Genomic DNA, 267,336 nt, shown 5'->3' on the forward strand with positions numbered 1-267,336 from the left:
TTCTCTGAATGCAGGAGAAGAGATCTCCACTCTCTCCAAACTGATCTTGTGAACTCCCAGCACTGAAGTCTCACTCCAGACTCTAAGCCCGTGATTCATTCTTAACCCATGGAGTCCATTGGAATCACTTAGAATGTTTGAAATACACATGTTGGTGCCACTCCCAGAAATGCCAGAAAAAAACTCAGTCATGGTAACTTTTAAGCATATCAAATGATCCAAATGTGCAGTCAAGGTTGAGAACCATTGCTTTATGCTTTCTACCTGCTGTTTCCCTGACTAGGATGCCTACTCTGCTTCCTTCCCCTGCCCTATCATCTTTGTTCTTATAGGTTCAGCAATTCTGACCATCCCTATCTACTCCTGACCAGCCAGGTTTCACCTTTCTCAAGACCGTTAGAGTATGAAGGTTTCAAATCAATTGAATTAGCAAGAAAAAAGCTTTACACTAAATGGAAGTTCTAGAACTCAGGACCTCAGGTATATTAAGGAATTAAAAAAAAAAAAAAAAACTACTGTCAGCTAGCTTGGAAACTAACCACTATTTATAAAATTATCCATGGAAAGGTAAATCTGCTCTTTCATGATAATGATTATGAAAAGGAATTTAGATTTCCATCTTAGCCCTCCAAAAACACATCATTGCCCTTACTTAAACTCTGTGGGAACAAAGTTCATTTTCCAACATCTTGCATCACAACAGACAGGGCAAATTTATCAAGGCCCTGCTGTTGACTTCCATGTCCTGAGGTGCCCCCCACAACCACCACCACTTGTAGAGCCTGCCAAATTGCTGGGTACATCATCCATATGTTACATAAATACTCATTTTTTTCCTCCTCGTCTTGGAATGAAGCAGTTGGTACAGATGTAAATTATTTCTAAATAATTTAAAATCATCTCTTTGAATATACAGTTTTTGATTTAGCCATTTTATTACATTCTTACTTACTCTTCTGAATAAATAGATTGAAATTCTATTTTGACCGCACAAGACCATGATTATGAACTAGCAGAAGAGTAATGTAACATTACACAGATTCCTAAGAGAGTTTTTAAAGCATCTAAATGTTATGCCCATATATATTCAATTATCTCAAGCATAAACATTTGACATGCACAACTGAGGGGAGGAAAATCTTTGAAGACTGACAACGCTATGACTGTCTACCATCTGCCTGAAAAGCTGTATGAGCTCCTGAATGTGGTCAGGACCAAACCTTGCAATGTATATTCCGTGTATTTAAAATGAAAGCCTGAGGGTGACTCCTCTTTCTGATCTCCAATGCCATACTTATATTTGTGGCAGATTTTTCTCATTGCTTCGGGGTGTTTTTGTTTTATAAATCATTAGCACTAAGATGCCTGAATATAATGAATGCGTAGAAGAGATCTTTTGATTACATAACAGATCTTTTTCTTCTTTTGCATTAATTATGCAAGTGATTCTGGACTTTGGTGGGAAAATTGTAAAAGGCAATGACTTACATGTGAGCATTAGAGCTAACATTGCCACCCCACCCAACCATAAAACACAAAAATCTAAGTAGCCTTTGTACTGCATTAAATATCTGTTTGCAATTAACAAAGTTATGGATGTGAAATCTTTCCCTAAATTTTGCTTGAGACCCTAAATGCATAGCAAGGTCTTTGAATGTCTCTCATGACCCACAGATGATAAAGGATCACAATCCCTAGTTATAACCTTATGCACAAACTCTTTGGAGCCTTTCCAGAGTACCCATCACATGCCAAAGCAAGACACCCTTTATATTTAAGCCAAAGTAAGAATCCATATCTAGCATGTAATCAGTACAACAACCCCAAGATTTATTTGCCCTTGTAGATAATTTTCTGACCATTAAACTTGTGTTAAATCTTCTAATGCATATATTTTCTTCCCACTTAGGCTATTGTTCATTCTCAAGAAAAGAAAAAAAAAAGCCTAAAGCTATTTCTGCATTCTGTGGCATCTATCTCCAACATCCTTGTACATTTTGTTGGTGGTTTCCTCTCTCACTCTCACTTGCTCTCTCTCTCCACTCCCCCCACCCATTGGAATGAGAATTGAAATGAAAATGAATCAGCAACAAAGCTGCACTTAAGGAAATTTATTATCTGGTTTATAATTTATGCATTAGGTCCTGAAGGAGCTTAAGTACTTAACTCCCAATTTATGATGAAAGCATGAGTAACAGCATCTCTCATTTGTATCTGATTTGACTTGTTCATTGCCTCCAAATCTAATATCTACATTAAGTTCTCACTCAACATTCGTGTCACCACCATTTTAATCCCTAAGTGTGGAGCTGCAATAAAATACTTGTGATTATCCAAAATGCTTTATTTCAAGTTCCAGGACAAATCACAGCATAGCATCTTTGATACTCTCAGGAAACAGTTCTGCTCTACCTGATGTTAACCATCATTAATCAGAGGACTGACTTATTTCTCAGGAATGAAGAAAAGAGAAGGAAAGAGGAAAAGTGCATCACACAGGATGAATTTCTTTATCAGAAGGAGTAGTAATCAACTATTTTCAAGTTTTTCAAAGAATAATTTTATTCATATCTTTGCTACCATATCAAATCCAAACTTCTCAGTTTGGCTTTGCAGATTTTGCATTATCTTAATCTATCTAACCACTTCTTCTATTTTTCCCCAAAACAAACTATCTGTCCCAAACAAGCTCTGCTCACCCCCACCTCTGTTAGTGTGTTACTTGAGTAAGAGTTGTGTGTATATGGGAGAGAACCCTAGACTAGAAGATGGGAAGTCTGTATCGTATTCCTTTCTTGCTGATAAACTGGGTGGTCTTAATTATGTTACTTAACCCCACTGAACCTCAGCTTCTTCAATTATAAAACAAGGGAGTTGGCTTGAACCTAATTATATCAAATTTAAAGCATTCACTATGCCTACATTATTTACCTAAATATTTATTTATTTACTTATTTATTTATAGTACTGGGCTATTATAGTACTGGGTTTGAACCCAGAACCTCACACTTTCTAGGTAAGTGCTCTACTGTTTAACTACATCCTCAACTCTTTTTATCGTACTTTGAGACAGGGTCTCACTCAGCTGCCCAGTCTGGCTTCAAACTTGTGCCCCTGCCTCAACCTCCCGAGTAGCTGGGATGAAAGGTATGTGCCACCAAACCCAGCTCTAAATATTATTTTAATTCCATAAACTTATTACAATTTGATATAACATATGTCCCATTTTTCTGTTTTTTCTCACCTCTCCGTTAGAATGTAAGCTCTTCGTGAACAAATATTTTTTCCTATTTAACTCACTGTATTCCTAAGAAAATTTCAATATATTATAGCCACTAAATAAACATTGGTTGAATTAATTGATTCATTGAAGATTCATATATATTATTCTCCCTTAAAGATGCTATGCCATTCATATTTCCTCAATTAAATTGCTGATTCTTCCAAACTCAGCCAAGCTTAGTGGCACACACTGGTAAGACTCAGGAGGCTGAGGCAGGAAGATAGCAGGTTTAAGGCCAACCTCAGTAACTCAGCAAGCTCCAAATCAACTTAGTGAAATCCTGTCTCAAAATAAAAAATAAAAACAGAAGGACTAGGGATGCTGCTCAGTGGTAAAAGCTCCTTTGGGTTTAATCCCCAGTATCCAAAGCAAACAAATAAAAAAAAACTACATCCACCCATCTACCCTTCCCTTTCATGCACTTCTAACAAAATTACTATTTTATACAGTTTGGCATTTAAGAATTCTTTGAATATTTCTGATATATCAGCAGTAACTTCCTTTTTTAAGAGTAGACATTGCCATGAACACCCTCACTTTACTCTCTTGCCTGTGTTTCCTCCAGGTGCCTAAATTCTGTTGTTTGTTGTTGTTGTTGTTTGTTTTGGGTACTGAGGATTGGGATTGAACCCAGGGGCAATTAACTACTGAGCCACATCCCCATCCCTTTTTATTTTATTTTTTTATTTTGAGACAGATTCTCCCTAAATTGCTTAGGGCCTCGCTAAATTGCTAAGGCTGGTTTATGAACCCACAATCCTCCTGCCTTAGCCTCTCAACTGATGGGATTATAGAGTTTGTATGCATGTGTGCATATATTGTATTTCATCTAATTTATCTTTGTATTAATGTTGCTTTCTGAAATAAACCTTTGTCAATGTGGAAAAATAAGGAGTAGATTTTACTATGCCAGGCTGTCATACATTTAGGTATTTGGGCCATTGAATTTATGGAAAACTTCAGCCACGTGTTAGACAAGTAACTCAGGTTTCAGTGGTCTGCATGTCTTATCTGCTAATCCCTGTGTCTGTTCTTTGGCCAGGGCTTATAGGAAAGATGTCTGTGAGCAGCTCAGAAGGGCAGTCAACATTGACTTAGCCAGTCACTGTAAATGACAGCTGCTAATAGTATCCCTGGGTCATATATAGACAAATGAGACTAAGGGAGTTTTCCGGGAGAATCAGAGTAAAATATCTGGAATGGTCTTTTAAATAAAAGGAAGAGGAAGTGGAGGACTTGCCTTCAAACAGAACATTAGAGATAAGAAAGCATCTTAGACCTTGCTTCTATTCTACTCTGGCTTTTTCTGAGGAAATTCATGATTAGAGAAGTAAAATGATTTGCCTAAATGCACACAAGTTATTAGTGAAAGTACAATAAAATTCTGCTCATCAAACTCTAGTCTGGAAAATTAAATTTTCTCATTAACTTTTACAGGAAAGTTATTTGATTTATAACTATGATCAAAAAAATTTTAAATATCTCAGCAAAGATATAAAAGTTACTGGGATATTTTACTCTTAAATATAGCTTAGTTAAAGGAATCTGATCTACCTTTGCTATTCTAGGGATATATTACCAAACATTAACTGTAACCATAGCATATTCCTAGATGTAAAGATTATAGGATCTAGAGCTGAATTGCTAGGCCCTGACAACGAATTTTAAAATGTTTGGCTTTTGTAATTAATTTTCATTGCATTTGTTTCTTTCTCAAATGCAAAACAAAAACAAACAAAAAAATTACATTACTAATTCAGATGAGCTCATTTTCAGTTCTCATTTTATTAATCACAGAATGTTTTTAAAAATATATATGAATTAACTATATCACTGCATAACTATGTCATTGCAAAAACTCTGATTTTACTTTTATGAAAAGTTGAGTTAATCAAATACTTCTTTTTTTAAGTATTTCTTTGTTTAGTTGTAGATGGACACAATACCTTTATTTCGGTGTTTTTATTTTTATGTGGTGCCAGGTATCCAACCCAGTGCCTCACGCATGCTAGACAAGTGCTCTACCACTAAGCCACAACTCCGGCCCCTCAAATACTTCTTAATTGATTTTTCCCCCATTCCCACTGCAGAATTATAGAACGTTGAATTTTGAAGAGTTTTAAAGATCACCTTGACCTACAGCTTCACTAACCTAAGAGAAAACTGATATCCCAACAAGTTAAATGAGAAGGCTGAAACCACCCAATCATTAGTGTCAAGACCTTTAATGCAATCCTAGTGGCTAACTTCAGGACTCTAACTAAAGGTCTCCATCCTAGCTGATAGAATAAGCAACATCCTCCAGGCTACCATTACTACCCAGCAAGGCCCTAAGGACATCTTCCTTGTGATTCCATAGATATGACTGTGAAAATGTAGTCTTAATTGCTGGAAGTTGCCCTGTTGATCTTGGAAAGGCTACCGTGTGAGCGCCCGTGGTGTCCTATTGAGTCCAAGTTCAGTTTTTCCTGTTAAGCAATTCACAACATTGAAGCCATACCTATGGATGGTATGGTATGAGAAAAGTACATTCTCTACTAATCAAGTGTCTGAGTGATTTTGTTCTGGGGAACACCAATCAATCCTGTCTGGACTCCACTGTAATCAGCTCGTTTGTTGAACATTCATCATACATTGTAAAAGATCTGAAGGAGCCAACCGTTTATGAAGGATGCCATTGCTGCGCAGATGGTAATGCTCTCTTAAATTCATGGCTGGGAGAGCATGTCTTAATTTCCCAGGTTACAAATGGATTTTGTTTGTTGACTGCCATTTACCAATGAAGTAGTTTCATTTTGCTTGTCTGTTTAATTGAATAACATCACAAATGCAAAAGATTAATGTGGAAGAAGAGCCTAAGTCTATTTCAATGAACCGAAAATTGCGTCTGAGAAAGCAAACACCTCCAGCACTAATGCCATGCCGGACCCTCTTCTAGGAGCTTTACACTGAGTAACTCATTTAATCTTGAAACAACCTCTAAGGGGTAAGCATTAATATCACCTCATCTTATATTGAAACTGAGGCACAGGCATATTAGGTAACTTGCCCAATGTCATTACAGGTAGAAGGGGCAGGGCCACTTTTTTTTTTTTTTAACTGTAGTGCTACAGCTAACATGAGTAATTTGATACAAGAAGTAAAAACAATCTTCTAACCTCTGTTTTCTGAACATTTCAGATTAAAGTATTTGGGGTTCTAAAGAAATTATTTGGACAACGGATCCAATAACTAAAGATACAACCATAAAGTCATCTCCCAATTTTCATAATTCAAATCGCAGCTTTAAAAGTTTTAGAGTCAAATGTATGAGAAAAATTTTATACCATATAACCTTGATAAAATAGTTCACCAGCTACCTACTACACGCCAGGCTCTGGAACAATACAATGAATTGAACACAGTTGTTCTCCTCAAGATGTGCTGCTCTGTTGGTGGACATTTGTATATAGGGCCTGGCACCCCTCTGCATGCCTAAAATCCCAGAGACTTGGGAGGCTGAGGCAGGAGGATCCCAACTTCGAGACTGGTGTGGGCATTTTGATGAGACCCTGCCTCAAATTTTTAAAATGATTGGATATGTAGCTCAGTGGTAAAGCACTCCTGGGTTCAATTCCCCAGTACCAAAAAAAAAAAAAAAAAAAGATTGGACATAGAAAACAAAATATAACACCACAGGAAAGACAAGGTACATGTCAAATCAAAAAGGTAATGATAAATATATTCTTTAAATTCTTCTAGAAATAATTTGAACATCCAACATTCCAAATACTAAAGAATGTTTAAACCATTTTAAATGAAAGTTAGAAAATTGTGAATGGTTTTGTGTTTTCATTGTAATTGTGGAAATACTGATTTTCAGATCTTGGCATAATAAACACTTTATTAGATGCTTACTCTGATTAAAAAAAAAAAAGCTTTGATTATGCTTTTTAAAGGATGTGAACTGGATACCAGGTAAATATTTTCTCTGCTACTCAGTAACAACTTCTGTTAAAGCTTCAGTTTGTTTAATGTTTATACTTTCTTTCCATGTTTGTTTTTCTTTCAAAAAAAAAAATGAAGGAAGTACCATAAATCCTTGGACTATAAATTGTAGAAAGATTTCAAAACAAACTGCACCAACACCAGCAATGCATTCTTAACAAGTTAATTTCTCTCTACTGTAACTGTCCGATTTCCTTATTTTTCATGTGGTAAATGTGTAGCATAAATTTGCTTACGCTTCAAGTTGTCTTTTCAATTTTCTTTATTCTGCATAATGTGTTAGTAATTATCTTTAGTTTTTCAATAAATTGCCAACATTTATTTTTATTCTAAATGCTTATAGTCATTTTCATTCCCAATTCATTCTCACCAAACTCCGTAAGAATAATAAAATGCTCTGTAAGAAAGTACTCATGGTTATAGATTGAAATGTCCTCCCCAACCCCTAAAATTTATATGCTGAAGTCCTAACCTCGAATATGACTGCATGTGAAGACAAGACCCTTCTAGGAGTGAGTAACTTAACATGTGGAGGACAAGGTATCCTTATAAAACTGGGTTCTCATCAAATGAAGAAATTTGGGTGCACAGACACTCCAGGTATGCAGGAGCAAAGAAGAAAGACCGTGTGATTAGGCAGCAAGGACAGAGGCCTCAGCAGAAACCAGACCTGCAAACACCATGATGCTGTACTTCTAGCTGCCAGAACTATGAGAAAATAGATTTCTCTATTGATCCACCCTGTATGTGGAATTTGTTATGGTAGCTCAAGCAGGGAGATTTGCTCTCCTCTTCCATAAAGCCAATTCCTTTGAGGCATAACCTCAAAATTTCTGGCTTGTCTATGTTATCTCATTTTCTACCTTCCTTTCCATGTCACCCTTCTTCTCTAGTCAATCATGCCAGATTCAGAAATACAAGCTAGAGCTCTAGCAAAGGTCTGTTCCTAAATCTACATCCGGATCCTCACAATGGTTTTATTGTTAGCAAGGACATTATCTCAGCATCAGAGTGCCATTCCAGAATTAAAAGCATTTGAAAGTCACTATTTCTTGTCTTGACCATTTTTATTACAAATTTGATTTTGTGATCTACATAACTATTTTTTAAACCAAGCAACAGTTATATATAAAATTGGAAGGTACACCTACTTACCAACAAACCACCGGTTCCTCTCCAAGAGGTATTCACTGTTGAAATATTGTAGAGTAAAACCCCTGCTTTAAATGGAAGAATCTCTTTTTATTTGTTCTAATTAGTTATACATGGCAATAAAATGCACTTTGATACATCATATATAAATGGAATATAATTTCTCATTCTTCTGGTGTAAATGATGTAGAATTACACCAGTCATATAATCATATATATATACACAGGGTGATAATACTTGATTCATTCTACTGTCCTTCCTACCCCTAAATAGAAGAAGGGAGAGGAAAAGAGGGAGTTACTCATCAAAAGGCACAAATTTTCAGTTATGCAAAATCAATAAATCCTAGAAACCTAGTGTGCAGCATTTTACCTGTAGTGATCAGTGCTGTGTACTTGACAAATTTTGCTAAGGGGGTAGATCTTATGTTAAGTATTCTTATTATGAATAATAATAATAACTAAATAAAGAAGGTAGGAGGAAACTTTTGTAGGTGATTAATGGCATTGATTGTGGTAATGGTTGCACAGGTATATACTAATCCCAAGTACATCAAGTTGTATACCTTAAATATGTATAGCTTTTTGTATGCCAATCACATCCCATAAAATAGCTTTTAAAATAAAGAGAGAAATCTTTTTTTTTTTAATGCAATTCTCTAGACTGACTCTGTGAGCACCACTCCAGCAAATGTCTCATACACTGGAAGAACATATCCCTTCATTTCTGGAATTGGTGGCCCAATCATGGCTTCATAACCTCAGAATCTGCCAGGCAGAGCAGAATGTCAGCCTTTGCAGACAGCCTCCATAAAGTCCTAATAAAAGAAGCTCAGAATTGCTTAAACATTAGATAAGTAACAGTTCAGATTTATTTGTTCCTGACACAATATGCCAACCCTTGCAGTTGAAAATTAAACGATAATATACTTCCCCTTCTGCTCCACAAAGCAATAGCCTGTTTCCCTGGTGGATAATCAGAGGCCAAAGGGTTGGTGATTTATCACAAAAGAGAAATGGGAATATTGCCAAGAGTAACAAAGGAGCAATGATATCGTTGCTCCTGCTGTATGGCACTGGTTTAATTAAGGTAAAGCTAATAAACTTTACCACTGGTTCACAATAGTGTGAGGTCAAGTTCAGTCTTCCCCTCTGAGCTATGGTGGCCAGCCAGATCACAGAAAATATGTAGGAAGTAACACATACCACCTTAATCACCTTTCCCATAGCCAAGATCTATATCCCTAGGATCAAAAACACTACTGTGTTATACAGTTGGTTTCTTTAAGGATCTGTAATGTTATATATAGTCACGTAATTGATGTAGATCAGACTATGAAAAACTAAAAGAAATCAGGACAGGCTTCAGGAATAAGGAAATTCATTTCTATCTCTTCCTAAAAGGAAATAATCATTTGTAGATTGTATTTCACAAGAATTGTAAGTGTATGCCTTATGGGAAGCAGGGAACTCTGTGCTCATTCTCATAATCATGTAATATTTGAGCCCATATGATGACTTGCTGGAAATGGCATGAAGGAAATAGTAGCATTAATAAGTAGATGAGGAATTAATGCAAATTTTTTAGCTGCTAAATCGTGTTTGCAGATTCAAACTTTTATCTCTTAAGAGGGTGATAGTGGCTATATGCATAAAATGAAAGAAGAAAATTCAAAGTCAGTGCTTAGATAATTAATGCAAAAAATGTGCACGATGACCTATATAAAGAATAGACTACATGCCTCATATGGATTAGAGAAGATGCACCCTTAAAAGAATATAGTAAGAAACCACAAATATTTATTGAGTGCTCATTATGTAACAGCATTGCTGAGTTCTTTACATATATCAGCTCATTTAATCCATACCACAGTCTTATAAGGTAGGTTCAACTATTGTCCTCATCTTCCTGATGAGGACCCAAATGATTGAGCCAAGGGTAATTCTTTGGAAATCTAGACCCATCATACCAAGTCAGTTTCAAAGATGTTGAAATCCAGGGGTGTCCTTTGAGATAGATGTTTCCTGTTCTGATTGCACAAAGCTATTCCACCCCTTTGTTAAATACTGTGTGTCTAGGTTTACAGTAGGAAAGGCTACAAAGGAAAAAAAGACCAAACATGGACTTCTTTGATTACATTATTTTTAAAACTGATGTCATGTAGTGCAGAAAGATTTCATTAAATAACTGCTTAAATTTTCAGTATTTTCAGAATGTCTATCTTCAAGAAAGGACCTCTATTGCTCTTTAGAGCAATATTCCTCTATGTGGATCAGTGACCATTCATGAGTCAGCATCATTCAAGCCGCTCAGGAAAATGCAAATGCTGATTCAGTGAATCTTAGTTGGGACCCTTGAATCAGTGCTTTAACTAAATACCAAGATAAGCCCTCCGTATATCCCACACGAGAATTTAAGTACCTGCACTAATCAGATGCATTTTCAGATTCACAAGAAAACTCCCTGTAAATGAAAAGTTGTCTGGTTTGATAAGTAAATGATATCAAACTATTTCTAAAGGAAGATTTTTGGACAGAATTATAAATTCATTATTTTACTTTCTGAAGAAACTAACAACCTTAAAACATATATAAACGTTTCCAAATCTTCCAGCCTTTATTATCAGAAAACTTCCTGCTGGCTGTGAAAACTGAATTGGTCAGTGGGGCGTGGTGGCATACACCTGTAATCCCAGCGACTAGGGCGGCTGAGGCAGTAGGCTTGCAAGTTCAAAGCCAGCCTTAGCAACTGGGAGGTGCTAAGCATCTCAGTGAGACCCTGCCTCTAAATATATACAAAATGAAGCTGGAAATGTGGCTCAGTGGTTGAGTGCCCCTGAGTTCCATTCTTGGTACCCTCTTCCAAAAAAAAAAAAAAAAAAAAAAAAAACAGAATTGGTCAAAACAATGTCAGTTTCTTTCTTTAGAGGTTTTTGCATATAATAAATGTGACAATGAAACTGAAAGGAAATGCAAGAACTGTAGGTAAGGTTCTGTTTCTCCATCGAGGTGTTACTTATGAAGTTATGTTCTCTTTGTGAAAATTTATCAAGTGAAATATTTGAAATAAATGACTATTCCTCTATACAGAGTCTCCTCAAAAAAAATATAATTGGTTTTAAAAAATACAGGTTTATTAGCAGTTATCCCAAAATATTTTAACATGATGATTTTTGCCTTTTAATAACCCTCTTTGTGTGATGACTGAATTGACCATAGCATCCTTCTGTGCTTTGGGGAGTGGCAGGGGTGGGAGTGGCAGGGGTGGGAGTGGGGGGCGGTACCAGGGATTGAACCCAGGGGCACTTAAACACTGAGCCACATCCCCAGCCCAGGTTTTTTGTTTGTTTGTTTCATTTTTGTTTGGTTTTGACACAAGATTTGCTAAGTTGCTTAGGACAACTTAGGTGTGCTCAGTGTAATATATACTAATTGTTTTCCCTCTAAAGACAGCCATGCAGGTTGTCATTCTCCATCTATTTGGAAATTAAAGAGCCTTTCCAAGTTCCAGAGGACCTGGTAAACAGATCAGACCACCACATCAGCTTCCATTCACTTTAAAGTTGTTGAGCTGCAGTCAGTCATATGCTCCAATCCAACTCTCTATATTTACAGAGGAGAAAACAGGTTTCACACAGTCTTCTCCTACAAGCTCACAAAATTATTTTTTTAAGGCAGATCCAGAGAACTAACGACCTTCTCCCTAAGTTTCCTGATGACCAGTCGGAATAGAATCTATATTCAGGTTACTGCACCTACTTAAACACACCGTTTCTATTTATAAAGTAAACCAGTATTTCGTAACCCTCAGACATTTACTCATACTGTTTATCATTTTGTCATATGTATGTACTATCTCTGCTATTATTCACTTTGTTTTCATCAAATCTATTCACTTTTTACATATATTAACTTAGCTTCATCATAAGCAAAAATATCTACAAAATCATAAATGATATGTACATTTTCCCTAATCCATTAAAACAATATGCATCTACTGAAATCACAATGTTTGTCTTTGAAACATTCCTCAGAAATGTAAACCATGCTTCATTATATTGGAGAAGATATCTTACATGTGTTTCAAGGAATTCTGGTCTATATCACATTAATAGGTGTTATTCATGAAAAAGTAAACGATCAAATAAACCTAGCAGAAGCTAACTAAAATAAAGTGTAAGGTGTTGGTTATTTCAAATTATTGGACGTCTAAGAGCCTTTCATAATGATGCACAATGAGATTTTCTAACAAGAGAATGTAATATGGCACTCCCAAAATTTTTTCTAACAAAATCTTTTTCTCTAGACAATATCAGGACTGAAAACACGTTCTAAATTGTGTTAACTTTCTGAAGTTTGCATTTTTTCTTTTTGATCCCCCAAACAATAAAAATAGATACTCTATAGAATACTGTAATAGTGTATCCCTATTAGCATATTCAAGGTATTTTTATGGTGGGGAAAAAAGAATGGGTAGGAAAGCATGATGTTTTTTCTTATCATTTCCAAAGGGTCAATCCTTAGAGAAAGGTGACTCACTTTATTCAGAATGTATCACCTGCAATGAATTCAGCTGTTCTAAGAGTATAAATCCTAATATGTCTTAGGAATCTTCTGTATTGTTGATAGTAGTTAATGCCACACATGTTTTTCATCTATATCTAGCTCTGTTGCCTTGGTTATCTCCTTCTCATCTGGGTGGAACTTCAAGAGTGTCATGCCCATAACATCACACGTGATCTGTGGGTATGACAGTGAGAAAATGTGCCTCTGGTTTAGCACCCAACTTCCTCTTTCTCTCCCTCTAACCCCTCCCCTCTTCCTTTTTTGTTTCTAGTCCTCCCTTCCTCCTTCCCTCTCGCCCCCTCTCTCATTTCTCAAACACTTAGATATAAAAAACTGAAAAGGATATAGCATTTTGATATTTAAGTATTTGTGCTATTATTTTTAAAAAAATCCCACAGTCACTAAAGGAATGTTTTACATCCAAAATACATTAATATTTCTTTCTATTGCATTTTCAATTAAAATTAGAAAAAAAAGATTAAAGGCATAAACATTGATGTAATGTCCTTTATTCAGTGTTAATATTACTGACACTAATAAGGAAGGAAGAAAACTAATGTGCTAAAGACAAGGTGTTTCTTCATCCTGTTGTACACTGGTTCATAGACCATCCTAAGGACCTTAATCTTAAATAGTTTTCCCAGCAACCAAAAATTTATCCATTCATTCATTCTAATTTGTTATAGATGATAGCAGAATGAATTTCAATTCATATTACACATATAGAGGACAATTTTTCATGTCTCTGCTTATACACAAAGTGGAGTCACACCATTTGTTTCTTAATACATGTACTTAGGGTAATGATGTCCATCTCATTCCACCATCTTCCCTATCCCCATGCTCCCCTCCTTTCCCCTCCGTCCCCTTTTCCCTATCTAAAGTTCCTCCATTCCTCCCATGCTCCCCCCTCCCCATTATGGATCAACATCCTCATATCAGAGAAAACATTCATCATTTGGTTGTTTAGGATTGGCTTACTTCACTTAGCATAAAATTCTCCAACTCCATTTACCTGCAAATGCCATGATTTTATTCTCTTTTAATGGTAAGTAATATTCCATTGTGTATATAAACCATATTTTCTTTATCCACTCATCTACTGAAGAGCATCTAGGTTGGTTCCACAGTTTAGCTTTTGTGAATTGTGCTGCTATAAACATTGATGTGGCTCCTGCAATCAAAATTTTTACATATTCTTCCCCTATGCTTTACAGAGGTTTTTCAAATTACAGAATGCATTTTTATTCTAAGGAACATTTTTAATTCTCTAGTTCAAAAATATTTATTAATTAGAAAGTTGTGTTCACCAATTCCACCAATATCGAAATGATTCAGCTCTGGTGCATGTCCACATTTGAAACTATCTCACTACAACAGAATATTGCCTGAGGGAATTCAATTCTCTGAAATAATCAAGGCAGATAAAAATTGAGACTGAAATTTTGGGCAACAAAAGTTCAACCTGTACAAATGTAATTTAAAATACATATTTGAATTTATACAAATGGTAATTATTAAAAAAATATGCCTGCATCAAAAATAGAAGACAAAATACATATCATTTGCAAATGCTTGATCCTTCAGGAAAACATGTAGCAAACTTCCATGCCATAGGCTTTAAATTATTCAATTTTCCAAATATTCATTTTTGTGTATGCTTAAATATCATAAAGTATTTACCAAATAAAGTTAGGTTTACTGATTGCAAACCATATTTTTGTCAACCATTTACTCTCTACTTGATTCTTAAAGTCCATTTGAGATATTAGATTTAGCTAGTTCATGACAGCTGAAAATATTTAACATCACAGTTCAACCCATGTGTAATTGGTTCCTGATCTCCTCACATCCTGAATGGTGAATATGGCTATTTTGCCTGAAGGTATTTATGATACTATAGGATATATTCCAGACAATCTTGAAGTATCTTCTTACAGATATTTTAAAATATGCTTTGCAGGACCCTCTATCTTAGGGGAGATTTTTCATACTCGCATATTTAATGAGCATGTTCTCTCTGCTCTATGTCCCTTTCATATTCTCTTGGCATAAGGTTTGCCTTCTAAGGCAAAAATTCCTGATTAGAGGTCTTCATTGTCCCCTGTAATCACCTAAACAAAGAGAGTCTCACATGCATTTTCCTCACGGGTCTGCAGAACTACCATCTCTTTGATCTCTTAGAATCAATTCTGTGTATATTACATGCTGGATCAAACAGGGCTAATAAGTTTCCTTTCTTGAGCCATTGCTAAGAGACCTGTGGAAGACCCTTGAAGGAAGCAGTGAGTTTGTTGATTAGGGATATCTATAACGTGCATAGAAATAAGAGGAAGGCTAGATGATGCAGCCCTCTCTCTCACATCATCCCTCAGTTAATGCTAATCCTTTCCTGTGCTTCCCAGCCCCGTGTCTCATAAAAAGAGATGTGCTAAATGAATGGAGATTTTCTTGCTGACTTTACCTCCAGCTACAAGTAATAAAGCTCATAATCTTATGGAGCCTCAAAAGCCTCCTAGTGTGTACAATGATACCTGTTAGTGTTAAAGACACAGATAAGCAAATTTGATCTGTTTAGTGATGAAAGAGGAAAGAGATATGCATTGTCAGAGGTGATCTTGTCAATGATATCTGCTGGCAGAGCTGGGAAACTAGATAGGCCCAGTAACAATTAAAGCACAAGAACAGAAGATGTTCAGGAAGTTAATTTACACAAAAGCACACAGATGATGGCTGAGGCCTGATCATGTTGTATTATTCAGTGGTTAAGTGGCCACTTTCTGGTTTCTTCTCCTCCCTCAAACAGGCTGAAGAGTGTCTTTTTAAGGACTGGTTTACCCCTCAGTAAAATGGGGCAATAATGTTACTCTCCTTATAGGTTTACTTAGGCTTAACTAAGATAAATATTAAGGGCTTAGTACAATCCCTGGCTCAAAGTTTGCACACATTTGATATTTTTTCACAGTATTGACACAACATTCCACTTTATTGTTATGCATAGGCTCAACCTAAGCAGGAAAGTTGATTTTGGCCTTGTATTTGTGAACAGAAAAAACCAGAGCTTCACAAGGAAGTATTTAATCATTTAATTGTCGTAGAAATTATCAGTCCCCTTGGCAACCGCAGAAGTGGTGAACTACCCCACGTAAAGTAGCAAATGAAAATAAGTAGTCATAAGATAAAATCAAAATATAATGAAGTTTTCCATTTTCTATTTCTGGCACCTGTAGTTACACAAAATACAGCATTAATATTCAGAAACATTTTACATTTCTTTTTTTTATTGGTTGTTCAAAACATTACAAAGCTCATGACATATCATCTTTCATACATTTGATTCGAGTGGGTTATGAACTCCCTTTTTTACCCTAAATACAAATTGCAGAATCACATCGGTTACACATTCACATTTTTACATAATGCCATATTAGCGACTGTTGTATTCTGCTACCTTTCCTATCCCCTACATTTCTTACTTTACTGAAATGTCCTTGCTTTTGTTCTTTTTCTTTTAAGGATGGATGAGACGTTTAGGACTGGGAACTAATGTAATCTTCTCTCATGGCACTTTTGAGCTCTGTGACCTTGGAAAAATTACTGTTTTAGTATCCTCATTTGTAAAATTCTGTCTCAGTATCCTCATTTGTACAATAGAAAAAAATAATTCACTAATGGTACTTTGTACATTTCCTGGCAAATGGCAATTGCCTAATAAAGGTTATTTCTTGAGATTGCTGATAGTGAGATGTGAGGAAAAGAATGGAAGGAGACAGACCGAGAAAGAAAAGTAGAAGAAAGGGAAGAAGTTGTAAAGTTCTGCTTGGCTTAGCTCTTCAAGTCATTTTAGACAGGGATCTAGAATCCAGGTGTCTAGAATCCAGGTGTCTAGAATCCTGGTTTGCTAACTCAGGACTCTTTCTACTGCTGCTATTCTATGGAGGAGTTAGTGGGAGAGGCAGGGGGAGTTGGTGCAGAGAATTTCTTCAGGGAAGATATAGTATTAAAGAAAACCTCCAGTAGTGACCTATAATTTGAATTCTAGAAAAGCTTCTACCATTATTATAGGTGGAAGGGAGAAACGAGATGTTAACATCTGCCCCAAGACTCAAATGTTACAAAATCAACACAGTAGCTTAAAGAATCAGGTAGATGCTGGCTCTGTAAAGGAAATGATTGTTCCAAACCCCTAAAAATAAAGTCTATCTTTAAAAGACTTTATTGAATTTTTAAGTATTTATCATTAGATATTCCCTGTCTTAAGAGCAGCCTCTGGCTAGGGTGATGAGATTTGATTTGGGGTTCAAAGCTGAAAGATTTGTCATCTAGGCCAAAAGGATGGACAAATGGGCTTTCTTTGACAATCAAGAACTTATGGGCACTTCACACATCAAGACATGGTTCTAGAAAAGCCCATTTTATGAATGATACCCCATTTCTCTCCTTCTTCCTTCCCCACCAACTTGTGTTGAAGGGGTTCACTAAGCAACCTGGTAGAGTGACAGAATTCTTTGTAATGGGTGCCTCTGTTCAAACTTTGATGATTTCCCATATTTCAGGGCTCCTCACTCAGTTTTATTTAGGTCCTACTTTCCTCATAATGCACTCTGAATTCTCCAAAACCTTCTCTGCCCTAGTTCTTGACCTATAAGATCTCAATTGTCTTCTCTGAAGCATGAGACAGAGAAAACAAAGCTTTCAGCCAGAATGCTTAAGGCTTCTTGTACTTGGTGTGGAAGGTTGTCTGTTCTGGTTGCTAACTAGAGAGACATTTTCAAGGAAAACAATACTCTCTTTAGAGCATGACATTTCTTCAGAATGGTCATTTCTAGTCTCAAATCTGAATGAAGTTTTTCCTGTTTTTTTTTTTATTTCATAGCATTGATCACAGTGTGTAAATGTGTATCAGTGTGAGTTTATTTGTACATTTGATGTCTTTTTTTCCTCTTTCTGGACTATAATCTTCCTCCTTTACATGGTAACCTGCACAGAGGCAGGAACTATTCATTTTACTCAAGTGCATACTCATAGGCTAGTGCACACTTATAAGCAGTGGACTCTCAGTGAGTGTTTGTTGGGTGGATAAATGGAAGGAAAGATGAATAGCAAAAATGAGTATATGGGGCCATGGCCCCTGCTCACTGGAAAATGGACCCATCATATTTCCCTGTGCTTTAGGTGGACTGGAAGAATCTATGTCTGGAAATGCATGAGAGATGTGCTGATGGGTGGGATGGAGGCCATAACTTGTACACATACCTCTTTAGTTTGGATGCATATTTCTGTGTATACAGGTATTGCAAGAAAAGAGACTGTTGTGAGAACAGATGAAAATGAAAATTATATGGAGCACAAAGGTCAAGGAGTTAATTTCCTGAACTCTCATGATACTTTGGGTATGCCAAGCATTGTGCTAGGACATTACCAGTTTTTGCAGGACAAGGGTCTCAGTTGTGCCCAGGATGAGCTGATGCCAAGTAAGTGGACCCTGCAGCTATAGCATCTGGTAGGATAAACTGAGTCCTTATGTCTGTAAAATAATAGCTTATTTCTTTAATACATCTTTGGTCACAAAATGGGCTGGATATGTAGCTCAGTGGTTAAGCAACCCTGAGTTTAATCCTTGGTGCCAAAAAAAAAAAAAAAAAATCATGTGTGAATCCAAGTGTGAAAGTGATGCACCAACATGGGCTACAGGTGATGCTGGTGTTGATGATTAAACCAGTGAGTTTTGTATATCTTTTTTTTTTTTTTTTTTTTTTGGTACTGAGGATTGAACCGAGGGGGTGCTTTTACTGAACTACATCCACAGCCCTTTTTATTTTGAGACAGGATTCTATTAAGCTGCTTAGGGCCTCACTGAGTTGCTGAAGCTGGTCTTAAACTTGCAATCCTCCCACCTTAGCCTCCTAAGTCACTGAATTTACAGGTGTGCACTACCATGCCTGTCTTGTGAATCTTCTGTAGTTTAGAAAAAAAAAAAATTGGGACATGAGAAGGAATTGAAATGTAATCAAAAGATCCTCCCTCCTATAGAAGACAGACTCCTGAACTTAGTTAGGCTTTATCTTTCCACGTGTAACTTCAAAAATAATCAATCATAGGTAAACAGTCACCTTCCTTTGTCCATTGGCCCAATTCACAAGAAGAGTATAACTGAAGCAGCTAGAGAAAAAGAAGGGACAAATAAAAGAGCAGAAAGCATCACTTTGAGGAGTGTAATTGTCGGAGAAGGAGGCAGCCTAGAGTAATTACTCTCAGTTACCAGCCTCCACAGGAGTAATTGAACACCACATGAAGATGTTGGGGAGTTAATTACAGTTCTGACACGTGTAGCAACTCCAGGCCCTAGACTCAGCATAAAATTCATGTTTAGAAAATGAAAATAATCAGGAGACCACACATTTGAAATGTACCACTGAAAAGGGAGGGACACCACTAGGGCCACAACCACAATCATAGTAGGCCTCTTTCCATGCCCAGGGGTGAATGCCATGTTTATATTCCACTGAACCAATTGGCTGAGCGTGTGGAAGACAAATGTGTCCAAGGGCACTGTGTTATTTGCACCAGATAGATGCCTTTTACACTCTGTTTTGAGTCTCCGCATGGCCTGTCATGAAACACAAGAGCAAACACAATTTGCACAGGCTTTACGACATGAATGTTAGTGCTTCGGGAATGCACTAAGATCCTGCCAGCTGTAGCTCAGTAAGGGTCCAGGCCAGATCTGAGTCATCTTGCTGCCTTCCTCCCAGGAATCATTCCCTTTCTTACCCCATTCCTGCTGGCTGAAACACAGGGTCTGCCTGTCCCATATTTCCTTTGATCCAAGAAGATTCAACCTCGTCAAAGTGAACGTGGTTAGTAGCCCCTTAGCAGCCTTTGCTTTTAAGTGGGTTCCCACCTTAAGGTGTTTACTTCAAAGCAGTCAAACAGCTAGAACAGAGCCATCAAACAGTTGGGTCAGGCAGTTTTTGGACTAGTTTAAACCTTCAGAGAGGATTTATTTATTTATTTATTTTTTTACTATTTTATTTTATTTTTTTATTTTTTTTTATTGGTTGTTCAAAACATTATAAAGCTCTTGACATATCATATTTCATACATTAGATTCGAGTTGGTTATGAACTCCCAATTTTACCCCAAATACAGATTGCAGAATCACATCGGTTACACATCCACATTTTTACATAATGCCCTATTAGTAACTGTTGTATTCTGCTACCTTTCCTATCCTCTACCATCCCCCCTCCCTCCCCTCCCATCTTCTCTCTCTACCCCATCCACTGTAATTCATATCTTCAGAGAGGATTTAATGCCAATTCCAAAGAAGTGAGCCTGGGTCCTCCACTTCAGAGAAGTAAGGACTGAAGCAGAAACTGCAAGGGAAAACAGACAACAATGCTTAGAATAAAAAATATTTTCCTTGACCTATACAAGCAGTAACAAGAATTGCCCACTTAATTATGGCAATTCTCCCTTTCCTTTTGACACGTGGAATCCTTGCAGAGATGAGGTAAATTGAACTTCACCATCCCGGTTTTTCAAACTAATGAAATAAAATTGTTTTGCAAGTTTTCAACTTCTAACTTCTGAAGAATCATGCATTAAAAGAGGATCCAGATAAACCTCAGTGCACTTTAGTTTCATATACTGAATTTTTACTTATTTCCCATCATCTTAAAGCTACCAGAAAGAAATTTTAAAACACATTTTTTTAAAAAAAGGGTTCTGTTGATAAGAAGCCCAACTTATCAATGACATGCTAAAACCTGTAATAGTGACTAATTTCCTCAGCAGCATGCCTCAGTTTTATTTTTAATATATTCATCATAAAAAATTAATTAAACCAATTGCAATTGTTCTGTTTTTTTAAAGGAGCTTCAAAAGGAAAGAAAACTGGGGAAAAAATTATGAGCAGAAAGTGAGTAGAACTAACTTCCCACCTTCCCTTCACATATTTACTGACAACAGCTGACACAAGTGATAGAATGCAGTGTGGTCAGTAAGGAATGGGGGCAGAATGCACAGTTCCCAGAGGTTATAACACAAAGGAAGAATAGACATCAGAAGTGGTTATGGTAGTGATTAAGACTGAGAAAATGCCCAATTGCCATTTATTCTTTTTATGTTAGCTAACAAATTTGTCTATCTCCTTCTGATACTTATGATAAAATAGTATACATGACAGAATGATGCTACATGTCTTAACACATGTCAATGTGATTCTAGATATTTTATGACCAGAAATTCGTTGATGAAATGCTCTCTTTGGTTCTCTTATTACTCACTTGTTACTGAGACTGACTGGGGAACCAGACAAATTCTTAGCAGGTTTGTTCATTCATGAAATCATATTTAAGAAAGCGTGCCAGATTATCATATAAAGGAATCACGTTACTTACCCTGTGAGATGTGTTAAAAGCAAGCGTACTACAGATGGAAAGAGGTTTTTCTAGGAATTTCAATTGTGTGAAAGCCCACACAATATCACTGTATAGTTTCCACCCCCCCCCCTTTTTCTTTTTAATGATGAAGCGGTTTTAATTACACCATGACGCTTTACCTTTTTTTTTTTTAAGTAGAAAGAAGTTAATAAATGAGTACATGGAAAAATTGTTCCACCACCAGACAAGGCCAAACAAACCGTAAATCAAAGAAAAGGGTAGGGTAAAGGTAATGCTTAGAGAATCCTTTTGCCTGCGTGACTTTCAACCTCCTTCTCACCCTCTGATTGGCCTTTCCAAGGATTTATGGGGAAGGTGTCTAACAGAAATACAACCGGCTCAAGGCGGAAGCTCAGTCTACCTGTTCTTTCAGGTCGGAGAAATTCCCCAGGGGGAGAGATCTCCGCAGTTAGACTGTACTCCCACTCTCACCAATTCTCTCCAGGACTCTCCAAGCCACAAGGTTTTCGGCCACCTGGGCCAGGAGACGCTGTAATCGCGTCTTGTTTCTCTCTCTTCCCCCTCCCTCCCTCCCTTTCTCTTTTATCCTGCGGTGCCCTATGAGCGCAGCCCGCAGCCCGGGCACTGCCAACCAACTCCTTTTATGGTGAGAGGAAGAATTCTTCGTAGTTTCCACGCCCAAGCCTGGTACCTACCCACCCCTCCACCCACCGTGTCCGCGCGCGCACCCGAATAGGGTACAGCGCGCACGCACACTCCCACCTCTCCTCCCCACCGCTACTCCAGTGTGAAGTCCCAAAGCCATTGTTCTCCCTTCCCGAGGCACAGACGTAGCACCTCGCGAGCAGAGGTTGCGGGAAATAGCCCACTGGGAACCGCCAGGATCGAGGGAGATGAGACGACAGTTTTAGCGTGGTCTCCCTCGCCCCCTGCCCCCGACACTGGATGGAGAGTTCGGGAGAAGCTGTGAGGGTGCCCGGGAAAGCACCGGGGCTTCCCCTGATCACCGCCGGCGGTGCCCTCTCAGAAAGTCCGCGGGTGAGATTTTCAAGAGTCCCCCCAGCAGCGCAGCTGGAGCGGCGCTAGTCTGAGCCCGGCATCCGCCCAGCGGCGCTCGCCGAGGACACGCTCCGCCCCCTTCTAGTTCAGCCAATGGGCGCCTGGGCCGCGCGCCGTCTGTCTCCGCCTCTGCCAGGGAAACTTGAAAGGAGGAGAAAAGTTTGTACAGAGGTTGGAAGGGCGAGAGCGGAGCTCTCGAAACCCGGCAGCCAGAGAGGAAGATGAACAGCTCTAGGTCAGAGCCCCAGATTGCGTGGACCCCGAGCCACCCCCAAGACACTAGGAGCGGTCTTAGTGGCAGCCGCCAACTACGGTAGCCGTCCGTTCTGCCCTCGGCTGGGGAGGAGGGCGGCAGGAACCGAGGACCCACGCACAGTTCCACCTGCGCGCGCGGCCACACACCTGGACGCTACCTGCCGGTGGCCAAGACCTGCGGGCTCTACCAAGCGGGGACTCATATTTGAAGGAAAGGGGAAAAGTAAACAAAAAACTCAACACCAGTCTTCACTAACCCATCTGCTGCCCCTCCTGTTCTACAACTTTTTGAAAACTGACCACTCTGATCCCAGTTCCGGAAAATTGGCAGCCACGGAGACCCAGCTCCGAAAAAGCCTAAGGCTTAGTAAGTTCCACATTAAACCGGACGAGGCTGAAGGCAGGTTGGGGGCAGGTCCAGGAATCTGAGGCCTGAGCCTGGGCGCCTACGGTGCTGCTACAACCGCGTCCACTGAAGGTAAGATGGTGCAAGATGGGGTAGTGGTCATCGGGTAGACAGAGCAGTGGTCGGGTACTACCCCAGGAAAACTAAGAAAAGAGAGCAAGCTTTCCAAATCGTTTTCTATAACTTGATTGCTGTGAGAATTTTATCGACTCATAATCTTTCGGGAACAACAACACTGCGAGTCACTTTTCCCTTGAGATGGGTCTTGTTCATCTTGGCAATGGAGTGGGTTCGTTTGAGAGGAGGCGGCGGAGAGAATGGCAGTTATCAGCATCTAAATATTAATGTCAGTAGAGTGGTGCTGTTGGCAGGACGTATCGGGAGCCTGGGGATTTCGATAGCCGCAAGTCAGTCAGTGGCTACAGTCCAGAAAGTAAGATCAAGTTCCCTTGTCTCATCAGCAGAGTTTCTCGGGTAGGGGTCTAACACCTTACAAGTAATAACTTCCGCACACTGATCATTTTCCTGTCGCTTGCCATCCCTAGACCCAGCATCGTTCCGCAAGGCTGTGCACTGTCGACCACCAACATGTCAACGCCGGCGGTTAATGCATCCGCCTCCTCGAGTCCGGACCGTCTGAACAGCCCCGTTACCATCCCGGCGGTGATGTTCATCTTCGGGGTGGTGGGCAACCTGGTGGCCATCGTGGTGCTGTGCAAGTCGCGCAAGGAGCAGAAGGAGACCACCTTCTACACGCTGGTATGCGGGCTGGCTGTCACCGATCTACTGGGCACTTTGCTGGTTAGCCCAGTGACCATCGCCACGTACATGAAGGGCCAGTGGCCTGGTGAACAGGCGCTGTGCGATTACAGCACCTTCATCCTGCTCTTCTTCGGTCTGTCGGGCCTCAGCATCATCTGTGCCATGAGTATAGAGCGCTACCTGGCCATCAACCACGCCTACTTCTACAGCCACTACGTGGACAAGCGACTGGCCGGCCTCACTCTCTTCGCCGTCTATGCATCCAATGTGCTGTTCTGTGCGCTGCCTAACATGGGCCTCGGCCGCTCTCAGCTGCAGTACCCGCAGACCTGGTGCTTCATTGACTGGACCACCAACGTGACGGCGTACGCGGCTTTCTCCTACATGTACGCGGGCTTCAGCTCCTTCCTCATTCTCGCCACTGTGCTCTGCAACGTGCTCGTGTGCGGCGCACTGCTCCGCATGCACCGCCAGTTCATGCGCCGCACCTCGCTGGGCACCGAGCAGCACCACGCGGCTGCCGCCGCCGCGGTGTCCTCTGCTGCCTGTCGGGGCAACCCCTCTGCCTCCCCAGCCCTGCCGCGCCTCAGCGACTTTCGCCGCCGCCGGAGCTTCCGCCGCATGGCGGGCGCGGAGATCCAGATGGTCATCTTACTCATTGCCACCTCCCTGGTGGTGCTCATCTGCTCCATCCCGCTCGTGGTGAGTGGCCGGGCTCAGGCCTGTTCTGCCCTTTTCCCTCATCCACCCCTCTCCTCCTGCTCCTTCTCTTCCCTCGGATTACTTAATTGCGTCTTCTCCAAATAGGGGCTGGAACCCCCCACAGGGCCTCTCTGAGAAAGCCTCTGGGGAGGCCTTCTGAGTGCCCAATTTTGAGACTGGGAGAGGGGTGCCTTCCCCTATATGCCCTGAATCTCTTTCTCCGAAAGCCTGGGTTCCTCCCCCTCCAGGGACAACCCCTACCTACCCCTTGGTGCTTGACATTAGTCCCCGATTGTCTGGGAACACACACCCCTCTCTCTGTCACCTGTGGAGGGAACCTCTCTGTAGGGTGACCTAGCCCAGTCCTCCACACTGACAACTTGCAGAGCCTGAAAACATCAGGGGTGATGATCTCTCTTGCAAACCATTTCTTAGGCCAATGGGGCTTTGGGTGTTTTGTTTTATGTAGAGCTTTTGGTTTGGTTATGTTTCCTTAGATAAAGTAGCATTTTAGTGCTAGAAGAGATAGCCAATGCTTTTGAGCCTTGCCTAACTCCTTCACCTCACAGAGGAAGAAGGGAATAATTGCTGAGAATAATCTAGCAGAAACTACACAGTGAGCTAGGTTCCCTGCTCTTTACCATGCTGTGCCTGGGAGAACATTTTAATGCATACAAATTATAACTCTTGCACAGGGCATGGCCCAAACTCAGGTTCATTAGTTCTTTCTGCAGGCCAGGAAAGTAATATTTCTGAGGGGGCCAATTATGGACAGGCTGATTTATATAAGTTAATGGATTTGAATACTCAAATAACCATGAGAGGTACAGTAGCTTTATGGAGGTTTATGAGATTTAGAGAGGATTCTTATTTATTGCCCAGACAAAATTCTACAGTTTTTGTGGCCCTTAGGCCATCAGACTCCAAACCCTGCTCCTATAGTATTGCATTCTCTCTCTTACAACTTCTAATTTTGGCCTTTGTGCTGTATGTGTTAAAGTTTTGGTACACTTTATTTTCAGGACAACATTCTCTTTAAAGTTGCCTTTGGATTAACTTTTAAAATAAGCAGAAAGGTTCAAAGCCTACCTACTTCTCTATTTTTGCCTGTTATTAAGATGGAATGCACCAGTAACAGACAGGCAGGTGAACATAATTCTTTATCTAGTTTATCTTGAAAGAAACTAGTTCTAAGTTCCTCCATCTCTCTAAATACTGCATTCCTGGAAATTACAAAACACCGACTCAAAAAAGAGATGACTGCTCTTTCTTAGTCTTATTGGAAGCAAGAGGAAATACATGTAACGGGCTATTGTTCTTTCCTTTATTTTATTAATACTGTCCAGGATTATTTGATATAAAAATATTATATCTCTGATAAGTGACTGTAAATGGAAGGAACTTAGAGGTGGCTGGGAGCCAGCATACAGTAGCTTCTTGCCAATTGGTGTAAACAGAAGTAAATATAATTGGCAGAAGAGCCTTTAAGCCATTCCAGGACCCAGTGTAATTTACAGAGTGAAGTCACACTTGAGCCACATAAACATATTTTACTGTCTGTGATGGCAACTCAGGATCAAGTGAGCTTTTGTAAGAAAGCACTCTGCCCCTGCTAAGGTCTGGGTTCCTTGGCCTCTGCCTTATGTTTTGCAGAACAGTAAATGACAAAGTGAGTGGTTGTTATTTACAGAACATCCACTTTAAGGAACTAAGGAATCAGAGCTAGGAGGTTAGCAACAAGCTCATACTTTCTAAATGTTTTGGTTGGAGGTGAGCATGTGAAGCTACTGATTCCTGCAAATCCACGGATACAGGGTTTTCCTCCATCATCATGAGAGGCATTCTATTATAGACTGACAGTAGACTTGGCCCTAAAGTATAGGACCATTTATGACAAAGCCTTTGAAATTATTTGAGGACAATAAGTTGTTGTACTTGTATTTATGGTCTGCAAATTAACCATAGTTTAATCTAACAAAAAAATGTCAAGTCTGTAGAAAGTCAGTAATATATAGTAGATAATTAAGTAATCTCAACCTGAACATTGAAACTGGCTCAGTTAAGAAGTAATCATGTTAGTCAAGAACTTACATAGATTTTGTGAAGTAAGGAAGCTTACAAATCGTAGTGGCTTAGTTTTTAGCCTTAAGTTTTGACTACTGAAAACTAATTTCAGAATCAGTTTAAGTGTAAATTTTTAAGTAATGGGATATTATATTATTACCCATCCACCCACGCACACTTCAGCAATTAAAGAATCAAAAGGGAAACATCCACAATTACAGTCCTCCTTGGCTTATTTTTGCAACATTCTTTTTCACCTTTCTCATAATGTAATTTAAGGTTAAAGCTTCTAAACTCTCTGGCAGTTAAAGCAGCAGGCTCTATTTTCAATTGCAGGGAAACTAATGAAGCATCAATTTTAACTTTTATCCAATAAAGTTGTTGCTAAACCTATCTGAGGAAAAATCAAATCCTTTGAATCACTTGGAAAGGTTACCTACCAGGGTATATATAGTTTCTTTTTAAAATCTCAAGGAAATTTGAAAGCTTGACACAAAGTAGTAGAGAAATATGAAGCCACTGGAAAGCAGCCAAGTTTCTGTCTTTGGGACACCAGGAAAGAAAAAGCTACAGTGGCTCTAAGAGGGTGTGTGATACTGAGTTTAGTATAAAAGGTAAATTTCAGTCTGCTATCAAAAAATAAATGTTTTATAAATAGATCTGAGTCTGGAATGGAAATTTAAGAAAGGTTGGGGAATTCATTGTGCTGAGCAGAACCTACAGAATTGTCTGAAGTGAATCATAGTCAATGAACAAAAAAGGTAGAAAGTGGAAGTGAAATCCATAGGAATATCAAATGTCAAGATTTGATAGGAAGGTGGTTCTTGTTATTTTGTCTTTTGTCTATTTGTAATCAATCTTGTTTTTTTTAATTTTAATACAGGAAAAGCTGAATAAATGAAAGAGTACACTTAAATAAAAGAGGATTGAATTCAGAAATGTGCAAGCAAGACAACTTCCTAACATCCCTGTGTTAAATGTTGTAGCTAGATCAATTTCTGCTACCTAATCTTGCAGTTACAGTACTAATGTTAAGATAATGATTGTAATCAAATATTTTGCCTCAGGGCTAAGCAATTATAATGTAGGATTTGGAAAGGCATTTTCCTTCATGCACAGGCAAGCCAAAGCCATATTTATTTATTTTCTTTTTCCTTACTCTGAATTAACAAGTATTCATCTCTACTGGGAGTGGAATAGTCAATTTGATTAATCTTCTGCTTGGGTCAGATAAAATTTAAGTCCTTAGGAAAATAACTTCCTGTGAGTATCTATTTAGTTGCTTACTATAAACTAATTGTCTCTATAAAGACAAGCTAAAGAGGTTGTCTTATCTACATATTTCCAAAGAATGTAATCCCCTTTTCTTTATCTTAAGCATACTTTATCATTTATTCAATTTTCCGGTGTTTAAAAAATCCTAAGACTGATTTCAAATAGAAGAACAGACAAAATTACTAGAAACTAGTTGATCATCAGCATTTGACCAGCAAAAGCTTATCAAAGCAGATGAAAACTGTATAAATAGATGCACTTTTTTATTTAAGGCAAACTGGAATCTCATTATAAAATAACTGATGGGATTTTAGGTAAGAATTACATTTGTGGGTAATAGAATAAGACAGTAAATTTGGGTACAATTGCAGTAGAATCGAAAAGATTTGATTTTTTAAATAACTTTGGCTAAGTTAAGAATAGCAATTTCTAGAAGCAAGTTTTTTAGTCATAACATGAAATTGCAGACCCAGTAGTAAGTAGCACCTTGAACACAGCAGAATAACACACAAAAAAAGTGAGGTATTTCCACATCTGACATCTCATTTGAATCTTGTAAAAGCTCTGGGAAGAGAGTAGAGCAGACTGTCCTTTTCACCGTCTCTGCACGCCAGCTTCCCTAGCTGCACATGAAGAATTTTTCAGTTGGGGCTGAATTTGTAGCTTAGTGGTAGAGTGCTCACCTAGCACGAGTGAGGCACTGGGTTTGATCCTCAGCACCACATAAAAATAAACAAATAAAAGAAATGTGCTAGTGTCCATCTACAACTAAAAAGATATTTAAAAAAAAGAATTTTTCAGTGAAACTTACTGGGTTGCTTGGGTGAATCTTAGTCAAATGCTCCTTTCACCACCCTTTGCTGACCTGTCAAGTCTTGGTTTCATTGAACACCTACTAACAAGATATTTTTCCCCTAGAGCTGAAGTTATTCTTATAGTCTTCTTAAAATGTTGAAAATGAGAGTTTAAAAAATTTAGAAATAAATTTGCAATGTAGAGATTAACTAACAGAGATTAACTTGCCTGCAATAAGTGTTCAGTTAGTGACCCAGAAGGAATGGGAAATGAGGTCTTTAATACCACCACAGAGTCAGAACTCTTTCCATGATCTTTCACTTCAAAAAAAAGAAAAAAAATGGTAAGACCTTCTAGTAACAGCTGTGTCAATTCTGGACTCTTCACAAGGCAGTGAGTGAGATAACTGAGCACACACAGATAATTCCTTTTATGTTCTTGGAACAGACCAAGTAGCATGCGTGCACAAATCCAGTTACAGATCTTGGTATTTACTGGAAAGTACTACTATTTTGAAAATCAATTATTAAATTGTTCTGATTAAGATTTCAACATTCTTTTGTCAATTCAACATTCCCTGCAAACAGGTTGTTCTTAAGTAGAAAGTACATGTTTTTAATACCATGTCATTAACCACATCCTAAAGTTACCCCCTACCCACATTTTTCAAATTAATGATCTATTCCACAGTGGCCAAGTGTCCCTATATAGGTTACAAGAAAAACAAAGAGAGCCAGCATATGTGTTCTATCCTGGACACTGTAGTACACACTTCAACAACTTATGCACAAATTGTAAGAACAGCCAGGATTTGAACAGAGGTTTATTTGATCACAAAGCTCCGGCATTTACCTCTACAACATGTAGCCTCCCTTGAACTTTCCTATCATTACACCTTGTGAATTTATCAAATCCTCTCCAAGTTACATTCCAATGCTCTTGAACCCTAAGCTCTAATCAGTCTCAGAAAGTTTGAAATATTTTCATGTATGACAATATTAGTGAAAATCATGTGCACAAATCTGCAGCTACTACAGCTTTTAAAAGTCACCTTTTAAAATTGGCTGAAAGTTGAGGTATTGCTTGAGTTCAGTGAATTGTTTAGGATTTTTTTTTTCCCCCTCTGGCTCAGAGGTTCTGTTTTATCATCAGCACAGTCTTCCAGCACTGGAAACTGCCTGCACTTGTTTATTTGTGTAACATATAGGGCCCGTTGGACATGAGTGCCAGAAAAGTTTTCACCTCCCCGCATGACATTGAAGTACTGCTGTAGATATTCCCATCCTAATCTGGGTTTCCCTCCCTTCAGGGAGAAAAAATCAAGTAGCCTTTAAAGTGATGCAGAAGTTGCTAAATTTATTCAAACATTACAAAATACATGAACTTTTTGTTTTAGATTCTTCCCCCATGTCTATTTGAAGTAAACCTCCTTTGAGAATATTATTCAAAGTAAAACTCATCATTCATATTCATTCTTTTCAAATAATTTGACCTACTTTTAAGGATGCTTCTCCCTGAATTTAGAATTTGTGTTTTCTACTCATCCTTCTGCTACCCTGTGAACTCCCCTTTAGTGAGGAGACATTAAAAGCCAGGTTTAGCAGCTTGTACTAAATTGTAAGCTTTCCCCCGCAGCATTCCCTTCTGCAGTAGTCAGAATTAATTATAGCTGTGGATGAAGTGAGGCACAGAAGTGATACTTTCCTTGCCTCTCATCACCTTTGACTGTGAACACCAATCATCAATTATTTTTCAATCCTCTGACTTTTCTAAAAAGTCACAGAAATTTAAAAATAAAATGCTAAGTCCTAAAATTCCTTTAAATAGCTATGAATATCATCCCATCTTAACTATTCAAAAATTTTCCTCCTTAAAGTAGTAACCATGTTTCCTTTGAGGTTGTGGTAAAGAAGCAACAAGCAACATGACATGTCAATGTTTAAAATCTCAGAAATGCAGTATTCAGACTTGTCCAAGATTCTGGTCTGAAAGAATCTTGGAAATGGCTGTGCAAAATGCATCCTAGGGAGGCACCCTGTTACCAGACGCCGGGATGGAGCAACACTGCCACCTAGAGGCACTAAAGCCTCAAGTCAACACAAACCCTGCCACACACAGAGGACCTGACAGTGACAGATATAGAAGTGTCATTTCTTTTAATCTTAGAAACATAATATGGGATGTGAGTAAAATATAGACCTCATGCATTTTGCCATTGACTCCGATCGCAGGAAATAATTCTTAAGCAGAAATATAGGCTTGTAGAACAAAACAAAATAAAAAATCATGGAATTCATCTGGAACCTGGGGGCCCAGAACAGACAACAATGTGGGGAACTCTGAGAAGAACCTTCAGGTCTCAGTAAAAAATACCTCATCTGAGGAAAGTCTCAAGGGAACATTTAGTTCCCAGGTATCACTGAGGACCTCAATCAAGCTTCTGGAAAGAAGAAAACACAATGCTTTGTTTTACTAATTTTTGTGAAGATTTTTTAAAGAAATCAGTCAAGCTTTGTCTTGATATCATCATTTATCCCAGCATAGTTCCTGCAAGTATTTTAAGAGAAGACTTCATATACTGCTATTCATTCTTTATTTAGCTGTCTTCCAGAGATCAAAATGATAATTTCATCTTAAAGTCATTGGATCACTCTGTTTGATGAATTTACAAGTCCACAATTCTTAATCTTAAATCTGTAGGGCCAGATGTGTTTCAGAATTCAGAATTTCAATCAGTTATTAGTATGTCATAAAATGTGTGATCTTTCCATCAGATCTGGGAAAGTGCCCCTGGAACAAAACAGAAATATTCACTCTAATATGAATAAATAAAACTAAAAATAGTATCATAGTCAGTTTGGATCAGATTTTGATGCCAAGTTTGGGTCAGGTTTTGCAACCAAGTAAGTTCCCAAAGCAAAACGACGGAAGACCAACAAGATTTTCTTAATGAAGGATCAGTGGACCTATAGCTGATTAATATCTAAACTTCTGTTAAGGAAGACATAGAAATATAGTTAAATGTCATTGATCTAGCATCATCCAGGAATGGTTTTCATATAAGTTGAATTCTGAAAATTAATGAAACTTATTTGAAACATTTTGAACTTCCATTTTTGTTGTTTTGTCCACATTGTTGTAAATTTTTCTAAAATATCACCACCTTTTTCTGATGATTCATAACAGCATGAATCGTTAATTATTATACTATATGGTAAAGGCAGCAATGTCCTGAAGTCTTGTTAAATTTAGAAATATTTGCTTCTAATTCATAGATATGGGCTCTAGGTATGCTCTTATGAGTTCCTTTTTCTCTTTTTTATAGTTTTTGTTTATATTTCCCAGCTTTAAGAATTGCTGGGACTAGGGTTGTAGCTTAATGGTAGAGTGCTTGCCTAGCATGTGTGAGGTACTGGGTTTGATCCTCAGCACCACATAAAAATAAATGAAAGTATTTTTTAAAAATATAATTGCTTTTAACTTCTCCCTAAAATAATTATCAAAGGCAGGTAATACTGACTAAATAATTACTAAATAGATGGCAGCGATCTCAAAAACACATTTTATGTGAATTACAGATGAAATTTTTACATAAATGATCCCAGTGTGATTAGAAGTAAGATCTAGATTTTTTAAAAAAATATTTAAATTTGAGAGTATACACTTAACAAATGCTTTTTCTAAGGAGCAAAATAATAGTTTTCTGTAAGTTTATACCAATTTATGCTTTTTTCAGTGAATCATTCAACATTCCTAGAAGCTGACATTATTTCATTCTTCGACTTTGCACATGGAGCTATCCCTCTTTGAAAGTTATTTCCTTCCTTCTATATTTAGCAAATTCCTACTCATCCATCACAACTCAGGGCTTCCTTTCCTCCAGGAAGTGTGTCCTCCAGGTCTGGATTAGCTGAGCTCCCATGTGCACACCTCTCTCATATCATTAAATCACTCCACAGTAATAATTGATCCACTTTTCGGTCCTCTGGACTGTACATTACTCTCTGCCTTCAGAAAGTTTATGACATCTAGTACAACTTTTTGTCCCTAAAACCTACCATAATACCTAAAACACAGCTCTCTGTAATGATTAAATGTTTAGCTGATTTTAAAAATGAGTATCATATAAAATATATACAACAGCTGCTCGGATAGGGGAAATCAGTAGCTCTTGGATAAAAAGAGATTTCATTAGAATGATGAAAACTTAAAAGCACTCACAGAAACTAAGTTAGCAAAATGCTTCACAAGGAGACTTTATTTGTTGAGGGACAACCAGCACCCCACCAGGGTAGTTTCCTGCTTAGAAGACTGAGAGCTGCCTGAGCAATAGAAAATCTGGAATAATTAGATAAAAGTAAGAGACAGAACCAGAAAAAAAAATACATATATATATAAAGGAATTGGAGCACCTGATAGGTTTTCCAGCCTTGTTAGGAGCTGGAACTGAACAACTGAAAAATGGCTCCAATTCTTTATTTAAGCAATAATACATCAAAGGAAGGGATAAGGTGTCAGGGGGAGGAGTCTTGCTTCTCCGTGTGGCAGGGGTCTTGTAGTAAACAGGTTGATTGGCATCTTGGCAAAACACACCCACCTCTGATTGGCTGTGTTTCCAGTGGGTCACCCCCATCTCCCTCCCGTGCTGTGCTGAACTTAGAGGCAGGGAGGAAGTCACACGTACTGGGCAGTCTCAAACCAGCAGGGTTGCCCCTGGGAGTTCCCAGATACCAGACTTTCCTGTCGAATGGCTTCCGTGTCCTTTTTAGTTCACACACAGTTCACGGATGACTCACGGTATTTATTCATATGTTTCGTGCACATACATTGCATTTTTGTACACCATCTTTGATCTACGCAAGATATTCATAAGATTCTTACAAAAATATTTATTTATACTAACTCCAAACAAATGTAATTGCATTTTTGAAATAACCGGTTATTCTGAGGTTCATTGTGTAAACTGCCCTTTTCTTGGAAGTTACTAACAGAAGAGAGCTGCTACCTAATATTGCTATCATAGATATAGCATTTAAGCGTTTTCCCGGTTGCTTAATTATAAAATCTAAATGTGGGCATCTCGTTTATGCAGGTGCGTGTATTCATCAACCAGTTATATCAGCCAAGTGTGGTGAGAGAAATCAGCAAGAACCCAGATTTGCAGGCCATCCGAATTGCTTCTGTGAACCCCATCCTGGACCCCTGGATATACATCCTTCTACGAAAGACAGTGCTCAGTAAAGCAATAGAGAAGATCAAATGCCTCTTCTGCCGCATCGGTGGGTCCCGAAGAGACCGCTCCAGACAACACTGCTCGGAGAGTCGAAGGACGTCTTCTGCCATGTCCAGCCATTCTCGCTCCTTCATCTCCCGGGAGTTGAAGGAGATCAGCAGTACATCTCAGACCCTCCTCTACCTGCCAGACCTAAGTGAGAGTGGCCTTGCAGGCAGGAATTTACTTCCAGGCGTGCCTGGCATGGGCCTGGCCCAAACAGACACCACCTCACTGAGAACTTTGCGAATATCAGAGACCTCAGACTCCTCACAGGGCCAGGACTCCTCCGAGAGTGTGCTACTGGTGGATGAGGTTGGAGGAAGGAGCAGCGGGGATGGGCCCGCTCCTAAGGGTAACTCCCTGCAAGTCACATTTCCCAGAGAAACACTGAACTTATCTGAAAAATGTATATAGTAGCTAGGGAAAGACAGCACTGTTTCTGGAACCGTCTAAAATCCTGTGCAATAGCCACATTAAGAGTTTAGCTGTGCTCAGAAGGGCTGCTTTCATCCATGACTCACAATAGAGAATAGTCAGGCTCTTGAGCACTTTCAAACCATCAAGCTGATTCACCTGTGTTCAGGGGCCTGCAGCACATTGGTTGCCACCCTGCTAGGACACAGGACTACAGCCGCAACTTGATGGCTAGGAGGAAATACCCTCAGTTTTGTGACTGGATGGGAGGATGGCAGAAGTTATGCTATTTTCATAACATCAAGAGCTTTCTGTCTGGCACACAGCAGAGGCCCAGATACCAGAAGGGCTCTATTTTAATAAACTATGAGGACTACTACCTTATGGCTGATTTAAATGTCTCACTAAAGCATGAAATGTGAATTTTTATTGTTGTAAATATGATTTAAGGTATTTAAAGTATTTTCTTCTCTATGAGAAGGTTTATTGTTGATACACGGTATAATAAAGTTATGATAACCCCTCTCCTCCCAGTGTAACCAGCTAAAGTTGAAGATGTTAGATTTTTTTTTTTCCATAAAGAAGTTCAGGCCAAAGTGTCAAAAATAGATACAAAATTTTTGAAGAAAGAGTTTAGTATTGACAAAGGAATAAAGAAAACACATCCTTTAAGATGTGAAAATTATAGTCCAAAATATTATTATTTCCAAACTATGTATAATAGTGGAAATTATTTTAGTGACATTACACTTATTTATCCAGAAAGCTGTGAATTCAAGAGAACCTGACACGCTGGGAAATTCAACTTTTGTTTCCACTAACTGATACTTTTTAAAATATAAAATTTTAAGTGTTTACCCATAATTGAAATGTATGATATAAAAACTCTAAGCAGTTTGTTTTCCCCCTAAAAGTGTGCATAGTTTTGCTTGCCTAAGAAATGACCTAGAATATCCTTTAAAATATAAGACAAGTTGCACCTTAAAGATTTTATTTTGAGATGTAGTTAAATTCATCTTTTACATGTGTCAAAAGAGTGTCATATGATTGTATTGGGCACATAAAGGTCACCTTCTAATAGTTTGGTGTAGTACCCAGTGATGCTGTACATGTATTTGAAGGACCTTCCTAAAGAAATATTAAGCATGTTTTGTTGCTTAAAGTGTTTTTGTGAATTGCTTGGTTGTGATTAAATTCTGAGCCTAATATTGATATGGTTTTAAGAAGTAGTTGTACCAACTGAAATTATTTGGGGGATTATAATAAATAAATGCATTCCAGCTGAGTTCCATATCCTCAATTTGGAAATTGTATGGTCTTCATTTCAGGACTTCTTCTACATCCTTTTAAACAGAATTTTTTTAAATGTTAAATTATCCTGAAGAAGTTGCAAGAATAGTACAAAGCCTCAAATCCACTTAGTAGAGAATAGATTAGAAAACATGATCCAAGTGTACACAAGTTCAACAGTTTACATGGGTGGTGAGTGAGATAGTGTTATGCTCTAAAAGCTGCATGTAAAGTACTCAAATGGTTATTACAAAAAATGAGCACAAACTTTTGTTCCCATTTTCGATTTCTCTAGATCAGTGCTTCTCCAATTTCAGTCTGCATGAGTCATCTGGAGAGCATAGGAAACACACACATGGTTTCGGATTCAGTAGGTCTGGGGTATCAACATTTCTAAAAAGCTCCTGGGTGATGTCAATGCTGCCGGTGTTAGGGTACACTTCAAATGGGAATGATCCCGCGGAATGAGGTCATGATTTTCTCTTGGCAAGTTTTCAAAGATATTTTTTAATGATGTCAGAAAAATAGGCCTATCATCTTCACAGATCTACCAGCACAGTGATTCTCTCTGAGGTAGGGATGATTCAAAAAAGGAGTAAGCAGCTTCAACTTCTAAAAATGTCCTATTTTACTTGTAGAGAAGGATTTTGTTTTGTCTCAAAACAAAATCCTTTTGAATGGCATCAGAGCAACACCTAGATTTATATACAAGTGAATACATACATATCCATCACCCATGATCATGGGGAAAAACCAAAGCCCCACTCATATGAGTTAAAACTATTAATACTCAAGACACAATTTCATTCATCTTCACTTCAGGTTCACCACTGGGGCAATGATTTGGTTCAATCTTTTGAACTAAAATATTCATACACTATAAGAGTTATAAAAGTATACACCTTTAAAATATTTTAGTAATATTCACAAAATTAGGCAGCTATCACTGCTAATTACAGAACATCTTCATAATCTCAAAAAAGAAATCACATGCCCACTTACAGCCAGTTCCTCTTTTCCTCTCCCCAAGACCCTAGCAACCACTCTATCGCTATGAATTTGTCTATTCTGCATATTTTTAAAAATATTTTTTAGATGCAGATGGACACAATAATCTTTATTTTTATGTGGTGCTGAGGATTGAACACAGGGCCCCACGCATGTGAGGCAAGCACGCTACCACTGAGCTACAACCCCAGTTCATATCCTTCATATTTTTATTTGTGTCTAGCTTTTTTCTGTTAGAAATATTCCAAGATTCACTAAAATTGCAGCATGAATCAGTACTTCAGTTCTTTTTTGTGGCTGAATTGTATCCCATGGAATGGATATATATTTTGTTTATCTATTGGGCACTGGGTTGTTTTCACTTTTGGGGTATTGTGAATAATGCTGCTAGGAATGTTTTTGTATACAAGATTTTGTATGAAAATATTTTCAATTTTTGGCATATACCTGGGAGTGAAATTGCTGGGATATGGTAACTATAAATTCAACACTTTGAGGCAACATCAAATTGTTTACTCATGTAACTGTACCATTTTACATCCCCACCAGCAATGTACAAGGGTTTCAATTTTTCCATATCCTTCTCAACACCTGTTATTGTATTTTTTTATTACAGTCATTCTATGGGTATGAGGTAGTATTTCATTGTGGTTAGATTTACATTTTCCTGATGACTAATGATATAGAGAATGTATTCACATCCTTATTGGCTATTTGTATATCTTCTTTGGAGAAATGTCTATTCAAGTCCTTGGTCCACTTTTTAATTGACTATATGAGCCAATTGTTGCATTAACATTTGCTTTAATTAGCTAAGGCTGCCACAATGAAATACCACTGGCTGAATGGCTTAAACAATAGAATTTCTGTTCTTACAGTCCTAAAGATCAGAGTTTAAGATAGAAATGAGGGCAGGTTGGTTTGTCTTGAGGCCTCTACCCTTGGCCTGCAGATGGTCACCTTCTCACTGTGTCCTCATATGGCCTTTGCTCTGTGTGCTCATTGCTGGTATCTGTGTCTCCCTTTTTGTCTGTCTCTGTCTCTCTCTGATATGATACCAAATGAACTGGATACCACCTCATGCTTACAATCTCATTTAACCTTAGTTTCTTCCTTAAGGGCCTTAGCTCCAAATACAGTCATATTGAGGGTTACAGTTTCAACAAATGAATTTGAGGACACATAATCCAATCCATTTTACTGCTGAATAAAAGCAAAGCCAAGGGAAAAGTCTTGTTCAGTTGTCTATTTCATAATTATTTGTAAGACTTAACTTCTATGTAATGCAAAGCTTATTTTGTGGTTGTTCATGATGATGATGATGATGATGATGATGACGACGACGACGACTTTGTTGTTTTTTGTTGTGGGACACATATTCAGACTGTTTAGAGAGCCTCAGATTTTCTGTACAGGAAAGTTCTGATTGTCTAGTAGCTGGTATTGAATCTAACTGGGTCGCAATAGGCTATGATGGACAGGAAGGTAATTTTAACACCATCTCATAATCTGAGACCATCTCCACCGGGTCAAGTATGTTAGAAAAGGTAATGAGATTGCTAGTGGTGCTTTGACCAGCAAAATCAAGAGTCTTTTCCAAAATGACCACTAGCCCTCTCCACAAACTTTCTGTTGGAGCCACAAACACAAAGGCCATGGAAAAATGTAAACACAGTAATATTTACTGTTATCTGTGCCTTTTGGCCTCAAATGTTAATGCAGAAAAATCCATATTACACAAAATACTCATTTTTCCAAACCTCCTTGTACTAGTGTCAGAAAAAAATAAGCCATGATATTTACTCTCTTTCACCACTCCCTTTACCTCATCTCTTTCTCCAACAAAACCCAAACCTGAGTCTAAGACCCTGTGATCATTATCTTATGACTGCTCTCCAGGTGTGTAAGAAATGGAACCAGAGTTTAAAAAAGAGATGGCAAGGGAGAGCATTTGACCATATGGCTTAGCATGGATTGCCCTGGGAATAGCTAAAGCTTTAGTGCCAGGCTAGAAGCACCTTAGAAAAAAGGAAGAGAGAGAGAGAGAGAGAGAGAGAGAGAGAAAGCGAGCGAGGTCTCTGGTCCATATATCAACAATTCTACCATTCATTCATTCCCTTTCCTGGCCATACACTTTAATCACCACCATGAAAGAGAAGACCAGAACACCAAACAATTTATGTCCTAAGGGGGAAAAAAAATTTTTTTGGAGCCAGGGTCTTGCTATGTTGCCCAAGCTGGTGGTCCCAAACTCATGGTCTCAAGCAATCCTCCCATTTCAGCCTCCCAAGTAGCTGGGACTATAGATATGTGTGCCACTGCATCTGCCTGTCCTAAGAACTTTTAGTAACAGCAACTCCATTCACTAGATCTGAACAGTAATGTAAGTTTTTTTTTCTTTCTTGAGAAAGGGTGAAACAGGACTCAATATAAAGGAGAAGCAAAGAGAATTCTAAGAATGATTTGGGGGTAACCATAGATTTCTTAGTACACAAGAAGCACAACCATTAAAAACAAACCTATAAATTGGACTTCATCAAAATTTTAAATGTCTGTTCTTTAAAAGGTATTATAAAGAAAACAAAGGGAGAAATTATTCGCAATACATAAATCCCCAAAATAACTTTTATCTGATATAAAAATTCTTATAACTCAATAACCAAAATTAAAAAGACAAAATATTTGAACAAAAGAAGACACAAAAATGTTAAATAAGCCTATGAAAATATGCCTTGCATAATCAGAGAAATGCACATTAAAATCTCAATGAACTACTACTACACATTCATTCAAGTTGCTCAAATTAAAAAGACTGACAATACCAAACATTAATATAGATGTGAAGCAATTGAAACTTCTTTAATAAACTGCTGGTAGAAGGCAAAATACTTTGGAAAACAGTTCGGCAGTTCCCTTTAAACTGTCACATATACTTATCCTAAGACTCAGCAATTCCATTTCCTAAGCATTTACCTAAGACAAATAAAAATGTATGTCCATTACACAGAACTGTGATCTATGTGCACAGCAGCTTTATTCATAAGAGAGAAAAACTTGAAACAACCTAGATGTCCATCAACAGGAAGAGCTAAATAAATTGTAACATATTCATACTGTAGAATACTAAGCAATAAATGGGAACATATTACTTATATACACAATAACACAGATGAAATCTCAAAAAAATGCTGAACAAAGACAACTCAGATACAAAGAGTACATATTGTATGATCTATTTATTTGAAAGTCTAGAAAAATGAAATCTAATTTATAGTCACACAAAGCAGGTTAAGTAGTTAAACAGGGCTGGCTGTAGAGTAGAGGGGAAGTGACTGCATAAAAGCTTTAGAGACCTTTTTGGTGATGGGACATAAATTTCCTCTTAATAGTGAAGTGGCTACATGGGCGTTTGTTTACATTTGTCAGCTCACCAAACTGTAAATTAAAATGGTTGTATTTCATTATGTTCAAATTATATTAATTTAAGAAAGTTGACAGGAGTAGGAAGAGGATACCATAATTCATTTCATAGTCTTCTCTTCCAATTAAATGTACATTCTATATTGTGGCTTATCCTTGTACTAAATAAGTAGACCTTGTAAATATCCTGAAGAAATTTTTAAGTTGCCTTATAACTAATATTTCTCATTTTTAATAAAATTTCCATAATTGAAAAAATGAAAATTAGCCAAGAATTCCCCCATTCATTTATACTAAATCTCATTTTTACTTTGAAATAAAAGTTTTGTGGGAGCAGTAGGGGGGATAGGAAGGGCAGCAGAATAGAATAGACATTATGATTGATGTATGTACATTTGATGTATGTATTATATGTCAAAATACATTCTGCTGTCATGTATGACTAAAAAAAATAAAAATAAATCGTATGGCAAAAAAAAAAAAGAAATAAAATTTTTCTTAAGAGTTTTGAGTGAGTCATTTAAAATAATCCATGTCCCCTCATGGTCTCTTGAAGCACTTGAGAGAAAGTCAAATAGGAGGAGAGTGAATATATCAGATTTACTGCTGAAGATAAATGATATAATAAGTTAAATGATATAATTTAGGTCTGTGCCAACAACATTCACCTCATACTGTACCCAAAATTAAAGATAGCCTGCTCTACAAGCCATGCACAGTTCTGCAAGCATGAGTATCCCCTTGCAGAGAGGCAGACACAGCCTTCACCACAAGGTTCCCAAGGTTGAGAACAGGTATGACAAACCCAAAGAAGGGAGAAAGGTATGTGAATGTCACTTCTTTATCCCAAATTCCCTCCTCTCCCAGCGAGGTGAGAAGAGAATAGAATTCTTTGGTTAATGAACATCCTAAGAAACACTGTGAAAAGAAGCCATCCCTTTCTGCCTTCCAACCAGTGGAGAGGAGTGTTTCTCAACTTTTCTTCCCTGTCGGCATATACAACAGATGAAATTCACATGTAATCAAATTAAGACAGGATTCATGTATGGTATTCTAACTACAGGACCATTGTTTCTCTCCCATTCAAAGTGGCCATAATTAATTGCAAGTGACTAAGAGACACAACTTTAGGAATTACCTCCGTTATTTCACTTTAGTTTACTTTGGTAAGGAGGTAACCAATTTACAGATTTCCACTATCTCAATACTATTGATATGCCATCAATTATAAAATATATCTTCAGTTTAATAACTTCTTAGAAAAGAATACATTTAATATGCCTATTGATTTGAAGATAATTACTTCTGGGACTATGGTTCTTGTGTCAACTCACAACTCATTTACATACATATTACATTATGAAATCACAGCTCAGAATGACTGGACCAGTATCAATTTAGAAAGGCTCTGATTCAAAGAAATTTAAAATGATTAATAATTTTCTAACTTCTGGGAAAGGCAGTGAAGTAAGTTTTTGGATCATGTAAAGTACAGTTCTTCAAAACGGTAAGGCTATACTATTCAGTTATAACCCTAGTTTTCTGAGATACTTTTTTATTTTGCGTCTTCATTATAATTTTGCATATATAATCAATTTTTTAAATTTGCATACTTAAACCACTACCATCCTATTTTGTACAAAGGCCCCAGCTTCAGTAGGCCTGAGTTCTATGAAGGGTGCTCTGCATGACTTTTCAATGTTTTATGTAGTATTTCTTAGCATATTTAAGATAAATACAATCTAGGAGCCTGTTTTCCAGAGAATAACAGAAATCCCATGTTATCAGGCATGGTCTGGATGTGAAGTTTTCTAACTACTGAGTGTCTACGGCACACAACTTTCAAACAAGAATAATAAAATTATATTCACTGTAATTTGAACCATAGACAGTGCTGTTTTAGGAAATAGACATCAATAATTATAGCACTATCACAAACATTTTTCTCAGGGTTCACAAAAATTCATCATTATAACCAATAAGCCTGGTAAACTTTTATGCATCAGTATTCACATCCTTAAAAATAAGGAATCCATTTTTCTCTCCATGCATGGAAAAATTTTAGCTAAAATAAGCATCTCTGGGGGCCTAAAGAAATTAGTAGCCTTCCTCCCTCCATAACTATTGTTTTTTTCTCCTCCACTTTATGTCTAAACTTGGTAAAGAAGAGAATAATCTGGCCTGCCAAGGCCAACACAGAGAACAGATTCTTTAATAGTCTAGTGACCTGATGTACTCCATGCTGGGTTGTACCTCTTTTGAAGTTGAGGCACAGACTTTGTGCTAAGAACAATTTCCAATTAATAACCACCTGTCCTAAAAAATTGAAAGTAGTGACTTCTCACTTTCAGATAAGGAAAGATCATGGAGTTCTTTCTTAAAATCAGAGGAGACAGGTTAAGTATCTCCAAACAAATGCAAATTTTTCATAGAAATAGCTAGCATTTACTGAGCACTTCATGTATGAGGAAACATGCAAGATGCTTACTATACATTACTTTCACATAAGAAGTTAAGTAAAATCAATCAAATTTTTCAAAAGCTAACAACATAAAATGGGGAAATCTTCAAAATACAGGAAAAAAACTATTTATTCACATATTTCACAATAAACAAATATCCATTGCACAAAACAACATACCAAATGTTGACAAATCACTTCTCTAGTACCCACCTCCCTTTGAGAATATTCCTTATTAAACAAAATAAAATAAGTAATATTTTTATCATTCTAAAACTCATCTCTTTAACCAGGGCTTTTTGATGATATAACCTAGAGGAAAACTATAATACTTTTTAAGGCAAGTGTTGATTTCTCTAACTCTGAAAAAGAAAATAGGCTTTCTTCTACTAGAACAAAAATTTTAAAAATGGAATTCTCACAAAAATGTAGACCATTATTCACATGCTCCAACAGTGTTAGGTAAGATCACACAAAAAGTAGCTAACTCTCATCTCTAAAAGATAAAATTAATTTTATGCCAATAATATCTTCCTGAGTATCACAATAACAGTTCCCAACAGTCCTATAGGGTTGTACGGCAATATACAGTATAAAAATAATCATATTAACAATGATAGTACTGATTTACAAATGTGTTCTTTCAACAAACAACTTCTTTAATACATCCTCACATTCATGAGATTATACCATAAATCACATTCCAGTGTCTATGTATTTTTTGCTTAACTTGTTCATTCACTGGCATTTTAACAATATCCCTACTGCTTTATTTTTAGAAAGATATGGTACATATTTAAATTTTAATTGTTTTTCATTTCACTGAATAGTTCCAAAAGATATTTGGAAAAGTAATTCTAAATCATCGCAACCAACAAATATTCTCAGGGCTTTTTAAGCATCTAAAAACAAGGAAAAGAAATTTGGGTTTTGATTGTGATAATTTTGGAGCACAATCTGTTATGACACATCTGTAACCATAACAATGAAAATAATAAAACCATCATTTTGACATATATCAGTATTTCACACATCTAAGAACACAAATGCCACTGATAGAACTTTAAAGTCAAAACAGAAGTACAAATCTGAATTAAAAGCATCAAGAAAATGTTCAGAATGTACACATTTGCACACATTTTCAGACAAACTTTCAAAAATTTCACATATTACCAAATGATAATTTTGAATCAAAATGAATGTCAAAAATATTCAAGCTTTGTGAAGACTTACTTTAGTGAAGCAGGAAAAATGGAAGAGTGAAGGGTAACAAGCAGCATATCTCTAGGAGGGGAAGAAATCACACACTGCCTTTATCATAAAACAAAAGTCAATAAGTCAACATTTTAAAAACAATGGCCACCAAGTTAGTCACTATTCAAGAATACACTTCTCAAGTTGAATCCTTAAGAATGTATTCATTCAGATTTTAAACAAACTAAGTTTATCAATCAAAACATATTTCACTCAGAATTCTAATTTTAAGAAGCATAAATTGTAACTTATCAAGGCATAGTCCAAACACTATAATTCTACCATTTAGTTTTTATATTCATCTGAAAAACTTATTATACAAACAGTAGTTCTGCCTTCTTTCTCCAGAGTAAATGTCCCTAATGTCTAAACTTAAGTTGCAATCAAAAAGATTCAAATAACTCCTTTCTGCATATTGCTTCATCGGGCTTTGATAAAAACAGAGCCATCTGGTGGGGTAGCACCATCCTCCTTCTCAGTTACAGTCTCAACAGTCCCAGAAGCTGACACAATAACCATTGTTTTATTTGCTGAAACTGTCTTCTGTTTTTCAGCAATAGCTGCACAAACAGCAACAATCTCATCGCTTTCAAAGTCATAGTCAGGAATTGACTTTGGTGAAAAATGTGTTCCTTCAGATGGTGCTTCACTTTTCTTAATCCTCTGTGCTACTTTCTGCTGCTCCTGAAGTGTTCTTGCCCAAGAAAGGTCTTCTTTCCATAGTTCAGGGTTCATTGGATAGATATGAAGGGCTACCTGAAAACTTCGAATTGCCTGGGAAAAAACAGGTGAAAGTTTTTCATTTATTTTGTTTCTAAAATTCAGTATATATCTCTGAGAGTGTAGGTATACTGATTGACACCTACACATACATAATGCATTATTTTAATGTATGAGAACATTAAGGAGAGAAACTGGGGCTTTGTTCTAACCACTGGGTGATTACAGTAGAAAAAAATCACAGAGTATGAAAGAAAGTAACTGGTACAATGCTGATGGACTAAACACCAGTAAAACAGAGGTACAAAAGTTCAAGACAAAGCAAATATATTGTTTGACCTTTATAGACCACCAAATATACAAAGGGAAATTTCCTAGGCTAACCCACAATCAGAAAGATATCAGAAATATATACTATTAGAGCCAAGAGCTTAGATCTTGGTAATGCTAACATTTACTGAGTGGTTGCTATGTTCTAGGCACTATTCTGGTTTATTTCACTTAGCATATTGTTTTCAAAGTCCATACATGATGTACCATGTGTCAGTCAATATTTCATTTATTGTTACCGCTAAATAATGGTTCAGTAAATAGATATATCACATTTTGCTGATAAAAAAATTTAAGAAATAAGCAACAGATGTTAAGAAATAAAAAATATTAAAAAGTACCAAACAGAAATCATTGATTCTAAAATAACTAGAAATAACATTGAAAAAATAACCAGAGGGGTTCAACATCAGACTAGAACAAGCAAAAGAAAGGACCAGTGAACTCGGTTACTATAATTATGAAGTCAGAGAAATGAAAGAGGGTGGGAGAAGGGGGGGGTAAGAGAGGGAGAAAGAAACATGTGAGGAAAGCTTAAGGGATCTATGAGACACCATCAAGTGGACTAATATGTACATTCTAGGAGTCCAAGAAGGAGTAGACAGAACAGAGGAAAGACTATAAAACTTAGTCAAAGAACAGTGACTGAAAATTTTTCAAATCTGGAAAAGGAGATTAAACATTCAGATCTGAGGAACCCCAAGGGATCCTTGAATATTATTAAACAGAAAGAAATCCACAAAAGACATAATCACACTGTCAATGATCAAAAACAAAAGAGAAACCTTTGAAAGCAGCAAGAGGAAAACAACTGGATACACACACACACACACACACACACACACGTAACTCCAATAAGACTATCAGAATATTTCTTAACAGAAAACTTTCAGGCCAGAAGGTGGTAAAGTGTTGAACAAAAAAACAAAAAGCAAGGGGAAAAAAGCCAACCAAGAATACTATATCTGGAAAAACTGCCCTTTGAAAACAGAGAGATAAAATCTTTCTGAAGCAAACAAAAGCAAAGGGAGTTCATCACCACTAGTCTACCTTATGTGAAATGCTACAGGAAGTTCAAGTTAAAATGAAACACAACAGCTTAAGAAAGTATAAAATTTGCTGGTAAATGTGAATACATAAATATATACAGAATATTATAATACTATAATAATGGGAGGCAATCCACTGAATTCTATTATAAAAGTGAAAAGATAAAAGTATTAAAATTGCATAATATAAATAGATTGATTTGTACAACAACACAAACCATGGAAGGAAATAATGCTGTTAATTTTTTATGTGACTAAACTTAAAAAACTAAGATAAAGTTATAAGATATTTTATATGTGCCTCATGACAATTACGAAGAAAATACTTGCATAAATTACTAAAAAGAAAAAGGAATCAGCCAGGTGGTGGCACATGCCTGTAATCCCAGCAGCTTGAGAGGCTGAGATAGGAGTATGGCGAGTTCAAAGAAAGCCTCAGCAAAAAGCGAGGTACTAAGCAACCCAGTGAGACCCTGTCTCTAAATAAAATATAAATCAGGGCTGGGGATGTGGCTCAGTGGTAGAGTGCCCCTGAGTTCAATCCCCAGTACCCAACCCCCAAAAAGAAAAAGGAATCAAAGCATAGCAACACAAAAACATCAAAATACAAAGAAAGTAGCAAGAGAGGAAAGACAGAAAACAGAACTATACAACAAATAGAAAATAATTTAAAAAAGAATCAACAATTCTTTAAAGAAGAATTATGCCAATTATTCTCAAGTTATAACAAAAATTGAGCAAGAATAAACACTTGTAAACTCATTTTATGGTAACTGTAAATCCTTCCCTATCAATTAGTTATTAGAGCAGCAAAAATAGTATGAACAGGGATGGTTATAAAAATAAATATACTGAGTAAAATGGAAAAAAGCTTAAAACTTTTAGCTAGATTTGCTATGAAAAAAGACTCAAAAATGAAAAATTAAAGAGGAAATACTGAAACTGATGCCACAGAAATACAAAGGATCATAAGAAACTACTATGAATAATTACATGCCAACAACTGCATAACTTAGAAAAAATGAGTAAAATTCCTAAAAATATATAACTTACCAAGACTGAACTGTGAAGAAGTACCAAGTCTTAACATACCTATAACTAGTACAGAGACTGAATTGATAATTCTTTAAAGAAGAATTAATGCCAGTTCTTCTCAAAGTTATGATAAAAACTGAGCAAGAGTGAACGCTGGCAAACTTGTTTTATGAGGCCTGCCTTACCATAATAGCAAAGGCAAACAGAGACAACCTAAGAAAACTACAGGCCAATATACCTCATAAAAATAAGATGCAAACATCCTCAACAAAACACTAGCAAATCAAATTCCAGAGTAGCACTCTCATTTCTCTGCAGCACTACTTCTAATAGCCAATATGGAAGCAACCTAACTGCCTGTCAACAGATGAATGGATAAGAAAATTTGGTGTATATATAGGTCATTGCTCAGCCTTACAAAAGGCTGCAGTAAACTCTGCAATATAAAACCACATGGATGGAACCCTGATGACATCATGCTAAGCAAAACAAGTTAGTTATAAAAGGACAAATATTGTATAATTCCATTTGAATGAGATCTAAAACAGTCAAATTAACAGAATCAACAAACAGAATGGTTATTGGTGACAGCTAAAGAGATAAATTGTAAACACCTTCTGTAGAAGATCATACCAATAGTTAACAATTCTGTATTACAGACTTAAAATTTTGATGATAGATCTTATGATATCACTTAAACATACCAAAAATTAATAAAACTCTTAAATTTTATTTTTTGAAGCAAAATTCCTTCTTGATTTCTCAACTCTTACCTTAAGTGTCCCAATATAACACTTATAAAAGGCTGTAATTCAAATTTGACTCTGCTATTTAATATCAGAAAATATAATGCAGCCAAACTCAAAATCAACAGTAATTAATTTAACTAAAAATGCACAAGTAAAAATTTTTCCCCCCAGTGGCTATTCACTTTATTCAACTATTTTGACCAAATCAGTAGAGACAATTCCTTCATTTTTTTCCATTAAGAATCTTCTCTCTCTCCCTCTCTCTCTCTCTCTCTCTCTCTCTCTCTCTCGCACAAGTAAAATTTTTAAACACTTCAATATCTTCCTTTTGGAAATTATCTCATACAACCCCATTATAATGATAATTACAAGAGGGGAACTAGAAACTTTCACTAGAAGTTTGCTTACACAAAATATTAAAACCATTAGTAAAATAAAACTTGGACAACAGAGAAAACATTAGTAAATAAATAAATAAATCATATATTGGCATGAAGAAAAATCAAAAGCTAAAAATGAGTTATGAGAGACTGAAATTGGAGACCTCAAAACTAGTTCCACACTGAAGGCTAAGGACCATGAGAAGCTAATCCAATCATGCTTCCCAGCACTGGTACACCTCCTGGTATTTCTTGCTTTTCCTAATCTACTTTCCATTCCAACTTCTCCAGGATAAATAATCTTATATATTCCTTTCTCCACAACTCCATTCCTTTACACAGAATGATTCTCTTCAGCTTTCTCATTAATTCATCCTTCCTTTTCTTAAACTAGGACTATAATGAAGTCCAATCCTACCTTTTCTCTCTCTCTCTCTCTCCCACCCCCCCATATCATTGCCTCTCACCTCTCTACATTTCCTAAGTATTTTCCAGTCTAGACACCCAACTCTCAGAAAACCTAAATAATTATTCATGGAGATATACCCAACTCTTGACATTTAATCTTAAGTAACTTTTAATTTTTATTCATGTGTTTTCTTATGTTTTTGTCCTTAAAGGTAATACAGCAGTAAGGACGGTCAGATGTTAGGAATTTCAGATTGCTTTCAAAAATATTTTTCATAAAGTCCCTTCCTTATGACAGTCTGAATAAAATCCTTTAACATTTAACCATTCCAGACTTTTAAAAGAACAGCTTAAATCTATATAAAAATTACAAATTGAGATTTTTCCAAGTTAGAGCCCTAAACAATTACATTTAAATGGGGAATGGATCCTTAGCATTCTTCGGAGTCTGTCTCTCCTCTGCATGGCTGTGCTCCATGGTCTTGCCCTGCTGACATTGTAAGATTGATCTGCTCAGCTTTTCTCTCATGGCTCCTACCATACAAAACTTTCTTCAGCTCCTGATATGCTTTCTCCCACAGCCTAGCATTCCCCTGAGCTTCCTTCACCCTTAACCCAGTAAGTCCCTAATTTTCAAATCTGCGAATATTCCAATAAAATTGACACAGGTTGCAAATCAAAAAATAAATAAATAAATAAATAAATAAAAATGGGGAAGGGAGATAACACTTTCAATTTCTCCAAAACCTCACGACAGGATCTATTTATAGGGGGGCAAAAAGCAAAACAGGTGAACATATGGTACTCTTATTCAAAAAACTTCAAATATTAAATAACTTCATTTTTATTAGCTTTTTTCTTACTGAACTACATTTTCCCTATAAAAAACAATTATTGCTAAGCACTATGTTCTAGAGATTTTTTTTCCATTACCAAAAACAATAAGTGAAATAGACAATGATTTTTAAGTTTTTAATAAAAAGGATATGAAAAAAAATAGCATTTTATGATAGGTCCCCTGACCTCCACTGCTCTATTAGGAAAAAAAAAAACCTGAATTTCTTTTGTGCCAACTCCGGAATGATTTAAGTCTTCAGGTGAAAAAAAAAAAAAGAGAGAGAGAAATGATAATGCTAAATGACAGGAAAAGAAAATGATACTTTGTTAAACTGGTTTTCATCAACATTGGATGTCCTTTGAGATTATCACTTTCGAGTTACTTTTGTCTAATTATTTTCTCATTAAAAATCCTTATTATTTCTGAGAATTTGACAAACACTTTTCTGTGAATAAAAAATAATAATAATATCCTTATAAGAGTACCAGAAAAATCTAAGTCGTCCACAGTTTATTAAAATCATTGTTAGTAACATTAAATTCAGGATTTATCAAGGAGCCCATACTTTAAAGCTTTTAAGATTTGTTTTATTTTTAAATGTAAAAGACTAATAAACCATAAAAAGTCATTAATTCAGTTAATGATAAACGAGTTATTTGTCATTATTATATCTGCAAACACTTCTACAGATATTACACTGTTGAAAAATAAAAAGAAGATAGTTTTCACAGCCAATTCTTACCTAGTTATTTTTATTAGCCTTTGCTACCAACAAGGTACAGTTCAGACATGTTAAGAGATGCACTTAGGGAGACCAATAGAATAGAAGAAGGGGATGGGGCGGCGGGGAGGGAGGGGAGGAAAAGCAGAAGTACTGGGGAATGAAACTGATCAAATTATACTGTTTTAAGAACTTACCTCAACATTGTAAAAGCTATCTACGCTAAGCCTCAGGCCAGCATCATTCTAAATGGAGAAAAATTGAAGGGATTCCTTCTAAAATCTGGAACAAGACAGGGATGCCCTCTCTCACCACTTGTATTCAATATAGTTCTGGAAGCACTAGCCAGAGCAATCAGACAAATGAAAGAAATTAAAGGATGGGGGGGGGGGGGAGGGTACACTCATATATTGCTGGTGGGACTGCAAATTGGTGCAGCCAATTTGGAAAGCAGTAGGAGATTCCTTTTAAAGCTGGGAATGTAACCACCATTTGATACAGCTATTCCTCTTCTCAGACTATACCCAAAAGACCTAAAAACAGCATACTACAGGGACACAGCCACATCAATGTTTACAGCAGCATAATTCACAATAGCTAGAATGTGGAAACAACCTAGATGCCCTTCAATGGATGAATGAATTAAAAAAAATGTGGCATATATACACAATGGAATATTACTCAGCACTAAAAAATAACAAGATCATGGCATTTGCAGGCAAATGGATGGCATTAGAGCAGATTATGCTAAGTGAAGTTAGCCAATCCCTAAAAAACAAATGCCGAATGTCTTCTCTGATATAAGGGGGTGACTCAAAATGGATTAGGGAGGAAGAGCATGAGAAGAAGATTATCAATAAATAGGGAAGAGAAGTGGGAGGGAACGGGAGGGAGAAGGGGAATTGCACGGAAGATGGAAGGAGACCCTCATCGTTATACAGAATACGTGTATGACAATGTGAGGAAAAAGAAAAAAAAAAGAAGTGTGTCACATTAGATTGGGTAAAGAGAAGTGAGGGGAGGGGAGGGGAGGGGAAGGGGGGAAAGGAAGGACAGCAGAATAAAATAGACATTATTATTGCTGTATGTATATATGTGACTGCATGACCAATGTGATTCTGCAACCTGTACACTCAGAAAAATGAGAAATTATACCCCATTTGATTCAAATATATGATATGTCAAGATCTTTGTACTGTCATGTTTAACTAATTAAAACAAATTTAAAAAAATAAAATAAATAAAAATATTGAACAATGAATAAATTATAAATAAATTGCTTAAAAAAACTGCAGTCTGAAAACCTCTTTTTTGATAGTTTTTTTTCAATTATTCACATTTAATATTATTATTGATTTGGTTGTATTTGCATTTGTCATTAAATTTTTGATTTCTAAAAAAATTTATACTGTTTTATTGTGTGTACATATGTTATAATCGTACAATTATGTATAATTATAATGTGCCAATAAAGGAAAAAAAAGAGATGCACTTAGTACCATTGATAGTAAATTTCACATAATGACTATTTTATTTTCATAAGTTTCTACCCTTCCCCACTTTCCCCTAAGTCCAGCAACTTTTCAGTTTAAATATCTGAATATCATTTATCTCCCATATTCTTCTTTTCCCTACAAAATCTATTAGTGGCTTCATCTCCATGATAACACTGTTATCACTTTATAATGCAGTAAACCTAATGATCCAAAGAACAAAGCCAGAAGTTGCTTATTGTCTGTTTAAATATGGTTAACCAAATGCTAATGTTTTAAGTTAAATTTTTGTTTTTAGTTTTCATGATACCAAATAGCTAAAAAATACTCTTATCCTGATATAATTGGTGCTAATAATCATAAAAGATATTCAGTAATAGCTTTGATCTGTGTTTATAAAATAATGCTTTTATTTTTTTTATTTTTTTTTTATTTTATTTATTTTATTTTTAATTTTTTATTGTGGGTTGTTCAAAACATTACAAATTTCTTGACGTATCATATTCCACACTTTGATTCAAGTGGGTTATGAACTCCCACCTTCACCCCATACACAGATTGTAGAATCACATCAGTTACACATCCATTGATTTACATATTGCCATACTAGTGTCTGTTGTGCTCCGCTGCCTTTCCCATCCTCCACCCTCCCCCCTCCCCACCTCTCCCCTCCCCTCCCCTCCTCTCTCTCTACCTCCTCCACTGTATAACCCTGAGGGTCTCCTTCCATTACCATGCAATTTCCCTTCTCTCTCCCTTTCCCTCCCACCTCTCATCCCTGTTAAATGTTAATCTTCTTCTCCTGCTCTTCGTTAAAGAGGTGATTTTGTATTTATTTTTTATACAGACTTGAGAAATGACTACTTGCCTTCAGGTTTGGTTGATCAAAAATATGTCAAAATAAACTTTAAAATTCAGAATTATAATGATTCTGACATCCTTACCAGGACTATCTCTCCTAATCCAAGCTGAGCACGCCCCAAAGTTTGCCAAGACTCCCATGAATGTGGGTTTCGTTGTACAGCCATTTCTGCAGCATGTACTGCTGGGAACATTTCATGAAGAGACATCAGAACCTATAAGCCAAAAGGAAGAAGAAGAGAAAAACTGTGAGTAATATATATATAAACTAATAAACTACTGATTAATAAACGAAGATTTTCATTTCTTGAGTATATTTTAATCTGGTAAACATAGCATTTCAGTGGTTTTTATCCCTCCTTTGCTATTTGAGATCAGAAATTTAATCTTTTCTCTCCTAAAAAAACAAGAAAATAAAACTCTCCCTTTCCAGCTACTGAATTCTATGTCTATCTGGTCAAAACCAAGTGGTCCTATTCTGGACATGGTAATTCAGATCTATTTGAACTCCCATTTCCACTTTTATTTATTCCATTTACAATGTGTTTGTTAAGAAAACTCCAAGCTTTGCTGTTCAAGGAGGTAAATTAATTTGTTCAACCAGCCATCCTGTCCCTAGTGAACATCTCCCTCATGTGAAAATTATTTTGACACTCCACAGACATCCTCATAACTGGGCTTTTCAAACAATAAAAACCAGAAAAATCAGGGAGTTCAAGTCTTCTCCACTTTTAGTCTATGAGAGAGGGTTGGGTTTTATCTATAATTGTTGGGGGCATTAACTTTTTAGAACATTTTTTATGACAGCATCATTATCAGGCTCCAAATTAAAGTTTTCATACAGTTTGCCCTAAATTATGCCTTATTATATAAATATTTTAAGATCGAGAAATGAAGGTCCTCATAGCACTTGCTTCAGGACATAATTTATTCAAGCTTTTCTGGATAAACTAAAATCAAATTAATAAAGCATGTGTTTCATGTTTGACGTCATTATCTGAAAAACATTTATTAGGCACCCAGATCAAGGATGAACTCTACCAAAAATGTGGTTAATGTTCTGAGACTTTTGAAGTTGCTTGGATAGCCTAATTTGAGTGCTCAGAGGTTTTCTTTATAGACTTTCCTACAAAATACTAAAAAATGTATTTTTAAAGACAACTGTAACTTTTAAACTATTAATAAGGTGCATCTAATCTAACCATTGCTAGGGCCTCAGCCATTTTTAGAGAAATTTCATGCAGAACCCAATTCATCCTAATTTTGAAGAAAAATAAGCTATAGGTGCTCCACTACAATGTAACTTTTTAAAAGATATAATTGATTAGATATAAGTATATGGATATCTTATAATTAGGTTAAATAACAGTTACATTCATTGTTAAGGCAAATAAATTTCTAATTTTATTTATATGGCAGAGCCATAAATATTATGATAAAAATTTTAAATAAATTATATTTGTAAAAGAAAAATGGGAGGAAACACTATTTTGGTTCATCACTGCTCACCAAACAAACAGCATAATTTCACAATCAAAGTGAAATTTTGCAAATTATTACCTGTGATTTCATCTCATAGAGGGTAGCATCATTTGGGGTTAACTGTAGTGCTTCATCCCACTTCTGAATTGCCTCCCGATATCTGTAGTTATTAAAGTTACATTAATATCACATTTTTAATGTCTTTAAGAATAGATGAACAAATTTTAAAAATTAGATATTAGGAAAGAAATATCTCTGCTTTGGAACTGATAATGTTACAAAATCCAGAAAAAATAAAGAGATGAAAGGAAAGGACAGCAAAGAGAAAATGCAAGACACAAATAAAAGAGATCTTAAAAATTTTTCTCCAAGATTTTTATTTTCTGGGTTGAGAAATCACCACCAGATTCATTCCCTCCCCACCATAAACTCATAGTTGGCATGTGTTTATATTCCCTTTAGATGCATATAAATTTTCTGATAAATTTATAATCCAGTTGCAACTGGGTCCTGCTATAGAAATCTAGCAGAGAGAGATGATGATTTAAGAATCTGCCAGGTAATTTTGTAAAAAATTCTTCAGTTTTAAATTTCTTTGTCTATAGGAAAGAACAAAGGGAAGAAACTATATCTGTTTTTGCTCATCACAGCAAGCTTATAAGAAATGGGTGAAATGAACTAAAACAACATGGAGATTACCTCCACTACCACATTTTCACTGATGTTTTCCTAATGGGTCTCTTGTGCTCTAAGGCTATTTTGTCCATTAACATCTCTTCCTGGACCCAACAGCTCAAACCCAGTATGACCAAATCTGACCTCAGCCTACTCCATGCCAAATCTGCAGAAACATAAAAGCACTTCTCTTTTTAAAAAATAAAGCTTCTACAAAGTTCCAGATTTTGAACCACTGATGTATTAGGTACAAAATTATGTCATAGTGTATCTGTCACATCTATCTTATTAACTTTTATCATGCACTGTCTTCTCTTGAATCACTTCTTGGTTTTTTTCCCAAAACTTTTCATTTCCTGTGTATGTGTTCCTGTGCATAATTTTGTACCTAATATAATCAGCAACAGACTGAACATAATCATAGCAATCCCATAAGATTACAATGAAACTGAAAAGTATCAATCACCTAGTGACTCAGTAGCTGTCCTAATGTCATAGTGTAGTGTATTGCTCACATTTGTGGTGATATTGGTATAAACAAACCTACTGCACTTCCAGTCATATGAAAGTATAGCAGATAAGATAATTTTAACCAAAAAAACATGTCACTGGTTTATATATTCACTGTGCCATACTTTTTATTGTTATTTTAGAGTGTACTCCTTATACTTATAAAAATAAGTTTACTGTAAAAGAATGTGCAGCATTATACCAGAAGCAACTTCATACACCTTGTTCTTACTGAGAGTCTTGAGAGCATGTCAAGTTATTGACCTATATTATCCAGCTTTGTGTAAAGTGTACACTTACCATGTTCCCACAATAAAATGCCTAATGACATGTCTCAAAATATGTACACAATGTTAAGCAATGCATAACTGTATATGAAGATTCAAACCAAACACAACAAAATGTCAGCTAGTCTACATAGATCATTATCCAAGCAAGGTGCACAGAACTAAACAAATAAAAGAAGAACCTGAGGGAAAATAGAACGCTAAAGTCCATTAGAAATATACATTTTCACCTGAGTGAAAACACTTTCACTGAGTTCCTTTATTAGGATATAATACAAATAGGCAATACCATTTCCAAGGTCTTATACCATCTTAACAAAGCACAAATCAGATCTCTAAGAGCTTCACTAACTTAATTTTTTTTTCTCTATGAAAGATTCTCCCCTACCCAAGCATTTGTCTAGAGCCAGGTTTCCCAAGTGGGAAGTTATAGGAGACATGCAGTCTCACTAGCTGCTTTCTGTCAGTTCTTTCAATTGGCATATTCCTCTGAAATGCTACTTCCATTGCTCTGCTTTCCATGTACTTGAACACTTCTGCGACATGTCAGAATATGTTCATTATGCTGCCCTATACAGGTCTCAGTGGATGACATACAATTCTCCATATGAACCCTGTTATTAGGTAGTGGTAGACATGAGTTGGTTAAAATACTATGTCTTATGTAAGCTCCTGGTTACCCTGAGTGGGAATTTGAGGCTCACAGTTATCTTCAGATAATTTATATATTGCTGTTAGCTTATAACCTGCCCCATGCATTTCAGAATATGAAGTTACCATTTAAGATTTCTATTCAGGTGTCATTGAAATTTAAGATAACACAAAATTCTTTATGAATTCCAATTCCTCCATTAAAATGCTATAAACTAAATGGAATTCATTGATTAGCTACTTTTCTATAGTCATCACCTATCAGATCACGTTGCTTGGATTCTAGAGGCCAATTCTAATATCTTTTCCTTTCCTGTTCCCCTCAGATAATGTGGTAAATGGTACTTGTGAAAAAGACAGATAGTAGAAAAAAGATGCAAGGACCTCACCTGAGTACACAAATTAGAAGATGAAAAAGGAACTTACAGAGAAGGAATGAGAAAGTCATTCTGAACTCTCCTGGTGGACTCCTTGAAAGAGTAAAATCCACAGCATGCAGGTAGGAGAGAAAGGGAAAGAGGAGGAAGGCAGGGTTTGCAGAGATTCCAGTGGACTTTACTTCCTTCTCTGAACTACACATTTGTATCTTTTAAGGCAGCCTAAAACTACAAATCGATGTCAACTACTAAAACACACCGTCAACCAATATTGTGCATTCAATGTTTTTTTTTAATACAAAATGTCTTTAAATGAGCTCTTCCTTGTATTCTATAACTGAGTAAATGATAATTGTTTTTATATTAAAAACTGTTTTCTGGGTATCAAATAAAGAAGAATCAGATAATAGACAAAACACATCCATACACATACAAGACACTCTATAATTTCACCACACAAAAATCACAACCATAGTTAATATAACTTAACATAGCTAATATTTTATTGTATATTCTAACAGGGTTTTTTCAAAGTATACTGTACAACTCACACACACGCATTAAACATTTTCTCCATGTCTTTATATGACTAAAGGTTTCTGTCTATAGCATAATGCTTAAAGGGTGATTACTATTAAAACAGCAAAACTTACACAATAAATTCTCTGTTGTCAGACATTAAAAATTGTTCTTTGACCACAATAATTCCCTTTTGGAAAGAATTAGACAAAGAATAAATCATTCAAGAAAATAAACTATATTTGGGGGCCAAATATAATATGCATCTTATTTATATCTGATATAAAACTGATGAAGATGAGATCACCTCAGAGGGAAGGTTATATAACTCAATATATAAATTTTACTGATTTCTGATAATTAAGAACACAGCTAATGAAAAAGAAATACACATTATATTTACTCATCTATCTTATTCCTCTTCAGATATTCTATTAATATGCTCTGCCAGCCTTACAAAGAATACAGTTCAATTTCCAGTTGGCTTGGTTATTAGAATTAGTTATCTCTAAAATTTAAATATCATTAATACCCTTTAAATATAAGTTCATATCTCAAATATGAATCATATTAAGGCTGCCCAATTCTCCAGGAACTAGCCTACATGTTTAACAAAAAATATTAGGATTTAAATTTTTTTTTAAGTTTTGCAGCTAAGGAATAACCCCTTATTGATAAATAAAATATTAGACTCTCATGTCCTTTATCTTCAATTTAGTCTTCAAAACACACATATACACATACTCTTAAAATCTCTATTTAAAATGAATAATTATTTTTAACTTACAAACTATGGAAACAATAAGAAAACATGTAAATGAACACTTAATTATTTTCAGAACCTTTGTGAAGAAACGTTAGAACTTTTTTCTTTCAAAAACTTGGAAATATGATCAGCCAATTTCTGAATAATACAAATGAGTAAACATTTCCAAAAATTGTTATAAAATATTATAAAAACTTGGCCTTAAGTGTGGTCTACCTTATGTTTCAGGTCTACTATCTGAAAATTCTTGGAATAGACTCATATATATATATATATATATATATATATATGTATATATATATATATATACACACACATATATATATATATATACTCCTCCCATTTGTTCTGGGTTGGAGGCCACTAACAGGTCTTCTTTCAGGCAAAGATTACATAACCACGTTAATGATAAGAAATGGCGGGGGGGGGGGGACAGTGTAACAACAACCAGTTTTAAAAGGTTAAAGCTATTGATACTGAAATGGGTAAGCAGCCTAAGTTCCAATGTCATGTCCTCAAAAAGCTCCTCTCTTTATAGCAACAACTACAATCTAAAATGTGATTTATCTGCTTCTTTATTACCTATTTTTCCATCTAAAATGCAGGTGGAGAAGATGAGTTTTATGACTGCAAAAATCTATTTCATCTTATTCACTTCTTTGTCCTCAGATTGCCTGGCCCACTATGAGTATGCAATAAATATACAATAATTAATAAAAAAAAAATTCTACATTTCCACCTCAAATTTTGGTGATAAGAAGGAAGCAGAGAAGATATAGAAAGTGGAGATGATCATCTTTTAAGTAGACCAAAGCCACAGAATAGAAGTATGACACATGAGACAACACCTGGCTGTCAGCAACTGCCCCAACCATATGTTCCTCTATCCAGGTCACTACTGACAGGACTAAAGACAAACATCTAACCAAAGATTAGCCAATTCACTATCTAGCTGGCTATGTATAATTTCCACAACCTGACTTAACTGACATGAGCCAATCAGATTCCACTGTGTTGAATCTGAAAGTGGGAAACTAAAGAGTGAAGACTCAGCTGGACAGCTAAACAGAGAAAGTTAATTAGGTAGCAGAAGGGACTGTCTGAGGCTTGCCAAAGGAAGTCAGCCAACAGCAAAGTCTTCCAATGATTCTTAGTTTTACTCAGAATAAAAACCACGATTCTTGCCAGGATGGTAGCACATGCCTATAATCTCAACCACAATTCTTGCCAAGTATGGTAGCACACTCCTGTAATCTCGGCAACTTTGGGAGGTTGAGGAGGATTTTAAGCTCAAGGTCAGCCTGTGTAATTTAGCAAGGACCTAAGCATCTTAGCAAGACACTGCTTCAAATTAAAAAATAACAAGGTTAAGGACATGGCTCAGTAGTTAACACCCCTGGGTTTAATTCCCAGCACCAAAAACAAAACAAAACATAATCAAAGTTCTTGTCATGACCTATAAGGGCTTACAAGATCTGGCTCCCTTTTCTTTCTCTAACTTCATCTTTGGCCAGGCCCCTTTACTCCCTTCTCTAGTGAGACTGGCTTCCTTGCTCTTTCTCTGATACATCACGCATACTTCTGCTCTAGAATACTTCTATTCCCTCTGCCTGGAACACTCTTTCACTGGACCGCCTCATGATGAGTAGCCTAACTTCTTTATGTGATTCAAATGTCACTCTCTCAGAGAAGACTTTCTCAGCTACTTTATCTGAAACTTCCTCTTCAACATGTCCTAGTCCTTTCTGGCTTTTTGTTTTTTCCTCCTTAACACTTATTCTTATTTATAGTAATATACATTTATTTCTGTTGATTATTATCCATCTCTCCAATTAAGATATAAATGAAAAGGATTTGTACATTTCATTTGCTGCACACCTACAGCAGTGCATCACATGAACAAGTTGCTCTATAAATACTCATTAAGTGAATAAAAATTAAAAGAGCAGATGCACAAATAATTTGGGGGAAAAACAGAACACTGCTTTCATTCCTAAGAGTTCACAGCTCTACCTTCTTCAATACCAAGATATTTCTAAAAATTTCCTTACAATACACCCGGCACTCATTCATATTCCTGTTATAAATGTGATTTTCTTCTTTGTAAAACTAAGAGCCTTGATTAGAAAAGACACGTTAGATATGAGATATGAGATGAGAACCAAAAAAATTTAAAATCCATAATTTCTCTAGTTGTCTCATACGCTCATTCCTAACACAAGTATTCTTAGAAACTCATCTGGGTTTTCCTTTCATCCCAACACTTGTCTGTCTAACCAAGATACTGTTATAGATGAGTCAGTTCAATAATTAAATAAATTCAGCAGCGTAATCAAATCCTAATCACCTTGTCTTTCTACCAAATGTGTTACCTCTATAACTTCTGATCACACCAACTTTCAGACTTCTTTGCTCCTACAGGGATCTGAATACTGTTCAAAAAAAAGAAAATCACCAAAGTAAACTGACATTGCCACATTCATTTATCAGTCAAATATTTATTCAACAACCACTTGTGCTACTGACTGGACATACAGCAGTGAAAAGGGAACAAGGTTTCTACCTCCATACAACCTATATTCTATATGAAAAACAGATATCAACAAACAATCGCATTTAATTTTTATTTATTTGTTTGTTTGTTTGTTTATTTATTTATTGGCAGTGCTAAGATCGAACCCAGAGCTAGGCAAGCACGTTCCCACTGAACCACACCCCCAGCCCATCAAACAAGCAATCAAATATGATGCCTGCTAGAAAATAAACAGAATAATGAGTGTTTTAGTCATCTTTTTTTTTTCCCTCCTGACTGACTGTCTATGGTCTGAAACTGAGAGCCCCCAAATAAATTTTTCCTCAGGGACCTGACAGGAACAATTTTAAGGAGGAAAAATTTATTTGGGGGCTTTCAGTTTCAGACCATAGACAGTCAGATCCATCCTGTGGGGCTCAAAATAAGCAGAACTCCATGGCAGAAGAGTATGGAGGAGGAGAGTGGCTCACAAGGTGAATCAGGAAGCAGAGAATTTGCTCAGCAAATACATACCCTAAAGACATGCTCCTAACGACCATCTCCAACAGCCACATCCTACCGCAGTTACCACTCAGCTAATCCCTGTCAGGGGATTAATTCAGTGGCAGGGTTAAGATTCTCATAACCCAATCATATCACCTCTAACTCTTCTTGCATTGACTCACTCAGAGATTTTGGGGGATAATTCACATCCAAACCCTAACAATGAGACAGAGAGTAACTGGGGATATCCATCTAAAATATACCTAGTAGTTAGAGAGAGACCGTCTGAAAAGGTGTTATTTGGGTGTGTCCTGAAGTGATAGGAATAATCTAACCAGTAAAAATTTGGGAAAAGAATATTTTAGGTAGAGAATGCAAGTACAGAGATGATTACTCATAAATAAATTTGGCAAGTTCAAGGAAAAGAATGAAATGCAGTCTGGATGAAGTACAGTGAGCAATAGAGTAACAATGTGAAATGAATAAAATTTTAAACAGGAAGATGGAATATGGAGGGTCTTAGAATTTAACATAGCTTTCGAACTACATGTATTGCTTGTATTAATATGAGTAATGATACTGTGAAACTATTAAAAGCATATTTTAAAACAAAGAAAAGATGATTATTTTAATGCTGTTAATTTTTAAAATTAAGTTAATTAAGTTAATGTAAAATTAAGTTAAATTAATTTTTTAAATTAACTTAAAGCTAAAAATTATGAGACACCTAAAAATAAGAATTATCAGTATAAGTTCAAGATTATATCTCATCTTTTAAGAATAACTTCTTAGCTCAGTCCACAAAAAATAACAAAAAGTGTAATAGAACAGTATTAATAAACACATCCACTGCACATATTATGGTCTCTAAGCACTATTTTCCAATAAAATAAATAAGGGATAGTCAGAAAAATAGCTGATTATAAGTCTGGGATGAAAAATGTTCCAAGATAAATTTGAGGTTCTTACTGTACAAGAAAGTTATTAAAAGCATATAGGAAATATCATACAGAAACAAATTTGAAGGGATTCTCACTGAACTAACATGGAATATTTTGAGCATCAAATAAATGTACAGACAATGATTAACATAATTCTAATGTTATACAATATATATATGTATTAAAACATCACATGGTACCCCATAAATGTTTAATTTTTATGTGTCAATTAAATTTTTTAAATAGAAACCATGACCACGATAGAATTAAACAAATTAAAACTATGAAAATTCCTAATAATGTTTAAAATATATAAAATCTGTGTCCACCAACTGATGAACAGAAAATCAAAGATGGTATATTAATACAATGGAATACTATTTGGCAACAAAAAGAACAAAGTATTAATACATGCAAAACATGGATGTATGTACCATTAAAACATGCTAAATGAAAGAAAGCAGGAAAAAAAACTCTTTATATATTATTCCATCTATATAATCCCATATACATAAGATGTACAGAACAGGAAAATCTGTAGAGATTTGTATAATACACAGAAATTCTGTAAGTAGATTAGTGGTCATGTAAGACTAAGAGGTGAGAGGAAATGGGCAAGCAGTTTCTTTGGGGATTGACAGTCACACAACTCTTGTGAATGAACTAAAAACTACTGAATTGTACACTTTAAATTGATAAGCTCTGTAACTGTCAATTCTAAATTGTAAACTGTAAATTGTACTACATATGAATTATATCTCAACAAAGCTGTTACCATACACATACATGCATACATATATACATACCCACATATATATATACACACATATAAAATTCATTGTTCACTACTGAAGCTTGCTAAGGCACCTATTCACAAAATTAATACATTGCAAATTCATAAAAAAAGAAATAAATCATGTATCTTGCTTTAGTCAGCTTTTTTACTGCTGTGACCAAAGACTTAACAAGAACAAGTAGAGAAGGAAAAGTTCATTAGGGACTTTTAGTTTCAGAGGTTCAGTCCATGATCAGTTGGCTCCATAGCTCTGGGCCAACGGTGATGCAGAACATCATGGTAGAAGCACATGGTGGAAAAGAGCAGTTCAGGACATAGCCACCAAGAAGCAAAGACAGCTCTGCTCACTAGGGACAAAAATATAAACCCCAAAGCATCCAGGATGCTATCTCCTCCAGCTACATCCTACCTGTCTATGGTTATCACACAGTTAATCCATATCAGTGGATTAACCCACTCATTAGGGTTAAAGCTCTCATAATCTGATGATTTCACCTCTGAACCTTCTTATACTGTCTTCACACATGAGCTTGTGGGGGATACCACGTATCTAAACCATAATACATTTATTATGCACTTCCTCTGTGTTTTAGTGGAACCAAAGAACTCATAAGGGAAAGTTTTTCTTTATAGGGGAAAAAACGTCCAGCTAGTAAATGTAAGACTTTTTCATAAAAAGGGTAACCCTTTATGAAACAGTGCATTTAGGCAATAATTATCAGGGGCTACTAAAACCATAAAGAAAAAGCTTGATCCTAAACATTATAATGAAGGATAAGGCGGATACTCAACCTGAACCTTGGACTGAACTTAACATCTCTAAAAGGGAACATCCAGATATTATATGTATCATATGATATGATACAATTGAAAGTAAATACAAATATGAATATTTTTGCAAAAAACTTAAACCTGAATATAATCAAGCCTCTAGATCCACTTTGCAAAAAATACAAGAGATAGAGGGAAAAAATAAATGATCCCAAGTCAGGTGAGGATCAAGCAAAATTCAGAATGAGGTATTACATAAAACAACTTGCCTTGTCACTTTTAAAAATCAATGACATTGGGGAAAATTTTTAAAAGATGACAAAGTCAATCTATTGCTCTAGACCAGGGGTCTACAATTTTTTTTTTCTATAAAAGACCCCACAGTAAACACTTTAGTCTTTGGAGGTCAGATAGCCTGTGTTCCAACCACTCAACTCTGATGCTATTGTGTGAAAGTAGCATAGACAGTACAAATAAATATGAATATACTCCAACAAAATTTTATTTATAAAAAAATAGTGGGTCAGATTTGGTCCCCCAGTCATCATTTCAGACCCTTGTTCTAAATTAATAGAACACATAACAATCATTAACTATGTTTAAGCCTTAACTGGATCTTGCTTAAAATATCAGCTACAGATCTTTCAAAGTTTCTTTCCTAACCCAGCCCCACTTTTAAGTGAGATTTCTATGAGGTCTGTTAGGTGTACATCCTATAGCTTATTGCCTAAAATGTACTCTCCTTTGTTGTGGTCTTTTGGGGGCCAGCTGGGATAAAGAGAAACCAACAGTGCAACTGTTTTAATATTGAATATTGACAAGTGTCTTAGTGTCTTTTTGAAAGAAAAAACTAATCCCTCCAAAAAAAAAAAAAAAAAAAAAACAGCCAGCTACAAAAGACATTTTATGAGTGACTACAAAACTAAGTATAGAATAGATATTAGAATATTTTGAGAATTACTACTGTCTTTTTTTTTCTTTTTTATTGTTAATTGACTTATGTGTTATTGTTAACCATAATTTTTCTTATGGTTATATTGGAAAATGTCCTCACTAATAAAAAAATTCATTGAAATTTCAGGAATAAACTGCTGGGCATGTTGGCACATGCCTGTAATCCCAGCAACTCAGAAAATTGAGGCAGGAAGATCACAAGTTCAAAGCCAGCCTCAGCAACTTAGCAAGACCCTGTCTCAAAATTAAAAAAAAAAAAAAAAAAATTAAATGGTCTAGTGATGTGGCTTAGTAGTTAAGCCCCTGGGTTCAAACCCTGGTACCAAAGTGAATAAATAAATAATAAAATAAAATGTCTCTACTAAGAAAAAAAAAAGAAATTTCAGGAATAAGCGTTCATGATGTTTGCAACTCACTATCAAATGATTCATAAAACCTACATACATAAAGCAAATACAGCATAATATCAATCGTTAAATCTAGGTGATGGGAAAGTTTGTTCACTGCACATTCAACTTTTCTGTATGTTTGAAATTTTTCATAATAAAAAGTTAGAAAACAGTTTCTAATGAAAAGTCATGTGCATGTTCCCTATCCTTTGAATTATGCATCTATACACACTCACCCTTTAAAATCCAATGCTGTTGATAACAATATACACAAAAGGAAAAAAAGAAAGTAGTAAAATGTTTTTAAAATGTAGTTTAATCAGCAATTCCATCTAAAAATCTTTATGATAGACTGATGTGTATGTATGCACACTCACATCTCTGAAAAAATATTCACTATACTATTTGTAAAAATTAAAGATGAAAGCACCCTTCCTCTAAGTTATAATACATGACACAATGAAGTACAAATACTTTTTTATATCCAAATTCTTCTAGTTCCTGATTATAGAGAGTAATAATATAGATAAAGAAAGATCTATAAAGATACTGAATTTTTTTAAAAAAAGTTCTATTAGTAAAAATACAAAATGAACTCTAAGGGGGCTGGGGCTGTAGCTTAGTGGCAAATCACTTGCCTAGCATGTATAAGGCACTGTGGGTTTTCTCCTTAAAATAAAAATAAATAAACTGTATAAAAATAAATAAACAAAAAAAATTTTTTAAATGATCTCTAAGATACACATTAAGCTACAAAGGCAAGGGAGAAAATGATTTATATATTTAAATGTTGCCTTTTATGCCTATATATAAACACACGTTTCTAAAGATCATCTATAAAAGGATATCAAGAGTCTATGGCCATATCACCCTGAATGCACCCAATCTCATTTGAAAGAGTATGCTATATGTAGCATGTCAAAATACACCCAACTATCATGTATCATATCTAAAATAACAAATTTAAAAAAAACAGTTATCAAGAATAAAAGCAATAATAAGTGCTGGTGAGGATGTGGGGGAAAAGGCAGACTCATACATTGCTGGTGGGACTACAAATTGGTACAACCAATCTGGAAAGTAGTATGGTGATTCCTTAAAAAACTGGGAATCCCACTATGCCACTCCTCAGTCTATCCCCAAAGGACTTTAAAACAGGATACTACAGTGAGGCAGCCACATCAATGTTTATAGCAACACAATTCACAATAGCCAACCTGTGGAACCAACCTAGATGCCCTTCAATAGATGAATGGATAAAGAAACTGTATGCAATGGAATATTATTCAGCACTAAAAGAAGGTAAATGGATGGTGTTAGAGAATACCATGCTAAGCAAAGTAAGACAATCCCAAAAAACCAAAGGCTGGGTGTTTTCTCTGAAAAATGGATGCTAATCCATAATGGGGAAGAGCATGAGATGAGTGGAGGAACTTTGGATTGGGTAAAGGGGAGGAAGATGAGGGGGTATGGGCATAAAAAAGATAGTGGAATGAGACAGACATAACCCTAGGTACATGTATGATTGTACAAATGGTAGGACCCTACTTCATTCATAACCGGAGAAGTGAAAAATTGTGCTCCATTTGTATACAATGAATCAAAGAGCATTCTGCTATCATGTATAACTGATTAGAATAAATTACAAAATTTTTAAAAAACTACTCTCACCATTTTAGAAACCAAAGGAACATTAAGCACCAAAAAAACTCTCAATAAAATTCTGGCAAATCGAATACAAAAACATATCAAAAAGATCGTGCACCACGATCAAGTGGGATTCATCCCAGGGATGCAAGGTTGGTTCAACACACGGAAATCAATAAATGTAATTGATCACATCAAGTCTTAAAGATAGGAATCATATGATCATCTCAATAGACACAGAAAAAGGATTTGACAAAATACAGCACCCCTTTATATCTAAAACACTAGAAAAACTAGGAATAGGAACATATCTCAACATCACAAAGGTTACTATGCTAAGCCCCAGGCCAACATCATTCTACATGGAGAAAAATTGAAGGTATTCCCTCTAAAAACTGGAACAAGACAGGGATGCCCTCTTTCACCACTTCTATTTAACATAGTTCTTGAAACACTGGCCACAACAATTAGATAAAAGAAATTAAAGAGATATACATAGGAAAAGAAAAATTCAAATTGGCACTATTTGCTGATGATATGATTCTATACCTAGAAGACCCTAAAAGTTCTACCAGAAAACTTCTAGAACTAGTAAATGAATTCAGCAAAGTAGCAGGATATAAAATCAATACCCATAAATCAAGTGCATTTCTGTATATCAGTGGCAAATCTTCAGAAAAGGAAATAAGGAAACTACCCCATTTACAATAACCTCAAAAAAAAAAAAAACACTTGGGAATCAACTTAAAGGTGAAAGATCTATATAGTGAAAATTATAGAACCCTAAAGAAAAAAATTAAAGAAGACCTTAGAAGATAGAAAGATCTACCTTGCTCTTATATAGGCAGAATTAATATATTAATATTATCAAAATGACCATACTTCCAAAAGCACTATACAGATTAAATGCAATTCCAATCGAAATCTCAATGACATTCCTCATAGAAATAGAAAAAGCAGTCATGAAATTAATCTGGAAAAATAAGAGATCCAGAATAGTTAAAGCAATCCTTAGCAGGAAGAGTGAAGCAGGTGGCATCACTATACCAGATCTTAAACTATATGACAGAGCAATAGTAATTGGCACCAAAACAAACTGGCAGACCAATGGTACAGAATAGAGGACACAAAAACTAACCCACAAAATTACAATTATCTTATATTAGACAAAGGCATCAAAAACATGCATTGGAGAAAAGATAGCCTCTTCAACATATGGTGCTGGGAAAACTGGAAATCCATATGCAACAAAATGAAATTAAACCCCTATCTCTAACCATGCACAAAACTCAACTCAAAGTGGATCAAGGACCTAGGAATAAAGCCAGAGACCCTGCATCTAATAGAAGAAAAAGTAGGCCCTAATCTCCATCATATGGGATTAGGCCCCAACTTCCTTAATAAGATTCCTTTGGCGTAATAATTAAAATCAAGAATCAATAAATGGGATGGATTCAAACTAAAAAGTTTCTTCTCAGCAAAAGAAACAATCTGTGAGGTGAAAAGAGAGCCAACATCTTGGGAGCAAATCTTTATGTCTCACACAGCAGACAGAGCACTAATCTCTAGGGTATATTAAGAACTCAAAAAGCTAAGCATCAAAATAACAACCCAATCAATAAATGGGCCAAGGATCTGAACAGACACTTCTCAGAAGATGATATACAATCAATCAACAAATATATGAAAAAAATGTTCATCATCACTAGCAATTAGAGAAATGCAATCAAAACTACTCTAAGATTTCATCTCACTCCAGTCAGAATGGCAGCTATTATGAATGCACACAACAATAAGTGTCGGTGAGGATGTGGGGGAAAAGGTACACTTATACATTGCTGGTGGGACTGCAAACTGGTGCAGCCAATATGGAAAGCAGTATGGAGATTTCTTGGAAAACTGGAAATGGAACCACCATTTGACCCAGCTATCCCTCTCCTTGGTCTATACCCAAAGGACTTAAAAACAGAATACTACAGGGACACAGCCATATCAATGTTTATAGCAGCACAATTCACAATAGCTAAACTGTGGAACCAACCTAGATACCTTCAGTAGATAAATGGATTAAAAAAATGTGGCATTTATGTACAATGGAATAATAATCAGCAATAAAAGAGAATAAAATCATGGCATTTGCAGGTAAATGGATGAAGTTGAAGAAGATAATGCTAAGTGAAGTTAGCCAATCCCACCCCCCGCCCCCGCAAAAAAAAAAAAAAATGCCAAATGTTTTCTCTGATATAAGGAGGCTGATTCACAGTGGGGTAGGGAGGGGGAGCATGGGAAGAACAGATGAACTCTAGATAGGGCAGAGGGGTGGGAAGGAAAAGGAGGGGGCAGGGGGTTAGAAATGATAGTGGAATGTGATGGACATTATTATCCAAAGTACATGTATGAAGACATGAATTGATGTGAATATACTTTGTATACAACCAGAGATATGAATTGTGTTCTATATGTGTAATAAGAATTGTAGTGCATTCTGCTGTCATATATAAATTAAAAATTAAAATTAAAAAAAAGAAATACCAAAACAAATTTAAAAGTTATTCCTCTATAGCTACCAACATCAAAGTCCATCATTTTATTTCATTATTAAAAACTATTTTGGGTTGGGGCTATAGCTCAGTGGCAGAGCGCTTGCCTAGCATGCATGAGGCACCAGGTTCGATCCTCAGCACCACATACAAATAAATAAAATAAAGCCATTTTAAATAAATAAATAAATAAATAAAAACTATTTTGTCAAGAACAGTAAAGTTTTCATCTTATTTTATATTATGTTTACTAATAATATTTATAATAGTACCCCAAAATGCTTAATGATAGAAACAACTATTTTGGTTGACTCACTTTATATTGTGCTATTAAAAGTAACTTTTCTTACTAAGCATACAATGTTTGAAATAAAAAATTTAACATACTTCCTTGATTTTGTGGGTGATTTTATAAAGATATAATGATACTGAAAGGAGTTTTTAGCTGGGTGTGGTGGCTCACCCCTATAATCCCAGCAACTTGAGTGGCTGAAGAAGAAGGGATAACAAATTCAAGGCCAGCCTCAACAACTTAATGAGGCCCTTTTCAAAATTAAAAAATAAAAAGGGCCAGGGATGTAGCTCAGTGGTAAAGCACCTCTGGGCTCAATCCCCAGAACAAAAAAAAAAAAAAAAAGTTTTAGATAGACCTCATTAGATTGAAAACCACCTGACTTCAGTTAAAATTACTATTCATCACAAGGAGACTAATTTTTTATACTTAACAATAGGCTCAGAAGGAAAGAAAAAAGAAGCAAAAACAATGATAGAGAAAAATATGAACATAAGACAGTCATATTAAGGGGAAAGGAAACTAGATCTGGAGAAGTATTGAGATGATGCTCATATCAGACAGTTTCAGAATAGTTTTACTAGGTGAAAGAAAAAGTTATAAATATACCTCAAAATAAATCCTAAACTGCTTAGAGTTTTATATCACTTACTAAAATTATATAGACAGAGGAATAAATGAAGTCATAAAGTTTAGTTTCAGTAATTAAGTTGTTTATACAAAAGAATAACTATGTCTTTAAGAGTTTTTAGTTTATTATAAGCAAGACAAAACCATTTACGGCATATTAATTCACTCTGGAAACAGGTGGATTGATCTGACATTATAAGAAGTATACATTGAATAAAGGTCATTTTCCAAAGCACATCAAAATAATATTGTAACTTCTACCTAATGCAAGACATTCTATGGGTCTTAATTCTCAGTTCTATTTCTTCATATCCATTACACAATGAATTTGCTGAAACAAGTAAAAAGTCATAATTTTAATCTTCCAACTTTGAATTCACATACAAGAATAATTAAAGATATTTTTTAAAGAGAGAGAGAGAGAGAGAATTTTTTAATATTTATTTATTTATTTTTTTAGTTTTCGGCGGACACAACATCTTTGTTTGTATGTGGTGCTGAGGATCGAACCCGGGCTGCACGCATGCCAGGCGAGCGCACTACCGCTTGAGCCACATCCCCAGCTCCTTAAAAATATTTTAACACCCATATTATTCATTCATTTTACACATAAATGCCACAAAATCTAATTCATCAGAAATTAATATTAACATCATAGGATAATTTGGACAAAATAAGACATAAAAAATAAAGAGAATACTTATAACAAGTTGCCTTATCTTGTTTTCATAAATACATGATAAAATTGCAAAGTATACAAAAGGCAAAAGAATAAATAGGACTCGTTCCTCTCACATGGATGAACCCCAATCACTTGTTTCCTCAGAGAAGCCCCTTATCAAAATTATTCTGGTGAATACTGGCTAATAGCACCTTGTTATTTTTTATAGAACAATTTGAAAATTTGTATTTATTTTTGTGTATACTAAAACTAAAATGTCTATGTATGCAGTGGGATGGACATTTTTCATATCTAGGTGAAAGATAAAGTTATAATTATACCTCATATATATGCAGCTGTAGTACCTAACTGATATCAATATCTCTGAAGGATAAAGCGAACATAAGTCAGCCATGGCCTTTGTGTAATGAGTTGGGACAATACAGAACAGGCCCTGACCACAAAAGGGCTGCCACTGCCTAATCAAAAGTTTTGTTTGTTTGTTTTTTAATCTTTTTTTTTTAGTTGTAAATAGACCCAATACTTTTATTTTATTTATTTATCTTTATGTGATGCTGAGGATCGAATTCAGCACCTCGCACGTGCTAGATGAGCGCACTACTGCTGAGCCACAACCCCAGCCCCAAAGTTTTAAATTCCACAGTTAGAGATGTAATGTTAAGAATTTTAAGATGTATTTAAGCATATTTACAGAAGTTAGCAATAAAAATAAGGCAAAGATTTTTCCTAAAAGAGAATCAACTGTAGTGATTACTGAAGACTTCTAATCCCTAAAATGAATGTGAAATTCTAAAAAAAAAATTAGTAATATAGGTCCAGTAACTTCTTAAGGCACAAATCCACATGACTATGTATGGTGCATCTCAGGAAAACTTTAGATATAGGTTCATATTTAACAGCTAATGGAGAAAAATGTACATGCCAGTCAACAATACTTACTATAATTTAACATCTATTTCTGACTGTGTACAGCTATGCTTATACTGTTCTTAACAAAAAGTATATAAATATTAAAGAAATTTAGTGCCTTGGTACTATTATCTACCAAGTATTAGTAACATTATCTCTAAAACAGCAATCACATAAACTAAATTAAAAAGTATTTGTGCTTCTTTTTTTTTAATTTATTTTTTAGTTTTAGGTGGACACAATGTCTTTATTTTATTTTTATGTGGTGCTGAGGATCGAACCTAGTGCCTCAAGCATGTTAGGGGAGCATGAAGAACTCTGGGAATTTGCAATGTTCTATTCTATCTCTATTGGAAAACTTATTCCTTAATAATAATTCTTCTACTCACAATTTTCTAAAAAATGAAACAGCAATAAATTCTGCAGGACTTAACAATAGCACATATATTTCCTCCAACACTAGCCTATCTGTCTGGTCTGTTTTCTACCAGTCCCCTATATTCTTCTGCTCTACTTGGCTGGCTTTTTACCCTGGCCCTACCCACATACTATATACTATATGCTCATTTGGATACCCTATGCACATACACATGACATTGAAGATCCCCTCTTACCCCTTTTCACTTATTCAAAGTTTCTTTTACCTCTAAAACCAAGTTAAAATGCTCTGTTGTTCCTGAGGACCTTCTCTAGTGGCTCTACTCATTAGCCTTAAGTATCAGCTGCCTGAACAAATAATGTCACTTACATTCCTAAAGTATTTTATGTTTTCCAAAGCATTTTAAATACATTTATTTAACAGGCAGTTATTTTCACAAAAAGTTCATTCACTTACTATTCAAATCCTTACAAGATTGGCATTACTTGTTCTCAATTCACTGATAAGGAAACACAGGTTGAGAATAGCTACAGGACTAGTCTGAGGCACATGGTATTAATTCTGCAAAAGTCTGGATGTGAAGCTAATTCTTATAAGACCAGTGCCTTCTCTGTTACTCCTATGATGTTTTTCACTTAATTTTTCTCTAATTCCTCCATGTATTTTTGTCTTCGACTAATGAATTCAGGCACCAAAGAATAGACTTAATTATGTTATGTTCTCACATAACCCAGAACATTTCAGGGCATGTGGAAGGTGCTAATATCACAGATTTTATCTACCTCATGTGTCCTGTCTTTCCCATGAGAAGTCCTAGAAAGCAGTGAAGAATTAAGATATGAAAAGAGGGGACAGGAAGTAGCCAGCTAACAATACATCTGGGGGGGAAATGGAAGTGAAAACAAACTAAATCATAGGGAAAAAAGTAGCAAAACCTTAATCCTTACTATACTTTGAGTCATATTTCAGGAACAGAAATTTTAAGGATTCCCAAGACTAGGGGAATATAAATACGGGCAGAAAGAACAAAGAAATGAAAATTCTAGGTATAGCTGAGGGACCTTAAAACCTTGGCTGTTTTGAGTTTTCAAAAGTCTTTGCAGCTTTTGAGGAAGGGCACACAATCTTTGGTCTCTAGAACATGAGTTGACAAAGAAAGGTCCCATATAATAAATATTTTAGGCTTTGTGGAACATACAGTGTCTATCACAACTACTTAATTCTATCACTATACTGCAAACTCATCTATAGACAATACATAAACAAATGAACATAGTTCTGATTCAATAAAAATTTTTATTTACAAAAATAGGCTATGGTATGCCAAACCCTGTTCTACTTGGCCAAACTACTGTAAAAATTTGTCGTATTTGCCAATTATTCTTTTTTACTTCCAGTCTTATTTTCTGCTTAAGCTAGAGGCTGTTATCACTCAACAGAAAGCATTTATGAAAATTCATGGATGCATTTTTGGTTGTCACTATGACTTGAAGGCTCTAGAGGGTGGTCAAGGATGTTAACAAACCACAAGAAAAATGGCAGTCCTGAGCAATCAAGTGCTGTTCTGCCCAAAATACGACTAGCAGTACTGCTGAGAAACAGGATGGCTTACCCATAACCACATGACAAACTTACTTATGTACCTAAGCTTACGTAGTCCCAGAGTACAATAAACTAAAGGTTCAAGATGACAATGACCATTATTAGTTCTATTTTCTCATATTTTAAGGTAGATGTGCATAAGTGCACACACACACAAACATGCACACGTGCAAACACAAGCACACAGATTTTGGGGGAAAAAATGTCCTCCTCTCCACAGCTTTTATTTTGAAAACATAACCACTACTGTAAGCAAAGGCACTGCTAAATAAAATGTTCTTTGTTATCCATGAAGCATACAAAGAGTTAAAGAAACAAATGAGCTGTTTTTCAATAGAACAAAAAAATAGTGAGCAAGAAATTCATTAATATGAGCTTGCTGAATTCTCTCCCCAATCTCATTTCTCAGTTGTCTCTCTGGTTTACTTCTCTTGGCCAAGAATAAAGGGTGGTACCACTTAGTTCCTCCATTTTGGAATCATAGGAAATTTGGCAGCTACTAAATCAATGGTCTCTCACAATGCCTACAGCATATCTCTTAATTCAACTTCAGTTTGGAACAGACTGAAAAGACACAGCCCTACTGCAGCTGTTGGATAGGAAGCATTAAAAGATAAAAAGTTGGTTTAAAGTCACTGTGGTTAATAAATGACCAAAGTCTGATTCAGCCAGTTTAAAGACAACCTTAACAGTATGCAACTAAACCAGCACAAGGAAGGAAGCAAAGTGAATAGTTCCAGGGATTATATAAGGGCAGGGTGAGATAATACCCTACAATGAGGTAAAGAACAGCTGGTGAATAAGCCAAATAAGTTAGATAGCATACACATTTACCAGATAGAAACGTCAGAGTACTTCGCTACTTTGCTCCCAATTAGAATTCTAATTTATTACAGCTTCCAATTTAATAGTCTTTATAGTTAGTAGCTTATTCATTTAATAAATACTTGTAGGGCACGTTCTCTGAACCAGGTAGCATTCTAGGGACTGAGAATACTGCATTAAAGAAGATGTAGAGGACTCCTGTTATTCTTCTGAATCTTACTTTCTGGAACACATGCGTCTGGGAAGGGGATAGGGAAAGAAAGACAATAAACTCAGTCAAAATATAAGTGCCATGATAAAAATTTTAAAATGGAAGGATATAATAGTCAGTGATCAAGTGGCTATTCAAAATGGTCAAGGAAGGTCACTCTAGGAAGGTATCTGACCTGAAACCTGAATGACAAAAGAGGTCAGTCACATGAAAATATAGAAAAATTCCTTTCCAAACAAAAGGAAGAGCCCAAGGCAGAATTAAACACACTACGTTTTGAGTAAAAGAAATAAAACAAAGGTGGCAATAGGAGGAGGAAGGGAAGTGGAAGGTCCAAGAGGTTGTCCAAAGCCACAACCACAGAAACCAAATAGACCATCGTTATAGATATGGATTTAATGTAGATGTGATGGCAAATCCAATTTTTATGCAACAGAGAAACATGAATTGATTTACACTTTTAAATGACCATTCAGGCCCAAGGGAAGGGGAATGGACTATATGGGTATAAAAATGTGCACAAGGATATCAGTTATGGGACTACCAAAGTAATTTACATAAAAGATTACCAGAGATTATATTAAGATAACTACGGTGATGACAGAAGGGGAAAAAAAGAGATTTAGAATATGTGGAAAAGATGAAGTCAGGCTAGGGATATAGCTCAGTTGGTAGAGTGTCCGCCTCTCACAGCACAAGGCCCTGGGGTCAATCCCCAGCACCACGATACAAAAAAGGTGAAGTCAATTCAACTTGGGTTGGACATAAGGAGCAAAAACCAATAAGGTATCCAGGATGATGATTTCACTGGGTTACTTGGGAAAAAGAACCCGAGTCAACACCTATTGCTCATTCTGTTAAGGAGTAGGATCTCAGCAAAGCAAGAGTGAGGGGAACAGAGGAGTAAAGCAGGAAGAAGAATAAAGGCAAGGCCTATCTTAAGCTGGCTCCACAAACAGATAATTGCTGAACTTTAAGAACTTATTCAGAGAGATCTTATGAAACCACTGTGTCTTGGAAGCAGTCCATTGGCAGTAAAGAAGGAAAAGAAATTTATCTACAGGCTCCCTCCCATACACTGTTCTCCCACTGGTTGAAGTCTGCTCTACAAGACTTTAACCCACAAACTCTGGGTATGTGACACAGGCTCAATGGAACTTCAACATGTCTAATCTGACCAATGTCAAGGTGTGATGGTCTTTCACTGGCAGTCAGCATCATATATGGGAGCTCTCTTGTCTGTGATAGTAGCAGCAGACAGGGCTTTGTAGCTACAAGAACAGCATGAGCTATCAGAAGGGCAGGCAGTTAGAAGCAAGTGAAGCTCATTAGCTCTGGAATGGCACATAAACCAGCAGAGGTGACTCACAGCTTTCAGGCTTAAGTAACTGGGTAAATGATGGTGCCTTTACTGACGTGGGGAAGATCGGAAAGCACCAGATGTCTGGGAGAAAAATCAAATGTTCTGATCTGTACATGTTAAGAATGAGATACTGCAGACATCCAAGTGGGCATAAAGCAAGCATTGTAGATTAAAGAGGCTGGAGTTCAGGTAGAAAGACAGTACTGCAGACATATATTTGGTATCATTAGTACAGAGAGGGTACTAAATGTAGGAAACTATTTAAGAAAGGAAAGAATATATATGAAAAAGATAAAAGATACTTTCCAAATATTGTGGCTGACTAATATTTAGAAAATAAGTAATAAACTAAATAAGTAATAAATAATAAAGTAAAGAAGCAGCATCCAAGTGTTGTGTTAACACAAGATTAGATAGCAGTATTTAGGAAGAGAGTGGTCAACTATGCTGAATGATGAGAGGTACAATGAATGAGAACAGAGAAGTGACAACTGGATTTTATAGTATGCAGGTCATTGCTAACCTTCACAAAAGTGAATTAATGGGAACAAAAACCTGATTTAAACAGACAGGATGATTCATCAAGAAATGGGAAGCTTGTGGGCTGGGCTGTGACTCAGAGGTAGAGCGCCTGCATTGCATGTGTGAGGCACTGGGTTTGATCCTCAACACCACATAAAAATAAATAAATAAACATATTGTGTCCATCTATAACTAAAACAATATTTTTTTTAAATGTAAGTTTGCAGTAACAGGGGAACAAAGAACTGGCAGAGCACATGCAGTCAAAGATATCTTACTATCAAATGTTAGTATACCCATGAGGAGGAGTCAAAAAAAGGAGCAACACACGATATAAAAATGAGAGGATAACTTTAGGATCAATGCTCCTGAGAAAGCAAGAAGGAATGTGGCATGTCTAGTGCACAAATGGAGGGATGGGCCTTTGATAAGAGCAAAGCATTTCATTACAACAGAGAAAGGACAAATAGTTTGGGTCCAGATAAAGTAAGGTTGAAAGATAAGATGGTGAGAAAATAAAGGCATCTTCCACTGTTTGCATCCAATTTTTCCACAAATGTCACAAAATCATTGACATTATAAATACACTGATTCTGCTGATCAGTAGAATATGTGTCACATAGCTAAAATACCTCAAAGATACTTTTACAGGCAAGAGACAAAATTTGTGGTAAATTCTAAATATACTCCTGCTTCACACATATACACACTGATTTTAACAGAAAAATTAGACCACTTAGCTATATAAGCAAATAGCACCATCTAGTGGCTGAAACTTTATATGCCAACTTGTGAATGTTTATCTTGACAAGGTTATATCCTAATCAGTAACAATTCTAGAATTAGCTATTTAAAAAATATATATATAAAATACTATTACATAAAATATACCCATAACATAAAATCCTAAAATATCATTTCTAAAGTAAATTTACTAGGTATTAGGTAATGCTATGTTTTTACATGGACTTGCTCTTTAATCCTCCAATATTCTATGAGATATGTATCCCCATTTTATATAATAGGAAACTAGAAACTAACATAATAGTTGACAGCTGCCCAAACTTTACAGAGATAGAAATGATAAACCTAGGATTTAAACAGAAGCAAACTAAATTCAAAATCCACACCTTTTAACCACTGTTCTCCATTTCTAAAAAGCATCAAAATTAATTGGGGGCTGGGTAGGAAAGTAAACTTGTCTTTTGTTACAAAAATATCATAAATAATATTAAAATAAAACTGAAGAATTTAAAAATAGCTCAACTGCAAGCCAAGTTTTCTAAGAATAGTTATAATGTGTTATTGGAAACTGAAGGAGACTTTGCATTTGCCTACTGTGCCAACAACTAAACCTCCTTAAGAGATGACACTTCATGTGTTAAGGTAATTCTCTAAGTCCTCAATAAAACTAAATGAGAAATTGCGAAGGAAATTTTTAAAAGAAGGAAAAATTACAAGGAGGCAAAAGAATGTATCCCTCCTCTCTTGATCAATCTCCCTCTCCATCTACTTCTCTAGTAGTTCATCCAGAGGCATCCTTAACTACCACTCTAAGGACTGCAAATTCAAAACTAGTCCATACTTTTGTGCACTTAATACTGCAATTATTTTATTTAAAAAACCCTCAGTCTTTTCTAAAAAAGGTTACATGATTGTTATTATATCTTCTGGGTTATTCAGTTAAAAAGCTAAGATTCAAACTCAAGATTTGCGAATATATGCAACTACAAAAATCCCAACTCTGTTTCTAGATTAAGACTGAGGACAGCAAGGGAGACAGCATAGGAGTGCAGGTGGGTTAAAGCAGCAGTGTCTGGCCCAGTGGAAGTGAGCAGGTCACAGAGAACAACAACTTCTCAGAGGTACCACTTGACCCTGAAAACTACTCCCAGTCCTGCCAGGAGCTATGGTTCAGTTTCCTTATCTCTCCTTGGTCTCCACTCACCACTTTAACCTGCCCCATGTGGCCAGGAGCCTACATACTCTTCACTCTAAAAAACAGAATGATCTTTTTTTAATATTTATTTTTTAGTTTTCGGTGGACATATCATCTTTATTTTACTTTTATGTGGTGCTGAGGATCAAACCCAGCGCCCCGCACATTCTGGGCGAGCACGCCACTGCTTGAGCCACATCCCCAGCCCCATAGCATGATCTCTGCTGCCATCTTCATCACCCTCTTAAGCTTACTTGCTTACCCCCATTTTTCGAAGACTGATCAAGATACTGTTAATCACTGATTCTCTTGAAATCCAGATGACTTCACCTTATGTTTCAGACAAGGAAAGTACCATCTTCAGAAAGATGGGTCTGGTGAATAATGATGTCATTAATAAGGCTATTTATGTGCAGAAGGTGATTTATTATTTCTGCATTGTATTGAAGGATCCAGTGGCACAATACAGGACAGCCCAAGGAGTACCTGTCTGTCAGATGCTGTATCCCAGTAGTACTGCCTAACTGAAGAGTAGGAGCTACCAGGAGTGTCTAACACACCAGAAAGCCACTTCAAAGAGCCCATGACTCCCATCATTCAGAAGGCCAGTGCTGTCTTCCATGGGAGATGACTCCTAAGCCACAGTGGCAGGTTTATTTTCTGTACTCGACATCATCAGGTGAACACAGTCCTAGGAACCAATGGATGCAGTAGATCTCAGAACCACTGAGCAGGGGAATGAAAATCCAACTCAAATTATTTCTGCTTGGGGCTGGTGATGTGGCTCAAGCAGTAGCGTGCTCGCCTGGCATGCGTGAGGCCCAGGTTCGATCCTCAGCACCACGTACAAAACAAAGATGTTGTGTCCACCAATAACTAAAAAGTAAATATTAAAAATTCTCCCTCTCTCTCTCTCTCTCTCTCTCTTTAAAAAAAAAATTATTTCTGCTTATCATACTGTTCCCTCTGTAAAATTCAAGGAGGATCTTAAGAATTCTGACACAACATGTCAAACACAATTTCAACAGGGAGCAGTCTGTGAAATTTCCAAGCATATTCAGTTTACTTTGTGTTGAAATTGGTAGAGAAAGATACTTAAAAACTTATATTGGATCTCATGAGAAAGATCAATTTCCAGTTGCACAGTATGCTTGTGCAAAAGTTAAGAGAAATGCTGACTGAAATAGAGCAAATTATATTGCATACATGTAAAGCACAAATGAAAACTCATCAAAAAAACCTGAGGAGAAATAAAGTTAAAACCTTCAAACACTGCTTAGCAGGAATAAATTCCCACAAAAGACTAAGTTTAAAAAACAACAACACTGGAGATTTCAGCCACTGTCCCAGTCTGTGCACACAAGAGGTAATGAAGAAGGATGACAGGGCAGTAAATGATCATGACCAACATAATATCACATAATAGTCACATTCAGAATTAAGCTAGAACCTAATTGTCCCTTTTATCAATCAACTTACAAGAAAGTAAATAATTCAGAATACATAAAAATATATATTTTGAATATAGAGATACGAAACAAAGTTATAATTCATTTATATTTGACAAGTGTTCAACTTCTTTTAATTAAATTTACTTCTATATAATCTATTTAATATCAAAAAATGTGCCCACTTTAAGCACAGCATTTGATGAGTTTTTCACACATGTATACACCCATGTAAATATAAGAGCATTCATCACAAAAAACAGAACATTTTTTATCAACCCCAAAGAGTTCCCTGTGCCCTTTCTCAATAAATCCAACCCCAATGCCTGGCCATTGACAACCACTGATTTTCTTTCTGTCATTACAGATTAGATCTGTCTTTAAGGATACTTATATAAATGGAGTCAGTATGTACTTTTTCTGATTTCTTTCCTCAATGTAATGCTTTTGAGATATGCAGATCACTCTTTTTACAGCTCAATATTATACCACTGTACAGATATATCACAAATTATCCATTCACCTGTTGGTGAACATTTAGGTTGTTTCAGTTCATGGCCATTATGAATCAAGCTACTAAAAACATTGTTAGACCGACTTTGAGTAGATAGAAGTTTTCGATTGTCCTGTGTAAATATCTAGAAGTAAAACTGTGGGTCTGTATGGTAAGATGTATATTTCATTTTATAATATACAGCCAGACTATTTTCCAAAGTTGTAATACATTTTCACAAGCAACCTATAAAAGTTTCAGTTGTTTTACATCTTCGCCAATACTTGCTATTGTCAATATTTTCAATTTTAGCATTCTAGGGGCTATGTGGTAGTATCTCACTGTTGTTTTAATTGAAATTTCTTTATGACTAATGATGTTGAATAGTTTTATGTGTGTTTGGTCACTCATGTTTCTTCTTTTGTGAAGCATCTGTTCAAACTTTTTACTCATTCATTAGATGAATAACTTGTCATTTTACTGGGTTATAAGCGTTCTTTATATATTCTGGAAATGAATCCTATGTCAGATATATGGACTAAAAATATTTTCTCCCAGTGCGCGGCCTGACTTTTCATTTTCTTAATTAAGCTTTTTGATAACCAGAAGTTTTAATTTTTCATCAACTGACCACATAGAGTCATTTCTAAACTTTATATTCTTTTTACTGATCCATGTATCTTTCTTTACACTAATACTATAAAGATACAAATTCAAAAATGTAGCATGTGTTGAAATAAAGTAAGTTCTCTAAGATGTATTTGTTTCCTAAACTGTTTTGACTAACTTAGAGTCTGTGCACTTCCATGTAAACTTTAAGTTAAGCTTATCAATTACTACAAAAACCAGCTTTCCAGGATTTTGATTGAAACTACACTGAGTTCACAGCTTGGTTTGGTAAGAACTGATGTCTTAACAAAATTTAATCTTCTGATCCACAGAATATATTTGTTGATTTATCTTCTTAAATTTCTCTCAACAATGTTTAATTGTTTCCATTATATAGTTCTTATACATAATTTGCTGAATTTGCTCAATTTTTTTCTAACAATTTGTGTTTGGGGATGTTACTGTAAATTTTTTAAATTTTTTTTAACTTTCTAATTGCTTTGTTATATTCCACTATTGGTGCTTACTATTATTTTGAGTGGTTGTTCTAGGATTTAGGATCAAATAATATTATACCATTTCACATATAACAGAAGGGCCTAAAAGCAACATAATTTCACTTATCCCTTCTTGCTTATTACATTTTACTTTTATAGTTTATAATTTTTTAATTATACTGCTGTTAATATCAATTATCTTTTTAAAGAACATTAATTTAATAAATAAACAACAACAAAAAACCTTTCTTCTCACTTACCTACATGTTTACCCTCTCTAGCACCCTCTATTCTTTAGTTTAGAAACAAATTTTTATCTGGAATCATTTTCCTTCCACTTGAAAAACTTCTAACATTTCTTGAAGTGCAAGCCTACTGGTAATCAGCTATCTGAGCTTTTGCTTGATAAACTTATTTTGTGTTCATTTTAAAAGATATTTTTGTGGTATACAGAAATCAAAGTTGATAGTTTTCTTTCAGAACTTCAATGATGTCAATCTGTTATCTCATATAGACCTCCAGTGGCTTCAAATGCTACACTCTGAAATCTGTGCCCACATTTGTAGCAAGAATAAGTATTCCATGACTGTTCTGTGCACTAATTGAAAGTAGAAGAAATTCTAAAGTTCCTAAAAGGCATGGGACTCCTCTAATGAACAATTCTTGAGAACTACCTAGGGTCTTGCCCAAATTTATTTAGATTGGACGACAATATGATGCTTCCACCCATTTTTCCCTCCATCTCACCTTTACTCCACGAGATTAAACCAATGTCATGGTCTGGAAGCTCTCCCAGATATACCCAGATCCCTGTCCATTTCCTGTCACACAATTCCCCTAATTAAATCTTTGTAAATTTTATCTACTTTTGGCATCCACTTTTAAAAAGCCACCAGTTAGCACAGCTGTTAATATAATTCAGTACTTTTTTATTTCAGATATTATATTTTCATCTCTAAATGTGCCATTTATTTTTCTTCCATTTCATTCTTCATTTACCATTTTTATCCACTACTTCTATCATCTATGCTATTTCTTTCTTTCTTTCCTTTTTTTTTAAGATGTTGATGGGCCTTTATTTTATTGATTTATTTGCATGTGATGCTGAGAATCGAACCCAGTGCCTCACACGTGCTAGGCAAGTGCTCTACCACTGAGCCACAGCCACAGCCCCATCTATGCTATTTCTGAGTTTGTTTCTATTTGACTATTCTCCTATGTATGGGATATAGTATAGAACTCTTTGACATATATAGTAATTTTTTATTTGATGTTGAATATTTGAAATGTTATGCTACTGACTGGAAAATCTGGACTCTGCTATGGCAGGCAGTTAACTTTTGTGTTAGTGTGAACCCTAAAACCTGTTTTTAAGGCTGAAAACAGAGCTTAGTGGAAAAGCATTTGCCTAGCACGCCAAGAATATCTGGGTACCCTAGGTGCAGTACAGCATGCCTGTAATCCCAGCTACTATGGAGGGTGAGGCAGCAAAGAAGGATCTCAAGTTCAAGGCCAGCCCCATAACTCAGTGAGACTCTCAAAATTTTAAAATAAAATAAAATAAAAAGGGTTGGGGATGTAGCTTGGTGGTACAATGTTACTTGATTCAATCCCTATTACCAGTAAAAAAAAAAAAAATTATTAAAAAAAAAAAAAAAGAACCTCTGGATTCAATCTGAGTACTGCAAAAAAAAAAAAAAAAAAAAAAATTGAGCACCTATTATGGGGTGGGTGTTGTTTTCAGTTTTGAATTCAGGATTGGACCCAGGGGTGCAGTACTAATAAACTACATCCTCAGTCCTTATTTTGAGATTCGGCCTTGATAAATTGCTAATGCTGGGCTTGACTTGCCTCAGCCTCCAAAACACGTTTTTAAGCTTTGCTAGGGCAGGACCAGAGGAATCTTATCCTAAGGCATAATAACCTCTCTAGTGACTCCAGTGAATGAACCAAGTGACCAATAAAGACATTACAGTCTGGATGGCTGAAGCTTAAATATATTCCTGATCTGTTTAAACTCTGGCAACTGTTCAGCTTAAAATTCCCCAGTCATATTGCCCATTTAGGAAATTATCTTCACAGCTGCATAGTCTAATGTTCAAAAAGGTTCAAGAGAACCTCATAAAGACTTCTGGAGCTTTTTCCAAGTACCACTCTTCTGAGATAACTCTACAACTTCCAGCTTCCTTAGCCCCTCCAAATTCCATCCTCCACCTCCTCAACTAAGCAAGATGTGCTATTTATAGTCTGGAAATTGCCTTCAAGTAGAAATTACTGGAGTTCACAGGGATCATCTCCTTTGTGTTCCTTCTCTCAAAAATCAAAGTCCTGGTCTGGGGTTGTGGCTCAGTGGTAGCGCGCTCGCCTAGCATACATGAGGCACTGGGTTCAATCCTCAGCACCACAAAAATGTAAAATAAAGATATTGTGTCCACCTAAAACTTAAAAAATAAATATTAAAAAAAAAATTTTTAAAAATCAAAGTCCTAAGCCCACTCTCATCCAGTGTTTGAAAGCATTTGTTTCATATCTTTTATGCAAAAAAACACCATCCAGCTCTACTACTAGATACTCTTTCATGATTTCAAGTGGAAGGCCATACCTAGTTTTTAAAGTATTTTTTTATTCATTATTGGATTTCAACCTCACAAGAATTCCATGAAGCAAATAATATGCAAATGAAAAAAAAAATATTTAGTCAAGAACACAAACCAATTGAGATTAAAACAGTGGCATTATTATATATTAATAGCAATACTAATGGCTAATATTTATGGAGTATTAACTATGTAACAGGCATCATACTAAATACATCATATACACAATTTAATTTCATTAGCATAACATTGTGAAGTTATGTAATTTTTGGCAGAAACGGAAACCTAAACATAGACTGGATAACTTGCCTAATATTATAAAGCTAGAAACTGTCAGAACTAGAAAAAAAAAAACAAGGCAATGTATCTCTAAGGCCAAATCCTTAATCACTATACTGTAAAATTGTTATTTTCCTATTATATAAATAAAGGCTTCTTCCATAAAATAACTCAGAAGATGGGGGACTGAGGAGTTTGGGGGTTATGGGAAAAGGAATGAGACTAAAAATAGCACAATTACTCTCAAGTGCCATATTCTCAGAGAATGGAGAATGGAGGTAGGAAAATGCAGAATGGAGGTAGGAAAATTCTGTTCCCAAAGGACTTTTGTGGTTATGGTATAAATTAAGACATATTTCCAGGGGCTGGGGATGTGGCTCAAGTGGTAGCGCGCTCGCCTAGCATGCGTGAGACACTGGGTTCAATTCTCAGCACCACATAAAAACAAAATAAAGATATTGTGTCCACGTAAAACTAAAAATTATTTTTAAAAAATTAAAATTAAAAAATAAATAAAAATATTCCCAGAATACAGTATCCTAATTTGGAGTAAAAATGTATATTCTATAGATAAAAACAGTCAACGATAGCTCACAAAAACCTATTCTTCAAAAAATAGCCAAATAATGACAGTTTTATAAATATTTACTTCAGGCTTAATAATAAGTGGCACCACTTACTCTAAGAGCTGAAGACACAGAACAATATGTCAGATAAAGTGCTCACCGTCCTAAAGCTTACATTTCTACAGAGGAAAAATAACATACAAATAGCTAAGGGCTGGGGATGTGGCTCAAGCGGTAGCGCGCTCGCATGGCATGCGTGCGGCCCGGGTTCGATCCTCAGCACCACATACAAACAAAGATGTTGTGTCCGCCAAGAAGTAAAAAATAAATATTGAAATTCTCTCTAAAAAAAAAAAAAAACAAATAGCTAAATAAGCATATGAGGTCATTTTAAATAGGGAGAAATACTAAAAGAAAATAAAACACGATGATATTATGGAGCAAGAGCAAGCCTGAGGGTGCCATTTTAAACTGGCTAATCAGGAAGAGCTTACCAAGAACATGACATGTGAGCAGAGATCTGAAGAACAGGAAAACAGACATCAGAAAATACAAGAGAGTTTTGCAGAGTCACAACACAAAGTTGTGTAAGAGCTGCACTGACAAAATGAGGAAGAAAGCCAACATGGCTAAAATGTAGTAAAATTGACAGTGGTTAAATGAAGCTGATTTGATGGGCTGTTTTATTTTTTTTTTATTTAATTTCACTATTCCTTCTCATATTACTTTTAGTCAACTTTAATATTCTCATTAGCATTTTTAAACTATTATTCCTATTTTTGTTTGGATTAGAATAGCTGAACTACTAAATTTCACTAGATTCCTTTAATTCTGTTTAGTTATTTCTCCAAAGCTGTGTATATATAACTCCAAAACAAAAGGTAAAGAGCAAAAAATTAATCACCCCACAGTGTTCTCCATTCAAAACAAAGCATCCAATCCAGCTGATTTTAGTGAAATGGCTCAATATTACAACACCCAGGCAGAAAAGTTCCTTTGTTTATCTACAAAGTTGATATCTCTCCACTACCACAGGAAATTCAGAAGGAATCCCATGGCAATAATTTAATAGCTTTTCCCTTGAACATACATACTCGTGTGGTTTAGAGAAAAGGCAAAAACAACATTAATGAACTTTTAACAGGCATTTACAGGAATTTCTTAAGATGTTTTATGGATATTATAAAATTGATTTCATAACTGTGGAAAATTTACATTTGGTTTTCTTCTATGACAGAACAGCCGATTTTATAGTTATTTTTTGCTTACTTGGGACTGAACCCAGGGATGCTCTGCCACTAAGCTACAACCCCAGCTCTTTTTTTTTACTTTGAGACAGGGTCTTACTAAGTTGCTTAGGGCCTAAGTTGCACAGGCTAGCCTAGAACTTGTGATCCTCATGCCTCAGCCTCCCCAGTCACTAGGATTAAAGATGTGTGCCATAATTTTGCAACGTTCTATAAAAGAAAACTTTTTATGTTTAACATGCCACAAATGAGAATTCACAATCTAACATTAGGCTGTTAAGATGTTCACAGATCTTGACTACTACCCTTCATTTTCAATTTGAGATGCTAATATATTACACTTTATGCACTGATTTGTTTTATATTAAAGTATAATTAAAAACTATCCTAGAATCAAAATGAAAAACAGAACTAGAAACAAGTGTGTCGGTTCCTCAACTTAGTAACTCATTAATGAAAAAAATGATTGACAAGGAATCTTATAACTACTCTTGTAACTCTGAAAAAATAGAAAGAAAAAAGTGTTTCTTCCTTGGAAAGGGATGGTGGCTCAGTGGTAGAGTGCTTGCTTAGCACATTGAGGCACTGGGTTCAATCCTCAGCACCCCATATAAATAAAATAAAGGTATTGTGTCCATCTACAACTAAAAATATTTTTTTTTTTTAAAAGTGTTTCTTCCTGGGCTAGGGTTGTGGCTCAGTGGTAGAGCACTTGCTTGGTATGGTGAGGCCCTGGGTTCAATCCTCAGCACCACATATAAATAAATAAAACAAAAAGATCTATTGAAAACTAAAAAAATAAATTAAAAAAGGTGTTTCTTCCTAAATATTACTTCATTCCCCCCGCCCCCAATTTCTCAAACTCTTCACTACCACATGGCAGATACCAGTCAACAACACACAAGCCTGATTTTACATGTTTATATGAACAGTATTCAGAGGCCTATCTCAGATACTTCTCCCAGGGCTAAGGATATATAGCTCAGAAGTAGAGTACATGCTTATAAAATGCAAAAGGCCCTGGGTTCAATTCCTAGTATTTGGAAAAAAAAAAAAAAAATCAGATACTACTCCTACTAGGTATGTGTGTGTGTGTGTGTGTGTGTGTGTGGTGTAGCTTCTAAAAAGCATATACTTAGTGTAAATTTATCAACAGTTCTTATACTGCTTTTCTTTTTTTGCTAGGGATCAAACACAGGGCCTAGTATATGCTAAGTAAGCACTATACCACTGAGCTACACCCCGAGGTCTCTAATACTGTTAAGTACAATTTTCCTAATATATTTGCTTCACTAAAGACTAATGACTTAAGATTTGTTCCCTAGGACTGAAAATTTTAAAAAGGAAAAAATATTTTTATAAAAATATGCCTCTCAACAGATGTCAAACACAACAAACAGAAAGGATTACAATGTCTTTCCAATGGCTGCTCTAATAGAGGGCAACTTTATGCTTTCTCTCCCAATATGAAGCAATATAAATCAAAAACATTACCTATAACATATTCTTGCTAAAAAATGGAAACTCTAAATCAAGTATCTCCACCTAACTTTCAATTTATAAGAAATATACACAACAAAGGATGGAATTAAATGACAGGTACAGAGAAACAACCAAATAAAAAACTGGTCTGTACTCATCCATAAGTCACGTCTCAACACTCTACTAAACAATTTATCTTTTCCCCACTGATTTGTGTGTTAGAATGACCTTCATTCCCACTGAATAATCTAACAAGTGAAAGGTAAAAAGTACTTAAGAAACAGCAAAGGAGAAAAAAAGCAGGCACATACAGGAGAAGTATAAGAGCTTAACTCAAGAAGGGTTATGAATAAATGCAGTTATTATCAAATTCCTGCACACCATGTCATATTTACTAAAAGATACAGTATGTAAATGATAAATGAAAACTAAGTATTATTTTTAAACGTATATTCCCTCAAAACTGTTTGGGAAATGCCTGACTTTACGTAACATCATAAGGAAAAGTTTTCAGAGATTAAACCATCTTCTACTAACCAATAAATTGGATTACATTTCACTTAGCATTTACTTCTATTAATATAGAACAAAAGAATGATAGTAAAGCAGACATTATAAGCATCCTGAAGACAATTTTTACAAACTTTCATTTCCCCCAGAAAATGGGAATGTTTATATCACTTTGAAATATCTTCTTTTTTCAGTGTAACACCTAAAAGTTTTTCATTGTTCTTGTTGTAGGGTGTTTTTGTTTTGTTTTGTTTTGTTTTGTTTTGTTTTGGACACAGCCACATCAATGTTTATAGCAGCTCAGTTCACAATAGCCTAGCTATGTTACCAACCTAGGTGTCTTTCGACAGATGAATGGATAAAGAAAATGTAGTACATATAAACAATGGAATATTACTTACTCATAAAAATAATGAAATTATGGCATTTGCCAGTAAATGGATGGTACTGAAGACTATCATACTAAGTGAAGTAAGCCAGTCCTAGAAAACCAAGGGCAGAATCTGCTTTCTGATACGTGGATGCTAACCCACAACAAGGGAGGGTGGGGAGGAGAAGAATAGAAGTCCACTGGAATAGAAAAAGCGGGATAAAGAGAAGGGAGCAGGTAGGAGAACAGGAATGACAGTAGAATTAATCAGACATAACTTTCCTATCCTTGTATTTGAATACACAACCAGGGTAACTTCACATCATGTATAACCACAAGAATAGGATCCTAATTAGAATAAGTTATACTTCATGTATGTATAATATGCCAAAATACATTCTACTGTCATGTGTATCTTAAAAAAACAAATAAAGTAAGATTTTAAAAAAAAAAATAAAATAAAAAAGGTTTAAACATTGTATTGTCATGTGCAACTAATAAAAAATGAAAAAAAAAAACATGAATTTATAGAATTTGTAACCCTTTGTTCCATTACTGACAACAAAACAGACTGGGAGTGAAACAAATTGCACCATAAGAAAATTTCCAAAACGTACCTTTTATTTTCAGCCAAATTGGCTCCTTCATCCTTCAGCTGTTTACTTTTCTCAGTACAGCCTTCAAGGAGAATTTCTTTCCTACGTTTAATGGCATGAAGCCAGTTTCCTTCATCATTTTCAACTACATCTTTCTCATCAGCAGCTTCAGCTTCAAATTGCTGTGAAGTGGCCTTGGAGACCTTCTCACCAATTTTCCTCTTCCATCCAAAGGAAGCCATGCTGGAAAATTACAAAGAAAAATTATGAAATTCAACCTTAGCCTTTTATAAAAATATTCCAACTAACAGGTGAATAAAGAGTAGCAGGCTTAGACTATCACCATTTTTCAATTCTCAATTAGTAGATCTGGGCAATGATCATCAAGGGCTGCTAACATCACCTAGAAAGACAACTGGACATTACACATTACTGCAACTCTTAATGGAAGCAGCACACCATCCAGAAAGCAGGTCTGCAAAAACTAATCCTCAATCACATCAGCCCTCTAAGAAAGTTTATAAAAACATATGGATACAGTTAAGCACACTTGAGTAATACATCAGAGACACAGGCAGCAGAAAACAGAAACTCAAGAGAAGCAAAACTGGTTTCTAGCTGGGTGCAGTGGCACATACAGTGGCGCATACCTGTAATCCCCCAGGTTCAGGAGGCTGAGGCAGAAGGATCTCGAGTTTAAAGCCAGCCTCAGCAACAAAGAGGTGCTGAGCAACTCAGTGAGACCCTGTCTCTAAATAAAATACAAAATAGGGCTGGGGATGTGGCTCAGTGGTTGAGTGTCCCTGAGTTCAACCCCCAGTGTCCCCCCCCCCAAAAAAAACTGGTTTCTTCAAGACATTAACTGCCAGAAAGATGAAGGAAGGCAGTAACCCCTAGATTGAGAAATTTAAAAGACATACATAATGTGTACATTTTTTTCTACTCCTGGTTCAAAAAAGCCAAGAGTTTAAAAAAAAAAAAAACCCTCTTATGACAAAAAAGAGAAGAAAATTGATTTGATATTTAACAACATTAAAAAATTACTGCTATATTTTAGGTATGATAACACTATTATGATCATATTTATAAAAAGAACCCTTGTCTTTTAGAAATTACAGAAATATTTCATATAAAATTATACAATATCTAAAAAATTGTTTCAAAGTAATCATTGGGGTGCAGAGTTCAGTAGAGAGGAAGATATCAATGAAATAAGACTGCTTTGAATTAATAACTAATGAAGCTGAGTGATAAGTACATAGGAGTACTTTTCTCTCTCCTTTCATATATATCAAAATTTTTTAAAACAAATATAGTTTAAAAGATATAAGCTTATAAATGACTTATCTCACAGACCTATTGGGCAAATCAAAAAAATAAGTTAAACTGCTTTTGTAAATCTGCAATAATGCAAATGTAAGGGATATGAAAGCAAAACTAAAGAATAAAGTTAAAGAAAATACTAGATGCATTCAACAAGTATTTGTTTAAAGAGGGGATTAATAAGGGATCCCACAATTTACTAGTTGCACAGATGGACTTCAAGATACTGAAGAATCCTTCGGATTGCATATAAATTTTTTATACAACAAGCACTGGAGAAGAGTATGTAAGCTTTCATTCCATTTTTACAGAAGTTTATAACCCCAAGGAGATTAGGTGAACTGATTGACCAAATAGAGGGACAGGAGGAAAAAAATGCACCAAGTGCTCTTTGAATTGATTAAAGAAGTCAGGAGCAGTGGCACATGCCTGCTTAGGAGGACTAAGGCAGAAGGATTGTAAGTTTGAGGCCAGTCTAAACAATTTAGCAAAACTCTGCCTCAAAACTGAGAATTTTTTTAAAAGGACTAAGACATCGTTCAGTGGTAGAGTCCTTTCCTAGCATACACAAAGTCCTAGGTTTGATTCCCAGTATCACGAAAAAAAATTAAATAATATGATAGGATCAAGGAATAGGCATTTTAAGAGTAAAGGAAGGAAAGAAATGAAACAGTAAACAAGTAAGTTCTAGCAGATAGATGTGAAGATCTTTAACCTTGCCACATTTGGGTGAAGTGAAAGTAATCACTAAAGGAAGGGAAAAAAAGATGAGCATAGCTGTGAGATCGTTCACATGGAAAAGCCCTAAATAATAGCAGCATTGAAGGGGTAAGAAAATTGTGGGCCCTGGGACTAAGTTCTACTGAATATGAGAAAGTGCCAATGAAATGCACAAGCTGATATAAGTGAAACACATTTTACATAGGAACACAGATTTTTAGAAAAACCTGGAGAAGTGATGGATTATAAATCATGCTAGGACAATGTAAACTTTTCCCCAGACCCATCACAACATGGGAGAATGAGTTTTCGATGTCTGAACATGACTATACATATCCTAAGGGAAGAACCAAGAAATGGCTGAATACAGAAGTGTGGTTAGTATGGGTCACAAGTCCAGAGGCACAGAGAAGAAAACCTGAGGGATGGATTCTTAGGAGGGCCTCACAAGATATGAAAAAGGCAAGATAAGAAAGAAGTCATACATTTATGACTGTCCGAAAGGTTAACAAGGATGATGATTAAGTTTTCCAGTTTCAAGTTTCCACACAGAGCTCTGTTTCTATATTAGTAATGTAGAGCACCAGGCAGTGTAATAGCTCTACTAATAGTAACAGAAACCTGGCATGCTTACTGCGGGAAAATTACCTTAAAAATCACTGGTTAATCTGTTGATTATTAGGAGCAGGGGATATGAAGGGGAGGAAAGGAAAAAGGTAGATCCACAGTGACAGTTTCAGATATTTTTCCAAATTTTTGGATCAATCGGACTCCCATTACCATTCCTATCTTCTAACCCAAACCACCGTTATAATACTGAGGACACAATTCTCAATTGTGTATGAAAAAGCCACAACTTGTTTCCTCAAATGTTTGTCACTCTCTCCCACTAATTCCTCAAAGTCAAAGGCTGGAGAGGTCAGGACAGAATAAAGCTCTAAAATTATAGGAGGGCTGAAGACACAAGAAATTGACAAGATTCACCTTGAAGAGAGGAACAAGAAAACATATCTTGCAAAAGAGAAGCTAATACTGAGTGAAACCTATAGGAGAGTTCAGAGATGGAGGAAAAAGAAAAGGAATTTCATGTTCCCCACGATACATTTTTCTCAAGGAAATGGGAGACAGTCGTTTGCTCAAAGTAGAATAAAAATAAATGGATCTAAGTCTTGAGAAAAAATGAAAAGATCTGAAGTAGTCACTATGGGGATTAGGAAAGATACAATAAAGAACAAGTAGAAACACTGAACAGTATCAAGGGCCTAGAGGATAAAAGCATGAATCTTTTATTCATTCAAAGCCATTACCACAGTTTTATATTTTCTTCAAAAATGTCTTGAAACAATGAAAGTATAACCAAAAGTAATCAAAGGATGTCATGATATTTGAGAACGGACACTTGACTATTTATAGAGAACTTTATATTTTAAAAGATAAAAGTTAACCAGGCTTAAAAAGAGGAGTGAGTCCTGGAATATGTGAAATACCTTCCCCAGGGAACATTGAACACTTCGATTTGATCTGGATATCTTAACTGCTGCTGGGGGGAGATGATGGGAAAGGCCTATTAAAGATTTTAGAATTTCCATTTCATGTGATTAAAATGTTCTATAATTGGTGACACAACTGAGAACCATACTAAGAAACATATATCCTTGAAATGGGTGAACTGCATGAGACATCAATTTTACCTAAATAAAGCTGTTCTTTAAAGATAAACAGTATGAAATTATCGTTTCTTTAAGGTTATCTGAACATAAAATTATAATTTACAAAAGGAGGTTTTCCTAAATCTATAGCTAGATATACAAGGTACCAACACCCTAGCCTTAACATTTTTTTCACCAGGATAAGAAACCATATGAATAAGTCACAGTCATACAGGTTTCATGTTAAACTCATGAAACCCAAAAAACTCAAAAACATTTTATATATAATTATATTTAATGAGTGCCATAAAAATTCTAAATAATGACGTTCTATTCTGATTTCTTTCGCCAGCCGTGACCCGTGTAGTAGGCGCTCAGTAAGTTGGCAGCTTGACATCTTGCTCAACCAGGAGAAGGAGAAAGCCTGTGGGTGAGTAAAATGTCATTCCTGACCGGGTCCGAGGATGCAGGTCTCAGGGCAAAAAAACACTGTGTGGACACAGGAAGTCGCCGCCGCATCCTTCCGGGTGGAGACGTATTCAGAGGTGAGGAACCCAGAAAACGAGTTATCCAAGAATGCTACTTCAAGAGAGAGCTGAATCGGCGACTTTTCCTTCATGAAGCCCGCCCCGGCCCTCGCCGCCAGTTGGCCGGAGCCGCCGCGGGCCCCCGACCTCGGCCCGGCCGAGAGTGGGAGCAGCTTGCTCCCGGCCGCGGGAAGGTCCACGTCGCCGGCCGCCGCGCCCGCGCGCAACAGCCCAGGCGGCGGTGAGGCAGGGCCGACATTCCCGCCCGGCCCTGCTACCCCTCTAACGGGACCCCCTCTTGACTCCTGAAGCCCCCTTCTCCCCAACTAAAACACCCACTCGCCTCGTCTTCCTCCTCTTCCCCCGGCTTCCCCGCCAACCTCTAGCCCCAATTACCTGATAACCACTGCCGCGGCCCCGTGTTTACATTCCGCTTGCCCTTTGCCACAGGAAGCGGAAACTAAAACGCCAGACTCCTTACCTGCCTACTTTTGCTCTCTAACCTCCAAAGAAAAGGGTTAAGAAGCCTCAGAGAGGTCCGAGTAGTTTAAAGAGGCTGGCAGAGAAATGACGACTATCGGGGTCTTTCTCCGCCGCAGACGCCTTCTCCTGGACTACAAATCCCAGAAGCCACTGCAGCGGGATCTGCAATGCCTTCTGGGACTTGTAGTCGGAGCCAGCGAGCGAATGACCTCAGCGAGAGGGCAGGAAAACATCATAGTGAGGCCAAAAAGGATACCAGGTTGTACCCAAGGCACAACCATTAGGCAAGTAAAGCAACGTGCTCTAACGCGCTTTACAACCTAACTGATGAGGTCAGCCACCGCAGAGGGCAAAGAAAAAAAAAAAGATTCAAGGGATTGATCAGTAAGGGTTCATGGCTTACCTGTAGGCTTCATGTGGGAATTAACAAATAAATTGGACTCAGAATAGAGACTACATGAAAGTAACTGTGAATCATGTCTAGAAAATAAGAGGGCAATTCACTGCTAGATGGCTAAAGAAAATTATAGTTGTGTGTGTGTGTGTGTGTGTGTGTGTGTATGCATATATTTTTTCCAATCTTTAAAAAAAATGAAAAAAAAAAAAAGAAGGAGGGGGAGGAGGAGGAGGAGGAGGAAATCCTGCCATTAGAAACAACATGGATTAACTTGGAGGATATTACATTAGGTGAAATAAGCCAGGCACAGAAAGACAAATACTGCGAATCTCGTGTGTGGCGTCTTAAAAAGTCAGAAACAGGGTAGAACAGAGTCAACAGGGGCTGGGGACTGAGGATAATGGGTGGATGTTTATCAAAGGATTCAAGTTTGCAATTCTGGCAGACCTAAGATACAGCATGGTGACTACAGTTATTAAGACTGTAATATGTGGGCTGGGGTTGTGGCTCAGTGGTAGAGCGCTTGCCTAGCGTGTGTGAGGCACTGGGTTCTATCCTCAGCAACACATACAAATAAATAAAGACCCATCAACAACTAAAAAAAACCTGTTAAGACTAATGTGTACACACACTCAGGTAACCATGTGAAGTGATGGGTATATTATAAGCTGGATTGTGCTGATCATTTCAAAATGTATATCAAAACATCACCGTGGGGGCTAGGGTTGTGGCTCAGTGGTGGAGTGCTTGCCTAGCATGTGTGGGTCACTGGGTTCAATTCTTAGCACTATATATATATTTTTTTTTTCAACAACTACTAAAAATTTTTAAAAATCACCTTGTCCACCTTAAATATATGTGTAATTTTATCTGTCAATAATACCCCAATGAAGCTAACAATTTAAAAACTCAAATGGTTGAGGAGGTAAATTTGCAAATATGAGTTGCTAAATTGCTGAATGTAAAAGTACTTCAGAAGCTTTACAGAGAAATAGATTATGCTACAATGTGCCTTTATGTTCTCCTTGGATTCAAATCAAACTATATGAATAAATGAATACATATATATATATATATACATATATATATATATGAAGGAAAATGAGAGGGCAAATGTGAAATAGGTGTTCAGGAAATTGAAAAATGATGACTGTTAGTTTACTATATAGCTATATTATACAAAGGAAGACCCATTTCTGGAAACCAGGCCTTCTCTACCTCAGCACTACATATTAACATTTAGAACTAGATAATTCTTGGTTGAGGAAAGAGCCTCCTGTGCATCGTAGAGTGTTTTTGCAGCATCACTGGTTTCTCTCCACCATAATATTTAATATTCACCACCATCATTACCAATGATGACAACCAAAACTTTTCCCCAGAGAATATCAAATATCCCCTAGAAGAAAAAATCTTCCAGAAACTCACTTATTGAGGATTTCTGATGTAAACCAATGATTCCTGAAAAGTGATCCTCAAACCCCTAAGAGTCACAAGACCTTTTCAAAGCCAAAACCATTTTCATACTCATGAAGACATCATTTGCCCTTTTCACAATGCTGACATTTTAACTGATGCTTAAAAAGGAATAGGGGGCAAAATTGCTGGCACCTCAGAATGAATTAAGGTAAATGATAGGGAACTCTCCTGGTTGTCATATTCTTCCACCACACACTTGTGGCAAGAAAAATAAGTGCCACCACTCAAAAATATTCTTGACAAAGCAGTAAAAATTATTGTATTAAAATGATCCTTGACTGTATGTTTTCTCTCATGTGGAAGCCAGAGAGGGAAAGGGAAAAGAAAGGTGAAGAATTGAGGATCTCATGAAACTTAAGAGATAAGTAGAGAAAAGGGACCAGGAGGTGGGGAGGAGTGGGAGAAGTGCTGGACAGTGATATTGACCAAATTGTTGTTATATTGTGCATATATGAATATGTAACAAATCCCACCAATATGTACAACTATGATGCACCAATAAAAAACGTGGAAAGAGAAAAATAAATAAAATGATTCCTGAGTCCATTTTTGTTCTGGGGGGATTTGAGGGGAGTACTGGGGATTGAACTCAGAGGCACTCAATCCGTGAGACACATTCCCAGCCCTCTTTTGTATTCTATTTAGTGACAAAGTCTCACTGAGTTGCTTAATATATTGTTGTTGCTGAGGCTGGCTTTGAATTTGAGATCCTCCTGTCCCAGCCTCCTGAGCCGCTGGGATTACAGGCATGTGTGCCACCGCACCCAGCAAATATATTTTTTAATATTCTGTGACAAAATGGGAAGTCTTCATAAAGTACTTCGGCTGTATACTAAAGTATGATGTCTCAAAGAAAAGCATTTGTGAGACTACGCTATAAATTGAAGTAGATACTTTTTCATGGAACACAACTTTTATTTAGAAGCATTCACAAGCTTATTAGACTTGAAAATGAGAAAAAGGAGACTGTTACTTCAAGAGAAACAATTGACAGTGTTTACTACCAATGACAAAATTCAAGATTGTAAGCAAAAATTAGGGTTTTTGGGGAAAAAAACTGTACTCACCACTGTGATCTTGACAGCTTCTGAATATTTCCAGACTTATTTAATAAGATTGGTAGTAGTGATGTTATCAGATATGACTATTTAGTTTGATTAAATGCATTTGTAAGAGCTGCTTAAGTAATATTTTCAAAATGACCAATGCATGATTTTGGTAGCTAGCCTCCAGTGAACCCCACTCCTAACATTCACACCTTTGTGAAGTTCCTTCCCACTTGCACCAGGGCATGTGCCACCTACAGAACAGGGCATAAATAATAACATATCACTTCTCTTACACTAAGGTGGCAGCAGTGTTTCTTAATCTGAGGAAAGGTTGACATGGCCATGTTCACTGCAAACCTTGAAAATTTATTTAGTCCAATATTTATGATTTGTGCCCTTTTCTATAGGTTAGAATCTATTAAAACATTTAAATATATGTAATCTCCCCCAACAAGATGCTCAGAGCAGGATGTCTTGTGGTCACATTTGTAGTGCTTGATTCATAGCGGCAGCATGAGGAAATAACAGTTTACCAAGGGAAATGGAAATGGTGCTTGAGGCTGTGCCCCTTTTCTAGGGTTTCCTACATCCCTCAGGTAATTTAATCTTGATCCCCTCTAGTCTGACAAAGGCTTCCTCCCACAAAGTTTTTACAATCGCCCACCATCTCTGTTCTTTCTCTGGTCTATGATCTTTATTAACCTTTTGATCTACTTACCCCATTTCCTGTACTCTTTTTAGAGACAAACATGAACATCTTCCAAGTTGCTAAAAAAATATCTAAATTTATCACTTAGCATTTATTGGCATTTATAATAAACAGTTCAGTAGATATTGATTTTTCAAACACAATCTTTCCTGGTATAAATTTGTACAGAGTAAATACAAAGAGCAATAATTTCCCTAAAAGAACCTATATGCTACTCATAATGTTCTTTAATAATGTTCTTTAACATTGTTTTCTCTTGTTTTAAGGATTTAGAATGCCTACAATTTAGCTAAAGCCCTGCGTAACAATGCAGGATGAACTGTATGGATACAAGATTTAGTACTAACTGAATTCTAACAGTAATGGGCCCAAATCCAACATTAGCTACTGATAAATGAAGCCGCTTTTGCTCTTTTTAGTTTTTTAAGTTCATTTTATTTATTTATTTTTATGTGGTGCTGAAGATCAAACCCAGCACCTCCCTCACACATGCAAGGCAAGCCCTTTACCACTGAACCACAACCACAGCTTTTACTGTGTGTATATCTTAACATTTTGTTTAGGTGGTTGATTTCTAGATGAAATCGGAACTAATTTAGTGGAGACAAAAATCACAATATTTTAAGTACTCAAATTTGATCAAGCACTATACAGATAGTTGGCCATGAATAAATTGTCTCACCACACCCACCCTTTTTAGTTTTCCCAGAGGTTAAAAAAGAAAGACATTAACAGATGAAAAATGAAGTTTTTCTTTATTATGAAATTGTATACTCAAAGCATACACAATAAACCACAGATTGATTTTTATCCTACCTCCGATTTACATGTTATATGTGGAAGTTCATTCATTTTGTCAAGAAAACTCACAATGAAATTGAGATTCATATTTGGGTGGGGAGGTAGGGGAGAAGCTAACGAAAAAGATGTTTAGACCACACACATTTTTCTTTCATTCCAATGGTGTCACTTGGAACACAAATGGCAAGGAGTTCTACATCCAGCCACAGGCTACCAGGTGTTAATTCTGTGTGAATGGTATCACTACAAGATCAAAAAGGGCAGCACAAGGGAGGGAGGAAAGGGGTTTATATAAAATTATCTAAAACTCTGAAAAACTACAAAAGTATCTTAAGAAAAATATAATCAAAGTAAAAGCAATGGTATTTATTTCAGTGAAATTATTTTAAATTATATATGATATATTAAGCTCCTATATGTCCCAACTTGGTAGAAAAGTTCCTCTCAGTGAGAAATCAATTTTAATGGCAAAATTTTTACATATCAGTAAAATCTGTTATATTTAAAACTATGTATACAGTACATTTCTGGCAAAAACCTTATACATCTTTCATTCAAGACAAAGTAAAAATATGGTTGCATAAAATCACAAAAAATATAAATTGCTGAAAAGATAATAAAAAAAGATTTTAAAAAAGCATTTTCATTGACTTCCCTTACAACTTTAATATTAGTAAGAATCTGCAAACTACAATAAATTTGTGAAAATTCTGTTGTAACCTTGACACACTTAACCAAAAATTGTCTAAGCTTAAAAAAGAATTTACCGCAATAATCTGCATTACCATACTATTTGTACAAGTGCAATATTTAAACATCTTCAAAATAAATCTCAATAACTAAAATGAATCACAATAACTTAGAAGCAAAGTTCACAAAATTAACATTTTTAAGAAGGTCCTGTTTAATTGGTTTTTCCTTTTTTCTCTCCTCCTCACAAGAGTTTATAGAGTATTATTTAGTTCTATGTATAAATCTGTAACTTTAAAAATACAATATTCTGTTCTTAACATCAGTAATATAATGCTGCTTCCAGAGAGCCCAAGTAAATCGATATTCCCCAGAGGACTACATACAAGTTATAAATACAGTTTTGAACTCATATTTAAAAGGAACTTCAATTACTTTATACATCTTTCAAACCCAAAGTTGAAATAAAACAAGCCCTGAACCCCCCCACACAAAAAAAATCAAGATTTTTGTTTTCAATTCAGTGCATCAGTCTAGAGGTACTGGAGTCACCATTAACTAGAATAACGATTTATGCAAACTATCACAACATCTGATTACATTATTATCTGATAAGTGCTCACTGTATTTGCCAAAAACCATCCTAATACAAGGGGGAGGGGGTGGAGCTCCCTTGCAATGATAAAATGCAGTGCTGGAAAGTGAACCCAGGGCCTGCACATGGCAGGCAAGCACTGTATCACTGAGTTACATTCCCAAGCCCAATTTAAATTAAAATAATATAATGCAAATATGGAGAATACAGTATTTTTTATTTTTTATCAGGATACACATGATAACGATTGTATCTGAAGTGACTTTTAATATCTGCATTTACACCTGGTATATGATTCTTTACTAAGAAAAAAATACATAAATCAGGGATCTTAGTAAGAGTAAACATTTTTAGACAGTTTCCATAATGCTAATTTTTTAAAAAGTAATAAAACCTGAAACAAACTTGACCATTTAGAAGCACTGATTTATTCCACATTTTAGAAATAATAATAATGTTATATCTGACTAAAGAGAGATAATGAAATGCAACGTGTAAGTTTTAACTGGATCCTGGTTTGAAACGACAAGCTATGAAAGAAATTTGGAGGACAGATGGGGCAACTTAAATATGGAATAGCATTAGAAGATATTAGGGAATTATAAATTTTACAATGGATTTATAAGGGTTTTTTTTTTTAAGGAGGATATCATTATGTTTTGGATATGCTTTAAGTATTCAGGGTAATAAACATCTATAGCATCCGAATGGTTAAGGAAAAAAGCACATATATAAACACAAATATATATGTATACCTATATGTTTATACATATATGAATATAAAGAAATCAAATATGGTAAAACATTAATTAATGAATCTAAGTAGTAGCTAAATGTGCTCACCAATATAGTCTTTCAACTTTTTCTTAAAACATGTTCAGAAAATAGTTTTAGGGAAAATCAGACCCAAGCACTTAAAGTCTGTAAGATGTATTCCTATGTCCTGAATGAATTTAAAAGATAAACAATCAAATGATTAAAAATTTTTGCATACATTCAATACTGGCAGACATGATGAGCCAGAATAAGTTGTGGAATTGGCAAAAACATGATTTATTTACAGTATATGCAACTAGCTCTTAAAGCAAATAGAGTACTTTATATACAAAGCATTAGGGGGACAAATTAACGATTAAACTTAGTGCCTAGAGTTTTTGAATATATAAATTTGTGTGTATTCGGACTTATCAAACTAAAGAAAAACTCTCATTTGAATCTAATATCTGATATGACTTATAATATAGAATTTGAAGAGAGAGATACAGAAGAAGTTATCCAGACTATTTATACTATTTAAGAATTTGAGGATCCCAGAAAACAATATCACCTATAAAGTTCTATGGAAATGCTAGGCAATATGTGTTGAATAAATTTATGAAGCAACACATCAACATGTAAGGATATATGAAGGCCTTTATGGTAAATTAATATTCTACAAAGCCCTATATACACTACATATAAAATAGCCAAAAATCAAGTGAGCCTGAGAGCTATAATCCATTGTGTATGCATTATATAATGCTGTATACCCATTGAACAACAAACAACAAAATGATCTTAATTTATTTCTGCACATTAGGCTTTTAACTACTAATCATATTTCAATCCCTGTGCAAATTGCATTCCAAAAGGCCAATCCTTAGTTATAATTATATATATATATATATATATAAAACTTGATTACAAATGGAAGCATTTAGCTATAATTTACTATGCATGCTTATTGCTATTAAAGAAATAAGCAAGGTTTTAGGCTTACTGTGCAAGAATTTTAATTAGATTTGCACACATTTCAAAAAATTCTATTGTGTGACTTCCAGGTCTTGGAGTTAACTCAACAGGAGACGAGTCAAGTGAGGTCACAGATGAGGTAAGAGAAACTTCTGAGGATTTTCCTTGAGCCTCAGCATCTGAGTCATTCCTTTGGCAAGATCGATAGTTGCTAATTGATCCCGATCTCTGTGGAGTAGCAGTACCTGATTTGGCTTCTGTAATTTCATCTGGGTAAAAAGAATTTCAATTTATTATAATATATGACCTCCCCACAAGATTTTTTGAAATACTGAATTTGCTTCTTTAAATAAGAATATTGACCAGATATTCAAAACATGTTTATTTTAAACACCTTCGAAAACTGAAGCAATATGCCTGTGTTGAACTAGTCATCTTTTTTTAAACATAATACCTATTCTCCTAATACAGCTACTCATCAGTTTTGCAATCAAAGGTTAAGAACCCAGTAAACTAATAACCTGGGGTTTAATAAATACCATTTTTAGCAATAAGAATTAATCCTTTGGGGCTGGAGATGTGGCTCAAGTGGTAGCGCGCTCGCCTGGCATGCGTGCGGCCCGGGTTCGATCCTCAGCACCACATACAAACAAAGATGTTGTGTCCGCCGAGAACTAAAAAATAAATATTAAAAAAAAATTCTCTCTCTCTCTCTCTCTCTCTCTCTCTTTAAAAAAAAAAAAAAAGAATCCTTCTACATGAAAATCATAGCATTGATTCTCTTGAAATATGGAAGGTATAATGGGAATCATCTGATTCATACCTTATTTATTGATTTAAAAAAATACACCTAGATAAGTTGTTACTTGTCCAAGCAAAGAAATGAACAAAAATGTACATTAGGTTTAAAACAGAAGTTTCCTCTAACTTCAGCTCAGTGATTTTCACTCTCTACTTTCTCATCTGCCTCATTTAAAATCTTATAAGTGAACAACAATTCCAATAAAAAAAAAAGAAAGAAAAAAATAGGGCTGGGGTTATAGCTCAGAGGTAGAGCACTTGCCTCGTATACATAAGGCACTGAGTTTGATCCTCAGCACCACATAAAAAGTAAAGACTGTGTCCTTCTACAACTAAAAAAAAAATTTTTTTAATTCAAAGAAAAACTATTGGAATCAAAATACAAAAATAGTAAATGGTCATTCAAATGTAAACTCAGGTACTAATAAATCTAGGCTTGCAAGTTTCACCCACACGTAATAAAAATAAAACCTATTCTATATCTCAAATTGTACTAGTATGTGTTAGCACACATTTGCTATCTGGATATACCCAGAAAATCAGGTTTAGCCAGCGTATCATAACTCAAACCTGTGCCTTTCTGATACTGAATAGGTACTATTTTTGAGTTTATAAAGAAGAATTCATAGGTTAAATTTTTCTAATAATTTTATATAATCTTCCATAAACAAAACTTAACTCAATTGATCTGGTCAATGAAGAGTAATAGTCATATCAGGATGCAAAATCAACATTAAAAAAAATCAAAAGCTTTCCTATATAACAATGATGAATTTGCTGAAAAGTAGATCAGAAAAAAATCCCATTCAAAATAGACCTTAAAAATAAAATACCTAGGAATAAATCTAACCAAGGAGATAAAAGACCTCTACAGTGAAAAGTATAGAACACTAAGGAAAGAATTGAAGACACCAGAAGTCGAAAAGACCTCCCATGTTCAAGCATAGGCAGAATTGATATTGTTAAAATGGCATACTACCAAAAACATATACAGATTCAATATAATCCCCATCAAAATACCAATGATATACTTTACGTTACTAGAAAGAAAAGGAAAAAAAAAATGTCCATAATTCATTTGGAAGAATAAATGACCCAGAATAACCAAAGCAATTCTAATCTAAAAAAGCCAGGCTGGAGGCATAACAATTCAAATTATACTCCGGAGCAACAAAATCTATAACGTATTGATATAAAAAAACAGAGATATAGATCAATGGAACAGAATAGAATAAACAGAGACAAACCCACACTAGTACAGTCATCTCATCCTTGACTAAGGTGCCAAAAACATGTGGGAGAAAAGACAGCCTTTTTAACAAATAGTGGTAGGAGAACTGGTTATCCGTGTGTAAAAGAATGAGACTAGAACCTCATCTCTCACCCCGCAGAAAAGTCAATTCAAAATGACTTTGATATGAATCAAAGACCTAGGAGTTAGACCAGAAACTTTGCAACTTCTTGAAGAAAATGTAGTGTCAACACTCCAACATGTAGGTGTAGGCAAGAACTTCCTCTATAGGCCTAAAGCTCAGGAAATGATACCAAGAATTAATAAATGGAATAGCATCAAATTAAAAAGCTGGGCTGGGGATGTGGCTCAAGCTGTAGTACGCTTGCCTGGCATGCGTGCGGCCCAGGTTCAATCCTCAGCACCACATACAAACAAAGATGTTGTGTTCGCCGAAAACTAAAAAATAAATATTAAAAAAAAAAATTAAAAAGCTTCTGTACAAAAATGGAAACAATTCAAAATGTGAAGACAGAACCTATAGAATGGGGAAAATCTCTGCCAGCTACTCTTCTGATAGAGGATTACTAGCTAAAATATATAAAGAACTAAAAACACTCAATTAAATAAATACCAAAATCAAGTGGACAAATAAGCAAACAGACTCTTCTCAAAAGAAGAAGTACAAATGGCCAACAAATATCTGAAACAATGTTCAACATCTTTAGCAGTTAGGTAAATGCAAATCAAAACTACACTGAGATTTCATCTCTAGTCAAAATGGCAGCCATCAAAAATATAAATAATAGGGTGTGGAGAAAAAAGAATACTGTTACATTGTTGATGGGATTGTAAATTAGTACAACTATGTAATCAGTTTGGAGGTTCCTCAAGAGACTAGAAATGGAACCATCTTATGACCCAGCTATACCACACATCAGTATTCATCCTAAAGCATTAAAGTCATCTTACTATAGCAATACATGCGTACCCATGTTTATAGCAGCACAATTCACAATAGCCAAACCATGGAATCAGCCTAGGTATCTACCAATAGATGAATGGATAAAGAAAATGTGGTACATGAACACAATGGAGTTTTATTCATCCATTAAGAAGAATGAAATTATGTCACTTGCAGGAAAATGCATGGAACTTGAGAGCCTTAAGTAAAATAAGCCAAACTGAGAAAGTCAAGTGTCATATGTTCTCTCACTTTGGAAACTAGAGAAGAAAACAGAAAATTCTAGGGAGATCAGAAAAAAAAAATCCCATTCAAAATAGACCTAGGGGGAGGGAGTCAAAGGGAGACCAGCAGAAGAGGAAAAGAGATCAGGGAAAGGGAGAAGAGGGAAAGGGGAACTACTGGAGACTGACAGTGACCAAATTATACTATTATATCATGTGCATATAAGAATATATAACAATGAATCCACTATTACATATAAAACCAGGCACCAATAAAAAACATGGAAAAAAAGAATAGTTATAACCTTGTATTTAACTTTAAAACTAACAGTAAATAAAAACTTAACAGAAATGTGAACATTTATTTTATTTTATAATATTTTATCTTACCAAAATGAATTACAAAAAAAAAAAACACCAGAAATGTAGCAGAAAACTGTCATTTTAGGATCAAACTCTATCTTGGCTTTAAGGATTTTATAAAACAAATTTAAAATGACAGTAGACTATAAGATTATAAGACTAAATATATTCACAAATGTTATATCAAAAAGTCACAATACATATTTCTTTGATACTGAACTACTAGGAATAAGTGAACAAGCTTCAAAAGAATCAAAGACTAAAGTCAAATTACATAACAAGTTCTAATAAACCATCTGTTGTATTTTATGTGATGTACATACCATCAATACTACGGAAATCCAGTAAGTAAGTTCTACTATCCACTTGGTATAACTGTAGACTCATTTTGGAGTATGTGCTTGTCACAGGATTCTTCCTTCGTACGCGCAAATAATAAGGGTTTACAACCTGGCGTACGATATTGACAAAAACAAAACAAAACAAAAACACCAAATCAATTCTTCTATAACATTTTTTAGACTACAGGTTTGCCAAATGTGTTAATACTCAGAATGCTCTTTCTTACCTTCCATTCATAATCCAATTGTTTAATTGCTCTACATACTTCTGCCATGATATCATTTGGCCTACTTTGGCTTCTAATTCCCAAATGCCATTTTGCTTTCCTTACACCTTGGTGTTTGGATTTCTGTGGATTTAATTCATCCAGAGTATGTCGTGCCCTTGGTGTTTCAGCAACCAAGAATGGCACTCTTTCAGGATGGGGTCGAGTTAAATGGTGATCATCAAGAAAGGAATCAGGTGGGCTTGTTGCCAAGTAGAAATCTTTGGCTTCATTCATTATTCTCCTATTATCTATGATAAGGTGATAGGCAACAGCCAAAGGGTCCTGGTGATTTCTGTTATAAAGGCAGCTAAGAACCTCCTCTTCTGAGCATTCAAATTTTTCACACACTTCTTTTAAGGCTTCATCATCAATCATGGTTGAGCTATATGACGGATCCTCAGGGAAGAGATATTTTGGAAGATCCTGTTTAAACCATTCATGCTCCCTGAGAAAAATGTAGGATTAAAAGGATTTTGAGTACAGCCAGGAATAAAATCAACATCTTTGAGGAATTTAAGATATGGAGTAATTTATATTTATATCCATACTGTATTATCACTATCATATTTTTTTTTTAGTTGTAGATGGACACAATGCCTTTATTTATTTTTAGTTATCCCACTCCTCAGAATATACCCAAAGGACTTAAAATCAGCATACTCTACTGATGTATCCACATCAATGTTTATAGCAGCTCAATTCATAATAGCTAAGCTATGGAACCAAGCTAGGTGCCCTTCAATAGGGCATAAACGGATAAAGAAAATACGGCATATATGCACAACAGAATATTACTCAGCCACAAAAACAGAATGACTTTGTGACTTTTGTCAGTAAATAGATGGATCTGAAGACTTATTATGCTAAGCAAAATAAAGCCAATTCCCAAAAACCAAAGGTCAATGTTCTCTCTGATTATGTGAATGCTAACATACAAGGTAGGGGGAGGCAAAGAATAGAAGTTCAGTAGATTAGACAAAGGGGAATGAGGGAAGGGAGGAGAGAACAGGAACAGGAAATGAACAGAAATAGTGGACTGATTCTGAAATAAATTTCCTATGTACTTATACTAATTAGAATAAGATATACTCTGTGTTTGTATAAATATGTCAAAATATACTCTACTGTATAACTAATGTATAACTAAAAAAAAAAAATTAAAAATCAGAAGAAAATTAAAGTAATATCCCACCAAGGTCCTGCTATTCTTTGTTAAATTTTTTAATGTTTTGGGACTCATGTGCAGTGCTGGACTCAAACAGGGCCTCATGAATGCTTGGTAAGAGATTTACCATTGAGGTATATATATCCCCAGTCTATCATTAGCTTTTTTTAATTTAAAAAGTAATACAATGAGGGGCTGGGGTTGTGGCTCATTGGTAGAGCGCTTGCCTAGCACGTGCTGAGGCACTGGATTCAATCCTCAATTCCACATAAAATAAATTAAAAAAATAAAGTCATGAAAAAAAAAGTAATACAATGAAACTGTAACAATTTCAATACGGAGACATACAAGTAAAAAATAAAATCTCTCCCTCCAACCAATTTAACTTCCCTAAGTATCGGTTCAGCATGTTTTTAATACCACAGTGAAATAAATGTGTTTATACCATGTAATTTTTTTCACATAAAAATGGATTACACTGTATATTCTATTCTACAACTTTTCCATTCACTTAATATAGATCATGGATATATTAGATCTGATATTTTCCAAACTGCTTTATTACCTGATATCTTTTATCGTGGCCCTCTTCATGGGATCCACCTGCAGCATATGTTTCAAAAGGCTAATCACAGAAGGATTTAAATACTGAGGAGTATAAAAAATCCCATCGCATATCTTCTTAAAAAGAGTTGGCACATGATCATCATCAAATGGAAGGGTTCCACACAATAAAGCATAGAGAATGACCCCACTGCTCCATATGTCTACCTCTGGACCTGCATATAATCTGTAATGGGAAATACCAATTGCATTAAATAATCATTAATGATGTCAGACTCCATCAAAAACTTTAAACATGGATATTTCATAAAGAATTATTATTTAAAATATGGGTTTTTATAGCTACTGTTGCAAATCACCCATAAACTTAATCTCCCATAAAATTTTAATTCAATCAGAACTATCTTAAAAACAAAAGTGAAGTTTTATAAATTATAGATCATAGCTAAAATTCTGTTCTTACACCCTCAAAGGATCCCACCAATAGAGCCAAACCTTGAACAAACAGATCACTATTGAATTTAAAACGTGGTTTTGTTACAAAGGAGATATTAAATTATTTAATGATATACAGAACCCATTGCTTCCCATCATACTGGAACCCCTTACCAAAATAAAAGTGGCTGAGAAAGTAGCCAAACTAAGTGGTTCATAGAATATTTTAAACTCTTATTAAGGTACACTATAGATATCTGCCTTAACTAGTTGCAGACTAGTTAAATCATCCATTCAGACTACCTTCAAGAGAAAAAAAAATTGACAAAATTAAATTGTTGAACTGTTCAATAAAGTAAAAGTTCTCACTCACTCAGACCTCAAATACTTCATCCAAACTAGGGAAATCAGATTTCAGTAATGGCAGTTGCACCATATGCATAATCATAACACATCTCATTTTTATTTAGTTACACTCTACCCAGTTTCCAGGTCCTGAATGTTTTCCTCTCAAAATAATTAAGATCAACAGACACAAATAAAATAGTGATTTAAAAATAATTTTGGGGTGATTGGGGTTGTAGCTCAGTGGTAGAGTACTTGCCTCCCATGTGTGAGGCACTGGGTTTGATCTTCAGCACTACATAAAAATAGATAGATAGATAGATAGATAGATAGATAAAGATGTTGTGTTCATCTACAACTAAAAATTTTTTTTTAATTTTTTTGACATTAAGTTAATAGAAAAGATAATGATGAAAGATGACAAATCTAAAATTAGGTATTCCTGCCTTATTCAAAGTTAAGCTTTTACACATATATCATTTCTTTGGGCAGTCTAGGAAAACAAACTTATGAAAACAAAAAAAAATTTGTATTCTGAGTTAATCAAGATATGAAACATTCAAAGATGTGCTTTCAATGAAAAGTTATTAAAAGTTGTAATGGTTGGGCTGGGGATATGGCTCAAGCGGTAGTGCGCTCGCCTGGCATGCGTGCGGCCCGGGTTCGATCCTCAGCACCACATACAAAGATGTTGTGTCCGCCGAAAACTGAAAAAATATTTTTAAAAAAGTTATGGTTAATTGTCAACTTGATTGGATTAATATATGCCAAAGACTAAGAGGCTCCTGAGTGTGTCAAGGAATGAATGGAAGTGGGACAGCAAATTGATATAGAAACCCTCCCTAAGCGTGGGCAGCACAGTCTAATAGGAAGGTGGCTTGGATGGAATAAAAGTTGGAAGAACAAGAAAGTAGCAGCAGATGCAAGCTTGATTCTTCTTGAATGGGTTTTGTTGTTGTTGTTGTTGTTTTTAGTTGTCAGTGGACTTTTATTTTTATTTATTTACATGTGGTGCTGAAAATGGAACACAGTGCCTCACACCTGCTAGGCAAGTACTCTACCACTGAGCCACAACCCCAGCCCTTGAATGGGTTCTTGACTGCTGCTACAGTTGCCAGAGGCTATCAGACTCCTGCTCCATCACTCTCTCAATTCATACTCTGCCAGTGATTCTCTAGGGAGTTTCCAGAGGCCTTTGTCTGGGCCTAGGGTCACATCTTTGATCCCCCTTGTTCTGAGGCTTCAACCTCTTGGATGGCACAACTACTGGTTCCTCCAGCTCTCCAGCCTGCAGATAGCCATTGTAGACTATCCAGCTTCTGATTATGCAAACCAATCCAATAAATCTCACTTTTATAATCATATATCCTGTTAATTCTATTCCTCTAGAGCATACAAAAGTTAATTATAAAATCTAGCAAACAAACTTATTTCTCTGTTTTGTTTTCTTTCAGTGGTAAAACAGTTATCCCTTAAAAATTGTTTTCCAAGCTATTTTAAAAAGCTGTCCTGTGCAAATATCCTCATGTTCTCTATACTGATGGTTAGCAGATTGAGAGGGCAGAATTCTTACAATACTACAATCTCTAAAACATATAAATAAAGAGAGCATAAATGAAGTCAGAGGATTTTTTTTTTTAATGGGGCACTATAATTCAACGTAAGAGGAAAATTTATTTTGATATATCTGTACATGCACAAAACATAATTTGGTCAATTTCATTCTCCAGAACCTCCCTATTTTCTACAGCACTGCTTTTTGCTCATGATTGCTTTGGATTTTCTGGGTTTTTTATTCCTCCAAGTGAATTTTTAGGCCTGCTTTTCCTAGTTCTGTGAAGAATGGCATTGGTATCTTGGTGGAGATTATACTGAATCTGTATATGTATATAATCTGTACCTGTAATATGGCCATTTTTAACAATATCAATTCTACCTATTATTGAACACACAAGGCCTTTTTATCACTTAGTGTCTTCTTCAATTTCTTTCTTCAGTGATCTATAATTTTCATGGTAGAGGTTTTTCACCTCATTGGTTAGATTTATTTCCAGTTTTTCATTTGTTTGAGATTTCTATGAATGAAATTATTTTCCTTATTTCTTTTTCACCGGATTCATTATTGGTGTATCATTACTATATACTAATTTTGTATTCTGCTACTTTTCTTTTTTTGTTTTAATTAGTTACACATGACAGTACAATGACCTTGACATATCATACATTTGAATCAGATGGGATATAATTTCTCATTTTTCTGAGTGTACAGGTTGCAGAATGATGTTGGTCATGCAGTTGTATTCCACTACTTTTCTGAATATGTTTACCAAACCCAGAAGTTTTCTGGTGGAGTTTTTTGGTTCTTCTAAGTACAGGAACATATCAATTGCCAACAGTGATAATTTGATTTCTTCCTCACCTATCTGTATCCCTTTTATTTCCTTCCCTTGGCAATTGCTCTGGCTAAAATTTCAAGTACTATATTCATTTTAGAGGGAATGCTTTCAGTTTTTCTTCATTCAGTATGATGTTGGCTTTGGGTTTATCAATAAATAGCCTTTGTGGCTTTGAGGTAAGTTCCTTCTATCCCTAGATTCTTCAGTGTTTTTATCATGAATGGCTGCTATTATGGTTAAGATATGGTGTCCCCCAAAAGCACATGTGTGTGGCAGTGCAAGAATTTTCAGAGGTAAAATTTGATTATGAGGTATGACCTAATCAGTGGATTAATCCAGCAATGTGAACTAACGAGGTGGTAACTATGAGCAGGTAGGGTGTGGCTGGAGGAGAAAGGTCACTGGGGTCACGCTTTTGGGTTTATATTTTGTCCCTGGTTATTAGCAGAGCTCTCTCTCTGCTTCCTTGTTGCCATGTCGTAAGCTGCTTTCCTCTGCCACACCATTCTGCTTCAACTTGGGCCTAGAACTATGGAGTCAGCCATCTCTGAATTGAGATCTCAGAAACCATGAGCCAAAACAAATTTTCCTTCTCTTTTTTTTTCAATGTCCTGGTTCAACTTTAGTGTCTAGAAATGTTACCTATTTCATGTACATTTTCCAACTTATTGGAATATAAGTTTTCAAAATAGTCCTAATAACCCTCTGGATTTCCATCATGTCTGTGGTGATATATCTGGTTTTCATGAAATAATTTAATTTTACTAATTTGGGACTTTTTTTTTACTTTTGGTTAGTTTGATTAAGGGTTTATCAATCTTGTTTGTCTTTTTAAGAATGAACTGTTACTTTCACTGATCCTTCATATTTTTTTATTCCCTATTTCATTAATTTCAGCTCTGAAAATATTTCCTTTCTTCTATTGATTTTAGAATTGGTTTGTTATTTTTCTAGGAATGTAGATGCATCACAAGGTTGTTTATGTAGGATCTTTTTGATTTTTTTCATGTAAGCACTCATAGCTATAAGTTTTTCTCTTAGAATCACTCTCAGAATGTCCTAGAACTTCTGGTATGCTGCGTCTTTTCAAATTCGATTCTCAAAATCTTTGAATATCTCCCCAATTTCTTCTATTCATCCTTCAAAAGTGTATTGCTCAGTCTCCATGAGTTTCTATAGTTTCTTTACTTTTTCTTGCTGTTGATTTCTAATTTCAATCCATTATGATTTAATAAGATTCAAGGAATTATATCTATGTTTTTGTTACTTGCTAACATTTGCTTTGAAGCCTAAAATGTGCTCTATTTTGGAGAAAGTTCCAGGAGCAGCTGAGAAAGATATTCAGTTGTTGGGTGAAATAATTCATTTATTCTGTAAGTCCACCTGCTATATAGTATTTTACACATGTGAAGTGTCTTTGCTAATTTTAAACCAGAATGATCTGAGAATGTACTGGGATCTATCTGAGCATTTATGTCAAGTAGTGTTTGTTTTATGTAATTAAGTGAACTGACATTTGGGGCTTATACATTTACTATCATTATATCTTTGTGCTGGATTGTTCCCATACCAGTATGTAGCAGTCTTCTTTTTCCCTTCTAATTCATTTTGGCTTGAAGTCTGCTTTGTCAGATATGAGAGTAGTTGCTACTGCTTGCTTTGAAGCTCCATTTGCAAGGAATATCATTTTCCATCCTTTCATTTCTGGCCTGTGGATCTCTTCACCTGAGAGGTCTATCTCTAGCAGGCAACACATAATTGGATCTTGTTTCAAATCCAATCTTCCAGTCTCTGTCTTTTAATTGGAGAGATAAGACCAAAATTTACATTCAATTTTATTACAGAAAGGTATTTATTATTTCCTACAACTTTCATTTATTTCTAATTATTTAATCTAATCCTAATTCTCACATGCTAGTACTATTCTTCTAATATTTATTCTTCCTTGAGCACTGTTGTTTTTTTTTTTTTATTGTTTTGTTTTTTATCTTCTTCATGTAGGATTTTTTAAAGTATATTCTGCCACATTGGCTTAGCAGTCCTGAATTCATTCAGTTTATGATTACCTTGAAAGTTGTTTATTTCTTCTTTGATTCTGAAGGATAGCTTTGCTGGATATAGCAAACTTGGTTGAAGTTATTTTCTTTAAGGGCATAATGCATATCATTTCAAGCCCACCTGGATTCCAGAGTTTCTGCTTAGAAATTGGATGTTATTCTGATTGGTTTATCTCTAAATGTAAAATGATGTTTCTGAGACTTTTAAAATTCTATCCTTGTCCTGGATGTTAGACATTTTACTTATAAAGTATAGCAGAGAGTTTTGGTTTTGGTTTTGTCTATTTGGAGTTCTAAATGTCTCCTATATCTTGGGAATTAATTTCATTTCCAAAATTTTAAAATGTTTCTGCTCTTGTTCCATTAAATGGGTTTATCTATGCCCTTAACCTGTATTTCTGGCTCCTGCCTCAATGCTAATTATTCTTAAGATTGTTCTCTTAATATCATCCCAGAGTTCTTTTTTATTCTTATCATAGATTCTTTCTTTCTTTTCTTTTTAATACATCTGAATATTGGAGACTGGCAACCTTGCCTTTAAGATCTGAGATTCTATCTTCTACTTGGCCTAATTCTTTGGAGGGACTTTCAACTTAATTTTTTATTTGATATTGAGTCTTTGGCTTTTAAGATTTTTGTTTGACTCTTTTTCAGAATCTATTAAAATGTTCTTTAGTATCCTATAATTTCTCCCTTAGTTCATTCCTTAGATCTGTAAATTCATGAATAATTTTAACAACCAACTTTTTAATTTCTTTCTCTGATATTTTATTCATTTCAATTTCTGGATTCATTTATTGGAAGATTATAAGCATATGGAGGCATTTTGTTGGCCTGCTTCACGATGTTTCTAAGGTCCTATATTATACATCTGTTGTGATAAATTCCATTTTCTCTTTTATGGATTTTGTTTCCTTTTATAATGATTAGTTATCTGTTCATAATAAGCCCTGGGCTGGGAGTTTATCTTAGCTTCAACACATAAAATCAGCATAATCAAAGTGCTACCTTTTGGCCAAGTACAGTGGCATTTGCCTATAAGCCCAGCAGCTCAGGAGGCTGAGGCAGGAGGATCCTGAGTTCAAAGCCAGCCTCAGTAACTTAATTAGGCCCTAAGCAACTCAGCAAGACTCTGTCTCTAAATAAAATATAAAAAAGGGCTGGGGATGTAACTCCCTGGTTAAGCACCCCTGGATTCACTCTCTGGTACTAAAAAAAAAAAAAAAGTGCTAAGTTTAACCACCCAGTACCCCTTTAGGAGGACAGTAACCACCAGTAGTAATGGTAATTTAAAAGCAAACCATATGCTTAAAAAGTTATCACTATTGATCTCTACCACACTATTAACCAAAGAAATGGAGTGAGAATCTGAGGGTTTTATAAATATTTCAGTCCAATTTCCCAAGAAACAGTTTCATTATGAAACCCAAAACTACTACAAAATACCGTCTGTTTGAAAAATTAAAGTACACATTACATTACACTTTCAATTCTTCATAGGTAAAGAATAAACCAGTTCTAACTAGTGGGTATTTCTATATTACCCATGTTTTTCAGTGTCTTCACTACCTGCACCTAAAACACATCAGCTTTAAACCTTCAATTTTTTCCACAAGGGAAAAAAAATTAAAGTACTCTCTTCTAAATGCTTTAACATAACATTAATTTTCAAGCCAACTTTGTACTCTATCTTAATCTTTTCCACCTACGTTTTATTCTTAAAAACAGAATACTTACAGATTAGAAAATAAGCCTTATATTTCTTTCATTTATTAGAATTTAATGATACTGTATTTCTTTCCTTTCACTAGAATTAAATATGACAAAATCTAGGAGAAAAAGTCAATTATTATAAATGTAATAGGAGTTGGATGGTATCAAATACTACCTTCCTGAAATTACTTCTGGTGCAGCATAGTTGGGTGAGCCACAACTTGTTCTTAAAAATTCACCATCTGACATCATGTTTGAAAGACCTGAAAGTGCACAAAAACAGCTAGTCAGGATTTCCTAAGGCCGAAAATAAAAACCAAAGCCCATTAAATGCAATTGTTTTATGTGATGAATCATTTTCTGTGCTTCAACAAAATCATATCGTCTTTATTCCCAAATATTCTGCCACTATGCCCTAAAATGTATAAGTTATTTCAACTTTTAAAGTTAGTGTATTGTTAGAGCTTAATGAGTATATATTAAACTACTGGTTATTTTGTTTACTACATTGAACTTGTCATATATAAGCTTTATTAATATAGAAGCTGCTAGGGAAAATAATCTCAAATAGATGAATAGAATGACTAAAATCTAAAGTTTCTATTAACTCAATTCTGATTCATCAAAAACAAAAAACAGCCGGGCACAGTGGCACACGCCTGTAATCCAAGCAGCCAGCAGCTCGGGAGGCTGAGGTAGAATATCAAGTTCAAAGTTAGTCTCAGCAACAGCAAGATACTAAGCTACTCAGGGAGACTCTGTTTCTAAATAAAACACAAAATAGGCTGGGGATGTGGCTCAGTGGTTGAGTGCCGCTGAGTTCAATCTCCAGTACCAAAAAAAAAACAAATCCAGTAATTTTTAATCTGAATGTTTCCTCATACTTGTACTCCAAAAGGAAATCTTTATCTTCTCAGAAATGTACTCTATATAAAGATACTCATGCCAGCTCAGGAACAAGGAATTTCAAAGGAAAAACTAAAACAAAAAATGTAGCTCAGGATTGTTAGCACTGTTTAGTAAATCACCATATAATTACAATATATACAAGAAAGCTGAGAAAAATATCTACAAGAATTTCTTCTGATTTGAATTACAGCCAACCAAAATAAGAGAGTTTCAAAGATTCATTTTTCTCTGAGGTTCAATAATGTTAGGGGCAATCTATATATGAAATAAAATTAAATTCATAAATTGGGGCTGGCGTTATGGCTCAGTGTAGAATGCTCGCTCAGCGTAGACTGCTCGCCTAGCACATGAGAGGCACTGGGTTTGATCCTCAACACCACATACATACATACATACATACATACATAAATGTATGTGTCCAACTACAACTTTAAAAAAATACATTAAAATGTTTCTTAAGCAGAAATTAGATTTTCTTGCTGGGGATTGTGGCACATGCATATGATCCTGGTGGCTCAGGAAGCCAAGGCAGGAGGATCTCAAGTTAACAGCCAGCCTTAGCAACTAAGTGAAGCTCTAAACAACTTAGTGAGACAATGTCTCAAAATAAACAAAGTGGTTGAGCACCTCTGGGTTCAATTCCTGGTACCAAAAAAAAAGAAAGAAAGGAAGAAAGAAATGAATTAGATTTTCTTATGTAGCTCACAGTCTTGCTTTCAATTTTTAAGGAATTCCATCCCACTCACTTTCCTTTCCATACTTATCAAAAGAATATGCTGGAATAAGTTTGGTACCTTCTTTCATATGATCCATCTAATGCTGCCAACTTCAATTGTTTATCTACTATCATAAAATTCAATTTTAAAGAAATAAGTTTAAGAAATAGCAATGAAGCAGAGAAATATTCAACACTGATCCTAAAAAATGCTTTATTATTTCTTTAAAAACCCTTGATAATGAGTTGTTACTTTTATGCCATCAAATTTTATGCTTTTTCCGCAGCACCACCCCCCCAAAAATAATTTATGCTTTGTATCATTTAAATCATTTAAATGTGATTCAACACATATAAAAACGCATAAAAATGAAGAAAGAATACCTTATTTTTTTTCCTTTACCTTATTTTTTTTCCTTTTTTCATGCTCATGCTTAGTGACAAAACGGGATACTTCTATTACATAAAAGCCATCTGAAGAATGCTACTTATCTTGTTAAACATAATGAACACATGAAACTGTAAAAATATCCTTACCAAAATCAGCTATCTTTGCATTCATGTGTGCATCAAGCAGGACATTTTCAGGTTTCAAATCTCTATGTACTACCATATGCCTGTGACAGTAATCCACACCAGAAAGGATTTGTTGGAACAGACGTCGACTTTCTTTTTCATCCAGCTAAGAAAAGCAGAGAAGTACAGGTGTGTCATTAAAAAACAAAATGAAGAAAAAACTCCTATCTATTATTCTTCAACTTATATAAACTATCAAAATTCATGAAACCTTCCAGATGAACTTTGTTCATGAGATATTTTTGAAAAGGTAAGGAGATATACATGCCCCGCAAAACAAGAAATGCTAAGAGGATTTCTGGACCCCAAATCAGCAATCCAATTTTCTAATCCTATCATTTGCATATGAGTACATTTATCAGCTTGCAATCTTCTACATCTCATGACCTATTTCAAATAGTTTCAATTTCTAATTGAAACAAACTAGACACGTTTTTGCCTATAAACTAGAAACATTTATTCCTCCTTCCTTTTAACAAATATTTACTAAGCGCCTTCAATGTGCTATATCATTTAATCATTGTTTATACAGCAATGGATAAAATAAAATCCCTAATCTAGTTGTCAAAAATAAGGCAACAAAAAAGTCAAGTAACATCAAGGAGTGACAGCACTCTGAAGAAAAATAAAGAGTAAGAGAAAGTGATGCTGGGAATGGGGGATAAAACTTTATAAATAAAATTTAAGTATTGTTAATGAATTAACAAGCAGCCATATTATTATATATCCTGAAATTAAAAATGTTTTAATTTTAACAAAAGAAAAATCTTAATTTGTCTCATAAATATAAAAGCATTTTTTAAAAATCTACGCTACAACTACCTTTGTAAAATTATTCTTAAAAGTTTCTCTATTCAGGGCTGGGGATGTGGCTCAAGTGGTAGCGTGCTCGTCTGGCATGCACCGGGCGCTGGGTTCGATCCTCAACACCACATAAAAATTAAAAATAAAGGTATGTGTCCACCTAAAACTAGAAAATAAATATTAAAAAAAAAAAAAAGTTTCTCTATTCAGGACTGGAGTTGTGTCTCAGTTGTAGAATGTGTGCCTAACACATGTAAGGCACTGGGTTCAATCCTCAGCATCACATACTAAATAAAGTTATATGTTCACCTATAACTAAAATATTTTTTAAAACTTTCTCTATTCATATTTTCTTAAATTATGATGCTTTCTCAACATAATGGTTATTACTTGCACATGCCTATTCCAAAGAAGTCATATTTTAAAAATAAGCTATGAATCTTCTAAGCAAAGAACTCTTACATGCAATGCTAACTCATGAATTAGCATTCTAAAATCAGAATTCCACAGCTTAACTGGCATGATAATCTGAGAGGAAAAGAAAAACTAGTAATTTCCTTTGAAAAATTAAAACTACTATTGAAGTGCTATATAATCCTTTGGGGAAAAAATGCTAATATTTTAACAATTTAACACCTTTATTTCTTCAAATGAAAGTATGAGAGAAAGGGTATCTGTTCAAAATATGAAAATACAAAATATGAAACATAAAATCAGTAAGTAGTTTAAAAAAATAAAAAATACTACATTTGCAAAAACAGTATAAAAGGATGGAAGAGATTTTATATAAAGGAAGATTAGAAAAGTGAAAGTATATTTCCAGTTCAACATCACAGACTACATCTTTTACCTCCACTCCTTAAAATATCACTAAAATTACATCAGCAATAAAAATGGTATATAAAACATAAAGAAAAAGAGAAGAAATGGCAGTCATAAACAGGAGTTACCACATTGGACAGTGGGTAAATGGTGATAAAGATTTAGCCAACAAGAAAAAGGTGAAACCTAAGCCTACGGGGGAGAACAAAATCATCAGCACACAGAATCCTGAAAAGGCTTAGAAAATGGAAGCATCACACACTTCTGAAGGCAGAAGTAAGAAGTGGGCTGAAAACAGGATAAATGATTAAGGCAAGGAGCCTTTAAATTCACCCCTATCAGGAAATAAGACCAATGGTTTACTCTAGTAAGACTGAATCAGTATATCCTCAAGAACACCACACAGGAATAAGGCACTTTGAGGACACCATGTGGGTTAAGTGAAAGTCAACATATTAACTAGTGAGACTTTTCGCTTCCCCAATTAGCTCTGACAGCTCAACTAATACTTTCAAGAAAATTGGAAGTATCTTGTGCAGCAAATATCAGACCCAAGAAAAAATAGTTGTTATTACTGACATTGGTGTACACTAATAAAATGAATAGGTTCCTACCAATTCAACCTACAGGAAGGCCCAACAATCAGTTAAGACCTACCCCAATAAGCTTGGTATTTAGTAGTTTACTCTTAAGAACTTAAGTGACAGGCCGTGAATGAATTAGTGGACAACTCTAAGAAGGGCCATGAACAAAAGACAGGCCATAAAATGAACAGAAAAAACTGATGAGCAAAAAGCACAGAAGGTACAGAAACAGTGCAAGGAATAGAAGACAACCATTTAAAACAAAAAACAAAAAACTCTCATCCTCAACCAAGTAAGGTTACTACATTCATGGAGCAAAAAAATAGCAGACTTTTTAAAGAAAAGTTGATTTCAGAAAGCAAGAAAAACCTCTGATATATCAAATATGAAAGCTGAAATTTTAATATGCAAAAGGAAAAACTGAAAAACATCCCACAATGCAAAACACAATGGCCAAGAAATGAAAATGGAAGTAAAAAGATAAAAAAACAAGATATCAATTCAACTTGTGCCTGTTTCCAGTTTTCCAGGCAGAGCTTTTCTGGGGGATGGGCAGAGAAACAGATAAAGGGAATACCTGAAATATAAATGAGCCATGTTAAGAAACAGTAAACTAAAAATTAACTTGGTTATTGAGTTTGATTTTGATTAAAGTAAACATATGCTATACAAAATGAATGAATGAATGAATGAATGAATAATATATATAAGTTTACACTGGGAATGTGAAAAATTGTTTTCTCAGTGCTAAGCACAGCTATTTCACAAGGGGATTTTGTGTACCAGATAACCTGGGTATGAGAAAAAATATGGAGAGTGAGCAATGTTCAGTTTTTTTTTTTTTTTTTTTTTTTTTTTTTTTTTTTAAATATTTATTTATTTATTTTAGTTTTCGGCGGGCACAACATCTTTGTTTGTATGTGGTGCTGAGGATCGAACCCGGGCTGCACGCATGCCAGACGAGCGTGCTACCGCTTGAGCCACATCCCCAGCCCGCAATGTTCAGTTTTTATATCTGTACTTATGGTACTGTTCATGATCCTTCCAGCTCTAAATTCTTTTAAGTCTAATTCCTACCTCCTTCATGGAGCCTGTTCTTACTACTCCAGGTACATCAGATTTCTGAAACCAAAAAATGAATTCAATTTAATGTGGCTAGGGTTGACTAGCAAGCCTAGATCTTTAAGTATTTAATAATATATTTTTAGGATTAATTATATCCTTCAAAATACATATTTAAAGTATTTATATATCCCAAAAGCATAAGTTCAAGGATTATGAGTTCTGGAGTCTTGATCCAACTCTGTCATTGATAAAGCATGTGAACTCGAGCAAATGTATACACTATGAGGCTCAATATGCATATCTGTTAAGTAGGCTAAATAGGTTGTCTTTCTAACTGTAATCTATGATTCTAAACAAATATATAACTAATGGAACTGGTTATAAACTAGACCTCTTGAAACTTTTCTGACATTTGGGTGCCAGTAAGGGATAACGGGAGTTACAAAACATATACAGGATTAAATCAGAACTGCTTACCCTTCCATTTTTACAGATATAATCAAATAGCTCTCCTCCTGAGACATATTCCATCACCATGAAAATATCAGATGGTGTACTGATGACCTGGTACCTGGTGAGAGAAAACATTATCTACTAATATTAAAACATGTATATTCATTCATTCAATAATATTTAGTACACCTATAATATACCAGGTACTATGCTAGGAGCTGGGAAAACTGCAGGAACAAAACAAATTCTTGCTCTTGTGATGTTCATAGTCCAGAAGAAGGGAAACAGACACTAAATAAATGAGCAGTATCTCAGGTGGCACAACACGCTATGAACAGAAATAAAGCAAAATCTACACAGAATGCTCAAGAAAGGCTTCTAATAAAGAAGTATTTGAGTAGAGCCTAGAGGAAGGAAAGGAACAAACTATGCCATTATCTGGGAGGAAGGTGAACCAAGCAGAGGGAACAAAAAGTACAAAGGTCCCAGTAAGCCTGCTTGGCATGTTCAAGGAATGGGAAGGCGGCATAGGTAGAGTAACCTGGGAGAGAACTAGGATATGAAGCAAAAGAATAACTACAGGCCAAAGGACAAAGAACTTTACAAGCCATGAAAAGGCTTTGACTTTCACTTGAAGGAGGATGAAAAGGTATTGAAGATTTTTAAGTAATCTTATGATCTGACATTTTAGGATAAGTGGCAGCAGGGTGAAGAAGTGAATGTGGAGGCTAAAGGCTATTACAGTAGTCCATGAAACAGATGAAAGTGGTTCAGATCAGTTAGATGATGATAAGAACTAAGAAACAGATCAGAAAGATACTTTGAGGGAAAAGATGAAATGGATGGTAGGAACTGAGAGAAATAGGGAGGTTAAGGATGTTTCCCAAGTTTTTGTCCTGCAACTAACTATTAACTGCGATGGCAAAAACTGTGGGAAGAGCAGGTTTTAGAGGGTAACAAAGAGTTCAGATTTGACCATGCAGAGTTTGAAATGTCTTGTGGACATCCAAACACAGATTAAAAGTAAACAGTGCACACAGTAGTCCAGAGTTTGTAGAAGAGGTTTCAAAGAAGGAAATGTGCATTTAGGGTCACCAGCATGTGGGTGATATTTGAAACCACTTTAACACATGAAAAGAGTGAGTGAAACAAATTTCAGTTTCAGCCACTTCAACAAAAACATCTGAACACATTTAAATTGTAGCCTATATAATAAAGGAGGAGCTGAGCAATAAATAGATTATCTGCAAACCCTACTATAGTAAGATAATGGCTTTTTGAAATATTAGATTTCTGAAATTTTGATATTCGTATGATCAAATATAAGAATACGGGGAAAACCCCTTCCTAGTGCATTACCTCTAGTAAAGCTAATTGATAATATATGGAAATTTGGAGGCTGAGATTTTTACATCAAATCAATTGTTGGTTCCATAACAAAGAAGTACTAAACATTATCTATTAGAAGGGCATCTATCTGTTCAGAAGACAGGAAAGAATGAGGACAACAATAACATGTACAAGGTTAAAACATGAAAACAGGCATAACTGACAATGAATGAAGTTAGATAAATACATGAACAAGAAGAAATTTTTCAGGAAACAGGATGAAATGACAGTCATCTTTCTCAAAGTGATGAAAAGATGAATGGACTACATTTAATATAAATAGAGCTTACAGCTTAATTATATGAGGATGCCTGAAAAGCTTGAGGTTTTGAATTTCTCTGCGGATCTTTCCTACCACATCCAGGCTTCGAATCTTCTGTCGATTGAGTATCTTCACAGCAACTTTATGCCCAGTCAATTCATGTTTACCAACTGTAAGAGAAATAATTTTAATAAATTAGTGCCAGACTTGATTAATAATATATATTTAGATACATTCTAAGAATAATCTTAGCATTCTCAGAATATACTTGAGAAGATTTAAACATTTTTTTCACTTCTACCTAATTTTACTACTAAAGGTTTAGATGTTTAAGAGTGATTCAGGGGGCTGGGGTTGTGGCTCAGTGGTAGAGCGCTTGCCTCCCATGTGTGAGGCCCTGGGTTCGATTCTCAGCACCACATAAAAATAAATAAATAAAATAAATGTATAAAAAATGCTTTAAAAAAAAGAGTGATTCAGTGGGAAAACAAATAGTAGTTTCTCTGAGATAATAAAGCTGGAAAACCAAGAGGATAGAAAAAGACTTCCTTTTTGCTGTATGCTTTTGTGTCCTTTTAAATTTTTTTCTTTTTTTAAAAAACTACCATACATATTAATTTGAACCTTTTATCTTTTGGTGTACAGTTCTATGAATTTTAACACATGTAAAAACTGGTGTAACCACCATACTAATCATATGATACAGAACAGTTACATTATCCCCCCTAAAAACTTCCTCATGGCATAGACGCATTTCCCCTATCGGTAGCTTCTTGATACTTTTCAATCTTTTTTCATGGACGTGTGGTTTTCATTTTCAAATATGAAGTTTTTTAAAAAGTGGTTTTATCTTTAAATTTTGATGCTATGCCTACACAGACAATAAATGGTGATAGGATTTAGATACTGTTATAGAAGCAAAGTCTCCCAAAATTTAACTTCTGTGTATCCTTTCTCAAGAACCTACTAATGAATATATAATCCATCAAAGCCAGTCAGGAAACCACAAAAGATGACATGAAGTCCAGTAAAGAAGTAATAAGTGATAAAAATTAAGAGAATCCCCAATGATGACAAAGAAAGTTACAGATAACAGATGTGTAGAACGTCTAAAAGACAACAGATTCAGATAGGAAAGCAAGAGACCTTAGATAGTTGATGGGAACAGAGGGGTTGAAAGTACAGAAACACTGTAATGAGATTTTATCAAAGCAATAGAAGATATGAGAAATTCAGCACTAGGTCAAAGAAAACTTGAAAAGAAAAAAAAGGGAAGGGGGATGAGGTAATTTATTAACTCATGGAAAAAATTAAAGAGGTCATAAAAAACAAAATATAATCTGTTGGCTAACCAAATATTATTGGCTTAGCAAACAGTATTTATCATAATCATGAAAACAATAAATTTTTTTACATATGATATAACTATATTAGAAAAATGGGGTCTACAGAAAAGGCAGAAGGAAGAAAAATCTATGATAGTTGTTGAAATAAATTGTAGAAATCAAGCATATTCGGGCTGGGATTGTAGGTCAGTGGTACAGTGCTTGCCTAAAAAGTGTGAGGCACTGGATTTGATCCTCAGTAGTGACTCCACATAAATAAATAAATAAATAAATGTATTTTTTAAAAAAGAAATCAAACACATTCTAATTTCTAATAAGGTTTTCTCCAATCTCTAGTACCAATTAGATGTGATTAAGTGCAAACTTAACTTAAACCTCAATTGGGGAAGTACTTTTTTTCTAAGAACTATTTTACTGATAACTGAAGAAAAAATAATCTCATCTGTCCCAAATACCCTCCAAAGTTTCAAGCTTTCATTTAATACGACTTATTGGCTATACAGCTAAAACAGGACTGGAAAATGGTAACAAAAGTGAATAACACTAGCAGAGTCAGACCTGAGAAGAATACTAGAACAGAATCCATTTGAGCCTGAACACAAATTCATCATAAACCAACCAGTCTCCTATTGGATCCTATTCAACTGAACATCAGCCTAAATTAACCTTAAACTAATTGGGACTTATCCAAAACTGTGGACATATATTCTGTCCATAACTAAGGAATTGGAATAGAAGATTCGAAACATTCTTGCAATAATATATATTTAGGTACATTTTAAGAATAGTAATCTTAGCATTCTCAGAAAATACTTGAGCAGATTTAAATATTTTTTTCTCTTCTATCTAATTTTACTCCTAAAGGTTTAGATGTTTCAGAGTGATTCAGTGGAAAAACATAAATAGTAGTTTCTCTTTCATAGTTCATTCATTTGCATTATGTATTATTAAGATATATACCTTACTAGTTAATATTTATGGCATACCCACTTTGTACCTAAACACACTCTAACCCTCACCAATTCTGAAGACTGATATTATCAACAACGTTTTACATGAAACCGAAGCACAGAACAGATTAAAATAACTTGCCCCAACTAACACAACAAGTAAGTGTCGAAGCCAAAACTTCAACTCAGGTCTGACTCAAAAACTCACACTTTTTCCAAAACTGGAAAGTGAAATGGGATAAAATTTTTTTAAAAAGATAATCCTCAAGAAGACATTATATGATATAATAATACAAATATATACATCCTTTTAATAAAACAAAAGCTGAACATATCAAAGGAATCTTTCGTTTTATACTCTTATATTTTTTGAAACAATAGACTGAACTTCCCCTTACTAATAAGAACTATTATAAAATTTCATTCTTTCATTTGACCTTTTTCTTTTATCAAAGCACAAATATAGCCTACTGAAAACATGCCTCATATTAATTTCAACATCTTAAGATAGCAGAATTTTTTTTGTGTTTGTGGTGCTAGGAATTAAACCCAGGGCCTGGTGCATGCGAGGCAAGCACTCTACCAGCTGAGCTATATCCCCAGCCCAGCACAGACATTTTAATACATTCTCTCAAAGCAATTTAAAAGTTACCCAAAAACTGAAGTACTGTAAAAGAGAAACAAAGAACATAAAACAGAAAACATATGAAATACATAATAGTAAGTGCAGTGAGATGAAGAGTATCCCTCATAAATTCATGTCAACCTGGAAACTCAAAATGTTATCTTAATTGGAAATAGGTCTTTACAGATATAATTACTTAAGGGTCTCAATATGAAATCATTCTGGATTTAGGATGAGCCCTATTACCTAATGACTGGTGTCATAATAGAGAGAACACAAACACAGACACAAAAGGTAGCCATGTGACCACAGAAGCAGGGACTGGAGTTATGCTACCATAAGTCAAGGAACAGCAGGAGTCACCAGAAGCTGGAAGAGGCAAGACGCAGACTCTCCATTAGTGCCTTGCCTTGTGAGGGAATGTGGCCCTACTAACCCCTTGATTTCAGACTTCTGACCTCTAGATTTCGAGAAAATAATCTTCTGTTTTAAACCATTGAGTGCACTTTGTTACTACAGCCCTAACAAACTGATTCAACCAATTTATCAATTTAAAAGTGCATTTTCTAATATTCACCATTAAAATTAACAAATTAACAAAAGCAATCTTTTCTGAAAACTGGCTTTCCAAACTGTACTGAACGTGCCCAAGATTTTTAAATGGAACATACTACATGATGACAAGGACAAATAAATGTTCAGCTTGAATGATCATAATCACCAATTACTACCTTATGCTCACACAATGCTATCTAGCCAGAGGACTTCTTGCTCTTGGTATATTACATTCCTGCTCCGGTGGTTTACTGACTTTTTTTTTTTCTTCTTCTCTTTTCTTTTTGGTACTGGGGATTGAACTCAGGGGTGCTTTACCACTCAGCTATGTGCCCAGCCCTTTTTGTCCTTTATTTTGAGATAAGGCCCTGCTAAGGTGCTTAAGGTCTCTCTCTAAATTGCTGAGGCTGGCTTCAAACTTGCACTCCTCCTCCCTCAGCCTTCCCAAACTGCTAAAATTACAAACATGTGCCCCTGTGCCTGGTGGTTAATGCCATTTGAAGCTGTACCCCATCCTTTGCAGCCCTATCAGGAGTCAACTCCTACCGACCCTTTTCCAACTATCTGTGTTTGATGGGCTACAGTAGTCATAAAACTAAAATTATAACAGAATCTAAAGCATAATGTATAACACACCAGGACTGGAGACTATCCACAGAAAGAGATTTCCTAAGTCTGGGAAAGAATGTTTATTGTCCCTTTTGGAGGCTATGTTTATTAACAGTTCTGAGAAGTCCTATAGTAAAAAAAAGTCTCATAGTAAAGAAACCTGTTAAATTTTAACTTGGCTTTTCTTTTTTGGAGGGAAAAGGGGAGCCATTTGGGCATTTTATTTCTATTTGAGTATTAGGTCCCTAGAAAAAGAATCCCAGGATTTTCTCTCCTGTGTTTTCATTTTGCTTCTTTAGGGCCCATGATACCAGCCGAGGTGTTCATTACAGTGAATCCAAACTGATATGCCATTTTTGAGGCAGGATAATCAGTTCCCATTATTGAGTAGCACATCAAATCTGGGGTTGCTCTATATCCATACTTGGTTAAACTGCCTGTGAAGTTCACAAGAATTTTCCCAGATCTGTAATCATCAATGATTTTGAATTAACCAATGTTACTAAACTTCACTATCACAGTTAGAAACCAGTTGATGACTCTGCAGCACTGCCTAATAAGAACCTACTGTTGGTCTCTTTTCAGCAGTGGATGATCTTGAGAGCATTAGTGAGGACATTCTTGTACACTATTATGGCAACATGAAGAGATGAATGAAAGAGCCCAATCTTAATTTGATACAAGTTTTTCTCTCTAAAATTCTGAAACAATGTCCCAGCAGTGATGGCTCTCTTTCGTAGTAGGCTTTATTCCCTCCAATTACGCATTCTTCCCTTCCCTCATTCATGACAACAAAATCTTGGTAATTTTTATCATTTGTTACATTATCCTTATTTATAGGAAAAGAAATAATTGCTTTAAACCCAATCATCAACATACTTTCAACATTAAAATTTCAGTGGCATAATACTTTTTAAAATATAGTGTCTTGCCGGGCCCAGTGATGCATACCTGTAATCCCAGCGGCTCAAGAGGCTGAGAGGCAGGAGGATCTCAAGTTCAAAGCTAGCCTCAGCAACAGCAAGGTGCTAAACAACTCAGTGACTCTCAATAAAATACAAAATAGGGCTGGGGATGTGGCTCAGTGACTAGATGCCCCTGAGTTCAATTCCCAGTACCAAAAAAAAAAAAAAAAAAAAATATATATATATATATATATATATATATATATATATATTTCAGTGATACTCTGCTTGCCTAGTATATGCAAAGACCAAGGTTTTGATCCCCCGAACCTCAAAAATGTGTGTGTGTGTGTGTGTGTGTGTGTGTATGTTCATAGTCTTAGAGTTTAGGAAACAACCATATTTTCATATGCAGGGTTCACAATAAACCTAAGCAGATATTATCTTATTCTACTGATAAAGAAACTGAGGCTCAGCCAGGAGTACATGCCTATAATTCCAGGTACTCAGAGGTTGAGGCAGGAAATCTGCAAATTGGAAGCCAATATGGGAAAATTAGCAAGATACTGTCTCAAAATAAATAAAAAGGGCTGCTGATGCAGCTCAGTGGTATTGCCTAGCACAGTAAAGGCTCTGGGTTCAATCCACAATACCATTAAAGAGAGAGAGAGAGAGAGAGAGAGAGAGAGAGAGAGAGAGAGAGAGATTTTATAATTTGTCAAAGCAATGTTACTGTGATCAAGCTGGGACTTTTGATTCCAAGTCTTCTGACCTATCTACCCTATCACACAAGCACTATGCAGTAACAAGGGAAAAAGTCTTGGCACAGTACTAAAACCAAACTGTTTTCTCAAAACTGGGCTAAAGATTCTCCACTGAGTAAACTCAGTTGCTGGCAAATTAACTACAGTTCCACAGTCAATCAATGCAATCAATGAAAGTAGTAAATTTATTTTGTCAGGAATATGTATTTCTAAGGGATTTCCCCCATTTTTTTAAATATTTATTTTTCAGTTGTAGTTGTCAATACCTTTATTTTATTTATTTATTTTTATGTGGTGCTGAGGATCAAACCCAGGGCCTTGCACATGCTACCACTGAGCCACAACCCCAGCCCTCCCCCATTTTTTCAAAGCTCAAAACTTGACTCTTCTGTCACTATTTTACCACAGTGTTAAACAAGTACTTTATCCATGGAAGATTTGCTTGTCACCCACAGCAAAGGTTACCAGCATTTACATGTCTGTCTCACAAGAATAGCAGATTAATCATCTATATCTTAGCTAACAACCATGTTATTACTTTCTAAGGGAACTTTGTCTAAAATATAGAACATTGTAACAAATGCTCTTCTAATCAGATATGTAATCCTGGTTCTTCTAATCAGATAAGTAATTCTGAAGTGAAACAAGATCACACTTGGGAGGATTTTAACAGGCCAGAAATGCCACAATGAGAAAAATATCTACTGAAGATATTCTAGCCACCTAACCATTTGTTCCCATTCTAAAATTAAAAGGATGAAAATTTCACTCTGAAAAAACTTAGTGAAATAACAATACTGGAGAAGGGTGAGCTTTAAAAGCTACAGATGGAAATTTGAGAAAACTACCCTTTATAAAATAGAACATTTTAGGCATATAAAAGGCATGCCAAATATTAGATACCACCACCAGTTTACGCAATAAAACACTGCAGATACAACTGAAGCACTGTATGATTCCTCCCAGATTCCATTCTCCTTAATGTCTCTCAGAGGTAACCACTACTCTGGATTTGGTGTTTGTTTCCCACAGATGTATATATTTTTGTTACATAAGTATGAATCTGTTAAAAAAAAACAGTAACATTGTTTTTCATATTTATTTTAGAAATTTAATGTTATATATTTTGAAAACATGTCTGCCTACACACACAAAAGAACACATAATATCACCAGCTATCTAGTTTCCAGACACATACTACATGAATAAAAGCAGTCACACATATAAATTTGCCCTGCCTTTTAAACATAAAAGGTTGGCAAACTACATACAAAGTTTTACTTTTTCCTCATAAAACACACCTGGGAAATCATTCTCTTAAATTATATAAATTTGTCACTATTTTTCCCTTTAATGTTCTTTTTCAATTTTTTTTTTTTTAGTTGTAGATGGACACAATATTTTGTTTTTTTATTTTTATGTGGTGCTGAGGCTCCAACCCGGGTCCCGCCCGTGCTAGGCAAGCGCTCTACCGCTGAACCACAACCCCAGCCCTTAGCCCTTAGCTTTAATGTTTATTTGCAAACATTTCACTGTATGGATAAACCATAATTTATGTATTGTCCCACTAGAAAGGTTACTTCCAAACTTTTGTATTAGAAATATGGCAATGAATAATCCACTATTCCAAACACGTGAGTACATCTATAAAACACATTCCTAGCAGTTGAAGCACTAGGTTAATTTTAGTAAATGCTGTCACACTCTATAGAGGTGGTACCAATTTAAATTCTCACCAGCACTGGGTAAGTGTTGTGCATGTTTTTAAAATTTATATAAATCACATTCATCTGCATGTTCTTTTACAATCTGCTTTTGAGATTCACTCATGTTTGATACACACACACACACTCTACATATACACTGTGCACGTGTGTGTGTGTGTGTGTGTGTGGGTATATATATATATATATATATATATATATACATATACATAAAATTCACATACAGATTTTTTTTTTACTTAAGGGATTTTAAAATTTTTCCTGTGATTCATATAGAGAAGTCACCTGTGTACCTGAAATTGCAGTTTTATGTAGAAACTCACCAATTTAATAAATAGGCTACATGTATAAACAATTCAGTTGTCAATTACACACCCAACGTACTAAAGATATCATCCATCTTCTTCATCCCCAGCACCACCAAAAAAATAAATAAATAAGAAACCATCTTCTCTAGAAAAACTTACCAAAATTTCCATATTAATTTAATGTAACAGTATCATGACTCTTTGTTTATTCCATTTTTTAATAATTACTCCACCGAAGGAGATAGGGAACAGACCGCCAAAAAGAAGTAGACACTAAAATCTTAATAATCAGAGGGATGTGGGGAGAGTTGGGCTTGGTGGTACATGCCTATAATCCCAACAACTCCTGAGGGTGAGGCAGGAGGATGGCCAAGTTTAAGGTCAGCCTCAGCAATTTAGCAAGGCCCTAAGCAACTTAGTGAGACCCTATCTCAAAATAAAAAATAAAAAGGGGGTGTTGCTCAGTGGTTAAGCACTGCTGGGTTCAATCTGTGGTACCAAAAAAATAAAAAAAGACATCTAAAAAATGGTAATAATTCAAGCATAATCCTAAACTAACCTTAGTTTTCTGTTCAAACTCTACTTTAAAAATGCTACCATTAAACAGCTGAACTTTTTTTTAGCCTATAAAAGAAAATAAAACAATCACTATGAATTTATAGCCCTGTTCCTCTAAAAATTAAATTTGCTCTAACCATAGGGTATCATACTGCAAATTTTTCTGCACATCAACATCATATCTTCTGTCAATTCTTTCTCTTTAAGTTTACCAATGTGTACAACTAATTTCAAAAGCTTGACCTATTTTAATTATTTCAATAGGAATATATGGTTAATCCTATTATTATAAGAATTCTTGTCACATTAACACTGGTATTAGTTACCAATGTGTCCACTATAGTGGCTACTTTTTCCTGCTCACTGAGCATCCATGTCCTCCTTTCTCTAACCTTAATAATACCAATTTCTTTCTGTTTACCCTGTCCCCCTAAACTATTCAAGTACTTAAGAAAAAGATAACCCTACACACACAAACACCCATGGGTGAGCCATATTCCTCCAATGTAATGCTATTCTCTTTCTGGTGCTTAAGCCAATAGGTACATGGCCAGAGGGTCTGGATGAGCCAATAACACAAGAGAAAGGTTGGGCTTCCTTGTTATGGAGAAACAACCAGAGAATTGGATTTTCTATTAGTGGTGGCAGAAAGCATCCCAACTATTTCACAACATAAAAAAAATGAACTGGTTGAAGATTTTGACGAACATCATCTAATATGTTTATGAACAAATTTAATCATGACTATGAAGTCTATGATTTATTGATGAATATTGACTTTTCAATATTTGAGGAGGTTGTTGACTTTGACAGAATATAGTATTTCAGGAGAGGAATGTGTAGGTGGAGAAAACAAAGTTAAGAAAGAGCAGTCCCTGGAGAGAATATGTCACAGACACATCATAGATCAAACTCAGAAATGAAAAATGTCTTCCTTTCCTATATGCTGTGCCAAATATGAAAACAGACCTGACTACAGTCAGGTCTATTATTAGGGGAACGATGACCACCATAATCCAAGCAGAACTCTGGGAAGGGATGAAGGCATTAAGTCTGTCTTCTCACTATTTGAGGAACATTAATGAGCATTTCTTAGTTGTAAACTTCTGCAGTTTGCTAACAATTAAAAAAAATATATACCATAGTCAAAACTAAATTTAAAACTTCAAGAACACAGAAACATCTTACTGACCTAATACATACCAACCCTAATACTGTTATTACCCTATTCTGGCATTCGCTTTTTACTTCCTAACATTGTTGGCTTTGGTGATTTTCATAAAATTTAGGCAACTGCTTCCCTATGAAGTATAGAGCAATTTTCCAGTTCTATGACTCAGGAAGAGCAAGAGAAGGAAAAGTTCTCCTCTTCCATTCCTTAATAACATCAGAAAAATGTTTATTTAGCCCTGGAACAGCAAAGTTCAGTTCACTGTAAAATATTTACAAAGATTGTTTTTTCTTTCAAGTCAAATGTTATACTAAGAGCTTAGTATATACAAACCATAGCTCATCATTTCCCCGAAGCCAATGCATATATTGTTTTTATCAGCTCCAAACTTCCTTAGTCTCAATACCTAATAACAAAGCCAAATATTTTAAAGAAAAAAAAGTAAGTATGGATTACAAAGTTTGCAATTAAACTCTTTGTGCCGGAATTGGTAGAGTAGAGAATAATTTCCAGGACACCTGTGCTGTTACCCAAGGATAGATGTCCACTCAAACTACTTGTTAAGATATAATATCCTTTGAAAATAAATGGAAACGAACTGTACTAACAGACTAATAACTACTATCTGGAAGCAATAACTCTCCTACCTAGCAGGTTTGGCATACTAACTGAAAAATTCCTGATAGTTAAAAAACTGTAGGCACTGGAGTCTGCATTCGGAATGTAAACCACGTAAAGCAAATACAGGACCAGTGTGTATTCATTACTTTGCTCTGAAGAGAATCCAGGGTCCCTTCCAACAAAATGGCTTTTTTTAACATACATAATTCTGTAGGCTACCCCAAAGCGACCTAACGATGGGGAGAACATTTCATACTCAGTTAACGGCAGGGGCAGGTAAGTCGTCAGCTCCTCAAGGGAACGGAAATACAGACAACCCGTGGGGCGACCGAGGAAGAGATGGGCTGGCCCGAAGCCAAGGGGGCACCACCCGGGCGAACAGAAGGCGCCGAGACCCCGGAGCCCGCAACAGCTTGCGGAGCGCGCCGGGGAAAGTTCGCACCTGGAGGCATCTCGGCCGCCGCCACTCGCCAGCCCCTCCAGCCGCCGCTCCGTCGCCATGGCGACCGACCCCCACCCGCCCCCACCGGGTCCCGGGGCCGCACGCCGCGGACTGCGCTCTGGTAGGAGCCGGGACAGGGGCTGCCCAGCTCGGAGGCGAGCCACGCCGAGCGCGGGGGAGGATGAAGAGGTGCGAGAAGAGGAAGTCTCCTGGCTCCTGGCCGGGACCCAGCCGTGCCCCGGGGGTCCTCACCCTTCACTTTGCCGAAGGTGCCGACGCCCAGCGTGTCTCCCAGGATGTAGTGGCCGATCTTCACCCGCCCGTCGTGTTTCTGCTTCTCGGCTGTCGCCATCTTTCTCCAGGAACTGAGTCTGCGCATGGCGCCGCGGGAGGGGGCGGAGGGGGTGGGTAGGGCCGCGCCGGGGGCGGGCGGGGAGGGGGTGGGGACGCGGGAGGGCAGCCGCGGAGCTGGGCCGCCGCCCTGCGCCGCCCGCCCAGGCCCCGCAGCCGGCCGTCGGGCGCAGACGCTCCCCCTGGCGGGGCGGGCGGCGGGCGCCGGGAGAGGCGGCGGCGCTCCCATCTCGCCCCGCATCCCTTTCGCGGCAGCACGCTCCCACCTGCGCGCGCGGCAGGGGGGCTCCTAGAGTGAGAAGGGTGGCATCCCTGCTCCCTTCTTCACCGACGGAGCCTCTGCACGCGTTGGTCTCCCCTAATGACCACTCCTGCGTCTGGGGTCGGGGTACATCTTTCCGAGGGGAAAATGAGCACTGGGCAAGACAGCTCCGTGATGCGGATATTGCTTGTTACTAGAGCAGCGGCGTGAATTGAGACATGGCAGGGGACACCGCCCTGCCACTGTGTTCTAACCCTGGTATTCATTATCTTTTCTTCTCCGACGAAATCTAGAAGCCACAAGGAATTTCCACTTGTGTCTTTGACCATTTCCCTCCCGCTACTCTATTTTTCCTGTTGAGCCAGAAAGTTTCTGCTGGGCACCGCCTTGGTGGTCTTTTCCTCTGGATGATGTCCTGAAATTTCGAAATTCTCTGTTGCAAGGAGGAGGCTGGGGATGAATGTGTATGTGGGAAGGGGGATGTTATCCAGTACTTATAATGTATAGGAATTAATAATGTTAGATATCTATAAGATATACTTTCACTGCACTAAAAAGGCTTATAGTTACATCGGCCAGACTGACAAATATTTATTGTACTTGCAGTGAGTCAGAATAAGTCTACTGTTTATAAATGGAACCATAACATGTTACAGGGAAAGTAAAGGATGCTTATTTGTAGTAGTTTTCAAGTGAGTTTGTTATTCGATTCTATTCATCTAACAATAGGAAAAATCAAGTGCGTCATCAAAAAAAAAAAAAAAAAAAGTTTATATGTTCTCAGGTTTTCCGGGTTCGTGGGCAAAAAATCGCACTCTTCATGAATGAGGATGAAAAAAATAAAAGACCAAAAATATCATTTTTATTCCCAATGAAAACTATCCAGTTCCCGTGGTTGTTCCCTCTTTTTTTTTTTTTTGTTTTTGTTTTTGTTTATGAAACCAAAATAACACATTAATCACTGTCTGATTCCAAGGAAAGTGTTGCAGGGGAAACAAAAGTCCTTGTCTTTGAGCTTAGAATTGCACCACATTAGCAGACAACAGCATCAACTAGCCTTGAATAATCCCAAATTCCTAATGTATTGTGGATTGCACTTATTTTGGAAGGTAGAAAGTTAAGAAATCTTTGATTATGATACATTGAATGGCAGGCAATTACTGGCTTCTTCATCTTTACCTGTTTGCCTTGTGACTTTCGGTAGCTGAGGCTTCTTCTTCTCCTTCTCCTTCTTTCTTCCTACTGGTGATTGAACCCAGGGGATCTTTACCACTGAGATATATCCCCGGCCCTTTTTATTGAATTTTGAGACAGGGTCTCACTAAGTTTCTGAGGCTGACTTCAAACTTTATGATCCTTGCTAGGAGTACAAGCATACATGTCACCACACCCATCTCTTTTGGGATCACTAACTGTAAATCCAGTTATCTCTGGATTCTATTTTGGGATCTAAGAAACCTTAATTTCATCCCCTCCCCATCGGAAATAGCATCTTAAGTTATAAAGAACTTGCGTCATGTTTAGAATTTAGCCAGGAAGTTTCTGCTATTTTTTAACCTAAAAAATAATTTTAAATGACCACAAAATACCTCAGTTCTGTGCTAATTAAATTAAGTTTCTTGCAAAGGGGCAAACTGAAACTGAATTTGGCATATCCATTTGCCAATCTGTTCATGAAACTATGAAGACTTGAGAAAGTAACAATACATTTTTTTCCAGAAGCATTTATTTGTTGCTCTTTTGTGTTATTGTCAGATATATTTCTGTCTCACAAATAATAATTAAAGATTGCTGGAGAAATAAAAAGCCTAGAATCACAGATCAAAATGTTGCATAGGAACTTAGAGATCATCTTATCTGGTTTTCCACAGTCTCAGTTTAAGCAACTTTAACTGCTTGATGTTTTGAGGATTTTTTTTTTTAATGTTGAGTAAAACCTGTGTCCAATTAACGGTTGCAAGAAGTAACATAAGTTTCCTCTATTCCTTTGCTTTTTCTTTCCTTCATTCCTACTTTTAAAATTTTTATCACATTTTTTTTCACTCTTTTATTCTTTCATAGACCCATCCCCCAAACTTCACTTTTCTTCAAGTGTTTGTTAACTACCAGTCATTATGAAATTTTTAGAACTTCATTTTTAAAAAAAGAAAGAAAGAAAAGAAAGGCTTGATGCCTACCTTGAAGAAAGGTTTACAGTGGCCTTTCTCTGTATTTCCCTGACCCCAACCAGGATAAATATTATTCACATGGCTCAACATTTCTCCAGGGTGGAACCAAAGATATGTTAGACAGTGGCTTATACCCAGCTTTCTGACCTATCTGTTGTAACTTTACCCCTACCTCAGCAAAGTATATTGGAATATAAGTGGACAGTAGTGACATTATAGAAGTAACCTGAATCCACTTTATTTTAAAAGAGGGGGAAAGTAAAATTGTTTGCAAAACAAAGTACTTCAGCTTTTTATTAGTGCAAATAAGTGCAACACTGATGAAGAAATAGCAGGATGATCCAACACTGTGGTAGAGATGTCCGGTCTCAAGGAGGAGTTGGGTAGTTGACAGCTGCTTCCTCTCTAGTTCTTCAGTACTTCTAAGTGAGCTATGCCTCTTACACTATTCTTCTTAAATGTTACTAGACTCAAAACTACCAGTAGGTTTTAGACTTTTTCAGTGCCCATCTCTAAATATGTTGGCCAGAACTAAAAATCCTATGTACTGCACTGCTATTAACTAGTTAAGACTAATGTTTCTTTAGCTTAACTAATTGTAGCTAATATTCCTACATTTACTAAACACAAACTATATATTGGACAGTTTACTGCACAAAGGACTTTCAAAAATAAAGGATCACAGTTTCTCCTTCTAGTGGCAAATAAAACTGTGATAAGTAATATAATGAAAATAAGTATGTGTTTCTAAAGGGCCTCATGAGAGGAGGATATAGCCTTTATCTACAGAGGTCTGTCGAGGCTTGTACATGAATATTATTGGGGGGAATATGAAGAGACAATATTTTCAGTAATCTGCTATTCAGGTCCCCTCTTGCCTGGTGGTAGTTCTCTCTTTTATTCTCACTTAAATAAATCCTACTCCTTTCACTCTCACCTTAAAAAAAAAAAAGAAAGAAAGAAAGAAAGAGGAGGAGGACAAGGATGAGGAGGAGAAAGAGAGATGTTTTCATTGAAAAGGGAGGCTGAGGCAGAAGGACTGCAAGTTCAAAACAAGACTTATCAACTTATCAAGGCCCTAAGTAACTTAATGAAACCTGTCTCAAATAAAAATAAAAAGGGCTGGGGCCTGGATTATGGTTCCGTGGAAGAGCGCTTGCCTCACATGTATGAGGCACTGGGTTCGATCCTCAGCACCACATAAAAATAAGTAAAACAAAGGTATTGTGTCCGTCTACAACTAAAAAAAAAATTAAAAAAAAAAAAAAAAGCCTGGAAATGTTGCTCAGTGGTTGAGTGCCCCTGGACTCAATCCCTGGTACAAAAAAAAAAAAAAAAAATGAACAAAATGAGAGACAATTTTTTTTTTTTTAAGAGCGGAGACAAAATTTTTTTTAATGTTTATTTTTTAGTTATTGGTGGACACAACATCTTTCTTTGTATGTGGTGCTGAGGATCAAACCCAGGCCACACGCATGCCAGGCAAGCACGCTACCGCTTGAGCCACATCCCCAGCCCAAGAGAGACAATGTTTTATACTCAAAAGGGTGGCATGGAGGGCTGAGCGCTCGCCTAGCATGCATGAGGCACTGGGTTCGATCCTCAGCACCACATAATTATAAAATAAAGACATTGTGTCCACCTTTAACTAAAAAATAAATATTTTTAAAAAAGGCAGGTGGCATGGGGGAAGGCCTCTTGAGGAGGGGAAAGAACATATGCAAAGTTATTGAGAGAAATAAACCTTAGGCAGTCTAAGAAGAGTTAGTGGTTAAGAGGATAGAATCTGGATACAGAAAGACTAAAGAAATTAGAGGTAAACTGGACTGAATCCTACAAGGCCTCATACGTGCTTCTTAGTTGGACATTTCTTGTAGAGGGTGATGAGTCATGGGAAAATGAGAATTAGATGCATTTTAGAAATATATTTTTTTCCTAAGAAACTGACAGCTGTGGTGTGTTAGGGAAGAACTAGGTGACTAAGAGTCAGGCACATGATGGGGACATAGTTGAGTAGTTCAGAGATAAAGTGCTTGCCTAGCATGGGCAAGCCCTGAGTTCCATCCCCAGTGAAAGGAAGGAAGGAAGGGAGGAAGGGAGGAAGAAAGAAAGAGAGAGAGAGAGGGCTGGGGATGTGGCTCAAACGGTAGCGTGCTCGCCTGGCATGCGTGCGGCCCAGGTTCGATCCTCAGCACCACATACAAACAAAGATGTTGTGTCCGCCGAAAACTAAAGATAAATAAATAAATATTAAAAAATTCTCTCTCTCTCTTTAAAAAAAGAGAGAGAGGGAGGGAGGGAGGGAGTCCAGTGTAAGGGCAGACTTTTCTCTATATATCCCTCTGTAACTTTATGCATATATTACAGTCAAAAAAAAAAATAACTTTTAGAGCTGGGAATATAGCTCAGTTAGTAGAGGGCTTGCCTTGCATACACAAGGCCCTGGGTTCAATCCCAGCACCACCATCACCCCCCAAAAAAATAACTTTTAAGAAAAAAAATTAAAACTCTGAGTTTTTATTATGGAAGATAGATGGGAACACTAAGACCAAAGCAGTGACAAAAAAGAGATTTGTAGTCACCTAGAAAAAAAATTATGAGGCAGGCACCATGTGTGAAAAAGAAAAACTCAAAAAGACTTGTTTAGAAGATGAAATTAGCAAAGCACAAAGATTGTTGTGAAAACCTTCCAGGTTTTTAATGGGATTTTTAGGGAATGAGGGTTTGTTATGGTTTAGATATGAAGTGTCCCCTGAAAGCTCATGTGTGAGAAAATGCAGAACTATTCAGAGGTGAAATAATTAGATTATGAGAGCCATACCTGATCGGTGGATTGATCCATTAATGGATTGATAATTTGAATGGATTAATGGGTGTTAGTTGTAGGCAGGAAGGATGTGGTTGGAGGAGTTTGGTCACTGGGAGAATGCCTTTGGGTTGCCTTAGTCAGCTGTTTCAGCAATGTAACCAATAGAACTGACAAGAACACTTTGAGACAAGGAAAAGTTTATTTGGGTCTCATGGTTTCAGAGATCTTAGTCCATAGACAGCTGAGTTTGTTAAATTTTGATTGTGGTCTGCAACCTAAAAGGGTCCCTCCTCACCAGAACCAAACAGTGTTGGCATCCTGATATCAGAATCCCATCCTCCAGAACTATAAATAAGTTTCTGTTGATTTCTGTTGTTTATAAGTCTCCCAACCTATGGTATTCTGTTATAGCAGCTGAATTAGATAGGAAAAACAAACTTTTTGTTGTTGTTGTTGTTGTTTCACTTACCAACAATTGCATGGGCTCTGTCTCGTCCAGCAAGGAGGTCCATAGAACAGGGTAGAGGGAGTGTGGCTACAGAGTCCCTAATCAAGACCTCCAGAGACCAAGCAGGAAGCAAGTCTGATTTTATTGTGCAGTTGCAGTGTATATATACTTAGGCAGTAGCTAGGCAGATTACAGGCAGCCACCAATGCAATTCTGCTAACTGCCCTTGCAGCAACCAATCGAGGAGTGGGCCATGGAATAAGCACCGGGACTGCAACACATGGCCTCACACCCAGGGCTGTGCCTACCAGGTAAGCAGCCTTCTGCTCACACACCTAGCACGAGGGAAGTGGCCTGCCACTCAGACGCCCTTATGCCATGTATGCAGTACTCCATACACTTGTCCTCACAACCAATCACAATTCTTTTGACACCACATTCTCCAGTAGACACCAACTAGGTGTCTTATAATTTTCAATTCTGACACCTTCCCTGGAAATAGAGTCAGATTCTGTAAGTTAAGAGTTCAGTTTCACAGGACTGGCCAGCTCCTTCAGATAACAGTCACAAATCTGAGGTTTGTGCTTCAATCAGCTATAAATTGGGATTATGGGAACCATGACCCCTTCTTCTGGTTCATTTGAACAGAGAGCAGCTAGAGCAGCTCAAAGAACCAAGGAAAACAGTTTATTTACATTTACCAGTTAATTATAAAGGCTATTACAAAAGATACAGAGGAAAAACAAGATGGAAGAGAAGCACATGGCAAGTATGGAGAAAGAGGTACAGAGCTCCAAACCCTCTCCAGGAACACCACCAACTAGGAACCTCACAGTGTTCAGCAATCCAAATCCTGTTCTTTTGAGTTTTTAATGTAGGCTTCATTACATAGGCACTAGGGATTACATCGTTTGTCATTGGCAGTCAACTTTTAGTTCCTTTCCCCTCCCCAGTGGTTGGAGTAGGGTGAACTGTGACAATCCTCTAATTACCTGATTGATTCCGTTGGTAATCAGCCTCTAACTTGAGGAGAACCATGAGTCCATCATTAGAACAAAAGATGCTCCTATCATTCAGAAAATTGCAAAAATCTTAAGAACACTATGTCAAGAAAAGGGGTCAAACACCAAATATTAGACAAAAAGATTCTCTTAGTGCCCCTTTCAACAAGGGTTTTAGGAACTGTGTGCCAGCAACCAGAGGCTGAAACAAAATATGTTCATTAAATACATTTTAAGTCACAATATCACAGCAGCCCAAACTAAGTCACTTCCTAGAGCTAACAGTTTCTCGGACATTTCTTGTTTATCTTCTCAACTAGAGTTGAGAAGCCTGAACTTCAAGGCAGTTCTACCACTCACTAGTGGGCAAACCACTTACTGTTTCCCTTTCCATAAAATGGAGATGTTTCTACCTGTCCACCTCTGTGGGTTATGGAAGAGAGCAAATGAAATAATGGATATAATAGCTCTCTGAAAAACTGTAAAGTACATTATAAACATAAATACTTTATGTTAAGAGTAAGTACTTTATAAACAGAAATAAGAATGCCAAGAGAGGGATGTGGTTATCGGTGGAAATGATGGATTGATTTTGGTATTTCTAATTTGAAGTAAAGAGACAGATTTAGAATTCATCTATTTTAATAGAGGTAAGAAAGCCAGAAAGGTAAAACATTTCTGAAGTAGAAACATTCAATAAATAGAACTGGGGTGGGGGGGTACCAGGGATTGAACTCAGGGGCACTTGACCACTGAGCCACATTCCTAGCCCTATTTTGTGTTTTATTTAGAGACAGGATCTCACTGAGTTGCTTAGTGCCTTGCTGTTGCTGAGGCTGGCTTTGAACTCGCAATCCTCCTATCTCAGCCCCCTCAGCTACTGGGATTACAGGTGTGCACTACTGCTCATATTTCTTGTTTTTGATGGCCCTTGATGGCATTGTGGTACATTGTTCAGGTGTCTCGTAGGCTGTCTCTCTATTGGAAAACATTTGATATTTTTCTCATGTTAGACTGGTGTTAGTTTTGAGGAAGGAAGAGAGAGATAATGGTTCACTTTCATCACATCATATTAAAGGTACATTTTCTGTCATCGTCAGGATTTTATATGAAAAGTTACTCTATTTTTCATTTTTTAGTCTTTGGAAGGAAGTTACTGGTGATGCTCAATACTTAGGGATTAAAGACTTATACTCCCTCTCTTTTAGATGAAATATCTACATAAATTATTTGAAATTCTTCATGGGGAATCTCTCTTTTCTCCCATCTATTTATTTATTCAATCAATCATTTATTTATAGCAATCTGGATTCATGTGCATTTATGCATTGGGTTATAATTCAATACTACCTTATTTATTGCTCAAATTGTTCCAGTTTTGGTTATTGGGTGCTCTTATGATTTGAATATGCGATGTCCCCCACAAAGCTCCTTTGTTAAAAGCAGAAATATTCAGAGATAAAATGATTAAGATTATAAGATCTTAAACTTAATAAGTCCATCCTAGTTTGAATGAATTGACTGGGTGGTAACTGTAGGCAGGTAGTGGGTGGCTGGAGAGGGTGAGTCACTGGTGGCATGACCTGGAAGGGATTTCTTCCCTGCAGCCTTTTCCCTTTTCCTCCTTCTCTCTCTCTGCTTCCTCTGTGCCATGAGCAGAGCTGTGCTTCACCACACTCTTCCGCCATGATGTTCTGCCTCACCTTGGGCCCACAAAAAGGACTCAGTAGATCATGGACTAAACCTCTAGAATCATGAGCCAAAATAAACTTTCCCTTCTCTAAGTTGTCCTTGTCAGGAATCCTGGTCACAGTGATACAAAGCTGACTAATAGAGGTGCTCTTTCAGTTGACTCCTGTATCTCTTTGGTATTCTCTACCAACAGTGGTAGAGTACTTGTCTAGCATATGTGAGGCCCTGGGTTCAAGCCTCAGCTCCAAATAAAAATAAATAAAATAAAGGTCCATCAACAACAAAATATTATTTATTTATTTATTTATTTATTGCAGTGCTAGGGATTGAGCCCAGGACCTTGTGCATGCAATGCAAGCACTCTACCAACTGAACTATATCGCTAGCCCCTATTTTTTTTAAAAAAACATAGCTTTTATTGTTCAACACTTTGTGTACATGTGTATATGTGAGAGGAGGTACTGGGGCTCTAACTCAGGACCTTACATATGCTAGGCAAGCACTCTGAGCCACACCCCCATCCCTTTTTACTTGAGACATTGTCTCAATAAGTTAATTGCCCAGGCTAGTTGCAAACTTTCCATCCTCCTGCCTGAGCCTCTTTTTTTTTTTTCATTTACATATTTTATTTGGAAATGTTTACACAAGTACAGGTAAACTAAATTTTTGAGACAGTGGATATTATTAGATTATCATCAGTTTATTATAAAAGAGATATGGAAATTATTTACATGATGAAAGATTTCAGAACTTCAGTGGAATAATAGTTTCACAGGATGCCATTTCAACAGTGATTTGTTTCAATCTACATACTTTCCAAGAATGTCACCATCTCTAAATAATCCTTGACATCTAGAACTACTTTGGTGCCTCCATACTCTGGGAGAAGAAAGTTATCTCCAACTTTCACAATAACTGGCTATCTCCTTTAGAGCCACATCCCACAGCTACTACTGTTGCTTGCAATAGTTTTTCCTGATATATTTCTGGAAGCATAAATGCCTCCCTTGGTTACAGTTTCAGCTGCACTCCTTTCGACCAATACTCAGTCAAAAAGTGGAAGAGACTTTCTAAATGCTTGTCTGGCCATACTGTAGCTGCAAAGAGACCCCCTGCCCTAGCCTCTTGAGTAGCTGGGATTTTAAGACTTATATATAAGATTATATATATAAGATTATATATAAGATTATTATATATAAGATTATATAAGATTATATATAAGATTATATAAGATTATATATAAGATTATATATATAAGATTATATAATTATATAAGATTATGAGATCTGTAACTTAATAAGTCCATTCTAGTTTGAATGAATTGACTGGGCAAGTGCCAACATGCCCAACTGTTTAACAGAGTTTTTTACTTTCACTTTTTCTTTTTAACTCTTTGGTTTTTTCTTTTTTAATCTTTTTTTTTTAGTTGTAGATGAACACACAGTATCTTCATTTATTTTTAACATGGTGCTGGGGATCAAACTCAGTGCCTCACATATGTGAGGCAAACACTTTACCACTGAGCTACTGCCCCAGCCCTACTTTCACTTGTTTTTACATCTGTAAGATGACATCCCAGGCTCATCTTGTGATTTCCTGCCTTAGTCTCAGAATTAACCATTTCTTCAAGGAGTCCTGGTTACTTTTATTAGATTGGTATTAGAAGCTATGTGTGTCATTGCTTCTGGAATAGCATTGTTTCCAGACCCTCTCTGCTGAAAGAGCAATGAAATAGGCATGTGTGTACTAGCCAGTAAATCTACCCATAACTGTGAATAGTTTATATGGGGAACCATGCTTAGTCTATTAGCTGCTGTGAGCTGGGGTTGCAGCAACAAAACACTATAAACTAGGTGGATTATAAACAACAGAAATTTATTGCTTATAGTTCTGAAGGCTGGGAGATGCGATATCAAGGTGCTTCAGCATCTGGTAAGGACTTGTTTTCTGATTCATAATTGATGCCTTCTTGATGTGTGTCTTCACATGGTGGAAGGGGTAAGGCAGCTCTCTGAGGCCTCTTATAAGGGCATTAAGTCCATTCTTAAGAGCTTCACCCTCATAACGTAATTACCTTCTAAAAATCCCACAATGTAACTGTGAATTCCCTCAGCATCTTTGTTAAAAATCCATCAACCATATATGTGCAAGCCTATTTCTTGCCTCTCCTGTATTCCACTGACTTATTTATGTCTATTTCACCAATACTATACTACTGTGGCTACTGTAGCTTTACAATAAAGCCTTATTTCTTTTTGTTGTTGTTGTTTTCTGTTCTAACAGTTGCATTACTATTCCATTGTAAGGATGTGCCATTGTAAGGATAATTTATTTAACTCAACTTCTAAGGGGATTTAGTTATTTTTAACTTTCCTGTTACAAACAAGGCAATAACAAATTGCCAGGGGCATATAACTTGGTGCCCATGTTATAATGCTTATGTAGGGATTGTAATGGTTTATTTGAATTGTCAACTTGATTGAATTAAGAGATGCTGAAGATCAAGAGGCTTCTAGGTGTGTCAAAGAGGGTTGTCTAGGAATGATGAGCATGTGGAAAAGTGAACTGAAGTGGAGACCCTCCCTAAGTGTGGGCAGCACCATCCAATAGGTTGGAAGCTTGGATGGAATAAAAGTTGGAAAAACAAGGAAGCAGCAGCAGATGCAAGGGATAGGAAAAGAATTCAAACTATCACTATTTGCCATGACATGATTCTATATTTAGAAGCTCAATTCTTCTTGAATGTGTTCTGGATTGCTGCTGCAATCACTGAGGCTATCAAATTCTCATTCTATCACTCTTCCAAAGCAGACTCTGCCAGTGATTCTCCAGATAGTTTCCAGAAGACTTCAGTCTCAGACTGGGGTAGCATGTTGATCCCTCTTGTTCTGAGGTGTCAACATGTTCTGCACAACTACTGGTTCTCTGCAGCTTGCAGAAAGAAAGCTATTATGGACTATCCACCCAGCTTCTGGTTGTATAAGCCAATTTAATAAATCCCCTTTTTCTCATCATCATACTTCCTGTTGATTCCGTTCTTCTAGAGAACACTAATACAAGAAAATATATATAATTGAGGATGCTAGTTTAATGCTTTCCAAATTTTTTTTTCCAGTTTCAGGTCCAGAACTACTATATCAGCCTTATTACAGAATTAACTAGTTTATGCTTGACTGTGTTCTAAGGCACCAGGTCTATCTTAAGTGGTGTTCTTGAGCCTTCTAGCAGTGTTAAAGCAAACAGTTCCTCTTTGATAAGTTTATAGGAGCTATAGAAAGGTGTTTCCTCAAGAAAACAAAATCAAGATGCACTTTCTGAGTTAAAGAGAAAAAGTTTATCAGGCCACCAGAAGGTACATTCTTCCTATTTGAGTTATATTTTTGATCAATTGAGAAATTAATTTTCAAACAATTCTTGATGACCTGGTAATGGATTCACCAGTTTGCTGATCAGCCATAGAGACAGGTGAAGTACATAGTGTGGTAGTGAAAGTTAAGTAAATGAAAAAAGGATGACCATGAGATTCGACCTGAAATTATGTAATAACCATCTCAAAAATTCACCTTTCAACACAATCCCCACTAAGTAGCCACTGAACCTCAGCCAGAGATACTCCTCAGCTAGCTAACCAAACTCTAGTTGAATAACAAGAATTGACTGTACTTTTGTTTTAAACATGATTTAGACTTATTCATGACCACTTCCCTCTCTTCCTTCCCCTTTTGATTCACTGACATACCTCCAATCCTAAATCAGTGTCTGGCACATAAACAGCATTCTATACAATTATAGACAGAATGTTTTTAAAAAAATAAGTTTGTTGAATATGTTTTGGGGATTTGGTTAATATGAGCTTCACCTGAAAGATGAACCACTCTCATGGTTCTGATCAAATCAAATTTTTGAGCCTAACAAGATTAGTGTCTACAGCACAGAGCCTAGACTACTGATGATATAGAATTCATCAAGTTACATAGTCTTATAGGGTTCTGTTATGCTGTCATTATCAAAATGATATTTATCATCCAGAGATACCTATATAGAAATGACAATGATCCAACTCTTACCATGGGTCAGACACTGTACTGAGCATCTTATATACACCATCTCACTTAATTTTCATAGTAACATTTTGCTATAAATGTGTTTCATGAGGTAGGTACAACATCTCCGTTCTATAGGTAAGAAGCTGGGCTTAGTTAATTAAATGATCTAAATAACTTGTGTTTTAGTTTTATTTATGAACATGGTGAATACAGCATTATTTTTTGTTGAAGAAAACTTTATTGAATGATCAAACAGCCTCAAAACACTCATCTTGTTATTATCAAGATTTGCATTACCCCATAGGGTAGCAACCAGTCACATGTAGCTATTAAGCACTTCAAATGTGGCTAGTCCAAACCGAGATGTGTTGAAAGTATTAAAATACACACTATACTTTGAAGACTTAATATGAAAGAATGTAAGATACTCAATAATTTTATACTGATTATATGGCAAAATATTAGATATATGGGATTAAATAAAATATATTAGATTCAGTTTTACTATTAGAATTAATTTTCAAATTTTAGAAAATTTGAGATCATATGGCTTGCATTTGTGCCTCATTATTTTATTTCTATCAGAAAATGATTGTCTACCAATCGTCCAAGAAAGACATTTCTTTTAGTGAACATGTTTTACTTAGGTTCAATCTGACAGAACTTTTAGTCCATTGGTTGCTATAACAAAACACCTGAGACTGGAAAACTTAAAAACAACAGAAATCTATTTCTCATCATTGAAATCCAAGATCAAGTGATGTCTCAGGCTGGGGATGTGGCTCAAGCGGTAGCGCGCTCGCCTGGCATGCACGGGGCGCTGGGTTCCATCCTCAGCACCACATGAAAATAAAATAAAGATGTTGTGTCCACCGAAAACTGAAAAATAAATATTAAAAAAATTCTCTCTCTCTAAAAAAAATGATGTCTCTTTGATGAATATGAAATTTACTCATAAGTTAAAACTTTAAAACCATTGAAAAATTTTAAGACTTTTGAGCATTTTACTGCATACTCTAGTCTCTTAGAACTTTTTTTGTGGGAAGGGATCGAGAAAGGGCAGATTTGCTGACCAGAATTACTGGAAAATGATTCGCTATTTTCTTGTAGATAATAAATTACATTATATAAAATCATGTAAGTATATAAAATTATGTGTGCTAAATTTGTATATGTGAATGGTCTCTTATGCTTAGTATTGTAATTTCACATTCAGGCCATGGATGAGTACAGATTATGTTTAATGAAGGCTGATTTGGTGCAAAAGTAATATTTCATACACAAAATAATCTTTATTAATTAAAAGGGGAGAATTCCAACAACTTACTATTGTCAGAATCTTTATTAATAGACAAAGATATATATATTTGTAACAAATATCTCTTTGCCAGAGTTTTCTCCTCTCCAAAATAAGTCATATTATTATTATGCCATCTCAAGTTTCTTGCATTTCTAAAAACACTGTGTCATGCTGTGCTATTCACAGGGGTATGTTCCCAGATATTTCTCTCTCCTTTCAACCCTACTAGAACAATATTTGTCTCTGAGGCTTCCTGTTTCCTCTCTCTTCCCTTGGGAAGCTGCTTTTCTGAAGACTGCTTCCCTGTGACACAGGGACCATAAATAGTTTCTATTCTATGCCTGTCCACTGGCTGAACATATACTATTTTGCCTTCTATCCATTCACTCAAGATGGTAGTTTCTGAAATACCATTTGCCACCAGGACATTCCTCCTCAGTCACCTCTAACACCCGACTTAACTTGAGAAACCTGGACTTTTCTGCTAGTATAACTGCTTTTCTGATTGTTTTATACTTTTTTCCACTTTCCATATTTCCTAGTTGTCTAAGAAAATTTCCCTAAAGGATTAATATTATCTGTAACACCACTCAGGAATTCAAATCATTTTATTAAAGATTTTTAAAGCAAAACACTTTTTACATTGGCTAGATGTTTATTTGCAGAACTACATAAATAATGTCACTAGAGAATGTTCCTGCTTCAGGAAACTACCAAAATATTCACTTGTGTGTGTGTGCTCACACATGTACACACAGAGACACACAGGAACTGGTCACAACTGTTAAAATCCTCAGCAAATCAAGGTATAGAAGAAGTCCAAGGAAGAAACCAGTGACATTTCTTTGAAGAGAATTTGGGGCTGGGGTTGTGGCTCAGAGGTAAAGCGCTTGCCTTGCACATGTGAGGCGCTGGGTTCGATCTTCAGCACCACATGAAAATAAATAAACAAAATAAAGATTAAAAAAAAAAAAAAAAAGAATTGTGTTTAATCCAACCTTCTTAGAAACAAGGCTGGGATGGTAGTGGTGGTATTGCTTTCTACCTCTCAATCTAGTAAAAGGAACTTCAAGGGAGCCATTTAGAGATTTTGAAATTTTGCTTTCTGCAGTTACTTTGATGGGGAGTCAGAAGGGGGCTGCTGCCATGAGATCTCCCAAATTTCTTCAGCAACAACATGGACCATTTAGGAGGAAGAGCCAGCATGAAATAATTTTGGTCCTGCCGAAAGGACCCCCAGAGGTAATTAAAAAAAAAAAAAAAAAAAAAAAAAAAAAACAGAAAAACTCAGAATAAAGAGGATAGAAAAAAGGGGCTAGGAAGGCATTACAAAAAAACTATTGAATTGAGATGGATCCCCCAAGCTCAAGGGAATTACAGGAAAGGTAACTCAACAGGAACCCTCCAAGGTCAACTTGTCTGCTGGGTCCAGCGTTTATGAAGTCATCACCCAATAAAGAAAGAACTACTCCATCTCCTCACCCCTCAACTCTTTCCCCCATCTGCCCTTTTATCTCACTGAGAAACGAAATTATAGCTCAAGAGCCCAAAGAAGTCGTACAGGGAAAGAGCCAATCAGAGGACTCACACCACTTTCACTGTCAGCTTCTAGCTTTTAAGCAAGCCCAAATACAGAAGTGAGCTAAGATTAAGTAAAAATTAAGATAGGACCTGATCCAATTATCTTTTTTTCACTCCCAGATTAAAAAAAAATCTTTATTATGATTAGTTGAATGTTTTTATTTCCAATCATTTCCAGATAGTAATAATAATAATAATAAACTCTATCATGGTTGGTTGAAATGTTTTATTTCCAGCCCTGTATTAGTCAAAACCTAAAAGGGTGACTTGCAAATAACCTAGGACACTGAGTGGCTAGTCTTGCATCTTATTTGAGTGGTTGCTTATTATTCAGCTTACCCACCTTTCTAAAAATGGTCCCCCACCCTCATCATCTATCACATGTTAAGTGTTGAATCCAACCTTAAAAACTAGGCGGCTACCACTTTTTGTCTTTACACACTTGTCACTGTCTTATTTGTAACCACCCCTCTACACACACATACCACATGCACACATGACTGAAATCTCTCAGACCAAGATCTGTTGTCTATCTCCTGGCTTAGGAACAGGTTCTGACACATAGGTGGCTAAAGACATTTGCCTCATGAAGGTGTACTATATAGTCAATGAAATGTAGAATATCTAGATAGCCCTAAAAGGGTTTTTTAATTTTACTTTGATACTGGTGGTTAAATCCAGGAATGCTCTACTACTGAGTTTTTTTTTGTTGTTGTTTTGTTTTGTTTTTGAGACTGGGTCTTGTTAAGTTGGCCAAGCTGGCCTACTTTTGTTTTTTAAATTCATTCCTCAGTGTCCACACTCCCCTATACCCCTCACAACCTGGCTCCTGCCTTCTTAATAAGCTTTTGGAATATTAGGTATGTAGTTAGTAAAAACAAACATAAAATATTGCCAAATCCAAGTTGTCATCATGCCCATCTGCCACCCCCCTCTGGTTCTCAATCACATATGACTTTTCCTTTTTTTTGGTGGTGCTGGGGATTGAACCCAGGGCCTAGTGCAGAGGAGGCAAGCACTATACACCCAGTCCCTAAATCTCCTTTCTTGACATGTGGAACTTGCCTTTCTCCTAGTTCCTCCATCAATTAATTCTGCAACCACTAGAAGACTCTCAATTTCGGGAGGGCAGAGGCTATGTCTGTTTTCACTCCCAACCTATCTCAAAAGTGGTTTGGCACATACGGGCATCACACATTTGTTAAACAAATGAATAACCTAATTATTATTTGGGGAGGAGGCGGGAGGATACTGGGGATTGAACTCAAGGGCACTTGACCACCGAGCCACTTCCCCAGTCCTTTTCTGCATTTTATTTGAGACAATGTCTCACTGAGTTGCTTAGCACCTCACCATTGCTGAGGCTGGCTTTGAACCTGCAATCCTCCTGCTTCAGCCTCCTGAGCCACTGGGATTACAGGTAGGCACCACTGTGTCTGCCTAATTCGTTTTTGTCTGATGGATATCTCCCCAAATCTTAAAGCTTCTCTAAATTTTCTTGTAGCTTGTATATTCTTAAATGGTTTCAATCATTACTGAATCAAGGATGATTACTGAAGTTCAATCAACTGGTTCCCTTTCTCATTATTCTAAGTGCCTGCCAGATCTTATCACCTCTTTCTCTAAATCAGTTTCCCTTCCCACACAAAAGTGTAACTTCCAAGCAGATCTCTAGCCCTGGCTGTCTGAATTGCCACCGATTTACTCCACTGCTTCTCAGGCCCTTCCTTCCAGCATCTTAGCAAAACCCAATTTTAATATTTTCCTTTATCTCCATTTCATATTATCTCAGTGAATGTGCTGACCAATTTCTTGCCCTCATCAGAAACCTAAACACTCCTATGTCCTTTAAATAAGGGCTTGAAAGTTAGGCTACTCCCTTTGATTCACTTCAGATGTAGACATACTCTTGACCCAACAACCACCTTCACTGCTATTGCCTTAGTCATGATGATCACAGGTACTATTTAAATTTTTTTTTTTTTTTTTTTTTTTGCTTTTAAACTCTGTGAACTATTTTCCCTTCTGGATTTTCTTCTTCCCAATGCACAATATCCTGACCTGAACAACCACATAGCCTGCTGACTGGCTACTTCTCCAAGAGTTCCAATATGCAAAGTCATTCAACTCCTCCCTCCCTGCTTCCTGGAAATAACAAACCTTATTATTAAGTGCAAGAGTCTTGGTACTATACTAGAAATAACAGAAATAAGACTAGAAATAACAGAAATAAGGACAAGAAACTATAATCTGGATCTACATCTACAATATTTTCAAACTGAATATCACAAGTACACAGGGTTGTTCAAATTTTAAGTGCACAGAAAGAATATAAAGAGGCAAGCTGGACTGTACTTACTATACCTGCGAGTCAGGGTTCTTAACACTTGGCTTTTTCTGAAACCCTTACGTGCCAAACTTCACTGGCTTTAATTGCCAACTTGCAATCTATGTAGGCTATCACTCATTCTATCTCCTTGGCATTTGTATTTATTTGAAAGATTGATGTAATAGAGGCATTTCCCAAATGTTCTATTAAATAAATATTCCAAGGCCTAAAATGATGTTATTTAGTAATATCCAATTCTTACCAAACAAATGAAATGCATGAAATTCACACATTATGTACACAGTAACAAGGATGGAAAGGGCCAAGCACTTAAGGAGACACTGTTCCTGAGGTCGCATTTCAATTACCACTTGACACCCATCTGGGTTCCAGGAGCCCTCTGCCCAAGAAATGTAAATTCATTGCTGCTCAATATTAAAACTCGGGAGCTAATAACATTGGTTAGGTATACTGGCTCCTGGTTCAAATATAACATGCAGATTGCCTGACACTTTTTGGTGGATGTATCCAATGCAAACCTTAGCTATGATACTCAGGACATGAAAATTCCATAAACTAGAATTCAATCTCTTTCCCATTGCTTCTTCTTTGGTCTGTAATTACAACAGTTTCACTTTTTGAGCTTCCTGGGACATTTAGGAATTACCAGAGTAATTTCTGATGGAAATCTACCTACTGTGCAAATACCCACTCACCACAAACGAGGTAAACTCACCTTTCTTTTGCTTCACCGTCAAATTCCACATTGAACTTTTAAAACTATTTTAATGGGCCTATTCATCACTCAGAAACCAATGATTAGTAACACTGAAAGGCTGACTATAAAGATCTTAAGATTGAATTTAGTTCTATCAAACCAAAATGTAGTAAAAATTGCTGTTTTGATATATCATACACTGGGAGAAAGCCCAACAGTGATTTTAGTCGAGCAAAGGCTCCGTACAAGTCAGTGTTAAAAAGCAAGTTCCAGGGCTGGGGACAAAGCTCAGTTGGTACAGTGCTTGCCTCACATGCACATGGCCCTGGGCTCAATCCCTAGCACTCCCCCGCACCCAAAAATCTGAGTTCCAAGGGATAAATTAGGAAGCAAACAAAGGCAGGACTTAGTACAGTTGTCTCTCATCTGTGAGGGTTGGTACTAGAAGTCCCAATGGGCACCAAAGTCCCATATATAAAGTAGAATGTTTTTATACAACCCATGCACATCATCTCAAGAACTACACAAGGGGGTGTGGGACCAACATCTACCAGGTAGTCGCACATCACAAGGCCTCAAATCCCAGGGATTACCTCTTAATCCATTTGCATAAAAGCCTTACAGATGCTATTAATCCTATAACATTCTTTCCAAGTTATCTCACACCCAGCAAATTGAATTAACTTTTCACTCAGTTCCTACATGGGCTACATCCTAGGCGCCAAGCAATCTTTACAGTTGCTAGATGAGTATAATTACCTTCCCCCAAACAGAATTCATCAACCTTACCCTTCTCACTGGCACTCTAAGGCTTCTATGACTGTCAACCATGCCCCAAGTCTACCAAATTATATGTTAATAAACACAATTTAGAGTGCCAAAACTTTCTTAACATTTAAATCTGATAATTTCACCCCATTCCCCAAGCCTAGGTAATTCTTCAAATCCTACAAACCCAGTTCTTAGAAACCAGATACATTTTTAGCACACCAGACACATTTTTAAAAACCAGTACATTTATTGGGTGGCTAATTGTTGGAACTCTCAAGATGAACTGGAGGCTGCAACAGCTGCCCTCTTGGGTTTAGGAGTTGTTCCTTCACGGAATCCATGCCTGCACCATGTTAAAGACAAGAACAGTTACTTCAACAATTCAATAAATACCTTCTAATTTTTGCTAAACAAATTTTAATGAGCTTATCTCAGTTAAATGCTGAAATCATTATTGCATTCATATGTTCAGACATTTATTTGTACAACATCACCGATAAGCTTGTTTTATTTCATTCTGCTTAAGGTATCCACTTTAGATTATAGTTGACTTTAATTTTAATAAGGGATCCAAAGTTATTTGTAAAAAATGGTTCCTTATGTCTAGGAATACATCTTAACTTTCCCTTAGTCAAAGAAAAATAATGAGCAGGTTGAACAGCAGAAGTTTCATAAAACAGCTTTCTATTCCAACTTGATACACATTCACACCTAACCAAGCAAACATAACTACAAATGCCCCTTTAGCAAGCAAGCTTAAAAATCTGTCTTCAATTCATGGTCCTAGCTCTTATACTAGCAAACTGCTCAGTATCAAGTCCACATAATTGTATGACTTCAAGTGCAAAAAAATTCAAAAAGGTTTCACGAATATAACTAAAGATGCTTATGAAACCTAAAAATTAAAATCACCTTGTGACCTTTTGAGACCGGAGTATTAAGTGAATAGAGGCCGGGTATTCTACAAAATACATTTTATACAGAGTAACTCCCATAACAAAGACTTTTCCATCCCTAACATCAACAGATTTGCTGAAACAGGGCATAGTAAGAGGAGGTGTTCATGTGAAGCCTACAACACTTTGGATATCAGTTAAATCCTTTAATTGGTCTTACAAGTTATTGTTATAAAATCCAGATTCTCAGCTAAGTCTCAGGTGGGCCTGTAATCGGCATTTTAAAGAAATTCTAAGGCCCAGACTTTGATTACAAGACTCAAGGCATCTTTCTATATAACAAACTGGCCAACACCACAAACATGAAGTTTGAATCAAGTAAGCCTGACCCTACACCTTCAGTATTGTCAGGACAAACTCTGATTCCAATTATCCAAAACCTTGGTATGCTTTATAAATAGCATCGTTTCAGGCAGTCTAGCTTAGAAAAACGCTCCACATTTTTTACTGCAGGATTAACACTATTTAGATTAACTGATGTCAAGTGAATAGCAAAAAAAGGGGGAAAAAGCTCCCAATATCTTATTCTTATTTATACCAGGGTAGAATAATCTTACACAAGCAACCGTGTTGGTTCTTATTCAAGCTCTCAGTACCAATTATATTGAAATGGTAAAACTGTACCTGAATCTGCGGTATACAATTTTTAGGTGCCTCATTCTACCAGTCCCGGTGGTATTTCGTCTTTTAGCCTTGGCACTCCAGTTATCTAAAACAGAAAACGGCAAATTGTTTTTTCCCTGACTGTCGACCATTTTAAGAGTACTTTTGAGTTTCATGCCATTTCAACAACATACAGAATTCAACAGTTCTGTATTGTGCACCAAATAAACGCTTAAAGCTACACTCTTACTTGGATGCAGTGCAAAACAAAACAGCTTGAATAACATTTACTTACACTTTCTCTTGCGCTTGGCAGGATAGCCACATTTGCCACAGGTCGACTTCTGAAGGTGGTAGGCCTTAGAGCCACAGCGGCGGCACAATGTGTGCGTCTTATTACGACGCTTCCCGAAGGATGACGTTCCCTTCGTCTGGAGATAAGGATAAACAAATTCGAAATCTGACAATTTCTATATGCATTACGACGTTTTCTAGGAAACTTTAACTTTCTTAAAAAAAAAAATATATATATTTTTTAGTTGTTGATAGACATTTATTTTATTCATTTATTTATATGTGGTGCTGAGAATCGAACTTAGTGCCTCACACCTGGCAGGCAAGCGCTCTACCACTGATCCACAACCCCAGCCCGGAAACCAACTATTGATAAGTTTAAAAATTCTTCATCAAGTTCCCAAGCCAGAGACCATGCCGGCAATTCACTATACATAAAGACTTCCTCTGCAAAGAGGAAATCAACCTTAGTTCTTATTAAAAAAAAAAAAAAACTTAACAGACCAAAGCCTGAGAACTCCTGCTAGGTACCACCACCACAAATTGCTCTGCTCCAAAACTTATTCCGTTAGCTCCTACCCAACAGCAAAGTTATGTGAATTCCCCCAAAGGCCTAAGAGAAGGGAAAGACATAGAGCAGCGCCAGCTCCACAACTGCGGTGTCAGTCCCTCTGTCAAAAGCCCTTCTTCTGGTTCTTGTCAGCCATCATATGCCTCTTTCATGCTCACAAGCTCCCCTTACTCAGAGCCTTACCGATCCCCCACAAATACAAAGTTAGTGCAGCAGAGAGCACGAGGATGGAAAACGATTCGGAGAGCATTACAAACTCACCATCTCACGTCGGCCGCCGAATCCAAAGAGACCGGAAGAGAAGGCACTTCCGCTAGATGGCCCTCAGAAGCTTCCGTCCAAGCAACTACTTCCTGCGGGACGCAGTGCACTGCTTTCAAGCTTCCGTCGCCGCAGTTGGCGCACTGTGGGTGGGGTCAAGAGGATGCACAGAAGCAGGCAGAGCCAATCAGGTTTCCGCGCCCGTAAGACGGGCGAGGCTCTCTGCTAACTCGCATGGGATGGGCGTGTCTCCGTTGGACCCGCCTCCGAGCTGGGGACTGTTTGTAGTGAAAGCCTTGGATTTTTAGCTGCTGTCGGCTTCGTGTCCTTATCAGATCCGGTGCCACACTGTGGGTTCCGGTTGTAGATCGGAGAATCTGCCGAGTGGGCCGGCCGGCCCGGGGCACCTGCACCGACTCAGCGCTGCCGGCGCGCGTGTAGTGACGGGTTGGGACTGAGATCTTGATCCGGGAGAGACCAGTTTCACCGATTCCTCCGCTTTCCTGGCTGGAGGCTCTTGGGTGATGCTGGCTCTTGCTGTGAGAGGTCGCTGAGAGCGCACCAGCAGGAACTGGCCTTGAAGGGACTGGAGCTTAGCATCCAAAAGGAAAGTGGTTGTTGAACAGTAGCTATTTAGAGGCAAATGATTCGATCCCAAATTTCATTATGCCGAAGAGTCTTAACGTGGAACTTGTTAAATACGGTTTCAGCACCCTACTGTCAACCTGTCCTGTTGCAGCACGTTTGGGTAGAGCCTATACTTAAAAAAAAAAATCAGTCTTTTTTTAATACCTTTATTTTATATATTTATTTTTATATGGTGCTGAGGATCGAACCCAGTGCCTCGCGCATGCTAGGCGAGCGCTCTACTGCTGAGCCCCAGCCCCTAGAGCCTGTACTTAAAAAAATAAAATTCTATTTAGTTTTGAAATTGATAGTCCCATGACCAATTCCAATAATGCTATTGCATTTGTAACCTCTTGTCTAAAAACAAATACAAAGAAGCAAAAACAATACAAGAAGATTACCAGATATGTAAGAATTAATGGAAGGGGGATGGAGGAGAGAAGGGAAAGGGGAAATACTCAGGAATGTTATGGGCAAAATTATATTGTATGCATGTATGAATATGTAACAACAAATCCCACCATTGTGTACAGCTGTGATGCACCAATAAGAAATAAGGGGAAAAAGTTAGTGGGGATAACAGGTTCCAAATAATAAGTTTACTTTCTAAAGCAACCTCAAGAATTCCTGGCCTGTCACGTGCAAAATTTTAGCACATGGACTGCTAGCAGAATAAGACATTAGGAGTCAGAGGTTCCATTTTCACAGGTAAACAATTGATTAGTGCCTAATAAATACCAGACTCCAGCACGGGATAAAACTGGAAGTGGTAGAGTGAAAGTGGGGGAGAAAGGAAGTGGTGCAGCCAGGTGAAAAAGAAAGCAAACAAAATCCAGAGAATTAGATGCTGAATTTCTAAATTAGGTGCTGTATTAGGTTTTGTTTTGTATTTGCTGTTGCCACAAGTTAACACAAACGTAATGGCTTAAAGCAACCCAGAGTTACTCAACAGGTATAAAGTTTCAGTTATGGGGAATGAATAAATTCTAGAGGTCTGAATTAAAATATTGTATCTAAAGTTAATACTGTATTAGACACTTAAAATCTGTTGAGAGTATATATCATGTTATCACAATTTTTAAAAACACACATTTATAAAGTTTTACTGGTTGAAAGCCCCACTGGGCTAAAATTAACATGTAGGGCTGGGAGTGTAGCCTGCCTAGTAAGTGCAAGGGTCCGGGCTCAATCTCTAGCACTGAAACAAAAACAACAAATGGCAAAATTAGAATGTTGGCAGGACTGTCTGCCTTTCTGGAGGCAGTAGGAGCGAATCTGTTGTTTTGCCTTTATCAGATTCCCCAGGCTGCCCAAACTCCTTGGTTTATTATTGCTCCCTTCCATCTTCAAGGCCAATAATAATCTTTTTCAAGATGCATTACCCTCTTCCTTCCTCTTCTACTTTTAAAGCCCCTTGTAATTATGTTGATCCCACCCACATAATTTCTTCATCGTAAGGTCAGCTAATGAGCAACCTTAATTGTATCTTCAACCCTAATTGTCATTGGTCCTGTAACCTAATGTTTACAGGTTGTAGGGATTAGGAAAGCTCAGAAAAAACATCAGTGTAGAAAAGGTAGGACAGGTGTCAGCTGCTAAAGAGCCAAGTAGTATGACAGGCACTATGTGAGTCTCTGTACCTCAGACATTCCAAGAACTGAAAACACTGGAGAAAATGAAATATATTTCCTTTTTTTCTAATGAGAGGTGGTGGTTTTGGTGTTCTTGAAGCCACATCAGTTTTGTCCTAGCTGCTGAGAGACCTATGAAGTTCCTTTAGAACTTCCAAGTTCTTATTCAATTACCAGGTTAAGATTAGGAATAAGTTATCTTTTTCTTTCTATTATTATTATTTTTAAAGACAGGGTCTTTTATATTGCTAAGGCTGGTCTTGAACTCCCAGTCTCAACTATTACCTTTATCGTGGCCTTCCAAGTAGCTGGGATTGCAGATGCATACCACCAAGCCTGGCTTAGCTCAATTTCTGAAATGGGTTGTGTAAGGTGTTAGTTTAGGCATTTATCCTCTAAAATGTGCCTTTGCACAGTGATAAGAGAATATGTAAATCTTAAATCTTGTATCCATGGTTCCCATATACTCAAGTCTTTTAATCATTAGAACTTGTTGCATTTTAGACCTATTGATTTTGTATAATAAGCAGAATTACTGCTATAAATTTAAAAATTTCATGTCTATATCATTTTTTAACTTCATGTGTGTGTGTGTTGCGAGTAATTAAATCCAGGGCCTTATGCATGCCAGGCAGACACTCTAACAACTGAGCTATCTCGCCGTCCCCTTGTGCCATTTATTTTTATTTGAAGGCTATACTTTCAACTCTGAAGCTCTGGACTATATTTTATATAATAGAGAACATCAGAGTCACACTCACCCTTCCCCCAGCTCATTTCATTTGCATTCCAAGCCCATGCTATGTAAATATCCTGTTTGAAAGTAATTAAATTCCCAGCAGATTTGAAATCTCCTGGAGCTGACAGTCTCTCCTGGAAAGAGGAGGAGAGTGGAGCAGTTAAGAAGAGATGGTGTTTGGGAGGCCTGTTACTGATCAAATTGAACAAGAAGAATTGGTGAACTTGATGACATTATGAATCTAGTTTGGGGTCATGAAGTGGAATGAATCTCTTGAAACCATACTTTTGAGACACATGTTTTAAAACTCTTAATAAGAATAGAATGGTAGTGCCCAGAGTCTGGAAACAGGGAAGGGGAAGGAATGGGAAGATATTGTTCAACAGCAAGGATTGGGGGCTTGCATGCCTGTGGTCAGGCCATGGTTTGGCTGATCATTGTCTCAGGACTGTTCTTTGAAGTTCTGGGAAAGAGGTCATCACTTGAGGGGGTGATCTGTGATTTGGTTTCCATTATGAGATGTCTGCTTCCACTTGAAGTGATAGCCTTGCTTAGTTTTTGGGTAATTGATGTCCCTTAGGGTATACTCTCCTCATAGGGTTATTTGAGCTTCATTGTCTCCAGTTGCTTGAGAGTAGTTTCTTGTCACTTTTCATAGACATTTATCAATATGACCTATATATGCATGGGTATTTTTAAAACAAAAAAGGGGGCTGGAGATATAGCTTAGTGGTAGAATACTTGCCTAGTATGCATTAAGTCTCTGGGTTCAATCCCCACCACTGCAAAGAAAACAACAAATATAACAAAACCCCAAAATGGGATCTACAATGTGCTGTTTTCAATAACAATACTGTGGAGAGTAGACTTGAGTCCTGCTCTGAGTTACTCTATGATGAATAGAACAATAGTTTTCAGGCTGTGTCTTACTCTGAGTTAACTCCATTAAAAAAAATATTTTAGTTATAGGTGGACATAATATCTTTATTTTATTTTTATGTGGTGCTGAAGATCGAACCCAGTGCCTCACACATGCTAGGCCAGCACTCTACCTCTAAGCCACAACCCCAGCCCGAGTTAACTCCACTTTTATAAAGCTGGAGTTTGCTATGTGTTATTTCATTTTAAGTATAAGTGCTGAGGTAGAATGATTCTACATTTTGTTTGTTTAAGTAAATAATCACCAGCTTCCTAGCACAACCTGATAAATAAATAATCTTCCTAATAAATAATGAACACCTGAGAACTTACTGAATTAAATCGGTAGCATACTGATTCATAGATATATTGAGCCCACATCAGAAAAACCAGGCACATGAGTTTATCAAACACACCAGACCACCTAATGGAGAAACTCCTTCACTTGGGACCCACAAAAGGAGGAGCACCAACCCATCAACAGACCATGTGGTAAAAGCATCATGAGGTGGACAGGAGACAAATTTCCAACTCTCTGTCCCTGGGTTTAGCTTGATCTCCCTGCTTGATGTGGTCAACTTCAAAAGTGCTTTCCCTCTAGACTCTAGCCTAGAATAAGTTCCTTGCTCTGACAGCTCTGTGCCTTGGATGCCCTGAACAAGTTCTTTGACTGGTTTGTAATCTTCTCCAACTACCTGCAGTGACCCTTATGCTTAAGGATGTATGTACAAGAATCTGCATTACAATATTGTTTATCATAACACAAAATTGAAAATAACCTAAATTTCTTATTGGAGATATGGGGAATGAATATTGATATGTCAAAATGTTTATATGTCACATCCTCCTCTACCCACCTTTACCCTTTCTCGATCTTTCTGTAACCTTTACATATCATGATGTAAAATGTGACATGGGACTTGAGTATTACAGATAGTAGTAATTCAGATTGGAATAAAAGAATAAAGCTGTTATTGCCCAGCTTATGACTACTAGGTGACACAAGAAGTACTCAGTGAATTGCATCCAATGAAAGTGATATTGTTTGTCAATTTGTGTTATTCAATAAATTCTGGCAATGTGAAAAGACATAAATGTGTGATCCATGTTAATGACATAGCTAGCTCACAACAAATATATTATGGATATCATTACTTTCAATATATATAAATCTTCATCCTTTTAAATAGTTTCTAGGATGTTTTACTTCTGACATATCAAAAAAACATTCATTCCCCACATCTCCAATAAGAAATTTAGGTTATTTTCAATTTTGTGTTACGATAAACAATGTTGTAATGCAAATTCTTGTACATACATCCTTAAGCATTGGTCTGATCATTTTCTTAAGAGAATTTCCTAAAGTGGAATTGCTAGACTAAAGGATATACATTTTTATTTTCATCATTTACCTAGTGCTGCTATTGCCAGATTGCTCTCCAAAAACTAATTAATTAATTGGCATTCTTATCATCACAGTATAGGGTTTAGAGTAGGGAACACCTAGTTCATCCTGAAGTTCAGGAGAGGTTTCTTGGAATAGCTAAACTCCAGACTGAGTCTTCATGAGACTTTCAAGCCACTAAAACAACAGATAGGGCTGGGAATGTGACTTAGTGGTAGAGCGCTAGAAGTTTCTGGTTTGTTTGCTTTGCAGTACTGGGAATTGAATTCAGGATGCTCTACCACTGCATTATATCACCAATCGTTCTTAATTTTTCCTAAAGTTTTAATTTTGAAACAGGGTCTCACTATAATGCCTAGACTGGCCTCAAACTTTTAGATCGTCCTGTCTCAGCCTCCATAGTAGTTGGGATTACAGATACGGGCCACCAAGCCCAGTTTAGGAGTCCCTAGTTTCTATTCCCAGTACCATAAAATGGGGGGGGTGGAGGGAACAAATAATCCACAGGGAGCCAAGTTCAGAGAATTCTCAGGGTTGCACTCCTCCTTAGTGCTTGTTTATATATGCTTCCTGCAACACTAGGTGTCCTTTGCATATTTTATAATAGAATTGCTCTGTCTTTTCCTCTTATCTGTTTATCCTCAAAATGACATCATTGTCCATTTCCTGCTCTAGGAACCAGAAACTATGGCTGCTGAGAGCGTTCCCTCAGAGATCATAGAAAGACAACGAAAAAAATTGCTTAATATCCTCCAAGAAGATCCAGATTCTATCCTGGATACGTTAACCTCTCGACAGCTGATTTCTGAAGAAGAGTATGAGACTTTAGATAAAGTTACAGATCCCTTGAAGAAAAGTCGAAAGCTGTTAATTTTGGTACAGAAAAAGGGAGAGATGTGCTGTCAGTATTTTCTCAAGTGTTTACTTAGTACTTTTCCAGAGTCAGCTACTACTTGGGACTTACAGCTTGGTGAGTTGAATTTTTATACTTTGATGGGGGTTGGGAGTAAGGGGTAAATGTAATGGGGCAGATTTTCTGAAAAAACAAAAACTAGCACCCTTTATTTTTGTTTGTCTTTCTCCCAGAGGTAATCTTCTCTGAAATATGAGATAGGGAAAAAGTGTGCAGAATTTAAAAAGCAGAGAACAATGTATCTGATTGATTTAGAGGATGGGTAATTTGTTGTTCTTTGAATTTTGTTCAGGTTCAAACTTTGTTGTTCAAAAATTTCAGTTGTTTTATAAAGTACTCATTGTTCTGGCATTACATCCTGAAGTTCCTCGGTTGGAAAGAGAATACTGTTAATCATAGCACAATCTGGGGTTTCTTTCTCAAATAAATGAATTCATAGATGTTAACAGTTCTAAGACCTCAAACAACATCTTTCACTTAGGATAGCCATTCTGAAAATATAGGAAGCATAATTTTTAGCATACCTAGATGGCAGATCCATAATTAATTTACTCTGTGATAAGAATGAAGCAGAACCCTAGTTTTCTGGAGCAACTTAAATGCTAGTTCTTTTAAAAATAATTATTTATCTAATAAATATATCATTTTAACTGACATATACTAGCTGTATGTATTTATATGATTCAATGTGATATTTTAATTTATATATTCAATGTATAATGATCAAATCAGGATTATTGGAATATTCATTACTGCAAACACACATCGTTTCAAATCTTCTCTCCTAGCTATTTTAAAATAAACTCAAATGCTAAGTCTTAAGTGGTTCAAAAATAACTAGTCTCAGATGAGGGAACATTTACTCTAGAAGGTATTGTTTAGCGATTCTGGAAATTACCAGTAGAGGCAGGTGTAGGTCCTTTTTTAAGGAATCAAAAATATTCAGGATTATTACTATTAACAATGAGCACTTTATAAAACAACTGGAATTTTTGAACAGCAAAGTTTGAATTTGAACAAAATTCAAAGAACAACAAAATATCCAACCTCTAAATCAATCAGATACATTATTCTCTGCTTTTTAAATTCTGCACACTTTTTCCCTATCTCATATTTCAGAGAAGATTACCTCTGGGAGAAAGACAAACAAAAATGAAGCATATAGAGAGGTAGGGACTAAAAAAAAAAGTGAATATTAATAACCCTCAGGTAAGACAAGACACATATGCTTAGAAAGATAGATCTTATTGTTTCCAGGACACACTATTTGAAATTACATCTGTTTGCTTACAGATTAAGAATTATAGAGATTAGATTTATTTTGTAATAACTTAAGGAAATATGAGTTGTGAGTCACATTAGTTCCACAAGTGAATATTGCTCATGATTCAATTTTTCTTTTCTTTTCCATTAGAAAAATATAATTATACATAGCATTGGGGTTTATTTTGGCAAAATCATACATGCAAGCCATTTGATTCCACCCCTTTCCCTCATTTTCTTCCCCTCTACTCTCCCCTGTTTTCCCTCCTATACTTCACTAATCTTCTTTTCAGTTATTTATTTATTCATTTATTTATTTTGGTACCGAGGATTGAACTCAGGGACATTCAACCACTGAGACAGATCCCCAGCTCTTTTCCATATTTTATTTAGAGACAGGGTCTCACTGAGTTTCTAAGTGTCTTGCTAAGTTGCTGAGGCTGGCTTTGAACTCATGATCCTCCTATCTCAGCCTCTCAAGCCACTGGGATAACAGTTGTGCGCCACTATAATCCAGCTATTTACTTTTTTTCAATTGATACTGTCCATAAACATAAGGTAAATTCCCTTTGGTGCCTTTATATATGAATATAGCATGATTTTTAAAAAATTCATTTTTCTTCCTATTTTCCGTCCTTCCTCCTTCCCTCTCATTCTCCTTCTACTACTCCACTGCTCTTCCCTGTATCTTTATGACTTCAGATCCTCTCCCAACTGCCTTCTTTCCCTTATTTTGCTCTACTTCCACATATGAGAGAAAATATTCAACCCTTGACTTTCTGAGTCCTGCTTATTTCACTTGGTATGATTTTCTCCATTTCTATCTATTTACTGGAAAATGCCATTATTTCATTCTTATTTATGACTAAAATTCCATTCTGCAATATAACACATTTTCTTAATACATGCTTCTCATCTATTGAGAAGCATCTGGGTTAATCCATAATTTGGCTGTTGTGAATTGTGTTGGTATAAAGATTGAAGTGGCTTTGTTTCTTTAGTATACTGATTTTTTCTAATCTTTAGGATAAATATCAAGGAGTGGGATAGTTGGGTCAAATGGTGGTTTCATTCTTAGTTTTTTGAAGATGATTTAAATTTTCTGTTTTACACATTTACCCTGTGATGTAGCTATGAAAGATTCAAACTTTTGAGCAAGGAAGTAATGTGATATTTTTTTTCCCCATGGGAAAAAGAAGTTCTGATGATTGACTTGTGCCATACAAATTAGGTAGGAGGCATTAGGTCCTTCCCAAGAGTAATTGCATGTCTGTAGCTCCAGATACTGGGGAAGGTGAGACTGGAGGATCACTTGAACTCAGGAGTTCAAGGCCTGGGCAACATAATAAGACTCCCCCTTATTAAAAAAAAAAAAAAAAAAAAAAAAAAGAAAAAAGAAAAAAAAAGAAAGAAAGAAAAAGAAAATCAAGAAAGAAATTGAGAGAGAGAGAGATTATGCTTTGAGAACTCAGTCTATTTTTTTCTGAAGTTTATCTATTTATTTTATTTTTTATTAGTTTGTTTTAGTTATATATAATATTAGGGTTCATTTTGAAATAATTATACAAGCATGGGATACAATTAGCTCTAATTCACTCTTAAGTACTTCCCCATTCTCTTCCCTTCTCTCTCCCGGTCTTCCCTTTGTTTTACCAACTTATATTTTTTCTTTTTTCTGTATAGGTCTAGGTTTTTACAAATATATTAGTGCCAAGTGGATAAAATAAAAGTGAGATTCACTGTGATATATTCATGTATGCACATAGGAAAGTTAGGTCAGATTCATTCCACCCTTCTGCCCTTTTTCCATTCCTTTGCCCGCTCTCTCAATCCCTTTCCTCTACTCCACTGATCTCTTCTACTTCCATGAATCTCAACATCTTTTTTCTTTGTCTTTTTTCTCCTTATTTTATACTAACTTTCCTCATATTAGAGAAAATTTTTTTGTACCAGAGATTGAACCCAGGGATCCTTAACTACTGAACCACATTCCCAGCCCCTTTTTGTGTTTAATTTAGAGACAGGGTCTCAGTGAATCGCTTATTGCCTTGCTGAATTGCTGAGGGTGGCTTTGAACTTGTGATCTTCCTGACTCAGCCTCCTAAACTGCTGGAATTACAGGCGTGTGCCACAATGCCTGGCCCCAGCCCTTTAAAAAATTTTAAATTTTGGGACAGAATCTCACTAAGTTGCTGAGGATCTCACTAGGTTATTTAGAGCCTCAATAAGTTGCTGAGGCTGACATTGAACTCACGATCCTCCTGCCTCAACCTCCCAAGCCACTGGGATTATAGGCGAATGTCATTGAGCCTTACTATCAGAGAAAACCTTTGACCTTAGATATCTGAGTCTGGTTCGTTTAATTTATCAAGCTTTTTTTTTTTAACTCAATTTATTTTACAATTTCTTTTTATTAAATTGAAAAAACAAAATAAATAATCAAATCTCTTTGTTTTTTTTTTCAGAACTTTTAAAACACAAGGATATCACATCTCCTCAATCCAGAAGTAAGAATTCAGAAAATACTTTTTCCCCTACAGAAGAACAAAACAAGAATCCTGAGACCAGAGTGTTTTCCAAAGAGAAAGAACACTTGGATCTGAAAACCTCTGCGTTCTTTAGGGACAATAAAACTAGTGAGCAGGAAATTGCTTTGTCCTTCAGGGAGGAAGAGAAGGACTATGACACTTCAAAAATCACATCGCCATATTCAGTCAAAAGAGTTGAATATGAAGTTCCAGCAACCATTACATATTTACAGGATGGACAGAGATATGAGGAGCCAGATGATTCTTTGTACTTAGGAAAAGAGGAATATCCAGGTTCTGCTGGGTACACTGAAGATGCAGAAACTACTATGAAAGAGGGAGGTTATGATGTTCTAGAGCACATTGTGCATCATGGTAAAGAAGACTCCAAGTGTTCAGAATCCATCGGATTCTCTGATGAACGCATTCCTGAGGAGTCAGAAACCAGCATTTCATTGGAGGAGGGGGATAAAAATCTGGAAGGTATGGAGACTATATGTGTATAGTTAATCAGGCAACAACCTGTCAATAATTAATAAGGTAGCTAAGATATAATGGGGAAAGGAGATGACATGGCACAGATGTCACTAGAAATTCCGTGTACCTTTTTATTCTGGCATGTCTTCAAAGCTGAGTGTTGACATAATGGATCATCAAGGACCTGGGAAATGGTGGACAGTATAGCTGTCCTTCAGTATCCAAGCCAATAAGTTGCAGAACCATTCATAGATACAAAATCTGTGAATGCTCAAACCCCTTATGTAATATGATAGTGATAGTAATCGCATACAACCTATACATCCTCTGGTATACTTCACTTTTATTATATATATACTTTTTAAATATATACTTTTTATTATATATACTTTTTAAAATATACTTTTATTTTTAATTGGTGCACAGTAAATGTACATATCTATGGGGTACAACATGAGATTTCAATACATGTAAATGGTGTATAATGATTTAATTGGGGTAATTGCATATCTATTGCCTCACACATATAGCATTTCTTTATGTTGGAAACATCAAAATCCTCTCTACTAGCTATTTTGAAATATTCAGTTTATTGATGTCAACCATAATTACCCTACTGTGCTGTAGAACATTAGAAACTATTTTTCTTATTCAGCTGCACTCCATTAACCATCCTTTCTCTCTCTCTCCCTTCCTCCCCTAAGCTCCAATTAGCTTTAAATCATCTCTAGATTGTTTGTAATATGAATATACTGTAAATTTCACATAAATAGCTGTTATACTGAATCGTTTAGGGAATAATGATAAGAAAAAAGTCCATGCAAGTTTAGTACATATATAACTTTTTTTCTAAATATTTTCCATCTACAGTCAGTTGAATCTGCACATGCAGAATCCCTGGATGCAGAGGGCTAATAAGCAAAAGTAAATATTGATTGGCAGCTTATAAAATGTCCACAGTCACCTTCTATCATACATATAAGGAGTTGCTAATCATGGCTTTTAGGTGTAACCCCCTATTCCTCATATCAAACCACTTTAGTTATTTTAGTGTCTTTATGACCAGGAAGATATTAGGATTATAGTTTAAATCACCAAAGTGGAAATAGTCAGTAGAGGAGATTATGGTGAAGATTTAAGGTCAAGATATTGTTACTTGTCTTAATCTAAATCATATAATGCTATCTTGGTGAGGAGAATTACATCAGCACAGTGTCTTGAATCCAAATATTCCTTTTAATTATTTATTTTGCTACTGGGGACTTAACCCAGGGGCACATTACCACTGAGCTACTTCCCCAGTCCTTTTCACATTTTTTTAAATTATTTTTTTTTTAAATTTTGAGACAGGGTCTCACTAAGTTTCTTAGGGCCTTACTAATTTGCTGAGACTGGCTTTGAACTTGCAGTCCTCTGGACTTATAGGTGTGCACCACTGTGCCTGACTTTTCCAAGTGTTTCTTAATGAACATTGAAAATATGAAAAATGTTTCATCTGGAAAGATACTGGCTGCAAAATTAAAGGCTACCAAATTCTGAGTAAAGAATGGAAAGGTATCTACCATCTCACAATCAACTCAAGTCTTGGGGACTCATAATTTACTTTTGGGTAGAAAAAGAATAATTTCTTCCTCATCACGGCTTGTAGTAGTTTGCTGGGGATTCTACAAAGAATCACAGAGTGAGTGGCTTAAGAAACAAATAACAAAATATATTTTGTTAGACAATCAAGGTGCTGGCAGGCTTGGTTCCTTCTGGAGGAGGAGGCTAGGAAGATGAATCTGTTCCTACCTTTGAGTGTTTTCCTAGAAATCTTTAGTCTTTCTTGGCTGCTCTGCCTTTATTGTATCTTTCACTTTTCTTTCTTTTTTTTTTTTTTGGTACGCAATTCAACCCAAATACCCTTATTTATGCCACATTTTGTTGGCTAAACATGTCACATACATAACACAGATGTGGTAAAAAAACAGATTCCACCTCTTGCAAACTCTTGCAAAGTAATATTACAAAGATTATGGATATCAGAAAGTCATTAATTATGGCTACTATTGCAATCAATCTACCATTTCATTATCCTAATGATAATATGAGCATGACTGCAGTGTAATTCTAGTGGTTGCCCATCTACTCTATTTGACTGGAGATATTTCGTTACCCTTTATCTTACTTAAGTAAGATTTGTGTATGCAGCTCGGAACTGGAAAAAAAATTCAAGCATCTCCAACTTCATGAAGGGTCATTATTATTATTATTATTATTTTTTGGTACCAGGGATTGAACTCAGGGACACTTAACCACTGAGCCACATCCCCAGCTCTATTGTATTTTGTTTAGTGACAGAGTCTCACTGAGTTGCTTAGTGCCTTGCTAAGCTGCTGAGACTGGCTGTGAACTCAAGATCCTCCTGCTTCAGCCTCCTAAGCTGCTGGGATTATAGGCATGTACCCATCACGCCCAGCTGAAGGGTCATTTTTATCATGTTGCATTTCATGGAAAAAAAAAAATCACAGTGTCAAATCCAAGTCCCAGGAAAGCTGAAAACATTGCTTTGTATGTTCTGTGGAAGGTCAAGTTTATAGGCTATACCAACTTTTTTCTACTTCAGCTTGTAGTTTGGGTCAATTAATGGAAGAATCAAACTTATGTTACTTTCCTTTAGCCTGAAATTTTTGTTTATTATTATTGTTTTTAATATAGTTATGCTGGTGGTAAAGTCTCTTTGTACTGGGGATTTAACCCAGAGAGGCTCTACCACTGAACTATATTCCTAGCCCTTTTTATTTTTTATTTTAAGATAGTGTCTTGCTAAGTTGCTTAGGGCCTTGCTAAGTTGCTGAGACTGGTCTCAAACTTGTGATCCTCCTGTCTCAGCCTCCTGAGTAGCCAGGATTACAGGCTTGCGCCACTGTGCTCAGCAAGTCTTTTGGTTTTTGTTTTTGAAAAAATGTCTTTATTTGCTATTCACAAGCGTACTTTTCTTGATTATACAATTTCAGATTGGCGATTTTTTGCCATCAGCACTTTATGGGTGTCATTTCTCTGTCTTTTAGCTTCTGTTATTTCTGATGCTGTTGTCAGTCATTTTATCAATCTCCTGAAAGTGTAGTATCCTTTTTATTTCTAGTTGTTTTCAAGAGTTTTTTCCTTTTTTTTTTTAGCAGTTTATTCTGATGGTTCTTGGTGTAATTTTTTTTTTTTTTAGTTGTTGATAGACCTTTTTTTATTTATTTATAAATGTGCAGTGCTGAGAACTGAACCCAGTGCCTCACACATGCCAGGCAAGCATGCTACTGCTGAGTCTCAGCCTCAGCCCCGTAATATTTGCTTTTGTCTCCTCATTATTTATAGATTTTCCTGAATCTGTAAACAAACAAACAAACAAAAAAACCCTTTTAAACCAATCTGGAAATTTTTGAGCCATTATTGATTCAAAATTTTTTTCTGTTTACTTCCTCTTTCTTCTTTCTGAGATTTCAAGTACACGTATATTAAAGTTGTTAGTATTGTTTTGCAAGTTCCTAAGACTCTGTTATTTTCTTCAAACTTTTTTCTTTTTATTCTTCAGATTAGATACTGACTTTCTTCCATCATTTCTAATTGGTTGTTAATCCTTGTAGTGATTTTTAAAAAAATAGTTTTAGTTGTAGATGGACACAATACTTTATTTTGTTTATTTAGTTTTTTTTTTTTTTTTTATGTGGGTCCGGGGATCGAATCCAGTACCTCACATGTGCTAGGCAAGCACTCTACCACTGAGCCACAACTCCAGCCCCTGTTGTGATTTTTTAAAAACCCAGATAGTGTGATTTTTAATTCTAGTTTCCTTCTTCTAATACATTCTACTTTTTTTCTGTGATTTTTCTATTTAATCATTTATTTATGGGCTTATTATATTTTATATTATTGAGAATAGTTAAGATAGCTGCCTTAAAATTATTTTTTAAAAAATTCCTTTAGTTGTAGTTGAATACAATACCTTTATTATATTTATTTATTTTTATATGGTGCTGAGAATCAAACCCAGTGCCTCATACGTGTGAGGCAAGTGCTCTGCTACTAAGCCACAATCCCAGCTCAAAATTCTTTATTTTTTTAATTTTTATTTTTTTAGTTGTAGTTGGACACAATACCTTTATTCCGTGTATTTACTTTTATATGAGCCACAATCCCAGCCCCCCAAATTCTTTTTTTTTTTTTTTTACACAATGCCTTTATTTTTATGTGGTGCTGAGGATCAAACCCGGGTCCCGCCTGTGCTAGGTGAGCATTCTACTGCTGAGCCACATCCCAGCTAAATTCTTTTTTTTTTTTTTTAAATAATTTTATTTTTAGCACAATATTTTTGAGACTTCATTTTTTTTTCAAAAATAGTTTTTAGTTGTCAATGGATTATTTTATTTATTTATTTATTTATATGTGGCATGAGGATCGAACACAGGGCCTCATGCATGCCAGGCAACTCTACCATTGAGCCACAGCTCCAGCCCCTGTCTTAAAATTCTTATATGCCGAATCCAATATCTGGGTCTTCTTGGGGTCAATCTCCATTGATTAAGCATGGGCCACCTTTCCTATTTCTTCCTATGTCTATTAACTTTGAATGGTGACCTGTTCATTGTGTATAATATGTTGTAGAGACTTTGGGTAGTTAAAATCCTAGGAGTCTGGATTTTTATTTTCATTTTTTGGTCTCAGTTCCCCATTAACCTGACTGGACTCAAATTAAAAATTCAATATCTAATGAGAAGCAACAGAAATCTGTTCATTTCTCTTTGCCTTAGTTGGGCTATTTTTATGAATTTTTAATTTATGAAAATGATACTGGGTTCTTGATATTATTGCTTACTTTTTAAATTATTGTCGCTTACTTCTTTTTATCCATTTATGTGCTTAATTAGATGTATTCTTTTTTTGTGTGTACAAATATTTTGTTCCTTCTATCTACTCCATTTAGCACCATCGTAACTTTGCCAACTCTAGATATCAGGCCAGGATTATGTGAATGTCAATTTCTGTGCTAAAAATGTGGAGGGTTGTTGACCTAAGGCAAAGTATGGGATAGGCAAGAACAGAACCTGAACTTTCCTGAAAACTATCTTCTCACTGCCTGCCCTTTATGTTATCATCAATTCCTCTCAACTTTCTTACCCCAATACATATACCTACTTAAACAACCTTGAGACTAACCAAAGATATCTTTTAGTTATTTTTGTTCATTCATAAAATCCATTTTTTTCTCTCACTTCTATTATTTTTCTAGGTTCCTTTTCAAAGACATTTAATAAACTATGCTAGTTTACCATCTCATCTGTCAGGAGTAAAGTACACTCCAATCTTCTTTCTCTACTAAGCACTATCTCTGTTGTCAAGAAATAGCTAGAAAATATATTTAGAAATGGGAGATCAGGAGACATTAAGAACAGCATCTCAATTCCAAGGAAACTTTCATAGAAATAAAAATTTTCAGATTCTCTAAAATTCAGCAAGCAATAAATGAAAGAAAGAAATCAGTATCAACCTAGAGATCCTTCAGACATGTGTTTAATGAAGAATTAACAAGGGTTTTTAATTGTTGAATACAAACATTAGCCAAAAAAAATTAAAAAGGAAGAATTACTAAAGGATCATTGTTTCATTTAGGCAATGATTGATTAAGAAATGGCTCATCTAAACTTGGAGTACCATGAAAGGCTAAAATGAATTAGGGAGATCTCTCCATATGCTGACTTGGAAGAATTTGCAAGGAAAATCGTTAAGCGGAAAGAGGTTGAAGAGTCATTTGTTTAATATGATATTACTTATGTAAAAATAAAGTAGCATTCATTAAATAAAGCTATAATTTCTATATATGCAGGCATACTTGTGTATTTGCATAGAGAAAGAATGGGAAACAAGCATACAGGGCATATTGACATATCTCTTAGAAGAGACATAGAATAGGCAGAGTAGTGAAATGGGACTTTCCCTTCATTTGTATCATTTCATCTTCTTGTAGTGAAAATGTCAGTTACTTATTTAATTTAAAAAGTCAGTGAAGGAAACATAGATTCTGAACATAACATTCACTAAGTATCTTCTCCTTTACAGAAAGAAAGAAAGTGTTTAAAGATGTACTTTCCTCTTTGAATATGGATAGAAGCAGAAAACTTCTGCCAGATTTGGTTAAACAGTTCTCCTTGGATCACAGATGTAGGTGGACACCTGAGACTCCAGCAGACTTAGCCTGGAATTTCCTGATGAAAGTTCAAGCATTGGATGTGACAGCCAGAGACTCAATCCTCAGGCACAGGGTTCTGGATGAAGATAGCAAAGAGGAATTGATGACTGCTCTGGAAAAGTTGGAAATTCGAGACATACAAACCATTCATCCCCTTGATGTGCTTTGTGCCTCCATGCTGTGTTCAGACAGCTCTTTGCAACGAGAAGTCATGTCAAACATGTATCGATGCCAGTTTGCTCTTCCCCTGCTGCTGCCAGACTCAGAAAACAACAAAAGCATCTTAATGCTGAGGGCCATGGAGGACATTGTGAAGAAGCGGTCAACACAGTCCTCAGGAGGGCCCACGGGGGATTCAGAAGAGTTTCTGAGTCTCATGAAGATGCCTGTCATCTCTTTTGTACGTCTAGGGCACTGTAGTTTTTCCAAGTCCAGAATCCTCAATGCACTGCTCAGCCCTGACCGACTGAAATCACACAAAATCTTTCTTCATCACGATTTGTCTGTTCCGATGCTTCCTAGGCAAATATCTGATGGCCTAGTTGAGATAACATGGTGTTTTCCTGACAGTGATAAAAGCCCGGGTATTTTCCAAAAGCCTGTTGCTGTGGCCAACCTTCGTGGAGACCTAGAAAGCTTTTGGACACAGTTTGGGCTCTTGGTGGAGGTTTCCTCAGCTATTTTTCTTTTCGCTGACTGCTTAGGTGAGAAGGAATGGGACTTGCTGTTGTTTTTAGGAGAAGGTACCATTCAAAGATGCTACTTTGTATTCAGTCCCCAAGCCAGGGTGAGTGAAGAGGCTCAGATTTTCCAGAGGACCTTGAAACTGAAACCATCACAGCTACTGTTTTGGGAAGAGAAAGAAGTTGGGGACAGAGGGGAGAACATGGAAGGCCTTTCCACTGCCCTCCAGGAAGTGATGTCCTCTTCACTCAGATGTGTGTCTGTGAAGGATATGGCCTCCCTGGCCAGGGAGTTGGGGATTCAGGTAGACCAAGACTTTGAGAATGCTCAAGGGATTCAGAATTTCCCTAATGTAAACAGGGCTGGAACAGCTGAAGGTGACGGACAACAAAGATTCAGTCAACTGACAAATTCATCTGAAAGCCAAGCTTTGAGACCTACTAGAGATCCTGGCATTGCAGGTGAAGTCAGCCAAAATTTTCAGAATTTTCACCACTCTCCAGTATCCAAGTCTCATCTAGAAAATGCCTGGCCTTCACCAAACAGAATTGGAGGTAACTTTGACCAGGTTTCCTTGGAGTCTCCCTGGGTTATGGGCTCCCACTTAGGGTCAGAACAGAGATCTAAATGGTTCTGTGCTTCGCCCTTTTGGAATTCAAGGTCCCATAAAAAAGGTAAAGATTTTGGTATCCAATATTCCCAAGCCCAGAGATTTTATTCAGGTGAAAAATTCACAAAATTTTCAAGCACCTCTTGGGACTATCACTTGAATCAAACATTTGGAAGACCCCCAAGACCCAGTTCTAAGCATGTGTGGGCCTGTCCTGAGAGATCACAAAGAATGGGAGTTCTTGCAAAGTTTGGGGCAGTGGTCTCCCTGGTAGGTCACCTACGTTCTCTAGGTTCACAGGTAGCAGGACCAGTAGGGAAACCACAGCCCAAGCGAGCCCTGGCCCCAGGAACAAAAATTACTCAAGTAACTGGAAAGTTTATTAGAACAGCATCCCATAGTAAAGATCTTCAACCTCAGTGCTTTCAGCCAACAGGAAACACACAAAAACTAGTAAGACCTGCTTCTCAGCAAGGAAACAAGCTAATGGCTCAGGGTAGGCCTTCAGATTCAGTTTTCCAAAAAGGATCTCATTCCACATCTAAGAGCAAATTTTTACCCAGCTCTCAGTTCATATCCCATCAGCCTAAGCCATTCCAGGTGAAGCATTTCCAGCCCAAATCCTCTCAACCTGGGTCTTCTCAAGCAAAATCTTCTCAGACAAAAGCCCCTCAGCCCCAGCCCTACCAAGCTAAGCCTTCTCAGCCTAGACCCATTCAACCTAAATCATCCCAGACCCATGCTTCACAGACCAGAGCATATCAGCCAAGAGCAGGGCCCAAACGGGTAGGGAAGCGTTAAATAGTGTACTCCAGAGACCTACAGGATGTGTTCTTTATCTAGGTCATTCCTATCATATAGTAACCGGAAGAAGAAATTCAGTCAAAGTTTAAGACTATTGTCATTAGTGTGACATAATCAAGATAGGCAAAGTCTAATTGGTTGTCATTAAAATATCTGTAAGAGTGGTGTCCCTAAGCAAGAGAAAAAATATGAAAATAGTTAAGAATAGTATCAAACAGTAAATAAATAAGTTGAATACAACCTTGAGCATTAAGTAATGTATAACTTGAATCCAATGGGGTCTGTGAGACAGACTCACTAGAAGGAGAATGGGATTAGAGACTAATTGTGCTATGATCACAAAGTAGGGTTCAGTTGCCTCAATGTGGCAAGAAAAATTGCCCTAGATGTTAACTGCTCCAGAAGTGCCTTGGTCAGAAGTTTCTGATGCAATATCAGCCACTGAGGTGATAACCCTTCTTAATTGGATAGTTAAATCATCTTGCTGATAATGGCCTCAATTTGCTAGGTTCATAAAACTTTTTATTTGACATTTATAGATAGAAATAATGAACTAACAACCAATAAAATTGATTATCTTATTAACTGTATGAGTGAGTTATGAATATTTCATATTTTAAATATTTGTAACAGTTAAGAATATTTGGCCTATTGGAGAATCTGACATATTACTAGTCTCCAATTAAAAATGTGCCTTTGAGTTTTTAATTTAATTTTTTTTTAGTTATTATTTTTATTTATTTTTTAGTTCTTGGCGGACACAACATCTTTGTATGTGGTGCTGAGGATCGAACCTGGGCCGCATGCATGCCAGGCAAGCGCGCTACCTCTTGAGCTACATCTCCAGCCCCGAGTTTTTAATTTTAGAGTTAAAGTTAAATTGGAAAAATTAAGATAAGCTTAAAAATTATAAAAAGTATTGAAATGCTTAAGAGAACTTAAGATTCATATAATTTTTATTTTTTGTTAGATTCATATTATTCTGAACATTTCAGTAAGTTATATTACTTAACAGTATTAAATAAAAGAATATATGAAAATTTCCAGGTGTGGTGGCCATGCCTGTAACCCCAGTGACTCAAGAGGCTAAGGCAGGAGGATCACAAGTTCAAGGATAGCCTCAGCAATTTAGTAAGACTCTGTGTCAAAATAAAAGATAAAAAGGGCTAGGGATGTGGCTCAGTGGTAAAGCGCACCTAGGTTCAATCGCCAGTACCAAAACAAAGAAAGAAAAAAAGAAAAAAGATTAAATTTAAAATATTTATGTGAACCTTAAATAAGTTTTAAAAGACACCAAATATTAATAAAAGACCACTTTAAAAGTAAATATTAAAATTCATCCAGATTTATAAATATAATAGTAAGATTTCTACATTGAATTTAAAAGCTTCAGTTTTTAAATTATAACTTTAATAAAATTAATATTAATTTTAAATACTAAAATAACTCTATGTAGTCTTTTTAGGTTGAAAGATATTACCTTCAAGGACACCAAAAAAAAAAAAAAAAGTCATATTGACAAATGGACGAGAACTAATCTTTGAAAAGGAAAAATCCACAAGAATATTCTCATAATAGGTAACCTTTGTTTGTTTTCATATGTATTGAAGAATCAATATTAAGTATCTATAGGGTGTTTAGTCTGTCTGATGGTTATTGTAAGGATGAAGAAAGAGAAGACAATTCATTTGAATTTTGAATTTTTATTTTTGTCTTTTGGAAGGCAAAAAAAGCATAACTAGTTCTGGTATATAATTACAAAATCTTCTAAATAAATATGAAGTTCCTCCACTTAAAGTAATTTTTTTGTTTTGACTTTTGAAACCAGCAATAGTTGTGATTTTTAAAACCCTTTTTCTGAATCCTTCTTCAAGATTAGAACCTGCTGGGCTCTTATAAGAAATGAAATACATTTGGTACCAGCCTATCTTAGCAATACATATGTAGTATATTCAAATTGGACAATTTGAAATGACTTAATAAATGAACTACAAAGGATTGAATAAAATGTTAAAAAGAGAGAAAGCAAGTGCACAAAGGAGAGGCACCTTTGCCTTCCCAAGGTCTCAAAGCAGGGAGGAGGTAGTGCTTTTTCCAATCAGAAGACCTGTGTGGAAAGGTCCTGGTTTTGGTGGATTGAGGTATATAGCAGGCGGCAGTGACCCACAGCACAGTGGGTGTACCAGGAGTAATCACCACTGATTTTCTGATAGTGCATCTCCTTGGCCAAACCCAACCAGAAGCCAAGGCCAAGAGAACTTACCCAGGCAGTTCATATCAGTAGTCTTTTGAAGCTCAAGTAGGATAGACAGTAGATCTGAAGAAGCAATCTGAAGATAGCCAGTAGATTCTTCCCTTTCACCACATTCTTCTTTTCTTTCTTCCTTCTCTCACATGTATTTCTGAGGCATCTACTACGTGGAACACATTAGACTAGGAACTGAAAAAGATGTGGACACAGAATGAAAAATCTTTATTTCAATTCAGTAATCGACTGAATTGAAGAGCACTGTTTGATGTTGCAAAGTTTTGAATTTTCTCCTTATTATAAAACTACAATCTCATTGTAGATAATTTCAAATATCCAGAAATAGACAAAGAATAAAAGAACATAAAAATAATCTATTGCCGCAGTCTGGCTGGGCACAAAATCACGAGCCACCACACAGCTTGTAGATTCAAACAGCAACTCTTTATTCCCGAACTCACACCAGCCGTCTACAATCACGTTCTGGGGAAATCCACGTTCTCTGCCCAAATCCACCTCCACTGGGCTTCTGTCTCCCAAAAAATACTGTCTGAATCCCGTGAGAACTCAAGGGGAACTCAGGCAGCAGGATACGCCCTATTCCCAGCAGGAATAATCTTAAACCTGGAACACCCTAAACCCGATTATCCTAAACCGGGAACACCCTAATCTCGGATCCGCCCTGGTCCTTGAGCAAGGTCACCTACATGCAATGTCACTGCAAAATGTCCTATTTCCACAAGTCCTTCCACTAAGCAACATGGGGTACGCTGGCAAGGAAATTGTCATACCTACTTGGCTAATGGCTCCCAGCATCTCCCCCCTTCTGATTAATTAAACAACAAGCAATGTGGCTTAAGGACCGTGCCTGGTAGGTTGTCCAATTCAACATATGGTTCTTACCCGTCATCGGAAAACTGACCTTTAGGTGTCAATCTATAATCTCATAAGTACATAACTAATAATGTAGTTGCTGATAACACTACTCACTAATAAATTTTTTTTGTATTTTTTCTATTGATATATATTTACAGGCAACACCAATTGCATTTTTGAGTTATATTAGGGTTGATGGGGCAAAGTCCAACAAGTGTTAGGAGCTGCCAGTACAGACAGAATAAAGTACTGGTTTTCCAGATATCATAGGAAAGTTTCAATTCAGAACATGAAATGAGTTTAAGGGTCTCATTGTATAATACACAAGTCTAATTGTTATAATTAAAAAATGCAAAAACTGAGAATCATTTGTATGTGTGTATATGTATATGCATATATATGTTATTAATATATTGTGAACATTTGTGTTAGTACTTTTTGTTTTATTAGCAGATGCAAAAGTCTACCCAATGAGTTATCACTTTCAGTGACTGAAAATTCTATCTTAAACACCTTAAATCCATTTATATTTTGTACAAGAAAGTAAATATTCTTTTTAACATTAAAAATTATATAATTTATTGAGATGCTTGAAAGGAGTGTATGCCAATGTGATAAAAAGACTGACCACTGAGACAAAGTTATGAATTGGATGAATCAAACTGGTTTCAAAAATATAGGATTTTACCTGCATGTATTGTGACCTTCTGCATTTCCTTATGTTTTAATTGTTTTTACAGTCTCCTTTTGTGATTAAGGTATAATTACCTGTCCAATATTTGCCTAATGGGTCTATATAAATAAAGTATTTGTTGGGGAAGATAAACATGACATTTCAATACTTCAGTCTAATTTAAAGGGTGGTTTTGTGCATTAATAGGCTAACGGTGGTCACTGGTATTTGTTAGGGTAAAGGCTAAGATGCTATAAAAGAGAAGGCAAAAATATAATGGCTTAAGTACTATGGATACTATTTCTCATGTAACAGTTCAGTCTGTCTAGGCTGTTGGAGCTGCTCTTTTTAATAGGATTAATTAAGAGCTAAGGTCCTTCTATCTTGTTCTTCCATTTCCTTGGGTATTGTCCTTTTCTGCATTATTTGAAGCTGGTCTTTCTTGTTTCCTTGATTCAGTTTACAGAGAGGTGAGAAAAGCCAAAGGCTGCAGTAACCAGCCCAAATTAAAATTACAGATGGCTTGGACATTATACATCTTTCCAATCACATCCAATTGGCTCAAAATTGGTCATGTGGCCATATATGTAGCTGCAAGGGAGGTTGGGAGATGTAGTCACTGCCTAGGTGATCATGAATTGAGGAAAAAAAGGAGAACAGCATTCTGTCACAGTATCATAGAATAGCAGGAATATCAGAGGCCAAAAGAGGAAGATAAATTCACCAGATAGAAACTCCAGACAAGCATCAAATGTTCATTTCTACCACTTTGGTCATAATTTGTTACTTACTATAGGATATAAATTATTTCAGGGATGGGGAGTGGTAGTAATTGACTGAATTGAAGAGCACTGTTTGATGTTGCAATGAAGAGAGAATATTAGATTATGTACTTGTTATGGTTTGGATGTGAGATGTCCCTCAAAAGCTCACATATGAGACAATGCAAGAAGATTCAGAGGAGAAATGATTGGGTTGTAAGAGTCTCGACCCAACCAGTGAATTAATCCCCTGATAGGGATTAACTGAGTGGTAACTGAAGTGGTAGGGTGTGCTTGGAAAAGGTGGGAATTAGGGGCATAGCTTTGTGGTATATATTTGTATCTGGCAAGTAGAAACTCTCTTCTTTGCTTCCTGATCTTGGTGTAAGCTGCTTCTCTTTCACACTCTCTTCTTTGGTGATGTTCTGCCTCACCTTGAGCCCAGAGGAATGGAGCTGGCCTTCTATGGACTATGACCTCTGAAACCATGAACCCTCAAATAAACTTTTCCCCCTTTACAATTATTCTGGTTGGGTCTTTTAGTCACAGTAGTGAAAAAACTGACTAAAATAGTACTGTTGAATAATAAAGTTGAAATTATAGTTTGGGTATCATCTGCTTGTAACCAACCCTAAAGTACACATAAAGCACATGTAAAGATGATAGTTTATATTAGTCTATAAACTAGACTGTCTTCTATAAACCCAGTGTTGATATTCTCACACACTAAGTTTCCTTAAATTCTAAAGCAGTGGTTTTAAAATTAGAGGGTCTATGAAAATCCCTTGAGGATGTTATTAAAATTCCATGTATTTGGTTTTCATCCTAGAGATTCTGATTCAGTAGGTCTAATCAACCTGCTGCTCAACAGGAATTTCTACAGAGGTAAATCTTGGGCCACACCAAAAAAATCCAGGTATAGTCTGGACTGTAAACCTGATTTCTGGTGCTTAGAAACAGCAAATGTTTTCGTGTGGACTAGGAATCCAGTCTGAAATAGTTGATTTTCATCTTTCTCATTGAACTAGTTAATCATCTCTTCCTAGAATACTGGGCATTAAAAAGCTATTATAAGGAGATGATAATTAGATTTAAAAAAAACCTATTATCCATTTAAGATTTGGGCTTTTCTACCTATAGGTTTCTATATCTAGCACTTTCCATTTTGTCTGCAAGTTTTGTACCTGATGAAATTTGAAATATCTTCTTATATTTTTCAGAATGTGCTTCTTTCTCTTTGCTCCGTGACTAAGACTTGATTTTTTAATGTCCTCTTGCCCAATGTCATTGGTGTATATACTATCTTTCTTTCACTGTTCAGAGAATTGCTTTGTTAGGGATTAGTGCAGTGTAATTTCTGGCTTGGACCCTGATTTGACATTGCCAGGTCCCCAGGCCTCACAGACTAGATAAGTTTCTCTAGAATGATAGAGGCAGAGATAGTGAAGAATAAGTGAAGATGCTGAGATGTGTGTGTCCTCCATGAGGACCACAGCTCCCTTTCACCTATTCTTGACAAAGTCCCACCCCACACTTGGGAACCAGGGTAAGGAATAAAACCACAGTGTAGATTTAACTACTGCCTGCCTTTGATATCTTTCTGCCTCTCACAACTGGATTGACTGAAAGGAAGGATAAAAAGTAAGAAATAAGAGATGGATAGGAAGATGGCAGAATAGAGGAGGTCATGTTACTGGCTGCTCTGTGGTGTGAAACCAAGAAAGCAACCAGAAAGCTTCTCTGAGAGGTGGGTGAACAAAACTATTAGCATCAGATCAACATTGGCATCACATTCGCCATTGTAGGTCAGGAGCCATTTTATCTAGAGGCTTCAAAGTTTGGATTCTGAGGCAGTGCTGCTTAACTTCCCCTAGACCTGTGCCTGCTAACCGATCAGCCCCACCCGGGTTTATGATGCAACTCCTAAGCAGCTTAGGAATTCCTCTTGAGGGCTATGAAGCTGCTCTGTGAGTGCCGACATGTTGCTGTTCTCCTCAGAGGGGACAGTCTTGTTGGTTTGCCTTGTGCTACTGACAATAAATCTCTTGCATGAGATTCTGGTGTGTGGCATGCTCTTTGGACTTTGTGTGGACTCTGTAAGTGTCCTTAAAAAAAAAAAAAGCTGAAGGGGACTTTACTGGAATTTAAAACCAGGCATTCAAAGCAGATAGGGGACACAGGAAGTTGAATATAATAAAATAAGAAAAAAATCCCCAGTGGCACATCTGTGGCCTAGGCTGGGCCTGAAGCATCAGCCAGAGCAGTCCCTTTGTGATAATAGTAGAGGGATAAGGGAATTAAAGGAAATTGCATTCTGGGGAGGCTGGAGGCATGTCTGGGTACAGAGTATTTAGAAACCAAGAACTTTGCCAAACAAACCTGAAAGACACGCTGCATGACATCCATGTGCAGAGAAAGAAGCCATCATCTCTCTAGTTGGTGTGTGGAGGGCACAGAAGAAAAAAAAATTTGCAACCACTGTGTCAGTGCCAGCAGCTGAGGGGATCAATTGCTGACAAACTTGAGTTTGGCCCAAAATACAGGCCCAGGAAACACACACTGCATGACATAGAGTGTGCTTAAGTGACCCAGAGAAAATCAAACATGGAGAGAGGTTTGTATGAGAAACTAATGTGACTTCATTTTTGAGAAACCAGCCTCTACCTCAGAGCAAAGCCTGTCCAAGGAAGTGGGCGTGACCCTTGTCCTTGGAAAAACCCACAGAGCACTCCTAGGCACATACCCACCCTGATGAGTTGTTTGTCTACAAATAACAGGAGAGATCTGCAGCCCCAGGTGTCCCTGACTCAGTCAGGCTAGGTGAGGACCCATAGCAATCCCCTAGCAACCACCAATCATCATGAGTCAGGGAAAATACCATGGATGTCAGATGACCCCCCAGTAGTTTATGGTGGTTGATAACATGTTGGGAAACCATGTAGTTTGGCAGGTACACCCCTCGTGGTCTAAACCAATCAGTTCAAAGGAATCAGTTCCCCCTCTTGTACTAACCAATCACCCCTACCCAACTTGTTACACATCAACAATGAATGTGCTCATCAATGTTAAGAGTTGTTGTTTGACTTTCCCGCAGTATGGAATGATTTGCTGTGTAATGTTGTGATGCATAGAGTATCCCCCAAAACCTATAAAATCTCACTGGATAAAGGATCGGGACTCACTCCCTGGGACCACTGCATTGGAAATGGTTGTGAGTCCAGGCTTGAGCTTGCCATAAAGACTCTTGTGTGATTGCATCAGATTCGGCTCCTGGAGGTCTATTGGGGTCCCGTGAATCTGGTACTACATATACAGGGGACAACTGGTGGCAGAAACCCATCATCTGGCTTTTCCTCTCCCCCTCCAATATGACTGCTTGCAGGACCAGCTGGGAGAGATGCATCTGGCTGGGAACTCTGAAGGGTGTGGGTGGGAGAGATTGGAGAACTGAACCTAAGACCACAAAATGTGAGGTCTGCAGGTGAGGTAGGGGACTACGAATTGGCTCCTTCACCATGTGAGTGAAACCCAGGGGAAATCCCTGGGACACAGTCTGCCAGCATGAATCAGCAAGTACTGGGCACTGAAGGTGTGCTAATTTAAAATCTCCAGACCAATTGGCATTCAGCCAAGAGCCTAGAGCCCGCCTAAGCCCAAATCCTAGGAATTCCACCTATGGGATTACTTTTCTCATTCCAGCAATACAGAGGGTGGAGCATCACACTCCAGAAGACCCCACCTACAACTGCTGAGAATATCCTCATACCAGATAAAGTGGATTTCAAGCCAAAGTTAATCAAGAGGGACAAAGAAGGACATTTCATACTGCTTAAGGGATTTATACATTAACAAGATATAACAATCCTAAATATTTATATCCCAACAATGGAACATATATACATCAAACAAACTCTTCTCAATTTCAAGAATCAAATAGACCACAACACACTAATACTGGGTGACTTTAAAATACCTCTCTCACTACAGAATAGATCCTCTAAACAAAAACTAAACAAAGAAACTATAGAATAAATTGTACAATCAATAATTTAGACTTAACAGACATACATAGAATATTTCATCCATTAATGAGTGAATATATTTTCTTCTCAGAAGCACACAGATCCTTCTCTAAAATAGATCATATCTTATGCCATAAAACAACTCTTAGCAAATGCAAAAAAAAAAAAAAAATACCCTGCATTCCATCAGATCACAATTGAATGAAATTAAATAATATGCTACTGAATGATGAATAGATAGCAGAAGAAATCAGGGATAAAATAAAAAACAAAAAGTACTAGAAAAAGAAGAACAAATCAACCCCCAAAACAGTAGAAGACAGGAAATAATTAAATTTAGAGGGGAAACCAATGAAATTGAAACAAAATGAAATTCTTTTGGCAAGGATATTTCATAGGTGATACTAAGTTCTTTCTGTTGAATATCATCAGGAAGTTTAAGTCACATTACAATGTATTAGCATCTTCACTTTTTAGAAGTCAGACTGATTTCTAAAAACTGAATCATATAAATTCCCTTGTAAAAATTATTCAATGGCAACTCATGGTACTTAGAATAAAATCCAAATTCTTCAATTTTACTTATAAATACTACATGACCTGGACTGTTTGTATATTCAACCACACCTCAGGATATTTGTTCCCTGCCCATAAAACCAGCCATGTAGCTGTTACCATTTTCATAAAATATGCTTCCATCTAAAATGCTTCCCCATTCCTGTCTTAACATGATTGACTTCCTTGTCATTCATATTCAGAGAGCACATTTCAAACTCACATTTATTGTCATTTATAGTTCCCTTACCACTCTGTTAGAGTATCCATCCGTTACTTCTGTATTACATCACTATTAATTATCCACACAAAACTGTCTACCACTTGACATGTTTCTTGTTTATTTATATGCTTGTAGTTTCCTCTTCTCAGATTTGGATATAGTTTCCAGGGTCCTGAAGTAGGACAAAATATAAAAACTTTATATCTAATTTGACTCCAAAATGCTTATTTCAATCCAGTATGGATTTTGCCTGTAGATCAATAGCCTCCAAATTCAGATTCTTTTATAACTCATTCAAAACTTTTAGGGTCTTTCCAGTTATAGCTATGGTACTCAAAATGTAGTCCTCAAACTAGCAGTATGGGTGTAATTTTTTTTTTTTTTTTTTTTTTTTTTGGTACCACGGTACTCAATCGCTGAGTCACATTTCCCAGTCCTGTTTTGTAATTTATTTAGAGACAGGGTCTCACTGAATTTTTCAGTGCCTCACTTTTGCTGAGGCTGGCTTTGAACTTTGATCCTCCTGCCTCCGGAGCTGTTGCGATTACAGGCTTGCACCACTGCCCCCACCTTGGACATCCTTTCAGAGCTTTTGGGGAGTACAGAATCTCAGGTTTACAGCCCATGGTCAACTAAACAATAATCTCTGTTTGACCACCTCCAGGTTACTTGTATACACATTAAAGATTGAGAAGCAATGGCATATACTCGGTAATTATAAGCCCCAACTTAATTTTTTCATGTGCAACTGCAATTTATCTTACTTACCTAATTTTTAGGTAAGTCAAATTCATTGACACTCTTCCAAACACACATGGAGCATTACCACCTGCCCGTCTCAAATGCCCTTTCCCCTCTCCTTCAGATATCAGAATCTTTTATTTTAGGTGAAAACCTCTCAGACCACCATGCCTGGCAGAGACCTCTTTTCCTCTTCACTATCTTGCACTGTTAACTTTCTGTTGAGGTAACTCTTTCCCCATCTCTCCTAATCTCTTCCAAGAGCTTGTGCTGGACCTTCCTAAATGAGAATTTCATTTTCTCTGAGTAGTTTTGTATAGAACGGTGTCACATAATATTGACTGACTACAGGTTTCATTCTTAGTGCTCCAGACTGCTGCACACATTTATTTTTTACCTATCATCTCGTTTGCTCTTCACAGTGCTCTTGTGGAATGGGTACTGTAAGATGATTTCACTTAGGAAGAAATGTAGACTAAGAGAGTAAGGGACTTCTGGTCCTCTGATTCCCTGTGTTGTGTGTCTGTGTGTGTATATGTGGGTGCGTGTGCGTGTGTTCCTCCTTTTTACAGATCCTTTACCCCTTGAGGAGGTCTTCTTTTCCCAGTTCCTTATTTCTTGGCCTTTAGGTGATCTTTCATCAGTTTAAAAAAAGGGGAAGATAAAAATAGCAACAATCTAAGTATTTTCCGTTTCTCGTTTAAGCAACGCCCCGGAGCAAGGTTTTAGCATTTAGAAAAACGTCTACTGCCATCTTCTGGATCTCTAGACTGCTTACACTTCTAACATCCGTCTAGATACTGCGCACTTGATCTATCCTTCTATCCTAGGGCAGACATATTCAACTTTGTGCTTAATGTTTTCTTTTAAAGAGAAAATACAGTAAAAATATTCATTGGTTAATTGGGAAAGTTCTTTTTAATATATTAGGCATGGAGGCTAAAAGTAAATGTATTCAGCAGTCTATTATTTTTGTTCGTAGAGGATGGAGAAAAACACAAGTGGTTAAGCTTTATAACTTATTCAATAGTCTTAATTTCAATTTCTTCCAATTCAAGATCTTAAGATTAACTATAATAAAGGTGTTGGGTAAAAATGCATGTCTACTGTTAGTAAAAGTATAAACTATTATAGCTGTTTTGTAAGGACACTGGTTGCATCTATAAAAGATTAAAAATAAAACGTGTAAATTTTGGCCTATCAAATTTATTCTATGAATTCGTCTTACATATATTCTTGTTAATGTATACATAGGTAAAGGATGTACATTCTTTTTTAAATTTTTTTTAGTTATTGATGGATACATAATATCTTTATTTTTATGTGGTTCTGAGGATCAAACCCAGTGCCTCACACATATGCTTTACCACTAAGTGACAGCCCCAGTCCCAAGGATGTACATTCTTATATTGTTTATAAAATATTAGCAAAACTCAGAATACTAAAGCAAATGATATGACCACACCTATACAATATAATCCTACACAATTAGCTAAAAATAGTATAAATATACTAGTAATAACTTTCATTTTAAAACCTTTGTCATATGTTTAAAATGTTTTCACCTAGAACTTGAATGTATCATGCAAAGTAAGTACTGAAATTACTTATTGAAGTACATGTATAGTATAAAAAATATATACATATAATGTGTGTGTGTTGCTGGGCATCAAACAGAGGGCCAAGCATTCTATTCCTGAACCACACCCCAGCCTCACAATTCATATATTTTTTGTGAGGCAGATATTTATGCAGCAAAAATGGCATTTAGTTTTCTGCTACTAAAAAAGTGATACACTCAGATTTTTAAAAAATGAGGGAATAGAACATAATCTTAGCTTTATAATCTATGATATAATGACTGATATAAAAATAATTTCAGTACAAGTGGTTCTGTGTAGCTTCTACTCAAGAAAAATGTCAACTATCAAAAAACAAATAATTAGTGCTCTGTGAAATCCACACCGTTTGGATAAATTTATGTGTGTACTCTTTTAACTTATATTTAATAATAAATCATTAGTTATAATAATGACAACTGTTATTTCACAAGTCTTTTCCATGTGCCAAATGTTGTCCTACATGTTTCACTTGTAGTAAGTTGGTTGATTCTGACTGTGATTCTGGGAAGCTATGCTAAGAGGGTATTTCTAGTTAATGAAATTGAGAGAAATCAGCTGAATTGCACAGCCAGCAAATGGTCATATCAGGACTTAAGCCCAAATAGTCTAAATTCATATGCAATATTCATTCTGATATATCCAAATAAGTCAAAGGGAAAAATATTGGTGCAAATGCTTATCTTAGAATGTCTGATAATGAATAGGAAAGTGCTTGGCACCTTTCTGGTTTATAAGAAGTACTCAGTTAACTGCTAACTGTAACTCTTCTTATTATTGAAAGTGAATAAGGGTTGGGTATTTTTTTTTTTCCCTGATTGACACTGAAAAATATTTTCTGTCTCAACTCTTCCACTGAAAACTCTGAAGTGCATTTTTATGTTTTCACACTAATATGAAGCTCAATCCCTATGAGGGCAAAGCTTTGTTTGGTTCACTGCTGTATTTCTGAGGCCTAGCTGAGAACCTTGCCTATAACAGGTGCTCAGTAAACATTTAGCAGCTAGATTGAGAAACCACAAGATTTTCTTGCTTCTTTTTGACCATGTTTGCTTTATGTTAGTGCCTCTCAAGTTTCAATGGTATAAGCCTCCAAGATACTTGTTAAATATGTAGATTCCAGAAGAAAAATAAATACCTTGAAAATTTCATTGTGTATTTCTATACCTGCTTGTGTGGACCCTCACCCAAAATTTGATTTGGGCAAAACTGATGATGTCACATACCCATCAAAGAGTATGAAAGTACTTAATGAAGCTTTCTGAGGATAGAATACCCCTTGAACATGCTTCCTAAATGGTCCAAAAATGACTTGAGAGAGCAGAGAAAAAGACTGATTTGTAGCACGACTAGGGAGAAAATCCCTTCTAGAAAGCTTAATACACCACTTTTGCTGAAGTTCCTTGGACCAGAAGTTAGCATTATGGCCACTCCTAAATCCAAGGAAGTTATAAAATGTTGCCTTTATTTCAAGTCTTCTTGTGCCTGGCTTACTAGGGGAGTTCTATTACTATATAACCAGGGGAAAATGAACATTAGGACATATAAAACAGTCTTTGATAAAGTTATTAAATAGTAATTGGATAGAATACTGTCAATTATTTCAAGTCATCTGTGTGTGGTTTATTATTCTTATAATTCCTAGTTCAATATTCTAAAGACTGCTATTTTTAGAATTCATTTATGAGTCTTAATACGTTCTAAAGCACCCTATGGGGGTACAGGGAGGTGAAACTTAATGGGAAAGAAAAGGAAGCTTACATTTATTTTCTGGCTATGTGCCAGGCATCTGATTAGACATGTCCATATATATTTCCTCATTTGCAAGAGACAAGGGAGACAAGAGCTCTCTCAAACAAGATCAAGTAAAGAGCAGAAGGTAAAGATAGTCTGTTTTCCTTCATAACTCCTGTTTCCATTTCAATTGGTCTTTTCTAAAGTGTTACATGTATTTATTGTTTCGCATGGGAACATCCAACTTATATAAATATAACCTGCAAATATTCAGGGTGCAAAGGTTATGCAGAATTTAAGTACAAGTGAAATAATCAATATATAGGCCAATAGTCAAGTGTGATTACAATTGGTTCCTTTTTTTTTAGAGTTCTCCCTTAGCATCCTACAACAAAAACCTGCTTTGAATAAAAAGGCACCAGTAATTGCTCAAACTTTGCTAACTAGTTCTTATATTAAGGATGGTGAGTATTCTATATGATTATCTTGGTTCCCATTTCTAGATAGACTATATCTGGATGATTTTCTTCAATATCTCATTAAAAAAAATCCCACAAAGACTCTACTTACCTCTGACAATTTTGGATCATGAACCCAGAAAAAGGTTTTTCTATTTTCATCTTTGCTATGGTATGAATATAGTCTGTTCCTATCAAAACTCATGTTGAGCTGGGTGTGTGGTACGCATATGTAATCCCAGATACTTGGGGGCTGAGACAGGAGGATAGCAAGTTTGAAACCAGCTTGAGCAACTTAGCCAGACCTGTCTTAAAACAAAGGGATGGGGATGAAGCTTTTTGATAGAGGGCTTACCTACCACATACAAGGGTCTTGTGTTCAATCCCCAGTACCGCAGAAAAACACACAAACAAAAAAGATCACCTCATGTTGAAGTTAAATTCCTCAATGAAATGATGTTGAGAGGTGGTGTGGTCTTTAAGAGATAATTAGGTCATGGCAGGGGTGGGGTGTCCATCCTCATTAATGCTTTTCTTAATGGGATTGGGTTATTTATCATAGGAGTTCAGTCCCTTTTTCCTTTTCCTGCTGCTTCCTTCTGCTTTTCCATCATGTATGGAGCAACAGCATACAGTCCGCACTGGAAGTAGAACAGATGTTAGTTAGCACAATGATTTTGGATTTCTAGAATTGTGACTATATCTCTCCTCTCCCTCCCTCCCTCTCTCTCTCTCTCATAAATTACCCAGTCTCATGTGTTCTATGTTAACATCAGAAAAAGGACTAAGACAAGCTTTAAAAGTCTTCCTCCATTATTTAAGGATTCCAGTGTACGTGACGTCAGTTCCTTTTTGCCCATATTACAACACCAACCACTGGCTTACAGTATTAGGGGGATCACTCCAGCCATGACCATAGCCATCGTCATCATTCTGTGCGAGTTCATCCAGTATGCTTTAATCTGAGAATTTGTCATTTGCTATTTCTTACAGTAGGTAACTTACCAATATCTGGGCCTCAAATACTGCCAGTTCTGGTGATCTTTCACCAAACAGTCTTCTAGACCTTTAAGTTCTGTTTATTTGGCAGATTTGTCAATATCAGATGCCTAGTAGGTTCTGGGAAAATCTGATTGGTAAATGAGGAGAGAGAAGTAGCTACAGAAGCTGCACAGAAGAATAGATTGCCAGCAAGATAATTCTGGGACTGTGTATGCTTGCCTAGTCATTTTAAGAATGGTTGCTTATACTTATCCTTGAAGGCAAAGTGAAGGGCTTAAGTGGGGAAATTTCTGTTGACACATGTCACAGTGTTCGTACAGGAGGAGAACATTCTTTGTGTCTTGGGAGGACAGATTGTATGCTTTTGGACAAGGGGCCAGAAGCAATTTGTTTGCTCATATGTTGTATCTGCCACAGCATCTTAACACTTGCCTGAGCCATTGCAATCTTGGTGATAGCAGTGGTGAGGTTGTAGCCAAGAGCCTCTTTGTAAAGTTAGATGATCTGTTCAGTGATGGCAGCAGAGTGGCCTGCAGGCGAGGGGAAGCCAGAATGGGAGTTTTGAGCAGGAATGTTGGCATCTTTAGCTTAGGCTTGCCATGGCTCACACGGAAAGGCTAATATACTGCTTAATTTCTTTCTCCTACTTTTCCCTTACCTCTCTTTTCTCTTTTATTCCACATAATAAATAGTCTTTTCAAGTGAAATACTTTTATGTTTCCTAGCTTGGAGACGAACTGTTTGAAGCAAAGAATAGATTTTTAAGGCTACAATTTCAGGCCTTAGGAGAGAAATAGCTGGGTCAGGACTATCTGGAAAAAATGCCAGAAAATATGCATGAAAATTGCTATGGGATAATTTTTTTTGTTTGTTTTGAAAGAGTATTGAAAAAAGAAAAGGCATAAGATAGAGGCTGGGGGCACATGAAAAACTCTTTTCAGTGAATCAGTGTTGCCATTAACTCACGAGGACCACGGCTTTAATGTATCCGAAAGAATCAGGCTCAATAGCACCTTTCAATACCTGGCAGCTTAATTCATCTGTGGCATTTTTTTCCATATGTATTTTTGAAAGCTACTCTCAGATGGAACATAAAATACTTTAGAGCCTCAATTTTAGTTATGGGAAGCATAATTTTTTTATATTCTTGCCACAAGGACTTGAGGTGAAGAGAGGGTCAATTTTATCTTTTTGTATTAGAAGGGCACATAGACAATCACTCACTGGCATATTTACTAGTTATGAGAGTGAGAAAAACTCCTCCAGAACAAAATATGGAAACCTATTGGATTAGAAATTATACTTTCTAAAAAAAAAAGCATTTTTCTTGGAATGGACCTCATCAATATATTTTATATACATATATATTTTTATTTTTACTGCGAGCTTTCATCAATAATGGATTGAACACTAGGTGAAGATATTTCTGAAAGAGTTAGAAACTCTCTAGCTGGAGTTTTAGCTCTGAGATGTGGGATTGTGTCTGCAAATATTAGTCATTCTACAAAAATGCTCTGAGCACCTACTATGGGCCCAAATGCAGAGCACCATTAAGTCTTGGTAATGCAGCTTGTTTAGAGAAATACTTAAGTATCTGTGCTGGAGCAAGGGCCACATAATCTCTCCATTATACTTTTGCAAAGTATAATTGCAAAAGGAGTAGGGATGTGATCTCACTGAGTGCAGGGTTCTTCCTAAGCAGACTTTTTAAAGGAGAATGAGGATTGGCTTCCCAGGCTTCAATTGTGTGTAGACAAGATGAGCTCTGGTAGACAAATAGAGGAATCTGCATCATGTTGGCACATGTAGCATTTACCTATGGTGACAAAAGATAAGGCCAAGTACTTAGGCACAAATGCTGAAGGATGTATGGTTGGGTGATAGGAGTGTACACAAATGCAATGGGCCCCATTTTATTGATGAAATAAGGTCACTGGTAAAGAAACATGAGACAGTAGATATTAGACGTATGGATGGAAAAGCAACGTATGAAATAGTTATCCACACATCTTTCAGCATAAGAATTCTTAGATTCTTTCAGTCTAAGTTATACTCACAGACTTTCCCTGTTACACTTTGTCATCTATCCCTAGCATCACAATTATTGATATTAAATAGAAACCAGTGGAGAAAGGTTCATGACAAGATAAGTGAGAGAAGTGTCAGAGTGGGCAGATGCCCAGTACTGACTTTACTAAGCCTCATGGGGCTGAAAGAGGGCTCTATTTCTTTACCTAAAATCTTGGAAGCATCAGCTCACCCATCTTCATGTCCACCCCAGTGACTGCAAAGACACTGGCTTTTTCTAGAGGAGGGTGTAGGGGCAGAGGCTCCTTTCCTGTCTGGAATGCCTGCCTGAATGTGTTCTGAACCAATTTGCTTTGATAGGTATCCCAGAGATTCTGGAAATAAAAAAGCCTCACTGAGTCCAGAGTTATCTTCCTTCTCTTCAGGGCCTCTAGAAGAACATTGTGAGGTAGAATTTCTAGCTACTGAGTTAGGAGAATAATAAAGTAATCCACTGTCACAGAAGGGAAAATGAAGTTCAAGAGTTTAGTGGGCGTGTGTGGAAGACCTCTGTTTGGTTTGCCTAGAGAATGCAGGGTAAAAATTATTATGAGAGAGAGAGAGAGAGAAGTTGTGGGAAGAGCGTTAGAAAAGGAAGTGTGAAATAGTCAAAGTGAATGATAGAATGGATTAGTCAATGTGGTATGATTGTCACTTAAAGGCCCACTTGAGGTTCATGGTCATGAGTTTAAAATAAGACAAGCAGAGCATAGGTGGATTGGGTTAAACATGCATGCTAGATGTCTTAGACATAGCTTAGATGGAAAGAATCCAATAATTCTTAACAAAAATACTTGTGGATACTGTTTAGCACTTCTCTTCTCATACCTTCAATCTCTCTGTCTCTCTCTCCCCTCATGTCCCCCCCCACAACAAAGTTTGCATATATAAATTATATGTAAGAGGAAAGACAAGAACATGTATTTGCATTTTATTACATATTCAGAAGAGAAATATTTGAATGGTAGTTCAAAGTAGCACAAATTTTTATGAATGAGGGTTGGGAAGAGGTAGACAGAGAAGGAGTCCTCTGATTCCTCAAAATCTTCAAAAAGTGGAGGAGACAATTCCAACTCATGTGAGGCCAATATTACCCTGATAGCAAAACTAGAGACAGACATCATAAGAAATACACAGACTAATATCCTGTATTAGAATAAACACAAAATTCTTGAAGATCATTTTATAAAATTGAATCTAACAGCATCTGAAAAGGATTACACACGATGGCCAAATAAGCACTTATCCTAGGAATGCAAGGCTTTTTCAACATGAACATCAATTAATGTAATGCACAATGTTAAAAGACTAGAGGATAAAAAGCATGTGATCATCTTCATAGATAAAGAAAAATTTTGATAAAAACCAACTGCCTTTCATGACATGAACACTCAACAAAAGAGAAATCGAGGGATGAAGATCCACAAATCTATGAAAAATATGCATAACATCATACTTAATGTTGAAGTCCTGAAACTTTTCTCCTATGAAGGGGAACAAGGGGGAGAGAGAAATGGCCAGAGAACAGTAGAAGGAAGATAAACCCCTTATTTAAGGTCATGCCTCCAGTGACTTATTTCCTTTAAGGAAGTTCCACCTCCCAATAGTCCATTCAACTATCAATGGATCGATCCACTGACAAGGTCAGAACCTTCATGATGTAATTATTGCCTAAAAACCCCACCTCTGAACCCTATTATGTTGGGAGCCATGCTGGGGGGGGATGTTACAAATCCAAATGGTAACAACTCCCCATTTTGATGTTTGCCCATTTTAGATTTGATAAAAGGACAGGAAGTCATTAATGAATATTGATTCTCTGACTAAATGTTTGTGGAGTTCTTCCTGACTTTTTTTTTTTTAAACAAATGTGGCATCCTTTTCTTCACCTTGCATTTGGCCTTATTTCACAGATTTATTTGACAGTTACTTCACCTGTTTCACCTGTTGCTTAATCAAAACTATAACATATGCAATTGTCATTGGACGTTCAGATCAGTGTGAGCTGTACGATCGGCACCACAATGCTAGTTGATAGAATTTCAATATAAAGAAAGGATCTTGATGTTTTTCTTTTCTTTCTTTGTTTCTTTTCCTCCTTCTCCTTCTCTTTCTTCTTTTAGATGGCATCAGGCTAGTTTTGAACTGGTGATCCTTCTTCCTTAGCTTCCATAGTAGCTGTGATTGCATGCATGAACCAGCGCACCTAGGATCTTCATACTTTAATGAACTGGTGCATTCTCATTATAGACCATACAAATTTTAAAGTAGCCCCAGGTACCCAGTGGCTATCTTCATATACTCATGAGAATCAAATATAATATAATTGGTGATCATCTTGCTAATTATTCAACAGATTCCCTCTAGATTTCTGGACTGTTTGCAAGTTGATTTGATTTGTTCTCAGGGATTCTGGAACTCAAACTGTGTATCACTGAAGGAATATCTTTTTTTTTTTTTTTAGTTTAAATTTTTATTTTTTAACAATTTATTATTTTTTGTTTGTTCTTTTTAGATATATATGACAATAGAGTGTATTTTGACATATTATACGTACATGGAGTATTTCTTATTATAATTAGGACCCCATTCTTGTGGTTGTACATATTGTGGAGTTTCACTGATCATAAAGGAATATCTTTGGATAAATTGCTTTCTTGAAAGTTTTTCTTTGGCTTACATTTGCTTATGCATATTTTAAAAAAATGCATGTATTCTTGATGGATGTAGTGACTGTATGTGCTAAGGACACTGCAATATTCATATTATATATCTTGAATCTCATCATTTCTATACATCAGGGTTTATCCTTTTTATATAAGAAAATTAATGCTAAGAGGATAATATAGATAGAAATAGTAAAGCCTAAATTTGAAATAAGACTTGTCTGATTTCTTTTGGATGAGCTACATTTTATTCCAAACAATAAGCCCATGCCAGTAGAAGCTGAAGAAAGATCAAGAATGAAACTAATCACTTATGAATCTGGGTAAAGTACTGAACTATCATTTAAATACACAGGTTCAGTGATGTTTGCTCATATGTTCACTGTGAAAGAGCACACCTTTGGAAATAAAATCAAGAGAGAGAATATATCGGAAGTGCACTAAAGATCTATATGAATCTCTAGGTCAACCTTCCAATCCATTTTGGCCCTGGAACCCATAAAACCTTTCAGTAAGTTTCCTGTTTCTGTTAGCACTATGTGTACCTTTACAGGGCACCACAGTCTCTCCAAACAAATGAGGAAAAAAACAAAGCAAATGATCAAAGGAAAAAAATCTACCAGGATGCCTGTTCTATTATACTATGAATAATACAATTACAATTAACAAAATAAAGAATTTTAAACTTCTTTTTTGGATAAGTAATACATACATTAATATATTAAAAATATAAAATTGTACAAAGTAAAAAGTCTTAATATCATCTCTTTTTCTGTCCATCCTGTTCCCATTTTTTCACTTAGTTCCAGTCCCATGTGTTTTCCCAGTTAATAATTTTAAACTTGTTACTTATGTATCATTCTAGGATTTCTTCATGCAAATACTATATACATATATATACATGTATATGTGTATGTATACTCTGTGTACATATATTTCTCCATCCTTTTAACCCCCAAGTAACATACTGTATCTTTCTTTTTCTCCTTCAATATTGTGTTTTATAGAACTTTTCATATCAGTGCCAAGAGCTTTTTTTTAAGCTTTATAATATTCCATTTAATGTGTGTACAATTTAAGTAATTCACTATCAATGAATATTTGACTTGTTTCCTATCTTTTGCACAATTAGTTCGTGTTTATTGCATAAAATTTACTATATTCTAGGAAAGATGATTATTGCTTTACTTGGATTATTTCACTTAATATAACAACCCTTTGAGTTAGATTATAGTATTCCCACTTTTCAGATAAGAAAACAGGGCCAGAAAGGCTAAGCAACTTGCCCAAGATTTGAATACATTGGTGTTTGTCTTCAGAGCACACATTTGTAGTAGTGAAAAACAAATTAGCTCCCACCTCCACTTTTTTTAAAATAAAAATTAATAAAATTCCTATTGTTATGAAGGAATTTCTAGGTATGTGTTTATTATTGTTCTTCACTGGTTTCTAAGGTTTTTTTTTTTTTCACAAACATTTAAAGAGGTTGCACAATTCAGTATTTCACTCCTCTCTACTATTTTCTTTCTTTCTTATCTGTTTTCTGTACTGGGTTCTTTACCACTGAACTACATTCCCAGCCCATTTTAATTTTTATTTTAAGACAGGGTCTCACTAAATTGCTGAGGCTGGCCTCAACGTGAATCCTACCTCAGCCTCTCCAGTCTCTGGGATCACAGACGTGTGCCACCATGCCCCCCTACTATTCATTCTTTATTCTTTCTTGGCCTGTGGAATATGTAATGATGAATCTCATATATTAAAACATACTTTTTTGAAAACAGTTTAAAGATGTAAACCTTAAAATTTTGGGGCAGCCTGACATTTTCTGAAAGTGAATGATTTTTTTTTAGGGACATTGCATGCTGAACTCTTGGTTGGAGGCAAAAAAAAAAAAAAAAAGAAAAGCAAAAGTTTCTCTTAAGTAGCACAAGTTTGAAGTGTAGATCAAATAAGTGACCTTGTCCTTTGATATTCACCCTTCCTTTACAGGACTTCATACAGTACAGTGACAGAGCTACCAAAATCTTTGCATTTTACATCTTCCTTCTCAGAGCTGCTTAATGATTCAAATTTAAACCAAATGAAATGTATCTTGGACTTGCAGGCTACTGCCACAATGTACACTGCAGATAACCGAAAAACCCAAATGACATTCAGAAACCCAAACAAATCTGGACTTTCTCCTAAAGTTAGCAAGTGCCTGCCACTATGAAAAACTCTAAGGACAAAACATCTTATCACCTACTGATTGTAACTTGATGCATTCCATCTTCAGCCATCAGGGCAACCAGGGCAAGAGTCTGTCCAGTGTTGTAAAGGGGAATGACATCTATCTAAAAGGTAAGTGTGAAGTCCTGTGAATATTTCTTAAAACATTTAAACCTTAAACAATATTCTTATTAAAAAAACAGGGAGTATTAATCTAGTGACTTCAATTTAAATTACTGCACATATCATAGTGTTTAGTGCAGTGCCACCAGCAGCGATGAGCAGCATCTTATTAGGTGTAATGATAAAGCATTTTAAAACTATCATTTTACTGAAATCTCCCTTTGGATAAAACATTGCCTGGCAGCCATTTTTCATTCTCCGACTATTCAGACTGTGACACTTTAATGGAAAAAAGATACCACCTGGAATACTTATTAGCTTAAAAGTACTCGCCTGGGAGCCTAAGAAGAGTCACTGTGTCTCAAGGGCTCCTGAGTGGTTTAACTCCAGAGCCTAATGCTTTTTTCTTGAGGGCCTGGAGTAGCCTGCCACTAGGGGATGCTGTTGCTTCTTTGCTCCAATTCCTGGCAGGTTCAATTCTGACCACATCGGTCTCAATGCAAGAGAGAAAAGAGGCTTTTACCCTTCCTAAGTGAGTTTGTTTCTCTTAAGCCTCCAAAGTCAGCTGCATCTGTTGGAAAAATTCAGAACAAAAAGAAATGGCTAATAAATGAAATAGCCTTGTAAAAACGTTTTCAAATATCTTCTTGTGGTGACCAGAACAGCATCCTGATATCATAGTGGCCTAAAAGTTTCACTGGGGCTGTGGATGTTAGCAGTTTTTGAGGTGCTCCTGAGGGAAGTCAGTGCAAGTGGGGAAAAGCTGATGGGTTATAGAGATGAGGAGATGTTTGTGTCCATGCTGACCCTTCCCCAGTCTGGCAGAGATCTGCTTTGCCCCTCTGCTGATTCAGTTTTGGGTCAGACATCATTTGCCAAGGCATGTCAGTGTACCCATTTTGTTAGAAATGCAAGTTCTGATGTTGTATGAACTTGGAAAATCCTGGGTTGGAAAGGTTAAAAAAGTACTATTGGTGTGGAACATTCAGAACATTTACTTTTCACTGTGCAGAATTTAAGGCTGGGTATGTTCATCAAGAGTCGGGTGGTTTGCCCCCATTTGGCAATGTCTGGAGACAGTTTTGATTGTCATGACTGGAGAAGGGCCTTTTGGCATCTTGTGGGTAGAGACCAAGGATTCTTCTTCTTTTTCTTCTTCTTTTTTTGTACTAGGGATTGAACCTAGGGGTGCTTAACCACTGAGCAACATCCCCAGCCCTTTTATATGCTTAATTACAGACAGGGCCTCTCTGAATTGCTTAGGGCCTTGCTAAATTGCTGAGGCTAGGTTTGAACTCTCCATCCTCCTGTGTTAGCCTCCAAGTCCCTGAGATTACAGGCATGCACCCTCACACCCAGTGAGACCAAGGATTCTAAGCATCCTCCAAAGCATAGGATAGCCCCTCTACTCAAAAAAGAATCATCAGGCTCAAAGGATCAACAGTTTAGAAGTTGACAAACCCTACTCTATTTTATACACACTCCCTTAATTAACAACGCTTTTTTTTTTTTTTTTTTTTTTTTTGGTGTCTTGCAGCACTAGAATCCTGTGGAATATAGACAGGAAAACTCTGCCCTAAGATTACTCACAATGGTCTAATTGCAGAGTGGTGTGGCCGTCTCTTAATACTAATTTCCTTTGACTTCCATTTGTCATTGTTGCCTGTCATCTCTTTGAAATTCTCCTGAATTGGTTTGATGTTGCATGGTTTCTCCTGTAATCTTGTTTTCTCTTTTTTGACTTCTCTTCTTGTTCGCTGAATGGTGTGTTTCTTGTAGTTGCATACTTTATTGTGATCCATCTTTGGAAGACTCATTTAATACATGATTTCTGTTATATATATATATATATATATATTTTGGGGGGCTACCAGGGATTGAACTCAGGGGCACTCGACTACTAAGCCACATCCCAAGCCCCTATTTTGTATTTTACTTACACAGTGTCACTGAGTTGCTTAGTGCAACTGGCTTTGAACTCGTGATCCTTCTATCTCAGCCTCTTGAGCCACTGGAATTATAGTCGTGTGCCGTGGTGCCCAGCTTGATTTCTGTTTTGTGAATCGGTATCAGTGACTCCACTTATATTCTGTGGATAGCCATGTAGGTGGAACCCATGTCTTCCCAAAGAGATCTACATTTTCAATTATATGTTGGATGATATCTCCAAGTAAAAAGTGTTTCTTCTCTAAAACTCTTTATCCTTTGACTCATTCTTAAATTCTTCCAATTTTATTAGTTACAGAGACTTGAAAATCAGACTTGAAACCATGTTTAATCACTAAGCTTGTGAATTTGTGAATTCTCCCTCCCTCCCCCCTTTTTTTTTGGTGTCAGGGGTTGAACCTGGGGGCACTTAACCACTGAGCTACATTCCCACTGCCCCACCCCCTCTTTTTTTGAGACAGGGTCCCACAGAGTTGCATAGGGCCTTTCTAAATTGCTGAGGCTGGCTTTGAACTTGTGATCCTCCTGCCTCACTTTCTGAGCTGCTGCGATTACAGAGGTGCACTACCATACCTGGCTCCTTCTGGTCTTTTTGTCTATCTCTTCTTAAATGAGACTTTGATTGCCCCTTCTCTGAATTATAGAAATGAATTCCAAGTCATGTGTTCTGTTCCCATTACCACTGTGGCAATCCTTCTAATACAAGCTTTGATTCTTTCTTAAAAATGTATAGTGGGTGAGTTCCCATTGACTGTTGACTAAAGTCTGTATCTCTTATGCTGAAAATCATTCCAGAACATTTAAACCTCTGTTCTAATGGCTCCTCTGTTGAGGTTCCAGTCAGGAGAAATGCTCAAGTAAGGTCAAAGCTTTGGAGAATGGAATGTGCAAGGTACACGGAGAAAGCAAGTGTTTATAAAACATTTAGAATGAAATAATCTCTGATCAACCAGCAGGGAACATTTAAAGTCCTAAATTATCATAGATGCATTGGAATCATTTTCCAGATTAAGCATTATCTAGAAATGTGAGGATATGGTCCTTTATAGCATATAAAGAATAAAAGTAAAGAAGGATATAGCCCAAGGCTTCCATTGATTACAGCTCGTAGCCTATCACATATCTTCAGTAAATATCTGTTGAATTAATGGATGAGCACATGAATGAATGAAAAACTATGGTAGCAGAGGCTGTTAGTGTTCTGCTAGTACCCCTCCGCACTCACTTCTACATGACGACATCAAACACTGCAATCACTTGCCAATCTCTACTTCAGGGTCTTTTTTCTCCTTTCTGGCTGGAGTTGTGTGCTAGGAGCCGGAAGTGCTAAAGAGTCTGTGAGTTGAGAAGTGGAGAAGCCGCCTTCACCAATAATAGAGAGGGTGTCGGTGGACAAATATCCCAGTTTCCTCCATCCTTTAATTAGGCTAACTCTGTGACTTGCTCTGTAATATCTCCTATAGCTCCTCACTGGGACTGAGCTCCAGTTGACCACAGTGGTCACTTGCTTGAGGAAGTACTCTTTATTGACTTTCTTTCCTTCCCAATCTCACTTCCCCAACCCCAGCAGAGCTTCTAGGATTATCTCTTAAAACAAAAACAAACAAACAAAAAAACCCACTGGTGATTGATTTCTTGTCTCTGAATCTACGAAACTGAGACAGTTACTGAATGTGGAATTGGACACTGAGGAGTCTATGACATTTGGCATAATGGGATAAAAATTGCATTTGAATAAAATATATTTCTTCAGGAGCCAGGGACTATCTGTGACAAAATTTTCTTTATACCAATCATTAGATATTGGAGCAAAAGATACAGAAGTTTTTCTCTGGAGCTCCCCTTCCCCATTATTTTGAGATTATTGCATAGAGGATGAAAAACTCATTAAAACTGGAAAACATTCACTAATAAAATGTTATTGTGATATATACTTTTAGTGAATATTATAATAGTATAATACTTATGATATGCTCAACTCAGATTTTCTTTTCTACTTAACATTTCAGTCTATCTTACCTATCATGCCCAAGTGGTTTGCATATTTTGCTATATGTATTTGGCCAAACCACACACATGAAGCTACAGTTTAATAAGAACCTGAAATAAGAAATCTTGTATAAAATCTTTCATAAATTTTACAAAAGCACTGTTGGAGAACTGCTAGAACCAAAGTAACAATGAGATAAACAAGATCATCATGAACAAATGAAGATCTGCAAGAAGACCAGGCAACAACTGATTAAGAGAAAATGGAGAAGGATGATGACCTTGAAAAGAACCTTCACGCAGAGGGATCTACATGTCAAAACACTGAGGGTAGTTCTTGAAAAGTGATGCCCTCAGATATATTTGCAAAAACTTATATTCTTTGCAATTATTTTACAAAAGTTAAACATGAAAGCATGGATATTGTGCAATGTTAAGCTATATTGTGTTTTGGAAAAAAAAATCATTACAGAGCATTTCATTTACATTTTTAAGTGACAGAAGTACATTTAGATTTACTGTAGTTTGTGTGTGTTCCCAGGAGGTCATATGTTGGATAATTAATTTCCACAGGCATATGTCAATGATATTTGGACATTGGGAAGGTAATTAGGATTAGATGGGGGTCTTGAGGGTGAGAAAGAGAGACTAAAGCTAGCATGATTGTTTTGTTTTACTGTGTGATTCCCTCTGTCAAGTTATGATGCTGCAAGAAGGCCCTCACCAGATACTGGGGCCATACTTTTGATATTTTCAGCCTTCAGGACTGTAAGCCATAAACTTCTATTTTTTATAAATGACCCAGTCTCAGGTATTGTGTTATAGCAACAGAAAATGGAGGAAGACAAGATCATTTCTATTACAAAGTGTTTAATCTCAAAGTTTAGTTTATAACACCTTTGAGAGAATCATGAAAACATCTGCTCAGTTCAGTACATTGAAACAGGAAGGAGGCTTATCCCTTGCCTTACATAGAATCTCCTTGGAATGAAAGTCATTTAAATATTGAACTGAGAACATTTGCTATCTTTCCTGATTTACAGATATGTTTCTCTGAAACTTATCTCTAACTTCCAAACAGTCCCAGCTGGCTGTAGTTAAGGTCTGTGAAACTGATAAAATACATCTGGCTTCAAGTCATAGATTAAGTACAGAAGGAGGCTCTTCATGTCTCTGAAGAATCTAGCTGGAGTATGAGCTATGTCTGAGAACCACTTGGTTTATAAATAAGTGCCAAGATAATCCAGAACAGGGAGAAGCAGAGCGCAGATAGTCTGCTGGACTCCTCCTGCCGTTGAAAAGTACCCTTAGAGAGGAAAACTTTTCCCTCTCTTCTGCCTTGAAAGTTTTCCCAAACATGAAGGTAAGATAATACGTTTATTACTTTTACAAATGAAGCTATCTCAAAAGAAAGGTAATTCTTAACTTAAAGAAACCAAAGAAAGAGAAAGACTTGGAAAAATATAGAAGACAAAGATCTGAGAGTGACTTTAAAAAAAATCCTTATTTAAATATATTTTGAATAGTTCAGCTAAAGTGAATTAATTTTCTTTTTTTACAGTTAATTATAGGTTTAGAGGGCTGGGAAGAGGGAGTTGGAGACACTGTTTATGAAAGTCCTGGGAAAGCCATAATGTAATACAATAGTACTACTGTTACCTCTTAGGGAAAGTTTTTCTCCAGTTTATCTGTCTGTTTTAATTTGGAGCCATGCAATGGGGACCTGATTTGCAGATTTGGAACCTTAGAATTTGGAGTCCTGGATGAAAGGGTTAGGATTGTGAGAGTAGAATATATGAATGGAAGATGGAATGAAACTAAAAGTTTGCCAAATACACACGTTGGACCAATGCAGAATGGACAAACGTTTTTAAAAAATTACTATTCAACCAAAGGCAGGACCAAAGACATAAGACTCTATTATAGACTGAATTTCTGGGATTCAAAATAAGTTGAAATTGCTAGTTCAATTTTATCACAAATTTTGGCATTTAAACTTTCAAGTTGTTGCCTCATCGCACTGGAACAATAGTTTTGCAGACCTGGCAACTTCTGGATTTGCTTCTTTGTTAACTACGGTCCTCTGTGTACTGAATCCAAGCTCACTTAAATAGGATTGGAGGAGGAGAAATATACAGGTCTTGTATAACCTTTGCCTCATGTACAATTAAATAATTAAAAGTTAAACATAAATCACAAAGTTAATTTGTTTAATTTTATGATGCTACGGCACCAAGTAATCTAACAAGTTTAGAACTGTGAGATAATTTAATCTCTATTACTCTGTCTTGCATTTTTATTTAAAAATTTAGAGCATTTGTTAGCTCAAAAAGAATATTACGCTTTTGCTAAAGTCTTCTAATATGTTTTTTCCTAATATTTGTATTAAGTGTCAATCAATTCCCTAATTTTTCCTATGATGAGACATCTTAATGATTGTTTTATGCTCAACAATGTAGTTCACAGTCATTGATTATTACAGAATTTTAATGTTGTGATAATAAATATATTTTAATTCTTTAATTGGTTGATAGAATATCAACAATTAATGCAATGGTTTCACTTCAAGTTGCATGCAAAATTTCTACCTGGATTTGAAAGCAGATAGTCATATTTTTATAGTAAACCTGAAGGGAAACTTGGGAAAGCCTAAACTGTTAAGACATTAGAAATGGTTTCCATGTTTGACCTTTTTAGTATTTTTTTAATTGTAGATGGACCCAATATTTATTTATTTATTTATTTTTATGTGGTGCTGAGGATCAAACCCAATGCCTCACACATGCCAGAGGAGTGTGAATCCATCTAATGGAATATTAATTTTTTTGATTATACCTGTTTTGGCTGCTGAGTGTCAAAAGCCAAGAACAATAAACATTTAGGGCTCTCACATTTTAAGGTGTAGGATGTTTTACATTCTGTGCACTACTGTAAAAAAGTAACCCCAAATGTGTCTGGTGACCTTCATGCCATCTCCATTCTCAATAGTACACAGGATTTTGTTCCTTAAAGGGTGGAAGATGTAGGAATGGTATTCTATACACACTTGGGAAATTGAAAGTCAGCGTTGAGCAGAGTCAATCACCTTGGCTGCAGAGGCTACAGCTTGAGTATTCAGAGTTTGGTAGGACAAAGATGAGCAGGTATCCCCTGGATCATAAGTGGATCTGAGAAGGGAGTCAAGTATGGGTTGTTAGGGATTCTGCTTGAGATGTTGACCACCTGCAGTACGAAGCAACCCCAACAATGGCATAGTGTGGAAAGGACTGTAGGGGGCAGGCAGTGATGACAGTCAGGAATGAGGAACAAAGAGATGAGTCATTTGTGCCAGGGAGGTGGTTGTGGATGCCTGGTAGGGAGTCCACAGTGAAGAGGAAGAATTGGCATCTAAACATCTGACAACCCTGATTTACCATCCTGGACTCCAATGGGATCAGTCAAGCAAGATCCTTTCTGACCCTTTTCCCTCTCACTCCTGATGCTCTGTCCTTGAAGAAGACAGAGAGAGGAAGGGTAAGTGGGGAAGTAAAGTAAGAGGTAGGAATTTTGACGTGCACCTTACCACTCCCCCATTATGTGTACCTAGGAGATAGGAAGGAGTGAGGAATTTTAAACTAATGATAAATTGAAGTTAGAATTTTTAATTTCTGAAAATGTGACTATTTGTTAATGCTTAAGAGTGGTAAATAAAATACGAATGTGTTTTCCCAGGGGCAGGAAAAAATAAGTTGACAGCACAGAGAAAAGGCACATTTTTGAAAAAGGAAAACAAAAACAAAAACAAAAACCATGCAGGTCATAATTAAAAAAAAAAAAACTTAATGATTATATGCCTCACATGTTTGTTGAAAAATCAGAAAAGTATTTATAACTTCTTTACTCTTTCCTAGATACATTTCCTAGATACAGCTCCTTGATACATTTCTACCTTCCTGAAGGTGCTAGTTAGGATAATAGAAAGATTTGTAGAGCTATAAAAGCTAGAAATAGGCAAGTAGGATTTTTACAACTGAAAGGAAGATACCTAATTAGAGGATGGATGATTTGGGAAGGCTAGTGGAAGATTCTGGAAAAATTGTTGGGAAAACACTCCATCGATACATGTGGGATAAGCAATTTTAAGAACTTTTACACTGAGTTATGAGGTGAATGTATTTGATATACTTAGAGAATCACTTGTAAAAAAATGAATTATACTCACCACCTCAACCTTTAAGTTTTCAGTAAAAGGAAAATACATATAACTGAAAATAAGATAATGGAAATGATCTATAATTTTACAACCAGAAATAAACTTTTATTGTTCTATTTTTTTCTAGATTTAGTTTTTCTTTAATGTGCTTGATTTTTCAAATGAAATGTAATCCCATTTTACATACATTTTTGTAACTTGTCAGGTCCTCAATATTTAGATTGTGCTATCCCATAAAGATGATGATAACAGGCCTCAGGAGTGTTTTAAACACAGAGGGAGCTGCCCACAGAACTAAAGCTGAGAACCGCCCCCTGCCTGAGGCTGTCCCTCAACTTTTGCTTACTCATTCCCAGAGCTCATTTCCCTATTAACTTCACAGCCATCATCACTGATGCTTCTTCCAAATTTTCTCCCCTCGGGTGTCCTCTAGGATGCTAAAGTTAGAGATGAGGAAGTGGAGAAAGGAATTAAAAGATGGTGGGCCCTAAGGAAATGCTGGAGGCCCTTTAACTCTACTATTTTCCATTTGTCTGTCTGTGGTACAGCCCAGACCCTAGTTGTCTTTACAGAAATGAACAGTGGGAGGTGTGGCCCAGAGAATTACATCAATTTTTACCCTAAAATTATTTATTTTACAAATTAAGTAAATATTGTATATATCTGTCTCATCATCTTTTAAAATAGGTCCACGTTGTGGAATGGCTCAGTTGAGCTAATGAATATCTATGTATCATCTCACATACTTACATTTTGGTGAGAACACTTAAAATCTACTCTCTTGATAATTATCAAGAACGCAATACATTGCTATTAACTATAGTCACCATGTTGTACACCAGATTTCTTGAACTTATTTTTCTTATCTAATCGAAATTTCATATCCTTTTACCACAGTCTCCCCCAACAACCCTCCCACCCGCCCCACCTTCTCAGCCCTGATGATTCTTTCTACTTCTATGAATTCAATATTTTTAGATTGTTAAGTGTGACATTTACCTTTTTGTGCTTGGCTTATTTCATTTAATGCAATGACCTCTAGGATCATCTCTTGTTGCAAATGGCAGGTTTTCCTTCTTTTTTTTTTTTTTTTTTAAGATTTTATTCCATTGCACATAGTTTGAGAGCAATACACACACACACACACACACACACACGCCATATTTTTTTCTCCCTCCCTCCTTCCTTCCTCCCTCCCTCCCTCTCTCTCTCTCTCTTCCTCTCTCTCTCTCTCTCTCTCTCTCTCTCTCTCTCTCTTTCTTTCTGTCTTAGTGCCCATGGAACTCAGGGCCTCACAATACTAGGAAAGCACTCCATCATTGACCTGTACTCCCACCCCTCATATCACATTTTCTTTATCTATTCATCCAATGATGGACCTTAGGGTGATTTCATGTCTTTCCTATTAAGAATAATACTGCAGTGAACATGGTATACAGGTATCTCTTTGGCATACTGATTTTATTTTCTTCGGATTTATACCCAACAATGGGATTACTGGATCATATGGCAGTTCTGCTTTTTAAATTTTTTTGAAGAAACTACAAATTTCTATTTAAAATGGAACCTTAAAGGAAAAGCAGTTATTTAGCTTTTTACATTGTTCTTTCACTCTTTGTACTCCAAACCCAGAGATCTGGCTTTATATGAATGTCTTGGTTTTCAACTCATTAATGAAATGAAATCTAAAGTGATACTTTATTCTTTTTCTTCTCCAGACAATAAGCTTATTCATTTTTGTGGGATTTATAGGAGAGTTCCAAGTTTTTTCAAGGTAAGAATTATTTGGATTGTGTGTGAAAATCATTAAAAAATATTAAGGAAATTTTTTTAGTGTGGTCTAATTCTTAAGTTGCAGCTTGAGAGTATTTATTCCTACAACATGTTTTTTTGGTCTGTCTTATTTTTAGAAAAATTGATGGTATCAAAAGAGTGTTTTATTATTCTTTTACTTTATTTTTTTTTCCCTGTAAGTAAGAAACTTAAAGACTAAAACACCTCAAAGGTTTTGTCCTGGTACCACGATTTTACCTGTGACTCAGAGAATCCCAGCAGATTCACACATCCTAGAGTACTATGTGATCTTTAAGTGTAATCCTTGCAAAACATTTTATGGATTTTAAAGGTTGAGAGTTTTCTTAGAAAATGGTTTTATCATCTCTTAGGACCTGGAAAAGCAAACATCATCCACCTCTGACTTTTTTTTTTTTTTTTGTTTTTACTTTCAGGGTGATGGGGACAGGTCAGGTCATTTTATGGAACAATTAGAATATGTGTCAGGGCTGTGCTAGGACCTGGGGATGCTGAGAAGTTAGAAGACCCTTAGTGTCTACTGGATGACTCAGATCCTGAGATGGTTCTTTGCAATGTGAGTGTACTAAGGGCCCTGCACAGGATGATGTAGGGAAGTCCAAACTAGCTTTCAGTCCTAAATCTCTGAATTTGGGGAACACCTCTGCTTTTCACTGGGACACAAAATAGACAACAGTAAGTTCAGATTGTTTAAGGGTCAAATATACTCAGTTATTGATGCCATGTGAAAACTGGTTACCAAGGTTGGTTCCATAAAAGAACTTGAGGTGCATATATTAGAGAAAGGGATTGATTATTTTCAGGGTAATCAACAGTCTTAAGGTATGCAAACATCACCTTGATTCAAATGTTTTTTTCCAACAATTCCTAGATGTGCTAGGAATTCAGAAGCCAAAAATCCTGGTCCCTTTATCTTTTGGCAAGTCAATTTTTTAGGACTAATCCAATATCCTCCTTCATAGAGTTGAGCAGTGTATGAGAGCCAACTCTCCGTTTCCTGCATGTACTTTATTTGAGTGGAATTGTTTAAGCTCAAATTGCTGCACTTGGGCATGTGCTTGAAGAGTAGCCTAAATGAGCATGGTAATGTTTAAATATAAATCACTGTCACTTTAGCCTTTGCTAGCTTTTTTTTTTTTTTTTTATTAACTTTTTTTTATTATTAATGTAACAAATAATTTCTTCCACAATGGCAACTGTGGTAAAAAATGCCAACATCAGCCAACCTGCCAACATATCCTATGGTCTTTTAATTAATATAGTGCATAGACAGTTATAAACTACACAACCATACCAATTTATAAGCAATAATTTTGAAATGTTAGAATATAATAAAGTTACACTGCAAATAGTTTATTTTCCTCACATTTTTTCATATTCACATGACCCACATTTTTTTTTTAATCAGACTCCATTAAATTCTAGATTTAAATAGAACTAAGCATAAAACAAAATAGCTCTTATCAGTGTCTAAGCCACTTAAAGCTATTCTCTAAAAAATAAGTTATTCAACCCAAGGCAAACATGGAGAAAGTTGGAGCTGAAGCTTTGGTTCCCCATAGTTTGATCTGTTAAACCCATGGGAACTTTCAAGATTCAGTTTTTTAGTAGCTTCATGCCATAAAGGTAACTGTCACTAGTGGAATGTCCATTAGCCAAAGAAAGACCCCCAGACACATTCGACAGGGTGTTCAACCTGCAGAAAATGGGGAGTTTGGAGTGGTATGCAATCAGATTAACACGTTTTTAATCCTTAGTCAAACATAAATATTATACCTAAATAACAATCTCGAAGGAGCTTGAAACTTAAATCATGAACTAACTAACCCTGAAGAACGTAAAGGTTCTATTCGGAATGGAAATGATAACCACTTGGCCAGTTTTCTGCAGTGAATCACAGACTGACATCATGCAGTCAGTTCAGAGACTGCAGTGCTCCTCCCTGAGGCTGTAACAGTTAGGCCATTACCTGACATGTGCTTCAGGACACCCAGTGATAACAAAACAGGTCAGTCCTATGACACACAGGGTTAGGTCTTGTAACTCTGAAGTGTTAGGTAAAACCAATGTTGGGTTTTCCTCATAACTTTTCCTTAAATCCTTTTATTTTCATGAGTAAATCCAGGCCTACTTTGGGCTCTCCATGTTAAGCCTGTGGAAGCTGAAGCTGCGGCTGCTGCTCCATGGCTCTTTTTCTACATTATGGTCCTATTTCTGCTAAATTGTCCTTCAAGTCTTAGTCAATTTTAGTTTTCTAAAAACTCTTATTTTTAGAATACTGAGACTATCAGTAAATTTAAATTAAAAAATTTTTCAATCTTATTTTTCAAATACAACAGAATTCTGATATCTGATGCTGGGTGATTTCTGTTCACTTAGTATCAATGTTGTAAAGAGGTTCAACTGAACTTTTATTTAATGAGGTGAGTTTCAACTCTAAAAATGGTAAATTAACCTTTTTTTTTTTTTGTGGGAATCTAAAGTGTAACCCTTAGGAGATTATCTTTAAGTTAAAAACACAAAATTAGGCCGATGATGATTAAATACAATGTTAACAAGTACATTGAGCAATAAACTGAAACTTTTTCATTTAACTGACATCTGCTAGTTTTTTATTAAGTATAAAGGCCAGTTAATCAATTCATTAGATTGGTCAAGGCAAGACACCTGAACTACACAACAGAATTTAAAAAGCAGTTGGTTTTGTAGTAGTTCTCTGGTAATCACACACACACACACACACATACAAACAAATTGGTAGAGTACTCTGGATATTAGATTCCCCCATAATCTTGTATAATGCACTGTTCACAATCTGCAGTTTTTTGATAACGATATAAATTGGACATGACCAAATTAGAGATGACTGATAAACTCTTTTGGGAACTTTAGCTGTATTCCCCCAAAGATTGACTTTAAACTAAAAAAAAAAAAAATCATATAAAAACACAAGATTTAACAGACACTTTGAAAAGAATCAAATTATAACTCAACTGTCTACTTTTTAAATATGACTAAGAAAAAAGTTTTAAGTAGTAATGTCTACATTTAAAAAAATGACAAACTATTAACTGGGTGAATCTGGGTTGGGGGAAAGCTATACAGTATTATTGCACTCCACGAATGTGCAGAATTCCAGAACGTGCCAGCACAGAAAAACTATTTTGCATTGAGGTTTTCCAAGAGGTACAACGAGCCTGCCAAAAAAGCATCTGGTCTGTACTAACAGCTGGCTGTCTTCAGTACAGGCCTTCATAGTGTCAGTCACGCTGCTCTTGCAAAGATCCCTTAATGTAAAAGAGTTTTCAGTGCTGATAGGTGGGGCTATGATCGATGATGCGGAATTGAATCCATGTGCACATTGAGTTTCATTTCATTGTCAAGAATTTGAACAAGTTGTTGCATGGATGGAAGATGACCAGATTCCAGCTTAGACCATACAGGCACGTCATTTAAAGTTATCTCAAATGCACCTGTTGACATACACTGGTTCTCAATCATGTTGCTTAAGAAGAAAACCATCATACATGCATAGACCTTATTCTCCTGGCCCCACTGCCATATGCTAGGAGCTTGCATGCCAAAGAAAGCAAAAGGGTCCTTGCCAACAATGATCAAGCCTATTAATACGAGTTTGAAGATTGACAGGAAAGAGGCTATGTGTCTATAAATTGGTTGAGGGAGGTAATTCTCTCCTTCGATTCGGATGTCTGGGTACCGCTGACTAATAACCCGCATGTACTCCTCAAACACCCGCCTGTAACCTCAGGAAACACAAATCTGGAACTTGAGCAGCGGCCCCGTAGCGTACTGCATCTTTAACCTCTTGCTGGGCACGCCGCCCAGGTTGGCCGAGGCCTCGCTCCGGGCCACCGCCGACGCCGCCACCAGGAGAAGCAGCAGAAGCCTCATCTTACTCGAGACTGCCGCTGCGGCCGCCTTCAGACTGAGACTGCGGCCGCCCAGAGCCTTGCCGCTGGCCCTTTGCTAGCTTTTAAGAGACTGTTTCTCATAGGGTCTTATTAGAGCTAATTATTTCTCAGTTAAGTTTTTGGATAACTCTTCAACTCATTATGCAGAACCCTCTCAAAAACCTATTAACTTCCTCCTGTATATTCTCATCTACCCTCCCAGTTCTGAGCATTCTTTTCTCTCTGTATTTCCATAACACAGAGATATTATTATAACATCTCTGCTATCATATCTACTAGATTAGATCTGTTGTCCTATGATTGAACATTTGTATCTGTATCCTTCCCTCTGTCAACAATGAGCTACCTCTTTTATTATTTTTACAACTTTGGTGTCTTAATAGTACCTCACATACAGTAGATGTTTAATAAATGTCATTTTCTAATAAGCCCATTTTTTATGCTTTAGAATACTCTTAATATTCCTTAGGAAAAAATATTTTTTGAAGTGTTTTTGATTATTCTTACCTATTCTTTGTGTTCCCTGGCTTATCTTCTTGTGTTTTATCATGGATATTTTGAAACTACCACAAGTGCCTCTTCTCCAGTCAACTGCCAGTGGGATTCCTATGGCCCTTGGTCAGAATGCAGTGGCTGTACCAAGACTCAGGTAGGACAACACTAAACTTTGTATTTGGTTACTTATATGCAGAAACAGCTTAAGTATGGCCAAAATGACATGAAATTTTAATCTTCATAAAATTAGTGCTAGTGTTTTTTGATAATTATTTTAGTAGTTTTGAAGGGAAAAAGTATGACTTAAGTTTAATGATATTATAAAAAAGTAATTTCTACATTTGTTTTTCATGAAGAAAAATCTTTCTAGATCTTGTCTGTGGCAAGAAAGCTTATGGGCTAAAAATTAAAAGCAACTCACTAACTTAGTTAGAGAAATAGAAATAGCATGAAATGAAATTAGTATATAATCTAAAATCTGTTTCATTTCCGTCATTTCAACTTTTCTTCTTATTTTAAACACAAACTAGCAAATAACAAAATGATTGCTTTGTTTTACTTCACAAATAATGACCAACCATAAAAAAATCATTTTTTTTGCAATATTTTAAAGTTTAATTCCCAAAGAGTACAAATAAAATACTAGAATTGACCTGGATATTATATAGTCACTCTAAAGATATGTTTTGTTTTCTTTTATAAGACATTCATTGAAGAAAATACAGAGATGTGTAAGGAAAGAAAACAGTATTCATAATTTCACTATTTAGGAGAAACATATATCAGTATTTGAGTATTTACTTTAGCTTAATTTCCATGTGTTTGTAATTTTTAAAAAATAGGATTATCTCATCAGAGTATTTTTGTATTATACCACTTTAACCTAACATACTGTCAACAAGGTACAAGAATAATGAGGCAAAAGTCAAAGAAACACCGAGAACATGAAACATTTTTATAATTTAAAAACAAGAAAGAACTCTAAGTAGACAGAGTATTTTTTTTCTTTGAGTGAAGGTCATCATGCAATGATTATAAAGCAACATTTTTTTTATTCAGAAAGAGACAAGTGGAAAATGAAAAAGGGGTCATAAGACCAGAACCTGACAGGTGAGAATGAGCCTGTTCAGAGTGGGTGGCGTTTGGGGCACCCTCGTGGATGGAGAGAGCAAACACTCCTTATACAAACAACAGGATCCGTGCTTTGGAACCTCAGGAAAGGAGCCTTTGAAGAATCAATCAAAAACAGAAACTAAAAATGTATCAAGCTGCTTTGTTAAGTTCCACTCCTCTTTCATGGTTCCTCTGATTAGATCACTGAAAAAAGCCAGAGTCAGCTCCAACTGATGCAAATTTATTCAGAACTCAAAGTTCACGATGCTTGTACCAAGGAATCCCCACTTGTAGCCTAAGTCAGGGAGGATGGATAAATTCAAAGTTGGTTTATGTACCCAGTCTTCCCTGTTGGTCTTCGCTCAAGGTGTAAGTATTCTGAAAGTGATGTTTGGCTAGTTTTTTATTAATGGAGGAAGGGTGAAGAAGGGAGAAATGCTAAAAGATACATCTCTGTTTCTGGTGGGTAGGGAAATGATTTTGTAGATCTTTTTTGGGGTGAGGGGACAGTGGTACTCAGGATTGAACTCAGGGGCATTCCACCAGTGCTGTGAGGGGGCAAAATTGCAACGTATGTAGTTGAGGGGAGAAATAATGAATGTCCATATACACTTCTGCCCCTTTCAATGCTTTATTCTCTCAAATTACTCAATACAGTTTCACTCTACAGGTTCTTAATCAAGAAAACGACAATCCTTAATACTAGGCACTGCAATAGACATAATCAATTCACAGCAAACAATTCTAGATTAATTAATTCACAGCAAACAATTCTAGATTAATTCTAAGCCCTGCAAAACACACTTAATCATGACAGGCTAATGACAGACATCCCCTCTGCGTGCTAAGTTCAAAAGTCTTAAGCCTTAAGCTTCATGTCCGGCAGATGCACACTTACTCAGACGGTGGTGAACAGGTCCTGAACCAAGGCAGGCTTTTCCTGGTGTGGAGCGGAAGACCAGTTGAAGAGGAGATCATAGGGAGGAGTTGTGGCTCTCACAGATCCCTCAGAGGTTCAGGAACCATGACAATTGATGGGATGTCAGGTCCTCATCAGGCTCTCCAGCTGGAGCGCATCCTTGTTTCGGCTGGCTGAATCCCTGTTCATTTGCTCTATCATTTATACTAAATTTTGGGGGGTTTTGACCCCGCCTTTCAATCCTTATCAGCTACCGCCAGATTTCTCAGTGACATCATTTACCCTGAGGTCATGAACATCAGGTCTGGTGGTCTCCACCCTGATCTTCTCACCTCTTATCAGGTGAGGACAACTTGCCAGAGACTTCACTCTCTTTATCAGGGTGAGGGGAAGTAACTTGTCTGAGGCCATACTGGAGGGATCTGTGGATGTGCCTGGTGAGACTGCAGGTTTCAAACTGGAATTTTTAAAATGGAGTTGCTTAGGCTCAGGCCTAAGGCCATCCTAACAACAAGTAAGCCACATCCCAGTCCTATTTTGTATTTTATTTAGAAATAGGGTCTCACTGAGTTGCTTAGCCCGTTGCTTTTGCTGAGGCTGGCTTTGAACTTGGGATTCTCCTGCTTCAGCCTCCCTAGCCACTGGGATTAGAGGCGTATGCCACAGCGCCTGGCCTAGATCTTTATTTTTGTTTAATAGTAGAGATATGTCTTTATACTGATTGAGGAGTCATGAATTTTAGGACAAATTAGTTTTAACTTTTTCATTTAGCTTGATAATTCCCTCAATTTACCTTCAGAGGTGCATTTTTCACATATTTCCCATTTTACAGGTTAATGCTTTTGATTGTCTAGTAAAATTTCATTGTAATCCTTTGGGCCACTTAGGTTGTCTTATAAACTTGGCCTCCACGTTAGTATATTTCTCTCTGGGTTAGTTTCCTTGCCTTTTTAAAAAAGGTCTACAGTTCAGCTCAAATCACCTGCCATCATTTTTCTGAAAGTGAGCCTAACTCCTCTTCACCTTAATTCCCCTTCCCAGTCACCCTTACTTTCACTCCAGTAAAATTTACTTCACCATTTCTAATTTAATTAACTCTTGTTAGATAGCCTTGGTCAAAACATTTTACATTGTAATCTATTTACTTATGTGTGTACCCAGTTAAGCTTCACTCTTTCAAGTTTACTTTTTCAAAGAATCATTTAAAAAAGGTTTTTGTTTTTTCCCCACTTAAACCTGAAAATAAATATAAAGCTGGGAGCTCTCTATAAATAGTAATCCAAGTGTCACTGAACTGAAGGACAAGAAGATCTATGCATTTATCCATTAGTTTTTTAGGTTTTTACTTATGTAGAACACCAGGACAATTTCCTGGATATTGTTTTACAAATTGTGTTAATTCTTCTCAGATATATAAAAATGTATGTGCATATTTTTGTAGTGCTGGGGATTGAACCCAAGGCTTCATGAATGCAAGGCAAGCACTGTAAGGCTGGCTGAGCCACTAGCTCAGCTCCCCTCTCACATTTTAGTACTCAGAAAAAGGAAATTACAGATAAAAAAATAAAGACACTCCCTATTTTGTGTTTAGACTCGCACACGCTCAATCGCTGTTTATGGGCAGTATGGGGGCCAACCTTGTGCCGGAAGTGCTTTTGAAACACGGTCATGTGAACCTACACTGGGGTGTCCTACAGAAGAGGGCTGTGGAGAACGTTTCAGGTGTTTTTCAGGTAATTTGTTTTTCATAGGGTCAGACCACAAATTGAAATGCTATTTGTTTTACTTGCTCAATATTTGTTTGTTGATTTTTACTGAATTTATGTTGGCTGATAAATTCATTTCCCCCAAATATCAGAAAGATTTTTGTGATATATTAATCACACTTTCAGCTCTCATTCCTCCAAAGGCAAGGGAGGCATCTGGTAATAAATGTGGGAATATTATTTGAAGAGGATTATGCCTATTAATGGGCCTAAACCGTTCTTTTTAAAAATATTTTTATTGTTGATGGATCTTTATTTTATTTATTTATATGCAGTGCTGAGAATCGAACCCAGTGCCTCACACATGCTATGCAAGTGCTCTACCACTGAGCTACAACCCCAGTCCCCAAACAGTTCTTAACATTGCATTTTTGTTAAAGAGGCAGAGGGGGTATGGTATATACATGAGATTGAGCAAAAGTGATGTTCCTGCACATATAATTATGTTTACAAGAAAAGTATCTCTAAGTAGCCAACCAAGGAATGATATGGCTCACACCATGCATGGTGTGTTAGAAACATAGTTTTGGCATTGAATATTATTTGACTTATTGTCTCTGTTGCATTCATGCAATTAGATTAATTCTATAACTTTTAATAAAAATGTACTACTCTTTTAATAATCCAAATATGGTGATGGGGGTATGGATATAGAAATGAAACACATAGCTTCTTCTCAAAAGTATTAAATTTTCAGGGTCAGGATAGTATATAAAGAATCCCTGTGTTAGAAAATTCTCTTTTGGTTTCAAAATCCAAACCAAATGATAGCTGCTTTGGGAAGTATTCCCTAAACCTTCAACTGGTGGACATAATTAACAAATCACTTGTGTGTTCCCTATGAATCTCATACTATCTGTAATATGGATTATTTGTTGGTCTGGATATTTCTTTGGTAGACTCTGAACTCCTTGAAGATACAGATGGTATTTCTTTTGTTTTGGCACCCGGGGTGCCTAGTATATAGCATGCTCTCTCTCTCTCTCTCTCTTTTTGAATTGCGAACTTTTTTTATTATTAGTTGTTCAAAACATTACATAGTTCTTGACATATCATATTTCATACATTTGATTCAAGTGGGTTATGAACTCCCATTTTTACCCCGTATACAGATTGCAGAATCACATCGGCTACACATCCACGTTTTTACATATTGCCATACTAGTGTCTGTTGTATTCTGTTGCCTTTCCTATCCTCTACTATCCCCCCTCCCCTTACAGCATGCTCTCAATGAATGTCTGCTGCATTGAATTGAGTGACAGGAGAGTGGAATATATGCTACTCTATGAGGACACTTGTTCACAAAGCATCCAATGAGGACACAGGAAAACCACACATCGTAATTTGTGGGATAGGAATAGTGTTAAGAAGGGAAATGTATTTAACTTGATTCTTGAAGGATAAGAAAATCCTCCCAGGCAGAGAAAAAGGTAAGTGTAGGATTATTGGAGATGAGAGGAAACATGGCTTTTTATTCATGCAAATGGCCCAGTATGACTAGGACACAGAGAAGTATTAGAGAATGGGTAGAAATGATGCAGGGGCTCCATCATTTGGTACCTCCAGTGCTTTCTTAGTATCCTGGGCTTATAGCTATCATTACAATTATGCTGCTGAACTGTAGTGATTTATGTCGGTATAGCCTTCCTTATTAGAATTTAAAGCTTTTTAACAGTCTGACAAACACCATTTTTATTCACTTTTATACTCCAATGCCAGGAAAAGGGTTTTACACACTGTAGATGCTAAAGATTATAATTTGAAATCACCAAGAAATACACAAATTTGGCATCTTGGTTAATAGGTTCAGAAAAGAGATCAAAAGTTGAAGGGCAGAGTGTCAATCTACCTTCTAAGTAATTAGATTTGTATGAATTTTGGAGGATTTAGACAAAACTGCTTGCTTATTACGTGTGAGAACTAAGAATTTTGAGTTCAGGTCCTATTTTTAATTTTTTGTATGGCAAAATGAAAAGTAATTATACAGGAAGTAATTCAGTGTTCTGCAACATGGAGACCAAAACTATCACTAGTCCTTTGCTAGCCAATCTGAGCATTTATCTGAAATTCATATTAATACAGTATTGGGGGTGATTCAGATAGTGTTGCCTCTTTTCCCTCTTTTGAATATGCATGGGAGCTTCTTTTTTTGTTCAGGACAATGTATCAGCAAATCATTGGTTTGCAATGGGGATTCTGATTGTGAAGAGGATGGCGCTGATGAAGACAGATGTGAGAACTCAGAAAGCAGAACTTCGTGTGACACTGATAAACCTCCTCCCAACATAGAACTTACTGGTAATGGGTAAGGTGCTGAGAAGTCTTCTGAGTATATCAAGGGTTGCAGCTTTTAATTTCATGGTCTGGTGGGTCTACTCACAAATCATCAAATAACCAAATCTTTTCATTGGCTCAAAGTTCTTTGCCACATTCTGAAACAATTTTAAAATTCATGTCTGTATATCTATAGATACAAGTAGCAAGATACAGAGTGACCTGTTGTTTTGAGACTGTCCTGGTTTTAGAACTATAGCTTCTGCAACTAGGGGAACCTCTCAGTCTTATGGAAATCTGGACATTTGGTCACCCTATAGGAGTTAGAGCCGGAAGAAGGAGAGAATCAATTCAGTCATGGGGGTTTGTACTCAAGAGAATGAAGAGACATCAGAATGAGAGTAGGGAGAGAAGAGAGGTATGTTACAGTAAATACCCAGACTGAAAAGAGACTGGGAACCTAGCTTTCCAAGAGAACTTAGGACAATCCTATGTTTACCCTTTAAAAAAGAATTCTGTACAACTTTTGGAAGCTATCTTACTTGAGTTAAGGTTTTCAGGTTTTTCTCTATTTTAGCATATAGATATGATTTCCTGCAATATTTTAAAATTGATTAACAGAGGAATAGGATAAAGTTAGTTTAAGACATATACTATTCAGCATAGTAAGAGACAATCACTTGAAAATTCACTGTAGAAAGCTCTTTCTCCTCCAGACTAAACTTAATAGTATTGGTTTTATCTATAGATCCAATTCAAAACTAGCTGTTGCCATAGATAGGCTTGTGTATTTCCCAACTATGTTCTTAGATTTAAAAAAGCTGGGTTTTCTCAGCTATTAGCGTTGGCCATTATAGTAAGCAGGAGAAGTTGGATAATGCATGGTGTGCATTAGGATGCTGTTCTCTTTATTTGCACTCTCTCAAAGAAGTGCTTAATCATAAAGTATTATACAAATTTCTAGAGTTCTCTAATGATGTTTTTTTCATCAAGTACTATTCCTGTTTTTTTAAGTGCCTTTTCTTGCCTCCTTGTTCTCTAACTCCTCTACCTCTTTCCTCTCTTCCTTTTCGACTGTTTTTCTTTTGACAGTTACAATGCACTCACTGGTCAGTTGAGGAATGGAGTCATTAACACCAAAAGCTTTGGTGGTCAATGCAGAAAAGTGTTCGGTGGGGATGAAAGAGATTTCTATAGGCTGAGTGGAAATATCCTCTCCTATACATTTCAGGTACTTAATTATGTCACTTTTATTGATTTCTAATCTGTGAACTGTCAGAGATCATTTTTTTTTTATGTGAAACTAACTTTTTAGTATTTGCTGAAGATTTAGTTATGGTCCGTTATATGGACAATGTTTTTCCTTTGTAAAACAATTTAGGTTTTTTTCCTTTTCATATTTATATTGGTGAATTATAGTTACACATAATGGTAGGATTTATGGTTATATTCATATTGTAGTCAATTTTTATAAATGTTTTATGTGGGTTTAAAAAGAATCCCTATTGTTTAACTCTTGGTTACAGGGCAGTAATACTTCTAATTTGTATCATTCAAGCTGACATTATTTTTGTTGTTGATTTTATGATGCTGGAAATCAAACCCAGAGCCTTGCATGTTCTAGGAAAGAAGCTGACATGTCCATATGCATAATTTCAACTTCTCAGCCTATGTGGGCTAAGGTCCTGATTGCCTATCCCTGTGTGAGTGTTAAACCTAGGGTCTTGGCACAAATAGTTTGATAATCTCCTTCTACTGCCATAGTGACAACTCATTTAAAAAAGCTTTCATTTTTAAATTTTGAAATATTTTATATATGCAGAATGTGCAATTTGACGAACAAATTGCAAATACACATACATACCCATCCTCCACCATAATGTGTTCAAAATGATGGTTTTGAGATTTAATCGTGCTGATGCAGATGGCATTTTTTTTTCTGTCTTCAATTTTCTCTTGTGAAAATGCCTTGAACACTCTTGTGCATGAGTCCTGCACAAATGAACTCAAGTTTCTTTAGGGCATATGCTTGGAACTCAAATAGCTGCTTTATAACTAGATATGTACATACTAAGTTTTACTGGCTAAAGTTTCTAAAATGGCTGTATCCGTTTCCCAGTGTGGAAGAGTGTCAGCTCATTGTCCTTGACGATGTTGGTGTTGCCTGATTTTTTTTTAGCTCTGCTTAATACCTAGGGGTCTCCTTTGGTTCCTCACTTCTGCTTTTTGAATGCTTTTTCTGTCATGTGCATTTAGACTCTTTGTGTTCTTTTATATCAACACAAAATCTACTCATCCAAAACAGTTATAGCTTTAGGGAATTTTCCTGAAGATTTGGAGGAAAGATATCCCGATGCAGTGGTGTAAATGCTTCAGGCTGCCTTAGTTGGCATCTTCCATCTCAAAACCTCCTTCTACAGCCTCAGAAGTTTCTGGTCATATTCTATTTTTGCCTCTTGATGTCCTCTTCCAACCTTTCCTCTCTCATTTCTTTTTTCCCTTCTTAGGAGTATTCACAAAATTTCCAGTTCAGCTCTCCTTATCTATTACCCCCAAATTTAAAAACAAAACTACTAGTTTGTTCAGACAGAAGTGCCCTGTGTTTACCCAGATTAATCTTCTCTGGAAAGCAGCTTTAATTATAAATGGAAAACTCCCCATCCTCCAACTTATGTAGAATGAGTTAGTTACACTTAAGAGTTGTTGAATACCAATACTTTTCAAGTTATTTCAGGAAATAGAAAAAGAAGGAGCTCTGCCAAATTCATTCTATGAGGCCAACATCACCCTGATTCCGAAACCAGACAAAGACACCTCAAAGAAAGAAAACTACAGACCAATATCTCTGATGAACATAGATGCAAAAATCCTCAATAAAATTCTGGCGAATCGGATACAAAGGCACATCAAAAAAATTGTGCACCATGATCAAGTAGGATTCATCCCTGGGATGCAAGGATGGTTCAATATACGGAAATCAATAAATGTTATTCACCACATCAATAGACTTAAAAATAAGAACCATATGATCATCTCAATAGACGCAGAAAAAGCATTCGACAAAGTACAGCATCCCTTTATGTTCAAAACATTAGAAAAACTAGGGATAACAGGAACTTACCTCGACATTGTAAAAGCTATCTATGCTAAGCCTCAGGCTAGCATCATTCTCAATGGAGAAAAATTGAAGGCATTCCCCCTAAAATCTGGAACAAGACAGGGATGCCCTCTATCACCACTTCTATTCAATATAGTTCTCGAAACACTGGCCAGAGCAATTAGACAGACGAAAGAAATTAAAGGCATAAAAATAGGAAAGGAAGAACTTAAATTATCACTATTTGCAGATGACATGATTCTATACCTAGAAGACCCAAAAGGGTCTACAAAAAAACTACTAGAACTAATAAATGAATTCAGCAAAGTGGCAGGATATAAAATCAACACGCATAAATCAAAGGCATTTCTGTATATCAGCGACAAAACTTCTGAAACGGAAATGAGGAAAAACACTCCATTCACAATATCCTCAAAAAAAATAAAATACTTGGGAATCAACCTAACAAAAGAGGTGAAAGATTTATATAATGAAAACTACAAAACCCTAAAAAGAGAAGTAGAAGAAGATCTTAGAAGATGGAAAAATATACCCTGTTCATGGATAGGCAGAACTAACATCATCAAAATGGCGATATTACCAAAAGTTCTCTATAGGTTTAATGCAATGCCAATCAAAATCCCAACGGCATTTCTTGTAGAAATGGATAAAGCAATCATGAAATTCATATGGAAAAATAAAAGACCCAGAATAGCAAAAGCAATTCTAAGCAGGAAGTGCGAATCAGGCGGTATAGCGATACCAGACTTAAAACTATATTACAGAGCAATAGTAACAAAAACAGCATGGTACTGGTACCAAAACAGGAGGGTGGACCAATGGTACAGAATAGAGGACACAGAGACTAATCCACAAAGCTACAACTATCTTATATTTGATAAAGGAGCTAAAAGCATGCAATGGAGGGAGGATAGCATCTTCAACAAATGGTGCTGGGAAAACTGGAAATCCATATGCAACAAAATGAAACTGAATCCCCTCCTCTCGCCATGCACAAAAGTTAACTCAAAGTGGATCAAGGAGCTAGATATCAAATCAGAGACTCTGCGTCTGATAGAAGAAAAAGTTGGCTCCGATCTACATATTGTAGGGTCGGGCTCCAAATTCCTTAATAGGACACCCATAGCACAAAAGTTGATAACAAAAATCAACAAATGGGACTTACTTAAACTGAAAAGTTTTCTCTCAGCAAGAGAAACAATAAAAGAGGTAAATAGGGAGCCTACATCATGGGAACAAATTTTTACTCCTCACACTTCAGATAGAGCCCTAATATCCAGGGTATACAAAGAACTCAAAAAATTAAACAATAAGAAAACAAATAACCCAATCAACAAATGGGCCAAAGACCTGAACAGACACTTCTCAGAGGAGGACATACAATCAATCAACAAGTACATGAAAAAATGCTCATCATCTCTAGCAGTCAGAGAAATGCAAATCAAAACCACCCTAAGATACCATCTCACTCCAGTAAGATTGGCAGCCATTATGAAGTCAAACAACAACAAGTGCTGGAGAGGATGTGGGGAAAAGGGTACTCTTGTACATTGCTGGTGGGACTGCAAACTGGTGCGGCCAATCTGGAAAACAGTATGGAGACTCCTGGGAAAGCTGGGAATGGAACCACCATTTGACCCAGCTATTGCCCTTCTTGGACTTTTCCCTGAAGACCTTAAAAGAGCGTACTACAGGGATACTGCTACATCGATGTTCATAGCAGCACAATTCACAATTGCTAGACTGTGGAACCAACCCAGATGCCCTTCAATAGATGAATGGATAAAAAAAATGTGGCATTTATACACCATGGAGTATTACGCAGCACTAAAAAATGACAAAATCATAGAATTTGCAGGGAAATGGATGGCACTAGAGCAGATTATGCTTAGTGAAGCTAGCCAATCCCTAAAAAACAAATACCAAATGTCTTCTTTGATATAATGAGAGCAACTAAGAACAGAGCAGGGAGGAAGAGCAGGAAGAAAAGATTAACATTAAACAGATACATGAGGTGGGATGGAAAGGGAGAGAAAAGGGAAATTGCATGGTAATGGAGGGAGACCTTCATTGTTATACAAAATTACATATAAGAGGTTGTGAGGGGAATGGGAAAATAAACAAGGAGAGATATGAATTACAGTAGATGGGGTAGAGAGAGAAGATGGGAGGGGAGGGAGGGGGGATGGTAGAGGATAGGAAAGGTAGCAGAATACAACAGTTACTAATAGGGCATTATGTAAAAATGTGGATGTGTAACCGATGTGATTCTGCAATCTGTATTTGGGGTAAAATTGGGAGTTCATAACCAACTTGAATCTAATGTATGAAATATGATATGTCAAGAGCTTTGTAATGTTTTGAACAACCAATAAAAAAAAATTAAAAAAAAAAGAAAGGAAAAAGGCAAAACAGAAAATGATTTAGCAGTTATGCAAGCCCTTACAAAAGATAGGAGTTTAGGAGTATGTTACTGAAATCCAAACAGGGGAGGCTATTAGAATCCAGACATGTGGGAAGAGCCTTAAGGAGGACAGAAGAGATGAGGAGTGGTTAGCAGATTTGGAGAGTATGGAGAATTGTCCTGTTGGACAATTTCCTGTTGGACAGAGGGGAGCAGGTGCTACCCCTAAGTTTGAAGGAACAGTGAGGAAGAGGAGGCTATCAATATAGAGAAGAAAGCTTTCCTTGTAGAAACCTTAAGTAGAGGCACACAGATAATCCTTAAGCCCTGGATGGAGTTCCCACAGCAACCAGACAACCACCTTGTTTTCAAAAAGTGCATTATAATTTTGATGAGTTCTATGGAAGGCAAAGACAGAGTGCCAAGATAGAGATGTCAGAGTTCTATACTGACAGCTGTGGCTCAGAGAAAACTTAAGAAGAAATATTTAAGCAGAGATATGAAAAGATGAGTATGAAATTGGTAGATGAACTGGGAGGGTCTTCCAGGCAAGGAGAATAATACTGTACAGGACCTATGTGGGAAGGAACATGAGCTATTCTAGAAGACAAAAGGCTACAACTTGAGAGAGAAAACAGAAAGTAGTCATCCCACTGGAGAGTGATGAGGTTCAAGGCTGGTACAGAGGTAGAAGGATCATAGAGCTCTGCAGAAACTTATGGATTTTGAACTTCATCCTGAGACCAGTGAGATGCCACTCATGCTTTAACCCCTTATAAAGGTCATCTGTCTGCAGTGTGAAGAATGTATAAAAGAGGATAAAAATGATCTCCCTATGGGGCAGGCTGGTAGCTCCCTTGAATGGAAATACCAACATACATTGGGAAAAGAGCCATTATTATTGGAAGCAAAGACTGACTAAGATGGATTCTGCCTTCCAGAAAAGTGGTGTCATTCATCCCCGAGGAGGAGATGACTCCTTTTTTGAGAAAAACACCTTAATTGTATAGGCTGTTTCCTCGTTTGGTTGAAAAAGCCCAGATCCCTGGTCAAGGCTGGATGTGTAGTTGAGATAAAAACAAAGCACAACTGTTACAGTGCATAATAAAGTGAGAAGAATTTGGCTTTGCTGCAGGCAGCCTAGGAGATGGGATTGGAAATGAGAAGAGAACATTGCAAGGAAAATTTAGAGGAAAAAGCAAGAAGCCTCCTGGCACATAACTGGAGCTGACAAGGGTATACAGTCATGCCAAACTCCTTATGGATGGCTGACAAATGACTAAAAACTTTGACATCAGTACCTGACAGTAAAGTGGGGAGTGTTTTCTGATCTGCAATTACTTTCTGCAGTTCTTGAATCCACAGTAAAAGGCAGTCATTCATATGAGGGTCAGTTTGTGGCTCTTTGCTAATGTGAAGGAAGGAAGAGGGGTAGTACGCCACACTGGGCCAGCTCAGGCACAGAGAGCACACAGAATGAATGGTAAATGGCCCCAGTCAGAATAATCAAGAGCATATAAAAATCCACAAATAAGTGCGCTTATGTGGAACCGTACACACTCCAGAGAAGCTACAGGTTATGGGCAGGATTCTGGGCTTTCCACTGTAGAATTCAAGGTATTTGATTTAGATAGTACAGTTATGGAAGCCAATAGGTGATCTGAAGTTATGAAAGTAAGAAACATCTTTTTCTAGTTGTTTGCATTTGGGGCTAAACCCAATATTGTACTCTTTGATGATTATTTCTATTTAATGTTCACTGTAAACCAAGCAAAGCCTGAACAATAATTTTTAGAAATTTTCCATTGGGGCTATTTTTACAGACATAACAGCTTGGTGAATAAACAAATATTCTAAAGTTTCGAATGTTACATTACATACAAAAAAAATGAAATCTAAATATTCTATCAGAAATACCCAGCTGTCAAAAAATGCATCAGCATGCTGCAAAGAGGCATGCTGTGACATTGGTGCTGCTGTTTTTTCTTCTCTATTCTGGCTAAAATGACAACATAAAAGTCTGAAAAAATGTCTGACCTTTATAAACTAAGACTGTCGCAGAAATAGCAACCAGAGTGAGAAGAGCCAGAAAATGCCTCATATCATGTGGTCTTTATTAAAATACCAAAACATAGGAAAACTTGGAACAGAACATTTCTAAGACTGAGAACTTGCCTAAGCATTTTTATTCTTCTTTAATTTCTAGTTCACTTGAGTTTACAGAAGGGCTTCATCTGCTTTTGCAGACTCACTGGACATCGTGAGGATGTTTCAAGGCCAACTATTACCAAGGAAATTTTATGAGCATCTGCAATAAAATGTGCACATATAAAAGCAATTTTAAACTACAAAATGTTTTGCATGGAATATTTTGATTAGCCATTGTAGTCAGATGTCCAGATAAACCATCACAAAAACTGAATTTGTATTTAATTTATCCAGATGTGAAAAAAGCAGAATCTCCTTTATTCCCTTTTTATTCCCAGGTCTTTTATCAAGACATAGCTTGCTAAAAAATCTTTATTTAGTCAGGCGCAGTGGCACATGTTTATAATCCCAGAGGAATTGGAGGCTGAGGCAGAAGGATTATATGTTCAAAGCCAATCTCAGCAACTTAGTGAGCCCTAAGCAACTTAGTGAGACCCTGTCTCAAAATAAAAAATAAAAATATCTGGAGACATGACTCAATGATTAAGCACCTCTAGGTTCAATCCCCTGGTACAAAAGAAAAAAAGATCTATTTATGAAAAATGTTATCTCTTAACTTCATATTTTTGTTCACTTGTAATTATTTAGTAATTTTCACACTCAATAATAAATTCAAAGTAAAAAAAATGTAAAAAAAAAGAGTTGTTGAATCATGAAAATGAAATAAAATTGATCAAAGTATAACTGTATCTACCAATTTTTGAATATCTGCTGTGGCATCTGCTCTATCTTAGGAAGTTGGTATAGATTTAATCTTTACAATATCTTTGAAGAGAAGTATGTTTTACTATTTTATATATGTAGAAATTGAGGCTCAAAGGACTTCAGCCAATTTCCTCCACATCACCAAATTAACAGTTAGTAGGCCTTGGATCTAGTCTGTCATATTTTGCAACTTTTTATTTTTCTATTACCTTTCACCCTCTTCATGTACTGCACTTAATTTCTTTTTCTATTCTAAATTCTATTTGGGGAATAATAAGTATTGTAATTTAAACTTTGACCAGAAGAGAGAACACGAGATACGTACGTGTTGATAATTTTTCTTCCTCTATTCTTAGGGGGATGTGCTGCTAATTCTTTCATAATTATAAAGGGGGACAAATTGCATGTGAATTTTCTCAAGGGTCAAATTTAGAAAGTTCCAAAGCAGAGGCAATAAGGAGCATGTGTATTTCTGATTTAGTTGGGAGGTAGACATATTAGGAGTCTGCAGCTTCTGAAGAAGATGAATAATTTAATAACAGCCTGGTCTTGACATTCATTTTCCTCAGCAGGGCTTGGTTTTTGGATTGACATCTGAAATGCCTTTCTACTCACTGAATGTGAAGGTGTTTGTCAGAAGTAGACAGAAATTATAGCCTGTTATTGAGTGAGGAATAGCGATGTTTTGAGGATCCAGCCTGAGGGAAGTGGGGTGGAAGCAACAGGCTGTGAACCAGTCATCCGAGGGCTAAACCCCAATGTGGACATGGAAGTGGTGCATATCCTCCATAGCTCAAATGCAATGACCTGGGCTCACTGGATGTTCAGCTCTCTGCAAGGTAGAAGGGACTTTGACTTATTGCAACACACAGGTCTCTAAATAAACATAAAGCAGAATGAGTTGGTCTCTCTTACAATCTCTGGGTGATTAGCATTGTAGCCTCTTTATGGCATACCTTGTTTCTTTTTGAGTAAGCCACAGAGTTTGATGTCATGCACGTTCTCTGCTTATTCATACTTTCCATGCAACAAGGAAGAACTTTGAAACGTAAACCTGATGGCTACTTGGGAAGGTGCCTCTCTGTGCAGCTAGTCTGGGAGATAGGTGAAAGACTGTGATGTTCATTGCAGATGCAAGTGCATTAAAAACTATGCTGGACTCACGTCATGGGTTCTTCTGCATTTGATCATGAATGTACTTTGTGACTTTTTAAAAAAATGTTTCCAGATGTTGATGGACCTTTATTTTACTCATTTATTTATATGTGGTGCTGAAAACCAAACCCAGGGCCTCATACATGCTATGCAAGCTCTCTACCACTGAGCCACACCCCTAGCCTCACTTTGTGATATTTTTTGGAGATCCCATTTGTATATCAAATGAATAACAAAAACATATTATAAATGCAGTTTTCACTAATGCTAAATTATCGGAGCCTCTGCTGCTTCCCTGAGGACTACATACCTGAGATTTCTAAATCTACCTTTTGACTGGAAATAATTTGGGTGATGATAAAAATAGCTTACATTTAAGAAATGTACACTAATAAGCTGTGTTCTGAGAGCTTCACATCTTTTCTTCTTGTACAGGTTGATCATCCCTCATCTGAAAATCCAAAATTTGAAATGCTCTAAAATATGAAACCTTTTGAGCAATGACATGAAACAACATAAGGAAAATTCCACAACATGAAACTTTGTTTTATGCATGAAATTATTACAAATATTGTTTAAATTTACCTTCAGGCCATATGTACAAGGTACATGTGAAACACAGAAAAACTTTGTGCTCAGGCTTGTCCCATACCCAAGTATCTCACTATATATATGAAAACATTCCAAAATTCAAAAAAATTTGAAATCCAAAACACTTTTCATTCCAAACAGTTTGGATAAAGGGTACTCAATCTGTAACAACCCAAGAAGGTGGTATTGCTGTTTCTTTCTTTTTTTGAAAAAAAAAAAAAAACATGATTTATTTATCAAGTGTTGGAACTCTAACACATACTTGAAGATCTCTCTGCACGAGTAGATACAGTTAAGGAAGAAAATCTGAAACTAGAAACCAGAAAGCTGTTTCTTATTTCATAGATGAGGAAATTGAGGCAAATAAATGTTAAATAGCTTATCCATGGTCTTACGAGCAGATGACAAACATCAGGGTTGAATTATAGAAGTCTGGCTCCGATACTACATTTATAGGCTATGTATCTCTATGTATCGATTCTCTGTATCTATATGTACATACTTATAATATAAACACCTATAATATATCTACATGTCTATACATTGTCTATATTTAAAAAGAGAGCAAAAGAAGGAGAAGGAGAGTAATGAGGTGAAGAAAGAGCAAGAGAGAAGGAAGGGCACTTCAGAGTAATTGAAAGAAGTTCAAACTGACTATATTCCAGAGTGAAGTGTGAGGAGTTGCAGGAAACGAGGTTTTGAGTGATCAGGAAAGTAAAAAAAAAAAAAAAAAGATTTTTTTTTCAGGTGAGGTAAGCAGTTTGGGTTACCAAATAGCCATTGGAGAGTTTAAGAAGGGAATTTTATACCACTCTTTTGGAGAGTGTAGAATGGATTGGAGGGTGGCAGACCTGAAGAAAGAAACCTGGTCCCTGAACGGTAGTGCTAACCCTTAAGGGAAGCAGAAGTGGCTTGTGGAAGCCTGGTGAATGATGGAGGATGATGGAGAGCCAGCAATCAGGGACATGAATGCGTTTTCCACATGAACCAATGGCTAAAGAAACATACAATTCAATGTGTTTAGAAGGTTTAGAAGGAGAAGACCACGATTGGGAAAGAACCGTGAAGATTAAGCTGAAACAAGAAGAAAGTAAAAAGTAGAAAATGCTGATAGAAGGGAGAATGAGTCAAAGAACACATCTCTAAGAATTAAATAGCAGATGTGGCAATAACAAAATGAGAGTGAAAGATTAAGGAACATTAGAGTGTTGGATGCTTGAATTGGTGATTTCAGAGAACAGATTAGCCTAGGAGAATTTAGGACCTAAGATGGAAGAAGAAGAGTATTAGTTAAAGAAAACTTAGGAAGACCACACTACCTTGAAAAGATGGTTCCTGCAGCTGTGCACGGGGTAGATGGGAGTCAGGAGATGATGCACTAAAGCAGCCAAGAAGCTCATTTAAATGTATCAGGAATCAAATTTTTTTTTTTTTTTTTTTTTGCTTTGCTTTAGCCAGGCAAGTGCACACCACTGAGTTGTACCCCAGTCCAAAGGAATCAAATATTTGATTTTGGATCTAAAGATAGGGAAAAAGAGGCCTTTTTTTCCCTTCAGAAGTGAGATAGATGATATGTCTCTCTCAAAAGCTATAAAAAGTTAAATTTTATGTCTCTCCAGAACCAAATTGTACTGAGATACTATCTAGTGACTGTAAAAATTTCTAATAAAACTTTGAATAATGCCTTCTTTTTATCAATCAAAATAAATGAGCAGTATATAGTATCCATTTTGGCCTGAGTTGAATTTTTGTGATTTTTTTAACAACCCAGTTTCATACTATAATAAAAATGATGCTATAAAAATTCTGATTAGATCCATCTTATTTTTCATCATTTTGATAAATATGCATGATTTTCAATATGTGGTAAAAGTCATATACTATTTTGTTGCATTTTGGCTTATTTTCTTCTAGTCTTTTTTTTTTTTTGACTAGGGATATACTTGCATGGTTAGAGTTAATAGGGTTTTCACGTTTACATCTCCTGTCTCATTTAATACAACAGTATGAGTATTTTGTCTGCACATGCATTATTTAGGATGATTGTATTCTATTCTGTAATTTTCTTTCCTTTTAGTTTTTTAAAAACTGTATCATATCCATCTTTTCTATTTTCTCTATGCTTACTTGTGGTTTGGTCTCAAACAGAGATGTGTGCAGACATATAATAAAAATGCAAATGGGAGTGGAAGGAGAGTTCCTAGTCTAAATATTTGTAAAGAATAGACATCGTGAGAGGGTGTCTCCTTGCATGTTTTGTTTTATTCTCATGAAGTTTGGCATTTTTAGCAAATCTGTTGCTTATAATTTCAAAAAATAAGAGATTTTTAGGTAAGTATTCTCTTGAAACAAAGTCAGCCACTCTGTCAGTACTCGAGCTAGTTGTCAGATGGTGTGATCATCTGATGGGTTCAATTAATGGGTGTCCCTTTTAGACAGGATATGTGCTCACTTTTTTACTACTAAGACTCCCTCTAGAAGTGTCCAATAATTATAATACTTGCTGGCCCTTGTGGGCATTTCATTTTCACACTTAATGTAATGTGAAATTTAGGATAAATGTATAATTGTCACCACTATGAAAGCTGGCACTATTACTTATCAGCCAAGTGTAACTAACCTATGATTGGCTTTAAAATTCTTTAGGATGTCCTTATTTCATGTCATTTAGCCCAGGAAATACTATCGAATTTTAGCATTCTTTTAAGTCAAATAGAAAGTTAACTCCACTATCATTTCACATAGAACATTCCAAAACAAAGTCCCTATGATCTAATTGTTCATATCACCTTTTTGTATCTGTTCCTATTAGGTGGAAAACCAAGAGCCAAATGCCTGTGATTCTCTGCTAGTGTAGTTGTGGAAATTTGCTCACTTTTAGGAATGCTGACATTCATGGAAAATGAAAGATGTGTGTACACAAATGTGTTTTGTGAATCGCTTGGGTTTGCCATCATTGATGCCATGTCTCTTTCTTCATAAAGTGTAATTATGGAATGATCTCTTGCCTATTTACTCACACTGGGCTGATCTTAGTGAGAACCACAGTTGGTTTGGATCAATGCAAAGCTTGTTCTTTTCAAAAGATTGTATGAAGAAAGCATCCATGTTAAAGGACCTATGACAAAAGTATCTTGGGTATATCCAAGACCTTAATTTGGTCATAGCATTTTTTCTTTATTTTCTTTGTAGGTGAAAGTAAATAATGATTTTAATTATGAATTTTACAACAGTAGTTGGTCTTATGTAAAACAAACATCTGAAGAACATACATCTTCCAGTGAGAGCTCTTCCTTTTTTCATTCTTCATCATCTGCTTCACACAGTTATAAGTCAAATTTCAATGAAATCTATAAGAAAAAGGTTAGTATGAAATATCAGCTAACTTTTCCATATTTTTCCAGTTTTAGGTATTGCTGATATTTGCAAAGTGCATTTATGAAATGATCAGTTTTCCTATTTAATTAAGGCAATAGCATTTCTTTAGGAGACAGTACAACAAATTTCTTTAAAGGTATAATGCTGTCTTATTAATTCTCTTTGACAATATATGTATTTGTATTCTTGTTTTCTCGTTAAACTGTTTGTTCTTATTTGAAAATCTTAAAAAACTTATCTCAAAATCTTCTATTTTAAACTATCCTAAATATCTCATTCATGATTACTGATGTTACTATTTTAAGTGTTATATACAGTGTAAAAAAATCCATAAATGCTTTTGCTATTGACAGAGAATTTTTAGAAGGTATATGAAGATTCTTAAAATATTTTATTACTTTTGAAATACCAAAATTCTTATTATTTGAGGATTATAAGACTTACTTTTAAAATCTTTGTTGTTTTGAGATACAAAAACTTTCATATTGAGCAGTTGAAATGAATTGTACTAATTGATAGATTAGTAGAAGAATTTATCAGGTTGATCACTTTCACAATCCACACATTTTATCTCACCCTTAGAGCCAGTAGTTTGGTTAATAAATCATACAAGAAAGTTAACAGGAATGCTGATTTTATTTATTTTATTAACTAAGGAGGTATGATAATGTGAACTGTTAAAAATATTTACCATCTCCATATTATTACATTTTTCACACAGTGGGAATTTGATATAAGGTATCCAACATCTTGGGTATTGTTAAAAAAGAAATGCTTAGGAAGTGTTTGAAAGATCTGTTGTAAAGTAACTTTATTTGTCAATACTCTGTCTGAGAGATAAACATACAGTCATCATACCTGTAAGTCATGGTCAAGGTGTGGACCCTAGGAACACATTATTTTATATGCTTATTTATAAGATTGTTGAGCAGTTGGTGAACTTGATTCTTTTTTCTTAGTTGAGGAGGGCATAGTAACTTGATCTTGGGGTTTTGGAAGTCATGCGTAAAATGAGTTATCATGGTGTCACCCAGGTATTATTCTTATTTGGGACTTCAAAATTGCTCAGATTGCTTCATGAGGGAGGGCCCAGAAGAGACCTCCTCATGTACATATAGAAAAATTTATCTTAGTTAATTGGAGGTTGCAGGTGATGGAGATATTGGATAGGGAATGATTTTTTAACATTCCACTTAAAACTGCTTTTACTCTTTCCTCTCCTTATAGAGTTATCAATTATTGGTTATTCAGAACACTGTTGAAGTGGCTCAGTTCATTAACAACAATCCAGAATTTTTACAACTTGCTGAGCCATTCTGGAAGGAACTTTCCCACCTTCCCTCTGTGTATGACTACAGTGCTTACCGAAGATTAATTGATCAGTATGGGACACATTACCTGCAGTCTGGATCCTTAGGAGGAGAATACAGAGTTCTATTTTATGTGGACTTCGGAAAAGTCAAACAGAGTGGTACAGTATTAAAAAAATGTTATCTAAAAGCATTTAAGGGATTTTAATGGAGAAATAACATGTAGTTAACTTAAACTTTTGAGCTTTAAAATTTAATTACAAGAATACATTACTTTCTATTCAAAATCTCACATGGTTTAAAAAATTTCTGCTTATATCTTTTAAATAATACTCCGAGTCAATCATTATCATTATGGATTATCTCCAGGGAGTGTTGGTTTAGAATATAATCTTTCCTGTTTCTCAGATTAAACCGTATTTCTTGAGGAAAAAATGAATGAGGAATTTACTGATATTCTAGGAATCTAAATGTTTTAAAGAAGAATTTTATTTACTTCTGTTCTTTATCACAAGTCCTTTAAAAAATCTTCACTACCACAGGTTTGCTTGCTATATAATACTTGAAACAGTAGCTTAATTCATTGGATGCCTTCTCAGGAAAAGTGAGTTTTGGGTTACCAATAATACTACTACCCAGTGAGATAGGCACTCTGATGCCTGTCCCATGGAGACTCCATGCTATGATGTGACTCATTCAAGGGTATGAATAAGAAGGGTATTTAAACCCAGTAACTGGCTTCCCAGTCAGCTTAGCTTACTTCCTAACTATGTTGCTACTACATGGCCTGGTTTTTGTGAGAAGCAAGACCTGCTACTGAATTCATGCTTTGTGGACTCACATTGATAGGACAATCCCTACCATCTGCTCAGATGTGGGATTGGTGTCTTCACATCTGTGGCTCCTCTCCGGAGACCTTGTGATCTTGGCTTACTAATGTTCCAAGTCAAACCTCCTTTCCTGACTTTGTCCTTTAGTTGATGCCCATACTTCCTTTTTGATTCCAAAAATACCTTTTCAGGTTCTTTCCCTTAATAAATATTCTGTTATTAGGACTGGGACTGTGGCTCAGTGGCAGAGTGCTTGCCTTGCATGTGTGAGGCACTGGGTTCGATCCTCAACACCAAATAAAAATAAACAAATAAAATATTCATGCTGTCCATCTACAACTACAAAAAAGAAAAAAAAAGATTCTGTTATAACCTTGGAGAAGAGTAAGACTTCTTGCATGAGACTCAGAAGAAGTTTTGTAGCATTTTTCATATGAAAAGTATAATATTTTCCTGTTTATACTGGATTTTTTTTGTAGTTCTCTGTCAGATAAAATTTAACTAGAATTTGTACTTTTCTAATTTCACAGGTTTAAAACGAATGCACAAGCATGGGTTTTTATAGCAAAGACAGAGGTATTATTTTTTTTGGATAATCAGTCCATCAAAGGATTGACCTAAATTCAGTTTCCCTATTTCAGTTTTATAGTGCTTAAAAGAAATGGAGATTTTTAAATAAAAAGCTCCCACATTAGTAAAATTTTAAGTAAAATGTTTCCATTTATTTTCTTAAAGTTCTAAATTAAATATACTAAAAACTTGTGGATGTTATCCATGTTCCCAACTGTTCTTTAACAAATGCTTATGCCTGTAATGAAAACTATTCAGGAGACTGAGGCAGGAGCATGGCAAATTTGAAATCAGCCTGGGAAACTTAGTAAGACCCTGTCTTAAAATAAAATGAAAAGGGCTGCAGATGTGACTAAGTGGTAGAGTGCCCTAGAGTTTAATCTCTAATACCACAAATAAATAGAAAAATAATAAAATAAAAAATAAAACAAAAAATTGAGGCTTGGCTGGGATGTAGCTTAGTGGAGCATTTGTCTTGCAAGCAGAAAAAAAAGGAAAAAAGGGAAGAAAAGAAATATTGAGGCTCGTCTAATATAGCTATTAAAATTATATCAAGATTATATGAGGAAAACATTTTTCCAAATTTTATCCTTTACTATCCTACTTTAAAAAACTAATTGACAAAACCACATTTGATCTATTTGATAATGAGTAGAAATTGTCACTTTCTAAGGTTATGAGTTATGGAAAGAAGTTAAGAACCACAAATGATAAAGATGGAGAAGCTGAGTTAGTAGAAACAGAGTGCTAAGAATTAACTAGTACAGAACCATAATCCAGCCTTTGAAGTTTCCAGTCCATGGATTAGAACCCAACATACTCCTATGTTTATCCATGTGTTTTATGCCTGAGAAGCTGAATGTGACAGGGGAAAAGATATCATTCATTTGAGGTTTTCCATTTCTGCTGCCTCTACTGTTTCTTGCGGAGATTACTCCGACTTCTTCCTTTCTCCCGCCAAAGCTAAAAGAAAGCAAGTGCCAAAACCTAAATATCCTCTTTCTGAACTTTAACCTGTTAGAGTAGTTGAAAATGTACACATCATGTCACTCTTGATTAAATGGGTACCATAGCAGGAAACAACCTCTTATCCCCAGCCCAACACCTTGACCACCAAAGGAGTCCTTCAGTGAGGGCAAAAACTAAACACATTCTTTTTGCATTCCCCTGCCCAGGTTCTGTTTTGTTAGAACATACGACATGTACTTCTTCAGATTTTCATTTTCTCTTTGAATCATCAGAGCAAGAATGCAAGGAACTGGAAGACTCTCTAAAATTGGGTTCAGGTAAATGAGAAGGGAGCAATCTGCATTACAAGCCTGCTCTCTCTCTCTTTTCTCTTGTTAATTCTTGGTCTGCATGGGCTTTTGAAGTGTTAGCAGGTGTTCTACTTTTTGTTTTTCATCTATTTGGATATTTTTGCTTTTGCTCTCCTTTTCATATGTCATGAAAGTGAGATGTCATGCAAGGTGGGTATCTACTCTGTATTGTAAATGTGTTTCCAGTGTACATCATTTCTTCTCCTACAATGGTTGGCAAACAAGTCTAGAAAAGTTACAGTATCAGGGTAAGATTTAATTCTACTTTATGATAAAGATATGTTATAAATCCAGTTAAGGTTTTTGGTGCATGCTTGTCATGATGGGAAGGGTGAAGAAAGTGGTGTGCCAATCTTTGAGTGATTGCAGAAGGAACTGGGAGGCAAATTGATGAAGACTGTGTAGGTATAAGGATTCCATCTTAATGGCTATTGGGTACCATGAAAAGATTTAATACAGGGAGTAAGTTAGTGAAGGATTACGTAGGAAAAGTCGTTGAAAAAAGAAGGGGGATAGAGAAAAAATGATCTGTTAAGAAAAGGAACAGGTGAGATGGAAAGTGAAGGAGGGGTGGAGGAGAGAGAGAGAGAGAGAGAGAGAGAGGGAGAATATGAAATGCTTCTCTCTAAGAGAAGTAAGGTAAGAACTGAAGCCTGACCATTGGATTTGGAGGTGAAGACTTTGTTTCTCTAAAAGGAAGTGATTCTGTAATGTTCAAGAAATAGAAGTGAGACAGCAGTGCATTGTGTGAGACCATGGATCCAGCAGCATTAGGTCTTAAATACTTCTTGAGTGATGGCAGAAATTGGGGTGAAAGTGAAGACTGACCCAGGTGCCATTATTGTCATCAAGGAAACAAGGTTATCAGGATGAATTTAGAAGACTGCAAGAAGGAGGGAGACAGTAGTAAAACCAGGTTTATGTACACACTCATTTGCTTTATTCCCCAGCTATTTATGGAGTCTCTAGGATGTGCCAGAAATTGTTCTAGTTACTGGGGATACAGTAGTGAACATGCCAGAGAAAGTGCTCCTCTTCAGGGAGGTGATGTGACACAAGAAGGGAAATTTTTGAATGAAGTGGAAAAATAATGTCCTGGACATAGAAAACGTGAAAGTTGAAGCTTTGGGAAGATGTTGACGGTAGTTATTAGCTGGGTGACAAATTGGAAGCTGCTTGTTGATTTTATTTTATTATTTTGTATTTAACAAAATAGCACTTATTTTGTATTTAACACATAGCACTTCTATAAGCTCAGCATGATTTTAAATGATCTCCACATAGTAACCAACATAATTATCCTATCTAAGAGGTAAGTAGTACTAATATTTCCATTTTATAGCCAGGGACACTGTGACATAGAAAAGTTGCTCAAGATCAGAGCTAATAAAAATCAGTTGCACTCTGCTGCCTTTTCTAGGGGAAAGGATTTAGCCAGAGCTCAGGGCTCCCTGGGATGTGAAGAAGGGGACAGGCTTAAAAATAACATAAAAAAGCCCCCCCCCCCCAATTATATTCTTAGGGTGTAGTTCTTAAATAGGTGTGTCTATTAAGACAATGATTCTCCAACTTTAGTATGCATGAGGAGCACTAGGTGGAGCCTGCTGAAATGCTGATTCTAGGGCTTATTCTCTCAAACATTCTCTCATAGTTCTTGGTTGGGACTTGGAAATTTGTAGTCACCCAGTGGTTTTGACTCAGTAACTCTGGACTTTGTGATATGTTGCATAAAAAGTGTGACTATTTACATATGAAAAATATAATTAACAATTAAACTGAGGAAGCACTCCAGTAATTTATTTAAAATATCAGGTTTTAATAATTTCTCATTTTAAAGGTACAATATACTTATGAAATTGCAAAATTTGGACAGCTACAGGAAAGGAAATGGAAACCACTCAAAATCTGATTTATAAGATTAAGAATTCTAGTGATAGCTTGTGTAAAATTCAATTAGAAATAGATAAAATATTTTTGAAAGTATAAGGTACATACATGGAAATTAGCATTCAAACTTTCAGAACAGTTTTCATGTGTTAGGTAATGTATTCCTGTTAAATAACATTTTTTTTTTGTTTTTTTCATTGCTAACATATGAGACACAAGACTATTTTGTTTCTTATATTTTATTATATCAATTTTCATACATATAGGAAAGTTTGAAGAACATAGTAATTAATACCGGTATATATGTCCTATATTTAACAATTATTATTTTGACATTTCCTATGTATATGTGTATCTTAAGTATATATAGAAACGTATAATATGTATGATCTTGACTGATTATTTACAGTATGTAAATGTCATGTATTTAAAATGTTTCTAATATTTGATGAACCATATGAAGGTAAGTTTCAGACACCATTATACTTAAATCCTTTAATATGCACGTGTATCTTCTAAGAAAGACCTTCTCCTGCCAAAGATGTTATACTTCTATTATGCTAAGAACATTGAAAAAGTTAACAATTTTCTCATTTTATTTACTCGACAATGGAATTTTTGTCTTTTTTTTTCCTTTAAAATATCTCATTTCTTAGAACACTTTTAGGTTCATAGCACAACTGAGAGAAAAGTACAGAGATTTGCCTGCCCACCAACACATGCAGTCTCTTCCACCATTTGTATCTCCCCTAGAGTGGAGCATTTGTTAATACTGGTGGATTTACACTGACACATCATTACCACTCAACACTAATTAACACGAGGATTTGCTCTTGGTGTTGTACATTTTATGGGTTTGGACAAAGGCACAATGCATGTATCTATCCTTGTAGTACTGTGTAGGATAGTTTCATTGCCCTAAAAACCTGTACTTTTTCTGATCTTCACTCCTTTGCTCCTGGCTACCACATGTCTTTTGACTATCTTCATGATTTTGCTTTACCCAGAATGATATACAGTGGGATCAATTTTTAAAAATATTTGGCAGACTTTTCACTTTTACATTCTCATTCTCATTTTGTTTGTGCACACAGATTTATTTTGCTTGATTTCTCCTGTGTAGGAAACCAGAACAATGTGTTGCGAGGAGTCCCATTTGTCAGAGGGGGAGGTCCCGGCTTCATAGCTGGCCTTAGTTTCCTACAGCTGGACAATCCTGCTGGTAACAAAAGGCGGTACTCCGACTGGGCGGAGTCTGTGACTCGTCTTCCCCAAGTCATAAAACAGAAGGTATGTGAAGCTCTCTTTAAGGCCTAGAAGCATCATGTTTATTTGCACTGGGAAAATGAGATTAAATCAAGGTGATTAAACAGCTGGTGGCAATTAGCATTTTCTGTATTCCAATTATGTTTTATATAGTGAAGTGAATGCAAGAAACAGAAGGTATGTTATCTGATATGTTCATATTTCAGTTGTAAATGTTAAATGTCTTGTACATCCCAAGAGAAATTAATGATGAAAGTTGCATTTTTAACTTTTGACCTGAATCAGATTATATCTTTTTTGATTTATAATTCAGAAAAATTACAGATTCTTAAAAGAGGAAGGCATGTAGACTTGTCAGCTATTACATCTGTCAGATCACCTTTCTTCATGTGACCATGGCTTATGGGCTATTGAAGTCCTGTAAATTAGGATAGCACCAAATTGGCTGAAAAAATTTAGAATATTTTGTTAAGATGGTCAGTTCTATTATAGTACAACATATGTATTCCTATAGCACCAAAAAGTTTACCAAAGGGCTTATGGGAAAATGGGATGAGGGACACAACAATATCACACACATCATCTGTGACTCTCATTTAAAAAAAAAAAGGTACTTACAAAAATAGTAGCACATTTTTATAGGTGCTATGTTATTAAGAAATGCATTTGTTCTGCAATAAATGTGACATATTTCCTATAAAAAGATCTAAAGCTTGATGGGTGCAGGAAGGTTGGTAGCTGAGTAGTGATAGAAAGAGAACTATGAGAAATCTGACAGTTGTAACACTGGATGGAGAGGTGTAGCTTCTAATACAGGCAGTGAACTGTTTGAGGCGTACGTGTGCACATGCATTTCAAGTGTGCCTATCAGAGTTGGTTGGGCAGCATGCGCTTTTCTGTGTTCACCCTGTGTTTCTTATGGATAAAATTCAACAGAGGAAAATAAAAAATTGCAGTATGCACACGTTGTTCCTTAATATATCAATATTAATGGAACAAATCAACATTTTCAAAACAACCATAACAGCAGAACTCATTTTATAATCAATTTCCCACCATGGGAGTCAATGTCCCAGGCAAAGCCTCATTCTGAGAAATTAAGAGACTTGGGCACATTTTATATACTCAAAAAAGTTATAATAGCTCTTCAAGTACTCTCCTAACACCATATTACACCCAGTTGCCTCTGAATAAGCTGAGGGCGGGAGAGTGAGTTTTTCCTGGGAACTCTTAAACTGCCATTTGTTAATAATCAAAACGGAAATGGCCAATATTCATTATTGATGTCCCAAACATTCTTCAGAAATTCTAAATTGTTGAGTAGAGGAAAAACAAGCATTCCTTCACATAGACTTAACTATGTACTTCTCCACAAAAGACTGTAAACTATCATAGTTGTGCTAACTTATTAACAGGGTACCAATGGAGTAATGAAAAAAGATAATGTATGACCATGCAAGGCCGACCTGCTCACAAAAGCCTGCCCCCACAAGCTTTTGGTGCACAACTCTTTCCAATTCCATGGTTAGTGAAATCATGGTGTTAGTCTGAAATTGGATATGGTGAGAGTACTCTGTAGAATTGGCAAGTGCTACAAAGCAGAACCTTTTTGCTCCTGAGAGAACAGACTGTTAAAGTTTAGCCAGCACATCTGCAATTTTGAAGTTGCTTTTCTTTGGAAATATCCTGCACAGAGTAATAATGTATACCTGTTTTAAATTTCTCAAGGAGTGCATTCATGGTCTCCACTAAAGAGACTTGTTAAATCTCTCAGAGTCAAAAGAAATTTAATTCTAAGCTTAATTGTACTTGCTTCTTTGCTGTAATTTAAGTGCATTTCCTTTTCTTCTGTCCTCTAAGGGGGTGGTGATATATTATTTTCAAAATCATCTTCCATTAGCTAGAAAATGAATGTTCTGTTTTTTTAATTTTATGCATACACACAAGATATAAAAATATTTCTTCTCTATCTGATTCTAATTTTCCCTAGGTTTATCTTGATTGTGTTGCAAAGACAGTGAATTGCTTTCTTTTTTTTATTTGAACAAAAAATATTGTACTGTGGTCCCCTTTGTCTGCAGTTTCACTCTCCTTGGTTTCAGCTTCAGATCAATGTTGGTTTGAAAATATTAAATGGAAAATTTCAGAAATAAACAATTCATAATTTTAAAGTAACTTTTATTGTAGCATAGTATTATAATTGCTCTATTTTATTATAAATTATTGTTGTTTCTCTATTATGGCACCTAATTTATAAATTAAATTAGGTAAATCAAGATAAAATAAATTTATAAATTAAATTAAAATAATTAGGTATGAATGTTTAAGAAAAAACTTATATATACAGGGTTGATACTATATGTGATTTCTGGCATCCACAGGAGGGCCCTGAAACATAGCCCCTGTGGATAAGGGGAACTACAGAAATAGACATAAGGGTGGCTTTTGATTGTGTTTCAGTGGAGATTGTGCCCATGGGTAAAAAGGAAAACATTCTCACCTAAAGTTCTGAGCACTGACTAGAATGTCTTCATTGTATAGCTGACACCTATATATGAGCTGGTAAAGGAAGTACCTTGTGCATCTGTGAAAAGACTGTACCTGAAGCGGGCTCTTGAAGAGTATTTGGATGAATTCCACCCCTGCCATTGCCGGCCTTGCCAAAATGGTGGTTTGGCCACTGTTGGGGAGACCCAGTGTCAGTGCCATTGCAAACCATATACATTTGGTGTGGCTTGTGAGCAAGGAGTCCTCATAGGGAACCAAGCAGGTCAGTGTGCTGAATTTTCCCTGGTTTTAGGATGGACACATTGAAAACAGTATTACTTTTTCTCTTTGGCTCCTGATGTGCTTCTTTGCTACTTCTTTTTGTGACCACATTTGAAATCACATTTGAGTTAATCTCCCTCCATTTTTCATTCCCGGTTTAAAAAAAGGGTCTGCAGTTAAGACCTTCTGCTATCTCTCTTTTTGCCCACCTGAATTAACAATACCACTGTGCCCTCTACTCTCCATTCTCTATTAGAATAAAATTATGGATAAAATACCTGCCATTTTCTTATAATTATCTCAAAAAGGTTTTGTTGTAACATTGGCCTATGGAGACTGAGTTTGCATTGCCTAACCTTTCTGACACCAAGCTCTTTGAAACATCTTTACTTCTGTTTTGTATTATGTATCATCAGTCAATTGCTCACAAATTTTGTTGAAAATCTGCTGTGTGCTCAGTAGGGTGGTGTTTCAAGTACGTAGTACAGGGCTATGTGAAGTTGACTTAATGAGTAGTCAAAGTATGACTACAATTTAAACATAATTATTTTTATTCTTTTGTGTATTTGTATGTCTCTCACCTCTAGAAAACTCATTCCTAGGGAAGTTTGATTCCTTTCCTTATTCCTGATATAAGACTGATTCCTAGGAGTCATTAAATAAATGATAAGTGAATAAATACATGACTAAACAAATGGTTATGTATAGACAAACATCAGGAAGATATGCTTGTCCTCAAATGGCTCTCTAAGTGGCCTGTCCTGGTAAATTGAAATTCCACCATGTGATGCTTTCCTCAGTGGCTTTGATTTCCAGTGTCTGTTGAAATTGGAGCACCCCCTGCTGGTAAGAACTGGAGTAGCGATCACAACGTTTCGAGCGATTGTTACTCTATATTGACATACTCCGGAGGCTGCTTTATTAAATAAATTCTAATTAGGACAACGTAAGGAAAACCATTGGAAAATATCATACAAATTGGATTAGTTTTGGTGTGTGTGATACTGAGGAGTAGATATGGTTGGGAGAAGAGGAAAGTGGTCACAAAAAGAAGTAGCTGAAGAGCAGTGTGAGCACACGCGCTTGCACACTCACACGTTGTCAGGAACCAGTCGTTGTCAGGATCCAACCGTTCAAGGGAATGGTTTCTGAGGTCATGTCTATGTAGGAAATCAAGGCTCTTAGAATGTGAGATAGGATATCATCCCCCCCACCCCCAGGGATACGATAGGGGAAAGCACTAGAAGAACTCTGAATCTTAAATGGGCTCTAAGGCAGGATGGTTGTGGGTAGGGTGGTTGAAGAAGTACCTACAGATTGGAGAAGAATACTGATGGGAGGCAAAATGGAGATTTAAAAGCATTTCTTAAAAAAAAAAAGCATTTCTTCTGTTTGATTCATTTCCTCATCTTGTACAGTGCCAGCCTAGGGTTGGCAGACTGGGAGGACCCAAAAGGCTGTGTTCTCTTCATGCCAAGCCAGTGCTTTAACTGTAGGACATTACTTGCCTTATGGAGAGACTGTGGGGTGAGGAAGAATCCTGCACTCAGCCAGAAGACCAGAGTACAGTCTGGATGTGGCTCCTGACAGCCATTACAGCATTGAGCATGGCATTTAGCCACTTTGCCTTAGAGTTCATGTCTCAATAGTGGGAATAATAACAACCTCCTGCCCACCTCCACTTGTTTTTGTGAGAAGTATATAAATGATACATTGTCCATGGAAGTGCTTTAGAACAGTTTTGTAATATAATCAATATATTTAAGATATAATTACAAGGAGTCCACTAATGCAGCTTTAATATGGACATTCCAAGTCGGTGTAGAGCCATTCTGGCCATTGCAGAAAGCCCTCACTGAACAGAACAGAAGTAGTCAATTGCCACAATTGTCCCTCCCCTTAGCAAATATACTGTCAAGAAGCATAGCATTAAGCTCTGAAGTCCTCCTCTCCAAGAACTTACTGAAGAGCTTTTCCCTTATCATACAGGCGGGGTTGATGGCGGTTGGAGTTGCTGGTCCTCTTGGGGCCCCTGTGTTCAAGGGAAGAAAGCAAGGAACCGGGAATGCAATAACCCACCTCCCAGCAGGGGTGGGAAGTCCTGTGTTGGAGAAACTACTGAGAGCAGGCAATGTCAAGATGAGGAGCTGGAGCATTTACGGTAATGGAGATCAGATCTCTGGGCAATTGTGTAGAACAGTATCCTCTGCAGTAAGTGTGGACAATGTGATGGCTGCCAGCAAAAGATTTAGATGTTAGGTGGTGATTCTTATTCGTGATTACTTAGCTTCCTGGCACTGGACTTGGTGAAAGAGAGAGAAATGGCCCCCTTGTGCTTGTGTGCTTCAGATTTTCCTGACATTAGGGTTAACCCAGAGCTGGGAGCAGCCCAGCTGAGCAGATATAAGTGGTAGCTTTGGCATCATGCAGATTTGCCATCTACACACTACACTTGCTATGTGACCTTGGGCAAGTTACTTACACATCTCTAAAATGAGAATAATAGTAGTAGATAAATCTATAATAGGATGCTGTTAGAATTGAAGGAGATGAAGCATGTAAAGCTATCAGTATGCCTGGAACATAGTAAACATTCAATAAATATTGTATCACTTTTCAAAGATGCTACTCTTTCTTATTTAGCTATTCTTTGGGTTAAACATAAAGCCAGATGTCTGAGGTGGATATTTTGACTGATTAGCCTGCTGGTCACCCGACACTTAGTCTACATTTGCGAGATCATTGCAAATGCCATCTCAAAAGTGCTTAGTCAACTAAGCCATTGTGTACTGGGTCAAAGATCCTTATGCCATATTCCACTGTTTTTTGCCATCTTTAGTAAATTCTTCTGATCAGGGAGTGAGAAGACGGTTCTAGTAAGATAATTTGAAGGTCATTTGAATTAAAGAGGCAAGGTTTTTGTGGATGGATACCTCATTCCTAGGTCTTCATGCCTCGTAATCCAACTATAGCCAGTATCTCTTGACTGGGAAAGCTGGGAAGCATATGATTATGGTGGGAAGAGAATGTTGGCTTCAGAGTAGGTCCCTCAGGGAGGATGAAGGTCTGAGAGGAGGTCTCTGCCTGATGGATTTATTTCCCCTGGCTTTAGAGATAAAGCTGAAGGGAAGGGAACATCGTAAGTGAGGCACTGAAGGAAACTTCACTCATCTTCATGTTCAGAGAAGTATCCTCCTTCTCAGGCCTCGAAGGAAATCTTTGATCAATACTTCTCATTTCTGTGTTTCCTCAGCGTGCTACAAAAGGACAGGAGTTGAGCTGAGAAGGAGGCAGCACCCACAGGCTATCTGTATTGCACAGATTTCATGTCTCTGCTGTGGTCTGTTGCCCTCAGAGGCTCTGTTGAAATCCTCTGTTTAATGATGAATGTCATCATTATCCTTATTACACCCTGCCCCTAGAGATAATCCTGGTTATGGTAAATTGTCAGGACTGGCATTGGTGAGAACATAGTAGTGTCTTTGTTCCTCCATCTTCCTTTTAGGCTCAGAGTTCTGGCCTCAAATCTTCACAAAACTTGCTTTTGCCGAAGAATGTTCTGAGTTACATGGTTCATAAAACAACGTGGACACTGTGACCCCATTGTCCTTTATTTTCATTTAAGAGGAAGAAGGAGAATGATTGCGGGAACCCCACTGACTGAACACAAATGAACTCAACCTTGGCATTTATTAGTTTGTAACCTTGGACAAGATATTCAAGTGTTCTGTGCCTTTGTTATACTCCAGGTGTTGCTGAATGAATTGAGATAATGAAGGTGTATAAAGAAGCTGCTGTTGTGTCTGCCACATAGTAAATGCTCAATAAGAGAAGTTATTATAATTCTGTGTTACCTTTCCCTTGGGTTTACTAAACTCTAATTACTATTTTCCAATACAGTATTAGTTCTATGTTAAAGGAATTTTAGAACCCAAGGGTAGGAGAAAAATAAGGTCATTTCACAGGTGACCTCTAGAAATCCTGTAAAGTAGGTGTGTGGTCCAAAGACTTTTATTTCTTTCTGCTTCTTTTTTTCATACAGCAAATCATGAGGTTATTTAAATTACTGTCTTTTGTTAAACTGAGTTAATGTTTGAATTTACACCGTACGATGTGATCAGATGTTTGGTTCTGAGAATGACAAAAACATCACATGAACATACTTGTACTTTCTACTTACAAACCTTCGGATATAAAGGAAAAATTCAATATAGTGCAAAATATTCATTAAGCTCTGGAAATCAATCACATTAATCACTTTTTGTTTCTTTTTTTTTCTTTCAGATTGCTTGAACCACATTGCTTTCCTGTATCTTTAGTTCCTAAAGAATTCTGTCCATCACCTCCTGCCTTAAAAGATGGATTTGTTCAAGTTGGTTATGAAAGCTATTTTTTTCCTTTATAATATTCCAAGTTCTACTTTTCTATAGGGCCATAATTTATTTCCTTCTTCCATGGTGAAATAGTGCTCAAAATATCTGATATATGTGTTTTAGTTTTAGTGGTGAAGGTTTTAGTTTGTGGCTTTCCTTCTTTGAACCAAGGTGATTCAGACTGCAGAAGGCAGTATACACACTTAGTGTGGTGTGGGAAATCAACACTGCCACCCCCTGAATTTGAAACACAATTATGCCAGAGGGCTACTCCATATTGCCACTCTGATATTAAGAATCTACAAGCCTGTTCTCCAACTTACAGAACTTTTATTATTCTTTACACTGAGAAAATTTTTTAAAATATTGGGCTTGGGGCTGGGGTTGTGATTTAGTGGTAGAGTGCTTGCCTAGCATATGCGAGGCCCTAGGTTTGATTCTTAGCACCCCATATAAATAAAAATACAGAAAAAAACAGGAAATGAGTAAATTCATGTAAAGGCATTAAAAATGTGAGGCCTGGATGAAATATTATTATTATTATTGTTATTATTTTGTGGTGGTGGGGATCGAACCCAGAACTTTGTGCATGCTAGGCATGCATTCTGCTTCTGAGCTACATTTCCAGCCCACAAAGTGTTAGGTTTATTCCAGGAGTACAACATTTAGCTAGTGTCTGGTGAGATATGTATCATTTTAATTTGAGCAATTTTCTTGTTCAGAAAGGAACACTAGTCATCTTGCATTTGTCATCCTAGGGATTTTACTTGGATTTAGAACCATATTAATTGATGCTGTTCTCAGTCTTTCTTATGATGAGACCTTGGCTCCGAATCCCAGTGGAGTCTCTTCATGACTCACGCAGGAGATACTGTTCATCAGGATGCTGTCAATACAACCAGCTTTGCTTTCTTCATGAAGGATTCCATTTTTTTCAAATTTTAGGCCCTTGAGCTGGAGAGTTTCCTGAAGTTTCCCCCAATTTAGAGAGAGTGAGAATATTTACTTAGCATCTCTCTTTTTTAATGCCTTTATACATGTTCTTTTTTTTTGCATTATATTTCTTTTATTTAAACTTTTTTTTAACATTTATTTTTTAGTTGTAGGTGGACATAATACCTTTATTTTATTTTTATGTGGTGCTGAAGATCAAACCCAGTGCCTCATACATGCTAGGCAAGCGCTCTACCACCGAGCCACAACCCCAGTCCTGAATTACAATTCTTAATACACATATGTACCACAATTTTTGTATCTCTATTTATATATAAAGTATGTTGACACCCAATTCGAGTCTTCATACATGTACTTTGTATAATGATTTCCATCACCATCCATAGCATCTCTAATGCCCCTTTTGTCTCCCTGTGGCCACCACAATCCTTGGAGTTCTTGAGTGAAACACTTTCAAAGGAGGCCAAGCAAACTCATATGCCTTAGAACCATGAAGATGTTGGCATCCCAAATTCCAGTGCATGTAGTACCCAAGGAGCCATGGTTTCTAAACATTGCTCTATAGACTGGCCACAAAGAATCTTCCAGAGAACTTAAAGATAGGGATTGCTGCTTGCCCCTGTCTGCCACCTTTTCTGATTTTATAGGGTAGACCCTATAAAAGAAGGAGGTACCAGGACATTTTGTTCTGATCCCTAAGGCAGAGCTGGTCTAGGTACCAGCTCCAAGCCCTCCTGTATACCTCAGTTTCTCCATCATTCTCCTGGATGGCAGAACCTGAGAGGGTAAGGGAAGAAACAAAGAAGGACCCCAAATGATCCTAATTATCTTCTCAAGGTTCACATATTAAATTCTTTGCTTCACCTCCTGGCATTTAGGCTTGCAAAACATCCTTGAATCTGATCCAACCACAGCAGTATTTCTGTGCTTATAGTGTGAAGTAAGAGGTTGGGGTGGGAGAAGATCACCATTATGCTTTGCTTAAAAGTCATCAGTGAGAAAGTTAAACCTTCATGAAGATTCTGCTAGGATTTGAACATTTGAGAAACAGAATCCTTCAGGAAGAAAGGATTCTGTGGACTTATGCTGTCATTTATTAGGTAGCATTGTCAAGGAATAGCCTGTAATACCTTACCATTTGAAGAGCTTATGGACAAAGACACTTCCAAAATCCAGTAACAAACTATCTTTTACTAAACATGTTAGGGAAAGAAGTTTCTTGAACAGTGTCCTCTCAAGTGATTTTAGTGAAATGCTTAGAACAGCACTTGGTATTTTGGGAGCAATCAATACTTTATAGAACATTGATGTTTATGGTTTTATTTCAATTAGTGATGGTACTAGTATAGTTGATTAGGATGATTCTGGGGAAAATGCCTTAGAGACAATTTTCTAAATCAGTTATTTGAATGTAGGTTCTGATGATTAAAAGGGGCTATAATTTATAGACCAAATAAACAACAGAAACATTTTGTTAATGCAACATAGACAAACTCTACCTCTCTCCATCTTTTATTTTTGTTTAGGGGGAAGGTACTGTGTTTCCTGTTGGGAAAAAGATACTCTACACTTGCAATGAAGGATACTCTCTTGTTGGAGACCCTGTTGCCAGATGTGGAGAAGATTTACAGTGGCTTGTCGGGGAAATGTATTGTCAGAGTAAGTGACCCAGATTGTAGTATATAACTCAAGATGAGAGAATAATGTGGGAGAAAATGAATCAAGATAAATAAATACTCACCATATGCCCTATGTCTTGAAATCCTTTTCTTGAAAGGTTATATGATCCTGTTCAATTTTCATAAGTAACTTGATTAAGCCCTTAGCCATCTCCAGCTGGAAATGATCCTGTTCAGTGGGGTCAATTTTATTGCAATTTTGAAATTTCTGATATAAATTAGAATTATGGGAGCTTTCAGGCTAAGATCATCAGTACATTTTTTAGAGTTCAGTTACTATCAATCTACTTCTTTACATGCTTTGGACCCTATTCTGTTCAGATACAGGCATGTGAATAAGAACATCTGCATATTGTACCCTTCTATATCTACTCCTGGGCTCTTATTTCAGCTAGAGCCAAAGAGGAGGTGTTTGTTCAGCAGATGGATAGACAGAGTTGTAGGGACGCCTTTTTGTGAATTGGTTGTGGTATTCTCTGTGAAGAAAGCCGTAGTGCACACGTGTACATTTACTACTTGGAAATGTACCCTTTAGTGGAACTTCTGAATCAATGGATAAGAATACACTGGGTAAACATGTATTAAACATGAGATTTAGTTGATGCTGTTAGGCTTTCAAGCACTTGTACCGATATACATTTCTACCAGAGTCTGAGGAATTATATCTGTACTTTTCTTTGTTTTCCATTTTCTTTCTGTTTCATCATAAATATTTTCCATTGATTTATCTTTCAGTTTATTAATTCTCCGTGTAATTGTGTATAATTTACTTTTATGAACTCTGTTTAATTATTAATTTCATTTTTCAATTCTGATGTAACATTTTTCTAGTTTTTAAACTTTTAAATTCTTTGCTGAAATTCTTCATCCTGCCATTTAGTTTTTTTTCAACATATTAATTATTTTAAGAACTGTATCTGCTAATTTTATTATCTTTATCTCCATGGGTTTGTTTCTATTGTCTTTTTGTTGTATTTTGGTCGATTTTTGTTGTTTCAAATATTTCATTAGCTTTGCTTTGATACCTGTTCGAGTCTCTCAGAAGTGTTTATTTTTTTAATTTTATATAGCTTTCATATTTGTCTTGTTAGAAGAAGGATTGTGAAGCCAGCAAATATATCATGCCAAAAATAAATCTAATGCCAGATTATTAGCTTCTTGAAAATCTGATATGTGACTTATATTTTGCTGCCTTTTCATAAATATTTAGCATATTTGGCAAAATGCAGGTGCTCAATAAATGCCATTTTGAATAAATAAATGGGTTTTCTGATGAAAATAGTGCCGAAGCAGAGCAGTATTTTTTAGAATATTGTCTAAAATCCTTTAGGGAGATTGCTAAAATTTTTTAAAATCATGATTGCTGACCTGCTTTCTGTAACTATGCATATTTCTCATTATTCTCTGCTTTTTATTTAAAGTAGAAGATTTGAGCCAGTGATATAATTGAGTAAGGAAGAACAGGAATGAGAAACCAAAAAACACTGAATACTTTTATGGTTGTCAGATTAAGGTGATGCTTTACAATTTTTAGGTAGTAATATGTCTAATTAGAACTGATGTATATGACTCTTAGGAAAATTCTGGAGGGACATCACCATACTAGAGAGTTAATGTCAGCTGTGAAAAGTCTGGTTTTTGCAGCAGACTGTGCTTGAAGACTATTTGTAGACTAATTCGTTTCAAGTTGTTCCACTGCTGTGAGGGCAGGGTGAAAAGATGATAGATGTTTTGGTCTTCTGTCATTCACTGGTCAGTTACATGGCAGGCACCATGGGGCAAGACTTTCAGAGCACAGTAACAATGAGCTCACTTCTTCCTCTTTGTCCTCTTATGTGAAAAAGCAGAGCATCAGCACCTTTTAAGACCGTTTTTAAAAAGATGGTTTAGGAAAGCAATCACCCCAGTATGCTGGTCTCTTTTATTTTTAGAGATTGCCTGTGTCCTACCGGAACTGATGAATGGCATACAGAGTCAACCCCAAAAACCGTTCTACTCAGTTGGCGAGAAGGTGACTCTCTCCTGTTCAGGTGGCATGTCCTTAGAAGGTCCTTCAGCATTTCTCTGTGGCTCCAGCCTCAAGTGGAGTCCTGAGATGAAGAATGTCCAGTGTGTGCAAAAAGGTGTGTAGTTTCTGTGTCTACTCAAGGACCCCTGCACTCAAGATGAGTGGGGGTCCTTGTGGAGACCTTCCTGGTTCTGTACCTCCATCACTGTGAGTTGTTCCCTTCCTGTTGCCCACTAGGAGAGGGAAGTCAGTTTGTAGACTGTGTAATAGTTATTCAGATGGCACACACAGACTTAGGAAATGCAAGGGCAAGCAAGGATAGCCCTGGAGATCCTAAAACATTTAACTTACATCCTCCATCTGAAGGATTAACTTTATAGCCATTAAGGTGCCAAGAAAATGAAAGATTTTTGAAAAGCTAATATTTGGTTTCCTTCTGATTTTTGTCCTGTACTTTTATTAAGTACAGATTTTAAGTACTAATTTATATAAAATTCTGTATATTTCATTTCTGGGCACTCAGAGAGTTTATTGGCATTATTGAAATTGAAAATTTAAAAATATTTACATCTAACTCGGTAACACAACCGTGATTGAAGTAAAAATATTGTGGTTTGTGAAGTTGTCCTTAATAGTGGAAATTTAAAAAATCAGTATTTTGAATGCTGGGCAAATTAAAACGTTCTTTTGAGAACCTAAGGTAGAAAAGGATTTAGAAGCAAACTATTTTTTAAGAGATATTCCAGATGAAATGGATTTATTTTAAAATATTTTCTCTCTCTTCTTTGTTTGCATTGTAATAAATAGAAATATATTTTTTAACAATTCAAAACAGGAAAGAGGGACAACTCACTTGAATGCTGTTTTATAATGTATCATTCTTGAGTGTATGACTTTTAATTTAATGCTGAAATTTTCTTTTTTGGGGGGTCCATTTTATTTTATTGTTTTATTTTCTATTAATTCATTTTCATTATACATAATATTGGAGTTCATTTTGGCATAATTCCACAAGCATGGAATATTGCTCCAATTCAGTTTCTGTTACTTTCCCTCCTCCCTTCCCCATTGACTTTCCTCTACTACTCTTTCTTCTATTTATTTATAGTGTTTTAAAATTAGTACATTGTGAATACACGTAATAGTGAAATTCACTGTGGTATATTTATATGTGTACATAGGAAAGCTTGGTCACATTCATTCTACCGTTCCTCTCTTTTCCTGACCCTTCTTCCTCCCCTTAATTCCCTTTCTACTCTACTGACCTCTCTTCTATTTGCATGGATTCATACCCACTCTTTTTCTTTCTTTTTCCATTATTTTTTCAATTTTTGTTTTTTAGTGAGGAAGAAGTACTAGATTCCATAAGTGATAGTGTAGGATGAATTAGATGCTTGTAACCAAAAAGAGAGCACAAGCCGCAGGGAGTGCTCTGCTCTGAATGGTGGGAATGGGCTGTAATGATCGACAGGCGATGGACAGGAGGATGGGAGCAGAACAGGTCCAATGGAGTGCCCTCCATGCCAATCTGATGTGCTCTTTAGCTATCAGAGCCCCACATTAGAGGATGATTGCTTTGTTTTCTACACACACTGAGGCATAAATATGAGTTCATTTGGGATATATAAAGCAATACACCTGTAGCCATAATTCTAAAATGAAAGGGAACAATATATAGTTGATGAGGTTGCAGTTTTGTTTCAAGGAGGTTATATATTTGCAATTCTGAAGTGTATGCTTCAGTCATTTCATAGCACAATTTAGCACAATTTAGTATGAATTTTCTCCCACTCAAGAGAAAATTCTATTTAATTTGATTTTAATTAAGGATGTTTTTCAGACCTGTATGTTTTTCTGAAACTATTCTTAAAATAAGCCTATAACAAACAAAAAAAAACAAAAAATCCCAGGTTTGTCATCCTCTGAAGTTGGTATTTTAAAATATCAACTAAAAATAAGTAAAATCAGCTGTTTCAGTAGTCTTGTTTATTATGGCAAAACATGCATAAGGCTTAACCATTTAGCATTTTTAAAATGTGTAGACCAGTAGCATTAAATACATTCCCACTGTAATACAATCATCACCACTCTCCATCTCCAGTATCTTTACATCTTCCTTCAGCTGAAACTCTGTATCCATGGAACAGTAACTCCCATTTCCCCATTCCCATTGAGGATATCTTGATGTGAGCAAAGGCACATACTCTAGATGTGCTCTAAGAGTATTTATAGGTTAGCCAAGCTATGATGATAAAGTTATGTTCTTCTTAAATGCAATAGTCTTTGGTCTAGGTGATCCTATCAGAGATTTTTTTTTTAACAAAGAAATTATAAAAACTTTTGGTAATCACATGATATCTAAAATTTCAAAATTTATTCTAAAATAAATTTCTGGTCAAATGCAGAGCTGATTCCCATGGCTTTGTCATGAACTTTAGTTCTGGTATATCTCTAGTGAGATTTCTCAGCCTCAGTGCCATTGTGCTTTGGGGCCTGGTGATTCTCTGTTGTGGAAGCCTGTCCTGTGTTCTGTGCTGTTTAGCAGCATCCATGGTCTCTACCCACCAGATGCCAATAGCATCTCCTCCTCAGTGTGACAATAAAAAATGCCTCTAGACATTGTCAGATGTGCCTCTGGAACAAAACCTTCCCTGGTTGAAAGGCACAGATCCAGAAAACATCATTTTAAAAAACATTTTTTGAGGGGGAATAATTTTAGATTTCAAAAAGGTTGCAAATACAGTTTCTACATACCATTTTCTCATCTTTCTTTTTTTACGTCACTTGAAATAACAGTTGATTAAAAGTAAAAAATTAGTATTAGTACAATACTGTTGATTAAATTACACACATTATTCATATATAACTAATTTTCCTCTAATGTCTTTTTATGTTCTAGGATCCAATTCAGGACACTACATTGCACTTAGGATAATACCATTTAGAATTGAAGTGTTTAAAGAATGAGTACTTGTAATTGAGATTTCTGATCCTGGTGGGCATGCTTCATATTATTACCATTTTTCCAAATTTATGAATTGTTCACAAGATTGTACTGTCATGTCTAAATCTTTTAAAATTTTCAAAAAGAAATATTCCATTGTTTTTGTATTTAAAAAGGCATGATTTTCTGATAAACTATCTTTAAGATTTGTAAAATGAATATCTAGTTTTATGAGCAAAAGTACATTCCATTGACTTCCATTGCTGATAGGAAGTGGGAAAATCAGGTTGTTTTGGATGATTTACATTGCAATTGGCTATAGCCAAGGTGATGGCAGTCAATGTAGGCTCTTGTAAACTGGACCAAGGTATCGTTCTGTCAAAATCAGAATGATAGTTTGCTATCAGTTTCTAGAAGATAAAAGATAGAATCTTATTTAATGTAACTACCGCCAAACATTTACTCACTGTTGTTAGGAAGGATTAAATATCACAGTGTATTAAAAAGTGCATGACCAAGTGTAAATGCTCAAGAAATGGTAGCGATTATCACCAATGTAATTATTTGTAGAGCATTCCCCTTGTAAAATGCTCTATAGTTTTATTATTAATGCTTACCATAGAACCCCTTTGCAGCTGAGAATAGTACAGACTCTAGTTCAACAACAACAATAATAAAAAGCCTTGCTTACTATGAAGATGCTCTTCTTCCCTGATAATTTCATCTCCCTTATGTTTCTTCTTTCAGACACCCCTTTAACACAGGCAGTGCCTAAATGTCAGCGCTGGGAGAAACTGCAGAATTCAAGATGTGTTTGTAAAATGCCCTATGAATGTGGGTAAGCTCTGTCCTTCTGTTTTATTTTATCCAAGACAAATGAGGTGATCTCTTAGGTGTTAGTGTCTGTGTATTGAAGGTGCAGTTTACTAAGGGTTAAGGATGTTTGTGTTTGTTTGCATTTTAATCCAGTCTTTTCCTCCCTGGTACTCACCAGGGTCACCAGACTGACAGCTATGGTGTTAAGCTAGTTGAGAAAGGCTGAAGGACTATTTGAGCATGGCTTGCTCTATACATAGAATTGAGCGAAAGGACAAAACTGTCACCTGAGGATTTAGAGCTTTAGATGATTAGGCTGAAATTCCCTAGGGATATAAAATTTAAAGCAATACTGATGGAGAAAGAGCAGCTACTTTTCTGATTCTTGAAGCTTGCTTTCTAGATTTGCATTAGAAGAATGCTGCCAGCTTGAAATCATGCTGTTGTCCCAGGGCATCTGCAGTTGTTAGTTAGATGTTGTTAGATGCCTGTGTCAGGGTCCTAGTAAGATACGGACAGCACAATTAGATTAGGATAAGAAGAGGTTTATTAGCAGGTTGATTTACAAAATTGTGGGCAGAGTAAAGGAAACTAGAAGCCACAGGGCAGTACTCCTGGACTGGTAAGGCTTGGCCACGTGTCCACTCTAGGACTGATAAGGCAAGAGGAGGGGAGCACTTATGAAACCTGGAGACGGAGAGAACTAGGTGAGATGGCTGCAGAGGAGAAGCTGACTCTCTTTTAAGAGACCTTAGGAGGTCTTACAGGAGTGAGCCAGTGGAATAAATACCCCAGCTGAATTCACTTTCTTCCCTGCCTATACCAGGGCTCTCCATTGATAAAACCCAATTGAAGCTAGAGGACAAAGAAGTGTAACCTTTACATGCCAGCCTCCCAGGCAGATGGGGAAGAGTGGAGGGTCTAGGAAGAATCAGGGAATATCTAGCTCCTCAGCTCATGGGCCATCTTTAAGGTTAAAAATTGAAACACTAACCTACCAACAAATTACTTGGTTTTCAATTACTATGGTCATCAGCACCCATATAGAACTTCCTGAACCTACTGTGGGTGATTCATACAATGATTGTGTGTAGTAACCTCTGGTGCAGAAGAATATAACTGAATGTATAAGTGGAAATGGTGGTCAGCCCAGATACATTCTGACTCTTGCTGTTACTCTCTGTTGTTATTAATTACTCTCTGTTAATCACTTTCCTTCTCTTTCCAACTCTACTGGTTCCTTTAGTTAATCAGCAGCCAGCCATTTATAGACTTGATATGAGTTTTTGTATCATTTCACAGTATCAGATACTGATAATAAGGTGGCATTATAAGGTCTCTGCCCTTTTAGCTGTTCTGAGTAGTTCTATTTAAAGTTCAAATAAACAGAGAAAAAAGTTATATACAAAACAAAAAAAAGTTTTTGTTATATAAGCAACTTTAAATAAATTGAGCTTTAGGTCAAAAAAAAAAAAGAAGAAAATATCAGAGCTAAATAAAATATGTGAATGTAAAGTTTTTCTGAGCCCATATGGTATATGAAAAATGTTTTGTTATCTGAGTTTTCACAAAATAATGCTTTTCTTATCTATCTGTCAGTATTTAGAAATGTAGTTGTTTTCATTGGTGACATTTCTAAATAGCTGCCTCTTACCATTTTAGCTCTAATGTTTAAGAAAAAAGGTAGCACACTTTTTGAAATATTTCTAAAGCACTTTGTAAACATAGACACTTTAGAAAATAGCATTGTAAAATACAGTTTTATCTTCCCTTGATGATTCAGGGTTATTAATTATTAGACATGCTGTATTATGAACATGAAATCTCTGGGCTGCTGAGCTGGGAGGAGTTAATGTCTCCTGTGGTCAATGGTTTCATTTGACTATAATCTCTCTGAGTGATCTTTGCTGATTTTCTGTCTCCTTTATTATTGATTCATTGACAGTTGCTGGCATAACTCACCTTCTCATCTAATTTGCTATATCTGATCTGTCCTAGCTGAAAATAAATCAACCCACAGTATCTATGCTTGGAAGGATTGTGAATGCTTAGAGTAAATATGCTCATTTTGAAGCTCTGAGGTGGTTGGGTCCCAATGAAAAGAATTTGAGTTGATGTTTCATCTTTTGCTGTGGGTGAATAACCTGTGGGGTAATGACCTCAAAGGTCTACTTTTTTACTTCTTTTCCTCAGCTTTTAAAAACAAAAATCTTGTAAATAATGTAGTCAAAAATTCTTTTCAGATCTTCCTTGGATGTATGTGCTCGAGATGAGAGAAGCCAACGGATACTGCCTCTGACAGTTTGCAAGTTGCATGTTCTTCACTGTCAGGGTAGAAATTATACTCTTACTGGTAGGGACCGCTGTACTCTGCCTGCCTCAGCCAAGAAAGCTTGTGGTGCATGTCCATTGTGGGAAAAATGTGATGGTAAGGAGCATTTTGTATTTGTAACATAGGAAGGCTAAAGTAGGGATAGGGATGTACCTCCATGGCAGAGCACTTGCCTACCATGTGTGAAGCATTGGGTTTGATACTTAGCACTACATAAAAAAATAAACAAACAAAATGAAAGCATGCTGTCCATCTACAAATACAAAAAAAGTGTGTGTGTGTAAAGTAATAATACTGAGCTTTTAAACAACATGGTTTCTAGTTTAGAAGTGGATCAAAGTAGATACCTGAGGATGTCAAGGATTCAGACTGGGTTGACCTTGAACTTCCCACCTGACTTCCCTCCCTGAAGAAGGGTCTGGATCAGGTAGCTAAGAGGACAAGAATCTATTCTTGATAATCTAAAATTCTTCCAAATCTTGGTGATTCCCATTCCACTCTCATGACTTTTTCTCTATCCTTGTATTATCCATATTGTGTCTTATTTTTAAAAGCGTTTACATAAAAATTTATTTTTAAAAATAGAAATTTTATAAATTACATCCTTAAGAGGAAGTATAATTTACCATAAATATTTGGTAACTATAAAAATACAAATGGTTGACCAAAATAAAATTGTAGATTTTGGCTACATTCTGCTCTGGTATTGATAATGTTCTCTCTTTGTGATAAGGGAGTCTAGCAAGTATTAGAAGGATGTTAAAAAAATACTGGCATCAAGTTAACACTTTCTTCTAGAAATAATCAGAAGGATTTTAAGAGAATAGAAAAAGAAATTACTTTCTTGAATTGTGATTCAATATTTGCTGAGGTTATGTCCATGTAGCACTTTCAATGATCTTGGATACTACCAAGGGCATGGCACCCCCCACCTCGGTTTGGGGAGTATTGTGAAAAAGGAAGGCCTGGGTGAATGGAACTAAGTCTCTGCCCCAGCTTTCTGTTTCTATAAATTTGGGAGCTGGACTGCATAAGATTTCTATCAGCTCTTTGTTCTCTCCTAGTCCCAGACCACACACATTGGACACCTCTCCCCTCACTCCCTCCTAGTTTTTCAGCATAGATGATGACTTATGTAACTGTAGCCATGACTGGGTCATTTTGGGTTTGGCTGTCACCACCATCCACTGGCTGACCTTTCTACTTTCCTTCTGGAGACGCCTGACTGGGACATTCCCTCACACCCCTTTCCCATATAGACTCCTTTCCTCCTAATTCATTGCTCTCTATGTGTATTTTATAGGATATATAACCTTTTGTGTGCCATGCCATTTAATTCTCTTCTCTCCTACCTGAGCCCCGACTCTGCTCTTTGCTGAGGTCTTTCCATTTGGTTGGGGGGGCAGTGAACGAAGGATTGTATTTGTCTGCTGGCTCACATGGATGGCGAAGTGCGTGAAGAGAGAGCTAGAGAGCTCTTGACTTGGATAGAGCTGCCTCATGTGGGTCCAACCAATAGAAAGCCTGGCATCAACTTCAAAACCCATTTATTCTGAGGGGAGCAAAATGCCTCAATTTCCTGATCCTACTGTTCTTCCAGGAGATAGTTTATTGTACCCCTCAAGGCAGGAGCTCTCTAGTCACTATTACTTTGGAGGAACGTGCTTTGATTCTCCCACCTCCACAGTGTGCCTGCCATTAAATCTCTCTCATTTATCTTTCCAGGCAGTAGTGGCAAATGTGTCTGCCGAGAAGCATCTGAGTGCCAGGAAGAAGGGTTTAGTGTCTGTGTGGAAGTGAGCGGCAAGGAGCTGACAATGTCTGAGTGTGAGGCGGGCGTCCTGAGATGCAGAGGGCAGAGCATCTCTGTCACCAGCATGAAGCCCTGTGCTGCCGAAACCCAGTAGGCTCTGGAGACATCAGTCAGCTTGCGTGGAATCCAGCAGGCCATTGGGGCTTAATGAGAACATCTGCACACCTGGGCACTTTGACAACTTTTCCAGCATGGAGACACATTCTTTCTTTCTCCTTCCTCTCCAGTGTACATTTTCCACAGCAACCCTCAGCCACCTGTGTAAACAAACCCTTTGTGTCCCAAATCTGAATCCAGATACTCTCCCCCACCCCTATTTCTTTTTAAAAGGACAGGATGAAGAATATTAATGAGCCGTTATAGGAGCTAGTTGTGTGTTTTGGGGAAAATTCTCTGGACTATTTTTGTCTGTAAAATTAGAGGGTTAGACTAGAGACACTTGCATGTTCCATCCATCCCCTGTGATTCTATTAAGTATGACTGACCCAGCCAATGGGCCAGAACACATTTTATGAATTGATTAGGAAAACAGAACACAATTTCCTGATTAGAGAGGTTGGCTTTCCTCAATGAAATCAAATACAAAAAGGACCTCGAATGAAAAAAGACAGATACAATTATTTCCATCTTGAGTTGTAATGTCACGCTTCACCCTGTTGAGTCCCCGCCACATGTGGGGATTCCTGTTCTTGTCAGGAGATTGAACCATTTAAATGTCAGCACGGAATTCATCATGCTGTGGTCACAGGGCCCCTTCTGCTTTCTTGTCTGAGAACAAATATGATTCAGTCTTTTCCTGGGGGCTTTTTTTTTTTTTTTTTTTTTTTTAGTATGTGTGAAAAACAAGACCTGCAATCAATCTCCACCCTGTTTTTGAAGGAAGTATCAGGTCATGTCTGAGCTACTGACTGATGCATAATTGAGACTAGTCTCCCTTAATGTGGATACACTCCTAGATTTTTTCCAAAGGTATGCAATTTGAAGCATTGGTCTTCTACTTATTTCTTATTCATTTTTAAAAATCAAAACAGAAAAAGCAGATGTGGGCGGTAAAATTAGTGGGAAGAAGTAGAATTTAAAATGTTTTTATATACAAATACTGTGTCCGTGTTTTTCTAATGCTGATAAATACATTTCAAAAAAACTTTAATGAAGATTATTAAGGATTAAGAACTCATTAAAGGAGATTTTTTTTGATCTGTATAATGTTTGATTAGGAGAATATTTTCATGAGGAATGGTAGTGGTTTTTTTGGTTCTTGCCTGAAGTTTTATGTTTGATCCAGATGTAGCTTTTTATACCAAGGCATCTCTTGAGGGAAGAAGCAGATGTCATAGGTGGACATTATAAGGTGGTAAGTTTCAATTGACTGAAATCAATAATATGTAGACAGGTCAACTGCAGGTGTCAGAGATTATTTTCTTTCCTGAGTAGGGGATAGATTTGAAAATGCCAGGCCTGAATGTAAACTTCATGATGAAGTACTGAACAAGGAAAACATTTGAGAGCAGCTATCTCAGTATCCTTCCAATAATTTCTCCTATCAACTTAAGTCAGAATAGAGTTAGATTTTTACTAATTATGTATCACCTCCTCCAATGTCTAATTAACATGGAGGATATGGTCAGCATTATCAAATGCTATCAGAGATTGGGATCTGAAATAAAGAAATTACTGGTTGAGCATCCCTAATCTGAAAAGCCAAAATCTGAAATGCTCCCAAATTTGAAATTTTCTGAAATGATGCTACAAGTGGAAAATTTCACTTCTGACCTCAAGTGACAGGTCACAGTCACAATGTAGGTGCAAAAAAATTATTGTATAAAATTATTTTCAGTCTATGTGCATAAATTGTAGGTGAATTGTTAATAAATTTTGTACTTAGGATTGGGCCTTATCCCCCAAATATCTCACTATCATATGCAAATCTTCTAAAATAACAAAAAATTAAATTGGAAACTATTCTGTGCCTTAGCATTTTGGATAAAGCAGACTCAACTGGTAGCAGATTTAACAATTGTGAGATTTGAGAAAGAAGTTTTAACAGAGTTTCTGAAGAACTAAAGAAATGAGAAATCACTGGATAAGGAGGAAAACAGTGAATGTAGTTGTAAAGAGATATTCTTTTGAAAAAGTAAATTTTGTGCCTCTTTTTCTCTTTGGAACATTCTCACATTACATCTGCTGACCTTTCCTCAAATCAGGGAGGTTCAGTCATAATTTCCCAGCGAGTATTAGGATTATTGCAGCAGATCTGCAAGGAGAAGGTCATTTTCAACATGGAGTCATTACAAATGTTTTGAAGTTTCCAATTTAAGTTCTTCAACACCTAAAGAGAAGGATGTGAAGAAATCCTGGGGGATTATTTATGTCATGAAAGTTCATTGCAAAGAGAGTAGAAGGTACGTGAGAATCTCTTCTGCCTACATTTTCTCTGTCTCAGACCAACTGAGGTCATGTGAACTAGGATGGGAGGTAGTTGAAATGGCTGAAAGCAGTGCTGCGATAGTCATCCGGACCCAAGGGAGAACAGAGGGAGAGGATGATATTGGTGCATTTACCATCCCTAGTTCCAGGGTGCTTCATGGGAACCAAGGCACATCCTACAGACATGCCTCTATCACCATTTATGTGGACACTATAAGTTACCTGGACAGACAGGCTGCCTTAAAGATCTCCCAGTGGCACTGGGGAGTGCCTTCCTGTGACATCTCACACATTTCCCAACAACTGATCAACAACAAAAGTTCTGCTTATCAAAGCCCTGAAGTTTAATGAGCCCCATCCAAACTACAGGTAACTTCCCTCCCCATCACTACCTTGAAGTTACCTTGAAACAGAGGGAGGGTTCTTGATATTCAGGTGAGGTATGGAGTGGCAAGGAGGAGGAATATCTGAAAAATGACCCCTGAACGCTGGGTTATCTTGCTTTAGATAACTGGCTAACTCAGTTGAAGTCTTCCCCCTTGACTGGGCAGACTGTGGCTAACCTCAGCTTCATGGGAGACCAGTGAGATCATCTGATGGTTGAGTACATGCTTGAAGTTGCTAGGCAGCTGCTTTACTCAGTATTTACTGAAACAGCTTATTATGTGCCCACACATAAATCATTAATCACTTTTCCTGTTGGCTAAGATGTGTATTAATAATATATTTGGGCTCCATGGATTATCATTTGCTCTATATTTCCTTTCCATTTCAACCCACATTTCTTATGCCCACATATTCACATGTATGCCAAGCCACTATATTAGTCATCTCCCATTACTATAATGAAATACCTGAGGCAATCAACTTATAAAGAGAAAAGTTTTATTTTAGCTCTAGGCTAAAACTGAGTGAGTATATGGAATTGGGCCTCCTCTGAGAGTGGAACATCATGGCAGGAGTTTGTGGAAGAGCAAAATTACTTGCTTCAAGAGCCAAGAAACAGAAAAAAAGAAAAGGCTGGGATCCTAGATTTGACTTTGGAGGGATGTCCCAATGAACTAAGGGCCTCCCACTGGGCCTCACTTTCTACAGATCCACAGCACTTATCAATATTGCCACCCTGAGAACAAAGCCTGTAGCACATGTATCTTTGGGAGACAAACCAGAGGACCCACCATAGGCATTTGCATTATTTGTGAGACCAGCATAATAACTAATGTAGATGGTCACCATAAACTGGAAGATAAACTAAGATGCTGCACAGTTTGGTACAAAAGGAAGTAAATGCTCAGGTGTATCTACAACTTCTCTTTCTCTCTTCAGGTAGGAAGGGGTGGACAAAGAAGGGAGGAGGAAAAAAAAAGGAGAGCAGAGGAGAGAGGAGAGTGGAGAGGGAAGAGACAGAATGAGGGGAGTGAGTTTGAACATGGTTTTTTAAAAACAATTAAATCTTTTTGAAAAATTTATTTCGTTTTAAATTTTGTTTTATTTGTTCTTTTTAGATATACATGACAGTTGGGTGAGAGTTTGGGCCATTCTTAGGATGGGATTGGAAAAACTGAGCAACCACTCAGTTCTGCTACCTACTAATCCCCTGAGATTTCCCTGATAGACTAGTTATAGTGTATTCAATTCTTGCATTTGAAACGAATGACCTGTTTCTCTTTCAGAGCATTAAGCCACAAAGCAACCTCAGTAGGAGGCAATTTCCATCAATATCAGAGGAACCAGAGAGGTTTATGCCTGTTTTTCAATTACCTTGGTCTTTCAGGCAGTTTGCACATTTGAGGACAAGAAAGCTGATGTGAGGATCGGAGTCCCTGCTGTGACAACCAAAGACCTACAATTTGTCTTTTTATTTATTCCTGTCAGGCTCTGAAGGCAGACCTCCAAATTTACACTTAAAGCATCAATCTCTTAGAAAAATTTGCTTTTTCAGCCAAGGGTTAACAAGACCAGATGGAAAGACTGTCGTCATTTCAGAAGGGGTGGGCTGGAGGTGACAAGGTGGGCTGGAGAAGAAAGAACATTAAAGTGTTCTTTTTGATTCATAGGCTGAGAATAATTTCCTGTGAAAAGATAAACAGAAAGAACTGCTTTGCTCTCTTATCTGTTACTTGCATGCATCCCTATAAGAGGAGACTTGTACTGAATTTCATGGGAGTGGCCTTAGATACATGAAAAATCAGTGACACCCAAGGAAGTGAAAAATGACATGGAAAAATAAAGAATATATAGTGCTGACTTGAAGACCCATTGCATAATAATCAGCAGACCAAGTGAGCTGGGGACACAGAGAGGTCAAAGGAATTTTCAGCAATAGTGAATGGAATTTTCTGATCAAAGGGCAGTTTTGCCTGACATCTTCAAGAGAAAGTAATTAACATGAAAGGCTCAGGGCTAGTGTATCATTAGACTACACACAACCCAAGTGTGCATTAGGATAATATTTAGTAAGTGGCCACCACTGAGTTCCATGTGCAGACACTCGTCTCTGCACAGATAGCATCAAGAGCAACTCCTGAAGTTAGGCATGATATAACACGGCAGACAAACTCACTGATGGACTCTTGTGGCTAGAGGGTCAAGAGCTTTGTATGATCATAATGAACCTTCCAAAGTATCTTAAGTCTCCTTAGCATGATTGCTCCTTAACATGAACACAGAACACAAATTCATTAATATGACAGAGAAATGCACATTTGAGGAGGTCTAGTCCCCAAATCTCCTCTAACATGGTAATGATAGAGATATGACATATATCATTCTATGTACCCAATGCTCAGTTGACTGGTTGTGTATGCTCAATAAAATGTCCATTTTATAGCCACTTTTCCCTAGTGATATAGCTAGATAGCAAAAGGTGTAGTCTGGAAATGGCTCTTTGGTCTCCCAGGGTAGCATTTATCCTATTTACCACAGAGCTGGTCCCTTTGCTGTCCAGTAAGCCTGTGGATTTTGTTTCTGCTATGTCTTGCCTAAGGGCTTGTGTAGGGGTGGTCTCTTGCTACTCCTTTAGGGCTCGTGTTCTGAAGTGCTAGCTTGGGATTTCCTGCTATAGGAAACATGTCCCTCCAAATACTGTTTCTTCCTTCTTTTGATTATAGATAGGAAATTTCCTCTCACACCTCTGTGATGATGGATTGAGGATAAGGAAGCTCACTATTGAGAACTGTGGTAGAGAGAGGCAGAAGGCTTAAGGAAGAAGCTTTCTGAGATCTAAACAACATTGACAAATAAGCCCAAGTCCTAGGGAAGTTGATATTAGGATGCTAGTTTTTTTAAAGATTTGATGCTACCACTTGAAATACTAAGATGTCTACAGCTATCAGTTCCTTTGGATGTAGATGGGAATTATGATATTCAGTGAATGCTCTTTCCCATTTTGGTGGGAGAAAGGAGACTGCCTTAGTCCATTCAGGAGGCTACAACAAACTGCCACAGACTGGGTGGCTTGATCAACAAATACTCAAAAGTTTTGAAGGTTGGAAAATCCAAGATCCAGATGGTGGAAGATTTGGTGTCTGTTGAAAGTCTGCTTTCTGGTTTGCGAAGGCCACCTTCTATGTCTTTTTATGATGGAAAGAGAGGGGTCTCTGTTTTTCCCCTCTTACAAGGACATTAATCATATCATGAGATCTGAATGCTAGAGAAGAACAATATTAACATTTAAAACTAAAACTCATATCGTGCTTATCGCATGCTACTAACTGCTGTGATAATTTTACATAAACTATTTAACCAGCACAGCCATACTTTATGTAAATAATGTAATAAGCCTCATTTTACAAATGAAGAAACTGAGGCATAGAGAGGATAAGAAAATTGCCTAAGTTCACAATGATATCAAGTGGAGGAACCAGTATTCAAACCCAAGTCCTTCAGTTTAGTAGCTAATGCTGTTACCACTATTCTTAGGTATTGTGATGGTAATGACACTTCTCACTGACATAGGGTCTTTAGTACTATTCTGCAGAAGCCAACATTCAGGATAAGATCACATTCAGGATAAGATCTAAAATAAAAATGTGCAACATCTAATTTCTGTAGCTTTTTTCAAAAAGATTCAGCTATTTAAAATGATTTTTCCAACTGATGCAAAATAGATGGAAACAAATTTTTAGTGTTCTATTATTCCATGACTCTATTGTGTGTGTGTGTGTGTGTGTGTGTGTGCACGCACGCACATGTGCATTCATGGATATTCCCACCTGGAAATGAGATTCCTAAAGTTTGATCTTGAGGTTAAGGAGCTTTAGTGAAACACTGACTTGTTTCATTTAATAACATTTAATTTCTCTGATATTTTGGAGAGTTCTAGATATTTTTCTATTATTGATTTCTATTTCAATTCCACTTTGGTTAGACAATATACTTTATAGGATTTTAATCCTTTTAAATTTATTGAGATTTATTTTATGGCCCAGAGTTTGACCTAACTTGGTGAATGGCCCATTTACTTTTGAAAATAATTTACACTCTGTTGTGCATTGGAGTGTTCCATACATGTTGGTAATGTCAAGCTGGTTGTCACTCCTTGTCAACTTGGCACTCACATGCATCTCCATGAACCATACTTAATAGACAATGACAAGGTCATTATTCAGCCTAACCTGATACAAATGTTCTGTGTACAACTGCAAACACACTAACCTCTTCTCTGGGAGAGAAGGTAAAATCCTTGAGTAAAATCCTTTGTCCCTCTCCTTGATATAATATAAAATCAACAGCACTTAAATATGATGACATAAAGTCAATACATCTTATATTGCACAAGAAAGAAAAAAATAAAGATATTTGCTACACACACAGACACATACACAGACATGTATTAACAACAAAATAAAGAGGAAACACTCATGACACTTACAATTCTCATTTCTGTAATATATAGAAAAGTGATTATGAAACTCATCAAGGGTACTGGGGCCTCTCCTTGTGAATTTATTTCTTTCAATATTGGTGAAAGATGTGTCTTCGGGACCCTCTAAGCTAGAGTGAATAGATCTTAGATGATAAATTCACTCTAACATTCCAGTCTTACTAAGATTTTGGACCCCTTCCTATACATTATACCAAAGCAGTCTGGTATTTACAATTCACTCACTATGGGCTACCTAATTTTAGTCTGTGTTTTAGTCAAACAACCAACCAAACTATTACAGCTCGTTCTAACTCCCTAAGATGTAATATCAAGTGCAGAATTGCCGCAGCCCGGCTGGCTGGGCAAAATAGCTGGGGGGGTGACGAGCAACTTGTGTAGATTGATACAGCAGGAGTGGAAGCCGTTTATTGCAGGACAGGAGCAGTATTTATACATTCCACACAGCTTATCTAATTAGCATAAACTAGATACATCAGTCAACCAATCAGGAATCTCCACACTTAATGGCTCGCATTTGTTACTTCTCAAACCACTCCCTCTGGCATTTTGCCAGGCACCATCCAGACTTGTTTACAAACTCTAACATTCCCCTGGCAAAATGCCAGGTGTTATTTTGACTTGTTTACAGACTCTAACACAGAATCCCTGCTTAGTGAGTTCATATCAACAAATGTGGCCTGGTTCAACTTTATGTTTTACCATTATCCCAGTTCCATGCACACAACATCCATTCCTACATATGTCCTCAGATAACAGTATGTGTAAATTAAAACACTCAAGTAGTTCCTTTGGAGTGTAACATACCTCTCCACAGGTCATAACTTGAACTTCACCTGTAAGAAGTGCGTCAGGATGTGGGTCTAGTCATGTCTAGGAGCAAAGAGTGATGGAGGTGGGTCCTGAGGGAATCAACATTGTCTTGCATGACAACTGTCCATTAGCTTTTTCAGGTATTGCAGAAAGAATCCCCTCAGTCATAGGTGTATAGACAAATGCTACTAGGGGTGGGGACACTACTTCTATGGGGATAGGGAACACCCTTTCATATTGGCAAAAAAGTTCATTAGAATTTAGGCAGTCAATGTTCCCAACTTCATCAGGGTCTTCCCCCAATCTCAACACAGGGTCCTATTCTTTTGCAATCTAATCCTTGAGTCTATTCTTTTATCATTTTGTCTAGCAACAGTGTCCAATCTCACTACATTTGCTAGCTTTCTAAAAATGTTCAAAAGTATCATAAACTGGGCTGGGGTTTTAGCTCAGTGGTAGAGCGCTCACCTAGCACATGAGAGGCACTGGATTCCATCCTCAGCACTACATGAAAATAAATAAATTAATTAAATAAAGGTATAAAAAAAGAAGTATCATGAACCCAGTCATATAACTCCTGGCTTCTTACAAGGTGTCTATTAGGAATACCTGATGCAGATATTTTGTGTATCTTTATTACCACTTCAGGTCATGGACTTTGAGTGTTTCTCCTTTAGTGTAACTGGATTAGAGTCAATTCCAGAAAATTCAGAAAAAGGTCACACTCATTCTTAAAATTCTGCTCCTCTAGAACCACTCTCAGTACACAAATCTTTATTAGGGTTTTCTAGGGAAAAAAACCATTAGGATATATAGATATAGACATAGGCTATCTTAGAGAGTATATGTGATATCCTGTCACATTTTATAAATACTATAAATATTCATTGTATAAATTTTTTACTGTACATTGTACAACATCAGTATTTTTACATTATATATTTCACATAAAATATTTATATGCAATATATATTTTCATACTATATATTCATTTAGATAACATTTATTTATTATGTATATATTATATATATTATTTACATAAACATATGATGAGATAATAAAGAATTGGCTCACACAATTATGGAGGCTGAGAATTTCTAAATGTGCCATCTGCAAGCTGGAGTCCCAGGAAGGTCAGGAGCTCTAGTCTGGTTCTGAAGCCTGAGAGTCAAGGAGTGCTGATGGCAAAAGTTCCAATGCATGGGCAGTTGAAGACCCATGTCTCAGAGTTGGTCAGAAAGAGAGAAAATATTGCTATTCTTTGTCTTTTGTTCTATTCAGGTCCTTGAGAGGTTGGACGATGCTATTCACATTGGGGAGGACAATGTGCTTTATTCAGTTCACGAACCCTGGTGGTAATCTCTTTCACAAACACCTTCACATACACACTACAAAATTATGTTAAACAGGTACCTGGGCATCCCATAGCCCAGTCAAGCTGAGACATAAAATTAACCATCACCTAGTGTATATCTTTTTTTTTCATTTCTTTATCATTAATCTACATCTCATAAAGTGATTTCTTGCTAATGACATTATTGGTCTTTGAAAAACTCCAATCTGACAATCTTTTTTTTTTTTTTAAATTAGAAACTTTAACATAATAACTGACATGGTTGGGTCTAAATCTACCATGTTGCTATTAATTTTCTATTCCATTTGTTTTTGTACCTTTTATCTTTTTTTCTGGATTAAGTTTTTGTTTAAAAAGTTATATCATTATTTTAACTTTGTATTGGCTTGATAGCTACATCTTGTTAGTATTTGCTCTAAAGTTTATATTATACATTTTTAATCAGAATGTTAATCTTCAAACAAAATTGAATCATTTTAATTTGTTAAGAAATTTTAATAATACACTTCTGTTTTCTCTTTCCTCCTCTGCACTATTGTTGTCATAGATGTAACTTTATATTTTTTAAAAAATCCACATTAATGTTTTTAGACTTTTCTTTTAGATAAACAAGACAAAGGCTTTTATATTTATCCACACATTACCATTTCTAGTCCTTTTAATTTTTTGGTGCAGATCAAAATTTCTGTGTATATCACTTTTATTTTACCTGAAGAAATTTCTTTGGCATTGATGTATTACAAATTTTCTAAATATGAATTATATCTCTGCTTGTCTGAAAAACTCCATTTTGAAAGATGTTTAGTGATATTTTTTTCTTCAAGCACTTTAAAAATGTCATTTGTGTCTTCTAGCTTCCATAATTTCTGAGAAGTATTTTTTAATTCTTATTTTTGTCCCATTGTATGAAATGTATTTATTCCTCTGGCTACTTTTAATATTTTTTCTTTATTGCTTGTTTTTAAGTGGTTATCATGTGTTTTTTTGCATGTTTCTTATTTTCTTTTTCTTAAATCTTAGAAGGTAGAATTTCATGGATATGTACATTTTTCATGACATATATTTTTTTCCATCCGTATATTTCTATCCTTTTTTGTAGCTTGAATTATATGTATTTAGGTCTCTCAATATTATCCCATTGGTCATTTATTTTTTTCCCTTTCTTTTTTTTGGAATATTTTAAAAACATCTCTATTCATCAGTTTCACTGATCTTTTCTTCTTCACTTAATTACAACATTTTTCAGCCCCACGAATTGAACCTAGGGCCTCTCACAGGTTAGGCAGCTGCTATACCACTGAGCTACAGCTCTAGCCCTTCTGCAGTTAATTCCATTGAATATATTTTTTATTTCAGATTTCATAATTTTATTTCATCACTAAGGAGTTCCACTTGGGTCTTTCTATTAGTGCAATATAGTTACACCTACTGTTGGGATTCATTTTGACATAATTACATAAGCAGGGAGTATAATTTAGTCCTATTCAGTTCTCAGTACTTTCCCTTTCCCCTTCCTCTTTCCTCCTCTCTTCCCATTGTGTTATATTCATATATGTACATAGGCTAGTTTGGTCAGTTTCATTCTACTCTTCCTCTTTTTTTATGTACCTCCACCTTCCCCCTCAATTCCCTTCTTCTATTCCACTGATTTCTACTTTCATGGGATTTACCCACTACCAACACTTCTCCCCATTATTTTAGTTTAGCTTCCACATATGAGAGAAAACATTTGACCCTTGACTTTCTCATTGTGGCTTGTTTCCCTTAGCGTAATGGTCTCTAATCCCAATCATTTACCAGCAAATGCCATAATTTCTTTTTTCTTTATAACTGAGTAAGTATTGTGTATATATACCACATTTTCTTTATCAATTTATCCATTGAAGGTATATAGGCTGGTTCCATAGCTTGGCTATTGTGAATTGAACTGCTCTAAAAATTGATGTGACTGTATCACTATAGTATTCTGATTTTAGTTTTTTGCACATATATCAAGGAGTGGGATAGCTGGGTCAGATGGTGGTTCCATTCTTAGGTTTTTGAGGATTCTTCATACTGCCTTCCA

The 267,336-nt window shown here is 36.4% G+C and overlaps 7 protein-coding genes, 1 non-coding gene and 1 pseudogene across 14 annotated transcripts; 3 read left to right on the top strand and 6 right to left on the bottom strand.

The window, feature by feature from the left end:
• The first annotated feature begins 22,594 nt into the window (after positions 1-22,594).
• Positions 22,595-35,703, top strand: Ptger4 (prostaglandin E receptor 4). Its single transcript, XM_046468262.2, has 3 exons — positions 22,595-23,188; positions 23,662-24,580; positions 33,807-35,703. The coding sequence occupies exons 2-3, from the start codon at positions 23,705-23,707 to the stop codon at positions 34,401-34,403; spliced, it is 1,473 nt and encodes a 490-aa protein (XP_046324218.1). The 5' UTR covers positions 22,595-23,188; positions 23,662-23,704; the 3' UTR covers positions 34,404-35,703.
• Positions 35,704-42,694: 6,991 nt separating this feature from the next.
• Ttc33 (tetratricopeptide repeat domain 33) lies at positions 42,695-93,632 on the bottom strand. Of its 4 annotated transcripts, none has more exons than XM_046468264.2 (5): positions 93,490-93,632; positions 88,811-89,032; positions 53,981-54,062; positions 52,504-52,635; positions 42,695-44,610 (listed from the first exon to the last, which is right to left on the bottom strand). In XM_046468264.2, exons 2-5 carry the CDS (start codon positions 89,029-89,031, stop codon positions 44,257-44,259), a joined length of 789 nt encoding a protein of 262 aa, XP_046324220.1. In that variant the 5' UTR covers position 89,032; positions 93,490-93,632; the 3' UTR covers positions 42,695-44,256. The 4 variants fall into 4 exon arrangements, with proteins under 4 accessions (XP_046324220.1, XP_046324219.1, XP_046324222.1 ...); XM_046468263.2 differs by having other exon boundaries at positions 93,405-93,560; XM_046468266.1 differs by lacking the exon at positions 93,490-93,632 and adding an exon at positions 93,352-93,389.
• Positions 93,633-97,861: 4,229 nt separating this feature from the next.
• Positions 97,862-132,346, bottom strand: Prkaa1 (protein kinase AMP-activated catalytic subunit alpha 1). 3 transcript variants are annotated; one of them, XM_046468292.1, is made up of 9 exons: positions 132,220-132,346; positions 121,418-121,559; positions 119,763-119,856; positions 115,972-116,116; positions 113,986-114,073; positions 106,866-107,090; positions 105,094-105,580; positions 104,849-104,975; positions 97,862-101,211 (listed from the first exon to the last, which is right to left on the bottom strand). In XM_046468292.1, the coding sequence occupies exons 1-9, from the start codon at positions 132,344-132,346 to the stop codon at positions 100,967-100,969; spliced, it is 1,680 nt and encodes a 559-aa protein (XP_046324248.1). In that variant the 3' UTR covers positions 97,862-100,966. The 3 variants fall into 3 exon arrangements, with proteins under 3 accessions (XP_046324248.1, XP_046324250.1, XP_058426715.1); XM_046468294.2 differs by lacking the exons at positions 119,763-119,856; positions 132,220-132,346 and having other exon boundaries at positions 121,418-121,551; XM_058570732.1 differs by lacking the exons at positions 113,986-114,073; positions 115,972-116,116; positions 119,763-119,856; positions 121,418-121,559; positions 132,220-132,346 and adding an exon at positions 111,611-111,813.
• Positions 132,347-141,498: 9,152 nt separating this feature from the next.
• Positions 141,499-141,788, bottom strand: LOC131423174 (10 kDa heat shock protein, mitochondrial-like; annotated as a pseudogene).
• A 9,878-nt stretch (positions 141,789-151,666) lies between these two features.
• On the bottom strand, positions 151,667-154,225 carry Rpl37 (ribosomal protein L37). Its single transcript, XM_046468285.2, has 4 exons — positions 154,129-154,225; positions 153,298-153,433; positions 153,024-153,108; positions 151,667-151,786 (listed from the first exon to the last, which is right to left on the bottom strand). Exons 1-4 carry the CDS (start codon positions 154,129-154,131, stop codon positions 151,717-151,719), a joined length of 294 nt encoding a protein of 97 aa, XP_046324241.1. The 5' UTR covers positions 154,132-154,225; the 3' UTR covers positions 151,667-151,716.
• On the bottom strand, positions 151,867-151,946 carry LOC124109636 (small nucleolar RNA SNORD72). Its single transcript, XR_006857047.1, has one exon. It is a non-coding gene; the product is annotated as a small nucleolar RNA SNORD72 (small nucleolar RNA).
• A 465-nt stretch (positions 154,226-154,690) lies between the features above and the next one.
• On the top strand, positions 154,691-176,894 carry Card6 (caspase recruitment domain family member 6). The gene is made up of 4 exons (XM_046468308.2): positions 154,691-155,463; positions 160,124-160,418; positions 164,090-164,635; positions 170,717-176,894. Exons 2-4 carry the CDS (start codon positions 160,136-160,138, stop codon positions 172,939-172,941), a joined length of 3,054 nt encoding a protein of 1,017 aa, XP_046324264.1. The 5' UTR covers positions 154,691-155,463; positions 160,124-160,135; the 3' UTR covers positions 172,942-176,894.
• A 23,140-nt stretch (positions 176,895-200,034) lies between these two features.
• On the top strand, positions 200,035-256,998 carry C7 (complement C7). Of its 2 annotated transcripts, XM_046468254.2 has the most exons (19): positions 200,035-200,222; positions 204,770-204,825; positions 205,280-205,419; positions 209,369-209,444; positions 212,914-213,055; positions 215,247-215,394; positions 216,456-216,594; positions 228,737-228,907; positions 230,150-230,393; positions 232,808-232,918; positions 235,962-236,128; positions 238,646-238,874; positions 240,863-241,034; positions 243,158-243,245; positions 245,727-245,859; positions 247,811-248,002; positions 251,579-251,669; positions 253,891-254,075; positions 255,705-256,998. In XM_046468254.2, the coding sequence occupies exons 3-19, from the start codon at positions 205,388-205,390 to the stop codon at positions 255,884-255,886; spliced, it is 2,502 nt and encodes an 833-aa protein (XP_046324210.1). In that variant the 5' UTR covers positions 200,035-200,222; positions 204,770-204,825; positions 205,280-205,387; the 3' UTR covers positions 255,887-256,998. The 2 variants fall into 2 exon arrangements, with proteins under 2 accessions (XP_046324210.1, XP_046324209.1); XM_046468253.2 differs by lacking the exon at positions 205,280-205,419 and having other exon boundaries at positions 200,036-200,222.
• Positions 206,091-208,838, bottom strand: LOC124109594 (thioredoxin reductase-like selenoprotein T). Its single transcript, XM_046468255.1, has one exon. The coding sequence runs from the start codon at positions 208,773-208,775 to the stop codon at positions 208,188-208,190; it is 588 nt and encodes a 195-aa protein (XP_046324211.1). The 5' UTR covers positions 208,776-208,838; the 3' UTR covers positions 206,091-208,187.
• Positions 256,999-267,336: the final 10,338 nt, after the last annotated feature.

The sequence above is a fragment of the Marmota monax genome, unplaced genomic scaffold (genome assembly GCF_021218885.2).
Source record: "Marmota monax isolate L192 unplaced genomic scaffold, Marmota_monax_Labrador192_F-V1.1 WCK01_AAM20220418_F8-fsc00120, whole genome shotgun sequence".
Taxonomy (NCBI): domain Eukaryota; kingdom Metazoa; phylum Chordata; class Mammalia; order Rodentia; family Sciuridae; genus Marmota; species Marmota monax.

What these genes read in the sequence shown, in the direction of transcription:
- Ptger4 (XM_046468262.2), top strand. Translation starts at nt 23,705, where the DNA reads ATGTCAACGCCGGCGGTTAATGCATCCGCCTCCTCGAGTCCGGACCGT. An exon ending in TCTGCTCCATCCCGCTCGTG is followed by an intron (nt 24,581 to 33,806) that starts GTGAGTGGCCGG and finishes TCGTTTATGCAG; the next exon opens with GTGCGTGTATTCATCAACCA.
- Ttc33 (XM_046468264.2), bottom strand. Translation starts at nt 89,031, where the DNA reads ATGGCTTCCTTTGGATGGAAGAGGAAAATTGGTGAGAAGGTCTCCAAG. An exon ending in AATTTGGCTGAAAATAAAAG is followed by an intron (nt 54,063 to 88,810) that starts GTACGTTTTGGA and finishes TAATAACTACAG; the next exon opens with ATATCGGGAGGCAATTCAGA. An exon ending in GATTAGGAGAGATAGTCCTG is followed by an intron (nt 44,611 to 52,503) that starts GTAAGGATGTCA and finishes GTTTTTTCCCAG; the next exon opens with GCAATTCGAAGTTTTCAGGT.
- Prkaa1 (XM_046468292.1), bottom strand. Translation starts at nt 132,346, where the DNA reads ATGCGCAGACTCAGTTCCTGGAGAAAGATGGCGACAGCCGAGAAGCAG. An exon ending in CATCCTCATATAATTAAGCT is followed by an intron (nt 119,857 to 121,417) that starts GTAAGCTCTATT and finishes TTCTCTCACCAG; the next exon opens with GTACCAGGTCATCAGTACAC. An exon ending in CCAGAAGTAATTTCAGGAAG is followed by an intron (nt 107,091 to 113,985) that starts GTAGTATTTGAT and finishes TTCCCATTACAG; the next exon opens with ATTATATGCAGGTCCAGAGG.
- Rpl37 (XM_046468285.2), bottom strand. An exon ending in TGCCAAGCGCAAGAGAAAGT is followed by an intron (nt 153,109 to 153,297) that starts GTAAGTAAATGT and finishes TTTCTGTTTTAG; the next exon opens with ATAACTGGAGTGCCAAGGCT. An exon ending in ATTGTATACCGCAGATTCAG is followed by an intron (nt 151,787 to 153,023) that starts GTACAGTTTTAC and finishes AACATGGTGCAG; the next exon opens with GCATGGATTCCGTGAAGGAA.
- Card6 (XM_046468308.2), top strand. Translation starts at nt 160,136, where the DNA reads ATGGCTGCTGAGAGCGTTCCCTCAGAGATCATAGAAAGACAACGAAAA. An exon ending in TACTTGGGACTTACAGCTTG is followed by an intron (nt 160,419 to 164,089) that starts GTGAGTTGAATT and finishes TTTTTTTTTCAG; the next exon opens with AACTTTTAAAACACAAGGAT. An exon ending in GGGGGATAAAAATCTGGAAG is followed by an intron (nt 164,636 to 170,716) that starts GTATGGAGACTA and finishes TCTCCTTTACAG; the next exon opens with AAAGAAAGAAAGTGTTTAAA.
- C7 (XM_046468253.2), top strand. An exon ending in CGGAAAAGTCAAACAGAGTG is followed by an intron (nt 230,394 to 232,807) that starts GTACAGTATTAA and finishes TCCCCTGCCCAG; the next exon opens with GTTCTGTTTTGTTAGAACAT. An exon ending in TGTCCAGTGTGTGCAAAAAG is followed by an intron (nt 248,003 to 251,578) that starts GTGTGTAGTTTC and finishes TTCTTCTTTCAG; the next exon opens with ACACCCCTTTAACACAGGCA.